Source organism: Spermophilus citellus (genome assembly GCF_964194105.1).
Source record: "Spermophilus citellus genome assembly, chromosome: 2".
Taxonomy (NCBI): domain Eukaryota; kingdom Metazoa; phylum Chordata; class Mammalia; order Rodentia; family Sciuridae; genus Spermophilus; species Spermophilus citellus.
In genome coordinates, this window is record NC_138183.1 from 129,954,859 (window position 1) to 130,243,216 (window position 288,358).

General features: G+C 39.8%; 1 protein-coding gene across 5 annotated transcripts; it reads left to right on the forward strand.

The window, feature by feature from the left end:
- The first annotated feature begins 13,011 nt into the window (after nt 1-13,011).
- On the forward strand, nt 13,012-142,859 carry ETS1 (ETS proto-oncogene 1, transcription factor). Of its 5 annotated transcripts, none has more exons than XM_081281028.1 (11): nt 13,012-13,102; nt 28,906-28,988; nt 43,262-43,406; nt 102,530-102,631; nt 110,159-110,278; nt 111,895-112,095; nt 115,279-115,356; nt 116,271-116,519; nt 120,885-121,145; nt 137,406-137,524; nt 139,082-142,859. In XM_081281028.1, the coding sequence occupies exons 2-11, from the start codon at nt 28,920-28,922 to the stop codon at nt 139,295-139,297; spliced, it is 1,560 nt and encodes a 519-aa protein (XP_081137154.1). In that variant the 5' UTR covers nt 13,012-13,102; nt 28,906-28,919; the 3' UTR covers nt 139,298-142,859. The 5 variants fall into 5 exon arrangements, with proteins under 5 accessions (XP_081137154.1, XP_081137156.1, XP_081137155.1 ...); XM_081281029.1 differs by having other exon boundaries at nt 13,059-13,111; XM_081281030.1 differs by lacking the exon at nt 102,530-102,631.
- The last annotated feature ends 145,499 nt before the right edge of the window (nt 142,860-288,358 follow it).

The following is a 288,358-nucleotide window of genomic DNA, read 5'->3' on the forward strand; positions in this document are numbered from 1 at the left end:
AATTAGCATTTCCATTTTGTAACCAAAATTAACTCACCTATACTTCATCTATAAATTGACTCTAAAAGTTGATATTTGTGTTAAGATGATTATGTATTCATATCAAGTTTATTCAGCGCAGAATTAAAATTTCATAACCAGACTTTACAGAATGAGGTGTGATTCTGTCATTAAATGCATTTACCAGTGAAAAACATTCCAAGTTTTAAGATCAGATGAAGTTTCTTTCTTATATACTGTGAACTAGTTAAATTCAGACATGTTCTAGTTTTTATCATATAGCTTTCTTCTATAGTTTTTTTTTTTCTCGGTGTTTCTAATTGCTTTTCTTTTTTCATTAATTAAAGCAGTTGATGGTATCATGTTGTATACAACTTTTTAATAATTATTTGTTACAGGGTAATCTGTCTTCTTTTAAAGATACTCTGCTTTTCTAATTTGAAACATTTCTTTTTTACGTACTCTACATCTGTGTCCAAGACAAGATTCACTTTGTCTGTTTTCTCCTTTTCTTTGATCCATTTTCATTTTGTTAAAATATTTTTTATTGCTGTAGAAAGGCTTTGTGGGAGGTAAACACATTTTTTGTGGGTCTGAAATTATTTTATTCTATTTGTTAACACTTGACTAATACTTTAGATACACCTTTTTTGGGGGGTGGGGGTGGGGGATTGAACTCAAATGGTCCTTAACCACAGAGACACATCTCCAGTGCATTTTATTATCACTGCATTTGCCTACAGGGTAAATGGCAATGTGAATTGGGAATGCAAATACCTGATCCTGCAGAGATTCCCCTGGTGGCTCCAGGGGAGGGTGAAACCAGGCAGGGAAGATTCAGAGAGGAATGGAAGACTGAGTAAGATTTTGTTATGGAGACAAGAAGGAGGAGAACATTCCAGCTGATAGTGACCACATGCAGCACTATAATAAAATAAATTCCCATCAAGAGTTTTTATTCAATTCATTCAAGCTTCTGGGGGCTGAAAGTATCCCAGGCACATTGACTTAATTTTCCTGAGAGAGAGTCTAAGAAATGAAGGAGTTAAAAGGCAGTAGGACTAGAAGAGGACAAATCTCAACAAGCACTCACTCACACATGACTTTCCTCTATTTTTTAAAATATCAATTTGCTAAGTATGTTTACCTTGGATTGGAGGAGGCATATGAGACAAGGAAGCCAGAACTGGATGAAGAATCAGGAATTTTAGGTCTAACACCAGTGGATTAGCTTTCATCAGATTATTCTTACATAGTTACATCTACAGGAATTTGAAAAAATGAATTATACAGCATTTCTAAAAGTTTGAATACTGTTCCTGTGTTGCATCCAAGTTTACATCACTGCCCTCTGGTCTGATTCAAAAGACTTCTCCAAAGCTTCCTGCTAGATGCTCCTACAATGCTGTCTTCACTTACCCTCTGCTTTTCCAGGCACTCCTTTCTATTTTGAATGTCTCCAAATGCTCAAAAGCTCTCTAAAATGTTCAAAAGTACTGCATCATTTCGACCTAAAATATATTTCCCCATAGAGTTAATTCACTGATCCAAGTTTGTGATACATGACTAACACGAGGCAGTTGTATTCCCAACAATGGAATATTATAACCGACTGTTGAACTGAGACAAGGCGAGTTTCATCTGAACTATCTACAAACAACATCTCCAGTGCCTTTCATATGCAAAGTGTTTTACGTTTCAAAGCGTTTACTCTCTCCTTTTCTCTCTCTCTCATCTTATTTTGTTTTTCAACATCTCAATGAGAAGAGATCTGCTAGGAGCACAGGCATTAGAAGGGAGAGGTGCCCAGCAATAATGCAATTATTGCTGTGTTTGGTTACATCAACAAGGATGGGAGAGAAAGAGTCAAATGGGGAGTGTCTCAGAAGATGCTTGTTGGTGTGATGCTGTCATTCTCCAGAATCCTACTTGCTGATGTATGGGAGTCTCAGCACCTCCTGAGATAATGAGATGAGCTGGAGCTATTCCTCGCTCCCCTCCTATTTCACACCAGAATCTCAGGTCTCTAGGCTCAGTGGAATTCATGATAAAAGTGAAACATCAGAAGCTTTTTTGTATCTTCTCCATGGATATGCTACTGAAGACTTTCTGGTGAGCCAATGCTGACCTTTTCTTGAGATACCCAAATTGACAGACACCAGAGATATGCAGAGATAAAATGCAAACCTGTGCTAATCTCCAGATCTTTGTTAGACTGTTACATGAGTGGTTAGTCAGTTGTAGGGGAAATCCTTTCTATCAGGCAATGGGCATAAAAATTTTCTCAAGAACCCAGTTGTGCAGGATTAACATATAAAATTTCAGGAAAACCTGGCTAATCTTTCTATGAATTATGATATCAGACCTTGGAGATTCCTTTATATTCCAAATCATGGGCTTCCATTCAATTTCAGAGGCTACAGTGGAAAACATTGACTCTTCCTAGCCTCTCTTTGATGTGGAACACAAAATCCTTACTGAGTCTTTTAAAAGAGGAAAGATTAACTTTACTGTTTTTGGTCCAAAGAAAATGAATGTGCCTTTTATATTTCTTCATAATTTTACTCTGGCTGGAGCCTACAAGAAGGTAGCGACTGACTTGGAACTCTAGGAGTTGGTTTTGCTAATTCAGAGGCAGGGAGCTCAGATGAGCCAGGTGGCAGGAGCACATGTAAAGGTAACTACATGATCCATGGGGCTCAGAACAGATCTCTCACCTCCAGCAGGAGACTGGTGCTGAGTTTGCAACAGAAGCTGGTGAAGCCAACCCATCTTCTGATGAGCGATAAAAGGCATCACATTTCATTGTTTCAGGGGAAAGGAAATGGAAAAATTAAAGGCAAACAAATCAAAGGATGAAGGGAAAGAGGAAATCCCTCTCATATGGAACACATGTAGTTGGCAAAAGGTAACAGTTAAGAAACTGCATTATATGATTTATATATCAGAAGTCTTCCTTTTGGACTTCAGAAAATCAACTATGTGATTCTTTACTTCATAGATAAGAAAACCAATGTCCAGAGAGACCTTGTTCCAAAATACACAACTGGTTAGTAAAACTAGAAACTGAATCCAAGTGTCATGAATTTGTCTCATTACTAGAAAAGTTAGTAGGAAATAAAGGATCTGACTTATAAGGAATACATATGAAAATATCAGACAGACTTTTAAAAAATACTGTGGAAGGTAATCATTTAATGACATTAAAAGTAGGTTAAGATTTGTAACTAAGAAAAATAAGTGAAAAAACTTTGTGTAGGCCAGGTGTAGGGTGCACACTTATAATCCCAGGTACTCTAGAATTTGAGGCAGAAGGATCACAAGTTTGAGGCCAGGCTGGTCAACTTAGTGAGACCCTGCCTCTAAATAAATAAATAAATAGGACTGGAGGTGTAACTCAGTGTTCAAAGTGCCCTTGAATTCAATCCCCAATACTGGAAGAAGAAGAAGAAGAAGAAGAAGAGGAAGAAGAAGGAGGAGGAGGAGGAGGAGGAGGAGGAGGAGGAGGAGGAGTTGTTTTATTCTGTGTAACAAAAACTCTTATTTGCATGGAAAAGAGTGGAAAAAAATAATATCCATTGAGGTGTCATCACTGTGTCTAGGTGAGGGATTATAGATAAATTCAATCTTCTCATTTTGAATTCTTCCATATTTCCCAAGTGTTAAATTATTAACATACTACCATTAGATTACATAAGAATGATTATTTGAAAAATTAGATAGAAGGCAGCATTTCTTTTGGATTCAAGATTAAAGTCCCTGGGAGACTGTAGCTCAGTGGTAGAGTGACTGCCTAAAAGTGAGGCCTGGGTTCCATCCCCAGCAATACAAAAAGGGATGGGGGGGAGAGGAGGGGAGAGAGAAAGAAATAAGTGACTCTAAAGTAAGTTCATAATTTCAATATGAATTTTGCATCCTAAACTCCTTTGAATTTTGATCATCTTTAGGGATGACATATGACCCTTCCATACCCCTGACCCTTCAGAAGATTGAGCCCTACTTTAAGCAAGAAACAATAATTTTTTTTATCTTTTACTCTGTTTCTTTTGGTCTTCTTTAGAAGTATCTATTATCCAAATAACCAGAACTTCCAAGAACATTTTTGAAATGCCACCAAAATAAGATAAAAAGTGCTAGACTTTTTATCATGCTGTGCCTTGACCAGGGATGAGTTATGATACAAGATACAAGAAACAGCCCTGATTAGGAGTTCAATTTCATTAGATAATGAGCTAACTTGTCTCCAGTCATAAGCATGTCACTGTGTCACTGAGAATAAGGTCAACATCTTTGGGTATTTCAAATGCTTTCTGGTAGGTACGAGGTTGAGTTCAAGTTTATGTGATTTCCTTAGCTGGCAAAAAAAGAAAAAAGAAAAAAATAAAAAGAAAGAAAGTCAAGGGGTGAATTGTGCTTTATACTTATTAGGGAGTTCAAATACTGAATTGTACAACCAAAATGCTTTTGCTTTTTCATATTCTATGCTTGTCTCAAATCAAGACAAAGGTCCTATTTCTACACATCTGTACTCTATGAGAGGTGTTCTGAAGTCAATGGACATTAAAAAAAAAAATGAGTGATGTATTTCAGGTGATCTTTAGACCTGAAATCCATGGAAAACAAACTAAGCCTCCAAGGCTTGATTCAGTCTGGAAATTACAAGTCAATTTCTTTTATTTCACTCCTCCTTAAGGAAAAATAAGAAGAGGGATGTATTGAGATAACTACTCAAATAATCAGGAAAAACCACACCAAATGTATGGACTGAATTACCCAGATAACAGACTAAAAGAAATCTGGTGTGAAGTGGTGACTCATTCTGTCTGTTTACACAGCCTGAATTTTCTGGTTAATTGTCAGCTCTTCACTTCACTTTTGGCTGCATTAAAGATAAATTACTCTCCTGACAGGTTTATTTTTGTGTTGATTGGGAAAAAGTGCATGCTAAAACAGTTGCATGGTATGTATTGGAGAGGACAGATATGGGTGCTGGAATTTGATCTTATGCTTTTGACACCAGCAGAAGCAATGACAAAAGGATGAAAGATCAAAGAACCAAGAGGTAAGAAATGATTAGATAAATTAGGTTGTACATATCCAACATCCAAATACCCATTTACCCATCTCTTCATCTATCCAAACATCCATATGTCCATCATTAGTCTATTTATTCATAGAAACTCCCATCCATCCATCCATCCATCCACTCATTCAACCATCTATCAAATATTTATCTAGCCTTTTTGTTATATTTCAGGCAAAATAATTAATGTTGAAAAACTATGCTTAGACCTTCTCTGCTTTGTGGTTTTATAATAAACAAAGAGGAGGAATATTGTACCAATATTTATGATATAGTTTTTGATACATGAGGCAGCATAGTACAGGATTTAAACATACAGTAGGAAGACAGAATCTAGTAAGAGAAAGGAGAGAGGAGTGGTCAGAGAAAATCTCCTTGCATAGGTAGAATTCAGGTTGAAACCAGATGTATGAATATCTGAGACATCTGGATCATCTTACCTTGTCTCCCCAAGTCCCTGAGTGCAGGGATCCTATTGGCTCTGTTGAAAAAAAAAAGGGGGGGGGAGTATTCAGGATACAGATGTCAGCAGCTAACCTGGCATTTGGATGAAATGATGTTCCAAAAAAGAAAAGGCTAAAAAACAAACCAATCTACTTTCAATCATTCATCAGCCTTAGGCCAAAATAATGAGTATATTAACATTCGATGAAGGTGGCTTTCTATAAATCTCTCAGCACACTCATGCCTGTCATTACTGGACTTCTGCTTCTAGGCACGTTTTGAAAGAGCCAAACCCATGATGATCTTTCTGTGGTACATGGAATTGCTCTTTCCTCTCCTTGGTCTACTGGGGTCTGAGCTATACTTTGAAGTTCCAGACATTTGGTGAGAAAATGGGAGGATTACTCCATCAACAGATAAATTAATCTAAATTTTCATTCTTCCATATGGCTAATTCAGCTCTCAGCATAGACCTGTAGGCTCACCCAAAGTACCCAATATACAGTTGACCTTAGTTTCTGCAGGTAAGCTAACCAGTTAGCTTTGTAGAAATGTGGCGAGTTGTTTTTAATCAGCTTTCTCTTAATCAAGAGATGAATCTCTCTGACTCTGCCTATTTATTTGAAAGGTGATAAGGTCGAGGAATCCCTTAAGATTTTTCCCAGCTCACAAACTCACGGCTTCTAGAATTCATGGTCACATGCTCTTGCCCTGGAAGCATATATTGTCTGAGCAGATGCTACTGAGTTAGTGCAGGCACAGGACATGAGTAGAGCTATCCAAGTCACAGAGAGAGTGTGCAGCTGAGGCAGCAGCTTCTAAGCATCTTGGAGGAAGCAGAGTTCAGAGTGTCTCTCAGAAACCCTTGCAGACTTCCATGAAGGATGGCAAGGTTAGGACCACCTTATCCAGAATAGATCAGGGAATACATGAATTGTCTCAGTGTCTCTCCTGTGGGAGCAGGTTGCCTTCTGAAGTAGAACTAGAAAACATGTTTGGAGAAGTTCAAAGGGTTGGCCCAGTTGGTAGTCGTCTTGTGGAGGATGGCCCAACTCTGACACAGTGGACTGTGTCAAAAGGGAAAATGAATGCAGTCAACGCTACTTGATGTATGCCACCAAGACACAGCTGCAGGTATTCTTCTACCAACTCAGCAGGGCACCTTCACCAGCAAGTGTAATTTCATTACTAGGTGCTGTCAGTCTCTTCTCTGCTGATGAGCAAACCAGCATTCCTGCCAGGAGGGAGAATCAGCCCCTGGGTTCTCCTCCTCGGAGGATCCTCAGAGTGTGGTGAGGACATTGGAGTGGGAAGTAGGAGCCTTGGTCTAGCCCTCGCTCTGCCACTGACACTACGGGTACTGAGATAGACTGTTCTGAGCACTGAATTAAGTACTCAGTGCTCACTACTTCTTTAATTCTCACAATGACCCCTGAGATGTATTATATCATTGTCTTCACTTTATCTACGAGGAAACTAAAGATCAAAAATCTTAAATAAAATGTCCATGATCACATAGAAAGAAGCAGGGCTGGGATTTGACCTCAGAATGTAGGCTATGACCCTATGCTATACTGTCATCTTCATCAAGTCAATAGAGTCACACATTTAAAATAAAATTGTGCTTTTTGTTCGTATTTCAGATGGAATATAATATTGTATGAAAACCAGAAAGCACAAACAAAAATAATAATAATAAGATTTAAAAAATCTCCCATACCACCAGAAATGACTGCTTGATACTTAGGCAATTTATGTTTTTAGATTTTTAACAAGATGGAATGCTGTATGTAATTTTGAGCTGTTTCGCTAGGACTTTTATTATTCACCCAGTTCATATTATGTTCAAGGGAGTGTGCTGGGGAGGCACTTTATGTGACTATTAATGATAAGCAAATATCAGAAACAGACCCTGTCCTCCCAGAATCACATTCTAGTGGGGGAGATAAGGCAGGAAAGACGTGGGAAGGAGATACAAGAACTTAAACAGTGAGTTGTAACAACATAGGCACAAAATAGCTATGTGGAAAACTGCAAGGGAAGAAACCGGGCTTTTCAGTGAGACCCTGAGAAAAAGGAACTAGAGCTGGAATTTAAGAGATTTGGCGAGGATGCCTGGGGATGCTGAAATGAACGAGGTGGTTTTGAAGGGGCTGATTTGGAAAGACAGCATTGCTGAATGTGCTGTGGAGTGCTCAGTAGCAACAGGACAATATAGCTAGCAATCCTGTGAAAACGGTCCAGTATTGGTACAAAAATAAGAGAAAACCCAGAGGGCTGCTTATCAAACTGTAAACAGCAGGTAGCTTTTTGTTGTGAGATTGGGCAAAAGGCGGCAGGGTGGTGATTCTCAGTTTTGAATTTGTACCCTTCTGTATGGTTTGGATAAGCTACAATCACGTACTCATCTTGTAATCAAGACTGAAAACTGTGCAGGAGTTAGATTGACCGAGTGGAGAATTGAAGGATATTTTGAGGTAGGAAAGGACCCGGGGGATGGAGTGACATAAAGTACAGAGAAAGGAGCAGGGGCCAAAGAGGTGGTAAGAGATGGGTTTCCAGCGGGCTATCCTATGCCCCACAATCATCCGTACTCTTGAGGCTGTCTGAATTAGTGGGCTCCAAAGGATGATCAGCAGCCCCAGTAGAACCAGGATGGAGAAGTATCTTTGACAGACCTTGTACTAGCAGTTTTGCAAGGGACCCATCTGGGGCCCTAGCCCTGGCCCATTTAACATTGCAGAAAGGAAGTTAAAAACAGCACATTGATGCCACAATAATGGAGCAACACATTATGGGGTCCTGGGAGGACTCTGCCAAGGAATCCAGCCTCTCCATAGATAGGCAATCTGGCACTCACAGAAGGACAAGCACCTGGGTGCCAGATGTGAGCACTCATATGTGTGCCACTGCAGTTCCATCTGTGTCTCAAGATGGAGGCTTGGCTTTTGATCATGGAAATGAGAACGATTCATTACGAAGCAGAGGATAAGAAGTTCCAGAGCTGGAGTGTGAAAAGCAAAGGTTCTCAGCTCCTTGCTTTCCTTTCATCTTATCTTCTGGAGCCTCTTCTATATTTGGTGACAACTGTGCTTAGAATAGTGTCTGGATCTTACCTCCACTGTTTGATAGTTTATTTAGATCCTGCTAGGATTACAGGCATGTGCCACCACGCCACCACTCCTGACTTGTAATGATTCTTGAAGTCACTGTCCCCACACAAAAGGACTTATATTTGAGATGAAGATTGGCAATACATTTAAAGATAAACAAAAAATTAGCTATTTATTGCACTTTACACAATATCTCATTTTTTCTTCCCTCTCACTTAGAAAACTGCCTTTTGATGCTTCACAAGATTCCTTATCCCCAGGGAAGCTACTAAGGAGGCTGAGATAGGAGGATCACAAGTTCAAGGTCAGTCTGGGTAACTTGGCAAGTACTTGTCCCAAAATAAAAAAAAAATAAGAAGTTTGGCAATGGAGGTCAGTGATAGTGCCTCTAGATTCACCAATATTGCCAGCAACAACAACAAAAACAAAGATCATTACGAGTTGTTTTGAATAGGACTCCTGCATTTTGAGAGGTTGGAGTAGGAGAGAGGTGGAAGAGTCCAGGATATTTGAAAAGCTAGGATTCTAGGAATTTACCTTCCTTTTCTTCTTAGGAGATACCATCATAACCATTTTTGTGCGGTTCTGTGCATTAAGTGTATTTACATGTTGTACAACTATCAATGCCATTCACCTTTAGAAATTTTTCATTATCCCTAACAAAAACTGTCCCCATGAAACTCCAACTCCTAGTTTTTCCCCTCCTCTAATCCCTGTTAACTTCTATTGCACTTTCTGTCTATTGTAGGTAATTTAAATAAGTGAAATTATGCAATATTTGACCTTTTGTGTCCAGTTTATTTCATCTAACACATGGTCCTTAGTTCATCCATGTGGTAGTTTGTGTCAAAATCTCATTCTTGGGCTGGGATTGTGGCTCAGTGGTAGAGCGCTTGCCTAGCATGCGCGAGGCCGTGGGTTCAATCCTCAGGACCACATAAAAATAAGTAAATAAAATAAAAGTATTGTGTCCAACTACAACTAAAAAATAATATGTAAAAAAATCTCATTCTTTAGGGCTGAATAATATTTCACTGTAGGTATACATGGACATGCATGTTTTTTCAACCTTTTGACTATTGGGAGTCATGCTGCTATGAATGTTGTTGTACAAGTATCTGCTTAAGTTTCTGCTTTCAGTTTTTTGGGCTGTATATCTAGAAATGAAATAGCTGACATGTATGGTGATTCTGCTTTATTATTTTAAGGAACAACTATACTGCTTTTCACAGTGGTTGTGCCATTTTACATTCTCCCCAGCAACACACAGAGTTAAATTTCTCTATGTCCTCACTATCATTTTCTGTTTCTTGCATAATAGGAATCCTAATGCACTGGTGTCTCCTTGTAGTTTTAATTGAATTTCTCTAACAGTATTCAATATGCTGATGATGTTTTCATGTGCTTATTGGCCATTTTTGTATCTTTGGAGAAATGTGTGCTCTAGTCTTTTCCTGTTTTTTTTTTTTTTCCAACAGGTTAGTTGTTGTTAAATTGTAGGAGTTCTTTATATATTCTGCATATTAATTCCTTATTAAATATATGATTTGTAAAGATTTTCTGTCAGTCTATGGATTTTATTTTTATTTTATTTTTTATTTCTTTCTATACTGGTGATCTTTCCAAGGGTCTTGCACATGCTAGGCAAGTGCTTTACTGCTGAGCTACATTCCTAGCCCTTCTTCTTTTATTTTGAGACAAATTCTTGAGAAATTGCCCAGTTTGGCCTCAAACTTGCTATTCTCTTGCCTCAGCTTCTCTAGTAGCTGGGATTACAGGAGGGTGGCCTCATCCCAGCTCCTTTTCACTATGAGAGAGCCCTTTGACTTATAATTTATGTCTGTGTGTGTGTGTGTGTGTGTGTGTGTGTGTGTGTGATTGTGTGTGTGTCGTACTTGAGCACTCTGTCATCTCAGCCATTTTTTTTTTTTAATTTTGAGACAGGGTCTCCCCATGTTGCAGAAACTAGCCTCAAATTTGCAATCCTCCTCCCTTAGCCACTCTAGTAGCTGGTATTACAGATATGCACCACCATGCCTGGCAAAATGTTTGATTTTGATGAAGTGCAACTAATCTATTTTTTTTCACCTTTATTTTTGGTGTTATATCCAAGGAAACCATTGACAAATCCAATGTCATGAAATTTCCTCTTACATTTTCTTCAAAGAGTTTTACAGCCTTAGCTCTTATGTTCAGGTCTTTGAACCATTTTGAAATGATTTTTGTAAATGGTGGGAGGTAAGAGTCCAGCTTCATTCTTTTTCATGTGGATGCACATCTTATGATGAATTTCTAAAGATGCTGCTTAAAACAAAATTTATCTGTCTACATGGACATTTGTGAGGCAATTTATGGCAACAGTGGCTTATTTTGCATCTTTTGGATTTCCAGTTTATACTATAATAGGTAGTAGCAGAGAATGGAGCTAATGTCTTAAGTGATCAGTATCTACGTAACTCTCTGTGGGCAACTCTAATTCCAGATCCCCCACTAATCACAATATGGGCAAGAATTCAAATCTTGTCTCTCAATTTTTTTCCAATTATTTTTCAAACATAGTGAATACAACTGTAACTAGTTGTGGCTGATGTAATTAATTGACCATGCACTTTTTATTTTATTTTATTTTTGGTACCAGGGACTGATACCAGGGATACTTAACCACTGAGCCACATCCCCAACTCTTTTTTATCTTTAATTTTGAGAAGGGGTCTCATTAAATTGCTTACCTAAGTCTCTGAGGCTGGCTTTGAATTTATGATTCTCCTGCCTCAGCCTCCTGAGCAGCTGGGATTACAGGTGTGTGCCACCATGTCCATTGACTATGTACTTTTTAAATGGGGGTAGTATGCCAAAACCAACTGGGCTTTAGGGACAGATAGACAATTCCTCAACATTTACAGACTTCTCTCACAGTATGCATTGCACTTTATGGAGGTGACTGATTGATTGATGTGTTTTTCTTCCCATGATAGAATGAGGTTGGTAGATCTACAGTGCTTAGTACAAACATTTATTAAACTAAATGGAATCAATAGCACCCTCTCTTCTTTTTTCCCCAAGCCATGTTAACGTGCAAAGGCAAAATATAAGCTATAAAATTTTACTTCAAATAAGATGTTATCTTAACTGCATTGCTAACTTTATACAATGAAGGCTAGGATGTCATTGCTTTGAATGACATTCATTAGACTTTTATGGACTTTCAAAGTTGAGCATTTGTATCTATTAAAAATGAAAAGGAGTCAACCATGATAAATTTGATCTCTCATCTATTACTCAAAGTAAATGGAATATTAGAAAAGTAGCTTTAGATTTAGCAGGTAAATATTAACTTAAAAATTTTTTCATAATGAAATAACCCTATTCATAGAAATGAGATTACATAGTAGCAACATTCTTACCACCATCCAGAATGTGTGAATATGATGCGTTATATTTTTACTTAGAGCAAATGGAAGACTTTCATAGTGTTTACACTTACTTAACGAAACGTATATGGATAGATGTACCTTTTTATTCCTACACTATGGGCCCTGAGTTGGGACCACTAATGCTCATCTGTTTTAGAGATTACCTAACACCAGACTCATGCAAAGAGGGCATTTTAGTTTTACTTTCCAGAAGTCCCAACTCCCTATTTTGTCAGCTCTCTTCCATATGCAGTCATGTGCCACATGTCTACATATACATTCAAAGATGGAATGCATACACCAGGTGGACCCATAAGATCAAATTGGTCACAGCCATCTTAATCTATCGTTCTATGATGCTCACATAAGGCAAAGCTGCTGACTGATGCATTTATTAGAAGTATCCCAGGTCACTGACACATAACTGTAATTATTTTCTTCTCCTTAGGAAATGTGGCATTTCATATCAGTTTAATAGAAACAAGAAGTTTGAGCAGCTGAGTGGGGGAAAGCTGTTCTGCTGGATGTTAATTCGTTGAACAGGTCTTACAGCAGCTCCTTCCCTCTTAAGCCCTTCCTGAGTTAGTGAATCTCCATTGAGCACTGTGGAGCATGAATATTCACATGTCCAGGAGAAAGTAAATCTAATGCATCCGTAATTATAAGAATCAGTGTGATCCTACAGAATTCCCTTTTTTTCGTCTCCCTCATCACTTCTCCCCAAGGCTGAATTATATTTAACTGGAGAATAATTTGAAGGATTAAAAAATAAGGTGTGATTTGGTGTTGCCTAAGTCCCTTTGAACCACAGTGCCTGTGGTACGGAATGCTACCCTGGTGCCAGGGCTAATGGAAGACCGCCTTTTCTCTAGCTTTCCCTGACTTGACCACACCCCCCAATTTAAGAGGCAGCTCTATTAGGAACATTGTGGTCTTTGCATCCTCTTTAGCCTCGGAGCAGAGGATTCCCGCAGGTAGTTGGAAAGAGACCGCAGACCTTGAGGAAACCTCGCTCCGTAGCTATTCTTCACTGTCTCTCCGGCAAAGTAGTAAGTGAGGTGTGAGTTTCTGCTTAAAACTTTTCCTTCCATTTTCTTTTTCTTGCCCCTCACCTTGTGTAATTAAAAAGAAAATCAATGGAAACTTTCAGGATACAAGCAGTTTTCTCTTCCTCTTTTTAAAAATCTTTCTATAATCATCCATTCAATTGTTTAATACTATTTTTCAAAAATACGTTCTTCCCTTCTTAGAATAGTCTGAAATCAAGATTGCCTGTCAAAAAAAAAAAAAAAAGCAAAATCATGCACATTTTAGATCTTCGCAGATCACTTGTCACAAGCTCTGAGTTTTCTTCCCAGACTGCAGCACTTCCAAAGAAATAAAACTGTAGTTCAACATAGAAATGCCTCTCTTTTTCCTCTTTCACTACTAGTGCCTATTGTTTTACTTGTTTCTTTTCCCTAGCATCTTAATGAAATGCTTTTATAGAAAGGAAAGTGCTGCAGGTTTGAGTCTTGTAAGGCAAACTAGCATGTAGGGTGTTCCTCCCACCCTGTTTTTGGACTCCCGTTCCCCAAGGGTCTACCTACCAATCCTTTGGGCTGTAGTTGCAATGTGGTGCATGTGGTAGGCAGGGGGAGTCTCCACTCAGGGGAGCATTCTTCCCAGTGTTGGAGGGCTGGACTCCAGCGGTCAGTACAGAGAAGCTGGGGCTGCGCCAGTGGCAATTTCTCTTCATTCACTGGTTGTATCCAGCCATTCCACTTTGTCTGTGTCTTCTCATCTACTGTTAAAAGTGTTTCTGTTACCGCCTTTGAAAGTAGTATTTTCAGTGAGCGAATGGTACGAAAGATGCTGGGTTACTGAGATCAAGGCGTTCAAGGTTTTCTTCATTAGCTTTCTTCTTTTACTTTTTAATTCCAAGGCCATTTTTCTTCCTACTTTATACCGCTGCTGCAGGCGTGCATGGGGTGGGGTGGCGGGCATGGAGGCATTTGTTAAACAACAGGAAATCCAGATCCTAAAATGATAACTCTGGCAGCTCCATTTGATTTGTAGAATTGCTGACACTTTAACCCTTTCATCAGTTGTGGTTCTGGATTGCTTCACCTCTTTTTTTTTTTTTTTTATCTCAAGAGAAATGCCTCGTTAGATATGGATTCTGCGGGGAGGGCAGCCACTGTTACTGTTGAGACTCTACTTACCTGGTGTTCCTGAATAGAGAGGAAAGGAGAGCTAATGAGTTAATGTCCGAAAAGTGCTTTGAAGATGAAAAGGTCTTTTCATGTGTTCTGGTATTGTAGTTATTAATATTAATATTTGAAGAAGCATGCTGCTTCTAATGGTAAATCAACAACGTCCATCCTTGCCAGCTCAGTAATGAAATAACAAACAGTGCAGGCTGCTACGTAGCCTCTTCCGTCCTGGTTCCTCCTGGTTCCCCTGCTGAGGATGTGGGAAGGGAGTCTGATTCTGGAGGGGCAACCTTACAGGCTCCTGCACAGAAGTGCTAGTTGCTAGAAGGGCAAGGAGGTCCTAGACCAGTGTATAAAGGGGCGAGATCCTTGTACATCTGGCCATCTGTGACCTTTGAGAATCAGCTGAGAGCATGGGTCTGGGCCAGTTACCTATCCTAGGTACAGATAGGCATTCAAAGGCAAGTAGGATCAGAACTAGTACCTCCTCTGAATTTGGATTTGGGAAAGTGGCTGTGCACTTGGCCTCTCTCTCAGAGATCAGCTTTATAACTGAGATCAAGTTATTGAACATAACTGTGCCTTATTTTCTTCATCTCTAAAATATGAATGATATTTGTGCCCCACCTTGTTCTAAGAGGTGAGCGACTAGAAGTAAATATTGCAGAACTTGGAATAATAAAAGTGTCAATGGGCCCAGGAAAGTTTGAAGAAATGTGCTAAGAAACTGGGTCCCTGAAGGGCTGAGAGGCAGAAGAAAGCAAATGCTTTGGAAACACCATTGGCACCTACAGATAGATCTTTCTCTGATTTCACAGAGAGCTTCCGTGCACGGGCTATTGTGCTAACTCAAATTCTACTGTACCTCATGGTCTTATTTATTGGTGAACAGTTTTTCCCCCATACCTGCTATCCTGTTCTGATTACTCATACACACCAATGAATAATCATTCACATCAAAAAGCAGAAGAAATGGATACATCCTAAAAGCTGGGGCTCCTATCTCCTTTTCCTCTCTCTTCTTTCTTTCCTTCCCTCATTTCTTTCTTTCTTCTTTCCTCCCTCTCTCTCCCTTTTGAATTCTCTTTAGAAATAAAAAAAGTATTTAGTATTTGAATAAAATCAATGGTTATACAGTAATTTAGTGGCATTTGAGGCAAATCTTGCAAATTTCTTCAATCCTGGGGAAATTGAGATAAGGAGACAACTTTTTTTTTTTTTTTTTTTTTTTTGCATCTCCTCCTTTATCTTTACTCAACTGAAAATGTAGCTTTATGGAACTCAATCTTTTAATCTAACTGATTCTCTGCCTATCATCTCTGGTTTCCTCCACTTCACCTGAGGAAGGATTGTAATCTCTAATGTTTATTGTGAGGTTGGTGTGTTCCACTGACTTTGCTAGATGGTTTGTGTGGATTCATGGTGGGACCCTGATTAGAATCAAGGGGATGTGAGCCCAGAGCTTGTGACTGGAATCTCATGTCATAGGATTCTAAGGAACTCTGAGACACTCTAATTTAGGCTGGATTTTTCTGCTTATTTGGGAGAATACCATGGATTAGGCCTGTTTTCTGAAGGAAAATCTGTGGATTAAGTATTCATTATCAAGAAGACACTGATGCTGACTGAGCATGCTAGCACACATCTGTAATTTCAGCAACTCCAGAGACTGAGACAGAAGGATCCCAAGTTCAAGACTAGCCTCAGCAATTTATAGAGACATTGTCTCAAAATAAAAAGGACTGGGAATGTAGCTTGTGGTAAAGTGCCATGTGTTCAACCCCCAGTATCAAAAATAAACAAACAAATAAATAAAAAGACACTGACTCTAGAAGAAGGTTACAGGGTCTATCTATTTGCTTGGATTAGTAAACTGATCTGTCTTGTGACAAATGTCATTTCCCGTGCTCAGCCTTGTTTGGGTGCTATGACCGATATAAAAGGAAATAATATATAAATTCCATTTTTAAAACTTACATAATATTTTCTTTTTACAGTACTGAGGATTAAACCCAGGGGTGCTCCACCACTGACCCACAGGCCCCTATTTTTTTATTTTGAGACAGTGGGTCTCTAAATTTCTGAGTCTGGTCTTGAACTTGGGATCCTTCTGCCTCAGCCTCCTGAGTAGCTGGGATTAGAGGCCAGTTTTTCTAGCTAAAATTGATATAATCATTTTAGAAAATAATATTTTACTGGAAAAGAGGTTAAAAATAAGCAACATGATACATTCAGTCTATGTGTACTTTTTTTTTTCAAGTCCACAGTATCTAGAGCACGGAGGGAAGATTTCTGATTTTCTTCCCCCCCAAAGCAAGACAGTAGGTTTAACATTCACTTGACTAAAGTCCAGGTGTTGTCTCAAGAATTCTGAGGGGAGTCTGATCAGCACTTATTAGGATGAGAATGAAAAAGTAAACAGTGCATATGTTAGGAAAATACTCTATGGGGACAAATAAGGGTTTTCAAGAGATGTAGAAAATATCAAAGCAGACATTTGGCTTTTGTTTTGGCTATGAGGGGCAAGGGGGAGGGAAAAAAAAGGGAGAGAATTGAACAACAGCAGGGGAGATAGAGAGGGAAGATGGGAGGGGAGGGGAGGGGAGGGGGGATAGTAGGGGTTAGGAAAGGTAGCAGAATACAACAGACACTAATATGGCATTATGTAAAAATGTGAATATGTAACAGATGTGATTCTGCAATCTATATTTGGGGTGAAAATGGGAGTTCAAAACACAATTTGAGTCTAATGTATGAAAGATGATATATCATGAGCTATGTAATGCTTTAAATAATCAATAAAAAATTAAAAAAAAAAAGAGATGTAGAAAATACTAGGATTTTAGACTTTTTAGATTTTTTTTAAACTTTTCAATTTTAAATAACTCCAGATGTAGAAAAGATTGCAAAACAAAAAGAAGTCTCCCCAAATTTGAGACTTTTAAAATCGTGAAAAATGGAAGGAAAAGCATTTTTGGTACTTCGGTGATCCTTAACCCAAATGATTCCTGTGGATGGGGAGAGCCCCAATGCCATATTCTTGATATAAGAGACTATAGAAATAAAAGCAGGGCTTCTTCAGAAAGACCAGAAGCTTTGTCAGAAGTGGCCATCATCTGGCAGGTAGTTTGAGAAGCCCAGATAGGTCCAAAGCTGCTTGAGCTTCTCCAGCCAGGCTTGTATTGCACATTAGATTGCCAAATGCTTCAGCGTTGGTACAGATGTCTTCTGGTCTGTTTCTCAGTAGGCTTGTGCCTCCCAAAATAAACATGATATTGTTAAAAATACTCAGAAATGTGATCATATAAGTACAGCCACTGCCTTGCTTCTCAAGGTGAGATCTTACGACCTGCAGCATCCAGTGCAGACCACAGGGCTTTGGCTTTGTAACAGAATCCTGTGGTAATTCATATGCATATTATAGTTTGGGTGGCACTGCTTTACAGGAAAACAAGAAAGAAAGGAAGGAAGGAAGGAAGGAAGGAAGGAAGGAAGGAAGGAAGGAAGGGAGGAAGGGAGGGAGGGAAAGAAACTGAACAAACAGAAAAATGAGAAAGAAAGAAAGAAAGAAACTGAACAAACAGAAAAATGCAATGTTTTCCAGAGCAATTTACTACTTCCTTATATTTATAGTTAGTTATTACAGTGTTACTCAACAAAAGATTGACATTTATATCAAAAAGATGTTGGTTTTACTCGGTAAGCTGCAGTAGTTCCCCATTTGTGCTAAGCAATCTTTCTATGAGTTTGGAGTGCTGTAAGAAAAATGCTTACTTCTTGGTTTTATACATAACAATGGTACAAACTGACTGCCATTCCACAGAAATCTTGGCTCTTTTCTTCTGCAAAGTTCTTGATAAACGCTACTCAACCTGTGATTATTAAAGGGAATCCTTTTTGAGATTTAAATGCAAATCCTTAAGAAAGTGGTGAGAATGCTAGCTTTAATTTTTTTTTTTCTGGTGCTACGGGTTGAACCCAGGGTTTGTGCTTGTGAGGCAAGCACTCTACCAACTGAACTATATCCCCAGCCCTTTAATTCTTGAATAGAGCCTCAGTTACTTTTCATCTGAATTCTAGCTTTAATTTTTAAATAAATAGCCTCTGTTACCTTGGGTGGTAAAAATAAGAACTAATAAAAAATTACTGTTGCTACTACTAGTGACTGCTTACTAAGTGACAGGCAACTATTAATAAAATAGCAATAATAAGAGCAATTTATTGACAATTTCACCATATGTAAAGTGCTTTGCTAAGTACTTTCATTTGTATAATCCTTTTCAATAGTCCCCAAATGGTTGGTATTATCTTCACTTTATAGTCTTCACTAAGATTGTGAAGAAATTTGGCGATTACTAAAGGGGCTCTGCTTTCACCCATAGTCTAACTCCAGAGAGCTTGCCCAACATGGAAACTCCTGGGGATAGATTCATTCAAACAAAAAATGAACCAACTTGATGAATTTTTTTCCAACTCCAAAATTCATTGAATTTTCAAAATCCCTCTTTGTAGAAGAATGCCAGCAAGCTGTTTGGCATTATACTGAGAAATTGGAACCTTACAATTTGGGCAATAAAACAAATGAAACTCCACCATGAAAATCACAATAAGACACAGTCCAAAAAGTTACTTTCAAAATTTGGGGGATCTAAGTTAGTTGGCATCTTTTAATTCAATTTTATCGGGACATTATTAAAACAATTTAGTCTCTTTTAATTTTTTTCTCAATCTCTCTATTTGTGGTGAATCTCAGTTTTGTTGAGACTCTTTTAGAACCAGAACCAAATCTATTTTAGATTAAATCCCACGTAGTCCACACACTATGGGTCAAAAGGAAATTACTTAGAATTTTAGGCTTTCAGGGATTTCTTTGTTACCCATTGGGTGAGTGTTGACATTTTCAGTCTTCCAGACCTTCAGATTGGACTCAGTCAAGAATCTTTTATACCCCGACCTAGACTACTTCCATTATTAGGAAGCAAAGAGTACTTCATTCCTCTATTCTTTTTGGTTTACGGGTTTTTTTGTAAAGAACAATTGTAACTTACTTATTCAGTTAGTTATGAGTACCCAACATATTCATGGCACTGGAGTATGTCTGAAGGCCAAGTGTGATCATTTGTTGAATTTCATGGTCAAACACAGACATGAAGAATAGAATTTCAGCATCAGAGATGACCACTTTTACTATGAAGCCATTCATTGAATGTTGTCCTTGATCTTTCAGAGGACGTTTCCACATGAAGTATAAAACTCGACAAGCCAAAACAACCTGTCCAAGATTTTTATTAGCAGGACCTTAGCGGGCAGTTGCACAAGAGAGGGGGGTGGAGAGAGGGGGGGGTGGGGGGAAGAGGGGGAAGAGACAGAGGAGGGGGGAGAGTAAGAGAGAGAGCGCGAACGGGGTGTTGATATTTATGGGCTTAACCCAGGATGAGGAGGAGCAAGGCAAGCGAGCTGTTACTTCTTTAGTGTCCGAGAATTCGAGCCACTTCACAGGTTGGAGGTGCGCCATTCAAAGTTCGCGCCGTTAACAGGGATTGGAGGTGATGGTTCGCGCACCATTCAGTGCGTCATGGACCTGAGCTCCCGGAAGAGAAGCGCTCTGGGCGCCATCGTTACCAACAAAGTTGATAGACTAGATTTTTTTCCCCCAGTGCTGGTGATTGAGCCCAAGGCCCTGCATATGCTAGGCATGTGCTGTACCATTGAGCTACAACCTCAGCCACCTCAGCCCAGGGCTGATAGACTAGAAGTAGTAGTTAGTTTCTGACAAGTTTCAGAGACTAGGTTCAACATTCTCTGGATAAATTCCTTGACATATTAGAGTTGGCAGTTTTTGTTTTGTTTTTAAGAGAGAGAGAGAGAAAACTTTTTTTAATATTTATTTTTCAGTTTTTGGTGGAAACAACATCTTTATTTTATTTTTACGTGGTGCTGAACCCAGCACCACATAAACCCACACCACTGTCTCCCCCCCACAAAAAAAAAAAAAAAATAGAGATAAAAGATGCCTTTACTCCAATGTACCGTGATAGTTAGGAAACAAGGAGTACTGCATATTTTTGCATTTCCTCCTGGATGGAAAGTTTTCCCTCACCATCACACTGTTGGAGCACATTGTCAACAACAGGCATGAAGGTAACACTTCTCATAAGCATCAAGGGAGTACATTAAAACTGCCAACTCTAGGGGGCTGGAGATGTGGCTCAAGCAGTAGCGCGCTCGCCTGGCATGTGCAGGGCCCTGGGTTCATCAAGTTGGTTACACATCCACTTTTTTACATACTGCCATACTAGTGTCTGTTGTATTCTGCTGCCTTTCCTATCCTCTACTATCCCCCCTCCCTCCCCTCCCATCTTCTCTCTCTACCCCATCTACTGTAATTCATTTCTCTCTCTTATTTTTTTACCCTTTCCCCTCACTTCCTCTTATATGTAATTTTGTATAACCATGAGGGTCTCCTTCCTTTACCATGCAATTTCCCTTCTCTCTCCCTTTCCCTCCCCCATCTCGTCCCTGTTTAATGGTGATCTTCTTCTCATGCTCTTCCTCCCTGCTCTGTTCTTAGTTGCTCTCCTTATATCAAAGATGACATTTGGCATTTGTTTTTTAGGGATTGGCTAGCTTCACTTAGCATAATCTGCTCTAGTGCCATCCATTTCCCTGCAAATGCCTTGATTTTGTCATTTTTTAGTGCTGAGTAGTACTCCATTGTGTATAAATGTCACATTTTTTTATCCATTCATCTACAGTCTAGCTATTGTGAATTGTGCTGCTATGAACATCGATGTAGCAGTATCCCTATAGTATGCTCTTTTAAGGTCTTTAGGGAATAGTCCAAGAAGGGGAATAGCTGGGTCAAACGTGGTTCCATTCCCAGCTTTCCAAGGAATCTCCATACTGCTTTCCAAATTGGCCGCACCAATTTGCAGTCCCACCAGCAATGTACAAGTGTACCCTTTTCCCTACATCCTCGCCAGCACTTGTTGTTGTTTGACTTCATAATGGCTGCCAATCTTACTGGAGTGAGATGGTATCTTAGGGTAGTTTTGATTGGTAGTGAAAATTTATTATTTGCTTTTCTTTCTTGTTGCTTTGAAGAGACTTCTGCCCAGGTCAACTAGTAGTTTAAAATCCTATAAGTGAGAGTAACATTCAATTTGAGGAGTCAAGCTGGGTATTAGATTTTGCCTCTTACATTAAGTACAGAATTTTTAGCTGAATTCTAACTACCCAGAAGAAGAGAAGTTAAGCCTAGACCTGTATAGGACTTTTAACTGCTTCCTCTCTTTGGTACAGTCACAAATATGTTTTTAAACACAAATATAATTTTTCTCTGAGAAATTTTACACTGAAAGCTAGAATCTGAGAAGAGTTTTTTTTTTTTTTTTAAGAAATAAAAATGGAGGTAGTTCCCTCACTAATGAAAAAAGTCTAATTCGAAAGAGCCCCTGGAATATTATCATAACATGAAGTCAGGAAGGGCATACTTCCCAAATAGAAAGATTATTATTTGTTTGCATGTACTTGCAATTTGCATATAAAAATCTTTTAATATTCTTCCTTTTCCTATCTTAGATGAGAAAAAGAAAAAAAAAGTGTGTCACATTAGATTGGATAGAGAGAAAGGATGGGAGAGGAGCAGAGCATCACTTTTATTGGTCTGCTGGGTACTCAGAGTAAGAAAGAATGCTTAGTATTGTAATGTTAGAATACTTAGTCAAGAAGATGAGGTTCTTATAGATTTAGGAACAAGACAGAGAAACCACTTTTAATTCTAACCATTTTTTTAAATTGTAATGACAAAGTTTCCTTGCAGGAGGGTGAAGAATGTTCAGTTATCTAAATAATACTTCTTTTAAAATCGAGTTCTTAGAAATTGAACATAGTAGCTTTTGTTGTACTGAAATATTATAGAAAACATCTTCTAAAATCACTCAAGAAATTCAGATGGACTATGCATGGGAAGTAGAAAACAATGGAGGAGAATAGAGAAAATCACTCTGGTAGATTGATTAGTTCACACAAATATTATGGTTGTGCTTATAGTTATTTCAGAAGCTTACTCTCAGGGTTAGTGTGGACCCGATTTTTTAAGGCAACAAACTTCTATTTTGTTACAAAGATATCTTTAGCCTCTTGGATATATTCAAGCTCTGAAATGTAAACTATTGTACATACCAATTCCATTTCAAGTAAATTCACTTTCCTTTAAAAAACATGTACTGCATGTATATATACACCATCTAAAAAAAAACACCATACCTACTGTAAAGTAACCTAGAATTTAGGAGCAGAAATAGACCTATATACAGAAGTATTATGACTTTATTACATTGTAGAGTAAACTCCAGGAGGAGGATCAAAAATGTCCATGTAGCTGCCCAGGAATATCAGAGAAAGCTATCTGAAAGAGGCAGTGATCCAAGTCTCTAAAAAACATGTTCATATGCTATAATTGGCTCTGTTTCCTCAGATTCTACCAACCATCAATCAAAAGTATTTGAAAAATATGCAACTGTACAGAACATGTACATATTTCTTTTCTTGTCACTAATCCCTAAATAACATAGGATAACAACCATTTAGTATAACATTTATGTTGTATTAGTATCACAAACAACATAGAGGTGATATAAAGTATCATAGAAGGATATGAATGGTTATATGCACATACTATATCATTTTATATAAAGAACTTATGCATTCACAGATTTTGGTAGTTTAGGATAGGGTGATTTTCTGGAATCAAACTCCTTTGGGTACTAAGGGATTATTGTATTCAGAAGGAAGAAATTGAAAGTCTCTACATTCTAGATTAAAGAAGTAGCCTAGGTAACAAGGGTGTTTCCTTTAAATGACAGTCCTTTTGGAAGTCAAACTCACTCTCTTCTGCATTCCAAGCCCAAAGCATATCTTTTTATATAAATTGATGAGAAACCTAAATTGTTGATATCAAGTAGAAATGCTAGTTGTAAATCTACTGAAATTTCATATAGCTTTCCAAGAGGAAAGGAGAAAAAATAAAATTGGCAATGTTCTGCCACAGCTTCTTGAACTTTTGTCTTCCCCATCTAATCTTCATAACCAGGAGAGGTTGTCCCATAATTCCTAGCCTGTGAAGCTAACATGAAGTCTAGAGGGCAAGTTCAAATTGAAAACACCGGACTTTGTCCATGTCAGTATAAATTTGGATTATCTGTTATAGAATGCAGTTAATATATTGAAATAGAGAATGTATACATTATTTGTCCCCAAAATACTACTTTTAGGCATTTAATGTGCATATAAAATATTTTAGAATTTTTTATAGTGATGGAGAATTGAAGACAATATATAATAGTAAGGGCTCATTAAGAAAAGTGTGCTGCATACATACAATACAATGCTTGACAGTCTTAGACTCTAGAGTATAAAGGTATATTTATTGACATACAATTTTTTCATTGCATTATATCATAACAATGAAAATGCAGATTGTAAATAGCATGTAGAGAATAATCTGATGGAAAAATTATGATGACATGTATGTGTTCTATATATCTATATTACATTAAAATATGTAGAAGAATGTTGGACAAAAATTAGTATAATTATGTCTGTATGGTGGGATTTCAAGAGATTTTGATGTCCATTTGAGTCTTTTATGTAATTTTAAAACAACTTTTGCAATGAAGATAAAACAATTTTTGCAAAATGAGTTTACAAAAAAGAATTGTAAAGCATGGTTTACTGGGCTACTTACTGACAGTAAGTCATAGACTTTCCTTTAAGAGCAGACAACTCAAAATGAAAAACTTTTAACTGATGTCACAGTTATGTAGAAATAGAGCCAAGCAGGTCAGAGTTGATGTGAACCAATTCACATGTGAACCTTGACTGAGGCCTCATCTCTTTGGGATTTCTTACCCATCTGCTGCCTTGGCCCCAAACATCCCTCTCACTCCCTCCTAACCTTTTCTACAGTTTGTGAGTCACTCAACCTGCCCTGGTGAGATGTGGGTAAAAGGAAGTGTCAGCTTGCAGATCCTGGCCTGGTTACAAGGCTTGCAGAGGGTGGGAAGCGGGGAAGTTGGAGCAATGGTCACATGCTTTACATAGAACTCTGTCCAGAGTCAAATGGAAAACTAGTTCTAAGACACTCACATAAACCAAAGTGTTAATTATTTGCCCTCTCCATCGATTGCTTGGTTTTTTGTACCTAAAAATCTAGAATGATGAAGGTAAGATGCCCAGGTATAGATGCTGAAGGCCTAGGGTCAGGTTTTAGCTGGGCTACTTAACAACATAACCATATGTTCTTATCTGTAAAAACAGGACTTACATGAATTAAAGGGTGCTCACTGGTTTTCTAACTTAGACTCTGATGTTCATGTGCCAAACTCCTGTTAACACTGGTCTAGGATCTGGTGAAGGGTTAAGTCCCTGCCCTGGGGAAGCTTGAGTTCTAATGGGGTGGGACTTGGAGGAGACAATAAACAAACAAGGAAGTGTCTGAGTAGGGGAAAGGTGTAGCTATTTGTACAGGGCAGTGAAAAAGGCTTCTTAGATAAGGTCACCTTAAATAGCTATGTGAATAGAAGGAAGCACTTTTCACTTAGAAATGGATCATAAGACAAACTCATTATTTCAAGTGGTCTTTATCTAGACCTCTATTCAGATTCTCTAATTTGAGAAATGAACATAACCACATCTCATCTACATTTTGTCTTGTGAGACCAGTTTATTCTTTCATACATTCATCAGTCCATTCATAGGATCAGCAGCCCTGAGGTGCTCACTGTCTTTAAATCAGTGAATGGACTGATGAATGTATGAAAGAATAAACTGGTCTCACAAGACTAAAAATGTGGATGAGACATTGTTTCAACATATAATTAAAGGATTAAAGAGATACTTTACATCTCTCCTACTAAAAAATAAAGACATTGAGTTTCTCTTTTGCCCATGATCTGTCTCAAGTACTGGAGATGTAGAAGTACAAAAGTCAGGGTACCTCACTTCAGGTAGCTCAGAATCTAGTGAGGGAACAAATAGAAAGAGGTGTTGGTGAAACAGTGTGATACACCAATGGCATGCTCCACAAAATGGAAAAGGAGCAGCTAGCCCCGGCTGGATGGTTTGGAAATCTTCCAGGAATAGCAACCCTCTGAGACTAACCCTTAAACCTTGAAGACGGGGAGTTCACTAGTCCCAGGGAACAGGATGGGGGACATTTCTAGCAGAGACATAATTTGGGAAGGGAAGAAAGATAAGAATGTCCTAAGAGAACAGCAGAGAGCTGCCTGTTCAGAAGTGGAGGGTGTAGTGGGGCTTGCTGAGCTAGGGGCTGGGGAGGTGGAGGGAGAGTGGAAGTCTCTGAAATGGAGTTGGCAGTCTTGCTTGGGACCATTTTCTCTGGTGCTCTGGAGGAGATGCTGGTCCCATTCAAGAAAAATGAACTTAGGTCTTTCCACTCCTCTGTTACTAAGTGTTCAAATAATTTCTATACCCAGACAGGTCTCACTGCTGCTTCTCAGCTGCGGAGTAAATCTTAAAATCACACAGTTGTTTTTCATTTAGGTAATAAACATGTGCAGTGCCAAGACAAAACGCTGGTCCAGCTGATGTTCAAGCTGTTGTCATGTGGGAGGGAATTCTCTTTGGCAAAAACGCCAAATAAGAATCAATCTCAATTTCTCTCTCTCTCTCTCTCTCTCTCTCTCTCTCTCTCTCTCTCCCCACACACACACACATACACACACTCCAAACACTCCTTTTGCATCTTTTGAAAGAGTTTAGCTCTCCAGCAGCTGTTGTATGTCACAATCTACAAGTGGAAAAGGGTGGGTTCTTTTTTTCTTTCTCCAAAAAATAATAAAGCAGCAATCCATTTCTGTCCCAGAGTTATTTCCTGCAATGAGAGCCCTTGAGATCCCTGGCAACTCCCTCTTTTCAGTTTCCTCCCTGGGCAAAGGGCTTTTCCCCAAGGGAAATGTCATTCATGTAGTCGAGAATATGGGCCAGCACAGAATGCACCAGATGTTGGGCCAGAGGTTTCCTCCCTCACTCTGTCAATTGGAAGAGAAAACATATTTCCACTGAACCTTTTCCCTAGCATGTTGCTGTGAGGAGGAGTGTTGTCTGGCTAGCAGACAGAAACTCTTGTTGTCTTTGAGCTAGGCTCCAGTATGCTGCTGCCAAGTTCAAAAGCCCTTTCTCCTACAAATATATAAGTAAAATAGGCATCCTGAAGGTCAAGGCCCTTTGCTGCTTGTGGGAATCTAGAGATGACTCATAAGGCCCTATGGTCACACCTTGCTCTGAGCAATCTTCCATGATTTCCTATTCCCTGAACCCAGCAGAACTAACTGCTTCTCCCCCCCATTGTACATGAGTCTGTCTTCACTATTTCGTGATGATAGAGATTTTATTTCTCAGCTTTATTATTTTGAGTCTGGTAGAATCTAAGGGTCATGTGAGTCAGGAATCTTTGTTTACTAGTGTGTCTCAAGTGCCCAGAACTGTGCCTGGAATGTAGTAGTGACATCTTAATTATTTACTGGATGCACAAAGACCTTCCCATTAAAGGAAACCTACTATATGATTACTGAATGAGTAACTGCAGTTTACGAATATTCAAGAGATTGTTGAGGCTTTTGGGGTGGAAATAAGACGTTTTGATTGTTTGAATGAACTGGCATTCTCCCAAGACAGGACATTTCCTCCAGAAAGTTGAATGGCTTGCATGAAGCAATAATCCCTCATCCCTGGACATTTCCAATAGTAACATTTGCCCTCCTGGACCCTGGAAGACTGACCAACTTTTCCCCAGGGGATCTGTTCTTGGTCTAACTATGCTCAGAATGGTACAAATCATGGAGGTAGCTTCTAAGTCTCATCTTTGAGTAGATCAAAACATTCAAGTGGGTATATATGTTTTGATGATAATTTATTAGGGTCTTAAAATTCAAATTTCAGATTAAAAATAAGGAATGCATTAATGAGAAAGAGGCCATGGAGTTCATGGAGACTATTCTACAATTCGGGATCAAGACATGTCTGTGGTAACCTACATGATATGTATTTATTGCTTTATCAACTAATATGTGGTACCTTATTATTCCACGCTCAGTGCCCAGCTCAGAGTCTGAGACATGATGGCTGCTCTCTATTTTTAGAAACAGACACTGAATTAGCAACCATGGAGGCTGATATTAACGTCTTACCCTATCATCTTTGACCTTTTTTACCATTCAGCTACACTACTGGGGAGCTCTTCCTGGGTGCCATCTGTTGCAATAGAGATCAATCCCCTGAAAAACTGGAGAATGAAATCTTGATTAGCATAGCCTAGCTATCCAGACCATTTTTAAATTTCTCTTTAAGTTAAAGTTGTTTGAACTGCATTCTACCTTCAGGAGAAAATATAACAAGGCAAAATAGTTAAAAAAACAAAACAACAACAACGACAACAACAACAACAACAAAAAAGCACCTATAACTCTAGGCGAAATCATGACTTCAGAAGGATTTTAGCTTATATGTTTTGACTATAAGATATTAGTGGCTCCGTGATTGCAGCTCTTAGTATAATTTTATATTGTTGGCCTGTTTATTTTTTAAAATACATTTTAGAAGAAAATAGGCATGTCATTGATTCTCACACTGTATCAAGATGGTGAACCAAAGCTGCCTCAAATGTAAGACCTATCCTCATACTCTTTTTATCGAGATGTTTCAAGTGCTTTAAAGGTTTGCAAGAATAATGAAAGAGGTCAAACACAACCTAGAAAACAGTAGGGTTGAAATGTCATTTTCTAACACTAGGAATTTGGCCTCTGAACAATATGCCTAGGAATTTAATCTTATTCATTCAAGAAAGACATATTTTTTTAGTGTGTGGTATTAAATTTACAAAAGTGTGTGAACTAATGCACTCTAGAAAGCACTTAGGTCAACAAAAATGTTTGATATATAAATGATTTTGCTGATGACTGACAGCTAGCTGGAAAATCCCTCCAGCCAGAACATTCCTCAAGCGTTCTAGCCAGTCAGACTTCAATGGGGGTAATAGCTGTCAACAAGAGTTATTTAATAGCCCTTCTCCTGGTTTCAAGATGAATACAGTTCAATCCCTTTTTCAGGACTTCTCTCTATCTGTGCCTTGGGGTGCTGGTTGACATGGCTCTTTAGAGAAAATTTTTCCATTCTTCTTTTCTCTAATCCTTTATTTATTGCTTTATCAACTAATTTATGGTACAAGTATGTATTGAATTCCTGCTATGTGTCACATCTGGTTAGAGGTGGGGAACAGGAGATACATAGATGGACATTTTTTTTTAGAAAGACATACAGATCTGTCCCTGCCCAGAAATCCTACAAAAGGTGCCTTTTGTAGATCCTTTTGATGTGTATTGTCTACAGCACACAGACTTGATCTATTGTACACACTGTCTTGCTGTCGGGGCTGGCTCTGTCTGGGGTCTGCTCCACTTCTGTGCTATGGGTGAGTCACTTATCTTCCTGAATTTTAGTTTCCTTCTCTGTCTCACAAAAAAGTAAGCTGGATGATTCCTTAAAAGACTCCTCGTTCTAAGACTTGCACTCTCTTTGGGGTTCTAGTTCATATTCCTGAGTAACTCCAGGGCTCAGCCTATATGTCTCTTTTACAGGTGCTGAGAGAAGAATGAACTACTTTGTGGACTCCACTATGAGCAGCCCTGTCCCTTACCCAGCATCTCGTCCTGCAGTGGTGGTGAGTGGCAGTCCATGGTAATCCCTTTTCTGTCTCCCATCATCTACCTTGTCCATTCCCTCTCTCTTGCTTCTGGTTCCCTGACCTCTCCTCTGCAGAGAAGCCAGGGTTGGAAGCAGCTTTGAACTAGTTTGGAGGAGCCCAATTGTGAGATAAGCTACATTTTTATCAGTGTGAAAAGTAGAAATCCTAGACTTATGGACTTGCTGAAGGAGATTTTTAGTATGTTTGAGTTTTAGAGAATGGGACTTAAACGTGATTCAGTTAAAACTAGGTGATTCTCATAGTTCAGTTCATTTGGTGAGGATTTTTCATGTACTGATGCACCTTAAACCTATTCATAGTAAAATTTATTTTGGGCCTCACATATAAAAGCTAAACAGCACATTTTTTTTTAAACTCAAGGGTTCTTTACAACTGAGCCAAATTTCCAACTCTTTTTATTTTTTTATTTTGAGACAGGGCCTCACTAAGTTCTTTAAGGTCTCATCTGAGCCTTCCTAGTCTCTGGGATATAGGTGTTTGCCACTATGCCTGGTTATAACAGAAGTTTTCTAACCAGAGAAATTTAAAGTGAAAATAAGATGAAACATAACAATAAGTTTATGGGAAAACTTAGATTAAGAGGGCTAAAAGCAACTTTAAAATAGGATTCAATTAAATTTTTTGCCCATAGGGAAGAAGACCCTTGCTCAGGCTATAGACTGATTCCTGGAAATGCTTAGATAAATTCCTTTAAAATTTACTACAGGAGAGATCCTATAATGTTGCCATTGACCAATTCCATTGTTAAAGGAAACTTTCATGTTAACATGTTAATAGATGTGACATTAACTTCTCTATCTGAATTCTGCATGTCATTATACAAAGATAACCATCATCAATGTTAAATATTTTTTACACACTCTGGAAATGAGAGGTAAGTTTATTATTAAATCTTCCCAGTAGATTTATGGGTCTCAATAGACACCAACCAACCAGAGCTCTGTTCTGACTCTGGTCTTTATGCTCTGACTGAGGTTCTCTATAATTTTTAATGTGGTACCCTTAAGTTACAATGAGAACCTCTCACTGTAATTGTATATGAAAAGATCTGAATCGTTTGAAATTCCTTTTTGTATTATTGATAAATAATTGCTCAAACACTATTGTATATTCAAGGGAAAAGACATTTCTTGGATAATTAGCACATCTTTCTTCACTGTTGTTCTATTATATTTTTCTTCTTTTAATGGCTTCTGTTTTCACACAAGCACTATTTACTATCCAAAAAAAATAGAATCAGAAAAAATTTGGATCATAATTTATATCAACAATATGTGTAAACACACACACACACACACACACACACAGGCAAGGAGTCACTGGAGTTTGCTTAGTAGAAATTGCCAAGAGACCTGCAGTTTAAGGTCATGAAAAGGGTTTGGAGAAGTTGCCAGGGAAATCTCCTCCTGCTTCTGACAGAGAGCTTATCATCTAAGGTCAGCACAAATTACACTCCATTTTTCTTAGAGATGATTTGTTAAAATAAATAATGATATTATGATTTGGGAGCAAGATGTGCCATTGACTTGGAAAAGATGATTTAAAAATTTAAAAACAGACTATGTTAATTCTCTTTACTAGTATATTATAGTCAATTAAGCAATATTAATATTTTGTGTATTTATACACAAAATTGGTATACAAATACGTACCTATTTTATTTTGGACACTGAAATGAAAAAAAATAATATAAGTATACAAGTTGTAGGTATATTATTATCCCAGATTAAAAAAAAAATTCCAGGCCAATCAATCCAAGTGCTTATTTTGAACTAAAAACTCCCTTCTCCAATGGAATACAATGGCTATTTTTAATATATTCTGAATGGTTTCCATTGGTTTGCAAACAAAGAATTCATCTCTCCCTTGATAAGAGTTCTATCATTTCAGCTATTCTGGAAAATTATTATTGACATGTGACATTCTTTTCATGGCACATTTCAAAGTAGCTTGGGTAAAAGCAGAAGGTTGCATAAGAAAGTTGCTAAGTTATTGTTCCAGCACTTTCACTCATAACTTCTCTCTGGCCCTCAGTTTCTCCATCACTGGAGCTGAGTTAGGCAATTATTCAGAACCACAAAGCAAGCAAAGAAGTCTTTTAACTTTTTGTGTCTGATAAAAAAAAAATAAATAAGTAAATAACTTTTATTAGTACAAGTTCAAGTTAATGGTAATTTCCAATATGAGGCTAGATTATAAACAGTCAAGGATTTCATAAATTGTCTGCAAAATATAACCTTTGGGTGTTGGCACTAGAAATTCTAGAAACACATTTTATACCTTGAATTCCAATCTAAGATTAGGTGGAGGAATGAGCACAACATCATTAACTAAGTCGAAACCTCAGGTACCTGGTGTCTTCCCATCTCTGTCACCCCCTTGATATCTAGAGCTCAACCCATGGAACTTAGTCCAATAATCCAAGTCCTCCTGCCTGGTGCCACAGTCTCTATTGAGTTAGACTGAGCCACTGAGAAAAGAAACTTTGTCCTAGGAATGGTAAGTTTGAGGGGCAAAGGAAAACTATGAGAGCCACTGGGGTTTCCAACATGGGACAATTTTACGCTCCCAAACAAGGGATGTGTTTGGTGGTCAATAATTGGGAAATGCTACTGTCATCTAGTTGACAGGGACTAAACTTCCCACAATACAGAATACAGGCTCTTAAGACAAAGACTTAACCAGCTGTGGAGTTGATTGTGCTGAATTTGAGAAACCATGGTCCAAAGTAGCCACAGAGCAGCTTCAAGTTGAAAAGCAGAATGGTGCTCTGTGCGCAGACTGGTTTGAGAAGGTCTTGGTTCCTTGTAAATTATTGCTTTAGGAAGGAAAATCTAAAAAAAGAAAAGGAGAGAATGTGCTTCTATTCTTAGGGACTCTATTTAGCACACTGCTTTAGTTGACCAAGAAACAATCATGTAATGTAGGATACAAATATTTTCTAATCCCAAAAGACTGCCAAGTCTCAGATTCCTGATTTTTAAATTAGAGGTCACATTAGCATTATTTGTTTATTTACCTTACTGGAAGAATGCTTAAAATAATCAAGCCACAATTGTTAAAATCAATGCCACTGCCAGGTTAAAAACCATTTCACGCAGAACTCACATTCTCTTTCTCAGGGTCAGTTTGTCAAAGCAGGACACGTGTTTTCCCGCTTGTAAGGTCTGCACCTCAAGCAGGCTGTAATGATGTCACAGCCAAGGAGGTAGAGAGACAGCACTTTTGGAAGTTGTCTGGCCTTTGTGTGGGCGGGGTGCTGTTTCCAGGTACTTATATGGGTTGTGTGTCAGGGACCCTTTCATCCAAGGGGAGGAAGTGCTCCTTCCTGTTATGTTACCCCTACTAGCCCTTCCTGGCCCTGGAAGTCCCTCCAGCACTGGCTCACTGGCCCTCTCATGCGTCATCCTTTTTTTCATGCCACGATGCTGGCCAGCTCAGGGAGGACAGGCATAACAGGACTGGGCTGCTCCTACTTTTGATTAAACATGTCCCAGGCCTTGGCGACCTCACCAGCAAGGAGGATGTGTGGAGGTGGTCCTCAGAGAAGAGTGACCCTTGGGCCATACAGATATTAGGAAGCACCTTGAACTATTTAGAGGAAAGGTATAGTCACTGCCCACTCACCTCCTCTCAGAGCTTTGGATTTTTAGGGGTATATCAGTTTTCCTCTGGGAAAGAGTCGCTGCCCAGGTTGGTTGACCACACGAAAGGCACTGATGTCAAAAGGTCCAACAAATACTCCAAAATGGCAGAATTTCCTAGGATAACTCTCTGGGTTTAGGAGACATCCTTGGTACTTTGAGAGTGATGTAACTGCATTGAAATTAACCACTTTTTTTGCTTTCTCTAGATCAAATATACTTTTCTTATAAATATGGTACCTAAATTTTCCAAATGAAAATAGAGACTCAGAAACTGTCCAACAAAAGACCTTTTTTAATATAACTTGTTAATTTATTTTGTGAAAAACTTCATAGTTGCATAAATTGGATCATTTATTAGACACTTAATTATTATTGTTGTACAGAATAGTGACATGAAACCAGGGCTGTTCTAGACATATGATAAATTGAAAAGGTGGTGGGAAAATGCTGGATGTAAGCTTGGGAGGGACATGAGGGGCTGTCAACCATTGGCTAGCTCTGGGCATTTGCTGTATCCTTTCTGTACAGTGCCAGTGGAACTTGGACGAACAGGTCAGCTGAATCTCAAGTTGGTACCAGCAAAGGTGAGAAGAACCCAGTCATGGGGCTTAGCTAAGTAAAAACAAATTCCAAAGTATGTCTTCAGACATAAGCTCTCTGAGGCCAAGGGGTTTTTTGAAATTAACTGTGGATCTTGCCAATCTCTCTCTGATTTGAACAGATCCTTCTTTATACATTTTTTTCCCTTCTATAACTGATTGATTAACTGATTGACTGGTTCATATACATAATACTATTTTTACCTTCAGACACTCTGGTGAAGAAGAAGGGGACCCATCTCACTTCTATTTCATGCCAGATATTAGATGAAACCTTTAGTCCTAGACCCAGTAGCCACTGAATGCAACTGCTTAGTTTATTTTCTGTTGCTATGAGAGAATACTTGAGACTGAGTAATGCATAAAGAAGGATACATTTATTTGACTGATGTTCTGGAGACTGGGAAGCCCCAACATCATGAGACTACATTGGGTGAGGGTTTTATGCTGAATGGTAACGTGGTGAAAGGTATTACATGACCAGAGAATGTATCAGAGGGTGCGAGAGCAAGAGAGAATGAAAAGGAAGGGAAAATGAATTCATCATTTTTATCAGGAACCTAACTCTGCAATAATGGCATTCATTCATTCATGGGGGCAGTGTCCCCAGTGTCTAGTCACCTTTAATTGTCCTACCTCATTGTCCATCATGATGGCAATTAAGTTTCAACACAAGTTTTGGAGGAGTCAGTCAAATAATAGAGTGTTAGAAAACTATAGCGAAAGACATTTGGGCCTTAGATTCAGAAAGACCTGGGTTAAATTCTAGTCTTTTATCCTTAGCCACATAACCTTGTACAACATACTTAATCTCACTGAACCTCAGTGTTCTCATCTACAAAATTGGCAGAGTATGACTTATCACAGAAGATCTCTGTTATGCTTAAGTGAGAAATTCTTGTTAAGTACTCTCTTTTCTTTTTATTCATTGTGTCTCCTCTCTATTCTGGACTTCTGGGTTGTGTTAGATGGTTAGTTGGGTGAAAAAACCGAAATGATTTCCACCTGTTGTTCATACAAGGGTGTGGCCACAGCAAGATGGGGCTCCTGGGGTAAAGATGGAGACATTCTTATTGAGAAACCTTGTTTCATCATTATCCTGCATGAGAAACAACACTCTTGCCACCAGATGAAAGCTCTCTTGTCATAGCTGGTGGTTTATAGTCCATTGTGTAAACAGACCTGGTTCTTTTATCGTGAGTAATTGGAGTTTAATTGGGCCTTTTTGGGAAGCAAGTCCCTTCCTACCAGTGGCACACTCTTCACTGCACTCTGCAGGCCTCAGGATTCAAGCCTTGGGTGTGTTCACAGGCAAATCACTATACAGCCTCATGTCTCTTGTGTAGTAATTGAGCATGCTAACCATGGAACTTAGAGTAGATGCCTTTTCCTTATCTTAAGGGAATCCTGGAGAGTAATAGATAGGGTATTTGGGATTAAAAAAGAAATTTAGAATCTAAGTGGAAACCAGAAAAGTTTTTTTTCTTGCTCGGGATGGAGATAGTTCTATCCCTGGAGAGATTGTTGCAGCATAATGTTTAGGGAAGTTATTTATACTTGTAAGTCTTAGTGTTAGAGAAATTGAAGAAAAAAGAGTAATTATAAATATTATTTTTCTAGCATTTTAGAAAATGAGGCTTTCCTAAGCTACTTGATTTAATGAGCACAAGCCAGAAAATTTTAGAGTCAAGCCGTAACTTGAAGACCATGTCACCATATCTGGAAATTAAGGTCTATAGAGGTCAAATGAATGGCCCAGGTTTATAAACCTTGCAAGGAATAGAGTATTATCCGAATTTCCTGGCTATTGGCTTAGAATGCTCTTGTATTAGTCCATTTGCATTGCTATAGCAAAATACCTAAGACTAATTTATAAAGAATAGAATATTATTGCTCTTAGTTCTGAGACTGGGAAAACCAAGATCAAGGCTCTGGTAGGTTCTAGGTCTGGTGAGGGGCCCAGTCTCTTCTGCAAACATAGTGCCTTGTTCTACGTCCTCCAGAAGGAACTAATGCTGTGTCTTCACAGGGCAGAAGAGATGAAAGGGACTGAACCCTAACCCAGTACTTCAAGCACTTTTATCAGGGTCCTAATCCCTCCTGAGCATCCATTCTCATGACTGAACTCCTAGAGATACTACCTTTTAACACCATAACCTTGGTGATTAAGTTTCAACATCTGGGTTATAGGGAACACATTCAGACCATAGCAACACTGCACTGCTGAATTTATCTTATTCATTTCCATTTAGGTATTTGGTAATATGTAAGAACATATAGCCAGTTTTCATTCATGCATTATATACCTTTTTTATGAAACACTGACCTTTCTTGAATTGAAAACAGTCAAAACTTCACTTTATAGACCACTGAGCAAATAAGAATATTGGCTAGTCTTTTAGCCATGAAAATTCTCCCAGTCTCATCCTATCACAGGGTTCTGAGTCAACTTCATTGTCCATCATCACACTACAGGATGCCTAAGGATGTCACCCTGGGATCCCACTGGGAGTCTGAATGCTTCACGATAAGTGAGTGGCAACTCAGAGATCTGCACAGCTCAAAGTTGATAAAGAATACACAGGTTACCAAGACCTCTCAGCAAGAGAGTACGAACACCAGGCACTTGGGCTGTGGACTGAGTCAAGAGATCCTTTCCATCTGCCATCCCTACTGGGCCTCTTGGCCACATCTCAGCGAGTGTCTGCTGTGAGTGGAGGCCCTTATGCTCTCAGGTTTGCTCTCAGGTTCATGTGAAGGGTTGGTTGCAGTAGAGATGTTGGATGCATCTCCACCACCTTGCTGTGCTGGCCAGGTGGTCCATATGGCAGCCCAGTACAGCTGTATGCTAAGAACACAACTAGATATTCTCTTTGCCACAGCCCTCTCTCTGGGCTTCCGAGTTTTTTTTCTCAGAAGAAAACCTACAGTGTGTCAGGCCTGCCCTTTCACCAAGGCCCTAGCATATCACTCTTTTGTTTTGAAAAGAATTTCCTGGCCTTGAATCTAAAATTAAATTGCCCTTTGAGAGTTTCCTATTTTGTCTGTTCCTGCCTCTCTTGGTGGCTGCACCACCCTCCTCTCTCTCCTCTGTGATAGGCATCCTCAGGAGAACTGGGGAAGATTTCTGCTTTGCCTCCTTCTCTTCTCCCTCTCAAGGGGCCCAAGGTGTACCTCTGTGACCCAGCATTCTTCTGAGGCCAAATGCATCTGATCCAAATTCCTTCTTCCATCACCAAAACAGCTATATCTGTATTGTGTTTGACAATCAGTGGAAGGAGGTGCTGCCTCACAGAGCATCTTCTAAGGATGAGGAAGTCCGGACTTAATTAGAAGTCTGTGGGGTTGTTGGGCCCAGTGTCAAGGGGCGACTGAATGCAATGCAGTGAATATTTTTAAGTGGAGAAAGGGCCACTGTGTTGTGCAATGTTTCATAGTCTCTACGATGTAAGAGCCCCTATCACTTCCTGAACTTCACTCTTCTTTCAAAACATGGGGAATGTGATGATAAAACAGTGTTTAATCAGAATTTTTTGAAGATAAACAATGTAAAGGCTCTATGATACATTTTAAGGGACATTGTTTGCCATGGATCCACATGATGACTCTGACAGCTTTCGGTTGCGTTGGCTTTCCCACCCTGATATAGCTGTTGATCTGATAAAGGTTGTCAGTCACAAGGTCAGCAGAAAGAATGTGAATGGATCAGCAAAATGGAGCCTTAGAGTTGGCAAGAAACTTGCAGACCATAGGGGTCAACCTCCTCAGGAAGCAAAAGCTTAGGGAGGTTAAGTGATGGGCCAGAGGTTAGGCAGCCACTTGGTGGTGGAGCAGGACTTGAACCCAAGCTTTCTGATTTATAGTTTTCTGTCTCTCTGCTAGAGTGAACGAGCATCGACAGCATTCCTCAGAAATAATACACAGTTAACCCTGCAGATGTTAAATCCGTGTCCATGCACCCAGTGTTACTCAGTATCCCTCCAGGTTTAGAATGGCTTTAGAAAGCAGCAGCAGCTAGAAGCATTCATTGTGTCTCTACATTTATGACCTAAGGCTAAGCCCTAGGATTCTGGAGGCAACCAAAGGAAAGACAGGATTTATGCATAGGCATGTACAGAAGGTGAGTGAGCAGTGAGTTAATAGGTGAACACCTGGATGCTGAAGGCTGCTTGGCTAAAGCCAAAACTAGCTGGAAAAATAGCTCATACACACTCTCAAAGACACACGGACTCCATATGTTTGAGATTTGGTGTCATAAAAGTATTCCCCTGTTCCCTCTTTTTCAACTTTGTGGGACTTGGGGGACAGAGAAAAGGAAGACTATAAACAAATGGAAGGGTTTTGAGATGTGACAAAGCTGGAGGGGGGTAGGGAAGAGGTGACTCTAGAGACAGAACTGCAAGTGCAGGAGAAGGGAGGGTGGACTGGGAAAAGACCAGTTCCTGAGCCATGGAGTTAGGGGGAGGCCACAGACAGAGGAGCCCATCGCAGCAGGGAGAGTGGACATGGTCAGGCGAGGAGGTAGCTGTTGGAGCTGGTGTGCTCTTGAAGTGCAGCAGGGACAGGACATGTCCTCGTCCTAGTGGTTTCCAGACTTCCAGAGCTTCATTTCGCTGGTTTCCAGGACCAGGTGGTGTAGTATTTAAGCTGTGGGCTCACAACCTCTGGTAACATTTTCTTTTGAGAGAAAAAAGGGAGAGCTGCGTTGTTCCCTGGGAAGCTCATCACCATGTGCTGATGGAGCAGGGCAGAGACGGACTTTCCTTGATGCCAAGGGGCCCCATTGCTCCGTGGCTACCTGATGAAGGCTCAGTCACAGGGAGTCACAAGGTCAGCACTCTTAAGTCAACTGTTCTTAAGCCATGCAGTGTCACGTAGAACAGGGAGAAGAAAAGACAGTCTGAAATCAGACTAGGGTGAGAATTTACCTCCTTTACTTTGTCAGCTGCATAGCCTCTAAATATTTAATTTGCCCTCTTTAAGGTGAGAATACAGCCTGGCTACCCACCTTTTCTTAGTGGTGACTTGGAAGCCAGCTCTGGTGCTTAAAGTCTGCTCTTCACTTCTACCTCTCCATGCACTTACTCCCCCCCCCACCATGTCTTCCCTTTGTACATCTTTGTTGGTTTTGTCCCCTCATTTCTCCTAACTGTAGGCTCATTTACAGCCCATTTTTATTCCTTTCACTTTTTATCTGTCATTTTCCTTGACTGTATGCTCTCACTGGTTCTTTAGCTGAGAGATCTAACTTTTCTCTTTCCTGTCTTCTATCATGCATCCACTTTAGGGACCATGACACCATCCCATCATCTAACCAGACCACAGCTGTCATTGTCCTTCACTCTCCTTATTTGTGTCACTTGAACTCAACCACTTTCACTGTTATAAAAACAAGTGATCTAAGTGGTTCTTGGATTTTTTTTTCTTTTCCTTCATCTCCTATATCTGATCTGTCATAAAATCATGTAGATTCTTCCTTTCTTGTTTTCACTTCATGTCTACACTCTTCACTTAATCCAATTGTTTCTTCAGAACTGGACTAGATGGGTGAGGTATGTGTGTGTGTGTGTGTGTGTGTGTGTGTGTGTATCCCAAAACTCAGTAGTCAAGCTGAATAATATCTTCATGCAATAACATCTTCATGAATTTTAAGATATGAATAATATCTTAAAAATATAAAAATAATATTTTAAAGAATCAGAGTTAATGCAAAAATCATTAAGAGGACAAACAAAATAAAACAAACTGAAGTCTGAAGGAGCGCTACTGATTTACCCCTCTGCTTGGCCCTCCTGTGGCTTGTCAGGGCTCTCTACTCTATCAGCCTTCTCTTCTCCTCTCCTGCCCCTGTCCAACTCATCTTACTCTGCATCATCAGCCGAGTCTTTCTAGAATGTTGATTCACCACGTCACATAAAAACCTCCAGTGGTTTTCTGCTAAGGCCAGATTCCTCTGGTATTCAGAACTTAACCCTGTACATTTAGCTCTAATTCTTACTATTTACCAATAATTTGAAGCATCTTTGCTCCCCAGGAGCATGCCTCTCCCTCACATTGTTACCACCAAATAACACAGTCTTCACCTTTCTCTTACACCTGTTTGAATCTTAGTCTTTCTTACGTAGTTGTGTGTGTGTGTGTGTGTGTGTGTGTGTGTGTGTGTATTTATTTTTAGGTATGCCATCTTCTTGTTCTTTTGCTCTCTTGGTCCTTCACCAAATGTTCAAGGTCAAATCTCACTCTATTTCACAATTCTTACCTTAGTCTGCTTCCTCCAGGAAGCCTACCCTGCTATTATTCCCCTCCCCTACACATTGGCTTTTAATCTTCTTATACTCCCTCACTGTAACTTCCTGTTTACTTATGTGTGTACTTTTAAGGTCATGGTTCAGTTTTTGCTCATATTGTATTCTTAGCATCTTACTTAACACTTGACATAGACTAGGACACCATATTAGTTCCATGAATGTACATTATCACAATTCATCAAGTTATCTATTATAGAAAAGTAACTATTGTTTTTCTAAAGTAAACTGTTCTTTGAGCCATGTAGAGGAAAACATGATCTGAAATCAGTCTGATTAGGGTTAGAATTTTATCTCCATTATTTTATCAGTCACATGGCCTTTGGAAGTTTACTTGCCCTCTTAAATCTCAACAGAAAGTTGCTCTTATGTAAAATGGAGATGAAAATACTAATCTTGCAAGAAGTGACCATGGCTGCATGATGCTTAGCATGACAGCTGGCACCCACAGGTGTGTGATGTGTGTTAGTTCCTTTGAACAATCACCTGTGGAATGAACAAGCGAGAAACTGTCAGACGGTTTTCTCAAAACGGTTAAAGAGATTGGGTGTGTTGCTTGCATCTCATCAACTTATATCCATCCACTTGCAACCAAGAAAGGAAGGTACCAAAAAGAAATTAGCTGGGCAGAAACTTTTTTTAGGTGCTGCCCTTTAAAGCAACGAGGTGGGGTCTGTGCTGCGCAGATTTCTGACCTGCTAGTACTCTGCTTCTCTTCAACTGAGATAGTTTCATAATGACTTGGAACTGGTGATGTGGTTCTCTTGAGTAAAAATGTCATTTTCATACTCTATGTAATAGTTATTAAGTCAGTTCATGAAATGTCTAATAAACAGGCAGCTGTCTCCATAACAGAACCATAAAAGGCTTCTCAGGAGAGTCCACCAACAAAGATGCTCAGGGTTTATAATAGATTTGAACATTATTGCCTTCTGATTCATAGAAAGGGGTCCTCTGGCTCCACTGAGGATAATAACAGAGGGAGTATGTCTTAAATACAGAGTTTTATTTATAAAATAAATTGAAATATTCCTTTTGACAAAGAACCTCATTTGTGGGCAGAAGAGGCTCTATTAAAAAAAAAAAAAGTCAGCCACATAAAATCAAGCGGATACCATGCAAGGTTGTCACTCAAAAGTTGTAAGTTGACTTACAATAAACCTACACTGGCATCATCCAGATTGGGGATGATTATTATTTTATACCCCATCTATGGACTTATTGTTCTCCCTTTCTTCTCTCCTTGGCACATTGGGCTGAGCTCATTTTCCATCAACATGTCTTTACCTATTCCACCTTGCTTTTAGTGGCATTCATATAGCTGGGAAATCCCCAACTTTAAAATCTGAATCCCAGTGCTTTTCAGTTATTCATCACCCTAGCAGAGGCTGTAACAAGTCACCTGTTACCTGCTTACAAGGATTCGACTTGTACTACCTGCTATCCTCTTACAAAGATGCTATTTATACTACTCACTATCACCTTATAGAAATCCTACTTAATAATATCACTTCCATCTATAAGGACCTTACTTATACAGCCACTTTTATCTTACAAGTATCTTGCGCTTTAGGTAAACTGTTCAAACAGTGTCTCAAAAGAACACAGATGTGGATAATTTAGGGTACTCCTCATACCATTTAAAATCAAATTTCCTCCCTTGAAGTCCTGTTTCTACAACTCTGATACTTAATGTTGAATTTCGAGAGAGGATCTGAAGGAATAAGAAAAAATGGAGCTAGATATCAAAAGCACATAGCTTGGTTGAAAAAGTACAGGAAATGTGTTTTAAATTGTTTCAGTTAATAAATGTTGTGAAGGATTTGCTTATTGTTGGGACTTCAAAAGAAATACTTCATGTAGTGTAGTAGCTTCGGGAACTTACAGTGTTCAAATAAGATGTAAGCAAAATGGTTTGTGGTCAGAATTCAGGTAACATTCACTGAATAAAGTTCATTAGTGCATTTTTGCTGATGTTCCTAAGTCTCTTGTAACCAAGCATATATACATGGCAAATCCACCTCTGTTCTGGTTATTCTTTTCTAGCTCTCTAGGCCTCCTGGTAGCAGAAGACCAAATACGTTAGCTTTGATAAGAGACAACTTCAAGGCATCTCCATGGAGCCCCCAGCTGTCACTACATTCTCAGCACCTTAGTGCAGTTGGTAGATGAACAACTCCAAAGCAGACTTCATCCAGGCTGGATTTAAATAGTTTTATGAATATTATGGAAAACAAGACCCAAGTTAATGAGATTCTATGATGAGCACAATTCCTTCTTCTGTGTTTGGGGCTGAGTTTTCCTTTTTCTCGATGTCAGTACACCTCTTCAGTTATTTTTAACAAGCTTAAGTGAATGAACCATTGCAAAATGGGAGAAAGTAGGTAATGGGCAATTGCCTCTAACATAATATTGCTGAATTTTTGACACTAAAGGGGAGTGAGGGCATAAGGGGTTCTCTAATCTGAGAATCTGACTGAAGTCAGCAAGCTACTCTTTAGGGATGAAAATACCACCTTAGCTATATTTATTAACACCTTATCATCAATATAGCTTTAATCACATCAAATTCTAGCAGAATTTAGTTTTCTTAATTGGGGATTTTATGGGGGTGGAGAGGCCTTAATAGAGCAGAATACAAATATAAAAGAAAAAAGAAAGTTGAGTCAGTGTAGATTAGACTTCTATTCCTAGGATCTGCTGCTTCTGTTTTTGTGTTGTAACATTTAACCTACTTGCCTAATCTTAGGAATGTTAAGAGACTCTTATATTATAATAATACCAACCTTGTATTGAAGACAAGGCTTCATCTATACTACTTATTACCTGCATTTCATATACTATGATTATTAAATGCATTTCATACTTTATTTTGTTTTGTGCATAATTTTCTTATATGTATTATTTCATTCAATCTTCTTACCTTACTACCATACTGTAATTGAATAAACTGAGTATTAGATTAAGGAGAAGGCATAGGTCCCCATTGGTAAGTGGTGGAGCCAGAATTTGAATCTATACACATCTGGCTTCAATGGCTTTGCATTCTTCAAAAAATGGCCTTCTGTATAGCACATTTGTCTTCCTTGGACCATGTTGGGTGGACCATGTGTTTTATGAATTCCATAAAACTGGTAAGAAGATGGCACAAATCTCCAAATATTGAGAGGAATTGACAATTCTTGTCTAGCAACTGAAGTCATTAAATCTTATACTCACTGGCTAACTGGAAAAGAAGGTGAATTTACAATGCAGATTGTGGTTTTATTATCCCTTGGCCTTTTTCAGCTATTAGCTCTAGGATATTGAAATATTTTTTCATGCTATTTTCATAGAGTAAGATAACCATAAAAAGAGAAATCCAGGATAGAATTAATTTAATATGTTGGGCATTGTGCCTTGCTGTTATCCATGAATCTTTATCTGAAAGTTAGAAAAGATGGTCCTTAAATGCATAAATAAATGGATGGAGATAAATGTATTCATAGTCCAAGTCAGAAATTCTTCTCATTCCCTGTAAATTCTGGAAGATGAAGGGGAAGGGAATCATTAGTTGATTTTGTTCTATTATTTCTACTTACATGTGATTGGATGATGTGAAATTCATAGTTCCATTGGGGCCTAAACCCTAGAAGTTTTTCTCCTAATACATTTCCCTTTATGTTTCCTGGTTACAGAGACAGGGACCTATCAACACTTTTGAAGATCCTCGAATGACCTATGGCTACCAGTCCAGTTATCACCAGCAAAGATCTTGCTACCCATTCTGGGATGAGATGGCCACTCAGGAAGTTCCTACTGGTCTTGAACACTGTGGCTCAGGTAGGAACATAAGCACAAGCTGGGAATGAGGCTCAAGTTGAAGGACAAAGGAAATCTAATGAGGGCTGCATTTTCTGGAATAACAGCTGCCATGGCTTAAGCGGGTACAGACGCTATTGTTCTCTCATGGAAAGTCCCAGGCTTCTCAATCGTGTTGGGTTACTTCGTCCAACAGGAAGACTCAACTCTAGGAATGAGCCCAAGAGAGGTTGCTTTAGGTCTCCATTTTGTAAATAGTTTTGCCTACTGTGCATTTCCTGACACTCATTTAGGCCGGGGCTGCTGACAAAGAGCTTTGTAATCCTAAAGATAAAGTAGCAGCAACAAAAAAGAACGTAGAAAAATAGAGGTGCGTGGATTACTTACAGAACATAATTTCTTTCTTTCTTTCTTTCATCATCTCTTTCCATTTTTCTCTTGCTCTATGCCCATGCCTGCTAGTATCCGGCTTCTTTTTTCTCTCCCCCTCTCCCCAACACTCTTTCACAGACGCTCCTCCCTCTCAGCATTTCTTTTCCGTGTTTGGCTTGCTGGTTGTAGTGCTGCCCTCTGGTGAAGAGGAGTCAAAGCTCCAGGGAGCTTTCTGGAATAAATGGGTCTCCTTTACCAACCACCCAAGAAGTCCAAAGTTCTTACTTCCATTCTCTTTTCAGGATTCACTCCATTGCTCTCATATTCCATTAGTTTCCATTTACCTCCTAGCAATTTTAAAAAAATACAAAATGGGGCTGGGGATGTGGCTCAAGCGGTAGCGTACTCGCCTGGCATGCATGCGGCCCGGGTTCTCTCCTCAGCACCACATACAAACAAAGATGCTGTACCCGCTGATAACTAAAAAATTAAAATTCTCTCTCTCTCTCTCTCTCTCTCTCTCTAAAATAAATAAACAAATAAATAAAATAAAAAATACAAGATGTAAGATTTGAATTTGGGGATCCTGAAATGATTGATTCAGGTATTGTTCATTATGGTTTGGATTTGGAGTGTCTCCCCAAAGTTCCCATGTTAATGTAGGAATGTTCTGAGTTGCAATGATTAGATTGTAAGAACTGTAATATCATCAGTCCACTCTAGTTTGAAGGGACTGAATGGTAACTCTTGGCAGGTGGGGCATGGTTGTGGAGATGGGTCACTGAGGTATGCCCTGGAAGGATTTGTCTTCCTAAGACCCTGTCTTCCTTTTCTCTGCTTTCTGATTGCCATGAGGTATATTCTACCATATCCTTCTGCGTTGGTGTTCTGCATCACCTAAGGTCTAGGGTGATGAAGCTCTTGGACCATGGACTAAATCTCTGAACGCAAGAACAAAGCAAAACAAACAAAACCTTTTCCTTCTCTAAATTGTTCTTGGCAGGTATTTTGGTCACAGCAATTAGCAGCTGACTAACGCAGATACTAAGTTTAATTTTCCCTGAGACCATGTTATGATAATAAACCCAAATCAAAAAGCCAGTCAAAATTTGTGTTTTCTCTCAAGATGAATTCTTAGCACAAGCAATGTTATTACTGTTAAATATTGAAAATACATACTTTTGAGGTGTTACATGAAATGAAGTCATGGGTTGGGGAAGATAATCAAATCAACTTAAATGCAATTTTGTAGTTATTGTTCAGTATTCTTTCACATCACACATTTTTATGGCAAACTATTTTTATAACAGTAGAGAAAGAAAAAAAATGACTGCTCTATTTTTCATAGTTTATCTTCCATCAAAAATAAACAGAGAGATACAGGGCAAGCTGCTGTAGGCCTGGGTAGGATGTGGTGTGTGGAGGAGAGAACACATTGGAATTGCCTTGCAGTTGTCTGATACTCTCTAGGGCAGAATGAAATCAATCCCTATGTTCCATAGCCAGTTGACTCAATAACCATTGGTCTCTGAGGTACTTTTTTTGGCATTGCCCTAGATTCCAGACATAATAACACTTTTTTTTGCTATCACGTGCTATTGTTATCTTTTTAAAATTCGTTCTAATCAGTTATATATAATGGCAGAATGCTCTTTGATTCATTGTACACAAATGGAGCACAAATTTTCACTTCTCTGGTTGTACACGAAGTAGAGTCACACCATTCGTGCAATCATACTTGAACCTAAGGTAATGATATCTGTTTCATTCCACCACTTTTCCTACCCCCATACCCCCTCTTCTCCCCTCCTTACCCTTTGCCCAATCCAAAGTTTCTCCACTCATCTCATGCGCCCCCATAATGGATTAGCATCCACTTATCAGATAAAACATTTGGCCCTTGGTTTTGGGGGGACTGGCTTACTTTGCTTTGCATGATATTCTTCAACTCCATCCATTTACCTGCAAATGCCATAATTTTATTCTCTTTTATTGCTGAGTAATATTCCATTGTGTATATATACCACAGTTTCTTTATCCATTCATCTACTGAAGGGCATCTAGGTTGGTTCTACCATTGGGCTTTAGGAATTGTGCTGCTATACCCATTGATATGGCTGCGTCACTGCAGTATGCTGTTTTTAAGTCCTTTGGGTATAGACTAAGGAGTGGGATAGCTGGGTCAAATGGGGGTTCCATTCCAAGTTTTCTAAGGAATCTCCATACTACTTTCCAGATTGGTTGCATCAATTTTCAGTCCCACCAGCAATGTTTGAGTGTTCCTTTTCCCCCACATTCTCGCCAAAACTTTTTGTTGCTTGTATTCTTGATAACTGCCATTCTGACTGGAGTGAGATGAAATCTTAGAGTAGTTTTGACTTGTGTTTTTCTAATTACTAGAGATGTTGAACATTTTTTCACATATTTGTATATCTTCATAGTCCCTCCAAGCATGAATACCAATGTCTCATTTACCTACCCATATCGCAACAAAGGCTGGAAAGATTTTTGTACTTGTTCACGGGTTATACTTAAGGTCTTAAAAATCTGAGGACATGAAAAAGTGACCCTTTAACCTTTGTAAACAAAATAGATTTTATTTGTATAAGTAAAAGGTCAAAATGGTATATCTGTATAGTTCTTGAATCCTATTAATGCCACAATGCTTAAGTTTTCTATCTCCCAATGCAACTGAGATTAAAGCTACCTGGCCTTTTGGGAGATGTGGTGGTCCATATCTGTAATATTAGCTACTCTGGACACTGAGATTGTAAGTTCAAGGTCAACCTGGGCAATTTGGCAAGACCCTGTCTCAAAACAAAATAGGGCTGGGAATGTAGCTCAGAGGTTGAATGTTCCTAGGTTTAATCCCCATATCAAAGGGGAAAAAAAGAAAAGAAGGAAAAGGAAAAGAAAGAAAAGCTAAAGCTACCTGACCTTCAACTTTCAGTTCTGAATATTGCTTCTGCTTCTGCTGTTATATCTTACTAATGGCTGAGGCTTCCCACTTGCCCATGGCCTCAAGATAAAAATGTTCACAGAAAAGAGAATGAGCCTCCTCTTTCTTAACTGAGAACTGCATAACTTTCCAAGTGGAGATGATTTTCATTCACTTCCTCACCAAGGTTCTCAAAGTTTTTTTTTTTTTTTTAAGTTTTCATTTCAAAATGAATGAAAGAACTTGAAGTATATGAAGAATCCCTCAGGATGAAACTGGCTTTTTTTTGGGGGGGGGGGGTTACCAGGGATTGAACTCAGGGACACTCAACCACTGAGCCACTCCCCAACCCTACTTTGCATTTTATTTAGAGACAGGGTCTCATTGAATTGCTTAGTGCCTCGCTTTTGCTGAGGCTGGCTTTGAACTTGCAATCCTCTGGCCTCAGCCTCCTGAGCCATTGGGAATACAGGCGCCAGGCGAAACTGACTTTAAAATGCTTGTACTTAATAGCAATATAGTGTAATCTTCATTCCATAGTCTATTGGAGATGGAAGCTGGGGTCACTCAGAGTTGTGACTTTGGGGTAGGATGGGAAAAGGGAGGTGTGTAGTAACCATTCCTAGAATGATCTGGGCTGCCATCGACTGTAGCTCAGCAATGGTAGAAAACTTGCCTGGGGGGTTTGGCTCCCCTACCAGTTGGTGGCAATCTTTTTGCAAATCTGGACTGTAGCTCCACTGCCTCAGGCTCCCTCTGATGGAAATGTCTGGCAAGAACCCTGAGTCTTTCCAGCCCCTCCTTTGCCTTTTGAGCTGTCCAGATGAAGGAGCTGCAGGGACTGTTCCTGGGCTGTGGTCCAGCTCGCCTCAGTGATGGGTGTCATTTGGAAGGCTATCGAGGGGTTATAAGGAAGGGAGATGAAGACGTGGACCAACCAATGATTTCTCCAGCTGTGGCATATTTCCTTGGAGATGTGTTGAATAAAAAGAAAGGGAGGAAAAAAATACTCTACTTTTTTTTTCATTTTCTTTTATCCTATTTATAACTTCAGTTTCCTTCCCGTCCTCCATCTCATGGCTACTTCCACCCCCGCTCCCCCCTCACGTTTGTGCTCTCAGAAGGGATGAATGAACTTCTTTTCCAAGGATTACACATCTGTCAGTGACTGCAATACGACAGGAGGGGCCATCGAGGAATGATAAGGCCTTCATCTGAACACGGTTCCTATTTGTGAAGGGGCAGAGGCTAAAGAGGAAGAGAGGAATGCAGGGAGGGAAGGTGGAGGAGAGAATACAGCTGAGAAAAAACCTGACTGGGGGAAAGCTTTACCAGGTGAGAGGAGAGTAGACTCGGTAAACAAACGAGGCGAGTTGGGAATCGGATGGATAGCTTAAATAGTAAAAGGGGTGCAGAGGAAGAAGGATGAGATGTGTGAAACTGGCCAGAAAATAAAGGCAGGTCTTGGTATAGAGGTGGAGAATAATGGAAAGAGAAGATGAAAGATGAATGGGAAGGGGAAAAGAAGTGGGGAGCTCGGGAAAAGACAAGGCGAGAAGGGGAGGGGGAAGTGACATGAAAGAGAAAAATAGATGATTCTGAGGACATTAACTATCCAGCTAAAAAGGGAAGCCGCATTTGCATGCAATTGCCTGTGCAGCTGTACATTTCTTCATGACAATCTTGTAGTCATCATTTTCTTTCATTTTTTACCTCCTCCTCCCGGCTGCCTATGTGCCCCCACTGCCTATCAGCCTGGAGCCATTATGGAGAGCCAATGGGGGCTGAGAGCTGGTGTTCTGCATGAATGAATGGGCCCTTTCTGTCTGAGCTTCTCGTCATCCTTCTGTCAGGGAACCTTGTGAATCAATGGAGCCCCTTACACAAGACAGGGCTGAAATGTCTGTTACTGTTTATAGTCTGACTGGAGTAGAGCCCACTGACCCTGCCTCCTCTCTGTTCCCTTCCCCTGTTCTGGCCCTGAGCTTTGGCTCAGTCTCTTAATCATCATAACAAGAATCGCTTTTTAAAAAAAAGTCAGTGTTTGGTTCCCTGTCTCTAAGAACTCACTATTGTTTTAGTGTCATTAACTATCATGACTAATCCCTAGGCACAACCAGGTTGACAAGTGACAGGTTGGATGCAAACCATTTTCAGATGGAAACAGTGAGCTTCGGAGTGGAGCCCAAACCTAACTGGAGTCAAGCAATGCCTGTCTTTTACTAGGAACTAGAAAACTGACATCAGAGAGCCACTGAGCACCCAGGCTGCATGGCTAGGTGCAAGACCACTGCACATCCCATAACTGCCACCTGTCCGTGTTTGCTGTCAACTTCACAGTTACAATACTCATAGTGTATATCCAAAAGTACATACTTGGTACCTTTCCTGACTGATGTATTACCAATTTTTTTTTTCATTTCATAGATTATTTTTCAAATCCAGGGGTAGATTTTTCTTTGTTTGTATGTGGTGCTGAGGATCGAACCCGGGCCGCACGCATGCCAGGTGAGCACGCTACCGCTTGAGCCACATCCCCAGCCCGGTAGATTTTTCCTAAATCAACCAAATTTATAGATGTGATTTTAGCAATCCAAGTAAACTTCTACAAAATACTTTCTTGGAGTTGGGAAGCAACCGATAGCTATAGAACATAGAAAACCCAACTTTTCTTTATGAGGATGAACCTATAAATCTTATTATCATGGTACTTGATTTGAAAAACAAGACAATACATTTTTTCCTTCTTTTTCTTATATAATGCAGTTTGGTATGTTTTGTTTGCAGTAAAACCCGCATCTACCTGCATGCTCAGAATTCCTGCCACTGCCACAACAACCCATTCTTCATGAGAAAGGATAGGTGTATATGTGTGTATGTGTATATAGATGTAGATGTAGATATATAATATAGTGGTAAAGAACCCAGACTCTGGACCCAAGTTGTTTGGGTATACATCAGTTCTTCTAAACTGTATGACTTTAAGCAACTTGATCTTGGTACTGAGTTTCCTCATGTATACAAAGGGTTCTCAAAGTGTGTTCCCCAGATTAGGAACATCAATATTGCCAGAGAACTTGCTAGAAATGCAAAATCTCAAGCCATAGTTTGGATCCCCTAAACCAGAAACTCCCACGGGTGCATCTGAATTACTTGGAAGGCTTGTTTAAACTCAGGTTGTGAGGTTCTTCTACCCCCAGGGTTCTAATTCAGTGGGTCTAGGTTAGGGCTCAGGAAATTGTATTTCTAACAAGCTTTCTGGAGCTGCTTGATCCTGCTGGTGCAGAGATGACACTTTGAGAACCATTAAGTTAATATATGTAAAGCATAAAACAGTACCTCACTTAGCAAGCATGATAGGAATGTTTGCTTTATAAATCATTGTCCTAAAGAGCATTTGGGAGTCCCAAATGTCTGGATATCATGAAGTCAGAAAGTGATGCGATAATTGGTTGAACACATTTGGTGACCAGTGCCACATACTGGACACTGAGAAGACAGATGGAAAAAGGGAAGCCCTCAGTCCTTGCTTACAAGTGACTTTTATTCAAGTGTGTATGTGGGGGTTACTTTACATGGTAAAGCAAATATGGTTCTCATATGCAATATCATACTTATTTATGATACAAAGGTTGGCAATGTCAGTGAGTGATGTTGGATCTATTTAAATTTTCTAAAACAAATTTACTAATAAAATGGTGGAACTGAAAAATGTCTTTCCCAAATAAACTCTGGAAGTTCAAGTGGGAGATAAGATGGAGAGTCGGGTTCATAGTGTCTCCTGCAGCTTTCTTAGGCGTCCAGGCGGCTGGGAGAGATCAAACCTGGGCAGTGTTTGGAACAGGCTATTGACAGCCAGGTGGGAAGTTTCAGCAAGAAAAACAGATGCCTCCAGTTCAGCTTTTAAGTGTTGAGAAGGTTGAGGGAATGCCAGAGAGACTTGTCAAATGGAGATTCACCTTGCTCCGAAATGTTTATTCTTTTAGTGGGTTTGTTCTTTCAACTGACCATCTCAGATGGCCCTGGGGTTTTAAAAAAAAATGGTGTTTAAAACTCTATCTGCATGCATCTATTCTTTCCTCCGTCAGGATTTTTCCTTTTCTAGAAGCCTGTTTCAATTCTTTTTTCTTTAAAAGTGTTTTGACCCAGTGAGTTGTGTGTTTCATGGATGATGTCATACTGAATATTATAATATTGGACTAATGGTATCCCTGAGAGAATGTTGGACTGTTCCTCTTAGAGAAGATGTATAGGTAGGTGGTCTAAAGAAGTGAACTAGGAATGCTGCTGGAAGCCTCCAGTCTCAGGATTTTATTTTATTGTACTGTCTCAGTTTTCCAACTCAATGTGGAACTGTCTTAAATTTTCCAAAGATAATAACATACAACCATTCTGTAGCACAAAACTGGGGAATAAAACACCTTTCACTAAATAAAGTCCAAACACTAAGGGAGTTGGGAAATATGGACCTTCTCAGGTTCTGACATGGGAGTCATAGTGTCTAGGAAGGAGCCAGCTGTGGCTTTGTCTCAGAGTTTTGGCCTTTCACAGAAGGCCATTGTTGGAGCCTACCTGCCTTAACACACCACTCTGAGGGGACAGTGCAGAGAGAGGCCTGAGGCGGGAACAGTCTTGGCATACCCGGACCCATCTCTGTTGGGGACCCAAGGAAATGCAGGAGGAAAGCAGAGAAGCAGAGTCAGCCTAGTCCACAAAGGACATGAGGAAGAGTATCCCACACTTGTCTTATCATTATGTTCTTCTGATGAGATGTTGTGTATGAATGCCTGACCCTGTTCTCCATGAGTGAAGGGTGTCACTTTGGCAGATTGCATACTAAAGTTTCCCCATTTACCATTGTTACATTGCTTCCTATTTTCTGCTTCCACCTCTGGCTCTCTTTGTAGCTTTTGAACCTAATGCTATTTAATATTCATATTATAAGAACTTTTGGCATTTATATATACATATAAAATCTCAAGGGTCTTGCTAAGTTGCCCAGGCTGGCCTTGAACTTGCTGCTCTGCCTGGATGGCATATATTTTCAGTATAAGCAAAAGGGAGTTGAGTCTAGACAGAGGGCTTCGTCTGATGTGCTGGAAAGAACAAGAGCACTCCTTGCATCTTCTTGGCACTAAGTTCCCCTGAGCTTCCTTGATGTATACACTTGTTTCAAAGAGTTCTTGTGCCCCTTCAATGGGAGTACTATACTTCAAAGTTCATGGACCAACAAAAGTTCAGGTGACCAACAAATGCTCCTTTCCTTCTTTTTCCTTCCATCATGGTTGGAGTATGAATTTAAGTGAGCCAAAGACACTAGATGCCCTATTATTACCTAATGAATCTTGCCCAATCTCATCTCCTGCCCATTTGTCTTCACTGAGACTCATTTACTAGTGAAAGGAGAGGGATGCCTGGGGAGAATCAGAAAAAGAAGCTGGGCCAGGTTAGGGACTGGTACTCACCGGAATGGGGAAAGGTCTTTACAAATGGAAATCACTTTTACTGGTTCTTGGGTAGGAAGGTAATCTAGATGGTGAAAGCGGAGCCTCAGGGCAGGGCAAGTTACAATTAGAATGCAAGGATTCTGTTGGCCTGAGCAGTGACTTAGTCCTTGCTTCTCAAAAAGCCTAGGAAGTAACTGCATTGCACTGGAACTCCCCGGGGGCTGCAGAGAAAAAAAAAAAAAAAGTTCTCTTAACGTTTTCAAACCACAAATATTTAGTCCGAGTTGGGAAAAGGTGCCTGGGGGCACCGAGTTCTTATTGGATCCAAGCAGTTTGACCCCTCTTTTGGAACGGGGGCCGGGGGCTGGGGACACCGTTGGCTGGCGTCGGGCCTCGCTCATTGCGGCTCCGGCCGGGCAGTCCACGAGGAGGGCGCTGCCGCACTCTGTGAATGGAAATCTTTGGGTGGGTGGATGATGTGAGGGTTGGAGCTCAGCGGAGGGAAGAGGGGTGTGTGAGAGAGCGGAGGGGGTGGGGGATGGCCGCGCAGGGACAGCCTGTTGTACTCATGTCTGGCCGGGGACAGACTCTTACTCTCTCTCCAGATGTTCGGTGTGTTTATAGCTGCTGCAGCAGGAGACCCAGCTCCCTCATTAATAAGTTGCTTTCTGGCACTGCAGCCAGGGGTCTCAGTCCAGAGCCTGCAGCTGGAGGTTTGCGCCCCGCTCCCCTCCCCCAGCCTCCCATCCCTAACCCCTACCCCGCCTTCCTCTCCAGCAAGCCTCCCAAAATACACGAGCATACAAAAAGAAAAACACCAGCAGATTTTTTATTTCAGAGAGTAAACACTTGGGCCGTGGGGGTCTGGAGGTTATGGGAAAAGAGGAAACCGTCAGGCTAATCAGGCAGCGCACACTTCCCCTGCTGAAATAAAACAGAAATCATTGCTCACAGGGCTGGCCGGTTAACCCTGGCGCTGCCAGCGAGGCGGGCGCCGCGAGGCTGGCCCGGAGGTAGGGCGGCCGGCACCCCCCGCGGGCTGCAGCTCCCATCCTCCAGCCCGGGGAGACCTGAGAGGCGTGGGCTGACCCAACCCGGGATTAAGAAATAGGCGGTTGGAACCGAAGAGATTCTGGATTTAGATTTAGTTTTGCAAGAGGCTAGAGGGAGTTCTAGATGGGCTGGGGAGATAGAGGGCGAAGTAAGGGAGTGTAAGGCTCTACCCCGAGCGCGAAAGTGCTTTGTATGATTTAGAAACCAACCAGAGTTGCGTGGGACGGATGGGTCCGGCTTTTAGCTCTGCCATCTACCATCTTGCCACCACGAGCAAATCACTGAATCTTTCTGAGTTTCAGTTTGTTCATTTGTAATGTAAGGGTGTCCAACTCGCAGAGGGATTGTGAGCAGGAAAAAAAAATAGTATCGAATGTGGAAATAGCAAAGCACCAAGGCCCAGAGAAGGCTCTGAACTGATGGTTTCCTAGACTGCTGTAAATTGATCAGGTTCCCCACCCTCCAATCAATCCCTCTTTTCTTCCTTCTCTTTCTCTCTCTCCTTTCCCCTCCCCCTTCTCCTCTCCCTCTCCCTCTCTCTCATATTCTTTCTCTACTAACTGCCTTCAGTTTCCATCTTCACTCATTTTCCCCCTTGCTGTCTGTCTGGAGAACATAAATATCCCATGGGACTGAGGTCAAGGGTCAAACACAAGGCCTAATTGCACTCAGAGAAATCACCTTTCCATTTATGTGTGGGCAGCTTGGTTGTCCCCAGGACAAGTGGCCCCTTCTTTCAGTCCAGCTCAGGCCCCATATCACCATCTAGTCTCCCCGGAGAATCACTATTTTTTCTGTAACAGGGACCTGCTTTTTTTCATCCCACTCTTGATCATCTCAGCTAGGCTCACTCAAGAGTCTTGAAAAATTATTTGACTCTTTTGGATTTTTCTTGCTATTACATTTGTAATCCCATCCTTGCAGATGGGATTAAAATATCCAAACCAAAGCTACCAAAGCTACCAATTCTCAAAGTTATTTAACCAGTCTTTCCTATACCTTCCAAAGTGGTGCCTGAGAAGAAGAAACGCCAGTGAGTTAAATATCTACAGAAGCAGGATTCTGGTTGCCTTTCCCTTTTTCACTTGATAAAATACTTAACTCACACATTCTTTTTTTTTTTTCTTTTTTTAATCAACCCTGACAACTTTCTGCCAAGTCTTTGACCTGCTGATTCTCATGGAGCAGGGGTTTTTGTTGGAGATGAGCTTCAGAAATATGTTGCTGATGAAATTATGTATGACAATATTTCTAAGGGTTTCTTGCTTTCCACTGATTCTCAAAGTGGTCTGAGATTTCCGAAGAGATAGCTACTATCCCAAGGGAAGAGGCACCACTGTACCCTTCTGCAGCATGTTGTACTTAGAGAGTACACCATGAATATCTTGTTGAACAGGAATGAATTCACTGGTATAAACTTCCTTCCTATAACCCCTTCTCTCTGCTTTTGTTAATCCCAAGAGAATGTATTTAAATCTGGAAACTGTCTCCATCCCATTCCCATTGTCTCAGAGAAAAGTATCACAGCCTTGCCCTAAGTCCAACCATGTCTTTCCTTTCTGTTTTTCACCACTTTTTTTTTTTTTTTTTAATTTCATGCCCCTCTGCATACACCCATGAAGGTTATGGACCCATGGCCTGTCTAAAGTGAGCAGGAGATGAGCATGTGGATGGGCCACGTAGGTCCACTTCATAGCACCATAGAAAAGCTGCACTGAGATTTTTCTTATAAACTTTATAGCAAGCGATAGATTTCCGCCATCATTTTTATCTCAGGAGGAAAAAATAGTGTCTTCCCACTCAAATAATGTATACAGAAACAACAATGGCAGATAAACCACTGGGTTACAGATTCTTCCAGCCAACTGACCCTGACCCAAGGTCATCCTTTAGAATCTTAGCCCTCATTTTTTATCTCTGGCTTCTTTTGGAACCAAGAACTGTTCCATTCACTGCTACAAACTCAAGTAAATGAGTGGAAATAATATTCAGACCTCTCCAATCTGTGGAGAAAGATCACCAGCTACTTTGAACTTCCCAGTGATGTCTCAGCTTTTCTAATCTTGGCCAGTACATCAGATGGATCCTCCTAGCTGAGTAGGCTTGGGGCTTACATCCTGGTGAATGCTCACAGGTTAAATGAGTTATAATAATGAAAACTGCTGGCTATTTCTGGGAATAGACACACCTGTAAACCTTTCCTGAAGTTGAACAAAGAGTAGAAATAATCGAAGAGTTGCTTCATTGACTTTAACCATACATGGTATATTTAGGCATTTCCTCAGTACTTTGTGCTTTGAAAATTCTGAGTTTAGGAAATCTAAACAATAAAAACCAATAAATCACAATACAAAGTTTTGTTGAATGTTAATCTTACTTTTTAAAGCATAGTCTAGATCCATCTGAATTTCCAGTTAGATATCTGTGCATATTCTTATTTCTATGTTGCCTCCCTACTGACCAATTACAAAATCAAGAATATTGATGAAGAATAATTCATAGCCCATTTTCTCCATTTCTAAAATAATCCCATTCTAGGAAGCTCAAGAGAAGGCCTGTTCTTCTAGAGCTCTTCGAGAGGTTAGGTATCATTCGTTAAATACCATCTATAAGTGATCTTATCATTCATTAAGTACCTTCTATAAGTGATCTTACATATGGGGTCTTTTGCTTTTACAGTACTCCCATTTTATGGATGAGATGAATGAGACTCAGACAAGCAATGTTTTCTCCCCAAAGAAACCTAATTCCAAGAGGCAGAAAAAGGGTCGTAATTAAATTCAAATCTTACTCCAAATCCATTTTCTTAATCATTATGCAAACTTTTCTGGCCCAAACATTTTTTTTTCATCTTTATTGTTACTTCCCACTTAGTGACTAATATTTACACTCCAGAAGAGAATATAAGCTTCCCTAGCTTTCCCACAATCCAGAGACCCATAAAAATCTTGTAGATGAACTAGAAATAGGAAAACGCGTCACTATTGTTGGTTACTTTTGGACCTTCTTTCTGGTTTCTTTTGGTGCAACAATGGTTTTTAAGAGCATGATTAAGCCTGGTAATTTACAAGGCTTTTCCTGAGAATGGTTTTCTTTTCCTTGGATATTCAGTTAGGGTCTGGAGTTCCCCCCCAACCCCCCCTTTACCTAAATATGGTACTCCCTTTGCCCTCTTACTCTGCCACCCCCAGTTGACCTGCTCGGTGAGCAGACAGACAGAGTCGCCAAGCAAGACTAAACCCTAAGAAGTTTCTGAAAGGTTATAGCCTTGAAGCCATCCACAGTGTACATAGCACGTGCTGAAGTTTACACAGACTTCTCAGACCTCTGAATAGAGAGACTAATTGTGGGGAAGCTGCTTTTCAGCACACAGGATGGGCTGTTCCCTGTGGGTTTTACTATCAAAAGGCTTTTAAAAGTGCAGTGTAGCCATTGTTGAATATTTCACAATGAATTAAATACCATTTCTCTCCTCGCAGCTGTTCCATGTGAGTGAGCGTAGAGTGCATTTTTCCCCCCCTGGCAGAAGACGTCTGCTGTATAAACCCAAGCACTGGGGTAATGAGATTATTTGTGTGCGAATTCTTTAGGAAAAGCATTTCTTTATTTTAAACTCAAAGTGATGTAGGGCCGCTGCTCTGGAGACGGGAAGAGGGAGAGCCTTGGCAAAGGATGGAATTGAAATGTCTCTGAGCAGAACTGGGAGAAGGGCTTGGGGAAAAGGCTTCTAGCTTTAGCATATTTATCCGAATTTCCCTAGGGCTGCCTGCATCTCTCAGCCCTACTGACTGGGCAATGGAGGAGGGAAATTCCATATTTATTTAGTAAACAATTAATCACTTTTCCATCTGCCTTTTCAAAATTCCTTCCTGATCACACAAGTTTTAAATGGAGCTAAAGGAACACTTGTTTTGCTCTCTGTTTTTATCTCAAAGAGTTTTTTTTTTTTAATTAACTTGTAAAATACAGAGGAAAATGTAACATTTAGGGTGGTTTCCATGATTTGCATATATTTAGCCTTCATGGTACTGTATCATTATACCAAGTACCATCATTTGGGTATGTTTTGAGCGTATCTCCTAAGCCTCATATGCTGGAAGCTTGGTCCCCAATGTGTGATACTGAGAGGTGGTAGAAACCTTAAGAGGGCCTGGTGGGAAGTGATTAGGTCTTTAAGAGGGATAGATGCTTTTCTAGTGGGAACATATTCTGGCTCTTCTAAAAAGTCCCTCAAGTATGGATTATTACAAGTGAGCCTGACACCTTCCCTATTTTTTTTTTTTTTTACTTCCTGTCTTGCCACGTGGCCTCTCTTCCTCTCATACATGTTCTGCCATTGTTACATTATTTGCCATGAGGTCCTCACCAGAGTCATCCAGATGTTTATACAGTCTTTGTTCTTCAGAACTATGAACAAAATAAATCCTCTTTTCTTTAAAAAAACCAAGCCTCAGGTATTTTGTTACAGCAACACAAAATGGACTAAGACACTTAGTATCTACATATCTTCCTTTGCTTAACTTACTTTTCCTCTTCATTTTTTAAAAAAATTACATGTTGTAGAAATTGAACTTCAAATGAGCAGTGAGTTGGAAATAAGTATAAAATCAATTAAGGTTAAACGCTATTGTAGATTTAACTCTCCTAAAATATCACCAGGAAGTCATCAGCTATTCTTTAGCTTCATTGGTGAATAAGAAAAAGATGGGATTAAATAGGGAAAGAGGGATTTAGATTAATTAGGGGGAAATTGGATTCTAAAGCCAGTTATTAAAGGAGTTTGTGATTTAGCTATCCCCTTAAATATCTTTCAGGGTATTTCAGCAGGAGTTTTAGTGATTTTTTTTTAATTGTTCTCCATCTCGTTCTACCACATATGAAAAAAATTCAAAACCTTCTCAGGAAACTTGAAGGGACTGTTTTAGGGAACTCAAATGGGAAAAGAACAAGTCAGATATGAAAAGAAAGTCACTGTGTTCACAGTAATCTTTTAATTCTGCTTCAATGAGAGAAGTGAAAATAAAAAGGGTTCTGACTTGGTATGCGGATATGTGAACTGATTGAATAAGATCAGGGGACGAGGAGAGCAAGTTGGAAAGTTGGAAGTGTCTTGTACCTCTCCCATTATATTGGCCCCTTACTCTTTGTATTTCCAAAATCTCCCCAAGGTCTAAGGCAGAGTAGGCAGGTAGAAGTTAATCATTTTCAACTCTCTCTAACAGAAGTGAAAGTTGAACAGGAGACACACACGCACACACAAAACACACATACACACACACACACACACACACACACAGAGAAAGAGACAGAGAGGAGAGAGAAGAAAGAGAGGAGAGAAAAAGAGAGAGGAGAGAATCTGTGCTGTTCTGGCTGCCTCTGAACATTATCTTTGTCCTCTTCCTGGCTGTGACCTGGTAATTTTCCATGTACGAAAATACCATGCTTAGTTTATTTAAAAAATAATCACTATAAAAATAATACATCTCTTTAAAGAAAATTTGAAAATCAAAAAATAATAATGGGCAGAGGCACAGGTTATTTAGTGGCATCAGCCAAAGTTTAACACATTGAGGTGTTTCTGTGAATTTTTTTCTGAGAAGGGTTTACCTGGATCCTTCACAGAAAAAACAGAGTTACAACAGAGCTCTTGCTCTCTTCCTGCCTCTGCGTCCTAATCTTCACCCTCGATGGATCCTGTCTCCATGAAGAAAACTGTCAGCTACCCACCCCAGAACTAGACAGTTGGCTCTTCTTCATTCCCTCCTTTCCACTTTAACCCTTGTGTTGGTTAGGGCTCTTTATATACAATGGTGGAAAACTGGTTCAAACTACTTTCGAATTTATTGATTTTCAGAAGGGAAGCCCCGTGGAAGAGGCAGCCTGAGAGAGTCTAGGAAGTCAGAAATCTACTTAAGTCTCTTCTCCACCAACTCTTCCTCTTTTTCCTCTTTCCTGCTCTCTTCTTTCCTCTCCTCTTCCTCATCTCTAGCTCATCTCTTTGCTTTGCTAGAAGAAGGAAAGTCCATGGTCTTAGACATTACCAAAAAAAAAAAAAAATGTTGTCCTTGTCATGCTCATATACAAATTCCCTGAGTTTGGCATGCCCATCCTTAAGGCAATTAATGAAATATGGAAATGGGGTATTCTAAATGGTCATGTGGGTTCTTGTCTCCCTCTGTGAACAGGAGGCATTGGGGGTACTGTGCTCAGCAGTTCCATCAGCGCTCTACTGGGTGAAAAAGAATTGATTTCCTAAAAGAAAGTAGGAGGGGTCTGGTACTATAAGTAGAAGGAAAAAACTCAGGAGAGAAAACCAGCAGGTGGCCACCACCTTGTCCTTATATTCAGCCAGCATTGAGTTCTGTCAACTTTATCTTCTAAACAGCTCTTTTTTTTTTTTAGAGAGAGAATTTTAATATTTATTTTTTAGTTTTTCGGCGGACACAACATCTTTGTTGGTATGTGGTGCTGAGGATTGAACCCGGGCCGCACGCATGCCAGGCGAGCGCGCTACCGCTTGAGCCACATCCCCAGCCCCCTAAACAGCTCTTAAATTTATCCCATCTTCTTTATTATTAATATTGTGTATACCTTAGTTCAGGCTCTGATTATGTCCTCATGATATTGATGAGTACCTGTTTTGTAGAAATTATTGCAGTGTGTTATGATCATAGCTTTTGTCTTCCCTATGAGACGATATGCACCTCGGGGTGCATGCACCTTGTCATGTTCCTAGATGAATGCCTGAGTTGTCACAGGCACTCAGTTAAGGTCTGTTGAACCAACCAGGATTATTTCATTTATCAGAATGATTGTGATTACTGCCCAGGAGTTTTAAATCAGTTTAGAAATTCTAAAATCTGCCCTCCTTCTCTCTGTCTCTCTCACACACACCCCTTTAATCCTAAAGTCTTAAGATTGGTCCAGAAGAGGGTTGTATACATGTATGTGTATTAATGATTCTTCTCCCTCTAAGGCTGAGGGAATTTATCATTTATTTCTGTATCCCCAGTGCCTAGCCCAATAATTGCCACATAGCAGATGAGGTGATCAATATGTGTACCCTGGTTGTCCAAACTCATCATAGCTGGTGGAGGTGTGGTTGATGTCTTGGCTCTTAACTGGATCGTAGGATGGACTTAGTGTCTTAGTCACATCAGAGCACCTCTATTCTGTCCCTTCTCAATCAATGCATATTTAGTGCGGCCTCATTCTCCATGAGGTATTGGGGCTTCAGAGTGGCATCAACTTAGCCTGGATGGAGACCTCAGAAAGACATGCAGCACTGTGCAGATTTGGAATAGCCCTATGGGAATGAGAATGATGGAAGGGGCGTTCCTGCTGCAGAGCAGAGGTTAAGACGAGACCAGTGCAAGCAGGTTACTTCTGTGGCCTCTGAATTATGTGAAAGTGAGGGTTGTGGAGTCTGCCTTGAATATCACTCATTTCTCCAAACTTGGTCAGCAGAAGGAGGACAGAGTTTGATTTGCAAAGGGGTCGTTTCAGATGTTTAAAATAGTGGCCACCCCGGCTCTGCTTTATGTATCTTAGATCACTGTTATTCTTTTCTTCTCTGCCCTGTGTTGATTTTCACCTCCCTAGCCCTCGCCTGGCCCCTCCTTGGCCTTCCTGCCTGTATTCAGAGATGAGTTTAGGCTTCACTTGTGCCTCCCAACCTGAATGAAATATTCCATTCTTGGGACTGTTGCTCCTCACTTCATTAGTGTTCCTGGTGTTTATAAAGCCAGGAGATAATATTTTTAGGTTCCATTTGGAGTTCCCCGGGCAGACTATTTCTAAGCCACTTAGGAAGTTTAGAAAAGAAGGTCACAGAAATGTTAGACGTTTTTCCACTGAACTTTGGTTAAGCAAACGGTCTTAAGATGATGTTCATAGACCCCACTAGACAGACTTCACTAGATGATAGAAAATTCTTTCTCCTTCTTTTATTTGTCTTGACTTTACCTCTGGAAAAGCAAAGTTGTTTTATTTTTTTTAAACAATTATATTGAGGTTTTCCATTTAAAGTGTGCAATTTAAGTTGTTGTTTTTTTCAGTATATTCACAATATTGAGCAACATTTACCACAATATAATTTTCAAACATTTTTTGTCCTTCCTAAAAAAAAAATCTCATCCCCATTAGTAGTCAGCCTCTTTTCTCCATCATCTCCCTTACCCTTATATCTTAGAAACCATTGGCTCAATTTTGGTCTTTATAAATTTGTCTATTCTGGACTTCTTGTATAAATGGGGCCATACAATATGTGAATTTTTGGTGACTGGGCTCTTTCATATGGCTTGATACTTTTAAGGTTCATGCATGTTGAAACATGTATCACTTCTTCATTCATTTTTATCCCCCAAATAATACTCCATTAGGTAACTATGCCACATTTTATTGATAGACTTTTGGATTTTCTCCACTGTGTGGCTACTACAAATAATGCTACTATGAATACTCATGCATACGTTCTTCACAAACATGCTTCCATTTCTGCTGGGTATAGATCTAGGAGTAGAATCACTGGGTCATATGATAACTATATGTTTAAGTATTTCTATAACTCCCAAAATATTTTTCAAAGTAGCTACACCATTTTCACCAAAGAATGTTTGAGTGTTCCAACTTCTTTGTTTCCAAACAATATTTATTCTTGTCCCCTTTTTTATCATAGCCCTCATGGTGAATGTGAGGTGGTATCTTTTTGTGGTTTAGATTTGCATTTCCTTAATGCTTCATGGTGTTGAACATATTTTCATGGGCTTATTGGCCATTTGTATATGTTTGTTGGTGAAATGTCTATTCAAATCCTTGACTCATTTTTTAAATTATGTCATAAGAGTTCTTCATATAGTTTAGATAAGATTCTCTTGTCAGATATATAATTTGCAAACATCCCTTATATTGTCAGTTGTCACGTTATAATTTGTAACATTAAAAAGATTTTGCTTTTGATATACACCAATTTATCTATTTTTCTCTTTTGTTTTAAATGCTTTTGGTGCTGTATCAAAGAAATCACTACATAATGTAAAGTGTGACTATTTATTCCCATTTGTCTTACCCAAGAGCTGTGTAGCTTTAGCTCCTACATTTAAGTCTATGATCCATTTTGAGTTCCTTTTTATGTGCTGTGTGAAATAACAGATACAACTTCTTTCCTTTGCCTGTGTATATCTAGCTGTTCCCATGCTGTTAAAACTATGTTCCCCCCATTGTCTGGCTATTCTTATGGACAGAGATTTTTTAAAAAAATATCTAGGGCACCTATATTTATGAATTGCTCTTTTGATCTATGGCATAAACAAATATTTGTCTTAACTGGCTCTTCAATATTGCTCTATATGGTAAAGAAATATTTTGAGGATACCTGAGTTTAAGCTTTCTTGGTATTCGTGTATGTGTGTTTTGAACTTAAAAAATCTTGCCATTTATTATTTACTTTTGAATCAGATACTGCCAAACCTTTTACATACATTACCCTATTTATATCTTACCCCAAATCCTGTGAGTTATTGTTAGCTCCATTTCACAGACCAATAAGCTGAGCTTTACGTAGTTGAAATATTTTGCCAAAAATTACACTGCTTGTAAGTTACAAACTCCAAATTTGAGCCCAGGTCAGCCAGAGTCTGCAGCATAGTATCAAACATGGTGTTGAGCCCTGGGCAGGGTATCTGAAGTAAGTAACCAGGAAAGAGCAACAGAAAGCAACCATTACATGTGTGGTTTGTAAAGGACATGCAATCTCCCAATCTAGTTATGCTAAATGGTTATCAATTTCCTCATCTCTAAATAGGAACATTAACGCCCTCCCCTTATCTCCTGTATTACAAATAAACCAAAACAAACAGAATTTGCTTTTTAAGCTCCTTTAGTGTATTGGAACTCAAAGAAGTCAGCAGACTTTTCTAGGATCATTTTATCATACTTTTATGAATCAATTATATAAATCTCATCTAAGGTAAATTCATGTGTCTAAATGACTAATATTGATATTTCTTTTTCACTTTCCTTGCCTTGTCTTTGATGTGTTTCAGAGAAAGTCATTAACAGTTGCCAGGCAAACATCCTGGATCCACAGGGTTTATCAGAGACCAGAGGTTTAAAAAAATTAATATATTTATCTTAGGCATTTTGAAGGCATAAACACTGTGAATCCAAGAGAAGTGAAAAAACATCTCTTATACTGGAAGTGTCAATACCCAGTGTATCTGAGGTTGCTCCCCAAGTCCTCTGCCCTGTCTTGTTACTCTTTCTCCATTCTTACAGGTGCTCACTTGCCCCTTCGTGAATAATTTGAGGTATGTGGCTTTAAAACAATGAAACATTTCCCAGAATGTATTACTTGTGTGTTTGTAATGTCATGTCATACTTATTCTGAAATCTCTATTACAACATGTTACTATGAAATCCCAATACACATGTATAAGTGGGGGAAACAACAACAACAACATTAGTTTTGGGGCCAGCTGCTCTCATTTCCAAGGCTTCCCAATGTTTTCCTGATGCAGCTGCAGGGAGATGTGCAGCAGACATTAAAGCTCTGGGTGCAAGAGTTTATTTCATGTCAGTTTCCCTCGACCCGTAGTTCCCATGGGAAGGGAGCTGCCTCTTTGCTCTCCTTTCCCTCATCCCCAGCTGTGATTTCATTTCTCCTCTGGTTTCTTCTGGAGCTCAGGCAGTTGCATCACTTGGGATCCTATGGTATCTACCTCCTGAGGACAGTTCCTCTTTCCTACTCTGTTTGGAGATGAGTAGGAATTTGTATGTTAATCATTTCGTCATCCACCACTCCATGCCTTCCCTCCCTTTCCCCCTACACACTCCTTCTTGGTGAGAAAATTATGACTCAGATGGTTTATGTTACTTAAGTAATAAAAGATCTAATGAGAAATCCAACAAATTATGACAAAAGACGTGGCAAAATAAAAACAGATTTGAAGACCTTTTGAGTGGTAGGTGAGAGTGATTTTTGAACACCCGAATAATTTGAAAGAGTTGAGCTAATGTGCATCTTCAGTATTTTGCACAGCTCACTTGGATTAGAGTTAGGCAAAACACTGGAGAGAGTTCTGCTCTCCAGACAGATGCTATGTATGAAGAGGTTGGGATACCTCCCCTCCTTTAATGCATTTCTAAGAGATGCTGTGAAATGATGTTGGTGGAAGTGCTTTGTGATCTTCCATTCTAGACCAAGTAAAGCATTGCTGTTCTTTCCATCAGAGAAAAGATGCTTATTCACATTTAGGTCTGAGATTTGACACAAAAAAGGATTTAAAATGACCAAACACTGAAGATAGTGTGAAAGGAATGATTCCTAATTGCTTTTCCAAGGGATCCTATTTGCAGAATTATGTGGCTAGCTACCCCGAAGTCATTGCTTAAATAACTGGTTAACTGGAATGTATTGACATGAACTCTCAGCACGGCTGCTCCCTATAGTCAGTTCTGAACTTTTCTTCCTTCTAATGAGAGATTTCTTGTGTCTTGAATTGTCTATATGAAGCCTTTTCACATGGCTCAAAACTTCAATTGGATTCAGAAAACATCCACTTCTTGTGTTTACCTAATGTACTTAATTCTTGTACCCAATATCCACATGACAGTGCTTGTGTTTATAATACATGTCTCTTATTTTCTGTTCTTTCTCTTTGATTGAAGCACAAAGATCATATGCATCTGATATTTCTATTTAAGTAATACAGTAGCACTTATACTTAACATTCATTTCCACTAATTCTTCTCTTTGAACCATGCTTTCTATTTATCTTTGTTGTAACAGTTTATTTCTGCTTTGTAGGTTATTTGATCTGCAGGTTCAATGCTCAATAGCTTCTTTGTATTGAGCCTAAGCTCTATCTTGAGGAGACAAATCTATATGAAAATGCAGATCCCATTGTCTTCATTTAGTGTCCTTTTTATTTTTCTTTGGTGCTGGGAATTGAACCCAAGGCCTTAGTATGCTAGGCAAGCACCCTGCCACTGAGCTACATTCTCAGACCTATTGTTGGGTTTTCTGTATGTCAGAGAGGTCTTGGATTGGTCTTTTTTAAGGCAGCATCTGAGAATGGAGGCACTCCCTGCCTGCGCCTGCCCGTGGCAAAGGAGAGTAATAAAGAGCTTATTGCCAGCCAGAGTCTAATTTTACAGCTTTCAATCCATTATGATCATTATGAAGTGGGCATTCCACTTGAGCGTGTAGGAAGCTTGCCAAAACAAGGCGACGGCCAAACGAATGAGGGCTTTCTCCCTGAGTCTCAGCCCGGGGTTATAGACTCTTTTTTATTGATATGATTATTTATTAACTGAGTAATCATAGAAGCTTTCCCTGTTGCTGTAGGCCTTGATTTCTTGCTCTGTATGGAAGATACCCATAAGTATTAAGAAAAGACACCTTTTTAAAAAGTTGAGATTGCGATGGTAAAATAACAAGGTGAGAACTGACCCCAAACGCCATCGTGCACAGAGGTGAAGTTGTATGAGAATCATCAGGCAGTGGGTTGTGCTACAAGGCTTTGTAGGTTAGAGATGGGAATCATTCAGTGATTTGGGCTGTTTTAAAATGTTTGGGAATTTAACAGTTCAAATCCACTTTTGAATATTTCATGGGAGACTTAAATTTTAAATGGGATTACTTTATAAATTAGTCATTCACTCATTTGTATAGGATATCCAAGAAGATTGGTGAGTCTTCTTAAAAACATGTAGAAGGAAAGGTTTATGTAAGTCTGAAGATTAAATTAATGGGAAACCTCATAGGTTGAAGTTGGTTTGAAAAGTTAAGCTCAGAACTATTAAAAAGATTTAGAAATGGCTGGTCTGGTATTCTTCTATTTTTCATTATTAAAAACCTTGTGAATGAGCTGGGTGCAGTGGCACACACCTATAATCCTAGCAACTTGGGAGGCTGAGGCAGAGAGATTGTAAATTTGAGGCTAGCCTCAGCCTGCCTCAAAAATAAAAAAAAAAAAAAAAAAAAAGGACTGAGAATGTAGCTCAGTGGTTAAGTGCCCCTGGTTCAATCCCGAGTACAAAACAAAAACAAAAACAAAAACAAAAACAAAAAAAACTCACCCAAAAGATACTTGTATACTTGTATTTGAGAAGGAGAGTATGTGTACATATATATGTATACATGTGTATGAGATCTGATAGGCTCAGAGGGCTGTGCCATAAAATAATAATGCCCTTTTCTGGGCACAAAGATGACCTGTAGTAAAGATCGATAGGCCTGAATTTACTGTCTCAGATCACATTTATTTTAAAATGGATTGTATTCATTCATTCATTCATTCCTTATTTCATTTGCTTCTTCATTTATTTAGTTATCTATTCTTCCAACATTTATCATATATTCACCCTAAGTCACTGTGCTTCAAGCTGGAAATTTAAATTTGAGTTGAATGTGGTTCTTGCCCTTCAGGGGATCCCATTATTTTCATCCATGTAGTAAGTGCTCCATCAGAAGCCTGTATGTACCCACTTGAAGGCTGCTTGTCATGAGAAGGCAGAGGAGGAAGTGTCTGATTGCATTCATCCATAAGGGGTCTTTGAAGGAATTTAACTCGAGGGGTAGCATGTTATTTCTTAATCATGTTTTTAAAAAAATGATGGTCATATTTTTTTCTTTGCCCTGTTTTCCTATGTAATACCTCCCCAGAAGCATGTGTGTCATGTCACACAGGTCTGAGTATTCCCAGGAAGAGTGGAGAGCTGCCTGTAGAGCTGCCCCACTCCAGTGGCAACAGCAGCACTTCTGGACCATCATGTGGGTGCAGTCCCCCCAAAGATTTTACACTGTGATGGAAATGTTTGGCCTTCTCTAACCTCTTCTCTTTTGGTGATCCTGGGGATTGAACCCAGGGCCTTGTGCATGCCAGGCAGGCACTCTACCAACTGAGCTATATCCCCAGCCCCCATAAACTTATTTTTGAAAGAATATCAATTTGGTCTTGGAGCTGGAGGTGACTAGAGTCTGAACTGTGGTTGAAAGTGGAGCCTGAATGAACTCAGGTATTGATAAGGATGGCTTTCCAAGGGTGATGGCTAATTGGAGGTGGGGGTGGGGCTTATGAGACAGAACATTGGCTGGTCTATCTCTAGGCTCTTTGCAGAGGTTTCCGACTGAGAGAAGCTAATCAGGAGACCTGCATGGGGAGAGAGGCGTGTTATTTAATTAGCTTTACAATGGGGTGACTTGAAGGCACGTGGTGGTTTTAATAGAGGGAGATAGATGTCCTTTTTTGCAGGGCTAATTGTTGGGAAAAAGCAGGGTCTTTGTTCAGGCCCAGCATGAGGGCTCTGATCTCTTGGAGCCTAGGGCTGCCCCTGCTTATAATTTTAGACAGAGCTATTCAAGGCTGCTCTGTAGAGAAAAGAAGAACAAGAACAGTATTGTGTATGCAGGATCACTGCCCAAACCTCCCCAAAGTCACTGGGAAGAGAAAAAGAAAAGAAAAGGAGAGCCAGAGGACCCAGCCATGTGCATTTTGGAGTATTTCCCCATCATTTATTTGCAATGGCTTTTGGAAAGGGCAAAGTTACACTTTCATCAACTTGGAGCTGAGGTGGCTCGACTTAACTAAACTCCCCCAGAAAACCAATTAAGTCTGCTTTCCCACAATACGGCATTCGTCTTGCCAAAACAGAGAAGGCAGCTAGTGAGGAGCCTACGTGTGTTCCATGCTGCCAGTCTTGGTGGCAAGGTGCCAGGCAATGGCAGTTCCAGAATGCAAATTGTGGAGCGGATGCCCCTAAATAGCAAAATCTATGTCGATAGAGGGCTGTACCAGGAGCAGTAGTGGTTCTGAATGGCAGCCCAGGGGATAAGTGGAGACCTTTTCCTAGGATTCTTTTGGACCTTGGTCAGCACAGATAGTCAACATCAGTGATGAAAACCTCATATGAATTCTGGGTGGCAAGTCCAAGCTTGGAGCAGGTGCTCCTGGGCCTAGAATACTGTCACTAAAATGCATGTGTATGGCATAATCCAAGATGGGTAGGGATTCTGATTTATAGCAGCTGGAAAATCAAATGGTGAGGCCAGTTGCTTAAGATCTTATTTTGTTCAAGTTGTACAAAATCACTGAATGTGTATCAATTCTGTAACCCAAAGAAAAGAGACCCCAATATTGGAAGGAGTTCTTAATGACACATTTAAGTCTCTGTTGCTAATTCGTAGTGCTACTATGAGCACATGATTAGAACTTCCACAACTATATCTCACATCTTCACAATGATTATTAATACCTGTTCATTCAAGAGTGATGGTGTTAAGGATTTGTGTTATTTACTTGCTTCGACCTCTCTTTATCACTAAGTCATAGTTTTAATGGCATACACCAACAGGGGATACCGTGGCCTCCTCTCGAAGAACGAAAAACATTATGTACCATGGTTTGGATCAACATTCATGAGATGTTGATTTTATGCTGACTAAATCGAAAGTCACAATTCTGATTTTTTTTTTAGGGGGTGGGTACTAGGGATTGAATCCAGAGGCACTTTAACACTGAGTTATATCCCCAGCCCTTTTAATTTTTTCTTTTGGGACAGGGTCTCACTATGTTGCCTAGAGCTTCTCTGAGGTGCTGAGACTGGCCTTGAACTTGTGATCCTCATGCCTTCCAAATTGCCAGGATTACAGGCATGTCCACCACACCTGGTATGATTTTTAAAATTGATATAGCAGCTAAGAGTTTTTGAGTGCTCATTGTTTATCAGGCACAGTGGAAAGTAGTTGGCATGCGTTCATTTCATATTCAGCTCAACTCTGTGAACTGGGCACTTTTATTAGCTCCCTTCCACAGAGGAAGAAATTGAGGCTTTCTGAAGCCAAAGGACTGAAAGTCAGAGAATGCTGAAGTTCAAATTCAAACTTTTGTCTACTGCCAAACCTTGTGCCATTAATCACATTACCTCCCAGTTATTTGAGAGTTTAAATGTATTCTATATAGTGAGGACACTCATGCCTGATAGTTTCTGTTTGGCTGGGAACTGCAGGTCTTTGTTTGGAAGCAGGAACATTTATTTGGAATTGCTTCACTACCTCCACACCTCACTTTATAGGTCAATTCAATTTAAAAAAAAAAAAGTCTATGTGGGAGAAGGCAGTAACTCTCAAAAAATGTGTGTGTGTGTGTGTGTGTGTGTGTGTGTATGTTGGATCTTTCCTGGATCTGAAATAGTTGCAGCCAGCCATCTGGTCTCTCAATGCTATGGAATTCTGTAAAAGTCCAGAGTCTTTTTGATTTTTTAAAATTCTCAACATTATTTAGGATTTTTAATTCCTGGAAAGGGATCTGTCCTGGGAACCTGCCATCAGAGAGCTGACTGCCGTTTGTTCTTCCTCCCACAGACAGCTGCCAGCTCCCCACCCAGCTGCACCCTTTCCCCCTCCCCATGGGTCCCTTGTGGTACTCCCCACCCAGGGCCCTTTTGTGATGAAGTCTTTCAAGATGATTTCCCAATCTGGGGAGAACACATGTTTCTGATCATCCTGATGAAATACATTTCCATTAAGAGGTAACTTCTATGTGGTTTCTACTTTCTTCATTCTCCACGTTACCTATCATTACCTATCATTTGGAGCCCCTGAGCTCTTGAATGTGTTTCACAGGCCTGACAGATTACATGGCGCTGCCTCGCACGTCACACATGTGGGATTTGCTTCTCTCCTCTTCACCAGTTCAGAGGAAGAAAGGTTTTTATTGTATGGGAGCCAATCCAGACAGATGAGACGTGAGCTGAGTATGCTCCACCTCGTGCATCATCCGCAGCACCATCCACCTCCATCACAGGGCGATATGCTATATGGAGGAAGGGAGGGAGGGAGTACAGCTGGCTTCTTAGAAATTACACAGGACTTCTTATTTCTCTTTGGAGGTGAAGACTGGAGAATCAAATGTGAGCTGTGATCCCAGCAAAGTTGACATATCCTTTCTTGAGGTTGTTTTCATCTGTTTTGTGTGAGTGGCATGTTTGGTGATGCTCAGTAAATTCTAAATATCGGTAATTACACCGGACACCCTGAAGTTGTTTTCTGGATTTATGCTCTTGCATATTTAATGATACAGACTCTGTGCATACTTTTCAGGAGAGTACCAAAAAAGAGGTTTGACGAACTAGGGATTTACCAAATGTTGAGCATTTCACTTTCTATGGTGTTAGACTTAGTACTGACAATGTTGTAATTTATTACAACACCATCTGTAGCTGAGTGACAGATGCTTAAATGGAGATAAATAAGATGTTTATAGATAATTGCAATTGTGTACTCAAAGAATGTTATATTTACAGGTTAGTAAGATATTTTCAGTGTGGCACATTGTTTCCCCCTTGGGTCTCTTATATAGACCCAATTCTAGAAAAAGTGATGTGAAATAATAATGTGTTCATGATCCCCATCACAGCTCAAGAGTAATGATAGACCCCAATCAAACCCATTATTTATTTGATTTCTATGGTTTAAGATCAACCATATATATAACATTTTGTTATAACATTTTGATTATCCACTAGCAAATACAAAATAGTTTCTGAAGTGGTGTTCTACCACAGCAAGAGAGGTTAGGTCTTCTTTACATGTGTCTGTGCTACCAGTTATGTAAGTAAGGCTCAGTTGACTTCGCTGTCCTTCCCCATTCCATCCCCACTCTCAATACATTCTCATCACCACCCATCTTTACTCCCAACCCACCCCCTTCCTCACTATAGGGATATCTGTATAGCAAAATGATGTATTTTAAAATGCAGTGCTTCTGATGACCTGACCAATTAAAGTAAATTTGAGAAGATGAAGGGTATTTGTGACAGGCACTGGGTACCCCATAAAGTATGTAGCAGTTGATTCTTTTAAGAATGGAAAAAGTTGAGTTCATTGTATGCATTTTGCGTATCTTACAAATAGTGTGTGCAGCAATTGTACACCTTATATTTATGGCCATCAGTGAAATGAAAGATTCAACTCCAAATTCAGAAAATCCTAAAGATAGCTTTTGAGCAACAATCTGTGAAGATGAGCAGCATGCTGTATAAAATGTTTAGGCTAAAGGTAAAACAGTCATTTTTCTACGTGGTGGGCCAAGTGCCAATTTTCACAAACAACTACATGCATCTATACTCAGAGGGAAACTCTATTGAGTATTGAGATCTTAGCAACGTTCTCTTTCAAGTGGATGAATGGGAGGATAAGCAGAATATGAAATGAAAAATAAAACGTTATAAAGACCTTTTTGGTTAAAAAAATAAGACTCAGATAAGCTCCTTCCACCTTCAAATGAACACCATAGTGTATAATAATGGCTGAACCTTACTTGCTGCCTTTGGGGAGTGTTGGAGACAGACTGTGTTCACTAGGGATGTGCTTAGGCTGCTGAGCAGAGAACGGGCAACCTGTAGGGATGTGGTGCAGTTTCTAAGAGAGAAATTCTTTGCATGACAAATGTCCATGTGGAAAAAAAAACACTGAGAAATATCTTCTACACTCTGTCTAGACTTTCATCTTGTCCTGTCCTTGCATCTTCTGTGACCTCCTGAGACACTTTCACCTCAATTCTACCCTGGATCCTTTGCATATCTTTCAGCATGAGGAACTCCCATTGAGCTGTCTTTGTGATTCCATGCCTGTGACCTTGTGGGATATTTAAGTTGGCTTGCTAAAGGGACTGGATCCATTATCAGTTCTGAAGGTCACCTTGGAATCTTAAGAACATAAGTCCCAGGAAAACAAGGAGGTAGAATCACTGTGACTTCTCCTTACCTCCTTCCCATCACTACCCATGACTTACTTCATTCCCAGAAGAGATCCCTTCTATTGCTTCTCCCTGTACACATCCCTCCTATCAGGGCTTCTTGTTCTTCTAGTGCTATCTTCTTCTGCTTCATTCCCAGCACCATGAATAGGATGGAGAAATTCTTCACCTCATCTCTACTCCTTGATCTAGGGTGGCACATGTTAGTCCTTTGGGGCAATTGACTTGGCATTTTAAAATGAAAGTGAGAGGGATGAGGAGAGGGAAGAAAGTTCCACAATAAAATTATCTTAATGTGAGTTTTACACCACAACTGCAGAGAACATCTGTTTTGCAGTTTGGTGTTGTAACCTAAGAGAAAAGTTGGGTAAGATCAGAGGAAGGCAGTAGCCTTCCACCAGGATGGAGCCACCTGCCAGCCTGGGAGCTGGGATGGGAATCCTGTTCCCATGGGGCCAAGCTTCTTGCTATGAGCCTGATTCTCTCTTTCTGCCATGTTACTAAAAAGAGCATTGACTATCCTGCCATCTGTGCTAATGCCATCATTCTACCACCTTGAGAGGCCAATTTAGGACAACTTAATTGGAATCCAAGTTATACAATCCCCACAGGCTTGTAGGGTGGCCTATATTCTGCATCATCCAGCCCTAGGAGGGAGCAACAATCCTAGGAATCACGATCAGTCTGCTTCAGGGACTCAAACTAACCCTGGAAATGGAGATAGCCTTGATTGGCAGCTCCTTGACTTTCTGTCTGAGCTGTGTCTGATTTGTTGCAAGAATAATACGTGATGTCTAAACTGATGGATTTTAAAATGTCGCTTGGTCTGTGGATTAGGCCAATCCATCCCACATTGTTGGGGCTGCAGATGCAGTTGAATGGTTCATAATTATAGTCTAAAGAAACTGCAGACAGTAATAGAGCCAACCCAGACCCTTTTTCTCCTTATAGCCCATGCCAAGCTGTCTCCCACAGAGAATGACAGTGTGGTTATCCTGCAATGTACTTGCCTTGAGACAAATTTCTACTGCATGGAATATTGCTGGATTTCTACAAATTGAGTCTGATCATCTATCTGATCTGTTGTATGTGGGATCTTGCTCTGTGTCTCAAGAATATCTGGAACAGACCAAGTGAGTGTCCTTGCCTTGTTTTGTCAATGTGATATCTGTAAATTTCCCCCAGAGATGCCATGGAGAGAACAGCAATTGAGGAACCCCGCTGTGATCCCAACACTACCTTCCTCAGGTGGAACCTGAGCAGGGTTGATTTAATCCCTGGTAACGAGGAGGGCTGCACTTGGAGACAATTAATAGGCTTCCATCTCCCTTGATCATGTGATAAATGAAGACCTAAGTTTTGTCTCCAAAGAGGCACCACTAATATGATTTTTCAGAATTTGAACTATAGTTTTCTTATAATTCTTTAAAAACAAATACAAATACATTTTCTTTTCCAATTAGGCAGTGTTGGAATTTCTCAAGTGGGTCCAAAGCTGGATACTTCCCAACTAAAGAACCGAGGAAGGGGCTTGAAGAGATATTTAAATTAAGTGTGATAGTTAGCTCCATCTCTCCTTGGAGACAGTTCAGGTAAATTGAGGGTCCAAGCTCTTCTGTAAAGAGATATTCAAAGAGGAAGATTTAAAATGATTTCTTACATACTGTAGCTTACACTGGATCTTAAAAACAATAATTCTTTGATATTAATTGAATACTTTTACTTATTTAGACATTGAAATAAAGGCTTTGCATACATTATCTCATTTAAGACCCCAAACAGCTTTAAAAGGTGGGTAATATTTAGAAACAGAGGAATTGAGTTTCAAGATTAAGTGGCTAATCTGTGGTAGGTAATTCAGTTGATTAGTTGGTGGAGTTGGAATCTGAACCCGAGTCTTATTCCGGAGCCCACATTACTCCCTATGATCTCTGTTTTATTAGAGGGAGAGATTTCTAGGGCACATGGGCCCCCAACACTTCCCCTCCCTCCTCTCTTTCTCCCTCCTAACTGCAATTCTTATCACCCATTGTTTATTGTACCTTCCAAACAATAGCTAATGACTCTGTATTACATGCTAGGGAACCAGGGGTGATTTTATTCCCTGAAGCAGAGAAGAGGTTGTGACACAAAAAGGTTAAGTGGCACTGGGTGAGGTCACAGTGCCAACAAGCAGTCAGAAATACCACCTCTGAGTCCAAGCCTTGGGTTCCTGAACTGACCCTAAGGACTTTTGGAATCTGAGTTTAATTAAGAGAGTTACTTTAATTTTCCTTCCTATCTCTGACTTTCCATTTTATTGCTGCTTGATAATGGTAGATATTGAAGCCCCAGGCATTTTTCTTTTTCAGTGTGCTTTTTAAATGACTGAACTTATCACATAGAAACCGCTTGCTTTAGAGTTAATCTTTCGAAGCCTTTTTCTGAGTATGCCAGGGACAGTTGCCTTTTCTCAGACAAAAAAGGAGACCACAAATGCAGCTCAAACAGGTTGTTAATTGAGAGCTTGAGAACTTTTTTTTTTTTTAAATCTTACATTTATACCAGTAAATCAACATCTGTGAGTCATAAACTCACTCTGAATCAGCCGTTAGTGGTCTGAATGTTTTTGTACCTACCTTCAGTAAAGTATATTTTAGCTCAAAACCCAATGATTCTTTATTTTGTTGAAGTTTAAGATTTAGGAGCAGACAACAATCTAGCTCACTTTGGGAGAGGAAGAAGGAGTCTTCCATGATTGTTTGAAATTAGGTGTATTTTTAGATTTTTTTTTTTCATTGAGATTGGGGTGAAACTGACGGAGGAGTAACAAATAAAGGAGAAAGTTTGTGTTTTACACACTCCATATGTTGAAGGAATTCCTATATAATACTGACATATTTTGGACATCATTCATGTCTAGCTCCATACTCCTGTCCCCCAATTCCTGCAACCTTTTCTTGACCTTTTTTGACTTGATGTTCCCAGTTTAAGGAGATTCAGCACTTGGTTGGATGTAAATAGCTAAAGCCTAAGGAATGTTTAAAAATACAAATCTGTTTTCTCCCTAGTGTGGAAGGAACAGACTATTGAGTTACAAGCAAAACCAAATAAGTTATTTGTTTGATTTTTTTCTGAGTGTCTTAAAAATCAGTAGATAGAGTCTTGAAATATCTTGCTCAAATAAATGGAAGGCAAGGCGTGGCTGCTGTCATTTTGCTGGTGGGGAAACTGAAGCACGTGTGAACCTCACTGGACATGGGTGTTGTTGCTTTGTCAAGAGGGCAGAGTTGCTGACATCTTTTAATCCATCTTCTCAAGCCATAGCATATCAAACTCAATCTGTGAATTAGGAAGAATTGGTGGCAGAGTAGAAGTCCATAGTGAGAAAAAAAAAAAAAGTTCAACATATATTTAGGCACTGGGCTGCACATTTTTTTTTTATTATGATAAGATGTCATTTTAATTGATGTCATTTTAATTCCATAAGAACATTAAAAAAAATCAACTTGTGGGCTGGGGATGTGGCTCAAGCAGTAGCGCGCTCGCGTGGCATGCATGCGGCCCGGGTTTGATCCTCAGCACCACATACCAACAAAGATGTTGTGTCCGCCGAGAACTAAAAATAAATATTAAAAATTCTCTCTCTCTCTCTCTCTCTCTCTCTCTCTCTCTCTCTCTCTCTCTTTAAAAAAAAATCAACTTGTGTCCTAAAGAGAATAAACATTTTCATATATCAAAATTGATTAATCAAGCATGACACAGACCTTGATTGGATTGTGTCAAATATATAAAAATATTTTAATCTGACTTTATTAGTGATTCTTATCCTAAGGAAAGTGCAACAAGGTCCAAGATAACATGAAGCTTCATGTAGAAGAAACTTTCCTGGAGGTCTTTTGTGGCCCCTGGCTCTCTCATTTTGCTCAACCTCATTCTCTGATTTGGACTCAAACATTTTAAGCTTCTGTGTTTAGGGACTAGGATAGAAACAGGATGATTGACTAGTTGATTTGTCATTGTCAAAGAACTGGAAGGAATACATTTTCTCATTGCTAGAGTGAAAAGTGTTTACAGTTGAATCAGAGCAGGCTTTTTAGAGTCTCACATTGGTGGAATTGTGTTTAGGCTAACTTGGGGAAGAAAGTGCAGGAGCAAACTGGGGAAGGAAGGAAGAAAGGAGCTGTTCAGAGAAGCTGAATTTGCAAATAGAGAAGTACTCACACTTGGATTTTAAAAGAATAGCATTTTCTTAGGACAGCACCAACCAAACAAAATTACCAAAACAACTCTTTATTTGCTCAGTCCATATACTAATGTTCCAGTCAATAAGGCTGGACTGGTTTGAGATCGTTTTCTTTGCTGCTCATTTGGGTGTGTGAATGTACAATCCATTCATCAGCTGTTTCCCTAAGCTTTTCCCAGGATCAGAAGTGTCTGTTCTTGTCATCTGGAGGCCAGCATTGTTTTCTCATACCTACTGGAAACACAGCTGGATTCCAACAGTCTTTGTTCTTTCAAAAATTAGGATGATCACATTCAACCCTTTTCCTCTGGTCACTGAAGAAAGGAGTGTAATCTGGAGGTTGGACCAAGAGCCAGAGATTTGCTTTCTATTCCTGGCTCCTTCCCTTATTTGCTGTGGGAAACCTGCAAGTTACCAATGCTCCAAGGAGACAAAACTGGTTTTAGATGCAGGTAAGCAGGTATGTTAAAATTTACCAGAGTTAGAGGTTACAGTTAAAGGCAAATGGTGGGAGCTCAACATATGTTTAGAAATTAGGAAACAGGATTAAAAATATCTTTTGCAGAGGTTTTTAGGGAGCTTTATGTTTACTCTTCTAATTAATCAAAGGTGGATATCAATGTTTGGCTCCAGCTATGTTATATGCTTCTATGTACTGGTTGTTTTGCTAATTAGGATCAACTATCTCCATTTATAATAAGTAATTATCAGTGGCAAATTGTGAATTATTCAGGTTAATATTGTGTTATCTGAGGGGCTGGGAGTTGTCAAACCTAACAGGGGCTGTGCATTGTGATTCTGTCATGGCTGCAAATGATACACTCCAGAAATTCAAACCAGAGTCTCTGCATTATCACTTTTTTGGTGGTGGTGGGAGGGCTGTCCTTTTTATCTAATAGAAGGGAATCTGTGAAAGGAAAGACAAAGCTTTAGCCAACGGTGACATAATTAGAGGAACAGAATAATTAAAAAGAAACTACAGCTTCCACTTCTACCCGCCTACTGTGTAGGTAAAATTGAATGTTTCAGGAAGACCAAGACTGGGTTCCAGTTTGGGCCCCCTACTATGTACTCCCCCACAAATACAGGTTCATTTGGGTCTGCTTTTTGGGGTTTAATTTAGGCTTGGTTCTGCCCAAGGCCAGTGAAGCAAGATTTCTGTTTAGCGACGCTGTCCCTATCATTTACCATTCCACGGGTGGGCTCTGAAAAGCTAAAGGCTCCCCTTTGGAAACAGCCCTGGTTCCTGACTCATGATCCGGCTGGAGTCCAATATTGAGAAAACCCTCTGAGGACACCAGTTCATGAATTTCCTGCGCCTGCCCGCACGCTCGCCCCTTCATCCACATGCCTCACGTCCTGTGTGTCAGTCTTTGTGAATGAATGATGTACACGCACTTGGAAAACTATGCTGCTACCAGGAGGGGGTTAGCAGCGGGTGACCAAGCTCTCAAGAATGCGTGGAGAATTAGACCGACTTTCCCCAAAACGGTCGAAGCAGCCACTGCTCCTGGATACATCTTCCCTCCGACCGTGGGTTCCGCGGTCCCGTGCACTGCGCGCTTAGCTGCTGGGTGGCTGGACCCTGCGCGCCGCCCGCCCGCGCTTCCTTTCACTTTGGGCTTCTGGCGCCGATTGGCCGCGGGTTCCGGCCCGGCGCCGCCCCCTCCCTCGGTGCCCCGCCCCTGGCTCCCTCCCGCTCGGTTCTCCTTGGCCGGGGCGGGCGGACGCTGGGGCTCTGAGCTGCAGGAACGCCCTAAAGAGGAGGGGAGAGCGCTGTAGGGAGAGTGGGGGGGAGATCGCGGCTGGAGAGAGCGAGGGCAAACTGTAGCAGCGCCGGCGCGGGCGGAGAGGAGGGAGCCGGGCTAGGGACGCGAAGGAGGGAGAGGGCGAGGCGAGGCTGGGACCCTAAAGCACTCACTTCTCCGCAAAGTGCCAACTTCCTGGGAGACTGTGCCGGGCGCGCACCGTCCAGGCGCGGGGGAAAGTCAGCGGGAATTTGAGTGTTTGGGGGAAGAAAGTCGGATTTCCCCCATCCCCTTTCCCCTGTTAAGAATCCCTATTAAAAAGAAAAACAACAACAGTAGCAGCAAACTTGCTATCATCCCGTCTGTCCCCCACTCCTGGCACCATGAAGGCGGCCGTCGATCTCAAACCGACTCTAACCATCATCAAGACAGAAAAAGTCGATCTGGAGCTTTTCCCCTCCCCTGGTGAGTGGTGACTGCCGAGGCCCCCACCCAGCTTCGGGGGTCTCCTCCACTTCTGTGCTTCTTCAATACTCCCTTCCGGGGCCGTGCGTTTCTGCCGGAGCAGGGGATGCTATTGGCAGCTGGAAAGAGGGAGAATAGAGGAGGAAGGCTGTTGGTGGCCCAAGACCCGTGATTTGGGTGGTGGTATTTATTTTCACAGCTGCGTTTTTGTGAGTAGTGGGAAAAACGCTTAGAGAATTTCCAGCGTCCACATTCTCCCCCCGCCCCCAACCCCATATAAGCGAAAGCCCTTTGGTATTTATTCCTTATGGTAATCGAGGGCTTGGACACCACCTCGAGGACATCATCCCCAGACTCTTCGTCGCCCAGAATTGAAGCTGGTTGGAGCGCCCTAGGCAGTAAAAGCTGGCAGGGTGTCTAACGGGCTGGCCTTAGAGCATATTTTCAAATAATGTCTTGCCTTCCTGAGCTCCCTTGTCACATGTCCCTGTGCTGTCTAGCTCCTGTTTTCTAGGTTGAGGGCTAGGAGGCGGGAGGAGAACTGAAAGTATCCTCTTTGGAAAAGTCCAATCCTATTTACACAGGTTACTAACTTTACTCATGTCTCTCTTCTGCTGTGAATTTGTGCTCTAGTACCAAAGAAAGATCTTAGAAGAAGAAAAGTATCCGAACACCAGATGGGACTTGTGACTTTGGTCCATGGTGTTGTCTAATTCTTTGATTTGTAAGGTTTTAAAGAAGACAGGGGTAGAAAAGAAATATCATTTATGTCTTAGACACAAATTCTGGTGCTGAGCAGATGGAATCAAACTGTACAGGATTCCTGGAACTAATGCAGTTTGAGAGGGAATATGCTTTCTTTTAGGATGTGGAACTGCCAGCTATCCTTAAAGATTAGTGTCATAGAGGTGAAAGATATAGGGAGGAGGTAATACATTCTGGAAAATAATCATAGTATCATGCACCTCTGTTATGTCCGATTATCAATAAGTTTAGTTGATATCGCCTGCTTCTCTTTGCCTCTACCGTTATTAGTTGCTTATTTTAACTCTTTCTTAATCTGCCTAAATTTTCAACACAAGCTAAGCTGATGTTCTGTCATTTAAGATCTATCAGAAATGTTAATAAAGACATTTAAGTCAGGTCCCCTAACATTCAACCCCAGGATTGCTTTGCATCAGGAAGGTCAATCTTGTTTCTTGTCACCAGGATGATGGTCAGAATACTGAAATCCACTATAGCCAAGGAGACATTTCAGACTTAGAGTTACAATTCAGAAATGATGCTTTATAATGGTTGCATTTGGGGAGGGGGGTCAGGGAAGCCAGAGTAAGTTTGGTTTGTCACAATTGATCCAAACCATATATAGAAGTAGAAAGATAGTTCACAACAAAGACATAAACTGAACTAATAGGTCCTTTCCTTAAGAATGACTTGTTTATATGTGTTGTTATGTGTGTTTATGGAGAAGAGACAGATTTGGTCATCTGGGAAATGTCATGTAGCTATGTCAGTTCACATACCTACAATGGACCTTTCGTGCTGGTAATGAACAAGGGCCCCTGCAAACACATGTTTTAGATCACAGTAAACAGCTGAAGCATGTTTTTTGGTAATTTAATACTGAATCTTAGAGATTTAAAGTACATGGTACAATTATTTTAGATAATGTGAATGCTGTATAAGTAACTTTATTTAACTTCCCCATCTGTAAAATGGGGACAGTAAAGGCTATCGCTACAGTCAACATCCATTATAGTAAGCACCTTTACAATGGATTTCTTGCTCAAAACAGGGTTCCAAGCCAGAGAGTAGGCTGTGTAAGTCACTTTACAACAAAATTTTAACTGGTCAAAGAAATCTGGCAGTCTTCTGACTTTATTATATTAAGGTTTGATTTCTAGCACTTTCTTGGGGAAACTAAATAAAGAAACTTGAAAATAAATATAGAATATAATAACTAATTTTTATCTAACTTTTCCCCTGGACTTTAATTGCTTATATGTAAATATTATGTCCATGTCTTAGAGAGGGAAATAGAGGCACAAAAAAGGTAAGTAACTTGTGTAATGATATTCAGAAAGCCAGTAGGCAAAGCAAAATTAATCCCAGTTTCCAACTTCTTAGTGTACATTATCATGACTAATATTATAAGTTACCATTGAAGAGCTTAACAAGAAGCTTCCATTAAGACCTAAACTTGCAGGTGCAAAGATGGACGAAACTTGACCAGGGCTGCCTGCTTTTGTCAGTGCAAGGACAAGACATTGACTGAGTGGAGGTTTTCCTTGCCCATCAGACCATATAGAACATGTGTTTAAAGTTTAACTGCTCACAGCATGACTTTGTGTCCACAGCTGTGACTTAAATATTTGTCAGAATGGTTTCTTTGGGTTGCTCCACTTCTTATGTGTGGGGACCACTAGTGTGGGATCTTTTCTGGCTTCAGTGATTAAGCCAGAATTTCCTTTCTGCCCATTACCGAATCTATGAGAGCCCAAGATTGGCAATAGGGAGGCAGGGTATCTGAACAGGAGTCAAAAGGCCTAGAATATTTACCTGCTTTTTTTTTTTTTTTTGACTATGTTAAGTACCAAATTAACATACACTTTGAAATAACATTGGCTTTGAGTTCCCCTCATAAGTGTAAAGTGGGATATACTGTTGAATTGCACCATTCTTAGGTCTTAAATAGGCTAAAACCAAACACAGCCATTGAGTTGTTCCTGGTTCTTTCTTGGTGTGCAGTCCGCTGAGAAGGGGTTGAGAACACCAAGACTGTGTGCCAAAGCAAACACATTCCCAAGCCACTTAATTTTTCCTCTCCTTCCCCATTCCACTCCACCTTCTTAGTGAGGTGAGCCTAGTTCCAGATAAGAGTTCTAATTCTGGATATTTGCCCATTTATAGGAATGAAAGGACCAGCCCCAATGCCTTTTCTACACAGGAAAGAGAGTATCTGTCCAGTGGGGAGGCTTTTATTGTTCCAAGAGATAGGAAGAAGCTTTGTCCTTTCCCAGTATGGACAGTCTTTGTATCTTCATCAGTGTAGACAGAAGAGCAGAGCTACCAGGGCTATTAGGATTACTTGAGCGCTTTGCTCCCAGGTCCCCACTGACCACACTCCATTAGTGATGAAAGAACCTAGTAGTTCAGAGCAGGGACTCTGGAAGTGTGAATCCCACCTCATCCACTTAGGGGCTGTGTGACTTTGGGTAATTACTTAATCTCTCTGTGCTTCAGCTCCTGCACGTGAAAAGTGAGTGTAATAATCATTCTATTTCATAGGGTTGACATGAGGTTTAAAACAATGAATATATGCAAAACTTAGCAGTGTCTGACTTGTAATAGATTCTTTTTAACTAGACAGCAAATTAACAAAAAAATGACCTCCACTGGTATAGAATGTATTATATACCTCTTTCAATATATTATTATTTGAGAGGCAAAGAGAGTAATGTTAAAGAAGACTTTATTGCCTACTTTATTGCTGAGATCTCATGCCAATGAAGCTTCTGTGCTCCAGAGAGCAAACACGGTGAGCAGGTAACTTCTAGAGTGTCTCCAGGTCTAGTTGTCACAATTAGAGGTCCAGGGGCTGGTCAGTTACTTTGGGAGATGGAGGTGTCAGTGTTGCCTCAAAGCAGGAAGTTCACCAAGTTTGGGGTCAAGGAGGACAGAATTGGTAGAAAAGTGGAGTTTTTCCATTATACAGGGTTGAGAAATGCAGCATGTCCAGTTATTATAAAACATCTCACATTTTATTTATTTATTTGGTTGGCAGAGCTTGCATTCCTGGCATTTTTGGTTGGTTTGTGTTGCTGGTACTTTTTTTTTTTTTTTGTCTGTGTAACATTTTTTTTTTCCCCTTAAAGAGGCCAGACCACCCTGGAGGAACATTGACTCCCTCTAGTAGACAAAGCAGCCCATGGTCAACTTCCTAAAGCCTGGCTGGCTCTGGGCTCTATCACCATCCCTGCAAAACCTCTGCAAAACAGGGCTGGTTAGTGTAGGTCAGGATTTTCCAGGAAAGAGAGTCTCCAAGTTTCAAAGAATATGGAAGGTTACTCTCCAGTGGCAGCAGTGACAGTATATAGACATCTCTGTTTGCAGAAAGAATAACCCGCAGCTATGGTACCATTCTCTGAGCTTGCCTTGAAGTTGGATTCTTGTCTTTCCAGAGTCACTGTTATGCTTCACATTTACTTTGGGATGAGGGAGATATTATTTTCTCCTTTTTTTTCAGATGAAGAAAATGATATTCAGAGAGGTGCATATTTTGTGTAAGGCCATACTTTAGAAACTTACAAACTGATGAAGTGTTGTAGGCATTTTGTTCCTAAAGTAAAAGTGCCACCTTATTCTCAGGAACTCTGGAAATTAAAACATGGGTGTTATGAGAAGGCAGTGCAAGTTGGTGCTTTGGGGGTTCAGGTGGTTTAGGGTTTCAGGGATTACAAGGGTTTCTCTGCCATCTCTGCAGTCAGGTGGCTTCATTGTTACCCGAGTGCTCCAGACTGCTTGGGGAAAGGGTGTCCCCAGGCCTGGCCATCCAGATGTGTTGCTTCAGGAAGATAATTAAATGTTCCAGCAACACTGACCTCAGATGGTTGAGGAGCGAACTAGGGTTCTTGTGTTTTCAATGTCTTCCAGATGTCCTTGTCTGGCTTGCAGGTGGGAAGGTGGTTATGTTCGTTTCCAAGATCAATCTTTCCCTCACCCTCCAGATTCTGCCCATTTTTTCCTCCTCTATGGGCCATGCTGCTTTGCTGACAATTGAATGATGAAACCAGCACACGCTTCATTTTCTTAAGATAGCTGAAGTTTAATTTCCCTGCTCAGAAAGAGGCAGTGGGAGTTAAATTTGCTGTCCCAACAGCAAATAGATTTCATTTTCCCCCTAAGATAATTTTTTAAAGTCCATTTTGAGTGTCAGTGCATGTTGTTTGGAGTTGTCAAGGTGTTCCTTTCTTAGGAAGAGAAGTCCCCGGATTCTACCTGCAGACCTGCCAGCCATTCACAGTGCATGGCTTATGACGAACCAAATTCCCTGGCTTCTTATCTATAGCTAAGGTATTGATTCTTCTGTCACCACATTATGGGGGGTGTGATTCCAATTACTTAGCATCCTTGCATCCACATGGTCAACACAGAGAGGAATTTGTATATGAACAATCGTCCCCACGTTTTATATAGCAGCTCCATAATGACACTGTGGTCCCATTTCTCTGCTCAGAATCTCTGATAGGATTTATCTGAGTTTGCAGTAATTCAGGGGTAGAAATGTCAAATCTGATCCCAAATCTGTCATTTTTAACCTGTCGTGTTTTTACCTACCTTTTTTTCAATTGGGTTGAAAATATCTTTGTTGAAAACTTCAGTGGATGTTTTCCAAATTGCATCAATTTCTAGTTGACTGCTTTTCTGAAGCCCTATTGGTGTTACATTTTTCTTTTTAATTATATAGTTTATTGTCTCTATGCAGAAAGTAATTGGTATATAGTGTAGGTTGTGGTAGGTCTTATTTCATTGGAAGAGAACCATGCTTACAGATATACTCAAAATATTGCTGTGCAAACCATAAATATTTATTATTTGTTCAACTTTGTTAGATTTTCAGGTTCTTCTCAGTTGATAATTTAGGGTTTTAGCCTGAAACTTGATGCTCCAAATGTGGATTCTTACTGCTTCTATATAACTTTTTTCAGTTGTGATTTTCTATAACATTCAGTTCTGTCTCCGAGAGTTGTAAAATATGTACCTAGAGAGTGTTTTTAGGATTGGGGACTTTCAGGCTGTTGGATTTCAGAACCTGATGGTATTTAAGTAGGAGGATCTTATAATTTATCATCCAAACTAGAGCATTCTTGAGAGTATAAATGAGCACTCTTTATAATACCAGTGTTATTATAAAGACTGAAAACTAGGACTCTTCCAGCAGACAAGGGTCACTCGATTTAGACACTAAATTTGGATCATACTACTCTTTAGAATGTCTTCTCTAAGTTGCTAATCTGGGGGTTTAAACCATGCAAAGTAAGTAAACAAGACCAGATTAAAAATTTGAAGCAATTTAAGTTCATTGTGGTTTCCCCCAACTTTCAGCTGTATTTTAAAATTTGTTTTTGACACATAATATAATATTTCTCAGCGCCTGAGAAACAAGTCAAAATCAACCTCAAACAAGTTCACATCAAGCATTTGAAACCTTTTGATAGCTCCTGGTAGCTGTGATAAGCTGTTAACTTTTGCTTTGCAAGGTTCTGCAGAAGAGCCATAAACTTTGCATGTAGAGTATGCATGTGTGTGTGTGTGTGTGTGTGTGAGTGTGTGTGTATGCATGAGGGGGATGATCTTTTGAGTTGGGAAATGTCATCATTACATAAGTGAAGACAATTAAAATTTTTGTTTTGTTTAATGTTTGTACAAGATGAGAAGTTTTACTGCTGAGATAAAAAGGGGCAAAAAAAAAAAGTCTTTAAAAAAATATCATTAAAGTGATTGAAAACAAAAACAAAAGTAAACAAGGCCTTGGTTCACCAGGAGAGGAGGAGGGGAATGATGGGTTCAATTGCAACATCTTTTTTGGCTACAAAAAAAAAAAAAAAAAAAAGAAAGAAAAAAGAAAGAAGGAAGAAGGAGGGCAGGGAAAGAATAAGAAACAGGGAGAAAGAACTAATGAAAGAATGAACAGACAATAATAAATAATTTTTAAAAGGAAAGAATTTGAGTGGTGTTTCCTAGACTTTTAGAAAACTCCCTATCTGGACCAAGCATTGTACTTGACTAGAAATCTCAGTCTCAGGTAGCACAGTGGGCAATCTTGGGTCTGCTGTTTTTGCTTTTGGGGTGTTTCTGAATACTCTAAACCCATCAGGGTGTATGACTCCCCAGGGTGACTCCAGTGATCTTATCTGTGTGTTCCAGGGACTCCCAATAATAGCATAGGAGGACCAGGGTTTGGATTGATGAAGATATGCATGGATCAATGGTTATTCGTAGTTTCTGTGCCTGTTGGGCCCTATCTTTTATCAGTTCTGGAGTAAGACAGTTTTACAGACCAGCATCAGGGAGAACATGGACATTTTTGAAGCATTTGAAGGAGGTGTAAGAACGGGGAAAGGGTAATTTTCAACACAGAAAATAACACGAGAAGGCTGCAGGTTTAGAACGAAAGAAAGCTCTCGTAGACAAGATGGTAAAGTCTTGGTTATAGAAAAAGAAGAGGGAATAAGGTGCAGAGCCAGGACCACTTAAGTGACAACATGTGCAATCTCAGGATGGTTTTTGCCTTTGAAAGTGGGGAGATTTTTAAGGACAGAGCAGTGTTATTGAATGGGCTTGTGAGAGATTTTTTTTTTTTTTTTTTGGCATTACTTTCCCTCCTACTCATACTGTTAGTTGTTAAAACCTCTATCTCAGTTTATCAGAAAAGCGTTAAACCTCAGAGAACATGACAGAATCAAGCAGGTACATATTGTCAAGGTACAAATGGAAAATAATCTAGGTCAGGCAAAGTATCTATTAAACTGGGTGTTTGTAGATACATATTTTTTTTTGAATTCTTTAGGAACTAACTCCCACTATGTGAAAGGTACTATACCTGTTCTTTCTTTTTTTCTGTTGAATTTTAATTAATGTTATTTTTGTGTAATTACAGTTTTGTGGAAGGGTAACTCATTATTATCAATCACGTTCAAAATAAAAATGTATTGTTGAGTACAGTTTCAAAATACCTTTTTGGAAATTCATCACAGGGGATTTTCAGCGAAAAATTTTCATGTGATATACTTTTATACTCTAATATTTATATATTTTCCCTATTTGATATTTCTTGCCTAAAATTTTAGTTAATTCTATACATTATGCATAAGTTGTTTTGCATCATTGAGATACTAATTAAATGCACAGAATGCAGTGAAAGAATCACACATGATGAGGAAGACCTATCAGCAAGGTAGAAGATAAATATTGTATATAAAATGAATAGAGGGTCCACTCTGGGAATCCAGCACCAGCTGGAGGGTCAGGAGACTTGGATTCTGGCCATGATGACTTTACACCTTTCTGTGTGATTTTGGGAAAATCATTTCATTTTTTTTCCTAGTACTCATTTCCTTCTTAGTCAAATAAATTACTTTGAGAAGATGACCTGTAAGGTGTCTCCTAACACTGTTACTTTAGGTAACATTTAAAATAATCAAAGCTTGCAAAGAGTACTGACTGTCATTCAAGAAGTGGGCAGTTCACTAAGTTCTGCCGATAACAAGTCATTTGGGGAACTGGGGGTGCTTCTGTAAAGGGCAACTTCTGAAGAGAGGGGTTTTAGGAATTGATGCTATTCTTGTTCACTGTTGGAGAAACTGAGGCACATTGTCTTGAAGTGACACTGGATCAAGCGTCATGCCTTCCTCCTGGTCTTGCAACGTGTCACAGCTTTGTTTCTCTGTAAGCCTTTGCTACAGTGGCAGCAGAAAGCAGCTCCCGTGTGGGGTCGGAGCTGGAGGAAGGAGATGTAGGTTAGGGGTCCTGTAGGTGAAGTGGCCATCCCCAGTTGTGCCCTCAGGCCTGAGCACATGGTCTGAGTAATGAGCTTATTTCATCCAAGCTGCCCCTTCTTGTTGCTCGGCTCTGTTGAGAAACAGCCCCCTCCTGCATCAGGAATGCATGCTGCTGTGAGCCACCTCAGCACCTCTTCCTGACAAATCCAATGAGTCAAGGCCCTGCTGACTGTTTGCAGAGGGAAGGGCCCAGGCCTGCTTGCTGGGCTGTTCATAAGATAGTGCCTGGGCAGTAACCAGCTGACCCTTGAGCAGCACAGACTGCAAGGTAGGGTCAGGGATAGACAAGATAGCACCTGCTTTGGCTCCCCAGCCTTCCAGGAAGCTATAACTAACTGTGTTTTGGGTGTGGTCGGCATAGGCCTCCTTGCTTTTCAAAAGCTGCTCTTGTGGCAGTGGAAGTATCTTTTGCCTGCACACTGTTGCTGTCTGAAATCTCACTTTATTGATGTTATTTCTACATTTTGAGCAGAATCTGTCACAGTTACCCTTTTCTTTGAGAAGCAAGGACCTAAATTCAGCAAGCCAGTCTTTTTGGGAAACAACAAGGAAAACTGCCGACGACCATAGGGTAGAGTTTATTTACTGATGCTCATTTCTATTTGTCATTACTTTTCATGTTGTCTTTTGTTTTCTATTAGATATCGGATGCTAACTTTGTGCCAAGAGCCTCCTCCTTTTACTCTAATACATGATATAAAAGATAATTCCCATTTTTCAGATAAAGAAAAAGGTTAAACAATTTGCCCAAGGTCACTAAGCTGTGGAGTAGAAGAGTTTAGATTCAAACCCAGCTGAAGCCAATTCTAAAATTGGGCATCTGCTGACTTCAGAATTCTCAGAGGTATTTGGATGTTTGTTGAATTGGGGTGAAATACTAGGATCTGTCATGCATATTGTTTACCAATCCATCTTAATACTCGGTTATACTCTGGTAGGTAGTGTTTGACTTGTGCCTTTACCACATTTGAGCTCATAGTAATCTCTCAAGTTACCCACATTTTACAAACAAGGAAATGCGCAGCAGGGATGCCAAGTTGTTCCCCCAAGGTTGCATAAAAAAGTTGCAAAGTTAGAAGATGAAGCCACAGTTCACTGAATGCCCTGACATTTGCATCCAGACACAACCATTTCAAATATTTCTTTGTTTTATTGAGTACATTCACTTAAACATTAATAGCAATAAACGGTAGTATGAAGTCAAGACAAAACATCCTCTTCTCCTTGGTAGAGGTAGATTTCCTCTGCATACTTTACATGTACTAAAGGAATCCCATGCAGTTGGCTGACTATTGAGCCTTTGAGCAGGTTGCATGGATCCCAGTCACATAGGATACAGACATGTTGCACTGATATCCACTATAAAATGGCAAGATAGTTCCTTTTCAAGAAGGAACAGGAAGATGAGCATGGTGACGCACATTTGTAATCCCAGTGACTCCAGAGGCCGAGGCAGAGAGGATTGCAAATTCAAGGCCAGCCTGGGTAACTTAGCGAGACCCTGTCTCAAAATAAAAAATTAAAAAGGGCAGGGGATGTAGCTCAGTGGTAGGGTACCCTCAGGTTGAATTCCAATATAATTTAAAGAGATTTGAAAATAATTCCTGTTCAATCTCTCTCTATATTCAACTATGAGGCACATTGTTTGGGTCTTCTGTGTTAGTTTACCCTTTTTAGCAAAGAAGATCCATTAAAATGGATCTTCTTTTTAATGAGTAGCAGCAACTTCAGGTAGCTGGAGGAGTGATTTAGGAAAAATAAAATAAAAAGCAGAAATCTTTGAATCTCACAGTGCATGTTATAGGAAAGAACTGGGTCTAAGAGGCATACAAATATTAATGGTATCTTAGATGAGTGATTTATTTATTTTTCCTTTGTTAGTGTCTTCTGTGTCAAATTGAAACTAACAAAACTATGGCACTAGGTATGAACATATAACATCTATCTCTATCTCTATCTCTATCTCTATCTCTATATATCTATATCTACCTATCTATATATATAAACACATTGTGTTAGGAAGGTAAATCTGATACAACTAGGCTAATATAATTTAATACAATGTATAAATATAGATATAATGTATAAATATATATTTATATGTATAAGTGTGTAAATACATATTTAGCAAAATTATATTGGATTATCTCCCTAACACAATGTGTAGCTCTTATGTTCTTAGCAATAAAAGTAAGCTTCCTTCCCACCCCTATCTTGTTTTGGTCATGTGGGAAGCCAGAGCATTCCAGAGCCAAATGACAGGTTGTTAGCTGGGAATTATTGCTTGGCATGTTGCTGTTTCCTTGCAAGTGGGTATAAATCGTAGGTAACCAGTGGTATCCTTGGGTGCCTCTGGATTATTGGGAAAGAGGAGGTAGCCATGGGAAATAGAGGGTAGTACATCTGATTTTAGCAAAAATACAAAGAAGAGTTTTAATTTTGGCTTTAAAAAAAATCTGGCACTTTTTTAATACTTGCCAGGAAAATTTTAGCACTTGTAAAGTAAACCCTAGAGTGGCCACAAAGTATGTCTCCTTTTTAAACTGGAGGTCAGGCTCCTGATTGAATGCCCTCCATTTGGAACAGCTTTGGGTCAGACCTAGGGTACTTGATCTTGCCATTGAACATTTTCTATGCTATTGACTGGACAGGTCTGCATGGGTAGTCATCCCATGTCCCTCTGTTGCCTGGAGAAAGAATCAGGACACCTGAGTCTGTTTTCACCCTGACCAGATGATTTCTGCACTCTGTATTCTTCTTGAAAGAGGTTACTTCCAGTGAGTGAGCAGCCTTTCTTTCGGAGAGAGTGAGAAAGATAATAAATTCACATTTCAAAAGTGCTCTGGAGTTATTGGCGATACAAAGAGTGTTATTAAATTAGTGGGAGATAGGATACAGAGTGGTGATGCTGTATACATAAGAACTCCCCAGGGTGAATCATGCACATGTGTACAGGAAATGCATCCTTGATTTCACATAGATTAAGAGTTCAATCTTACACCTTCCCTGGGTCCTAATGGAAATCAAATGTTCTTCAAAACTGTTGGGTGCTTTTTTTTTTTGGTCTGTATACATTGCTGTGTTGCAGGTTATGAGGAATAAGAAAAGTTAGTATTTATAGAGCGCCTACTATGTGTCAGGTGCTTTACAGAAATAATCACATTCTTTAAATAATCCTATAATGTTGGTGTTTTAATCCTCATTTTTGTAGGTAAAAACTGATTTCAGAAAGGTTCAGATAACTTGCTCAGGGTCATACATTTTTAGTTACACATTTGGACTTAGATTTTTCCTAATTATAAAGTCCTGCTTACTTACAACCTATTCTGAGAGAAAACTTGATAACATTCTTTTTAAGAGGCAGTATGTTCTGGGCAGTATGTTCTCTTTTAGGCTCCTCATTATCATTAGGGTTAGGAAGAAAATATTCAGCTTATCTATAAATATTTACCATAGAGATGTGCAGTAGAGGGAAAGGGGTAAAATCCCCCACAGTTCACATAATTTCCACGGTGCATTTTCAAGTCCGAGATGGACAAAGAAAGGTTGCTTACTAAATTTACTAAACTTGCATGTAGCATTGATCTTTTGGCCCCCCATTTCCAGATTAGGACGTTGGAGAATGAAGTGAGGGCTCCACCCATGCTTGAGAATTTTCCAGGGAGGGGACATTCAGAGACACAAGTCTAGGCCTTGAGGCCACTTGATGCAGCAGGAATGTTTGTAGAAAAATAAACACGCACATGGAATGAATCAACATCTACGTGGTGGACCTGGAGTTGACCTCAGATTCAACGGAGATTTTTTTTTTTTTTAATAATAAAGCACCTATTTCTGGATTTATGAAGGCTTCACTTAGGGGACCCTTGTGGTTTTTCTACCTTCGTCCATACTCTTGTGTGATGGGTGGGTTGATGGAAGAACTTTGAAATTTCATGCTGGCTGCAAAGTCTCCACAGGATTTTGGGTGCTAGGTGGACAAACAGTGGCTTAGTTTTGAATGAGATGGGACCCTAATGACTTGTCCTGGACTCACAGGGCTTTGCCTAGCATGTTCTGCCTCTGGTATGGCATAGGCAGTGAGCAGTGAACAAAGATGAAGCAAATCTCCAGTTGCCCTTAGATGCCTTGCTTTGTAAGAAAATAGTATTTTCAATGCTTTTATAGGCCAACCAATTCTGGGGAGATAATATTTGAATTTCCAAAAACTGGTACAAGATACACACAAGTCTCTTCCTACACAAGCTAGTCACAATATTTGTGAATCTTCCCCAAACTCCTATTCCAACAGAGTCTAAGTGTAATTCATCTAATTTAGTAATTGGTACTTGGTTCTTGCCTTAATTTCTCAGGTAGATTTATTTATGCAACAGGTTTTTTTTTTTTTTTTTTTTTTTAACCATAATCTTACTGTATAGAGAAATTCTGTTTTTCCCATTTGGTAGGTGAGATCTCCAAGTCAAAAAATTTACACTTATATATATTTTTTTAATCGTAAATTATCTTTGTCCCTGAACCACACCACCTCACTTTTATGATGTTGATTATAGTAATATTCCTCACTTGAGGCTGGTAACACAGCCCTGGGTTTGAATTCAGACTTACTGCTTACTAATTTGTCCTCAAAATTATTTAACTTTCCTAAGCTTTGCTTTACTTATCCTTAAATGGAGATAATAATAAAGAGCTTTCAGGACTTTTTCAAGGATTAGAAATAATTCCTGTAAAATCCTTTTTCACTGCCACAGGGTCTCAACCAACGGTATTATCATTATCTCTCAGGCTACCAAGTTCTGTACAAATGTTCATTGCTGCTGACGCTGTTATTACTTCAGTGGTTGTTAAAACTGTGGTTACTGTTAACCTGGTTACAGAAAATTTTCCACTTGACACCCCCATAACCAAGTGGGCCAGAACAGTCCCTGCGGCCAGTTATATTATTTTCCAATCCCTCTCACGCATACTTACCATGCCTGAGCTCGGGGTTGGGTCAGTTTCCAACTCTGAAGCGTTATTTTCAGGCATTACGCTGGCCTCTTCATCAAGGTGGCGGCTTCTTAGAATGGTTGTCAGGACCCCGAATTATTTTTATTGCTGAAGTCCTCCTCTCTGCCTTGGCATCCTTTCTTTCCTGAGAGGTCACCTGGGCATGGAAGTTTTAAAAGGGAAACTATAGACTGGTAACACAGAAAGGGGCTCCCCTTTCCCCAGGTGTCATTTCCTGAGCCAGGCTGCCCTCCTCAAAGGGACAGTGAAGGTCCAGGTTGGTGAATTGTTTGGCATCTTCCATAAGATACAAAAAGTATGTCTTTTTGTATTGTCTTTTTTTGCCCTGTCTCCTGCCCGTCCCCTACATGCGTGTTAGACCATCTCCACTCTGGCTGACTTTTCCTAAAGTGCTATGCAACTAAAGAAATCTGTAGGAACTGTGTACTTCTGGGGTTTGCCAGTTGCTGATTGCACTGGTTGATTTACAGCTAGAATCTGGCACCTAGAAAAGGGGATCGTGTGTCTTTAAACAGCTGTGCGCCAGTGTGTGTAAATGTGCTTGCTAATCCAGTGACTAATTCAGTATATTATAAAGAACCAATGAGCCAGCTGCCAAGGCAGGGCTGGATCCCAACTGGAGTGGTGTGTAAGGCCCAGAGAATTATTTCTTGATTTCTGACACACACACTCCCCCCCCCACACACATCCACACACCCACACACACACACATACACACACACACATACACACATACACACACACACACACAGGCACACTTCCCTGAATTTCATCTTGTCTGTTCCCTGAACCAGAGTCAGCACTTGCCTTTTCTGGTTCCTGCCCCTCCTGCTCCTCCTCCCTCCTCCTCCCTGTGTTTACTCATCTGCGGGTGGGGCCCTGCTCAATCTTAGTCAGGGCCAGGGAACCAATCAGAGCTGCTTCAGGGCATTCCAGGGGACCGAACTCACAGATCCCTCTCGGAAAAGAATTTCCCAAAAAGATCCCTTGCCGTCACAGTATTGTGACTACACCTTCCTCAGTTCCCGTCCAGGGATCCTGCGCCCATGTTTGTTTGCTTGAGATTCACCTTTTGTCTGTCCCTCCTCTGTCACCTCACTGGGGTTGGGAGAGAAACCTCCAGCCAGGGAGCAAGAACCAGAGTCTGAAGAATACTTCTTTTCCCAGTGAGCCTTATAAAAATGCAAGTGTTGCTTTGGAAGGAGGCTGGAGAGGCCTTTGCTGGAATCATTTGTGGGCAAGGTTTTTGTTTGTCTCTGTTAGTCTGTGGCCTTTCCTCTGAGTCCTCAACATAAGTTGTCCCAGAAGCTGCCCACACCAGGTGTCTGTCTCTGGAAGTGGACCTTGCCCAGCTGCTCCCACAGTGTCCCAGTGAGCACAGCCTAGCTCCTGTGTCAAACCCTTCCATGTGTCAGAGGTGGGTGTGGGCCATTTCATCCTCTCTCTGTCCGCCCCGCTCAGTAATGCCATCCACCCATTATTGGCACTGTCCTTGTCACCTTATTCCCTTCCACCCAAGACATTAGCAAGCTCTTTCTGGCTCTTCTCTCAGTATTTCTGGAACCCAGCCCCTGCCCTAGTCTCCATTGCAAAACATCCTACAATAGCCATCATTGGAGTGTTGTGAGCATGTATCTATCATTTGTGTAATTAGGTGCCATTTGTTTGGCTCACTAGAAGGGAAACTCCAAATGTAGGATCTATGGTCATCAGTCACTACACAGATCCCATTGCATTACTTGGTGGGTCAGTAGATCCTTCTCTTTTAAGATTTATTGTTATTTAAATTGAAATAAAATTCACATGACAAAATACACCATTGAAAAAATGTAGGTTTCAGTGGTTTTAGTACATTTAGAGTTGTGCACCATGTTGCCCACAACTAATTTTGGCATCTTTTAATCACCCCAAAAGTAGCCTTATGCCCACTCTCAGTCCATATGTCTTTGTGAGTTAAAAAATTACTGTTGGACTGGGGTTGTGGCTCAGAGAAAAACCGCTTGCCTAGCATGCGTGAGGCACTGGGTTCGATCCTCAGCACCACATAAAAACTGAAATAAAGGTATTGTGTCCACTACAACTAAAGAATAAATGTTAAAAAAAAATACTGTCTAACTGGGAATGAGGACGTGGACCCCTGTTCACAATGGGAGCTTGGAGCACACACCTGGGTGAGCCCTGCACCTTCCCATCTCCAAGGACCTTGTCAGTTCCTTCTCCATCCTCACTCAAGCTCAGGCTGCAAAGAGCTGTCTCCCTTGGTTGGACCCCATGGTGGAGTGAGCCAGTGTATGTCTGGGCTGGGTGGAGATAATGAGCGCTTTTACCAGCTGCGTGCAGACAGTTCAGTACAGGGAGCTTGGGCTGTGGTGGCTGCAATTTCCTAATGGCTTCCTGATGAGGCAGAGCCATTTATTAGCAGCGGATGAGGGCTTTGCATCCTAGTCTCTCCCTTTCCCACCTGACCCAGGCAGATGGAGAGTGGCTTCGGCTGCCTGCCTCTTGCATTGATCCCTTTTCCTCTGCTCTCCACCTATTGGTCTGTCTTGCCCATTGATCTGGAGATTGGGTTTGCCTGGCGACTCTGTCAGCCTCTCTTGGGTTTGTTGCTGGAAGAGGCATGGAGGCTGTCTGCTCTGGGCCTGTGTGGGCGAGACTTTGGGGCAGCAGTGGGATTGCCAGGATGCTGCAGTCTGTGTGTTTGGGGCCATTAGGAGAGACCCATTGTGAAAAGGAGAGGAAGAAACCCGTGTGGGATAAAAGAAATCAAGGCTAGGTATGTCTTTCCTTGAAGCCTTAGGTCTCTGCTATCTGTATATATTTGCATTTAGAAGTCGAGCGGTATTTTTGTATTGCTTCAGGACTTCATGCTTTTTTGGGCTAGACAATTTTATCATAGACACAGAGGCTCAATTCATAGGCCTGTGCCCTTGATTTTATGTCTTGGCTTTGCCAGTAGGGTTTGTTGTATCCCTCTTGGTTACCCTGTTTGGCACACCAGTGGGGCTGGGATGGCAGTATTAGCCACCAAATGACATGACTCATTGTTCTCCTTTCAGTGAGTTTTAGATAAAAGTTACTGAAATCAACTGTTCATTTTCACATTTTTTTCTGGATTGATAGGAATAGCAGCCTCACATTTCAGAGCTGGTATGCAATTGAAGTTGGGCATCACATATTACTTGTTTTATGATTCCCTCTATACAACACGAAATCTCTGTTCAAAGGAAAGTCTTCTACTGTAGAGTCTGTGACCATTCTTACTCAAAACTTACAACCTGCAGTGGAAGCAGATAGCATCGTGGGTCCATTGAATCCTATCATATCTTTGGATGGGCTGTCCCTCTATGGTTCTTAAGAACTAGGCAGGAATAGTGTTTATCAAGAATGATGAACCAGGGCTTGCTTATCATGAAGACCTGGAGGAGGATACTCTCTCTCCCAATCCATGGCAGTAAGTAAACAGCAATGGGGTAGAAGAAAAAAAATGACGGGGAGTCATAGGGTCTAGAATTAGTAACCATGTGACCTAAGGCTATTGGTGTCAACTCTCCGAGATTCATTACCCCATCAATAAAAGAAAAAGTTTGAAGTAGATGATATCTAAGTTTCCTTCTGAGTTCCAGGAATAGCGTAGGACCCTTGACCAATGATAGAGTTCAGCTCTTCTTTCTTTTTCGGCAGCTTCCTTTTCATTCATCTTATTATTGTGTCTGGTTGCCAGTAGGGAGAACCTCCCTCTGAGGAGTTGTTAAAGTTTTATAGCAAATTCTGTAAATTCTTATTTTCTGCTTTTTTGGCTACAGATAAGGGTTTATGCATCACATAGCCAGAGTGAGGAAGACAGAGCAGCAGAAATAAGAAATGTGTGAACATTTAAGTAGAATGCATGGATTGGTAGTTACTGCTCCAAGTTATTAAAAAAAGGCCAAAGCTGAAGAGAATAGAGGCCAAAATTAGGTCTGCACAAATCACGGAATAGCTTCAGATGACAAGGTTAGTGGTTTGGGGAGAGTAACCATTCTCCCTTCAAAGTTGGTCTCTTTGGGTCCTAAGTACCTTGTTAGTAGCTCTGGAAACTTCAGCTAGGGCTCTAAAATTAATATGTGTCTCAAAGAATAGGATTTTTGGCTCATTAGGGACATACATTTGGGTTTTCAGAACTGAGTGGGGGGCCTTTATCTCATAAGTTTTGGAATACATAAAGCCTGAGACTGTAAGCTCCAGGTGTCCTGGGTTGGGGCCATGCCATTTGGGTGCGTTCTGCTTTCGTGCAGGCATTTTTGAAGACTATGATAGGTGAAGAGGGGAGCTGTCTCCTGTGCTTGCCAAACACGCTATGGTTGGGAATTTTTGCATCTTCTCTGATGTCAGCCTTGCTTCAGGGTAGAAATGTGTCTCTCTTTGCCTTCTCTCCATTCCAACCATGTGGCTCCCATGTGGCTGTCTTAACATTACGCTGGGGTGAGTCAGCAGGGCCCTTGGAAAGAACGGAATATTTAGCCTGTAGGGAGTTAAGGGTGGAGAGAAGTAGAGGAAGCAGTATTTGAATGAAATACTGAGTGAGGTCACGTGGCCCTTGCAGCCGCTTGGATCTTTCCTGTGTGGTGTATTTCAGATGGTCAGTGCTTCAGTGTGGTGTATTTTAGATGGGTTTCTGTCACTACCATCTGCACAGAATGAAAGATGTACTGGAATGTTTGCTTGCTGTCACCTCATGCATATTATCTCTTTTATCTCAGAAGTTCAACTTTATTAGGGTGCCTTCCACATGGTCTGAACCCTGAGCTGCTTGACTCATGGACTTGTGAAGATAATGAAGAGAGTGTGGGGTTGGGGAAGGAACCTAGTTCTTTCCATGTAACTAGTGTCAGCCGATGACCCCAGAAATGTCTAGCCCTTGCCTCTCTGTGTTTAAGCTTTTAAATTATAGAGCATTAAATGCTTGCCACTAGTTCCCCCTCAATATGGAAACAATACCTGGCATATTCACCATAAAACATCTCAAGCTATTTAAATGAAAAGGAGGAAAATAATCTTATTTAGGACTCCTTTCTACCCACTCAAATATTGGTTTCTGTAGCTTCTGGAAGTTCACCTTTGGCTCTAACATGATTTTGGAGTGATAATCAATTTTAATCCTTCCCAACAGTGTTATTTATATTCTTAATCCTCCTGCAGGTTTACTCAAAAGGGCCACCAGTGATCAGATTGGCCTGCAATAGACATCAAACTGAACATGCATAGCATCTGGGCCCTGGAGGATGGCACAGGGAAAGAGGCACAGGACTGAGTCCCTGTGGACTCAGTTCTTGTCCCTAAGGAACAAGAAAGGAAGTCAGTGACAGGAAGGCAGAGGCATGGGTGGAAAACCAAAGCCACTTTGCAGGAGAATCAGTATTAAGTCCCGAATTTCTTGCTTTTGGCAGATCCCAGCTTTGCACTTAGAAGTCTTATGGCTGTAATGTGGACTGGTCCAGGGGATGTGGTTGCTGACTGTTTGTTGTGCCTTAATGCCATGAGCTTTGGTGACATTCAGGATAAAGGAAGTAACTGCCTGCAGGGTCTCATTCCTATCCTCTTTCCCTGTGCCATCCTCTAGGGCCCAGATGCTATGCATTTTCAGTTTGGTGTCTATTGCAGGCTAATCTGATCACTAGTGGCCCTTTTGAGTAAACCTGCAGGTGGATTAAGAATATAAATAACACAGTTGGGAAGGATTAAAATTGATTATCACTCCAAAATCATGTTAGAGCCAAAGGTGAAATTCCAGAAACTACAGAAACCATCTACAAGGGCTGAAGGTGAGGGAAAGAAGAGATTTCCATTGAGATTCCTTGCACACATCTCTGTGAATATCAGCTCTTGGCCTCTTTATTCAGCTCCAGAGAAGTGAGGAGGGAACTTTCCCATGGAAACACTCTTTTATGGTGTCCCTAAACATGTGTAATTAACAGACTGATAAGACTGTTGGCTCAGGAACCATAGAGCTGACCTCCATCGATCGGTTGGTTTGTCCTTGGCATCTCTGCCTTCCTGTGACCTCTGTAGAGAGAGGCCTTAATTACTTTGGGCTGGGCAGAGCAGCAGTTGCCTTTCTGAACCAACCCTTCTCAGCGGGGCTGTGCTACAGAAGTGGGCAAGCAAACTTCTTCACTCGGCTAAAGAGATCCTTTGGGCTAAGCAGGAGCTGTATGAGCAAAAAAGAAGCCCATTCCTAAGCAGGCAACATTCTTGGTGACCTCATCTTCCTCCTAGCTCGGGTCCAGTTGGAGCTATGCATACAGGGCAGACTTCCAGTTCCTCCTGTCTGGGACTCACTGTGGCAGATATAAATAGACCAACACTTTGTCTGTAGCCATTGTTCTCTTAACTGCCCATTGTTTCTGGAAGCAAAGCTTTGCTGTGCAGCAGCATGCTCTTGCTGTCTCTCTCTCTCTCTCTCTCTCTCTCTCTCTCTCTCTCTCCTGTCTCTCAACTCTTTCCCCCTTTTTTTCTGTGCCTTTCTCTATTGTGCAAAAGTCTGAATCTCAGCTCAGCCATTCCCATCCTGTCTTTGCATTTGTCTGGTGCTTAGGGAGAAACTGAAGGGGGGGACTGACTTCATATTGTAGAGCCGCTGGAATATCGTGGCCTCATCTTTTGATTTCAGTAATGCTGTTGTCTCAGTTTTTCCATGATATGTTTGTGGTCGAGATGAAGATATGTGGCTCTGATGATAGTAAAGTCAGGAGGATTTGTAACTCATTGAGCAACTATACCCAAAGGGTCTTGATTAATGTGTCAGTGTCAAAGTAATGCACGGTCTCTCGTGTTATGTTATGGGGGCTCAGCACTTGGTCATTGCCTTTTAAACAACATCAGGGGCTTAGAATAGAGAAAGATGCAGAACACATACTTAGTAAGCTGCAGCTGGTGCAAAGCTGAGATGGGTAGATGATAGGATGAGGATGGATTCATGATGTAAAAAAAGTCTCTACACATGGGCAAAACAAACAAGGTGAAGTTTAATGTGGAGAAATGTAAAACTTTACTTTGAGGTTAATAAAATCCAGTCAATAGGTGCAGAACAGGCTCCATATCAGTTTATATGGGGGCGGGTAGCAGTGTACTTTGAGTGACTGTTAATGTTGTCCTAGACTTCACTGACCAACGCTTGCAGGATACAGTGATCAACTTGGTCTCATTTTGATCTGGAGAAGTATGTTTGTCTGTAGATGCTTATGAAGATCTTTAGGGACATAGAAAGGCTTTTAGGTGGGGGTGGGTGGCCAAAAACCATGTCATCATGAGTAGTTTGAGGAATTTGGGAGTTTTAAAACCTGGACAGAAGATATGACAAAGGAGAGCAGTTGAAAACGTTTAGATAAGAAACATTAAATTTGCACACTGTGTCTTCAGCCAACAGAACAGGGGTTGATGGATGGAACTCTTAAGAAGGCAGATTTGACTTAATGTGTAGGATCACTTTTTAATCATTATTGTGGCTTATGAATGAAATGGAATGGCTCAGAGTGGGGAGCAGCTGGTGTCTGAGGTGAGGCGACTTCTGGGGACAGATGGTGGGTTTCCCTAGGTTCTGCCATTCCCTGGATCACCTCTCATTCCTTTGTCGATTGGGCAATGTGGGCTGGATGTGTATGTGCTTTGCTTCCACACCAGTACCTGGCAGAGTGAGAATCTTTGTCTCCTACACTGGGAAAATGGAATGAAATATTCTTATTTTTCATCGTGGTTTCCCTGGGTTGAAAACAGACAGTCGTGCTGTGTGAATGTGTATGGGTGTGCATTTTCCTTCTCTGTCCAGATTTATTTATTAAAAGAAAAACACATCTGCATAAAAAAGCCTTAGAACTAGGAAGAATGTCCACTTTGTTTTTCTTTCTGTAGCACCAAGACATGTGGGGTTTCAGCTTCCTTTGAGGGGTTTTTGAAGACTGGCTTTCATCTCAAACAAGGCTTTTTCCCATTGGAAAGACAGCCCTTTTTTGGTTTAAAAATGTATTTATATAATGTATAAATAAATAAGAAAGTGGGGAGAGAATTTCCTTTCAAAACTTATGGAAAAGTGTTGTTTTCTGAACTTGATCAACTGAGAGTAAGTGGCTGCCTCCTCCCAGCCTGTCCCTATCCTGCCTTCTCTTTTTAATCTGGTTAAAATTTTTCTAATATTCCCTTCTTCTGTTCTCCGCTTTCCTTCTCTCTGTGCCTCCTTCTCTGCCAGCTCTTACCCCTCTTTCTCTTCCCAGGTCCTGCTTCCTCCCTGGCTGCCCATGCCCCCCCCCCCCTCCTCCTCCTGTGGCCATGGCCCATCTGTCCCCAGCTCCTGTCTCCTTTCTCTAAAGTCTCTCTTCCTTCTGTCCTTCCCAGGCTAGCTCTGAGCCACTGGAGCACTCTCTGGAAAGAGGCCGGTCTCTGTGTTTGTTTCCTGCGTGGGAGGGAGAGGCAGGCCTTGAGAAAACAGTTCAAAAGTGCAGAAAAACTTCACCTCTTCCAGCCTAAATAAATGGGCTCTACTCCATTTGTTTGCCCAGATTTTTCCTTTGCCCATAAAGAAAACTCCTGATCCTCCACCTTGACCAGCCCAGCCTTCCTGGTGATATTCAGGACCCCTCTTGGCCATGTCCGCTTTGTCCCCCAACTAAGTGTCAAGTAGGCTCTGGGCCGGGGCTTGGTGCAGGCCAGTGCTGGTAAGATGTGCAGCGGTGCCTGTAACTCTGGGTTGTGCTGCTGTCTGCAGAAAGTCTCAGTGACGGAGGCTCTTCCCTTCTGCAGAATGCACTGAGTCTCAGTTTCATTGCCTGTGGGGAAGAGGTTTTACTTGGTTGTTTTGAGGGTCATACTAATGTATTGGACAAAATGCTTTCTAAAATGAAGAATTCTGTCCAAATAGCCATAGTGATAAATATAGGAAGGAATTAGTGAAATTAAAATAAATTGGTTATTCCAAATTAACTGGCATCTTTAGCATCTTAGAGGTGGAAGCCTCAAAGACTGCTAGGAGAAGCTGGGATAATAGGAAGATGTGGGACATCAGATGTTTTCTATTTTCTCAGGTGGGGTTATCCATGTCAGTACCAAAAGCCTGACTCAGTTGTGAGTATTTTAGTTGAGGGCAAGGCAAGCGTTTCCCTCGTTCAGAATAAGGGCTGGGAGTGTAGCTCAGTGGTAGAGTGTTTGCCTAGCATATTACAGGCCCTGATTTCCTTCCCTAGCATGTGTGTGTGCACGTGTGTGAGCATCATGGGATGAACCCATTAGATGCAGTATGGCTGGCTGTAGAGCTGCAGGAAAGGGCCATGCTCCCTCTTCCTCCTTAGTGATGTGGTGGCTGGGGTTTGTGTTTTTTATGACAAGAAATCATACTGTTCTGGGACATTTTGGACTTATAAAAATAAGTTATTTGGTGAGAGTCAAGTGTAATCATGTATATAGGAAATGATTTGAAACATGTGAAGCACTTTGTACATGGTTTGAAGTGATCATTCAAAACTAAGTTATTCTTCAAATCTCTCTTTCTCTTTTCCTTCCTTCTTTTATTTCTTCCTATCTTTTTTCTGCCCCCAGTACTGTTTTTTTTTTTTTTAATCAGAGTGGCATTAATTTAAAGACCCATAAATGACTATGGTAAAATGTTACTTGAGTTTTGGCAAATTCCAAATGTAGAGAAAAGAGTTTTGAATACAAAATTATATTTTGATTTTGTGTCATATTGATGGGAAGTTTTTTTTTTTTAAACAGAGGCCAATTGGATTCATGTAGCTGTGAAGTGTAGTCATGGCAAACATATTTCAGATAATTGCCCCAAAAGGATGAGGAAGAGGTATGAAATTAATCTGTTAAAAAAAAAAAAAGCCGGTTTTAGGTGTTTTCAATTTCCACTTCTATCTCAGAATCTGATTTTTCCTTCTTTTTGCTCATTTTCTCAGTTGTTTGTATCTGGAGAAATTGTCACATCCCTTCTCCTTGTTGTCTCTCTAAGCATTAGGTAGTACAATCATGTATTTTTTTCAGTTATGTTTTATAAGATGCCACCAATAATTTATTGAGCATCTACTATGTATTAGGTGTTGGCATTTTCAAATGCCTTTCATGTAATCCTCATTGCAAGGCAGGTAGAGCATGGCACAGAATGAAAGCAAGCTCCACCTCAGGAGCTTTGAGACTGTTTCATGTGCCTTCACTTGCAAAACTGCTGGAGATAACACATATCTAGAAGTTTTTCTAGCAGGGCACCTTCATTCAAATATTTCCTCTCTTTCTGGCTGTTTGCCCAATGTTTTGGGTGGAAGATTTGAACTATTCTAAGGAACACAGAGAGAAAATTTAAATGCAGGACCCAGGGGGTGGTTCTGCTTGCTGGCTTGGATCCTGGAACGGAAGAGCCTTTCTGGGTTTCCCTGAACACCTGGAGTTGATTTGGGCTGTGCTCTGCCTTCCAATACATTTGCTGAGGTGAGGATGGTGGAGGGGCTAGGAAAGAAATAAATCCAGTGATTAAAAATAGCTTTTGCATGTCAGGTGCCTGAACGAATTTGGGAACATGCCTGCAATCCCTTTTGTCTGGCAGGTCTGAACTCCGGCGCTGCCGAATTACAACTGCTTTCATTTGTTTTTCCTGCTTCCCTACCATGTAATGGTCAAGGGCTCATTGGAACCATGTGTGTGCCTGGTGAGTCACCAAATCCTCAGGACTTCAGTGGTAATAATGTGTTAAAACTCCTTTTGGGGGATGGGGCAGGGGGTGGATGAAGGGAGAGAGGGAGAAGTCTGAGGTCACTTCCTACAGATGTTCAACGTGTCTGGCGTCTCTGCAGGCTTCTTTCTCAGGCCCTGCTGCAGGACCCAGGGCTGGCTTCTCGGTGCCATTTGGAGCATGCTTTGTTTTGTAGCAGACCATCTCTTTTGTCCTAGGGCAGCTTCCCTCTGCGAAGAGGCATCTACCTCAGAGTTGGCACGTTGTACTCAAACAGTGTGCATTCGCTAGTGGCTGTGTGCATTGGCAGAACAATTGAGATGCTGTAATTTGAGACTGGCTTCCATTTTGGGGCAGTCTCAAATTGGAGATTTTATGTGCAGCTTCTTTCTCCTTTTCTTGGAGTGGTTTCTAATGGCCAGTGCTTTGGAGGGGATTGGGTATGAGAGAAAGGCAACCGACCAGGTGTAGGTTTCCCTAAGTGATGAGATCCCATTGCAGGTATTGTAGTGTCTCATTGTTGGGTGACAATGATTGACTGTTTGGTTGGGTGGGTAGCACTGAGCCATTTCTTGCTTAGTTCTTGCTGAGACAACATTTCTGCTTGTCCCCCACCACTTTGTCACATCATTAGTTTTATGAAAACCCAGCCAGGGGCTGAGGAGGGACGCTTCTCTCCCTTCTTTGCATTAACCTCAGCCAGAAGTGTTATGGATACTATTAGCTCCCTTGGATGGAAGTCCTGCCTGCCAGGCTTCTAGTGCCTCTAGTGGAGGAGCAAAAAGACACTGGTTCCTGCTACTCTACTTCCCCTCCATCTTTTCATGAATGAGAGAGGGCAGTGAGAACATGAACATCTTTATTGGGTGCATCCTCTTGGAGGCCAATAGCAACTTCTCAAGGACAATCAACTCTAGAGCCATTGCTATCAGTCCCTGTGGCCACATTTTCCCACTTGGTTGAAAGGAGTAAGGGGATGTTGTCTCCTACACTGGGGCTTGTTTTAGGCAACTTCATCATGGCCCTGTGGTACTTTGAAGTTGTCCTTCTGGTAGTTGCTAGAATCTTCAGCTTTTTTTTTTTTTTGTATGTTCTAGTTAGGGTTGAAAGTTCATGAGAATATGGGCTGTTAGGAAGAATCTTCACTGAAGCCTTCTGCATGCAGGATGTAGGCATCAAAGGGACCAGCTACCAACTTCATTAGAAATCATCCCTCTCTGATCCAGCTTTATCAGCTTCCAGATCATGATGCTGTGGCTTTAACAGAAGTTCTGTGATGGGCCAATAAATGAACTGTAAACCTCAATGTAAGAACTAGGGGAAGTAATTTGAAGCTGTTTTCTCTGTCCTTGAGTATATCATCCTCTTGCAAGCTTTCATATCATGATCCTCCTTTATCTCCAACAATCCATCTGAAAATAAATTATTAGTGAAATGACATGTTGCTTGGGGTTGGCTTTGTCATTCTTCATTGTGGTGTGTACATGTGTGTATGAGATGAAATTTTAACTGAGAAGGTTGGTAGATTCTGAATAGGGGCTCATGATACAGTTCCCTCTACTTTTATGTATGTCTTGAAATTGACAAAATGAATACTGTAAAACCTGATGAAGGATAGACACCACCTCTTAACTGACGTTGTCTTCTTCTTCGTTGTTGTCTCCTCCTCCTCCTCCTCCTCCTCCTTCTTCTTCTTCTTCAATAGTGAGATGGAACTGAGGCAAGTGCTTTTCTGCTGAACTATATCTACAGTCCCTTAGTAGATCTCTTTTAGACATGAATTGAATAAGTGACTTAGTGAGAATACACCAATTGTAAAAGTGAGATCATAACTCCCACTTTTTTTTTTTTTTGTGGTGCTGGGGATTGAACCCAAGGGCTTATGCATGCAAGGAAAGCACTCTACCAACTGAGCTATATCCCCAGCCCAGAACTCCCACATTTTGACCAACAAGCCAAGTCAACCCCATGATGTCCCTGTCTTTTTTCCTTATCTTCAGAATCCTGTTTTTCCATTTGGAAATTGTTCTTTTCCCCCTACTCACATAAACCAGAAGAGTTCTTTTTGTTTTAAGAAACATTTCATTAAGCCTCTATATAATTAATTAACCTTATATTATGTACACAGTGGCCCATTAGGGTGGCTCAGGAGAATGCTAACAGGGAATGAAGCCAGGTTGTCATTTAACCTGTCTGCATCATGTGGAAGGAAGGAAGCTTCACTATCCTTAGTCCCAGGAAAGGAGAAGAATACAGATAATTATGTAAATGGCTTTTAATAATGTCTTTATGGGGCTAGCTATATGAAATGCAGGGTTTCTTGGAATAGTTTTTAATTTTCAATTAGTTCTTCAAATTTATCTGTTTTTAAACCAAGAAATAAAAGATCTCATTGTTTCTCAGCTCTGATTTTTTTTTTTTTTTTTAATTTGTGGTCTGTTCCTATTTGCAGTGTAATAGAGCAGAAACACCCCGGCCTTTCAGAGTTGGAAGACTGTCTTCTGGCCCTGGTTGGTCACTCCCCGCTGTGATGTAGGCCAAGCCTTTAATCTGGTGGAGTTTGTTTCCTCACCTATAAAATGGGAATCTTGTATATACCTTTCTAGGCCCCTCAGAGGTAAAACAGTATATGTGAAGGGTCCTGGTAAACTCTATAGTCCAGGTAAACTTTATAGTTCTCAGATGTAAGGCATATCATTCATCCTTGTATTTGGTTCATGCTGCTCTGATTATGACAAAATCCAACTCACATGGTTAATCTTGTTTTAATCTACTAGAATTTGTCCCTGTCCAGTGGTACACAAGGCTGGGACATATGCTGTGGTTTTCTTGTCCTTAGCTGTGTCCCTTACCACCTAACCCTAGGATCCCAGCTACTCTAGTCTTCTCTTTGTCATTTGTTAAGAACATGGAGAGAAAATTCGAGGCCAGTGAGGCAGTCTGTCTTGAACTTCTGGCTGAACAAAAGCCAGTTCAAGTTTAAATTCTATGCAACATTGTCAACGTGAGCCACCCGATTCGGAGAACTCGAGAATGATACAAAAAGATGCATGAAACACACTTGAAGGGTTCTTGGAAATAGAAGGGCCCTTCACTTTGAGTTGCATATGAGTGAATGGAAAGCCCTGTTTTACATTTCACTTGAAACATGTATGAGGTGGTTGGGAGTTGGGCCACAGTGAAAAATGAGCCCATGTTTCCCGCCTGGAAAATGCCATGAGCTCAGTAGGCCCTGCAGATTCAAGGAGAGCGCCTGCTCACACCTGCCTCCACACTGTGCAGTCTTGGATAGTGATTCCTGTATTTATTTAGTACAACTTCCCTCTCAGACACCTAGGGTTATTAAAATAAATATAAACTCAGATTTAGGATCCTAAAAAATGACCAGTGGGCAAGAAATCTAATTATACCATTTGTGTTACCAATATACAGTGCATGTGTTGACGAGTATCCACTGTACACTGTATTGGCCTAGTATTTCTTCAGGTTGGGTTCTCAGCATTCTGAGACAAATGTGTTATTTGAATTTAGCATATTGTAATTATTAACACAAAGGCCATTTCAGTATTTTTCCATAATTAGTTAACATCTATGGAGGTTCTGATTAAATGTCTAAGTGATGTTCCTAAATCTAGAACTATTTGGTGTCTAATGTGAAAGTATTATAATAGGTAATGACAAAAATGTTTAAAGAATAATAGAGAGGTCTGCTTGGGCTAACTATCCTGTAATGATTTCATCATCATCATTATTGATCTGAGTAATTAACAGAACTGCTACAGTTATGAGAAAGCTACATAGTATTTTATATGATGAATTTAATTCTTTCCTAATATCCACTTTTGAACACAATCATTCACCAACATTGAAGTACGGTACTCATACCACTGAAAAAAGACAATCCTGGCCAACTGTTCACTTACATATAGTTTTTTTTTTTAAACCAGTATTCACACTTTTCCAATGTGGGCAAAGCTCTGATTTTTTCTTCTGCAGTTTTTGGGTCCAAGGGCATTGCTATGCTATCTTCAGGAGCTTGAGCTCTGGACTGGGTATCATTTGGCCTTGATCCACGTGCAGGTATCTCATGTGTGCTGGGTGGTTTACAGTTGGGCTATGAGCACTTTTTCAGAAGATCCAGCCCTTGAATCCCACAGCCAAAGGGACAGCACCAGGTATCACTAATGGGGCCCCTGTGCCACTGTGGATGACTTGCACATGGACTGGGCTTTTAAAGAGGGCAGTGAGGTGGACAGGCAAAAAAGTAACTCCAGCTGCTTCCTTCAGAAAGAACAAGTGAGAACCTGGAAATGTCAGCTCCACAAACAGGAAGCAAAAACCTGAGTGGAGAATTGTCCACTCAGCACTCTTGCCCAGACCCTGTTGCCAGAGCATGGAGTTAGAGGAAGTGGACGTAGGGAATCCTCTTAGGCTTTCTGCTGTCGTCCTTGGCCTTCACCAAACAAGGGCATCACACTACCCAGGTGCTCATGTTTAGGAGGTGCCTGGGGCCTCCTGGCCCATCTGGTCCTTTACCTCCAGTCTGCAGCAGAACTGCTGCCTGTCCGTTTGGCCTGGTCTGCATTTCCACATGTGTTGTCCTGGCCAGTTTCCGTCATCAGTAAAGTCCTTTTCATCGAGTCATAAATTTCACGGAGGGAACAAACACAAAACAAAACTCGCACAGTTCAAGTTCATGAATTTATGTTGGATGGGAGTGAAGGAAGCAAAGTTGATTCAAATTTGGAAAATTTCAATTCACAAAGTATTTGTCGATGGACTCAAATGTTTAGCCTTGTCCTAGGGATTGGGGAGGTTGTAGTTGACCCTTCTCTCAGAAGCAACATTCTGGTTAACTGCAGTCTTTTGTTCTGAGTGAAAATGACTTGTCTTCTAAAGGGGAGACATTTCTGAACCCTCCACTTAGCTGTTCTCTGACTTGGAGAGTGGGGACTAGTGGGGAGCATTGATGTGTTTCTCAGTGACTCATTTGATGATTCCTCCATTGTTTGAAGGAATGGATGTTATGTAATTAATGTCCCATCCCTTCCCCCCCCCCCCCCATTTTATTTTTCCCTAACAAGCTGGGATTTTCCATCATTTTGTCAATCTTCCTGGAGGGAGGCATGGTGATTTTTCCATTAGCTTTTTTTGGGGCACGTCCCAAAGCAATCCAAATCATCACTCCCAGAACTTCGGTTCCCCTGTCATTAGCAGATCCTGGGATAGCTGCTACAGTGAGCCCTCCTGTCCTTCCTGATCAGAGCCTGAACTCTGAGCAGTTTCCTGAAAGCAAATAGGAGGGAAGGTGGCCTGCCCTTTGTTTGTACAATATAATTTCCATTCATTTCAACATTCAGGGGCAATAGATTTACTTCTTCAATATATTTACTGCTATTTATATTTTTCCTTCTATGTTTCCATTTTATTTAGCCAATAAAACATTATGTATGCTCAGGAATTTCTAGCCAAGGTTTAGAAATGACGAGCAAGGAACTTGTGTAGTACCCTTGTGCTGAAACTTCACCCTTTGATAAGTCAGTTTCAACCTGTGGTACACTGAAGATTCAGGCCTCTAAAATAATCATTGCAGTAAGAGCATCCTGCCAAAGATCACAGGAAGAGGAGGAAGGATTATCTTTGGGTGAGAAATTGAGCCTGAGGTAAATTCAGGAAATGTTTGGCTTTGGCTGCTTTGGCACTAGTTACTGACCTACACTGTGAACAGGGTGGGCAGGTGCAGGAGGGGCTGGACAGAGCACGTGGATTTAGCATCAGATCTTGACCCGTCGGCAAATCTGCAGGTGTTGATATCTCACTCTTCCATACCACCTATGTAGACCAAATTTTATGGATTTTACCTACTACTGTATTCAGCACTTCAAATTTGCCTGCTTATCTTATCAGTATTACCCTTTTTATAGTCACCAAAGCCACCATCAGCTCTCACCAGAACAAATGACCATAACTTTCTTACAAGTCTTCCCATTTCCATTCATACTCACTTTCTAAACCATTTTTTATAGAATAGCCAAGGCTATCTTAAAACCAGATGTGGTCAGCTCATTCTTCTGCATAAACTACAGTGAGTTTCTGTTTTGCTTAGGATAAATTGATAAATTCCTTAGCAGGTTTCCTGCTTACCTCTTCAACTTCGTCTCAAGCAACTGTGCTCCTTGATCATTGTGCGTTGACCTTTTTGGAACTAACACATGTCAGATCCCTTTGTTGATCTCATTACCTTCATCTGTACTATTTCCTTTGGCTAGGATTATGGTCCTCTCCCTTACTGCCCATCAGGGTCACTCACCTGGATTCTGTGTTAAAAAACAGATTTCTGGGTTCCAATCTGTGCCCAAAATATCTGGCATGGTGCTGAAAATTTGCATTTGATAATTTCCAGTGGTGCTGACTCAGCTGCTCTGTGTGCCATGCTTTGAAATCTACTGGACTAGTAGTCTTTACTTCCTAAATGCCTATGCATCCTCAGATCTCATGCCAAATCTCTCTCTTCTCCTAAGGGATGCCTTTGCTGGCTCTCCAGACTGGCAGGAATTCCTGTTTATGTTAACATGCATCTTGTATTTCTCTTTTGAAGCCTTTATGGACATCGTAGTTGATCATTTAATTGTGTCAATAGAATTTTAACAACTATATTCACTGCATGAATTAGATATCCAAGGGCCATTTCTGACTTGTTTACTGCTCTTTCTTTCTTTAATTCCTTGACTATAACAAATGCTAAATAATCATTGGTTCAATGAATAAATATTGTTTTCTTTTTCATAGATAACTGAAATATGTAGTAACACTAATGCTTTCAGTGACTATAAAAGAGTAAGGGCTATGTATGGGTAAACTACTAGAGGTAGAGGTATACAGAAGAATAAGCATGTTTTATTTGTAAGGAATGCAGGACATTTTAGGCAAGAATTAGGGGCCTAGCATGTTGTTGAAAGTGCATTAAATTTTACCTGCTCTGATGAGGATGTTAACGTAGTTTTTTTCCAGCTTGCCTTGTTCAGTCTATCCATACTCTATTATATTTTATGAATGCTTAATTGCCAATTTAATTTGTTGTTCATATACTTGTTTTTATTATTTGTTCTTTTCTTAATACATGGCATTAGAATGTATTTTGACATATTAAACTTACATGGAGTAAAATTTCTCATTCTTCTGGTTGCATATGATGTGGAATTACATTGGTCATGTATTCATAAATGAACATAGGAAAGTAATGTCAGATCAATTATACTAGCTTTCTTACTCTCAGTCTTCCTCCTTCCTTTCATCCCCCTTTGTCTAATCCAAAGTATTTCTATTTTTCCCTACCTCTACCTGCTTATTGTAAGTTAGCATCACATATCAGAGAGAACATTTGGTTTTCTGGTATTGTCTTATTTCACTTAGCATGATAGTTTCCAGTTCCATCCATTTACAGGCAAATGCCACAATTTCATTTCTCTTTATGGCTGAATAATATTTCATTTTTTCTTATAGATATGGAATGTGCAGATGTCCCATTATTAACTCCAAGCAGCAAAGAAATGATGTCTCAAGCATTGAAAGCTACTTTCAGTGGTTTCACAAAAGAGCAGCAACGACTGGGAATCCCAAAAGGTATGCTTTTGTTGTTAGAAAAACAAAGACCAGGGTCAGACCTGTAGAGAAAGCTATTCTCTCATCTGTAGTGTGTGAGGCAGACACTGCACTAACTACACTTGAATCAGCAGCTCTGGATTGTTGTAGATATACATCAGACCAACCATAGATATGCATATTGATGATGATCCATCCTCCCAGTTTTGGCACCACCATTTTGGTCTTAGGACAGTGGCTCCTGAAGCTCTCTGCATATTCAAATGCTCTATTATCTTTGAAAACTTCTAAGGCCAGGCCCCTATTCCTGATTGATTCGGTCTTAATAAGTAGTGGCATCCATGCTTTTTAAACTCTTCAAATGATCATAAAGTCAGACAAGTTGGGGAAACTTTGTCTCAGAGTCATTCTGGGCCAACACTGGTTGAACTTAGTGAGGTGTATTTCTTGGAATTTACTGATTGCTCTTTTCTCTTCCATGTACTTTGGCAAAATGTGTTTGCCCTCTGGGTGTTCTTATCTGAAAGGGTTTATTCAGGAATGGAAGGGGTCTGGAATTGTCAGAAAGAAAAAGTGAGTTTAGAACACATCATCCTTCACCAAGGAGCTTTTTTTTTTTTTTTTTTTTTTTTTGTGTGTGTGTGTGTGTGTGTGTGTGTGTGTGTGAGCAATCCAGAGTGGAAAGTGTACTTTTCTGTTAAGAGTTAGGCTTTCTTTAGATCAGGACAGTTTTGCTGCTAGATGAGTGATTTCCAGCCCCATTAAACACAAGCTTTAGATAGATTCTGTGAATGTACCTGTACACATTTTTCCATGTTTTACAACTTTACCACAAACCTCAGAGGACAGGAATGCCCAACATCCTTTCAGGATCACAAAGCAGAATAAAGTGAATTCTGATTTTTCCAGCATCTCATGACACAGTCTGCTAGACGAAGTGGCCACTACTACCTACTGTCGGCTGAGTTCTTTGAGTGTCATTGGCAGGTATAGCTGTATTAAACCTCAGGTCATGTAAGAAGATCATATATAGTCTGTACTACAGTGCTACTCAAAGCAGAGCCTGTGATGTGAACAGACTTGGCTGGGTACCTAGAATGATATAGGCACATAATAATGTCATTTCCAAGTGCCATTCGAATGACTTAGAAATACTAATTGCTACAATTATTACTAAGTATCATTGACTAAGATAAAAATAATTGAGAATAATGATCCGAAGTATATTATAAGGGTTAAGAGTAGGGAAAGCGATATGCAATTTGTAGAAAACACTTCAGTTTGTTGTTATTGCTATTAAAGAAGCCATTTATTCCCTTGTTTGAGCTTTTAAAAAAGCCTAATAGAAATAAGGCAGTGAGAGAGGAGATTCATGGAAAGCCTTACCTGAATGGAAGGCAGGAAATACTCACATATATGTCACTTTGTGGCTGACTACAGTTCCTCCTAGCTGGCAAAATAGAGGAGGTTGAATGTTGAAGATAGAGAGGAGGGTTATGGAGGCACCTCGTGGTTTGAATTCACAGGTTGGTGCTTCCTAATTCAGTGGATAGGATAGTGCCCTTAGATACATACGGACCCTTTAGCATCTCTTCCAGAGCCTAATCCACTCCACCTTTCTTGCTGTCTTTCCTCAGACCCTCGGCAGTGGACCGAAACCCATGTTCGGGATTGGGTGATGTGGGCTGTGAATGAGTTCAGTCTGAAGGGTGTGGACTTCCAAAAGTTCTGCATGAATGGAGCAGCCCTCTGTGCCCTCGGTAAAGACTGCTTCCTTGAGCTGGCTCCAGACTTTGTTGGGGACATCTTATGGGAACATCTAGAGATCCTGCAAAAAGGTACATGTGTGACAACTGTTTGTGTGTTTTTTTTTGGGGGGGGTTGTGTGAAGTTGCTGTAAAAGTAAGTAGGACTGACCCAGTGGTGGGACACCAGTACCATTATCTGTGGGTGTCCAACCTTGGCTTAAGTGGCCCATGGGGATGTGCCTGGGGTTGTGCCTGACACCTAGCAGGTACTCAGTGTGTGATTGTTTCTTTTTCTTCTACTGGGAGTTCAGATTTTTATCTTTAGCATGTTTGTACTCCTGTAACTTCTTGGTGGGCAAAATTCTGATGTAGTTTTTCTCTTAGAGCCATGAACTATTTGAACAAGCGGTGTCTACAGCCAACCCTGGAATAGTTTTAGGACTTTTTTTTTCCCCCTGGAACTCTTAATGCTCCCTTGATCTACAACCACATAATACCTGGTCACATCTACAGAAAAGCTTAGTTTTTCTGAGGTCATTAATAAGACAGGCCTCTCTGCCCGCTAACTGGATGGGTATTCATGGTGCAGAATACCTTTTACATCTGGAGCAGCAACTGAGGTTATATCAGGATGCTGTGTCGCAACCTTGTAATGACATGGCCTTCCCTACCGGCCTCCTCCAACCTTTTTGGACCAAGTGACTCATGTCCCACAGCCCTGGCCGAGGATAGAAACAGCAATAGGCGGCAAACTTGGGTGTTTTTGCACTTATTTTTCTGTATTTCTTCTTAAAATAAATCGCAGTTACCAGCAGTCAGCAGTGCCCTCCAGCTGACTGTAAGCCTAGAAGCCCGTTGCCCTCTCTAACCCAGGCCCACCCTCTCCCTGTGGTCCACCAACTCCAGCCCTTGGCACAGACACCGGGGGAAGGGTGCAAAGCTCAGGATTAGCACTCTTGTTTCCATATAATGCCTTTCTTTGTTTAAGAATATTTTCCACTCCTGCAGTGCTCAAGAGAGACCCGAATTAGATTCTTCAGGGCACAGAAGTGTGATCTTGATTCGGTCTCTTCAGCCTCTCTGTTGATAAATAATAAATAAATGAACAAAATCAACAGTCGAGTGAATCTTTCTGTGGCTGCTGCTACCCAGGGCTGGCGGGCAGTTTTGCAGTCTTCTCAGAGCACTGGCATGCTCTTGGTATAGCTGCACGCACACCCACTCCTAGGTGTTGACACGAGCGACCTGTTTATAGAGGGATATGATATGGCAGACTCCTTGCAGATCTGATTTAACTGCTGGCTTCTAAACACAACAACATATTTCACCAGACCGTGTAACCCAAATATGTTCTACAAATATAATCTTTCCCTCTGTTTATCGTAATGGAGCTGCCAGGTGCTCTCGGGGTGTCTAAACCTGCCCTGATCGTGGTTATAATTAATATCTGTGTAGTGTCTCCTTGTTTACAAAGTGCTTTAAAATAAATTTTCTCATTGTATTATCAAAATAACCCCGTGAGATAGAAAGGACAAGGACTACTACGGTCCTTGTCTGTGAAATGAGGCTCAGGTTAGGTGATTTCCTCAATTAACCACTCATTTCCTTAAACTTTTTGATTTATCTTTTAAATCTTTTTTCTCATTTAACTTTTTTGGGGTCTATGTATGTATGTGTGTATGTATATTTGTATGTATGTATGTATGTATGTATTTATGTGGTACTGGGATTGAACCTAGGGATGCTTTACCACTGAGCTATATCCCACACCCTTTTAATTTTTTATTTTGTGATCCTCCCAATCACTTTGGAATTATAGACATGTACAACTGCATCTGATGTTCTTTTCGGTACCAGGGATTGAACCCAGGGATGTTTAACCACTGAGCCTTTTTATATTTTATTTAGAGACAGAGTCTCACTAAGTTGCTTAGAATCTTGCTAAGTTGCTGAGACTGGCTTTAAAAATTTAATTTCCTACCCTGTGTTCTTTCTCTGATAACGTGGATTCATGTGGAGCTCCTGGACCCTCAGACAGATTTGGCCTGCCTTTTGGCAAAGAAATAACATAAGGATATTTAAGAGGCGTAGGCTGTAATCGAGTATGTTTGAGAATAGAAATCATGTCATCCCACCCAACGTTCCATCACGATAGGCAGTGAAAAATCATCCCTCTTCAGATTCATGTACTTGAAGAGATGAGCAAGATGTTTGTACTGAGGCTATAGCTTCAGTTCTGTCATGAAACCAAAGCCACACAGCACCCAAGAACATAGCTGTTTGGGGTGGGGTGGAAGGCCAAAGGTACAGGGGATGTTTCAATCTGATAAGCTACTAAAACAAAGTTTAATCATTTTATCTCAACTGGGAACTGTTTTTTTTCACCCGTGCAGGCATAAACTTGTTTACCCATCAGCCTTTGCTCCCAAGAAGCTATCAAATACCTGAGGAAAAGCCTAAACCAACATGCTGTCTTTATGTCTGATTGTTATAGTCAGATGGCTCCAAAAAAGAGTCAGAGGCTACCCTATTTGATTTTAGGGTAACTGGAGGATTCTAAGCTTACAGTGGCTTGGTAGAAAGCATTTCTGTCCTTGGTTACTCTTCCTCTCCATTCCTTTCTACTTCCCTGGGAAGTCGGCATCTGGCAGCAGTTTGACTATGTGGCTCTCCTCTTCCTTTACACAAGCCCTTGTGGTTCACCAAGTGGAGTCACCTTACCAGTGTCCCCACTTCTTGTCTGGGCCTGAACTTGAATTCTGAGAGCAATGGGGAAAACACAGAACAAAACCCAGACATCTGTGAGAAGAAATGGAGGATATAAGATCTACCTGCCTAAAGACTGCAGTGTATTTCTGAATAGGTTTTGCATCGATCAGTTTGAGGGTTAGGTAGTCTTGGTAACCTGCCGACACAGAGTCAAGCCTTTGATTCTAATCTCTAACATGATACTTGTACATACTGTAGAAAGACATCGAGAGGCAGGGTTGAGTGTTTTCCCAACCCTGGGTGATTACTCACTGATTCTCTTTCCAAGATATTAAATCCCATTTTGCAGCTACTGAAATAATAAACTTAGCCATACTTTCGTGATCTCATCCCTAGACAAGGCCCCAGCCAGGGTAGACTCAGACACCAACTCAGTTAATGAATTTGCAGATTTCTTAGAAAAAGAGTTGAGGTCATTGTGGTCCTTGGATCCAAGATCCTTTCAGGCCAAGTGTTACTTGTGTGCTGACTTCTTTATCTCACTCCCTACCCTGTCCGTTGCAGAGGATGTGAAACCATATCAAGTTAATGGAGTCAACTCTGCCTATCCAGAATCCCGCTATACCTCGGATTACTTCATTAGTAAGTTGCATCTTTACTCCTCTTACTTCGCTTTGCTCATTATAATGGGACCCTAGGAAAAGTTTCATCTCAGTTGATCTCAGCCTCCTTTGTGGTAATTCCATGGAAAATAGTATTTTCTTAACTGTAGACTGTTTGTTATTTTTAAAATTACTTCTTACAAATATAGTGGTTCAACCTATGTACCTGCCATATGAATTTGCAAGTTCTTAGATACTACAGAGGAACAACATTACAACTTGACCCCGAAACTTTTGATCTATTTGATCCTATAGACTATAGTGGCCATTAGAGGATTGGGTTAGGGATTTGATCTTGGCCTTGTTCTTTCCTTTTTTACTAGTAGAGATGACAATATTTCCTCTGAAATCCTCTTTTAAGAGAATACCATATTGCTTTGCCAGAAAACAGATTTATGCTTTATAGTTAAGAATAGCTAAGTCCTGGAGAGGTGACTAGAGGAGCAGAATTAGTGCAGGACTCTTCTTATCTGATGGCCTCACTTTCAAAGGGAGTCCTAAACAGGTTTATTTTCATTTTACCTTTTTACTTTATTTAAATTTTTATCCCAATAAAGCAATAATATTGTTAAATTTTTATTCCAGTAACAGCAATAATATTAGCTGCCTTATCTCAAGAGCTTATTCAGTGTCAAAATGTTGGTAGGCATTTTACATAAATACTTTCATTTGATCTCTTTTATCGATAAGGAAATTAAGTTAGAAAAAGGAAGTTTCTTATCAAGGGTCACAGTGAGATTAAAAACCCAAGGCCTCCTGACAAAGTTTTTCCCTTTTATTCTCTAAGGTAACTAGCTCATTTCATGTTGAAGGGCCATTGTGGGTGGTAAAGAGCTGCTTGTTTTTAGGTACACATTTCTCTTCTCTCTAATTGCAAATGTTCTCCATCTCCAGGTTACGGTATTGAGCATGCTCAGTGCGTCCCTCCATCTGAGTTCTCAGAGCCCAGCTTCATCACAGAATCATACCAGACCCTCCATCCCATCAGCTCGGAGGAGCTCCTTTCCCTCAAGTATGAGAACGACTACCCTTCCGTCATTCTGCGGGACCCTCTCCAGACAGACACCTTACAGACTGACTACTTTGCCATCAAACAAGAAGTTGTAACCCCAGACAACATGTGCATGGGGAGGACCAGTCGGGGTAGGTTAGCTGTCTTCTATAAAAGCTCTTTGGTTTCTAAGAATTACCTACTTTTGTGAAATTTTCAGGTCCTAATTTTCCCTTCTCATTATTAGCCCTTCAGATTTCTTAGCTTCAGCCTTTCCAACTTAGAATGTCCAGGTGTTGAGACTTTTCCATGGAATTGCAGTCATGTCTATCATGATGACAAAGACCCTCAGGGTCCATGGAATAATTTAAGTTTGGTAGGATAAACAATCAAATGGCTTATTTGGATAAGTCATTTTAGACACTTATTGAGTGTCAAAAATGTTGGTAGACATTTTACATAAATACTTTCATTTGATCTCTATCCAAATAATAACTCTGTTTGAATCTGGTCATTTTTAAGGGCTTTCTCTTTGAGAGGATTTTGCTCAAGATATACATAAAGAAAAATTGATTCATAAAGAAAATCATGACCATCTTGAAAAACCTGTAAGCTTTGCATATGTGCTGCTGTTCTTTCCACTGTATTCCTGAGTCTGACTCTAGAACCTGGCTTGGTACCTGGAATGACCTCTGCTGTTAGCCTGAGATCTTTATCCTCCTGTGACTTCTTTGGTTTGGGAAGATACAAGATGGTTAACCAACAGTTTATTTGGAACCACTCATCAACAGTGTGGTGAAAGTGTGTATTTAGTTAGAGGACCAGGGAAAGAGGTGGCCAGAGGCTTCCAAAAGAAGGTACTCTTGTTGACATGGCTATTATAATAATGATAAAACATTCACTGGCAGTGAAGTAAATGTTTCGAAATGGAGTTGGTTGACATGAAGCAAGAGAGGTAAAATAACAACCCAACTTCGAAGATCAGGGCAGAACACTCAGAAGTATTGCCCACGTAGAAATGTATCCAGATTGTTTTGTTTCTGAGAAAAATGCTGTCTGTTATAAGAAGGGGCTTGGTCATCCAAGAAAGAGCTAGCTGATTTCTGAAAAGTTAGAAAGGTTGATTTTTCTGATGGATAAATGGGAAAGAATTATAAGTAGAACAAGGGATAGGAGAAAGCTAAGCTAAGTGATTGATGAAGCATTTGCTCCCAGAAGTCAGACTTGAGCCAGCCTATTAATGATTTCTGTTTCAATGACTGACTTCTTGTGATGCCCGTTCTGTGGTTTTGGGAGGAGATCCCAAGACACCCTTACTTTGAAGATCACCAGTGCACATTCTGGGCCATACATACTGTCATCTTCTTTAAGCGTTCAGACTCACACTTCCTTCTAGCAAGCCTTGGGATATCCAACAGGCCCTGTGCAGGGAAAGTCCCTGCAAAAATCAGAACCCATAATTGTCCTTCTTAGGGCCCCAGGGTGTTTGTGTTTTCAGACCAAAGGGGATGGGCGGCACCAGTTCTGCCTTCCCCTTTCTGAGTGTCTTTTATTTTGGGTGCATGTCTATTTAAATACATTCACACAAGTGTGTGTGTGTGTGTGTGTGTGTGTGTGTCTTTCTTCTCAGGCAGGTCAAACAAAGCATTAGAACAACTTTCTCATGGTGCTTTCTCTGCATATGTGTAATGAGACTGAATTGTGGGTTTGGGGTTCAGCCATATTGTAACTTTGGGTAGATCTACTGTCACATTGTTTTAAAATTGCATCTGGCTTTGCATTTGGGTAATTGTCCCCTTTTCCCTCTCCTTTTCTTGGTTCTTGGTTTTGGTCCCCACCACCCCTTCAACCCCCAAACTAATGATTATAAACCAAAAATGACCCTTGCAAAGGAATATGAGGTATTTTTCTTTGGCTCCACTCACTTCTTCCCTCCAAGCTTTAGGCCACAAAAACTTAAGGGAAAGACCACTTTGTGCAGGTCCACTTTTTGTATGTTAGAAGTGCTGCAAATAAGACCAATTCCAAAGGCCAGCTGAATCTGAGACGGTGTGATTGGTCCAGACTGAAAGCATTACTGTTAGCAGATTGTTATTAATAATCATGGTATTCATATACTGCATTAGAGTATACAAAGTGCTTCTCTGTCCACTTACTGGGACTCTAAGGACTGTCTTTGTGCTAGTCTGTTCAGCGGGTTGCTGTAGGGCTCCCATCTACTGTTATGAGTGCTCTGAGGTCTGTTTCGCCGAGTCGGATAGCTTTAGAAGGACCTTGCCGAGGCATTTCTCAGAGAAGCTGGCCTGTGGACATCTCAGAGGTCATGTGCTTCCCTGCGTGAGCACAGTAGCAGAACCAAACGTTTAATCCAGTTGGATTCAACCCATTTTTGGAGAAAATACCCGTAAATGAATGTTTCCAGCTCTAGGGTTGTGAAATAGAGCTAAAATGAAAGCTGCCTTCTGCTATAAACCACAGTTCTCAACCAAGTTGCATTTGGCTCACATCTGAGAGGTTGCCAGAGAGTGGTTATGGCCTAGTTTAGTGCCCTTGCTTATTGGACTCCTTGGAAACTCAACTGTCTTGCTTGCGGAAATTCCAATCTCCTTGCCCTCCAAATATAAAGGTGGCTAATAGAGATAAGAATCATTTCAGCAGACTTAAGCATTGATAGTATCTAAACATTGGTGACTTGGTGGGATGTTCTTAACAAAAATGTAAGTTCTCTTTCTTAGGCTTTTGGCATGTTTGTCTCACAGAGAAATTGAATGACTATTAAAATCAGTAGCTGGTCTGAGCAAACACCTTTTTATGAGATGCCAGAAAATTTCCTATTCTACTATAACAAGGCCACATTCTGGTGGTGGACTATTTTTCCTGAGTCATTTAATGTGAATTTCTAGAAGAGACAACTCCTTTACTTTTAATGATACTAAAGAGGTACAGATGTGACAGGGGTTGGGGTAGGCTAGACTGATCCCTCCATGAAGCTCTTTGATTTGCCTTCTGGAATTTGCCCTCAGTGGATGAATAGGGGAAGGAATGAGATGAAGCAGATAATACTCCTCTCTATTATAAGTGGTACTGGAGGGAATACGGATTGCAGAAAATCTACAACAGTGGATTATATAAAAAAATACTCAGCTTCGATATGTTTTATGCTTTTTAAAAAAATTTTGGGAGCAGCATATTTTCCTATGAATTTAATTTTGATTTTGGCATCTGCTCATGTTTGAACCTTATTTGTTTCACCAATCCACACTGCTAAAGGGGAGAGTACCCTGGAAGCACATTAATATGAGGTTATGCAAGCCAAGCTTATTTTGGAATTTGAAATATATAGATCATCCAGCCTTGAACAATTGAAAATATTTATAGGTCTTTTTGCATAAAAGTTTGTTACCTCCTTTGGCCTCTTGGCATGTGCTAGATTGAGGTGGCCATCTAGTCTATATTTTGCTGTAAGTCTCCTGAAAATTCTCTGAACATAAAATACACAAAACATTCCTAGGAACATTTTAGCTCTTAGATGCATTTATTTTCCTCAATTTTTTCTTTGTTAGCCTCTTTTTAATGGCATTTTTTGCCAATGGAAATTTCTCCATGAGCTATTGTGCAATCGTAGCAGCTGTTTATAACCTGGTTTGGGAAATTAATGAACTTGCATGATCTTGCGGTCAGTTAAGAATGCCTTAAGCAACTCACAGAGTAGAGGATTTCTGACACTGCTATGGCCCTTAACTCCTTAATCAGCTTCTTTGTTTTTTACTGTCCATACTTCCGCAATGAAGCATACATTGCAAGTACAGATTGGAAAGGATAATGAATATGATTTTGAATTTAAAAGAGAGTAATAGTGTTTTTCTTTTTTTTTTTTTCCTCTTATTTCCTGGAAACAGTTGCAAAACTTTTTTCTCTATTTGGAAAGGCATAAAGACAGGATATATATTTCATTTTAAAATAGTATTTGGGAAAAAATGTTTAAAATAACACTTTAGTTCCAAGGCCAAGGAAGGTCAATCTGCTCTTAGTCTAATGGAATTTTTTTTCTTATGATCAAAATATTTTGCCAAATTGGAACTTTTGAAATCATGTTATTGGCTTGAGTTAGAAAAGGGATTTAGTCTGATGCTGCTCTGTTTTCTTCATTATTTCATTGGTTCTAATATATCAACCGGAAATCCCATAATAACATGTATGATTCTCAGCTTTGAGATTTCTGACTTCAGAATTTTTGAGATCCCAAATACTGCTGTGTCTCTCTAATAGATAGAGCAGCATTTCACTCTGAATCTCAGTACTAGGAGCTATAAACCAGGCATAGAACGGCAGTCGCTGTAGTTTGCAGCCCAACCCCCTCTCCCAGAGAAAATCTGGAGCTTCATTGCAATGGGCCCCTCCATTCCTCCACCTCTCCTGCAGATCTGAATAGCAACCTGTCCCATATGAGGGTTTTTACAGTTGTTTTTCCCAATCCCTCCTCCCCTGTTTTTTCCTACCTCCTCCTTTACCTCCAGGTAAACTCGGGGGCCAGGACTCTTTTGAGAGCATAGAGAGCTACGATAGTTGCGACCGCCTCACCCAGTCCTGGAGCAGCCAGTCATCTTTCAACAGTCTGCAGCGTGTCCCCTCCTATGACAGCTTCGACTCTGAGGACTATCCGGCTGCCCTACCCAACCACAAGCCCAAGGGCACCTTCAAGGACTATGTGCGTGACCGTGCTGACCTCAACAAGGACAAGCCTGTCATTCCTGCTGCTGCCCTGGCTGGCTACACAGGTAGGCACTCTGCTCTTTCCTAGGCAGGCTGTCTGCACATTTGTATGGGGGTGGGGGTGGGGGTCAGTGGAAGGCACTGTACTGTCTACCCAAAAACCAAAGGACACACTCTTTCTTTTTGGTGGAGTAGAAAAAGATGTCTCTAAGAGATTGTCAGTCTCTCAAACTACCCTGCTTGTGAGTAACCATTGATTTTTGGAGGCAAATAATATTCTATTCCAAAGGGAAATTTTTAAGACTGTCCGGAAACTTATATTTTTGGCCTTTTCCATATCTAGGGGAAGGGAGCTATAATGATTTGGTGTTCCTGGAAACATGGTCTAGTGGCCTGGCATCAAGGGACATCTTCTGGCCTGCTCTTGGGAGGTCTTTTTAAATACAAAACCAGCAACTGCCTTTCTCAAAGGCATAATTGAATGACTTACAAGCTAGGCTGTGTGGTAGTACAGTTATCATTAGGCTAGCTGTTCTAATGTGGGAAACGTATTCTTTTTGGCCTTAAACATTGTCCAGATCCATCCTGAACTTACATAGGAAGCCTTATTTTCTCACTTAGCTTTATGGTTGATATTTTTTCCCCAGTAGTGAAAGCTATAATTATAGTAGCAGTGAGTGAAGAAAGAGGGCAGAAAACAGAAGATGTACATTGCAAGCTTGGGCTTTGATTGAAAATCTAGTAATAGAGCAGAGCAGTTGATTGTTCAAATGGATTGTATAGCACATAAGCTGCCTACTCTGGGAAATAGTGAAGAGTCTATCTGAGAAATGTCCAAGGAGTGTTGGTTAATGTGTTGCTCATCCAATCCTTTCTGTAAGATTGCAGTGTTTTCTAAAATGTGTTGTATTGTGGGTGGAGCTTGTTTTAGGCTTTGATGACTCAAATGTGGTCTAGGCCTTTATTCTCTTCTAGTATCCTTTACCCTGGACAGGTTATAGTGTTTGGACTCTGTGATAGAAGACAGCAGAATCTGTGCTTCTATGGACATATCTGTCTGATCTTAATTAAGAGAGTACTAGGTCCCTGTTGTGCAGGAAGTCTCAGGATTTGTCCAAGGAAGTCCTACTTATCTTTGAGAATAAAACTCAAACACTTAGATAAATTACTCCCCCATTAAGGATCGAGTGTACGTTACTTATTTTCCTTCCATAAAGATCCCAGTGTGGTGTGCTTGGACAGTGCTCAGGAATTGTGTAACCGAGATCTATATACAGAATCACAGGTGAGGAAGGATCCCCTCTTCATTCTTTTTAAAATATCCCCATGGTCTTTGCTTGCACCTGGCTAATAGGTAGGGACTACATTTCAATGGAGTCTTCTCCTGTCTCTGGATAGCAGATTTTTATAGAGTTTACCCCATTTTCTTTTTTTTTTAACTTCTTTTTTTTTTTTTTTTACCCCATTTTCATTAAAGATATCTGGAATGAGGAAAAGTATATTGTGTGTTTCTCAGGATGTACCAGAGTGCCAGTGCCTGTAGGTAGAATTAGACTCTGGTGGGATGCACTGATGGAGGAGGGAAGGGACAAGTGCCGCTTAATTGGAAAGAGAAGGAAAAACCCAAGGTAGTTCTAAAATGATTGACAACACCATTGCTCTCTCTCCCCTCCCTCTTTCCCTTCCTTCCTCCCTCCATTCATCCATTCCTTCCTTCCTTCCTTCCTTCCTTCCTTCCTTCCTTCCTTCCTTCCTTTCTCCTTCCCTCCCTCCCTCCCTCCCCACTAGCAATTAGGGGGTAAAACAGTCAGTGAGTAGAAGAGAGGTAAGTTTATGAGCATTTAGAAGGCTTAAAGACTGAAGCAGCCATTTGAATTTTGTTTTTTAAAGTAGTTTAAGTATCTGACCCTTCTGTTGTTTCTTCTTTATAGTTGGGGGTTTAACTTTGCAGACTCTCTCAAATGATGATGAGAACAATAGCCCAGAAAACAGAAGTCCTCTGTGCTCCCTCCCAGCTCTAACACACTGGGTGATTTTAAGCAAATTCACTTTGTACCCTGTTTTTCTTTTAGTGTAATGGAATTGTTCATCCTTATCTTGCTGGTAGGAGATGTGTGAGAATGTAGTTGAACCAAATCAATTAATTAAGCAAATGAGTGCTAGACAGTGTGCTAGACATGGGAGGAAAATCCCCTATTCATAGCAAATAAATTATTTCAGCAAATGAGCACATGTTGAGTGCAGATAAACCAGTATCCCTCAAGGGCTCGTTGTCCTGCAGAATTCAGGTTATTGTGAATGTCCTTATACTCAAACTAGGTTCTCTTATTATTGTTGTAGTCTGAATGAAGGTTGGGGTGTGTTAGGTGTGTGGGAGAAGCCCCAATTTTGGTATTTTTACTATGTATTCCATGTCTGCTTAACACCCTCTGTCTGTACCACAGGCCAAAGTACATGGTGGTTCCCAGATCTTGTTCCCTCATTGAAGCCCCTTCTTATTTAAGATGCATCCTCCTAGGGAATGGAGAAGAGGATGGAACATAATCATTCTGCCCTTCTCCCCACCAAAGACAATCATGAAGATGCCTACAAATGGGTGTCTGGCTTTATGTAAACATGTTAAGATGAGGTGAAATTTGAAAAAGTCCTTTGTAAAATGGAAATCATGGTACAAGTGGTGGAAATACTTTTTTTCTTGCTCATAAGAGTTACACATATTTTCTATCTCAGGTTCTGTCCTTGTTTTCTATTTTAAATTTTGATTGTTCCAAAGTATGCATGACCACTCAGGATGAAGTAAAGGGTAGATGTTTAGTCTCAGACCTAGGAAAACTCCATGTTCCTACCCTTAGACTATAAACCAAGCTTTTGCCTATATCACCTTAAAAAAAGTACATTTTACTTCTTTATATGATGTCTTAGTTACTGCACTGTAAGTGTGGAAATCAGTTACAAACTGAATTTTCACATTCTCTTGCACTGTTACATTCTTTCTCCAAAGATAAGAAAATTGCATCAACCTTCACTGGGCTCCCATGGCAACTTGTTAAATTAGGTCAAGATGTGGGGGCAGATAACATGGCTTGAAAGCCTGCCTGTTAGCTGAGTTAAGAATACATCAAATGCAGTGTTGGCTTCCGCCAAAATGTACCTCCTTACCTTACTGTGAACTGCTTAAGGTTATCAAACTGATACAATCAGAAAGCTCCATTTTCTCTTGTTCAAAGATACATTCTGAACTCCTTCTAATTACAACACGGTTTGAGAGAAGCAGCCCAGTGTTTTCTATATGTTTTATAGACCTTAGTAAAATGCTTTCCTGATCCTTGAAAAACATAAGCCTCTCTGATTCTTTTTTTTTTTTCTATTTCAGTAGGAATCAAGCACTCTCCCTTTTTTCTCTCACCTTCCAGCCCCATTTATAGATGGTGAAACTGAGGCACAAAGATTTATTCTAGTCTATGAAATTTCATTCTATAAGAAGGTAAAAGGTAGCTCCAGAATTGAATCTCAAGGGCCAGAGTCTCAATTGAATACAAAATCTGTTCTCCTTATTAAAGGATCAGAGAATACTCCTTGAATCTGTCTGTTGCTTCCATGGAGGGATGAGAACCTCGTCTCCATCTTGTCACTAACACACACATTACACATGAGGGTGTGTGGGAGAGGGTAGAGCGAGCCTTTGGCTTTGGTCCAGAGTTACTGTACTGTGAATCACCTTTATTGAACATCACTCCAGATGGCCAGACATAACCACAGATAAGGGTCCATTCCTACCATGTCTGCTGTTGTTAACATGTGGGTCTGGTGGAAAGGCCCTTGTTAAGGTCTAGGTGTATCCCCACCCTTTGAGTTGCAGTTATAAATGAAGTGGTTTTCTTTTTACCTGGAGCCCTGTAAAAGGCCAAGCCCAGAGCCATTCACTGTCATGGAATTGTGTTTCATAGTGTAGTATGGATTTTTATAAACAGATAGTCTCTCAGTTTAAGAGTAAATTGGGATATTTAGGATTCAAGTTCCAAGTTGTGTGTGTGTGTGTGTGTGTGTGTGTGTGTGTGTGTGTGTGTGAGAGAGAGAGAGAGAGAGAGAGAGAGAGAGAGAGAGAGAGAGAGAGATATCACATAAAAATTAGCACTTTAGAAAAGTTTTGTGTTTTTGAAAATTTAAGACTTTGTCAATAAATCCTTTTGCACTTAGACAGAAAATTAACACTCTAGTAGAAAAAGAAAAAAAAAAAAAGCCTCATACACTCCCCCTAAAGATCTCAAATTGCTACTGCCCTGAAATAAACTTTCTTCTTGCCGTTTCTAGATGGCACTGGAACTAATCTAAAGTCACACAATAAGAAAGTCTCCAGGCAAAGATCAGAACCTTGGAGTTCTAACTTGTAGTTGAGTTTTAGATGTTAGCAATCCAAATCTACTGCTAAAACATGCTTTTGAAAATAAACAAGTTTACTGCAAAAAGAAGTACTTCCAAACCCTTCAATTGAGAATGCAGCCTGAGATTTGGCAGCATTACATACAATCACAGTTTTCTGAAGGAAAGCTGAGTTGCAAAATAATCTCAATGTACTCGAGTACAAATGACTGAGAGAGCTTTTGGTACTAAACCTAGATAAGGAAAGGTAAAAGGGGTCCCCAAGGCAAGCTACTAGGGCATTGCAAATTTATGTAGATTTTAAATGTTCTATATGTGGGTGGCTATGTTATTAGGGCCAATGCAGAGCTTTTCAATTTGGAGGGATTATTGGAGCCAGCCTTTGGAATACAAAATCTCTCCATACAAAGGGTGTTGTTTATAAGACAATATGAGTTAAGTCAAGAGAAGGGCCAACTTGCTCATATGAGAATAGAACTCTAGTGCCCAGTCTGTGTAGTAGCCACCATTTCAGAGGCCCAGAGGAAGTTAGGTGACTTCTTTGGGCCAGGTGAGGCTAGGGCTAGCTCACAGCCTTGGGGAATCTGTCAGTCTCAGTGCTGAGCACCTGGATGGATAAGAGAAAAAGAGCTTGGAAATGAGCAAGGCAGAAACAGAGCATCTTTCTTCACTTACTCAAGAGGCCATTGTGGGTAGCAGGTTGCAGGAAAGCCAGCCAGATCCCTCAGGTTAGACAGATCCTTCCTGCAGGCCAGAAGCTGGTGATGGTGATGTGAAGGGGGGGTGTTGATTCTCTGTGCCTGGTAGTGGATCCTAAGGGAACATGTGAGATGGACTTGGGGAGGGGAGGTCTTAATAGAGTAATGGGTTAACATGCTACTTGGTTGTGAGATTGACAGGAAAATACTCTGGAGCACTGGGGAGGAAAATTCCCAGAAAGATTTGTACTAGATAGAAGAGAAAGCCCTTTCTCAATTTTTCTGCAAAGGAGCTTTACTCCTTCTACTTCTTAACTAATTAGCTTTGTGACAGTGTTTCTTAATCATCTTCCACTGGTAGCAAAAGATCATATGGTTAGAGGACTTGGCCTCACTAGTAACTTTTTTCTAAATGTCTTTGAAAAGATGTGGAAAGTGGAGGTTCCCTATTTCCGTTGGTGGCTTTTGAAGGCTGAACCACCTGTGTCTTAATTTAGCTCTGGTAGTACCTTGGAAGCTGCCTTTTGGGTAGAAAACGTCCATTTACACTTTTCAATCTGTCCTGACCCTTGCTGCTATTTATCTCTTTCTGAGGCCTTGTGGGTTCCTGCCTGGGTTTTGGATAGCAGGAAACTCACCACTTGACTCATTTGTTCTGAAAACAGTCCTCCTGCCTAAGAGGAAGTTCTGAGTCTCACGTTTTTTGGGTCTCTGTTTCTTTAACAAAATGTCACTACAAATGATGGAATTGGGTGGTGGTGGTTTGGGAATTTCACTCTGTCTCCAATCTGAAGCTCCACCTTTTTGCCTTTGAAGCAAAATGTTTCCATTGAGCAAAATGTACCCAGCATGCTACTAAAATATTCACAAAAGTCCTAGTTGCCTTTAAGCAATAGGCCGTGGAAACCCCCGACACTTCTATTGGGAAAGGCCCTACCAGATGTCCTGGATATTCCTGCTTTGGCCCTTGGCATCTCTTTTTTTTCCCTGGATGGCCTTTCCTGCCATGGAGAATAAGTGTCAACTGCTCTGGGTGAAGGTTCCATTCCAGAAAAGCACAGCCTCTCCCTGTTCTTTTTCAAATGACTTTCATGTGACGCCTGCAGGTTGGTTGTAATGTCAGCACCTATCACTTGAGAATGCCTTCAGATTGAAGCCCAGGTTAGATGCACGAGAGGATGGCCATCTAGTGCTGCTTCACCACAATTCCATTTCAGTGTCTATATCCTGTAGAGATTATGAGCAGAGTCTGCCACTGACCAGCTCTGTGACCTTGGGCAAGCTCATATTTCCATGCCTCATTTTTCTCATCTGCAAAATGGTAATAGTTCTGTCTCATAGGCTTATTGTGAGAATTAACAAATGAGTTTTTGGAAAGCCCCCAGTACAGGGCTGGTACATAGGAAGTACTCTCTAAGTGCCAGATGTCACTACTATTCCATATTATTCTAACCTTCTTATCTTTCCAGGTTAGTTCTAAGTTCTTTGAGGTCAGGGAGCAATGTATCTTACTCATAGAATTCCAGTAATTGCTGGCAGTGTCATGGGGGTGCAGCAGTTCAATTTTGTAGCTCCCTCAATGTGATTAAACTCCTAAGGTGTGCTAGTCTTTTTCATATGGTCTATTAATATCCTTTAAACCTTGCTAAAAAGCAAATGAAGAAGGTTCTGTTTTCCTCATTGTACAAATGGTGGGGGTTGATTTTTTTGGAGGAGAAGCCATAAGCTACATAGCACACAAGAAAGATGCCTTTCAAAATTTTTCACAGTGTATTATAATTTGGGACTGCTGGGAAGCAGATGCCAAGACTTGATGTGTAAGACATTTATTGGAGGAGCATTAATGAAAGACAAGAAGGAGGGTGGAGAAAGAGAAGTTGCTGGGAGCCTTCAGACCATGCTGCAGGTCTCAAAGGAAGGAGATTTGGATAGGAAAAGCCACAGCTGTAGCTGAAGTCCAAGAATGTTTCAACAGGCTGCAGGGGAATCCTTGGTCAAAGCTGCCCGGTGGAGGAGCTCCATGTCTCACAGGTGCGGACCTGCATGTCCCCACCATGTTCAATCCCTGGCTGCAGCAGCCCCGTCAGGAAGTGTAGCGATGGTGTGGACATGGTAGAGCCATTCTGCAACAGGAGCTTTAAATAGCACACAGTGTGATAGCATGTCAGACCTGACCCATGAATGTGGCTTGTCATAGAGGCCAGCAAAGCTTTTCGATCTGGGTCATTGTAAGATGGGACTCAGGCCCGTGTGTGTCTCAATACTCTTGGTGGCCACAGTGTGCTTCTGAGCTCAGTGCATAATATTGGCTATCACTCACCCAGTTGCATTGTTTTCTGTGTGACTCACCTCTGCCTGAGAGATAACAAGAGTGAAAGTTCTCCCAGGGTGATTGAATGTGAAAGTTTAAACTCTGCAGGGAGGTTGGGAGGTGCTGGAGAGATGGTCCCAGGCAGGGTTCTGTGGAGGTGTTTGACCTTCAGAGAAAGAAGGTACAGTTCTCTGTGAAGGCCCCTCCAGGCTGCGTTCTCTGGCCTTAATTCTTTAAAGGCTCAGGTAGGACACTTTGGGCTCATCACATTATGGGGAACCAAAAGCCTTTGCTCTGTAGCTCCATGTAGTGCTGTCAATATTCTGATTTGTTTTGCCTCAAGCTGGCCACAATGCTTTGCACTTGAGGGGTGTTCAGAAATCATTTGATGGGTAAATGTTTGAAAATTTCAGTGCATTAGTGATTGCTAAGGATCCAGTTCACCTCCTCAAGACTTCTAAAATGTGCTTGACTTGTGCTTTCTCTCATCTTTGATATACAGGGAAAAATTTCCCCCAGGATAAAATCAATTCCAGAGATGGATTTGAGAATCCTACTGAGAAAGAACTAGTTTTCAGACTTCTGAAATCCTGTTCTCTAACCCTAATCAATGAACCCATCCTTTTTCTTATTATGTATATAATTAGGAAAGCATTTCTTAGAGATATTTACATGGTTTAGAAAAAAAACATTTCTTCGATTTTAAAGAAAATTCTCATTCCCTAACCCCAAATCCAAGCCTAAGCTATCTCTGGTGACTTCTTTAAAAGAATCAGTTCCCTAGAAGAAAGACACCAGGAGGAAAAACCTATGAAGAAACCCACTTCCTGACTTGAGCTCACTGGCCTGCTGTCCAAGTTTACGTCTGAGTGTTAGGCTGAACCTAGCTAGACAGCATTTGTGGTGGGTTTAGAGGAAAGAGGTGGCTGCATTTGAATAGAGGCTGCCCCTTTAAGAAAGGAGACCAGTCTCCTTTCTCCTGTCCCCACCCCCACATATGTGTCCTTGAACAAGTGCAGGTGTGCAGAAGGAGCAAAACAAAGGTCTCTTTCCTCCACGTACTAAAAATGTGTAACTGCCTGGTTCTCAGACTCCAGCCATACTGGCCAAATGAGCCTCACTTAGGTCTGTGCTACTTGGGTGGGGCAATCCTGCTGGTCTTTTGCCAGCCCGCCGGGCTTGCTGTTGAGCCGTCCTGGGCATTGGTGGCAGGACAAGACAGCCTCCTTTACCTCAGTTAATGCTGGCAGGATCGGTCTCTTGAGGCCCCACGTTTATGGGACTGCTGCCCAATTCACTCTAGGTCAGCGCCGCATGATGATAGGGTGGAGCAGGCTTGGTGAGAACATGAATGATTAGGGAGAAAAGCACATTGGAGGGGGAAAGAGGATCTAAGTCCATCTGTGGCCAAGATTTCCCCAAACCAGAAATGTCTGTGATACTTTCACTTGCAAAGCAGTTTGCATCTGGTATCCCTTGGTGCGGACCTACTTTTAATTAGAGCAAAGATCCCTACCATTAAAAATCTTGAGTGGTTATTTTCATTTAAAATATTAAGAAGTTTTACACTTATCTACTTTTAACTTTTTTTTTAACCTTCAGCTTTGTACTTGCTCAAATTTGCCATATGAAAGGCCAATTTATTTCTTGGAGGCCTACTTAAATTTTACTTAATGCTTTTACAATTGAAAAAAAAACTATCCCCTTTTATTTTTATTTTTAAGATTCTGGTTTTTTCTTTATTTGTTAGTTTTGTTTTTTTGGTACCAGAGATTGAACTCAGGGGCACTTGACCACTGAGTCACATCCCCAGCCCTATTTTATATTTTTTGAGAATCCTACTGAGAAAGAACTAGTTTTCTTTCTAAAGAAAGAAAGGGTCTCACTGAGTTGCCTAGCACCTGTCATTGCTGAGGCTGGCTTTGAACTCGTGATCCTCCTGTCTCAGCCTCCCAAGCTGCTGTGATCCTAGGCATGTGCCATCATACCCAGCAAAGTTTGTTTTTAAAAACACTTTTTCCTGCTGTTTCATTCTTCTGTTTAATTATTGTATTTTCTGTTGCTTCCAAACTGTTCTGCACTGAGGTTGCTCTTTTAGGTCTCTCTTAAAATAAATAAATAAAATATTCATATATATTTGCATAATAAGAACTTAATTTATGTCTCTGTAAAGTGAAGAGGAGCAGAGATTACTATTTCCATTTTAGGCATAAGAAAATAAAGCCCAGAGAGGTGAAATGAATTGCACAAGATTGCACAGTGAATCAGGGATGAATTGACATCAAAGCCCTGTACCCTTGACTCCCCATGTGGGACTTTCCCAGGGGCATGTTTATATTTTTAGTTTTATAGGATGCTGTCATTTCTCAGTACTCTGCTGCCTGACATGACATGTTTTATTTTAAAATTTTTTGAAATCCTGCCTCCTTTTTTGAGGATCTAACATGTCAAAGATGTGAACTTGACAGTCCAAAGGTGGTTTTAATTGACTTGAGAGCTGTTTTCTAATTTATTTCCATTGGTAGATACTGGTTATCTTAGCACTAAGTAACTACAAGTTCATGGAATTACTGTTCATCATCGTTTTCATCAGGTGTGTTTATTAAGCACCTGTTTAAGATGTTCTTTGCTGTTATGAGTCAGATTATTAGAATTTGTATTACCAATTACTGCCCTTGAATTCCCAGCCATTGATATAGGGACATATTTATAGAATATAATGACTGTGCAATGATTCACTAAACTAAGCCATTGTTTTCTGGTGGTAGAATGTACCATAACTGGATTATGTTAGAGAAGAGATGAGATTGGGTGAGGATGGTGACAAAGGAAAGCTAGAACTCAAAAGAAATGGGAGATGGCACCTGTGGGCGTAACAGAGCCAAATCCAAATTGTCTCTGCTCTTTTCTTTAAAAGATCTTCCCAGGGCCTTAATCACCAAGCTGTACAACTCCAGGTTGGATTTGGTCAAAAGAGCAAGAAACTATCAGGCTGTTTTCAGTTTGCTATTAAACTTCATTTCACAGGGACTTAATATGCTAGAGATATTTCAAAATCTTTGGTGACTTAGGAGGGGGTTGTCAGCAAGGTGGTGATACTTAGATGCTGGGGTCTACCTCTCCACCCTCAGAGGTGGGTTCTCCTGGGGGAGTATAAGTAGAAGATACGTTTGTGAACAGATGGGTCATTTCTGAATTCGAGTGTTCTGTTTTTGCTGTCATTGTTTGGCTGTGGGTAGAGACACCTGGCTGTAAGGGAGGGGCCCAACAGGCCCGTTCTCTGTTTTAGGGCCACCTGCCAGATGTGTGCTACCGGGGCAGAGTCAGCCCTGTTGCAAGGGTGACCAACCATGAGAGTTTCATAGGTTAAAATAAGTGTGGTGTCCTGCCCACAGTGAGGTATTTGATTTGAATTTCAGAGTAGAGCTAAAGGATTTTAGCTTCTCAAAGTAACAATTAACCCCCAAAGCACAGGAGGTGTGGTGGTTTTTATTTTGGGGACTTGTTGATGCAACATAGCCCGGGAGTCACCCATATTGTTTGGCTCCAAATATAATGAGAAGGAGTTTGGGTGGCTTTGCAAAGCCTCACGTCTTGTTATCAGAGGAGGATTCTTACTAAAATCATTCAATGAGCATTTATGGAGTACCTCCTGAAGATGAGGTATTGACCTGGCTCTGAGAATATAAGGAGCAATAAGATAGAAGGAGCTGAAACTGGAGTCATTCAACAACAAATTTTTGTTGGTTGGTGTTTGCTAATGAGTGATTTGTTGGTGAGCCACTGTTCTAGGCTTTGCCTTTGGAACATGAGTTCTAGTTATGAGAGAGATGGCCATTGAGCAAACTATCCGGGTGGGTCTTGGTGTTAGCAGACCACAGTGAAAATATGAGGAGTCTGCTCAGGGGAGTAGCTCCTCAGCATTGACCCCTGGCCTGGATGGAAGTCAACTGCCTTATGTTAGCCTCACACCAGGAACAGATGACAGAATGTGAACTTGTGGTTGAAATGGAAACGAGGAAGGAGTAGAAGGAAAACCTGAAGTCCAACCCCAAATCACTATTCACTCACCAGCTGTGAGGAGGTCATTGCTATGGGCAGGCAACCCCTAAACCTGGAAAACAAGAAGAAAGAATCAAATTGGCAAATGGGAAGGCTTACTTTCAAGAATATCTTGTTAAAATGTCATTGTAGCCCAAGAGTATATATTTAAGTTGCTCAGTTCTTAGCTTCACACTAAGGGACCAAAAAAGAAGGGGACTTCTTAATAACCAACCTTCACTGAGAGAGATGATAGGCTTTGAAATTCCTAGACAAGGAAGAGGGACTTAAAATATGTCCAAAAAGAGCAGGAAGTTACTTAGAGCTTTATCTCCCCCCCTCACGCCCCCCCCCCCAAAAAAAGAGATGGTTGTCTTACATTCATGGTGCCTTGAGGGTTCTCTCTGTGGTGGTTGGGGTATGAGGGGATGCATCTTCAGTTTGATTTGCTATGATGGTCTGAGATCCCTCTAGGTACCCACCTGACATTTCTGTATAATATTCTTCTGGTGGGGACAGTCGGTGTAGTAGGAAGAATTTCCCTCTTACCCAGAAGCTAAGAAGGAAGGAGCAGTCAGAGGAAATTTCCCGGCTGCAGCCTCTCTGCAACAGGAAGGCAGGGTTGGCCACCCCCAGGGGGTGGTGTGTGGGGAGGCCCAGGGACAAGGGAGAAGGGGGCCTGTGGGTGTGTGGCGCCCTCCCTCCCGCACTGCTTTAGAAAGAGACCTCCTCCTAACAGGGACCCCTCTGTTGTTGTGGCTCAGAGCTCCACTTGAGAAGCATAGTTTCCCAGTGATGCCACTGGATTCCTGATGTGTGACACTGCAGGGCAACATGGTGAAGGGTACTGTTGACTGCATTGGGGCCCCAGACAGGGACACCATTGTGAGTCACATTTAACATGTGAGTTCCCCTTTCCCATGACTGGAGCTATTCTTAGTGCTAGTCTCTGCTCCCGGGGATGAAGGTCACTAGGACCACTGTCCATTTGGGTAGGTGGATGGGGCCGGGTCCAGGGATGAGGGGGAGGTGCAGGACAAATGGAGGAAGAAGATTTATAATTTTAGAGTATGTTGGAGCAAGGGCAGGGATGAGCCCTTTGGCCCTGTGGATTTGAGTAGATCCACGCTCGGCAGTATAGAAATATCCAATGGGAGAATTGTCACGAAGAGTGCAAGGCTCATTCATTGTTTCCATGAGTCTGCGGCATAGACTTGGATGTGGCTGGCAGATGTTCAAAGCCAGTGTGCACTGCAGCCCCAGAGCTGCCTCCACACTGTCTCCACTTGGCCCTAATTTTCCCTCCTAGATCTGAAATGAGGGTGACACCTTGCTGTAGAAATAGCCTCCTATGTGGGACCATCCAGGGCACAGACTAGGCCTGAAGCCAGAATTCTTGCAGAGGTGCAGAGTTTGTAGCTGGGAGAACAATCCCAGGTCTTTCCTGTTTCTGTTGCTTTGCACCAGGGAAAGGGCATTTTAGGAGTCCAAAGGGACAAAAGGGGAAGGGAAAGGGGAGGGGAAGGTTGGGGAGGGATCACATTCCTCTTCTTTGGTGCAACAACCTGGGCTTTCTGAAGAGTGAGAGCACCTGGGTACTTATCAGCCTGGGGTGCTTATCAGCCCAGGGAGCTTAGAGGGGCAGGGACTTGGGCTGACATTGCCATTGTGTTGACTTTCCTACTGTGAAGCTAACCAAAGACATTTCTTACCATTCAAGTTCCTGTATTTTCCTTTTCCTATTTACCTCCCTTATTCCCTTTGGTGTAAATAGAAAAAAAAAAAAAGAGTTTGAGAGATAGGATTTGGAACTTGGGCTCCCAGATTTAACATTTGTTTATTCCTTTTGGACATAAGATTATTCACAGTGAGGAAAAAAAAAAAAAAAAAAAAAAAAAAAAACTTCAGACAAGGACTCACCCTGTTCACTGGCCATATTCACAGACATCAGGGGTCAGATACATACAGAGAAAGGGCTAGAGCAAAGGAATTCTTGACATTTCAGTTCTAGAAGTGGCACTGGAGGAAAACAGCAGTGATAATTCTGAGATTCTCCTGTCTGAGCTGAGCTGATATAAACTGAAGTCCCTTTCTTGGCCTTGTGGGTGTGAGTCTCAAGGACAGGAGACTATGCTTTATTTACTCTTGGGCTGTCCTCTCTGGGACCTGCAGGTGTGCTTGCTGCTCCCTGCCTCTAGCCAGGACCACCAGGTTTCTCCATCTTCTCATCCCTTTCCTCAGCCTGGTATCTGAGCTCTTTCCACTCAGAGATATTAAGACAGTGAGAAAAGTCCTGAGGTAAGTTAGTAGGAGGGAGAAATAGTGACATAACATAAGCTTGCCATCACAAGGTGACCTGATGAATTGGGCTGGAAACATCTCCAGTGAGGGTAAATACCAAGGCTAGGAGACAGCAGTATGGCTGGCCAACTAGTGTTCCGCCACTATTGTGAGAGGTGGGGAAGAGATTTTTTTTTTTTTTTAAACTAGAGCTTTTTATACTTTTCTCAACTGCAACCAGATGGGCAGTTGAGATACCAGGCTTTTTTGATCTTGTCTAGGGGTACCATAGTGTTAGAATGAAGAATCTAGAGGCCAGACCACCTGGGTTCCAGTCTTAGCTACTCCACTTGTGATCTGAATGTCTTTGTACAAGTTGGAGAGCCCCGCGGTGCCCCAGTTTTCTTTGCTGTTAAAGTGGTAGAAACAAATAGAATAACCACAGCACCCCGCCTCCTGGAGTTATTGTGAGGGATCATGAGATACCTGTAAAGTATTGCTCAGTTGTATGTATAGAGGGTGCACAATGAATCATGGCCCATCTAGTTCTTTTCTTTGCCAGGAGTTTTAGAGAAAACCCCCACCCCCAAATATCTAAGGTCTGTACCATTTACATAGGAGTATTCACATTTCAGAACTTTGGGATGGTTGATTTTTCTGTTTCTGTTTCTTTCCAGGGTTCTTATTGAATGTCCATAGTCACTATGAACTTCATCAGAAAACTTGTACTGTTCAGGGCTTCTTGCAGTTGCATTTCTTAAGAGCAATTTGCTTTCTTCTCACCTGGGCCCACTAGAATGGCTTCTCAGTGGATTCCCCGTCTAGTGTCGTGTTTAGTTTTGTGAGCTCAGGCAGGGAGCAGCAGTAGCTGCCAACATTACTCAACTCGCAAGAAGTCTCCAAGAAATCTGAGGTGTGTACAAAATAGTTTTTTAACAATAGGTGGACACAGGAAGCAAATGCTCCACCAATCTAGCTCTCTGTGCTGTTTCTTTGAGTGGTCATTTATTTTGGAGGTATTCACCAAATCCTTTTATTCTCAAATATGTGTAAGGTAATTTCTGCAAGATGGTTTTAAAGAACTAGAGGTGTATTCTCAGAAAGATGAAGTAGAGCTATTTCACATTCCATGTTTAGCTTGGGTATGCTGAGGAAGGGGACCTGGAAACCACCATTAGGAAGTAGTTACTGAATGAAGGTTTCCTTTGGCTCTAGGATGACAATGCACATCAGTAGCTGTTTCCTCCTATGGGGTCAGAGGAGGTTGCCTTGGTGCTTTGAGTCTGACCTTGGAGCAAAGTCACATTGCTCTTCTGAGCACCCTTTGCTGTGCCAATAGAGAAGAAAATGTAAGAGCATTTGTGGCCAGTTCCCAGCAGGGAGGTGGAAAATAGATTTTAGGAACAAGTAAAATTATGTGTGGTAAGGTGCCTTGAAGGAGTAAAAGATAGAATAAGGAACTGCTCTTATAAACGTAAAGGGAATATTTTAAGATGAAGAGGAATCCTAAAAATTATTTCCTGTTGCATCAGATATATTTGAAGGGTTAGAGCCTTAGAAAATCAAGTTTCCTCATGAAATGGGGAATCCCAGACCTCATTTACACAATGGGCTATTCCCAGTCCCCTCTGCTCAGATTGGCTCTGAGATGACCTCATAGGCAGTGCAGACATGTAACAAGCAATGTAGGCGACTGGACCCTGTGTTGTCCGTCCAGCAACACCCATAAATTAGATGAGAACCGCTGGCAGCACAGTCATTTCAGAATAAAAGGTATCCTAAAACGAAGACTAAGTGACATAAATTTTTAGCATAGGAAATTTATTGTAAGAGTATACCAGGCCTTCCAGAATAAACTCTTGGCAGTGTGGATGGCTGAGATGAGAGAGGGAGAGAGAGATGGGGAGAGTGTTCGGATACATGAACCTATGAAGACAGTCTGAGACAGTCCTCACCCAACCCCTGGGGACTCCTTGGGTGGCACGTTAATTCCTCAAATAGCGATGATGCATTCCGTTCTGGGTGCTTGCAGTTGCATTTCTTAAGTGGCCTGGGAGGGTGGAGTAATGGTAGAGAGGAATATTATAACTGAAGGACACCCAACATCTGTTTCCTTACAAGAGGAAGAAAGTGATCCTCTTTGTTTACGAATCAGGGGTCAGAGGATCACTGTGGCAGAGGCGTGCTCATGAGCTGTGACGTCTGCTGGGGTTGGCAAAGACATGCCTACCTGAATACCTTTCTTACTTCTTAAGGCAAACATAATACTTAGGTTTTGATGGCACAAGGGATTATGTTTCCTTAGATATCTTAGAAGAAGACAGGAGCCACATTTCTTTCTAGAGTTTGCGTAGCAATAAAAATGGATTGATCTTAAATCAGTCAAAATAAGGCAATTAATATATTTTCTCTTTCTTCCTTTCTTTGAAGATCTTCACCTTTTCCTTCTGTCTGGGCTCTGAGTACTTTCTCCAACATTTGCCCTGTAGGTTGCCTTCCTTTCTCCTGGCTGAATGGACTGGGAGAGGGGAGATGGGGGAATTCCGTGTAATGGGACTGCTTGCCCAGAGCACTGAGTATGTGGTGTAATGATTCACTGTGCCTTGTGTTTCTAGGCAGTGGACCGATCCAGCTGTGGCAGTTTCTTCTGGAATTACTCACTGATAAATCCTGTCAGTCTTTTATCAGCTGGACAGGAGATGGCTGGGAATTCAAGCTTTCTGACCCAGATGAGGTAAGAAAGAAGTGACCTGCGAGGCCTGGATTGAGGAGGAATGAGAGAGGGAACCCTGAGAAGGGGCTGTGAGATCTAGGTGATATTTCCTAGGATCGCAATTGCAGCTCTGCTCCTTGCTACTTGTATGACTTTGAGCAAGTGATGCAACCTGCCCAAGCCTTAGTTTCATTGTTGGGAAAGCAGAAAGATAACTTCTAGAGTTCTGTAATACAGAAGGATTAGTTTCATTGTTGGGAAAGCAGAAAACATCCACAGTGCCCATTTGTTTTCCAGGATTAACTGATGTACACTTGAAGAGCCTGGCACATAGTAGGCCCTTTGTCAACAAAATTGCCTTCCCTGACCTTGTCCTCTTCCTAGCACAGTGGCTTTGTGGATGGTAGGGGCCAGACAGTTCAAGAGGCCTTGGGAGACTGGTGCAGCTGTTCATTCATTCATTCTTTCATTACATAAATGCTTATTGAGGGGTTGATCTGTGTCATGCCCAATTTCCATGATAAAAAACAATGAACAACAGAGACAAGATCTCTGTTCTGGGCAGACATGAGAAAATATTTGTGCTCTAGTATAGAAAAAATGCTTCCTGCTATTGAAGGTAGGTAGGATTGAAGCTCAGATCCTCCCTTTCATATACCCCCAATATATTTTATGCTTTCTAAGCAAGAAAATTCTAAGAATAAGGGGAAAGAAGAGTCTATATTGTGGTTCTTCTTTTTTCCCTAAATCAGAAAGTGTAGCTCAGTTACCTAGGAGTTCAAGGTCACTGCTTTTTCATCAACTTAAATAGTTAACTTTCCTACTGTCCCTACCTAACCCTGGAGAACTAAAGTTCAGAATTGTGTAATTTGCAGCAATGTGAATGGAACTAGCAGTCATAATATTAATGAAATCAGTCAGGCAAGGAAAGACAAATGCTGCATGTTCTCACATGTGGAAGACTACAAAGTTGATCTCATAGAAGTAGACATTAGGGCTGAGGAGGTAGTGGTAGAGCACTTGTCTAGCATGCATGAGGCTCTGGATTCAACTCCCAGTACCATAAAAAAAAAAAAAAAGAAGAAGAAAGAAAATAAAATGAAGTGGGCAGTGAAGATGGTTGCTGAAGCCTAGGATGGAGTCAGGGGATGAGGTGGAGAGAGGATGGTTAATGAGCACACAGAAGGATGAGTGAGGTTGACAACAATTAATTGAAATAGGTAGTAGAGAGAATTTGGCCCCATAGAAAATACTCATACCTGTCTCAGGTGGTAGACATGCCAGTTACCTTGATCATTACATGTTGTGTACATGTATCCAAAGTTACATTGAACCCCATAAATGTTATCATGTGTCAATTAAAGTAAGAATTTATTTTAAAAAAAGAAAAATGAAATTCAGAGGAGATAGTTCAGAAAAATATCTTCTATATGTCCATGAATCTCATCTTATTTGAACATCACAGGCCATCATGAATGGGCATAGATATAATAAACATATTTTGAAGTTATCCTATAGCTTTATACCCACTCCTCCTCTTAAATTTTTTTTTTCAATTTTTATTTTTTTAAATTTCAGGTGGCCAGGAGATGGGGAAAGAGAAAAAACAAACCCAAGATGAACTACGAGAAACTGAGCCGTGGCCTTCGCTACTATTATGACAAAAACATCATCCACAAGACGGCGGGTAAACGCTACGTATACCGCTTTGTGTGTGATCTGCAGAGCCTGCTGGGATACACCCCTGAGGAACTCCACGCCATGCTGGATGTCAAGCCGGATGCCGACGAGTGATGGACCAGGAAGGGACTGGAGGACCCTGCTGACACCTTGCAAAGAACAACCACTTTGGTTGGACTCCTATTTTTTAATTGTTATTCTATTTTTTATTTTCCAGAACTCATTTTTTTTTACATTCAGGGGTGGGAATTAAGGGAGCTGCAGCTGTAATCCATTGTACGTGGTCACAAAGGGAAAGCCAGGACTTGTGGGGTGGGTGGGGCAAGACATTCTTGAGTAAATATTCAGGACAGAAAGAAGGGTCTTTTTAGAAGCTTGAAGGATCTGAGTTAAAGGAGGAAGAGACTGACATGTCCAGTATTTTTTTTTTTTTTTACTTCACCTATGGAAAAAAATGCATCTTGAATTTTAACAGACCTAATAGAAAGAGAAATTGTCATATCCAGAGTCATGAGACTAATGAAAGGCAGTTGGGTTACTTTTGTTTTTAAATCTGGGAGGGGAAAAAAAGGAGGGGGGATAAAAACATTTTCTTTGGGGGATGCACTAAAAACCAAGAATTTTACCTTTCACTCTACTTTTTGAAATAGAGATGGACTTCAGTGGGGGAGGGGGCCAAAACTGTTTTTGCGTTAAAATTGATTTTATTAAATTTTGTGCCAGTATTTTTTTTTTCCTAAAAAATCGTCTTAAGCTCTAAGGTGGTCTCAGTATTGCAGTATCACACAAGTTTGTTCTTATTTGCTGACTGAGGATTTTGTCATAATGAAAGAAAACTGTTTATATAGACCCCATTGGAAAAGTGAAGCTCTGTCACTGAGATCAGGGATCCCAAATTCATGTGACTTATATATGAAGGAAATATTAATGCTGATTTGGGTACAGGAGAACTGCACATGTGAACTTCATGGATAATTTAAAAATAATTATCACACCCCTTTACTTAGTTTGTCACTATTGAAGTCTCGGGTTTGGACTTAATGTTCAGCTAATAAGCATTAAGTCTTTGAACTGAATGTATTTTGCAGTCCTGGTTTTAGACTATAATCAATGTTGGCACGCTATTGAAGTTGGGGAAAGGAAATCAAAGAGGGAAGATGAACTGGGTTCTTGAGTCAGTCTCTATCTGTAACATAAGTGACTTAGAGTAGAAGCTGTATGCATGGGCATTACCCTTCTAGTCTTAAAAAGTAAGTCCTAAAATGCATGTCATTCCAAATCAACACTTTATAATTTATCCTTTATGTTTTCTTTTCCCAGAATCCCCACATTTATTGCCCCCCTATCCCACTCTGTTATTCAGTAGGCAGAATGTACAGCTTTCTGATAAGTGAGTGAAAGAGTAACTTCAGACACAAAGAGTGTAGTCTTGCTGAGTTTTAGAGGCCATGGAAGTTAAGAGAGCATTTCTGTAAAATGTGACTTGGCTGTCTCGGAAGAGATGTACAGGCTTTCCTTTGAAGAACCGAAGCTAGTCAGGTAGGATGTCAGGTGAGACCGAGCACACAGAGGACAGGAAGGACCTGGATGGTGTTAGGGCCTCGTGCTTGAATCTCTTGTCTTGGTAGAGGGTAGGTGAAGGTTCACTGCAGAAGGGAGGGATGACTTGAAGGCAGAAGGAACAAGGAGCTTGAGTGAAGAAAATAAGGTGGTCCATGAGATTTGAATTTATTTTTAGTTCTCCCGAAGTTTAAACACAAACACAGTCAACCGTGGCAGTCATCTTTCTGCTGGTTGTGAGGAGGGGCTCTGAAAATGAGGTTTGGGGGCAAAAACCAACCTTTAACTGGGGAGGAAATGTGCCTGATATAATTGGAATTCCTCCCACTTTTTACACCCCAGTTAAAAGGATGACAGCGGACTTCCATGAATAAGAGAGAGAAACAATTAAGATGAGCTTCTCAGGGCTGGTCCCTTTCGGGACTTAGCTAAGAAACTGGAAGCACTAACTACCTTCTAGCATATCTTCATGAAAGTTGATTGCTGACTCCCAGATCCCCTTACAGACCCTAAATTTTCAGGAAAGAAGCTCTGTGATCCATGAGTATCCTCATACTGATCGATTGGACCATCCACACTCAAAGTAAAGGCAGAATTGTCCCAGCTATGTATTTTGATCTTACGGATGCAGGTGCCTTAATGAAGCTCTCAAAATATGTTTGGAGCTGCTCAGGGAGTGTTAGGTGGAACCATTTGGACTACATTGTTTTCTTTTAGATTATGTGATCTTTGTTGGGCACTGGCAAAGTGTGTGTATGTGTTTGTGTGTGTGCGCGTGCTCATGTGTGTCTGCAGACATGCAAAACTGCGGCCGAACTAATACCTAGGTTTTGTAGTTAAGTCTTTCCACATGTTGATAATGGGTGGGAGTAGAACCAAGGCCAGGTATTGGTCATTGCTTGCTATTTGCAACCAGGCATAAAATCACTTTCTCAAGTCATCAGCCTTTTCTATGAAATTGATGCTGAAAACTCCCCTGCTGAATCTGTGTAACACCTGCAATCCCAATAGCAGATAAGATGTAAGTGCCTCCTAGCGCTCCCCAGCCAGCTTCTTTACTAAGATGCCCTTTCTCTAGGGCCACTGTTTTCTGGATTTGTAGATAGTATATTAGTTCAGACAGCTTTGTCCATCTGGCCAGATGCTTTCTCCCCTCTTGTCCAAAGGCCAGAGACCATCCCAGGAAGAGTGGTGGGTGGTTTATACACTGGAAATGTAGCAGCATTTTTGCATTTATGCTTTTTAAAAACACGTTAACTTCAGAGGAAGGACGGGCAAATCTGGTCTCACTGGGTGAAACCCTTATTTTCTTGGAAATGCCTTAACCAATGTGGGTTTTGGTTTTGGGCTCAAGAGTCACCTGCGTTCCCTTCTCCATTCAAGGAAGGGATGTCCCTACATGGAGCCCTGATTTTGTGCCCAAGAGGATTGATGGTAGCATTCAAAGATCAGAGGCGCTCTTCCTCACTTTGGAGATGAACACTCTGGGTTTTAAAGCATTAACCTGCCTAACTTTCATGGTGAAAAATACACCTCTTTTCTAGTCATGCTGTGCATGTTGCTTTCTCTGTTGGGGTCTATATAAATTTGTTGAACTCTTATCTACATTCCAAAGAAGTTTCAAGGAACCATAAATATATGTATACATATACATATATGGAATATATATATATTAAAATAAAATTATCTCTATCAGGAATACTGCCTCAGTTATTGAACTTTTTTTAAAGAAAACTTTTTTTTTTAAAGCTGAGAAGTATTGGGGTGAAAAAGATGTTATATTGTGTTTGACTATTTTCCAACTTGTATTTTCATATAATTTATATTTTTTAAATGTCAAAAATTTAAAAGCAAGATAAAAAAAAGAAGGAAAAGCAGGTGCTTTTTAAAAATCAGAACTGAGGTAGCTTAGAGATGTAGCGATGTAAGTGTCTATGTGTTTTTTTTTTTTTAATGCAAAAAAAAAAAAATTCTTACCGGGGAGTTTTTTTGTTTGTTTATTTTAGTAGCTGATGCTGGCACATCATTTTGCTGGAGAGTTTTTTATATACTGTAGCCTGATTTCATATTGTATTTTAAACTGTGTGAAATTAAAAACAAAGAAATTCATTCATAATGATGTGGTTTTGGCTTGATTCTTTCTTGTCTGGATCATGTGGTAAAACAGGACAGATTAACCAGCTAGAGACACACAAGAAGAAGTGCCATCCAGTTTTTCGATCCCACTAGTTCAGGACCATGTTAATAAAGATTTCTTAATAAAGGGTGAACTGTCACAGGAATACAGGGAGGTCATCCAGCTTCCTGATTATTGAATATGTTGTGTCACCCTTTATGGAATGTCCTTGGCCTTGTCATACGTTATTCATGTCTGAAAGACTAAGCCACATGAAGAAAAATTTCAATGACTCAACAGGTGGACATTTGATTTCAGCTAGGTGCAGTTCCTGATGTGAATATGGAAAGACGAACACTTTAGATGCTCTGAACAAGGAGCATTATTTTTGTTTCTTCTTCTGGTGGTAGCTTTGCTCTGAAGCAATTTGGGCTCCTCTCACCTATTCCTTTGGTCCTATTTCATTAGGACTGATAAGATCTGTCAGAACCCCCAGCAATCCAAGTCATAAATAAAACGTGTATTTATAAGAGCTACAGAGAGGGGTGCTTAGGAATGCAATCTGCATGGTGCCTTAGCCTTGTTGTTGAAACTGTAGAAGGTGGATGTTTTTAATTAACACCAACATTTGCAACATGAATCCCAACTCACAGCTGGAAAGAGAATTTTTGCTGAATTGTTCACAAAGAGAGCTCTGTTTTTGGAAAGTCTTTCTTTTCAGTCCTGGAGCTTGAGGTTTGCTGAGTACACGTTAAACACAGACTGTGTGGTCTAGTGGTCAGCGAGCCCAACTGGCTGTAAGGAGGGCTCTGCGACCTAAATCCCAGTGAGGCCACCACCACTCACTGGGAGATTTTGAGAAAACAGTTTGAAGTCCTTATATGTTTTAGTTTTCAGCTGAAAACCTGGGCAAAGCCACAACTCCTAAGGCAACCTGTGGCCACATGAGAACTCTTTTCCCCCTGAATAAGTAGTTCATAGCTTTCTGCCTCAGTCAAGGTTTTGGTCAGAGAGCTTTCCTTCAGTGCCAAGTTGGCATTAGCCCTCAGAGAAACTGACTTAATACTGAACAGGGTACAAGATTAAGATGTAGTTGAACAAAATCAGTTTAGGTCTCTTTCTCCAACTGGTTCTGATGGGGAACTCCAAAGAAACAGCTTGGTGACCTGTCTTTGTGATATTGCCAAGACCCCCATATTGAAGCTGTTAGTAAGGAGGAAGCTAAATGAGAGCAGCATCTTCAACAACAATGGTAGGATTTTGGCAGACAGGATAGGGTGAGGGGAAGAGACCTAGGGAGTCATTCAAAAGGAGGTGATGGTCAAAATCTATAGATTTCACATGCTTTCTGGAGGTTATAGAATAAGAAAATTGGCCAAGTCTGACTCTGCTGACACAGATTTGGAGAAAACTCTAAAATCAAAGCTCTCCTCCATCACAATTGAGCAACTGAGTTGTATTAGTCCATTTCTGTTGAATAATATATAAAGAGGTTTAATAATATATAAAGTAAAGAGGTTTATATATAAAGTATATAACATATAAAGTAAAGAGGTTTATTTGGCTCATAGTTTTGGAGGCCAACAATCAAGATTGGCAATCCCATCTGAGAGTCTCATGGCAGGAGGATGCGCAAGAGGATAACTCCCATGATTAGAGAGGAAGCCAGAGGGATTCAGGGACAGATGAAAGAACTAACACATTTCTTGAGATCAGCGATAATACCTTCCTAGGGCAATGCCCCATGGTCTAATATAACCTCCATCTAGGCCTGACCTCTTAAAAACATTCTGCTACATCAACATCACCACACTAGGGACTCAGGTTCCAATACAGGGTCACACTCAAACCATATCTGAATCATAGCAAGAAATTTTTAGTATCATTGAAATGTAATTATTTCACTCTGAAAAGGAGGAAGATTGTGACTTGTGTTTTGGGTAAACGAAGGAGGTAATGTAAACTAGAAGTGGCACACTGACTGATGGCATGACAGATGCTGTGCTTGGCCTGAACAATGTGAGAGCCCACTCCCCAGCCCAAGTGAATCATGTGCTCTATCTAGCAGGGTAATGGAACAGTTTTTGAATTCTGACATTCCTTTATAGAATACCCATGAGCATGGAGTAAGCAGCCCTCTCTAGATGAACAAGAATCTCCCGTGTCATCACTAGTAGGCCAGTTCCACACATTTACATTCCTGCCTACTCCCTAAGGACTTTGAGTTTGTGTCCCTTGTTGCAGATGTCTATCCACAGTCCATGTTTGCTTGGCATGAAACACATTTAACTCTAGAAGCTACAGTGGAAGAGAGTACATGAGGTCATCAGGGTCATCAGAGAACCATCTGACTCCTAAGCCCTCATTCTGTCACTCCATGTTGCCACCACAGGAAGGTCTCCATTGATGATGCTGGCTGTGGCTCCCCATGTGTGGGACCCATGGCCCTGATTACCAAGAGATACACTGCATACACCAAACATGAGACAAGGACAAAGTCTTTTAGCAAGGATGCTTTTCCACCACATCCCCAGGCCTAGTTTGTATTTTATTTAGAGTGAGTCTCACTGAGTTGCATAGCACCTTGCTTTTGCTGAGGCTGGCTTTGAACTTGTGATCCATCTACCTCAGCCTCCCAAGCTGCTGGGATTACAGGTGTGTGCCCAGCTCCTAAGTCCTTCTGACCTCTTCTTTTCCCCAGTGGCTGCCTGGCAGTGGTTTGTGATGGGCTCCCAGTTGTACAGAAGTTCTTCTCCAGTGCAGATACAGACATACCTGAACCCCCTTGTAGGCGGTTTGAGAACCTTGCCCTGGCCATCTGGGTATATATGTTGGTCTACTTTTCTTGACTATGACCAAAATACCTAACAAGAACAACCTAGAGGAGAAAGAGTTTGTTTTGGCTCACAGTTTCAGAGGTTCAGTCTCTGGCTGATTCCATTGCTCTGGGATCACGATGAGGCAGAACATCACGGCAGAAGAGAGCTTAGCAGAGGAGCTCATAGCTGCCAAGATTCAGAGGGAGAGAGAGAGGGAAAGGAACCACAAGGAAGACAGCCCTTCCAGGGCACACCCCCAGGAATATACCTCCCCCAGCCATGCCCCACCTACCTACAGTTAACAATTCCACTTTCTCCACTCAAACTAGGATGGACTGATCAGGTTACAGCTCTCACAATCCAGTCCTTCCCCCTCTGAATATTTGTGCATTAACACAGGAGTTTTGGAGGGCAACTCATATCCAAACCATAACAGCATACCATGTTGATTTAGCTTGCTGCTGGTTGTTTGCTACTCTGTGAGATCCACCCAAACTGTGAGAATCCTCACCAAAGAACAATAAATAACAGAAGGGATGACCATTTTCCTGGCACGTTTGCAATGAGGCAGAGATTTAAGGATGCTAATTAAAGTAGGTGTTGATCCATTGGTGAAAATTTTTAAGTTGAGGGGAAAAAAAAGCATTAATTGAGAATTTAGAATTCCAAATTAGGGTTGAGGTGGATCTGGCCTTAGTGCCCTTTGGTCAGTACCATTTCCTGTTTTACTCACTGTCCCCATCCCTTTCCCCTTTTCCATTTTCCTGGCAAATACATCTGTCCTGGGAAAACTAGTCTCATTCAGTTGCCTGGCGTATCTCAATGTGCTGACGTCCAAAGTAATGATAGGGATGATCATCTGCTCATAGCAACAGTCGGAAATCAACAATGACCTGGTCTTGTGATATGATCCACAATCCCCAAAGCCTGTTTGAGTTTACAAGCCTATCTCTAATCTCTTGTCCCTGCCATTCAGGCTTTAGTGCTCTCTCAGCCCCAGTGTTTGTACAGAGCTTTGATGTCAGGTCAGCTGTGGTCCCTCCATGTGATAGGACATAGAGGAGCAAGGGAGATTTCAGCAGCCACTTGTGGGAATTGCTAAGAACAAGAGATAGCCACTATCTTTCCTCTGCATACTCCACACTATCAGCCTGAGCCACTGATTCTGAGCAGTAGCAGGCTATTTTTAACCTTCTTATAGGCACACCTGAAATTTCAGCTATGACTTTCCTTGAACCCTCAGGGTCTATCCCCCAGATGTGCCTGGTAATGATTAAGGGTCTAGAGATTCTGGAAGAAGTGGCAAAGGCTTCACAAGCAAGGGATTCTCATGATGACTGCTCTCTTTGGTCTGGGATTCTTGATTTCCAGGCAAGAATATTCCAAACTTTAGAAGGACAGATGTGACTGGAAGATTCTGAACAGCCTTGGAAATTGTGTAGAATCCATAAGAAATGGTTGTGGTCCTCACACCTCTCAAGAGAGGGCAAGTTCAAAATTCTAATGGTGATTGAACCGGGGAACCCTTCTCTCTGCCCATCTATTCCTCAGGTAGATCAATTTTGTTCTATTTGTTTTGGCTTCCATAGCAATAAGAATGTTTACAAATACAGTACAGCCAATGTACTTTTAATTTGCCACTAGTACACATCAGAAGAAAGAAAGAAGGAAAGAAAGAAAGAAAGAAAGAAAGAAAAGAAAAGAAAAGAAAAGAAAAGAAAAGAAAAGAAAAGAAAAGATAGAGGCAATTATCAGTGTGGCCAATGTTTGGGGGTAATGGATATTTTATTCTGTTTTCTTGATGGTCAAATTTTCATGATGGTACCACAGAGATATGCACTGGAGCCCAAGAGGATTTAAAGTATTCTCTTCAATACTGACCATGGAGCACTGGAGAGTATGGACTCTTCAGGATAGGGCTTGGAAGCTGTATTGACTCTAGGCACAGGCTCTTGCACAGGAGCAAGTAGGGGGCCATAACATGCATTATGATGACACATGTTAACTGCTCTTGAAATCCCATATCAGAACCCTTACCACAAATTCCAAACAGCCTTTCCTCTGCTACCACAGTAACAATCCCAAACCTGAAACCTAGGAGCATAAGAAAGGTGAATCCCTATGTGGTGGGAGGTCTTATATATCTTTGTTTGCAGAAACTGAAAATGCAGGGTTTCATTTCATGGGACTATAAGATGACATAACTAGAAGGTACCTGACATAATGACACCACCAAAGAAATTTATTCGGATAAGTAACACTTACTGAGCACCTACTATGGGTTTGGCATTTGGGTTGAATACTTTCTCAGGGAATTCATAAGAAAAAGATGTAAAACATATATATATATATATATATATATATATATATATATATATATATATGTTTTAAGTCTGCTTGTAGTAAGTTAAAGGTGATAGCCAAGTAAAGAGAGAGGTGCCATCCAGTGAGATGACACTGATTTGGCACTAGAAGAAAAGAAATCTAAAGGAATTTATGGCCAGAAGGTGAGTAGCAGCTAGGTAGATGGAAAGGAAAAGATTTTCAGATAGAGAAAAAGTATGTGCCGAACCTAGAGGTGAGCAATGTGTGGACTGAGAGATAAATGGAATGCTTTGTGGAGCTGGAGCACAGAGCAGGAGTAGGAGGACAGGGGAGAGAGAATGCACATGGAGATGGGAGCCTTCCCTGCAGGTGCCATGTGAAGCATAATGCAGAGTCCTGGAGAGCTCCCCCAGCTGAGTACATGACACCACTGTGCTTAGAAAACTCACTCTGGGTGCAGAGAACAGATGGGAGGGGACGAGGATGAGGGCAGGGAGTCCAGCTGGAAAACTGTTTCATTTGCTCTGAAGAATGCTACAAGAGAAGTAGCAGTGGGCACATCAGAAAGGTGTTTAGGTGCATAGTCACCAGCTGGTGTGGATGCGGGACAGGGCGGGGCGGGGAGGGGCACTGTACCAGGACCCTGACTGTGGGTGGTATGCAAAGAGGATGGTGATGATTCCCGACCTCGACTACAATGTCAGAGTATGGATTTTAGATCTAGGAAGAACCTTAGTGATAAAGTCTAAGGATAAGAGACTTTCGGTCACTTGTCTAAGTCACATTACTAAGTGGTGACAGACAAAAGTAGGGCTTTGGCTTACTTACTCCATGGCCAATGCTTTGTATCTAGAGAGAGCTGGGACTGACTTGTTCCTCCAAATACGATCAAGTTCTTCCTTTCTTGTCTCCCTCCATACCTGCTTCCCTCCTTCCTTCTCTCTTCCTCTTTGCTCCCTTCCTCTGAGGACAAGAGCTATTTAGCTTACAAATGGAAGTGACAGGCCTCCCTACATGACTGACACAGGCTGTCTCTTCTCCTCAGTGTGCTAATCTCTCCCTGGAGCCCTAGACACCTTGCCTCACCCCAAGCTGTAATTGAAGGAAAAAGAGAAGATGTTCCTTTCCCAGTACCGGCTGCTGCTCTGAGAGCTGCTAACCCTCATTTTCCAAGTGAACCTTGAGCATTATTCTCACAATCCTTTTTGAGACATAGGAAAGAGCTGGTGTCTCTTTGCCCAGTATTATTGTATCTTCCAACCCCAACTTTGTATCTGGGTCTCACACCCCTTCTCCTAGTCTCAGAGCCTCCGGCTTTTTAAAAACTGCTTTCTATAGCCCTTGGTGATTCTTCCTCTCTCTTTAAATCTATTCCATTTATTCTCCATCCTGAGTTTCCTTCCTTTCCAGAGAAGAAATTTGATAAGTCAGTGAAAAGAGGGGGCGACATTTCCAAGTAAGGATTCTGAGGCCAGATTGCATGGTTTTAAATCCTGGCCTTGACTTTTGTAAGCTGTGTGAACTTGGATAAGTTAGTCATTCTGTCTATGCCTCAGTTTCCTCATCTGTGAAACGAGGATGAGAGTACGAAACCCATAGGCTTGATAAGATGATTGCCTGTTAATCTATATCAGGTCTGGACATATAGTGAGTACTATGTAAGTAGGAGCTATTAGTATATCTGAACTGTAGCTCAGAAAATTCTCTTCCTTGAGAATCATGTTTTCCCAGGGCTCCTGTAAGGAGACTTCAGCATTCAGGGTGAGGATTCTGGAGGGTCTGTCTGGAGGACAGAAGGTGCTTCCCACCTTCCCAGCTCTTGGACCAGGCCCTGGGTTCTGAGGCCTCCCGGCCTGCTGTGGGCTCTGCCTGCCCTTGCAGCTGCAGGTGGGCCCAGCAGCTGGCTCCCAGCATGGAAAGGCAAGGGCGGTTCTGCCAGCTCCAGGACTCAGCGTTTTCCACTACTTGTCGTTGTTTGTTTCCCTCCCTGGGCTCCCTCTGCTGAGCTGGGACTTCTGAATGATGTCCAACAGTAACGCTGGGCCTACCCGAAGTCCTCTCCCACTAGGAGCTCCACGCCTTCCTCTCGCCTCCTCCCATTGGCAGGCAGAAGGCAGCGGGCCTGGCTGGCTCATGCAGAAAGCTCACATACAAAGTGCCATTGTACGGGGTTGGTCTGTGGGAGACAAATGAAAGGGATTTCAAGATCAATAGCAAGTTATTTTTATCCATGGAAGGGCTGAAATGTCTTTATTTTCCATCTTGGAAAACAAACTTTAAGGGCTCATTGTGCTTCAACGGGTGTTTTCATTTACCCTGGTATTCAAAGATTTAGAAGGGAGGTTCGGAAAGACCCAGAACTGGAAAGGATGAAATCCAGAAAACCAGGTTGCTGCAGTCATCACATCCCTCCCCCCCCACCCCCCATGGGGAGCTGGGAAAGTGGGCCAGAGCCCAGGGCTGCTCTTAGCCAGGGCTCTGAGTGCCTTGTGTGGGACACCTTGGTGGGCACCTTCCTGCTCCCTCCCAACCACTTACACCCCTGGGCTTTCCTGGGCTGCTTTTGTCATCCAAACCCTAGATTTCTATGTCAGAGTGGGTCCACTCAGGCAGGGGTCTCCAAAGTTCCCATCCAGTGATTACACAGTAAAGCACAGGATAAGGAAGGAAACCATTAAAACTTTCATCCATAGTCACTGTAATGTAAAATGGGAAAGACATTTTTATTTACTCACGTGAATACACATATCAACAATGGTGCCCTCAGTAAGGCTTCGTTGGGTAATTTGCATGTATGCAAAGCACTATGTGGGAAAGTGGGAAATATGCATGTGTATGTGTGGGGGGAACATACACTGGTCTCCTTATTTCTTTTTTAGCATATGAAGGTATTTTAAGGTTCATATATGCCCATTGAGTGCTTTTACAAACCAAATTATGTAATTTTAATCAGATAACCCTCATGAAATGGACAGGTAGCTTACTGTGTCCTGCAATGAGACAATGGATTGTAAACAACATTCTGGAATAATCCAGGCTCAGGAAGACAAGAAAAAAGCCATATTACTTTTTCTAGTCTTGAAATAAATTGTTCTTATCAGCTGAGAGTTGAAATTAAGTTGATAATTATTTAATTTGATTTGGTAAAGTTTGGTCAAAGCACTTTCCAAATTATTGGGACTATATTAAATGTAGATTTACATTCATTGTCATTAATAATGATTGGTGCTCTGCGGTATTGTATTGTTAAAAAATGCTACCAGATATTAGCTGGTGCACATAATTTAAAAATAAATAAATACACATGTATTAAAGGTGTCTCTTAAAGATGTTTATTGACAAAAGTATACTATCAGGACAATTTTGAGAAGATTACCTTAAAGGAGTATTTGTTGAGGGCCAGCAAGATTTCTGATTCTTCTGAGAAAATCCCAACATTTGTGATCAGTAAAAATCAGTTTAAATTCTGGCTCTACCACTTAAAACAGAGTTTATATTCTCAGTTTATTAAGTGGCTTTGGGAAGACATAAAACTTCTCTGAGCTTCAGTTTCCTAAAAATGAAATAATGATACATATTTCCCAGGTCTGTCTTGAGGATCAACAGCATACTTCATGTTAAGTGCCTGAAACAGTTCTTGACATGCAGGAAATACTCAAGAACTATTCTGCCTTTCTTGTGTTCTCTTTGTTTCTGCTGGGAAGCTAGAGACCAACCGTCTTGAGATGGAATCCATTCTCTCCAAAAATCCTTCCACTGGCTTTAGGAGAGCATCCCATCAAGACTGGGAAGGTACGTCTGTGCTTTTCAGCTCATCATTGATTATTCTTGGCTTTCGGGGGGGGGGGGGGGAGCAGCTTTGAATGTTTTTCAAAACCACTCTGTGGAACTCTCCTGGTGGCTTTCTAATCAGTTTGCAATAAATAGTTGTATGTTGGTTTTCCTCCAGTTCCCAGCAGACAGCTCTTTTTTTAGAAGGTATCACACAACAGTGCCACAATTGGCAATGATTGGCCCCCCATGATGCAACTCAGCCAGAGGGCTCAGCGGCAAAAGAGCTGTGGAAACTAAGAGGCCTCCACTGAGCCTGGGGCCCGGTCTTTGGCAGAGCATTTGGCACAGCCAAGCTATGCTCTGGGAATTACATGGAAATGGAGGGAGAGCCGCATTGTTATACAAAAATACATATAAGAGGCTGTGAGGGGAATGGGAAAATAAATAAGGAGAGAAATAAATTACAGTGGATGGGGTAGATAGAGAGGATGGGAGGGGAGGAGAGGGGAGGAAAGGTAGCAGAATACAACAGTTACTAATATGGCATTTTGTAAAAATGGGGATATGTAACTGATATGATTTTGAAAGCTGCGTTGGGGGTAAAAATGGGAGCTCATAACTCACTCAAAGCTTATGTAAGAAATATGCTATGTCAAGAGCTTTGTAATGCTTTGAACAACCAATAAAAAAAAAAATTAAAAAAAAAAAAAAGGGGGAAAAAAGCCAATGTGTGTGCACATGGGAGAGTGGGTGTGAGAAGCTAAGTAGATTTCTTCTGGTTTCTTTCCCTGATGCTCATCTTACATATCAGGATTCTGAAATTATGTAAGAGTGAGAATCATAATTTTCCTCACTATCACCTTTCATCCACATTCTTGCTCAAATTGGAATTTATTTCATCTGATAAAAGTCATGTACTAGCTTTGAGAACATCACTAGCTTGCACCCATGGCACATGTTGAGGCCCCTCACCCTTCAAACCTGCCATTTTTGACAGAACATCAGGATCAAGTCTTAGTTCTAGACCCAACATTCCTTGTGTGTGGGGGGGGGTTCTTGGAAAGCTTTTTTTAAAAAAAAAATATATATATATATATATATATTTTTAGTTTTAGGTGGACATAATATCTTTATTTTATTTTTATGTGGTGCTGAGAATCGAACCCAGTGCCTCATGCATACCTGGCGAGTGTGCCACCACTTGAGCCACATCCCCAGCCCCCTTGGAAAGCTTTGGGGGAGTCAGAGACTCCATTCCAAGCTGTAAGATCAATGAATGTTTTATCCACAGTTCTACAGGGGGGGATGCAGGACAAACAAGGTATCAAAGCAGGTTGCACTTAAAGCATCCAAAGCATGTTGTGGACATCAAAAGAGAGTCTCTTTCCAAAGAAGCAGCTTCCAACTAAAGGTGCAGAGGGCTGGTGTGGTGGAAGATCTGGCCTGAACACAATTCACAGGGAAGCTGTTTTAGTTCATTGCTCTCCGGGTGACTCACGGGAACTCTCCAGCGTCCGTTCCAGACAGGTGACTAACCTGTGAGTCAGCCTAGCCTAGGCTGGAAGAATTTCCCCTAACCTGACAGCCTTGACCCTTGGCTTCAAGGTGTTCCTCCATCCTGGGACAAAGTAGCCTTTATCTTTATAACCCCCCTCCAGCTTATAAGGAAGAAATACATTCCTTCCCTCTCTCACCAGCTGTCATACAGGGTCCTTTGGATTTTATCTATGCCACCCACGACATTCCTTGTTTCAGGTCAGATGTCTTTGAGTTTCTGATTAACTATACTTGATTCCTGCTGCTGACACTGCAATCATTCACTTCACCCAAGAGCAGACTCCCAGGGTCCAGTGTGGCAATTTCTGCATCAATATACAACGATATGTTTCTAGGATTCCTCTACCCTGCCAAGCATTTTTTACTCCCTGAATATCAAAAGTCCAGACCTGAGGACTTAATTTTCTTTTTAGGATCAAGAAAAGGTTCTTCAGAAACAGACACACCTAAGATATGTCCAGGGGAACCTTGGACATATAACCACCTGTTTGAAACACCATTTCCCTTTTTGCAAATTGGGTAATGCTCACATCACAGAGTTGTTAATTAAATGAAAATAAGGCAATAGAGTGACTTTCAAGGGAGCACATATATAGCAAATGCCCTATAAATATTCAAGTTTCCTTTCTTTCTACAAGGTAAAGGGTTTCCTCAAAATAGTTTCATTAAATATTACTTTATTATTTTAAAAGGTTATACACATATACATACATATGTCAGTAAGGTGCTATTTGGAGGTGGTGGAAACTTAAAGAGGCAGGGCATGGTGTGGGGTCTTTAGGTGACCTCAAAGGAGATTGTGGGGCCCTGGTTTCTTCCTCTCTCTCTCTTTTGCTTCCCAGTCCTGAAGTTTGTGGCTTTGCTCTACCATTTGCTCCACTGTGAAATGATGCCATTCTCTAGAGGACTAAAAGCAATGGGTCCACCCAATCATGGACTGGTACTTCCAAAATTGTGAGTCAAAACAAACCTTTTCTTTCTACAAGGTAATTATCTCCAGTATCTGTTACAGTAATGAAAAACTAACAAAATCATGAAAAATACTCAGAACTAATTTAAAAATCAACAGATTGTCTTTACTATTGAAATTTTGGGATATGTTCTTTTAGCGCACACACACACACACACACATGCATGCACATATATACATGCATACACATACATTTGGCATTGGTAATGATTTTTATTGACATCAAATTTATATACAATGCTATGAGAAGATATTGTTTGTTATAATAACTTTAATAAACATCTCTATGAGGAATACTCCAGATAGTTCCCATATCTACACCCTATAGTCAATCATTATTCTAATTTCTATTACCAAATGTTAGTTTTGCCTATTATTTGACTACCAAATTTATGGGGCATTGGGTAAAGTACTAAAAGCTATTGCACCAGTAATGGAGCAAAATTAGCCATATCTTAAATGTTTTGCTTTTCCTGCTTCATAAAACTTAAAAACAAGACTTCAAAGAGTCAAACTATTTCCAAGTAACTTAGCTCAAGAATATTTTTAGGAATGCAAAAATATCCATCAAGTCTACATTGTCTGGCACCCAATAGAGAATAACCAGGAATATAAAGAAACAGGAAAATATGACCCATAATGAAGAAAAAAAATATCCATTTGAAAATTTCCAAGAAATGACACATACGATAGAATTAGTACCCAGCGACTTTGAAAGAGAATAATAATTTTACATGTTCAAGAATCTAGAGAAAGATTAATAATCCAAGTAGTGATGTGGGTGCTTATTAAAAAAGATCCAAAATTCTAAAGATGGTATATGACATATGATATGAAAGATGCCTCATATGGAATTTATGGTAGATTTAGTACTGCAGAAGGAAAAATATTAGTGAACTCAAAGTTATAGCAATAGATCCTGTCCAAAATTGAGCATAAAAAAAGAATTACTGAAAAGAAAAATGAGTATCATATTAATGAGGTGTGGGACATTTTAAGTGTCTGAATACAAACATATATTGAGTCTTCAAAGGGGTGAGTGTGACAAAAGAATTTTTTTGAAGAATTATTCATGGTTAAAACTATTCCAAATTTTATTAAAACTTATAAACCACAGATCCAAGAAGAAAAAGTCCAACAAATCCCAAGGGTAAGAAACAAGGGGGGGGGTGATATATATACACTAAGGCACACTGTAACCAAATTTCCTAAGGCTAGTGATAAAGAATATCTAAAAAGTAACCAGAGAAGTGAACATTTGGCATACAAAGTATCAAAAATAAGAATGACAGAGTTTTAATTGGAAACAAATCAAGCAGGAAGACCCTACACACTATTTTTAACATAAGGGAAAAAAATCAGCCTAGAATTCTATATCAAGTGAAATTACCTTTCAAACAAAGCTAGACACAATCTATTGAACAATTTTAACACCAGTAGAAATGTACTATATGATGAGGCTATCTTTTCTCCAATGCATGTTTTTGGCACCTTTGTCTAATATAAGATAATTGTAATTTTGTGGGTTAGCCTTTGTGTCCTGTATTCTGTACCATTGGTCTACACATCTGTTTTTGGGCCAATACTATGCTGTTTTTGTTACTATTTCTCTGTATATAGTTTAAGGTCTTGGTATAGTGATGCCACCTGCTTTACTCTTCCTGCTAAGGATTTCCTTAGCTATTCTGGGTCTCTTATTTTTCCAGATGAATTTCATGACTGCTTTTTCTATTTCTATGAAAAATGTCATTGGACTTTTAATCAGAATTGCATTAAATCTGTATAGTGCTTTTGATAGTATGGTCATTTCGATAATATTAATTCTGTCTATCCAAGAGCAAGGAAGAGCTTTTCATCTTCTAAGGTCTTCTTTGACTTCTTTCTTTAGTGTTCTATAATTTTCATTATATAGATCTTTCACCTCTATCATTAAGTTGATTCCCAAGTATTTTATTTTTTTTGAAGCTATTGTAAATCCATACGCAACAAAATGAAATTAAACCCCTGTCTTTCACCATGCACAAAACTCAACTCAAAATGGATTAAGGATTTAGGAATAAAACCAGAGACTCTGCATCTAATAGAAGAAAAAGTAGGCCCTAATCTCCATCATGTGAAATTAGGCCCAACTTCCTTAATAAGACTCCTTTGGCACAAGAATTAAAATCAAGAATCAATAAATGGGATGGCCTCAAACTAAAAAGTTTCTTCTCAGCAAAAGAAATAAATTGTGAGTTGAATAGAGAGCCTACATCTTGGGAGCAAATATTTACCCCTCACACATCAGATAGAACACTAGGGTATATAAAGAGCTCAAAGAGCTAAACACCAAAACAACAACAACAACAACAACAACAAACAAATAACCCAACCAATAAATGGATCAAGGACCTGAACAGACACTTCTCAGAAAATGATATAGAATCAATCAACAAATATATGAAAAAATGTTCATCATCACTAACAATTAGAGAAATACAAATCAAAACTACTCTAAAATTTCATCTCTTTCCAGTAAGAATGGCAGCTATTATGAAGATAAACAACAATAAGTGTTGGCAAGATGTGGGGAAAAACGCACACTCATACACTGCTGGTGGGACTGCAAATCGGTGCAGCCAATATGGAAAGCAATATGGAGATTTCTTGGATAATTGGGAATGGAACCACCATTTGACCCAGCTACCCCTCTCCTTGGTCTATACTCAAAGGACTTAAAAACACTATACTACAGTGACACAGTCACATCAATGTTTATAGCAGCACAATTCACAATAGCTAAATTGTGGAACCACCCTAGATGCCTTTCAATAGATGAATGGATAAAAAAGGTGGCATGTATATATATACAATGAAATATTACTCATCAATAAAAGAAAATAAAATCATGGCATTTGCAGGTAAATGGATGGAGTTAGAGAAGATAATCCTAAGTGAAATTAGTCAATCCCAAAGAAACTAGTGCCTAATGTTTTCTCTGATATAAGGAGGTCGATTTATAGTGGGTGGGGAGAGGGAGCATGGGAGGAATAGGTGAACTCCAGATAGGGCAGAGGGGTTGGAGGAGAAGGGAAGGGGGCATGGGGTTAAAACTGATGGTGCAATGTGATGGACATTATCATTCAAAGTACATGTATGAAGACACAAATTGGTATTGAATATACTTTATATACAACCGGAGATATGACAAATTGTGCTCTATATGTGTAATAAGAATTGTAATGCATTCTGCTGTCACATATAAATAAAAATTATTAAAAAAATGTACTATATGAAATCATAAAGGATATCCTCCAAGTTGAAGAAAAATGATACCAGATGGAAATCTATAAAATAGAATTAGGAGCCTTGGTAACAGCAGTTATGTGGGTAAGTATTTTTCTTATTTAAAGCCTTTTAAAAGAATATTGATCATTTAAAGCAAACAAAAACAATGAGAGGTAGGGCTTACTTCATATGTAGAAATAAAATGTATGGCAATAGTAATACAAAGTTCAGGACAGAGAGAAAGGAAGTAGATTGTTGTAAGGTTTTATAATATATAGAAAATGTTATAATACATCAATCAAGAGCCGAATGTGATAAGTTAAATACGTATTTGATGACCCCCCTCAAGTCAACCATCCAAATAATACAACAAAGGATATAAAAACAGAATGCTATAGCCGGGTGCTGTGACACATGCCTATAATCTCAGCATCTCAGGATGCTGAGGCAGGAGGATCAAGAGTTCAAAGCCAGCCTCAGAAAAAAAAAAGAGAGGTGCTGAGCAACTCAGTAAGACTCTGTCTCTAAATAAAATATAAAATAGGGCTGGCGATGTGGCTCAGGGGTTGAGTGCCCCTGTCAATCCCTGGTATCAAAAAAAAAAAAAAAGAATACTAAAAATATACAATTTGTCTTATTGTCAGAATAAAGAGAGAGGAAAGGGAATAAATAACAGATTAAACAAATGGGAAAAAAATAGCCACCTGAAAAATTAAAAACCTATTATATGAATAATCATTTCAAATACAAGGAATTTAAACACCCCAAAGTTAGATTGGGTAAAAAGAAAGATTCAACAAAATATTACATATAATAAATGATTCTTTATACAGACATGTATGGGTTAAAATGAAAAGATGAAAACAATATGCAATATGCAAAGCATCAAGATAAAATGAAGGTGGCTGTATTAATATAAGGAAAAAGTAGATTTTAGAGCAAAGAACATTACCCAGGATAAAAAAGAACCAATCATAAGGTAGTCATTAGGATAATATAACAATCCTAAATATTTATATACCTAATAACTGAGCTTCAAAATACACAAAGCAAAAAGTGATAAAGAAATACGCATATGTGCAGTTACAGTCAGATTTCAATTAATAGAAAATGTCTACAGACAATCCATGCTAAACATCTAGAAGATTTGAACAACACTTTTAATGAAATTGACCTGATTGACAATTTTAGAACATTGTATCCAACAACAGCTGAATATATTTTCTTTTCAAATATCAATGAACCATTGACTGTGATAGAATATATAATGGGTTGTAAAAATAAATTCTAATAAAGTTAAAAAGAGTTAACCATAGAAAATCTGCTCCTTGGGTTGGGGCTGTGGCTCAGTGGTAGAGTGCTTGCCTAGCATATGTGAGGCACTGGGTTCAATTCTCAGCACCCCATATAAATAAATAAAATAAAGGTCCATTGGCAACTAAAAAAATTTTTAAAAAGAAAGAAAGAAAGAAAATCTGCTCCTTGCTCAAAATGGAATTAAATGAGAAATTAATGGCAGAAAGATACATGCTAACATGGCTGTACTGCCTAGTCCCAAGTCAGTACTCATTAATAACTCATGGGTCGTAGACAATCAAAATAGAAATTGGGAATTATTTTCAACTTAAAAGAAAATGAAATCACAACCCTAAAAACTGTGTGGGATGTAGCTTAAGTAGTACTTAGGGAAACATTTATGGCACAAAGGGCTTTGTATTAGAAAAGGGAAAAAAATTCCTTCAAATCATTGAACTTAGCTTCTTATATTACGACATTAGGAGGGAAAAAAGCAAATAAACCCCCCAAAAGACCAAAGGAAATACATTAAAAGATCAGAGACCAGATTAGGCATGCTAAATTCATTCAGGTTTTCTTGTCCCCCCTCTGATTTTCTTGACGTAACAAATCTTGTTATCTGCAGCTGGGTGCAGGGGCACAGGCCTGTTATCCCAGCATTGTGGGAGGCTGAGGCAGGAGGATCTTGAGTTCAAAGGCAGCCTTAACAACTTAGCAAGGCCCTTAGTAAGTCAGTGAGACCTTGTCTCTAAATAAAATATAAAATAGGGCTGAGGATGTGGCTCAGTGATCAAGCACCCCTGAGTTCAAGCCTCCGTAATCTCGTTACCTGCAAATAAGCATAGTTTTGCTGTTCCTTTCTCAATCTTTTATTTTTTCTGTCTTTCTCTCTTTGGTTTTATTACAATGTCTTGAACCATTGATGATATTTGGATATAGTTTGTATAATTGAGAGTGAAGTGAACTCTTAATGATCTTTCCAAATTTCTTCATCCTTTAACTTTTATGAGATATATTTACCAGCATACAAATCAAAACAATAAAGAAATTAGTAGACCCAAACCAAGAAATGAAAGAAAATTGATATATTTAATATGATGATAGACAAATATTATTTTTGTTTTACTTCACGTGGAATAATGGAGTGTATAACATGTGATATGTTAACGCCTATAATTTGCATACTATTTTGTGAATTCAAAAAATGAAAAATAATAAAAAATTCCCAGAGAAGTTGTAAGTTTGATGTTTTAAAAATTGAATTTCTTTTGGCAGTGTAGGTTTTTGTAACAAAGAATGGGAAATAACCACTGAGGTATGCTGTTTGGTGTAATGAGAGAGACTGTAAGGTTTAACTCAATCTAGAATATTTATCTAGAACTATAATCCCCTATCTGTGAGAAGCAGGACTAAAAACATAAATCATAACACAGTAGGCACACTTGGGGTTCTTAGGATAGAGTTACAGTTCCAATACTTGCTTGTATTTGTGCAATAGCTTATAAACAAACTTGTGGCTTACTTTGGGGCACTTGCCAAAAACCTTTGCAATCAGTAAGGCCTTCTTCAAAAATGACCATCTTGACATGGTCTCGCCACGATCATCAGAGATACAGAAGAAGCTCAGTGGTAGTGAAATAAAGGGAATCATAGTGAAGACGTTCCTTTTCCCTTGGCCAATAAGTAAAGCTTTGGAGCAATTGTCAAAAACAACCTGTGACTCTATCTGCTGCTATCTGTAGAGAGTTTTATCTGTGTTTGCTTCTGCTGACATTTGTTCATAGTTTATTCCATAACTTGAGTACAGCATTTTTGGTAATTTTTTTTTTTTTTTTTTTTTTTGCCTTAGGCTCCACATATCCTGAATAAATGGTACCAGCTCCTAACCCTTGATCTAGGTTGTCCTATTTAATACATGCTGTCAAGATCAAAAGGTAGGAAAGGGTACTTCAAGGGTTCTACCTATTACTACTATTATATTTACCACACTATGTTTATTGAGTAGCAACTTTGAAATTTTAAGCTATAGAAACTTAGCTTTAATTTCTGCATCTGTAAAAATTGGAATAATAGTAGTTAACGTTTTCAGAATTCCTCGTATATGCAAAGCATGGTACTAGATACTACACATAAAATCTTAATAGCACCATCTTCTAGGGATCTTTGAAAATTAAAAATAGATGTTGAATGCAAAGCACAAAGTCCAACTCCTGAATTTTAAGGGAAAAACAAAACCATTAATGATGTTAAGCTATTACTGTTCCTTTGGTTAGATACTTGAACTGTTGACCATTTTCATCACAATTCCATGCTATGATGTTTTTCTTCACATAGATAACTTTGCATGTCTGAGACTATTTCCTAAGGCTGAACTCTTACAAGTGGTGTAACTGTTGAGACACATTAGTTGTAAGAAATAAGGAACACTTTGAACCCTCTGAGAGAGAAAAAGTATATTTGGATTCAAGGGTGAGTGGTGGTTCTCCGTGATGGTCAAGAAGGCAGCTGGAACTGGAAAAGTCCAGAACCATGGGTTGAAAAGTCATGGGCACTTCCTCTCCATTTCTTGTTTCTCCTCATTGTACATCTGTGGCATTCTTTTGTTTCAGGGCAGGCAAGTTTCCATTTCTTCTTGTTCTACGTGAGGGAAAACAGGGCCTTGAGGCACGTCCAAACTTTTTGCATCATGGCTCCCTCCACACAACAAAACCTCTTTCTCTTTGACAATTTTAAAGTCTCCAGGGCAGGACTCAGCACCTGCCCCTGATCATGCAGATGTGGCTGTGGGGAAAGGACACCTGTGTACTGAGGCTAAGACCTTATTTTTCCGGCAGGCAGACAGTGTTCATAGCAGAGGAAACTCACCAGATCTCACTCTACTGGATCAAAATTCACATAAGTAAACTTTTAACGTGTATTTCCATATCTCACTACAAAATTTTCTCTATTTCCAGCAGTGGTAAATACGAGCAACTGTTTCTAAATCAAACTAAGATCTCTCCAATGTGTTCCATTAGGTCCAAGTCTTTCATATACTTAGGTATAATTTAGGTAAATAAGATACTGGAGAGAAAGGATCTAATGTCATGTCATCCCCCCCCCATTCCCTCTTACCCCTCCCCCTCCCCGCCCCCGCCTCAATGTAGAACTCTTCTTCTGTATCTTTGGTTCCTTATTATGCTCCTTTACTATAGTGTCTTTTACTTCTGTCCCTAATTTGGGGTGATCTTAAAAAAGCTGGGCTCATCCTCAGCCTAGGCACCCTCTCATAAGTTTGTTTAGCATTTTTGTAATAATAATTTCCAAAATCTTTATTGTCCTTCTGCCTTTTCTTTTTTTTTTTTTTAAAGAGAGAGTGAGAGAGGAGAGAGAGGAGAGAGAGAATTTTTTTAATATTTATTTTTTAGTTCTCGGCGGACACAACATCTTTGTTGGTATGTGGTGCTGAGGATCCAACCCAGGCCGCACGCATGCCAGGCGAGCGCGCTACCGCTTGAGCCACATCCCCAGCCCTCTGCCTTTTCTATATTGTGTTTAACAACATAATTTTTATAACACTTAGGGTCAGAAACTGAGATGTCACCTTGGAGGGCTCCCTTTCCTTCCCCTGCCATATCTAATCCCTCACCAAACTTTCTTTTTGTCATACAAGTGGGCATGGTTTTCCCTATCCACCCACCACTTATTTCTGTTATTCAGTGCATAATAAGACCGCAAATGACAGACCCTCAGCTCAAGTTTAGATTTTCTATTTAAGCGACATGTAAGGACTAACTCATCTCTAGTTCCAAATTCTCTTGTGGATCAGGTTCCCTTTTTTGGACCGCATAGCTATGGCCAAAGGTTATAGTCACATAGCAGAAATAGGAATGGCCCTAGGGGTAGGATGGGATATGTTGTTTCCAGAAGAGGTTCTAAGTGGAAAACTCCATGGGTGACGGTAACATGAGTCACTGGAACATCACAGAGAGAGTAATCAGAGTTGGGATATACTTGGTAACTCTTTGATGATCTTTACATTTAAATATAAATGTAAATATAAATATTATGGGTGAATAAAACACAATTTTATACTAGAAATTTTATATAATTATTTCATGAAGAAAACTGAAAATTAAAATAATGTAGATAGAGAAGGGAACATCCTATCTTTCTGGCTTTCACTTAACTAGAAAGCCATACCACCTCAATCAGCAGCCTTTTCAGTCTCTCATCATTATTCACCATCTAGATATGCAGCAGGAGAGTCCCCTGAGGCCAAGGTCTGTGGCCTCCAGCTCCTTGTTGCTTTGAGCTGCTGGAGTGACCTCAGCACTCTGGGTTTTCCCAGCTGTGAGTCCAGAGGCTCTTAGCATGAGTTGTTTTAGGATCAGGAAGAGTCAGCCAGACAGGTCTAGAGGAGGCCTCCTTAATAACTTAAAATATTGCTATTACTGTATCAACAGTCAAGACTAACCTCACAAAAAATAGGTAAGCTCCAGGAGACAGTTACTCTTCTGGTTCTCAGACTTTTAGGCAGGTTGGACAAATGCATTGAGCATTTTCTGTCTCATCTTCCACACTGCACCCCTTCCATGTAGAATTGCTTTCATTTAAGGGGTTTGTTGTATAACCCCGTGCCTTTGGACATATGCAATTGTTCTGTTTGGAGTTTCCATGTGGCAGGAGTTTGCTGCTCTTGGTGTTGTAGTGTTTTACTCCTCACCACTGTCAGCTCCACTATTTCCTTTCCTATGCATTCTCTCCCCCAGTTTCCCCTTCTCTTCTACTTCTGCTGGCATAACAGTTCCTGCCTAAGTGAACACACCTCACTTTGGTTTTCACTCTTCAACATTTAACAAATTATTTGAGCACCTGCTTTATGTCAAATACTGTATCCAGTATTTGGATGGACTTGTATAGGTTGAAAGTGGAGGATGGACAGGTATGATTATTGCTTTAAAGTAACTTCTCATCTCCAAAAGACACCAAGAGGAAAATGCCATATAATATAATTGAAAGTGATAATGTGGATGTATGTTTAGGGTAGGGATAGGCAATGTTCTTCTCCCCTGTGCTGCCCCCCACTCCCTGCAGCTGTTTCTTTTAATGTAGAGGGAGCTCCATTAGTGTCACACTCCCAGTCTTTCTCTGTTCCATGTTTGCTCTGCTCCAGAAATAATACATTTGATTGGTGAGCTTTAAAAGAGGAAATTAGTCCGTTAATATGAATTCGTATTCTTTTCTGATAGCTCATGCCCTAATCCTGGCACTGGATATAGGTCCTCAAGTGGGAAAGTCCATGTCTATTTGGGCCATGCCTGTTAAGGAAAGTTAGCCCAATTCTGGGGACACTATAAGGAAGATCCCCTGTTCAGTTCTTAAATGGTATAAGATTACTACTGATTGTGTCAGTTTTGTCAATAACAAGGGTAACACTGGGGTATTTGGATTCATAGTCCTTATTTTTGTTCCTTTCATTCGGAGTTCAGGTAGGAAATTGGGATGCTATGTTCCAGCCTCCTGAAACCTCATCACTACCCATGTGATAGCCATAGAGTGCAAATAACTTGAGAAACAGGGACCCAGAGGATCGGAGAAGTTCCCCAAGAGGCCATGCAAGAACTCCTGGCAAAGACATAAGAGTGTGCTGATGGACAGGACAGAGGAACTGTTCCTAAAACAGGAGCACAGTGCTTTCATGGACCAGTGCACCCACTGGTCTGATGAGCTGATGGGTCCAGAATTGGGACTTGGGGAACATAGAAATGCATAGTTAAAGAACTTACTTTTCTATGATCCATGAGGGACCCATTAGGGAAGAATTATGAGTTGTGGAATGCTCTGAGGAAATTTGGGCATTAAAAATATGTGAGCAGAAGTAAGAAACTGACTTTGTGGAGGTGGGTGAGGGTTTCAGGTGTTGACTGCTTGTATACTAGTTCATGTTAGAGGTGACAGTGGAAGAGGGACAAAGTGGGGGGACTCCAGAAATCTTAGAGAAGCAGGCTCTGTAGATATGCTGATTGGATGTGGAGGGAGGGGAAGTGGGATTTCAGGCTTGAGTCTCTGGAAGGAAGGAAAAGGTGAAGTACCTCTGACTAATAATACATCTGTTTTACCACCTAAGATATTGCATTATAATTCATTGATAATTCAACCACACTTTGTCCTCACCTCCTGAGAGTATGGCTTCCATCTGAGTGTCAGAGGGACTTGCCTAATACATAATGCACTGAAAATACATCTTTAACTTTTTGATGTTTTTGGAAAACACATTGCTATAGTTGGCATATTGAGAATCTCCCAAAGGCCTACGTGTTAAAAGGTGGGTCCTTGGAGGGTATTACTGGGAGATGGTGGAACCTTCGGGAGATGAGGCCTAGTGAGAGGCCCTTAGGTCTTTGAAGGCCCCTGTCTTTTCCTCTTCCTTTTGTTTCCAGTCATGGACTGAGCACTTTTGCTCTGTCATTTGCAATGGGGGCAACCACATCTTGGACTGGAACCTCCAAAACACTGAGCCCAAATAAACCTTTTCTTTTTATAAGTTAATTATCTCAGCTATTTTGTTATGGTGATGGAAAGCTAACATACAATACAGTATTTCCTGTGTGCCGAGCACTATTCTAGATGCTTTACAAGCATTTTTTTTTCACATACTCTTTGCAACAATCCTATAATATGTCTTAATGTCCTTCCTTTATAAACGAGAAAATGGAGGCACAGAGAGATAAAGTAACTTACCTTATGTAATAAGAAGGTGGATAAGCTGGGTTTTCAGTTCCGTTATTCTGGCTTTAGAGATATCGGTCGTAATTATTGTATTACACCGAATAAAGAGACAAATCTCTAGAATACACTAAATTAATATGTCCAAAGTGACTTCCATCCTACTTTCCATTGATGAACATCTTTCCAACTTAGCTGACTCAGCTCCGACGTCCTCTGACATCTTACACTTCCTTGAGACCCTAGGTTGGGTTCACGCCCCTCCTGTGTATTTCCTGTGTCCGGTTCTCATCTCTGTCCTAGGACAGACCTACCCTCTTGCAGCTGCCTATTTATTTCCCTGTTTCCCTCCTAGCTCGTGAGCTCCCAGGCTGGCTACAGATTATGTCTAATATATGTCTATGGACTGAGCACTTAGCCTTCATTTATTTTTGCTAAAATCAGAAACAAATGATCCAGCAAGGTAGGTCCAGCAGGGTGCCAGGATGACACTTGAGAGATGGAGTAGGAGTTGGCAGGGGGGAGGTGAAATGCAGGCAGAGCAAGAGACTGCTCTTGGGGTCCCCGGCTTCTAATCTCATGAAGAGAGACTTCCCTTCCAGTGAAGGTTCCAGACATCTGTTTCTCATCTGCCTATCCATTTATGATTTTCTTCCTCTTCCTCCCTCTGACTCTTGGGGTTGCTTGCAGCTGGAAAGCTCATGTGGAAGTAAAGTTCTCGGTAAATCACTGAGAAGGCTCCAGGGCTTTGGGGCTCATTTTTCACTGAAAAGGAAAAAAAAAAAAAAGCCAAATAGTGGAGGCTGATGAGGGTTAGAAAAGGAAAGCCCTGCCTGAGCTATCTCTGCATATTGGGGGGTCAGGGGATGGGTGAGTGTGTGCGGGCATGTGTGTCTGGGTGTCGGCTCGGATCCTTCCATACCATTCTTGGTAGGAGTCAAGGAGTCAAAGCCACTACACGGCTGAGGCTGGCAGGTCTCCCCACACTCACATGCCCTGGCTCACTAACCACAAGGCTGCTGTCCTTCCATGAGAAGAGTCTCTGCAGAGGCCAGGTCAGCCCAAAGGCTCTTTCTCTGTGCTTACCGCCCACACACTTCACAGGAAAGTAAACAGGGGCAGGGAGCGCACACCCAAATGACTTGGTGGTTGTGGCCAAATTGGAGCCGAGTTAGGCAGAAGAGGCTGGGAGTCCATAAAAATCAAGTATTGGGAAATGCCATCTTTGAGTAGGGTGGGTGGTAAAACTTCATTTCTCAAGAACAAGGTTGCTTTTTTTTTTTTTTAAGTTGAAACTGCTTTCAATTTAGAAGCTGCTTTCCTGTTGGACATTTGGTGAGAACCAGATTAGGACAGAAGGTTCCACAGGCTCAGAAAGTCACAGATGAACTCATAGGACAATTGAGTGCCTGAGTTCTCAAAGACACTGCAACTCTGTGTAGATCATTTACCACCCAGCACTTACTTCATCAGTGTTTATGACTCAAGTGGTGCTGTACCAGGAACAAGTATATTTTGCAATGAGATTCTCGAGGGGTAGTGATAATGATGACTCTCTGTTATGAACGTCATGATTTTTAGGGAACTTTTTTTTTTTAACAGGAATTTCAGGCATTGTTTATTCTTTGGAAGGCTTGGAACCATATAGAAGGAGCTTTTGGAGTGTAGTGTGTGGTTTTGGGTATCACCTGTGGTCTCTTCCATTTCTTGGCCCATCAAAATCCTAGGAGATGGTAGAATTGATTCTTAGTCTAGGGAGCTTTCCATTAATGCATGGACCCAATTTAGCAGACTGAATTTGAGACTCACATAATATACAAAAGTATTTCTATGCCATGTCCAAGGGGGACGAACAGCCTGGGAAATTCAGTGTCCAGAAAATGTTGAGGATTTATGAGAATAAAGAAGAGATCTGAAATCAAGATCTCTGACAATCCAGCACTTGAGATTTCCATTACCCAAGTGTTCTTGTTTTTTTTTTGTTTGTTTGCTTTTTTTTTTTTTTTTTTTTAGAATTCCAAGGAAGAACCTTCTGCTCTGCACAATATTTGTTCATTTAACCCTGAGAGTAAAGTAAATGTGTCAATGTTAATACTCTTGGTGTGTAATGATAATGTACTGGTAGGATTCATATGAAGAGGTAAATGATCTTTATCAGAGCCTCAGAGAAATGGCAAACAGCTCTAGTGCCTGAACTAAATGGAACAGATACTCCTCACCCTACTACAGACAAAGGGGCAGAGTCTCATTAAAAAGGCTTTGATTTTGCTGGGTGTAGTGGCACATGTCTATAATCCTAGTGGCTTGGGAGGCTTAGGCTAGAGGATCTCAAGTTAGAAGCCAGCCTCAGCAACTTAATAACACCCTGTCTCTAAAAAAAAGTATAAAAAAGGGTTGGGAATGTAGTTTGGTGGTTAAGTGCCCCTGTGTTCAATCCCTGTGATTGAAAAAGAAAAAAAAAAAGAAAGAAAGAAAGAAAAAAGGCCTTGATTTTAATTCCCTGTACCTGGCCCTAACTTTTCTTAGAATAAGTCTGTGCCAGAGACCCCACAGGCCTAAAGAAGATTGATTTTTTTTTTAGATCATGTCAACCATGAATTTGACAGAATATGCTACCAGGTTAAATCCAGCTATAATATCCAGCAGACAGAGTAATAATAGTAAAAATAACAGCAACCATAACATCTAACATTGGTGGAGTCTTTGCTATGTGCCAGGCACTGTGCTGGTTGCTCTACCTAAAGCATATCATTTGATATTTACAACAATGCCAAGAGGAATGTACTCTTATTACCCCCATTCTGCATATGAGTAAACTGAGGCAAAGGGGAGAGCAGTTAAACAACTTGCCCACATTCATACAACTAATAAGAGGTTGAGTTTATTCAGATCCCAGACTGGTTGGCTGCAGAGTCTATACTTATCCCACTGTGTTTACTGCTTCTTTGGAAACAGCTCTGGGATGTAAGTCAACACTTAGCCCACAGCCTCCTTGAAGCATCACTTGGTATATCCTTGCTACTGTTCACTAGTAAACATGACTGCTATTTGGAGTACAAAGTGGCCAGGTCTCCAGGAGTTGAGATGTTTAGTACCTTTATTCTTCCATCACCCCCAAAATGACTATTGGCAAAATCTGTACTTCTGATACTCTTTGTTAATTCCATGTCAGTGGCTGGATATAGATGAGAATGAAAAAGGGTAGACTTGGTTACTATTACCTACTAAAAATGTGTAAAGGAGTATTACTAATCTTGGGAATGTCAGGGTATGACTTTCTCTGAGCAAATCTGAAGGAAGGTTGAGGAGAGGAGACAACAGGTCTTCCATTGCTCCCAGCTTCCCATTCCACTTGGATATATATGAAGAAAAGAATAAGTGTGGCAGAATATCTCCAGACCAACTAAAGAGAATGCCCTAGGATTGATTAGCTCATCCAGAGGGGAGCTAGACCCTGCCCCCATATCCTGAGAATTAAGTGGGGTACCTCATAGGTGATTAGTCCTGTGCAGGGACCTGTGATTCTTCATGTCATTTGGAATATTCTCAAAAACAAATCCCCTGCACTGGTGAGAAGAATGCTCCTTCCCCCAGCCCACACCAGGGCTTTAGACTTGTGGTTGGTATCATCTCTTCCTTTGACTCATGACTCCAAGCTTAAATGGATGAGGAATCTGTGTTGATATTTTGAAGGGGAAACAAACAACAACAAAAAAGAAACAAGTGTGTGTGTTCCAATTCCTTTTCCTGCAGCTATGATCCTTAGTCAAAGTTTGCATTTTGGGAATGCCACAGCCCACAGTGAGCTTTGCATATATTCTGTACCACCTTCAACAGAATACAGGCCAGGGGTGAAGGATTTGCATGAGAGGAAGCAACTGAGCAGAGTGATCCTATTCCTCCCATGATGAGCACTGTTAAATGTCATAGACAAGATGGCACCAGTCAGAAACGGCCCTTCTCAGTGCCAGAGGGAACCCAGGCTTTGACTGCATCTCAAAGGCTCTCCCAACACTGTGGACAGTGGGGCTGGGATCCCCACTTGCCTGCCTTTTTACAGGGCCTCTTTAAGAGCTAAAGAGGATGGGCATTTCTTTTTTTTTTTTTTTTCTCCTGGTTTGAAACTTGATATGGCCTAAAGGGAGATCACATGGATGGTTGGCAGAACCTTGGTTGTCTTGTTCAAAGTCCTAGTTTCCAGTCCAGTCCAGCAAGTTGCCAAGTTCCCTCTGGCCCCATCTACCAATCAAATATAAGAATACTGGTCATTTGGTAGGCTAGCTATGAGACTCCCGTGAGACCAGGAATGTCAAGATGGCCGTGGGTTGTAATAAGCGGGTCCCATGTAAGAGATGACTATTATTACCAAAGCAAGGCAGTAGTTTATTAGTTAATAACATTAGTTAATAACATATGGTAATTATGTTATTACTTAGTAATATAAGTAGCTAATATTTAGTAGACACTGCATTAAATACTATAATAAAACATCTATCTATAATATATATATATTTTATATATATATATATATATATATATTTATAACTGTAAATATGTACATATAGTGCTTACACTGTGTCTTCTGATTGAAACCCTCCCATTGGCTTTCCACACCCTCCCTGAAGCCCTGTAAAACTCACCTGCTTCCCTGTGTTAGGAATAAATAAGATTGGTGTTCTCCAGGGACCTGCCTTCACCTGGGACAGACTAAAACCAATTATATAAAAAGAAAGAAGATGATTTGGGACATTAATGAATACTTAAAATAGTATAGAAAGTGGGATAGACTGTTACTGAGAGTGGGACGCACAGCCGTTTTAGAGTGTCGGTTCTCTTCTGTGGAGGTGATTTTGTGCGGGAGACCTGGAAGAGGTGAGATCAACCATGTGTGGGGGCTGGGGCCTCCTGGCACAGGGAAGAGCACCTGGGAAGATCCCGCAGCAGAAGCAAACTTGAAGACTAGAAAGCCGGCCTGGTGGGGAGGCCTGAAGGGATGCACGAGTGGGACCAGTGTACCAAGTGGGCTTTTAGGGCCACCAGAGGGTGTGGTTAGGCTCTTATTTCCATGGGAAACCATTGCGAGGTTTGGGCGGGGAAGTAACAAAACTGATTCATATTTTAAAAAGCGTTCTTTGGCCTTTGGTGGATAAGAATTAGAGCGAAGCAGGAGTGGAAAAACCGAGATCCTACATGATCCTAAGAACCCGAGGGAGAGCATATTCTTATATTAATGGGGACACAAGACATTAGGGAGTCGGAGTGGCTTCTGCAAGGTCATGCTGCAGTGGGTTCTGGAGCCAGGATTTGAGCCCAGGTGGTTGAGATTTCAGAGCCTGCGTTCATGAACCTTGGGTATTTTGTTACTTCCATCAAAAGCCCTGTAAGCCCCTGCGAGTACTGCTGCTCATTGTGGCTCACCAGCGGGCTGAGCTGGGGGCAGTCAGCGTGGGCGGAGCTGGGCTTGGTGGTGGAAGAGCAGCAGCAGCTGTTATTCACATCAGGGCTGCAGGCCTGGCTGGGCCTGGTTGCAGCAGGAGCTTGGCTCCACCCTCCCACGGGTTTTCTCTGTCACTGGGTCTCCATTCCCACCGCAGCATGTCCCAGCGGTTCCGTTTGTGTGTGTACCCAGAAAGCTCCACTGAGGCCTGTGGTCACGGAATGGCTGCACTCCATGCTCTGCCACAGGTTGCAAGCCATAGGGTGAAAGTCGGACAGTTTTGTTTTGCCACAACAGCTGCGTCCATGGCAACAGCGTGTGATATCACTGGAAAAGCAATCTGTTAAAGTACTGAGCTGGAGGGAGCTGCGGCAGAAGACAGAAAGAACAGGCTCTATGAAGATGCTCCAAGGCCTATACTCGCGGGTCCCTTTTGGTGGACCGTGGCCTATCAGACCTTTTCATTCAGGCTTAGTACAGACAGATGTTCCTCCCATAGCACAGGCGTATCTAGTCCAGACATAAGCTGTTCGTTTTTCATTCCATCTCATAAATATTCGTAGCCACCTGGCTTTGTGAGCCCCAGGGCACCTTTGGACTGGAGGGGGTTAATGGGGAACTGCCCTCTCTGGGGTGCCTTCCCTTCTGCTTTGTGATGCCCTCAGGTCACGCTAAGGCTGGCAGGATTTTGCTTTCCAAAGTATTTCATGAGACATACAAGCAGTCTATTCTTAGAAAACAGGAAATTGTCGTAGGGCCAAGTCAAAATGAAGTGAAGCACCCAGAAACCTGAGGGTTGCTCCAAACTCAGAGGCCTGGAGGCACACAGGGAGGGCTCAGCTTCTGGCAGGGCCTCCCCAACTCCTTCTCATGAATGAGATTGATCTCAGCTGTGGTCTCAGGCATTCTTCATTGCCCTGAGATCATTATGTAAGTGCTGTTAACCAATCCATTGAAATACTCTCAGCAAACGGCTTCTTTAGTCCTTTCAGTATATGAATCAACACAATATTACTTAGTTATTTTTCATAAACTCATAACTATTTCAATGGACCGATATTACTCACTATTGGGATTGAAAAAGACTACTGACATGCTGCTTAGGCATGCGTTGAGGAAAATGTAATAAAATGAAGATCATGTTTTTTTCCAAACATGACAGGAGTAGTAATTGGGAACACTTGATGAAGTGGTCACTCACTGGGGTGTCATTTGTTGAGCTGCTTCATAAATCTGTAAATTCTTTTTTTTGGCAAGGATTAAGCAAATGTCTCTATTCTCCTTGGGGATTAGGGCCACATTTCCTTGTTCACCATGGCATCCCGAGCACCTATGCCTGGAATTCAGTGGATACTCAACAAACAGGTGTTGGGTGAATGAATGAAGAAATGCATAAATCAATGAAGTTAATTCTTGATTCATCAATGTTATAATAAACCTGCATTGGAGTGGGAAGTATGGAAGAAAAATAGGATAGAGAAAGGGTAGGGATGTTGGTCAGGAGAAGGAACGTTCATGTTGAACTCAGAAGAGCCGGTAGTTAGTCTTGGCTCTGTGGCTTCAGACAAGTGGTTCAATCTCTCAGAGCTTTCATCATCTCTCAAGCAAGACCTTTAACATCTATTATAATCATTGGGATTAAATGAGACAAAGTTGAGAGAGACATAACAGAGCTTCTGTACACTTTTGATAAGCTGGCACTCAAGCTAGGGTCTGCCGCTCAATCTCTTTTAAATGTACTGTGTAACTTATTTTTCCACTGACAGAACTCAGCATCTATTTCCATAACCTACAAGTTTCCTGCACTTTTCTTTTTCTTAGGCCACAGAGCTGGGAAACCCTCCTGACTCAGGTATGCTTGCTGGATCAGGTGTCTTCACTCAAGTGTGTTCAACCTTTTCCCCCTATGGTTACATTGACTGTCTACACAGAGAGTCTAGGTGAGCAGGTCAAAACAACCTTAGAACCTATCCTCATGAATTTTGGGTGCTGTGGGGGATCAACCACTGGTGGAATATTTTTGCTTCTAGTGAAAACTAAAATCTGAGCCCGAGGATGAGCACTAATCACTGAGCTGGGCTCAGCCTTCCTTTATGAGCAGCAACTCATGCTGAGAGGGGAGCCATAGCCCTCCTGCTCTGTGCTTCTCTTCCTATCCCTGCCACCACCTACGCATGATTAGGCGCCTCAGTGACAGCTCTTCTGGGGGCAGCCTCCCCACCCCACCCCATGGCACTTGGGCTTTCCGATGAGCCTGCCAGCTGAGGGAGTGGTTTCTGTGGTATGGTCTGCCACAGCTCATTTTCCATGAGGGTCACCAGGCAACCACCAGAAAGTGACAACTCCTGACGCAAACTCTGCTTCACCCAGCGACAAGCTCTGTATCCCGTTACTAAGGCTGGGCTGGCTCCAGGTGGCTGTGCCAAGGGTGTCCTGCTGGAGAGGGCAGACTGGAGGATTTGAGCCACACTCTCAGCAGGGTCCACAAGCTCTGGGATCTGGGGCCAAGGTGGTGAGGTCAAATTGCAGGATGGAGGCATGGAGATTAGGAAGACACAGCAAGGTTAAAAAATCAGACCTTGACCTCAAATGAAACATTCCCCTTTTTCCCAGACTCACTGGGACATTTTGCTATTAGGGTGTCTCCCAGGAAATAAATCGTATGTTACTTAAAAAAAATAATACTGACATCTCATTTTTATATGATGATTTATACGGTTGAAAGTGGATTTATTTCCATGTTTGAAATTTATTCTTCTAGCCATTTGGGGTGAGTAAAGTAAGGGTTATCTCTGTTTTAGAGATGGGAAATCTGAAGCTCAGAGGGAAATTTACTAGCTATTGTTACATCAGTGAGCAATCACTTGACAGAGACCAATCTCAGGTCTTCCTCTTACATCAAACTATAGCATCAATCCAGTCTTCTTTCTAAAGTCTCTGTTTTCCCTTGAAACTCTAGTTAATTAATCCAGTCATCTACTTATTTATTAATTTCAAATACCTACAGAGTGCCTAGTACATGCTAAATATTCATAAATCAGTGATTATGCCATGCAAATACCCTGTCCTTGTGGTTTTTCTTGGGCATGTGCTGTATGATATCTTGGATTAGTATCCACACACCAACTGTGTAAAGTAGTTATTTTTAACCAGTAACAGAGGAGAAACCCTTTAAGAATAATCTGCCCAGGGTCGCACATTGTAAGCTGTGCTCATAACCACCTGCGATTTGTGCATACACCTAATCAAGTGGAAAGAGATTTGTGAAAGTGTCCTCCTTACGAGAATCCTTCCAAATCCACTTTGTGACTGCCAGTACCACCTACATGATTTCAACAAGGCACATACTAGAGGTTTCTGTTATTATTGTTCGACTTCTTTTTTATTTTCTGTTGATATTTCTTATCAGGCAAAGGAGCAGAGTTTAGGGGATCCCTGTCAATGTCAAGTGTGTTGTGGCAAGACAGACTGGTATCATAACATTTTTGAAATCTCTCTTATGCCAGAACTCTGTTAAGTACTTTGTATACAATATCTCATTTAATTTTTACAAAAATCTTATGATAGAGGAACTATAGTCCCTCCTTAGCCAGGGTTCCACATTTTGCAGTTTCAGTTACCTATCCATGCTCTGAAAATATTATGTGGAAAATTCAAGAAAACAGTATGTTTTAAATTGTGTGCCATTCTGAGTAATATGATGAATCTCATGCCTTTCCCATTCTGCCCTGCCCAGGGTCATGAAATATCCCTTTGTTCAGTGTTTTCATGCTGTATGTGCTACCAGCCTTTAGTTATTCAGCATCATTTTGGTTATCAGATAAATTGTTGAAGTATGGCAGTGTTTGTACATAGACTTTTGTACTGTCTGGTTTTAGACATTCACTGGAGATCTTCAAATGTATTCAACCTAGATGCAGTGGGGTAGGGAAGGTGATTATACATTCATCTTTATTTTACAGATTATGAGCCTGAGAATAACCTAGCCAAGGTTACAATACTAAGAAGTTTGTCAACCAAGATTCAATTAGCTTCTTATGGATTAGGCTAAGATTCTGACAGATTGTCCTAAGGAGGAGGAAAATCTTAAGTCACAAGAATTGAGGGAGAGGAGGCAAAAGGGTGAAAGTCAGTGGAGTTTTTGTTTTGACTCTTAAGACTCAAAGAGATGAACTAATGCAAAATAAAAACTAACGTATCTAGGTGGTAAATTGAGATTGGTCTAAATGAAAACATTTTCCTCCTAATCTGAACTATAGGATTATATAAAGCAATTCATTGATTCTCTAAGAATGTGGGGGGAACATACTCACATACTTAGCATTTGATTTTTAAATTTCTACATTTTGTGATTTTTAAAATGTTATATGCTATGGCAAAAATAAGAACATAGAAAAAGGTGAAGAAAACAAAAAAAATTCTAATCTTACCAAAGACAATCCCTGCTACCACTCTGGTATGTTAATGTTCTCTCTCCTTTCTAGGACTTCTTATGTAAATTAATCCTAATAGTTCTTTTTCAAATCCATGTGCAAGATCACCTCTCTCTGAAGAATCAAGCTATCCTTTGGTTCCCAGGGGGAAATACACATGCACACAAACAGCTCTGGCTCCAGGCCCAGTGCCCTGCTTTTCCTTGAGTTTTTGCCTTTTGAGTTGCACAGGAGTTGTTGGGGAAAGCCAGGTTACCCCTGGGCTTTGTTGTCTCCAGAAGGACTTAGCTGACCCCGGGCTCTGGCACAGCCCAAGGGCATCAGCCTCTGCTACCGAGCTATACATTTCCCCTGACAGGAGCTCTTCCTAGTCCTCCCTAGACTGCACACATGTGCGAGCAGACAAGCAAGATTCACGGCTGTCTGGCTTCTCCCTGTCCTCCCCCAGATGAGTTGAAGCCAGATGACAGCATCAGACAGACCTGAGGAGGATCGATGGCAAGCCAAGAAGAAATGAACGATATCTGGTCCCAGCTTGGGCTTTGGCTTAATCGCTACCACATGAGCACAATCAGGGCTGCAGAGGATAGTTGGGATTAGAATAGAGTTTCCTTCAGGGGGAAAAATGGGGATAAGAGTTACTACGTGAGATCTCTACCATCCCAGACTTCATCCTTTCAACCATAATCACTATTCTTAATATTTATCGAATGCCTCTCACTTGCCTGGTCTGGTGTTAAGTGCTCTGGATGGATTACCTCATTAGTTCTTATAATACACCACTCAGGAGGATATTATTGTTATCTCCATTTTGGAAAACAAGACTCTTAAGACTCAAAGAGATGAACTAATGCACTCAAAGTCACCCAGCTGGTAAGTGGTAGAGCTGAAATTTGAAATAGGTAATTCTACTGTTGATACTAAACCTTCATTTGAGGTGCAGTTTTATTCATTCCTTTACACACTATCATTCGTTCATTCATTCTTCATTCACTAAGCACATTAATTCAAGCTGCCACCGTCTCTCATCTAGATAACATGTGATAACTTCCTAAATTTTGCCTCTCTTTAGTACAGTCATTTTCAATGTTGGTTGTGTAGTGGTACCCCCTGAGGAAGTTTTAGCAATTCTGACCACGTCTCTCTCCTGCTAAAAACACTTTACTCAGATAAAGACTCAGATTCTTAACATGGCCCACGGTACATGGCTCTGTAACATCTGGCCCCTTCCCCCACACCAGTCTTACATTATGTAAGTCATACCTCACTCTCTGCACGCTGTCATTCTGACTTTCTGAAATGCTGCATGTTTCTTCCTGCCTCAGGGCCTTTCCCTGCTGTGCACAGTTCTTTTCCCCCCTTTGCCTGGTTGACTCCTATTAATTCTTTAGGTCCTAACTTGGCATAGCTGATTACAGAAATGGACACCCCTCCTTGTGCGGCTACTGTTTGCACTGTGATGTTACTGCTCTTCCCATTGAGAGCTGGAGTCTCACAGGGTAGGTAGGACCTGTAATGTAGGTTGGCCTTCTAACTTGCCTTGGTCAAAAGGCTGCAGTAGAAGGGTTGCTGTGCCAGTTCTGAGTCTGGAACTCAGGAGTCCTTGTGAGCTTCTGTTCACTTTCTTGGAACCCCGCCATTACTAGATGAACAAGCCTAGTCTAGCCTGACGGTGAATTCCAGCTGAAGCCATTCTAGACCAGCCAATTCCCAGCTGACCTGGAAGGTGACTAGAACACCTTGAGGAAACCCAGTGGAGATCAGAGCCAGAACCAGATCAGCAGAACTTCTCAACTAATCCATACATTTATGAATGGTAATAAAAATGGATATTGTTTTGAGTTACTACATTTTGGGTTGATTCGTTATGCAGCATTAGATAGCTGATACACTTAGATATCATCTCCTATTTCTCTTCTAGCCTAGGCTTGATGCCTTCATTTATTCATGCCACAACATCTTCTACTTGTCAATGGTGGCTTTTATAAAAATTCAATCAAAGATAAAAGTTATGTGATTGAAATTGATTTTTTTTTATCTTCTTGATTAGACTTTAAGCTCCATGAGATAAGAGGCCAAATATTTGTTTCTTGAAATGTTTTTTTATCTTTTTATTTGTTCTTTTTAAATATACATGACGGTAGAGTGTATTTTCACATATTATACATACATGGAGTATAACTTCTTCTAATTAGGATCCCATTCTTGTTATCCATGATGTCGTGTTACACTGGTTGTGTATTCATATATGAGCAGAGGAGAGTTATGTCTGATTCATTCTATTATCTTTTCTATCCCTCCTTTCTCTCTTCCCTTCATTCCCCTTTGTTTAATCCAATGAATTTCTATTCTTCCCCTCCCCACCCTCCCTTGTTGGGAGTTAGCATATACATATCAGAAAGAACATTTGGCCTTTGTTTTTTTGGGACTGGCTTATTTCATTTAGCATGGTAGTCTCCAGATCCATTCATTTACCAGCAAATGCCATAATTTCATTCTTCTTCATAGCTGAGTAATATTCCATTGTGTATATAAACCACATTTTCTTTATCCATTTATCTGTTGAAGGGCACCTAGGTTGGTTACATAGCTTGGCTATTGTGAATTGGACTGCTATAAGTATTGAAGTGACTGTCACTATTGTAGGCTGTTTTTAAGTTTTTGGGTATAAACTGAGGAGTGGGGTAACTGGGTCAAGTTTTCTGAGGAATCTCCATATTGATTCCAGTTAGTTTTAATCTGCATTTCTCTGATTGCTAGAATTGAATATTTTTTCACATATTTTTGACTATTCATATTTCTTCTGTGAAGTGTGTGTTCAGTTCCTTTGTCCATTTATTGATTGGGTAAGTTTTTTTTTTTTGGTGTTAAATTTTTTGAGTTCTTTGTATATTTTGAAGATTAAAGCTCTGTCAGAGGTGCAGGTGTTCAAAGTTTTCTCCAATTCTGTAGGTTCTCTGTTCACACTCTTGATTGTGTCCTTTGCTGTGAAGAAGCTTTTTAGTTCGATACTATCCCATTTATTGATTCTTTATTTTACCTCTTGTGTCTCACTGAGGAAGTTAGTTCCTAAGCCATCATGAAGGAGAGTTTGGCCTCCTTTTTCTTCTAGTAGATGCAGGGTCTCTGCTCCAATGCCTACGTCCTTGATTCTTTTTGATTGAGTTTTGTGCAGGATGAGAGATAGAGGTTCAACTTCTTTCTACTACATATGGATTTCCAGTTTTCCGAGCACCATTTGTCAAAGAGGCTATCTTTTCTCCAATGTGTATTTCTGGAGCCTTTGTCTAGTATGAGATGACTGTATTTATGTGGATTTGTCTCTGTGTCTTCTATTCTGTTCCATTGGTCTTTATGTCTGATTTTGTGTCAATACCATGCTGTTTTTGTTACTAGAGCTCTGTAGTATACTTTAAGGTCTGGTATTGTGATGCCTCCAACATCACTTTGGCTATTCTGGGCCTCTTATTTTTCATCATTCTAAAGTGAGAAAAACTGAAGGCTTTCCCTCTAAAAACTGGAACAAGACAGGGATGCTCTCTTTCACTACTCCTGTTCAACATAGTCCTTGAAACCCTAACCAGAGCAATTAGGAAAAAGAAAAAAAATTAAAGGAATAAGAATAGGGAAAGAAGAGCTCAGACTACTCCTATTAGCTGCCGCATTCTTGGCTGGGCACAAAATCACGAGCCACTCACAGCTTTGTAGATTCAAACAGCAATTCTTTATTCCCGAACTCACACCGGCCTCTATACACACGTTCTGGGGAAATCCAAGTTCTGCTGCACAATTCATGTCCCAAATACTTTCTCCATTCCACGAGAACTCAACGGGAACTCAGGCAGCAGGATACGCCCTATTCCCAGCAGCCATAACCTTAAACCTGGAACTTCCCTAAACCCAGATTGTCTTAAACCAGGAACGCCCTAAACCCAAGGAGCGGGATACTTCCTAAAACCTGCAGGATACACCCTAAACCTGGATCCACCCTGGTCCTTGAGCAGGGTCACCTTTCTCAAACACACATGCAAATTGGTGCGGCCAATTTGGAAAGCAGTTTGGAGATTCCTGGGAAAGCTGGGAATGGAACCACCATTTGACCCTGCTATTGCCCTTCTCGGACTATTCCCTGAAGACCTTAAAAGAGCATGCTACAGGGATACTGCCACATCGATGTTCATAGTAGCACAATTCACAATAGCTAGACTGTGGAACCAACCCAGATGCCCTTCAATAGATGAATGGATAAAAAAAAATGTGGCATCTATACACAATGGAGTACTATGCAGCAATAAAAAATTACAAAATCATAGAATTTGCAGGGAAATGGACGGCACTAGAGCAGATTATGCTTAGTGAAGCTAGCCAATCCCTAAAAAACAAATACCAAATGTCTTCTTTGATATAATGAGAGCAACTATGAACAGAGCAGGGAGGAAGAGCAAGAAGAAAAGATTAACATTAAACGGAGACATGAGATGGGAGGGAAAGGGAGAGAAAAGGGAAATTGCATGGAAATGAAGGGAGAACCTCATTGCTATACAAAATTACATATAAGAGGTTGTGAGGGGAATGGGAAAATAAACAAGGAGAGAATGAATTACAGTAGATGGGGTAGAGAGAGAAGATGCGAGGGGAGGGGAGGGGGGATAGTAGGGGATAGGAAAGGTAGCAGAATGCAACAATTACTAATAGGGCATTATGTAAAATTGTGGATGTGTAACCGACGTGATTCTGCAATCTGCATTTGGGGTAAAATTGGGGGTTCATAACCCACTTCAATCTAATGTATGAAATATGATATGTCAAGAGCTTTGTAATGTTGTGAACAACCAATAAAAAAAAAAGAAAAAAAACCACACATGCAATGTCACAGCGAATTTCCAAAGCAAGTCCATTTAACATGGGGTACGCTGGCAAGGAAATTTCGATGCGTCATTCCTACTTGGCAATGGCCCTCAGCAATTAGCTGATGATATGATTATATATTCAGAACACCCCAAAACACTCCACCAGAAAGCTTCTAGAACTCATAAATGAATTCAGCAAAGTAGCAGGATATAAAATTAATACCTATAAATCAATTGCATTCCTATACATCAATGATGAATCATATGGAACAGAAAAATATCCCATTCACAAAAGCCTCAAAAATAAACAACAAACAAAAACAAACAACAAAAAAAGAAAAACAAAAGAAAACTTGGGGGAATCAATCTAACAAAAGAGGTGAAAGACCTTACAATGAGAGCTACAGAATCACTAAAGAAAGAAATTGAAGAAGACCTTAGAAAATAGAAAGATCTCTCATATTCTTGGATAGGCAGAATTCATATTGTCAGAATGGCCATTCTACCAAGGTGCTATACAGATTTAATGCAATTCCTATTAAAATTTCAATGATGTTTTCCATAGAAACAGAAAGTAGCCTTGAAACATTTTCTTTTTATTATTTAGTACTATTATTTTGCACATATTAAGTACTACGAAAATTTGTGATAAAATGAATGCAAGAGTGAATGAATAAGCTCACTAAATATTTGTACAATGCCTTCCATATATTGGATACTATGTAAAATTCTGAAGCTCCAAGATTGAACAAGGCATAATTGCTGCTCTTAAATTGTTCACATTTTAAAACCTGGGACATGATCACATAAACAAAAACTTTAGACCAGGTCAATAAATGCAATTGAAGGTTGTATCCAGTGTTTATGAGAGTAAGATAGAGTAGTGGGTTGTACATACCTTGTGAAAAAAATGTTTCTGGAAAATGCTTTAGGGAGGAAATACTTGAGATGATGGTTTCACATCTGATGGTTGTGTTGCAAAAGGTATTTAAGTACCAAAAGTAGTACTGCCACTGGCAACATAATTTTTTAGAATGATGAATGTTGCTTTTAAAATTTCTATACAAGACAAAATACAATTAGCCCTTGATTTACATAGCAGTTGTATTTATAAAAAAAATTCAAGCCACTGAACAACTGTTTCTTTTAAGTGTGCAAAAATTATGTCCTAGGTGTTTATATGTAAATGGAATTAAGTATTGGACTCAGATAATTATAGTTTCCACCCACAGGAATGTCTGGATGGACATTCAAAAAACCACATGGACTGCGGGGTAGTCTTTCATTACACAGGAATGTCTTAGGCATTGTGGTACATCTAGCACCCCTAGCTATCGCGCAATAAATGACAGTAGCACCCCCTGTGAATATTGTGACAATTTAAGCTTCTCAGGTTTCTAAAGCTCTTTTACCAGAGTGGTGCCATATCTGAACTTTATATATATATATATAAATATATATATATATGAATATATATTATATATATATATAAATATATATATATAAATATATATTATATATATATATATAAATATATATAATATGAATATATACACACATATATCTGACTAATTAACATTGATATTTGATGGAATAGCATTATTTGAAGGGGCTTATGCTGTCTGTATAAGTGCTTTAACACTTCCAAATCACTTAGGTATTATCATCAAAAGATGATTAGATATTCTTGAAGCAGAAGGAAAGAATCTGAATACTCCCTTTCTATTTCTGGTAATAACCTTAAAAATAGGAGCTGCTCACAAGGAGGATATAGTCAGGAAGTGCAGTAGGCCTGTATTTCCACAATACTAGGGACAACCAATGTAAAAAACTATTTTATGGTTCTGGGTCAATAGCAGCACAAAAACTCATGGAATTTCCCAGGGACTTATTCTGAATAAAGCAAGTTCTCAGTAATTTTTACAGAAGGAGTTTGGATTAAGGAGAAATGATAGAAGTAGTTAAATATTTGTAATTATTTAATGATTTTTTTTTTTTTTTGTACCGGGGATTAACCCAGGGGCACTGTATCACTGAACTACACTCCCAGCCCCTTTTGTTTTGAGATGTGATTTCAGTTTTGCTGTGTTGCCGAGGCTGGTCTCGAATTTTCAATCCTCCTGCCTCATCTTTCTGAGTTGCTGGGATTACTAAAATGTGCCACCCTGCTGGGCTCTTAACAAAATATTAAAGCGTATAATAATCAAGGAGCATACAATTGACATGAAATCATTGTGCCAGTCATTTTGAAAGTATGAAGGATTCTAGTAAATGTTTCTGAAGCTCAAGTATCTAGATAATCTAAATTTCTAGATAGACTATTATTGTACAAAACTGTCAACAAACTGCAAATGCCTAATGAGTGGTACAGACCCTAAGGGCTTTAGGAATTCAAAGGCAAAGAGATCTTGAGTTCCAGACTGATCAAGGAAGGACTCACAAAGGCTGGAGCAGGGTCCTAGAGGATAGAGTTAAGCTAGAACATTAAGGAGGGCATTCCAGATGGATGCAATGATGTTTGCAAAGATAAGGAGGCAGAGGTATGACAGCATCACATAGAGACTATGATTCAGCTAGGGATTCGTTTAGCTAGGGAGGAAGAGTCAAAGTTGATCCAGGTGGTGAAGTGTTTTTCATACCAGGTTGAGATATTAGAATTTTTTAAGGGGGGGGAGGGGGGGGGAGAGAGAGAGAGAGAGAGAGAGAGAGAGAGAGAGAGAGAGAGAGAGAGAGAGAGAAATTTTTAATATTTATTTATTATTTTTTTTTTAGTTTTCCGTGGACACAATATCTTTATTTTATTTTTATGTGGTGCTGAGGATCAAACCCAGCTCCCCGCGCATGCCAGGTGAGCGCGTTACCGCTTGAGCCACACCCCCAGCCCTAGAATTGGTTCTTTAAAGAATAAGGGAACCATGAACATTTTGATCAGGAGAATGTAAGGATCCAAAGGTTATTTAGGTGTTGGGGGAAAGCTGCCCCCTCCCCCACTGGTTTCTATTTCGTCGTGGATAAATCTCTAATAGAAAAATACCCCAGCCCTCTCAGTTCCCTAAGTCAAACTTCCCCATGATTTTCCTCTGATTGACAATTTGGGAAATAAACCGGGGTGTGTGTGATTCAGCCCTATCCTTCCTCCTGGCCTGACACAGTCCTGCAGAATGTCTGCATCCACGCTACTTGGTCATCTCTTTTACAGATACTGATCCAAACAGGGAGACCTGTATTCAGATGTGCTTGTGAGTGGATGAGTACGTCTGCCTTGTTCAGAATGAAGTACTAGTAGGCCCACCTGTATGTTTGCTTCAGCTGCATTCTCCACAATAGATTTTATCTGTAATAAAACTGACATTTGATCCCCACCTGTCTGACTCCTGTGTTTCTCTCTTAATTAATTCCAACTTGGATTGGAGATGGCTGGTGCTTGTTAGCCTGTACCACATTGGAGATGAAATATCCAATTACACTGAGATAGAGAAAATCCTCTCCAACCCAAAGATCCCAAACACATCTCATGCCCAATACATCTTAGATCTGAAAATAAGGTTTTTACTGGAACAATCAAGATTCCAGGGCAGCAAACAGAGAAATTTCAGAATGTTTTAGATGAAGTGTTAGCAAGCTATGGCTCATTGGGTCAAATCAGGCCCATCACTTCTTTTTGTAAATAAAATTTTACTGGAATGCAACCATGCTTGCTCATTTGCATATAATCTATGGCTTCTTTTATAGTTATAGATAATAATTAGTATATTTATTTAGATACAGGCTGGATACCCCTTATCTGAAATACTTGGAATCAGAAAGAGTTCTAGATTTCTGATATTTTCAGATTTTCAATAGACATAATGAGATATGTTAGGGCTGGGGCCCAAGAATGGGTACAAAATTTATTTGTTTTATTTCTACATATTTCTTATAAACATAACCCGAAGACAATTTTAAAGAATATTTAGAATACTTTTGTGTAGTAAACAAAGTTTCATGGTATAGAGTTTTCCACTTGGGGTGTGATGTTGGTGTTTAAAAAGTTTTGGTTCTGAAGCATTCAGATTTTGGATTTTTGGATTAGCAGATGCTAAGCTTATATACTCATCTAAGTTGACTTGTGACAGAGACCTTAAAATCATTTCAGAATTTTGAGTGGTCATTTGTACTGTTTATAAATGCTCCATCTAGTTTGCCAAAGCGTAGTTTAATAAATCAAAAATTTGAGATATATTATGGAGTTAAAGGAAAGGTCTTCCTCCTATTTTCAGCAGAATATTGAGCTGAAAGATATTTAAAAGATAAATAATATGACAAATAAGTAACCATAGTTAAGTCTTGTATTAGTTCACCCTGTTCATGTAATTAATTTTTGTTGGATTTAAGGTAGCTATCTGTGTTTATGAAATGTGCTTAAGGTAGCTATCTGTGTTTATGAAATGTGTTTATGAATTCCTGAACATTCTCACCCATTCCCATGGTACAATTGACTAAGCATTGTGGGCTTTAATGCTGAAGACTGCATTTGTGAATTTCTACTCCCTGAAATATCAGCAGTTAAATGTAGTTGGTATAGTCTTTTATGAGACTCTGACATTGTCCTTTGTTGAAAACAAGAAAGGATGCCAGATTTCCAGTAAGCTTAGAGGAAAGCAGAAAATATTTGAAAATGAGATTTAAATTAGCCATATACTACATTGCTAATTTATTGTAGTCACCAATAATATCCAAACGAAGGAGCATACGGGTCTCTGTTGGAGAATAATACATAACTATTTCAGAAAGATTTGAACAGTGTTTCTGCTGAGGATACGGACATAGTGTGGAGAGTGAAAACATTAGTAAATCTCCAGGCACTTCCAGTTCATAAAGTGTACAATTGCCAAACACTAATTTTAATAACATTTTACCTACAATCACCCTTTGATCTCACAACTCTTTTCATGTAGCTCTGGAAATATCACTGAGCTAATTAAGAAGTACAGCACAGAACAAATATGCCTACTCACTTCCAGTATTTGTCTTTTTAAAAGATGAAAGAAAAAAAATCTTTGGGATTGCCCAGGACTTTCTGGGAATTCCCCTAAATAATTTTAGTGTAAAACTAATTTCATTTATTTATTTTTCCATTTGGGGTATGATATTAGGAAAACAAATTCTAAAGAGTTTACAAAATAGATTTAGTGGCTTGATTAAGGTAAGTCCATGGGTGCCAGAAAAATAACAGTGCAATGGTTAAATTTCAATGTCAATTTGGTTGGACCCTGGTGCTGAGATATTTGATTGAATGTTATTCTGGATGTTTCCATGGTGTTTTGAATAAGATTAACATTTAAATTAGTGACCTTTGAGAAAAGGAAAATACTCTCCATGATGTGAGTGGGCCTCATCTAATCAGTTGAAAGTCTGAACAGAACCAAAGCCTGACCTTTTTGGAGCAGTAAGGAATTCTGCCAACAGGCAGTCTGTAGACTTGAATTGCAGCACCGGCTCTTCCCTGTGTCTCCAGCCTGTTGGCTGCCTCTGCAGACTTTGTATTTGCTAGCTTCCATAATCATGTGAATCATGTGGGCAATACTTGAAAACAAATTTCTTCTTACACACATGCTCTTAGTTCTGTTTTTCTGGAGAAATTTTTTTTTTTTTTTTTATATGAGGGATTGAATCCAGAGGTGCTTAACCACCGAGCTACATCCCCAGCTTTTTAATTTTTTTAAAAAAAATTTTGAGATAGTCTCTCCCTAAGTTGCTTAGTGACTTGCTAAGTTACTGAGGATGGCTTTGAACTTATGATCCTCTCACCTCAGCCTCCCAAACTGCTGGGATTACAGATGTGTACCATTGTACTCAGCTTCTGGACTGTTTGAACACTACAAATATCTTGGCTGTCTATTATTCAAATAAATATTTTTTATAAACATAAAATAATTTTTATATGTGGATAGAAATATAAGAAAATTTGTTTCTTTTAAAAGTATGGACTTGGGGTCATTTTAATAATTAAAGAGATAAAGAAGAAGAAAGGAAGCAGAACAAAGCATTGAAGTTATTGTATTGAGATATAGAATTTCTGCTGTTTGGGAAGATTACACAGGTGGTAAAAAATACCATGTACTATCTCTTGTTAAGAGACAACTAAATACTTAAAGATCAATTACAATTCTAAGGGAGTAAAAGCCAAATTTTAGTTTTTTATCAATATAATATTTGGCAAAAGGATTCGTAAGCTCTCTTTAAAAATATCTTAAGAATTTGTCCACCAAAGTAACAAACCTTGTCAAAATTTTAACACATTTTATTACTTTTACAAGACTGAACTTTGCAATAATTTTAACTGAGACTAATAAAATTTATTTTCTAGAAAACTTTTACAACTTTATATAGATATATTTGATTTTTATTTTGTATATTCAGGTTTTGCTTTCACTATTCTTTGCCATATTCTGGAAAAGTCAGATAATTTAGTTAGGACAAAACTGGTCTCCTCATTTCTTTGATAAACACAAACACATTCCATAAACAAATCCATAAAATAAGTTTTTCTCTATATACACATGTCCGACTAGTTCGGTTTCTCTGGAGAACCCTAATGCATACAAATAGCTTATCTGCCTATTATTCAAACGGATAGTCAAAAATTTAAATAGTTTATTTTGCAAACACAATTGTGTTTTCCTGCCACTATCTCTGCTAGTACAGCATTAATTACTTTTACTAACCATAACTTGTAATCAAATTAATCAAATTAATCAACTGTCAATATGATTGATAGTTGTCTACAGAAAAGTATTTAAGCAAATTTGCAAAAGTATGTTATACACAATATGATCTCCTATGGCAACCTGCAGACCTTTTATACCCTTCTAAGTTGGCAGGAATGAACACAAGTGTTAACATTACCCAGAGGCGTATCTACTCCATGATATATAAAAATAAGAAGCAGAAGTATATATATACATATATATATATATATACTTGATATATATTATGATCAGTGTTTCAGATAATTTTAGAAATTATCCAGGCATCCAAAGATTAGGCATTAATTAACTAGATTTAATATCCACCCAAGTTAAAGTTAATGAACTATTTTCAAAGTTATTTTTAAGCCAAAACATTATAAACATGTTAAGACCATAGTTCAATTTTGTTAAACACATACTTTTACATTACAATTTTTATAATCCTAGTGGTTACACAAGTGTGACATTAGCTAATTTGATCAGTAAGCCAATGCAAGAAATTTAAGAAGTTCAGAATAACTTATCTCTTCATGAGAGAATAACTAAAGTCTTTAAAAAATAAAATCTATTCTTATATTTTACTTAACACTATTAAAGTCAGGTGAACTATACATGATATATGGCTATCTTCAAACAAAATGAATAAATTGGTTTGATTTATCCAAAGATTCACCATGATTATGTAAACTTGAACTTTTGTATAAAAATTCTTCTAGGATAACAGTTTCTCTGAAACAGACTCTTTATTCCTTTAAAAATATATTTAAAATATTAGATTAGTCTCTTTGTTTTCTTTTTTAATATTTATTTTTTTAGTTGTAATTGAACTAATATCTCTATTTTATTTATTTATGTGGTGCTGAAGATCTAACCCAGGGCCTCTCACATGCAAGGTGAGCGTTCTACCGCTGAGCCACAACCCCAGCCCCTAGTCTCTTTGTTTTCTAGGAAAATATTCTGAATCCTTGGAAAATACTAGATTTATATAAATATGTATTATTTTCTCTATGCTAATTAGGACATAGATGCTTTAGCATATTTTATGATCCCATTTCTTTTATATATTTTTAATTGTCATACTAAGTATTCATATTTATGGGGTACAGAGTGACATCTCAATGCATGTATACAAGGTGCAAAGATCATGTCAGGGTAATTGGTATATATATCACCTCAGACATTTGTCTTGTCTTTGTGTTGGGAACATTAAAAATCCTCTGTACTAGCTATATGGAAATATTCAATGAATCATTGGCAACTGTAGTCATCTTATTGTGCTGTAGAATGTTAGGAGCTTTTACTCCTACCCAACTGTACGTCTGTCTCATTAACCATACTCTATTCATCCCTCCCTTTCCCAAACTCTAGTAACCACTCTTCTATGCTTTTCTTCTTTGAATTCAGTTTTTAGCTTCCACATTATAGGGAAAAATGCACAGTATTTGTGTTTCCATGTCTGGCTTATTTTCCTCAAGTTCTACTTGTGTTCTTACAAATGACAAAATTTTATTCTATGTTATACCTAAATAATATTCCAGTGTGCATGTCTACCACATATTCTATAATCTCTAAGTCCATTCCAGAGGTGAGGGATTTCCTCACTTTTAGATACACAGGACAATCCCCAGCTTCTGTTCTACAACTTCAGCCACAAGTCAAACTAAACATACAAACGCAAGAACTCACCAGATTAGGTCTCCAAGATTCTATCTCATTTGCAGAAGATGTATTTGAGCTCACAGGTAGACAATAGACAAACAAAAAAGAATAAGTCAGATTCTCTCCTGCTGCATCATCTGAGAGATCAATAAATGATCAGAGGGTAGAACTAGATTCCCAATCATTGTTACTTTCTGTGGGGAGTAACTCAATAGCTACACCCAAGTCATACACAATATCCAGAACCAACTTGGCCAAGTAAGAAATAAAAACAAAAACAGCAAGTCAGGAGAAAGAGATCAGAGAAAGAATCATGATGCAGTTAAGTTGCAGGTGCAATTTGGGAATCACTCTGGGAATCCAGGAAAGACATTCCTGGCCTTAAACAATCCATGAGATACAGTTTCAGGTAAGAAGGTTCAACTGGTTCTGGAAGATTAGCCTGTGGGCCCTCCTAAACTGTTAAAGAATAATTTTCAAAGTGTTAAGAATGTCTCATTCATATATGGTAGGATGACTTCTCTAACATATATATTAATACATTATTGAAGGAACCAGTCAAATGGTGAAATTGCCTCAAAGGAGCAGCTTTGAGGAACTGGGCATTTATTGGCATTACTAAACAAACAAACAAACAAATAAACAAACCCCAAAAGTAATGAGAATAAATACCAAGTTGGTCAAAGTCCTACAGAGCAATAAAACTGTAACCTTTAGGATTATCTTCTTTACCAGATCAAAATATGTGAGTCAATCTGAAAACTTACAATTTCTGGGTGCTAAAGAAATTGTCAAAGGAAAGTCAAATTCCCGAAGAGAACTAAAGAATCCTTGGTGGGCATATTAAACAATGCTCTACTATATTATAATACTGAAAGGAAATATTAACCACACTTCTTTGAGTTTTACACTTTTAGACAATTTTCCCCTTAATATTTCATTATTCTGTTTCTGACTCAAACATGTCTCCCTCCTACTTCCAAATTACTTCACTTCCTCTTGGATTTTCTAAACAGACTTGAATCCTAGAAAGCAAAAATTTTAGACATGGAGGTTTAAATTTCTCTCTCTCTCTTTAAGCTAACAATAATTTCATGATTTTTTTCCTTTGTGTCATCCCCAAGATAAGACCCTCATTTCTTTTTTGTTTGTTTGTTTTGTTTTCTAAAATAATGTACTATTACTCTTCTACAGGAGAAATTACAGCTTAAGACTCCAAAGTCTAAAACCTTTTTCTAGACTTATGTAACTAATTAAGTTATGCATTTTATTCTGGGGTGACTCTTGGATATACTCTTGGATAAACCATGTGAATTTAAAATTTTTACGCATTTCCCTCTCTTGGCTCAAAAAGAGATTCATAATAACATTAAAAATGAGCAAAATTATAAATATTGATCCAGAACTATTCCTGATTTTAAAATATAAAGCTAGCAACTCACATATTAGTGCTTTTTGGCACAAATGGAAAGTAGCTACTTTTGAAGTTTCAAATCTATACCTACTTCTCCACTGAGGAGCCCAGTTGGACCAGCAAACACTGTTCTGAGTATTCTGTCTTCCAGACTGCCCAGCTCCTCCCTTTCTGCTGCAGTTCCTACAAATATGTATTAGGAAGACTCTCTTTCCTTTGTTCAAATTCTTACTAGAATTACCACAGTTTGTACATGTTTACCAAGTCACTCCTATCCTCCATTTACTTGACATTTTGCTGAAGTCTGTGGGTGTTAAGAAAATCTACTCACCTACAGACAAAGCTGCCATAGCTTCATTGACTTAACAAAGGTCAAAATCCCATATGGTTTACTTCTTAAGACTACGTCTACCATCACAAATTGCACTATTTTTAAAAGCCAACCACACAACTATAGAAACCAGCCCCAAAGTTTAAGGTCAAAGCCCCACAATACTTGTAGTTTCTAAAATCTGTTGCTTAGAGCCTACAATCAAGGCCCTATCCAGAGTCTTTATCTACGGATTTTATTTAGTTTGCCAAATTCAAATCATTGACTATTTCTAAATCTTTTCAACATCTGAGTTCTTAGGGAAAACAAATTGTTTCCCTGCCTTACTTTAGAACCAAATGAAAGAGTTTATTCTGTTGAAAGGCAGAAGGCGAAACTTTTGTCTTTATTAACAATGAAACTTTGAAAATATGGCTTAGGTGTGAAGGTCATGTAAGAGAGTCTCTGTGTTGCATGAGTCATCCATCTCTCCACTGCCCCAAACAAAGTGCAGACTACCTAACAGCTATGCAATGGTGCAGATAGTGTGGGTGAAGAGTTGGCCAAGTTAAATAGCCACATACATTCTGAAAACAGACATAGATAAGGTCGTCTTCAGCCAACAAAGGGAGTGAAAAGAAAATAGGAATGTCTTCTAATACAGCCCTTTCCATTATGGAACATAAAATCCAACATTAGTCACAGGGAACTGGATTCATCTTTCCCCCATCAGGTCCTTGGAATAAAAATCCTGACAGTTGTTGGGATCTCAGAGTGTCCTGTTCATTTACGATTCATTCCCATTCATTCGTTCAGAAATATTTATTGATATTTTCACAAGGAACCACAAACTGGAAAAACAATGATAAATAAGATTCATTTGGTTCCAGCTTCCATAGAATCTCCAATGTAGTGTGCAAGATAGAATCGAGCAAATTCTTTCCTACGTCATGACTGCCAAAATGCAAGAAGACACAGGGCACTCAGAGATTCAGGGTGTTGGCAGGATCTTTTTTCTCTGAAAGTGGTGGAAAATCCAAATCCAACTTGTTTCAGTGAAAAATAAAAAAAGAATTTAATTTGCTCACATCATTAAAAAGTTGAAGTCTTCAGGCACATCTGGGATTGGGAGTCCCAAAGCTATCCGAATCTGGTTTTCTTTCTTCATTTCATTGCTGGGTCTGCTGTGTGCACACATTTTCAGAATGCTCTTGAAGACACAATGCTCTAGATCTTACAGTTCAACTTTAAACTCAGTGGAGAACATGAATCTTCAGCATTCTCAGAAAAAGTCTACTTGGGTCATGAACCCATCTCAATGCCAATCACTGTTTGGTGTGGGCTGTGTCACAGGGAGCCCCATGTGAATGAGATACATGGTTGGTCTAAGAGTGGGGTGGTTGTGGGGTGGGCGGGGGCGGGGGGAGAATAGCTCCCCAGAAAGGATGGACTGAGCTTATTAATAGAGGATTGAATGAATACAGGGAATTAATCTGTGAATTAATCTGGGACTACAAAATATTTTCTGCTAGGAAATATGACATTTTAGTGAGCTGAAGGATATCTGAGAGTTACTTAAATTATAAGGACACTAGAGAGAAAATCACTTGTGAAGATTGCCAAGGAGTGTGGTAGGGAAGAACATGTTGCTTCATGCCATACAATGATCAAAAATGATCCAAGAGAAGGAGAGGGACAGCAGAGAAGTTTGGAGATATAGGCAGGTAACAAGTCACATCATAGCAGGTCATTTAAATATGGCAATATGGATCAAGGGGAGGGTAAAGAAGAGACAAAGTGAAGCAAAAATTTTAAGAGGAATTCACCTAGGTGACTATAATATTCTGTAGAGAACATTCCATTATAATCTCAAGGGTCTGCCCATTTAAAAAAATGTCCTTAAATGTAAAACCATCTAATATTTTTTTCCTTGAAGTAAGTTATCCTTTAGCTGAGCCTTAGAAATCATGTTTCCTGCCAGAGATGTTTAATATAAAGGCAATTAGTAGGAAGGGGATATGACTTATATACTGAGAAACGATATTATCATCATTCTATTTTGACTTTGACTCACATATCCTTCAAGTAACTTCTTTATCTCTCAATAGCTGGAACTGGGCCCAGTTCCTAGCAATAGTTTGATATTAATGTTAAGAAGAATGAGTGTGCCGTGTCTCAGCATAGCCATAATTTCATGAAACACAAGGCGTGGGGGCTGAATCATGGTGTGAGTGTGAGGCTCCATTCTCCCTGGGCATCAAGATAATTCAAAAGATGCAACAATCTTAGAGAACAGAAAGGCAATAGAAAAGTCAGCTGGAAAACGCTCTTCAAATTGCAGCCAACCCTTCACTTCACCATTCTGCAGATTATTAGGAGATTAAAAAAAAATTTATGTACTTAAAGGGACAAATCAGAACTTCTGCTGCCAACACTAGTCAGAAAGCTAATGACTGAAAAATATTTGTATCTCAATGAAACTTAAATGAAATCAAGGGCTCCTTTCTCAGGGAAAGGAAGGATCAGAAAGAAGTACTGCAGAGACAGGCTGGAATGATATTAAATCATGGTGTGAATTCTATTGCTTTAGCAATAGGATTAGCCAAAGTGATTTGACAACATTCTCCTAAGCTTTGCTTTTCTGAAGCAATGCAGAAAAAATTAGGAGGATTGTTGGAACTGGCAGAATCTGTCATCTTTCAGAAAACTAGGAAGTGACAAATTAAAAAATAGTCTTACTTATGCCAGATGTGGACAGCTGCTGATTCAGAAGTATAGGAAATCTTGGGATAAGGAAAAAAAAAAAAAGGAAGAATGTATATGATGTATAGTAATAGAGAGGAGTTCATGTTAGGAACAGGGAGATGCTAAACAGGACACCTATCTTTCTGAGAATCAAAATTATGGAAAACAGAAATTGAGATCTTGGGGATAGGAGAGTAACTTTTGAGAGCCATCTTAGTATTGGTACACATAGAGAATAAGGTAAATACCCTTTCTCCTTGCATTATGTCCTCTAAACTCTCACATTTAGAATGTTTCTGACAAGAAAATCCTGCATGGTCAATGGACCACATTTAGTCATGTGTATGTAAGGGTTTTTGTTTGGGGCCAGGAGTACCTAAATATACATGCAGTGAGTCTCTTTGCTTCTTGGAATAAAGCTAACCCTCCCCCAATTTGTGAACTAAAAAAAGGAACTATTTTAAAAGCAAACCAGCTTTTTCAAAGTCAGCTAGAAGAAGAACTAGAAAAACATTAGGCTGCCCTGAAAGGAAATCAGGCTGTGGCGTTTTAAAATTTAGGTCAAATTCCAAAGCTTTAGTACTGAATTCCTCTGGGCAATTTCTATCAGATATATCCTTAATAGCTTGCATATAGTGTCAGAAGAGATTTGTAAGCAGTCTGTGGACTAACAGAGTTGAAAAATTGCTCTGAGATTGTTTGATCCAATCTTTCAAGGAAGAGTGATTGGTTTTTTAATATTTCTTTTTGGGATTTAAAATGCCATGTGAATGTCTCCTAATTGTTTGGGGTCAGCAGGGCAGAGATGGTCTTTGGTTTTGCAAATTGAGGATTGCACAATTTGAGGAATGGATAACAGCTTCCCTAAAGAATGGCGTTCTCAGCATATGGGAACCACAAAGGAGTTAGGAAGCAAATTGCCTGGCAGGAGCCACTTTGTGAAGAAGATCACAAAGAATCACTGGGGGCTCTCCCTACCACAGCAGGGGTGGATGCCACGGCTCACATAGGTTCCCTTACAATATTGATAGCCTTTTTTCTCACCTCTTTTTAGCCATGTTCTGAATCAGAAGTTTTAGTTTTTAGTTGTAGGGTTTCTGGAAAAATAGTTGTCACTTTTTTTTTCCCCATCTTTCCCTTCTAAGGAGATTGAAGGAGGCAGACGGTGAAGTCTGTGTATAAGGTCCTGGCTAAGCATCTGGATGGCCATCTTGAGTGACAGCTGCCATTTTAAGGAAAAAGTTTCTCTTTCCCACCCAAGGGCGTTTCTGAGAAAGGCTCACCACTCCCTCATACCAACCCAACCCCTAACCACCCACATTAGGACCCGCCTGGCCCTGATTCCTGAGCCAGCCCCATAAAAGTCCTGAACCCAAGCCTGTTTTGCCTCTCTCTGCTGTAGAGAGATGGCCCTTAATTGTCATCTCTGACAAATAAATTCTCCTGTGTATCTCTGCCTGGTCTCCATCTTTCATTTCTCGATTACCAGTCTCTGGTTCTTGCTTTCCCTTCACTGTGTGCAGTCAGCATGAGAGTCAGAAGTGCTTAAAGCTGTTTAGGTTAGGGGAAGACACTGATCACTTACTACAATGGTTGCTCAGAAGCAGGTGGGGAGACATTACTGGAGAGCCAAGCAAGGTGTGTGTGTGTGATATGACCTGGTGAGAGAGGACAAGGGCTATCTTCAGGCCAGCCTGCTTCCAGGTTCTTCATACAGCACCAGGTTATTCTTCCTTCCTGTCTAGGTGATGGAATTTTTCCTGTGGAAGTTTTCTTCCTTTCTTCCTTCTTTCCTCTTTTCCCCTTCCCTTTCCTTCCTCCCTCCCTCCTTCTTTTCATTTCTTCCCCCACCCTCTTACCTCCCTTCTCTCTCTTCCTTCCTTCCCTTACCTCTCATTTAGCTAGTCATAAATTTTTCAAAATCTTTCCCCTCTGATCTTTCCTCTCCTCCACCACATCATTGACAAAGCAAAGACAAGGAGAATTTAGAGGGTGTTTAATAGACAGGATAGTCAGGATAGGATTGTGGGGGGAGGAAAGGAACTGGTGATGATACCAGGATTTTTGTTTGAGGTGGAGACACCAACTTCTCTTTTCTTCCTTTATAATTTTTTTTCTTAAAAAGAGAGAGAGAGAGAGAGAGAGAGAGAGAGAGAGAGAGAGAGAGAGAGAGAGAGGGAGAGAGAATTTTAATATTTATTTTTTAGTTTTTGGTGGACACAACATCTTTGTTTGTATGTGGTGCTGAGGATCGAACCCGGGTTGCACGCATGCCAGGCGAGCGCGCTGCCGCTTGAGCCACATCCCCAGCCCTTTCCTTTATAATTTTACCTTCTACATCAAATCTTGCCTATTAAATTTGGGTGGTTAATTATTGGAGGTATTTATTTACTTCCCTTATCCTTCAAGAAACATGAACTTCTCTCTGTGGAGAAAGAATTACATCAAACCATAGAATAATAAAAAGGGTGTTTCTTTCCTGGTATATGCTTCTCCATATTGAATGTCTTTCAGACACACAGTCTTTGGGAGCTGGGCAGATTTTACCTGTTCCCAGTGCTTTCCCCTTACTCTTTTTCCAGAAGAGGTACCACTCCATGGACTGCTGACTGCCTATTGACAAATACGGAGCCTTGCCCAAAGATACTTTGAAGGAATAGTGTGTGAGGCAGCTTGTACCTCTTTACACAGAACTTCCCGATTCATAAAAAGTACCAATGATCAAGATTCCCAGAGATCATGAAGCCCAAGCTGCTTCATGTCACAGCATGGGAAACTGGGGTCCAGAGAAGAGAAGTAACTCACCCAGGATCCCTACGTATGGTGAGTTGTGACCTAGCATTTAGGGCCCCTGGTTCTTGTCTAGTGCACTTTTTGGTCTACTGGAAAACACTCAGGGCTCTTCTTTCTCCTCTCTAAACCCTGGAGAAGCTGAGAAGGGACATATGTGGGTGGCTTTACTCCCAGGTGTTTCCTGCAGTTGTCAGACTCGTCAGCTGCCACACTGGGAGACTTCTTTGCCTTCTTCTCTCTGACTCTTGAGATTCCTGGTTCACAGTCCAGGCTGACACTGGATATTTCCTTCCCAGGGGCATCCAGGGCAGGTCAGCAGTTTCCATCTTCCCTGCGTCAGAAGTGGCAAGGTCTCAGAACTCTTGCTTCTTAAGACTCAGCTCAATCTCTACCTGACTCAGCAGAGGTTTCTGGATCCTCAGATGAGTGCTAACCAGAAGCAAGTAGGTTGTCTTTCTGTTTCTGTAATGAGAAGACCAAAAAAAGCTGACGATGACCATTGAGGAAGAAAATGCACACACATAAACACAGCAATCTCTCTACCCTATAAATAACCCTAATTAAAATGAAAACACCCACACGCTCTCATCTTTTTTTATTTTTTCTGCTGGACATCATGGGAGGTCCTTGTAGGAGAACGTCTGGCACTTGCCAACAATAACCAGGCTCTGAGAAAAGAGAAGTTTCTATGCTTCTCCAATTTTTTCTTGCCAGCTCAAATCTTAACTCTTGTCTGAGGTTTCATTCTGGTCCTTCTCTCTTTCCCTTTCTGTCTTGTAAAGTAATTTTTAGAGCTCCTATCTTGGACTCCATATTCCTTCCTGAAGTTCCAAGCATTATCCAGTTGATTTATTAAAGCAGTTCCATGGGGCTTAATTCATCATGTGTTTAACATGGTGTCATGAGGGTTTCCCTTGGAGGAAGGCGTTGAGGCTATTCTAGTCTTATTTTAAAAACTGACCAGATAACATTAGACATAGCACAGAAGTCTCTTTCTCTTATAAACCAGTGGGAGTCAGAGATATAGCTCAGCTGTCTGGGGCTCAAAAGGAGGGCACCAGAATGGCTGAGTCTCTGCACATGGAGGTGCTGCAGCTGGCCAGCCTTAAGCAAGCTGACTTCATACACATTTCTCACCAAAGCTGGAATTAGGCCTGCCCTTCTGTCTCCTGAAACAGTGTCTTGGGAGCCTTTCATATTCTGTCCTTCAGGCTGGACCCATACTATACCACTCCAGAATGCTCCATGGGAAAGACAATGAGAGAACCAGGAAATAATAAAATGACCCAGCTTAAAATTAGCAGTTGTCAAATTTTAAACTTGGAAAATATGACCATTTGACTTTTAAAGTTTGTCAACAAATGAAATAAATTTGGAGAAGGTTTACTTACTCAAGTTCGTGTTGCTGAACAGCAACAGTGCCAGGGCCACTCATAAATGAAGTGATTCTAGGTGGTCTCTTCAATATCGCACTCCACATTTTTATGTCTCCTGCCAGCTTTAGATCTCCAAACACTCCCAAATACTTGGACCACAACTGTTTATTGAGCATAAATATTTAATGCCCCTCTGTGCTTCCAAGCATCCTGTGAATGACTCTATCATTTGTTGAATGACATTGAACTGATCTATTCTAACTCTGCCTCTTCCTCCAGTGTGAACACTGGAATCATTTTAATCGTCATCATATTGCCAATACCTGTGCTTGCTGAATTTTACTGATTTTATCAAACCAGACTCTGTTCTAGATGCTTAGGAAGATATAAAAGATATCAAGCACATTACTCTTTATTCCAGCAGGCTAAGGGGAAGTATAGGATATATATGTCTAATCCTTTTATTGTCCTGTACAGGAAGATCATAAAGAATCACTTGCTTATTAAATAAAATTTAAACATTCTAATATAATGCACAAAGGGATTTTTAAATAATTTGTTCTAGTTAGTTATATATGATGGTAGAATGCATTTTGACACATTATACATAAATGGAGTATAACTTCTCATTCATCTGGTTGTACATGATGTAGAATTATACAGGCCATGTAATCATGCATGCACATAGGGTCATAATATCCAAACCATCCTACTATCATTCTTATCCCCATGACCCTCCTTTCTCATATGTACCCTCACAATGTGAATTAGTATCTGCATATTGTAGAAAATGTTTGGTCTTTGGTTCTTTGGGATTTGCTTATTTTGCTTAGCATAATATTCTCCAGTTCCATCCATTTACTAACAAATGCCATAATTTCATTCTTCATTAAAGTTGAGTAATATTCCACTGTGTATATGCACCACAGTTTCTTTATCCACTCATCTGTGGAAGGACACCTTCTAGGTTAGTTCCAAAGTTTAGCTATTGTGAATTGAGCTGCTATAAACGTTGATATGGCTGTATCAATGTAGTATGCTGATTTTAAGTCCTTTGACTATAAACCTAGGAGTGGGTTGCCTGGATCAAATGATGGTTCCATTCCAAGTTTTCTCAGGAATCTCCATATTGCTTGCCATAGTGGTTGTACCAATTTGCAGTCCCACCAGCAATGTATGAGTTTACCACCTCCATCCTCACCAATATTTATTGTTGCAAAGTGATTCTTTACTTGGTTTTATCATCCCCTACACAAGTCCCAGCTATTTGGATTCCTTGACCTCAATCACTTTCTGAATGGAGTGGTCTCCTTCCCCATACTCTATCATGTAAGATTCATTTCAAATGCTACTTCTTCCTAATTACCAAAATCTAGCAGTGGCCTTGAAAGTCCTTCAGCATGCTCTTTGTCCTTTTCTCATGACATCTATCACATGGGTTTTATATTCCCTGGTCTTTCCATTTTCTCCCTGCAGTGAAGTTGAGTCCTATAGATCAGTGGTCCAATGCTGTATGGATTCAGGCTGAAATACCTCACATGAATCACTTGGCTTTACCTCTCTTCATTCTGCCACCATTAACTGTGCCTCTGTGGACCATCTTGAACTCTGACGAAGCTGTTAACATCATGTCTGAATGCTTGTAGATCATCAGTACCATTGGGACTAACTAGCCGTTCCAGAAACTGCAGGTTTTGGGGTCTATAATGAATTCCCTGTGGCTTTCTTATCCCCTTGAAGTTCTTTCAATTACAGGAATCCTACCATGGACTTTAAAAGATGATTTAAAGATTTGCTTTCTAGGTATTCAGACAATTTTTACCACCTAAATTGGAGGAATTTTCAAGTAGAAAGGTATGTTGGTTCTGAGTGAATTTTTAAATAAGTGATTATAGACTTTTGTAGGGGTTGCATGTAATACATTTTATTTTATTATTTTTTGATGACTTTGACAAGGGCAATTTGACTTTATAAGATTAGAAAAATCTTATCTACTGCCTTGCATGTAGATAGAAAAGAAAAAATTTTGAGAGTCAGAATATGTGGTACCAGTCCTTTTAGGTATAAATTTAATTCAAAGTCATACTCTCTTTGATAAGCTAGCCTTTTGAGTTTAGCAAGTGATGGTAGACATACTCTCTGGGGCTCTTTCATTAAAAAATATCCTTGAATTCCTCTTTTAATTGGATAAAGAGGAGGAAAAAAAGGACAAAAAATTACATCTCAGCTCTTAGGTGTTTAAGAAACGTAGTATTGTTTATTTATTTTTGCTGTAACTTAGATCTCTACCCTATAATTTTGGCTATGGGGCATCTTGATAAATTTTACAACATCTCTCCCTGATGTATAAGGTCAGTGGTGAGAATTTAGGAACTTGGGATGGCCTGGGCAGGGAACAGTCAGGCTGTGTGACCTTGTACTGAGCAGACTCAGATCTCAGGCCCTTGAGAATCTTGGATGAAGTGAGCCATCTTAAGTTCAGAGTAAGCTGGATGAGTCGTCTTCAAAACATTTCTAGTAGCTCACCCTCTGAGTGCAGGCAACACCATCAAGAGAGCACTACACCAAGCCTGATAATTTGATAATACATAAACTGTTATTGCAATTTATGGGAAAACAATCAAATGTCAGGGAAATACTATTTATTGTCAAGTTCTATCCTCCATTTGACTTCTGAGTTGGACATAGTAATAGTTCTCCAGGTCAGAACCAAAAAGATGTTTTCAGGACAGGACTCCAGAGAGCATGGTTGCTTCTTAGAACCTACGGGAGAAACCACCCTGGAGTCTCCTGAGCTAATAGGTCTGTTGGTCTATTTCTCACTTTTAAGTTTGATCATTGATCTACCTTTCCAAGAGAATTTAGAAGGAGTAATGTGTCTCCTTCATTTTCAAGGGACAGCTAGCAATGAAGATAGAAAATCAGATGATTATAGTCACTAGATATTTGGGCTTTGGAGTCCACTAACCTGTATGTGAGTTGTATTTTACCATTAAAAACTGTCTTAACTTGATCAATTTGTTAATCTCAAAAAGTCTTGATCTTTTTCACTCCAAAATCAAAGTACTGATAAAATTAGTACACACCTCAAAAGATTGTGGTAAAGAAAGAGTAAATGAAATAATGTAGACTTGTCCCTCAGTGTCCATGAGGGATTCATTCCAGAATCTCCCTTGGATATCCAATTCCAGAATGATAATATTCCTTATATAAAATGGTGTAGTATTGTCAGATAACCTACACAAACCCTCCCATATGTTTTAAGTCATCTCTGGATTACTTAGAATACTTAATACAACATAAATGCTATGTGAATAGTTGCTATACTCTATTGTTTAGTGAACAATGACAAGAAAAAAGTCCATACATATTCAGTACAGATATAGTTTTCTGATGATTGAGTCCATCCATGCAGAATCCACCTATATGAGGACAGACTGTTAGTAGTGCTCAAAAATACTTTATTATGGTAGGTTCTATGCCAAGTTAGTGCCACTCTTGCCTCATTGTCTCCAGATACTTTGAGATTTAAGTGTGACATTTTCACCAGGATCTGCTACTTCTCAGTTCATGGAGAACAGTAGCTGGCACCAGGCACACTTCTGCTCTTCAAACTGGCTTAAAATTTATGTCTGAGAGATCCTGAACTTATTTTTCAGAGTTTCTCATCAATGGTTGGTTGTTGCTGGCTAGTGTGGATCTACTTCCAATTTAGATAAATCCTTTAGCATAATAATAGGGTGGAAAAAATTAGCTGAGAATTCCATTTGAGTCTGTGATGATCTGTGATATCAAAAATGACAATGAAACCTCAGATTTTGTTAATAGATACCTGGCAACTAGAACAGGGCAATGATGGTCCTGTTGAATTCAGTGCTGGTCAAAAACTCATCTGGAGCAGCTCATTAATAGCTGAGAATTGCCTTTTAAAAGAAACGTGGACAAAATACAACAAGTTCAAAAATCTATGGAGATTCCTGGGAAAGCTGGGAATGGAACCACCATTTGACCCAGCTATTGCCCTTCTCGGACTATTCCCTGAAGACCTTAAAAGAGCACACTACAGGGATACTGCCACATCGATGTTCATAGCAGCACAATTCACAATTGCTAGACTGTGGAATCAACCCAGATGCCCTTCAATAGATGAATGGATAAAAAAAATGTGGCATTTATACACCATGGAGTATTACGCAGCACTAAAAAATGACAAAATCACGGAATTTGCAGGGAAATGGATGGCACTAGAGCAGATTATGCTTAGTGAAGCTAGCCAATCCCTAAAAAACAAATACCAAATGTCTTCTTTGATATAATGAGATAAACTAAGAACAGAACAGGGAGGAAGAGCAGGAAGAAAAGATTAGCATTAAACAGAGACATGAGGTGAGAGGGAAAGGGAGAAAAAAAGGGAAATCACATGGAAATGGAGGGAGACCCTCATTGTTATACAAAATTACATATAAGAGGTTATGAGGGGAATGGGATAACAAACATGGAGGGAAATGAATTACAGTAGATGGGGTAGAGAGAGAAGATGGGAGGGGAGGGGAGGGGGATAGTAGAGGATAGGAAAGGTAGCAGAATACAACAGTCACTAATATGGAAGTATGTAAAAATGTGATGTGTAACCGATGTGATTCTGCAATCTGTATTTGGGGTAAAAATGGGAGTTCATAACCCACTTGATTCTAATGTATGAAATATGATTTGTCAAGAGCTTTGTAATGTTGTGAACAACCAATAAAAAAAAAAATCTGAAACCAGTTTAGTGGAGAGTCTCGAAAACGTGTAACTAAGGATAATTGGAGGCACTAAAAAGGTGAAATGGAATACTACCATCATCTTCAAGTATTTATAAAGGAAAATAATTAAGTGCTGTCCCCACTCCTCCTAATAAGAGTACCCAGAGAATTATAAGGAGCCCAGTGAGGAAGAAATTGATGTAGAACCAACTTTTGGCTTCATGTTAGGAAAGTAAACTCCATGAGAATAGGGAGTTATTGTTTGGTTTGGTTTGTTTGTATACTGCCTTTCTCTAGTGTCTAAAATAGAGGTATGATTTCTTCTTTTGGTTTGTCTGTTTACTGCTTTTCTGTCTAAAACAAAGCTTGGGCAATTAGTTGGCAGTGATAAGCATTTGTTGAATGAATGAATAATGATTTTTTAAGCAGTTAGAGCTTGAAATGGACTGGGGTGTCATATAAAGTAAGGAATTCTTCATTCCTGAAATTACTCAGGCATGATCTTTGGTGAGACGTGATAGAAGACAGTCAAACATGGAGTGCAGGCTGGACTGGGTGACCTTCAAGGTCTATACCAACCTTAACATATAATTATTGTATAAATCATGGAAAGGCCCAGTGCCCGAACCATGAAGTTTGGTGCCATTCCAAAGCAGTCTCTCAACAATCCATTTATCCTCCAACACCCTATCCCCAACTGTGAGCGTTGGTTGTAGTGCACTCATAGCTCATAAAGGGTCTCGTTCATTAATTGAATAATTATGGTGACTTCTCCTGTGAGTGTCCCAAATGGAGTCTGGCAGTCATCAAGAACACGGTAGGAACACACTTTTCATTCACAATACATGAAGGAAGATTTCCGCCTTCCTCACTCCTCCCTACCACAGAGGGTGAAAGCTTGTTGCTCCACGCTTATTCGGCCAGGGGAGGAGGTGTTGTCCGCACACTCTATTCCACACTTTAATTTTTTTTTTTTTTTAAATCAGAGCCGGAACCAAATTCCCTGAGCCCCGAACTGGTGTGTAGACTCAGAGCATAAACATGATCCCTGGCATTCATCATGGGTAATAGAAACCAGAGATGAACCGTCATGTAGTTGGCTCTCCTGTTGCTGAGTCAATGCAACCTTTAAAAATACACTAAGAAATGCACACACAGGCTGGGAACAGAGCATGAAAGAAATTCCAAGGAGTATTTTCTTTCTTTCTTTTTTTCCCCTTGTTTCTCTTATTTTAATTATACAGGAATTCAGAAAAAAAATAAAGAATTAAAAATAGAACCAGGACTTCTAAAGATTTGCAACAGAGTAGAATGTGGAGAAAAACTTCTTCTCATTTATAGGCCATTCTGGCAACAAGAGATTTAACTATTTCAATATGAACAACGTGCAGTGTCCATCTGGAGGCTGCCTCTTCCCTGTAGTCACTGCTCTCAGCATCCATGTGGCTGGCATGTATTACAGTGAACAAGAACTGGTCTTGAAGTTAGAAGATCTGAGTTTAAAATTTACTTCACTCATTTATTGTTTCTCTGACTTTGGGTAAATTACTTTGTTTGTTCTAAGTTGAGCTAATTCACCTGCAAAACAAGAATCAGAATATCTACTTCACAGGATTTTAAAGAAGATTTAATGATGTAATCATCTGTCCAGTCCAGACCCTGAAATGTAGACACTTGACAAGGTTAATTAATTTGGTTGTGGTTGAAAAACAGCTCAAGATCACGAAGCCTGACATTACCCAAGTCTAAGAACACAAACTACTTGCTCAGAAATCAATCGATCAATCTATATTTATGTTTTCTATATTTAGATATATTTATGTGTATATACACCTGTATAGAATTTTTTTTTGTTATTGTTATGACATTTCACACTGCCAGAATAATATTTGTGATGATAAGAAATCATTTTTTTCTCGGTCCTGCTAATGTGACTTTACTGTTAGAGTCAATAGATACACAGAAAAGTTGACAAAAAAATGCAGCATCTAGCCTAGTTGATTCAGGATCAATATGCTCTAAAGAGAAGACATTTAGAAGATATATACACTGAAAATGAGATTAGCAACACGGTAGAAATTAGAGACTTATCTTGATTTGGACATTCATCACCCACAATCTGCTAAACTATCATTCTAATTAGTACTTACACATTTTACTCAGGTTCTGTTCCATCCCTAAGCCTAATTACTTCCCAGAACATTATTTGTTACCTGATGTGGTAAGGTTGATACAAGTATTCCCATTTCACAGTTAATGGGAACAAACCATCGTGGTAATTTCCTGAAATCACCCAGTGTCTGCCATGGAGTTAGACTGGGATTCAGAGGGATTTTGAGTTATTTTAAAATATTGCTATTAGCATGAAGCTGGGTCTGCCTAATAACCTCTGTTGAGCCTTGAGCACAAGGCCATGTGTGAAAGTGGCTCACTGAAAGTTGAGTGTTCAATGAGCAAGCAGGTTCCATATGGTGAGGGTGACTATTTTTTTATAACTCACTGTTGAAAGTGTAACACTTCTGAGTATGAAATGGGGGACTGTAATAAATATCTGGAGGAAGAAACAGAACAGTCGTGGAAAATCCAAGACATATGCCACCTATCTAAGGCAGACTACCCTGGGGACCTTTCTGTGGATCTTGGAATACCAGGGTATCTCCACAATGGCTTCAGTTTGACCCTGGAACATGCAGCCCAGGCTTCCTCAGAGACTCTTGGTTTAGATTCCTGGAAACAACATCCTTCTGAGTCAACTGCTTGTCCTGCATTTAGTGCTACCATGTGCTGAAGAGAGAAATGCATATAATTGTAGTTGTATAGTTGATTTCATAAATGATTCTTGTCATCTTGGTCTATGTAACTGGAGTCAGAATTTCTTGAAAGTAGCACAAAGAATCATACAAAATATTTAGCAAATGTCCAGAATATGGCATTTCTTTCTTTGGGTAAAATATTGCTTTTTCTTTTACTTTTTTTTTTTTTTTGGTACCAAGTTTTGAACCCATGGGCATTTAACCACTGAGCCATATACCCAGTCCTTTTATTTTGTCTTTTGAGACACAGTCTCACTAAGTTGCTTAGGGCCTCAGTAAGTTGCTGAGGCTGGCTTTGAACTTGCAGTCTTCCTGCTTTAACCTCCTGAGCCACTTGGATTAATGGTGTGGACCACCATGCCCAGCTATTTCTTTTACTTTTAACAAAAGTTTTTGGGAAAAACTGGTTTTAATCTCCTAATCAAAAAGAGATTTTCTTAGTCTCTTTGTGCCTTTAATTTACTCTTTTTGGTCTTGCATGAAAGTTCATTTGGTGGTTTCATAATATTGTAGTAAATTAAGCTCCTTATGTATGATTCACAAAACTGCTTAACATGGTACTGTGATATAATAGGAAGAAAAAGGGGTTAAAAAGAACAGTGTTCTGCGTTTTGATCGAAGTTTGCCATTAAACAGTTCTTGACTTGGAATAAGTTACTTGAGTTTTCTAGGTGTCAGTATCAACATTCCTTTCTGTTTCTGTTTGTCCCTTTATGAATACATATAAATATTCGTGAGTGGATATATAAGTCATCAGTCGAGGGGCACTTGTATGGTTTCGACTCCACTCTGGCTGTTATGAATAATGTCACTATGGATACTCTTTTATGGATTTTTGTGTGGACACATTTCATTTCTTTTAAGGATCTATCTAGGAATGGAATTGTCTGATCATTTGGTAACCGTGTTTGAACTTTAGAGGAACTGCCACACTTTTCCAAAGTAGTTGTGCTATTTTACACTCTTACAAGTGATGCATATTGCTTCCATTTTTCTCCACATCCTCAGAAACACTGATTATTATCTGTATTTTTTATTATAACCATCCTATTAAATGTGAAGTGATATCTCATGGTGGCTTTTATTAGCATTTTTCTGATGGTTCCTGTAACTACTCTTATCCACACACAAGTATTTACATTGATTGGTGTTCAGAATCTTAGAATATTGTTAGTCCATTGGGCATTCCTGAACATAGGACAGGGTGGGAGACTATTGATAGAAGATATGTTCAAAGTTCAACTGTAACTTACAGAGGAAAACTTGGTCAGCTGATTCCCTGCCACACAAGGCTGGCAGCTACTGCTGAGAGAGGACTGGGTGTAAGGTATTCTCTTTCGGCTGGAGCCTCCATTTGCCAGCTGGCTGATGTCCATCAGTGATCAGCACATTAGCAGATTGTGCCTGGTCCAACACCTCTGCTCTTTCCCCAGTGGTTTGTTTGTCTAATGGCTCTTCACCAACATGAGAAAGAGACTCACATCTCCCTCAAACATGCATCCATCTTTCAGAATCCAGGGTGACATCTGCTTGCTCTGACCTTGGTGTCTGTCTCATGCAATCTCTTACTCTATCAAATGGATTGTGTTAAAACTTAGTTTGAGAATGAAAAGTAAGCAAGAGAAAAATGTGTCATTTTGCAAGATTTGAAACCCATCATTTTAAAATAAATAACACATCGGTGAAGACAAATGATAGGACGATGGATGCAGAGAGCATGTATTCTCACAATTCCATTTTACTTATGTAGTTCTTGTTTTTTTGGGGGAATATTGGAATTACCAGTGAAGGTACTTTTTAAAACATGCATACCTTGATCCCAGGGTCTGGTGATCTAGTCAAGGTGTAGTTTGAGTATCTATTTGTTATATTTTTTTTCTAAGTTTGATCATTATATCTGTTGCTGGAATCAAAAAGAAGAAATATGAATAATCAAAACCAGTGAATAATTCAAGGTTGTATATATTTGACTTCATAATAAAATATAGGTTATTTTTCTTACACTATGTTTATTTTTCATGTTGTGTTGTGAGTATAAAAACACTATTAGAATGATTTTATGTATGTGTGCTGGCAAGAAGAGACAATAAGAAATGTGTTCATTGGATCAAGAATATGTGGTATATATATATATATGTATATATATACATACACAAGGGAGTTTTATTCAGTCATAAGGAAGAATGAAATTATGTCATTTTCTGGAAAATGGATGAAATTGAAGAACATTATGTTAAGTGAAATAAACCAAACTCAGAAAGTTAAGGGTTGTATGATTTCACTTATGTGGAAACTAAAGAAGAATAGAAAAAGAAAAAGAAAGAATCTCATACAAATTAAAGGGAGATCAGTAGAGGAAAGGAACCAAGGGGAAGAAAAAAAGAAATACTGGGAAACGATATTGACCAAATGATACTGTTACGTTGTGTGCATGTACAAATCCCACCATTATGTACAACTATATGCACCAATAAAATATGGGGGAAAAAAGAAATACATTCTTTATTGTACATCTCTAGGACAAAATGCAAACTTGTTATATTTGTATGCAGAGTCTTCCATGGTCTATTCTGTTTGTTTCATCAACCTCATCTCTTACTATTTCCCACTTGATAATTTATGTATTTATTAGAGTTCTCCAAAACCATGAAGATACATATAGATACATGGGGTAATTTATTATGAAGAATTGGTTCATGAAATTATGGAGACTGAGATGTCCCACCATATACCATCTGCAAGCTGGAGAATGAGGGAACACGTCAGTGTGGATCTGAAAGACTGAGACCTAGGGTGGGGCTAAGAGTGGGGGGCCCTAGTTAAGTCTTGGAATACAAAGAGCCAAGAATCTGGAAATCTGATGTTCAAAAGCAGAAGCAGTTGAATGCTCCAGCTCCAAAAGGAAAAGGAATTGATTTTTCTTATTCTTTTTTTGTTTTGTGTGGACCCTAAATGAATTATGCACAGGCACATTGGAGAGGGTGTCTCTTCTTTACTCTGTTTACTGAATCAAATGTTGATCTTCCCCAGAAAGACCTAGACATACCCAGAAAAATGGTTTAACTACTGACTGGGTTTTCCTTAACCCAGCCAAATTGACCCCTGACATTAGCCACCACAACTATACCACAGTCACATTAGGGTGGTTAATATTTCTTTCTTTATGGCTTTGCATGTGCTATTTTCTTTACCTGGAATTTTTTTTTATCAAACTTCAATATTCAGCCCAACGGTCTCCTCTGTGAAAACTCTTCTCTGTTCTCCTTCTCCAGAGATAGCCTCTCCTACCATAGTATCTAGTTATACCTTGTACAAAAGCAACTTCTTTTCCCCATAATTATGGAGGACTTACTGTACTTGTTCATTTGTTAGGGTGTAAAGCAATTGTCTCAGTTACCCCTTAGCTTTCTTGAAATAAAAGAGGAGAAAAAATATGCAGAAAATTATAATGTAAGGACTTTGGAATTTGAAGGATGCTTTGGGAACAGAGAAGAGGGCACATAACCTATGGGGGAAGATGCTATTGTCATGTTTTGGGTAAACCTACATCTGATCTGAGTCTCAAAAGATGAGCAAGAATTAACCCAGAAGAGAGGGCAGGAAAGCATACTAATGGCAAAAGAAGAACCTGAGTATACAACTTTATGCCAAGAGAATGGTGGTACATTTGTGAGACTGCAAGTCATCAAGTTAGTTGCAAAACATAATGTGAAAGCATTGTCGGGGAGCAGGTGGTAACAGTGGTGGAGAGGTAGATTAATATCTGTTCCAAAATAGTTATTCTATGACTTCCCTCATTCTCTCATTTCTTTGATAGGAGGAATCTTGTTTTATTCAGATTTATATTTCAGTGGCCAGTAAAACACAATTTATTGTGTGCATTCCCAAAACACTAATTGACTGAGTGAATGGGCAAATGAGTACTGGGGGTGGTCGTGGGGGGCTGGCATCACAAATGATCTGTGACCCATTCATACAGAGGAAGCATGGATTTTCACAAAAGTATTGACTTTGAGAAAGGATGTTGATTTCATTCTTTTTACTCCCCATTTCATCCATTTTATTACCACATATTTCCAAAAAAAAAAAAAAAAGGTCTGGTTAATATCAAAACAAAGCAGACCACTCTGGTTTTAATTACCTTTTTCAAGGCTGCACTCGCTGAGCAAACGCTGCCCTTGCTGAGCAAATGCTGCCTGGCTCTAACTTGAGCTATGATCAGAAACATTTTGTCTGCTTTTCTTGCAAGCGCTGACTGGTGTGCATGAAGCTTATATTGATAAGAGTTGAATTTTAGGTTTTATCTTTTAATAGAGATGATAAGATTTTAATGCCTCAGCCCTCTCTGCTATCTGGATACTGATGGTGGGAACAGTCACCAAAGTGATGTGCTGGGCGGTGGCGGTGGGGCCCTGGGTTAACCTCAGAGAAACACAAATATGAGTGGGTGGAGTGGTTGTTTTCCATGAGAATCTTTCTCCCTGTCTTTCACAGCCTGGCCCACACGATTGGGCCCTTTGCCAGCAAGCAAAGCAATGGATTATTTTTTCCATTGGTCAGAGGAAGTTTTCTTTCTTTTTTTTTTTTTTCTTCTTTTTTTTTTTTGTGAATGGAGATAAAAACTTTCATTTTAAAGGAGAACTTCAGGAATTTCATTTCCTGAAATTAGTAAAATGAGACTGCTCAGATTCCTGGGAAGCATTGGGGGAAAGCACAAAACCTGAGCAACAAGGGTCCTTGGAATTGGGCAGGCGCAAAGGCAAATCCCGTCTCTGCTGCATCCCAGCTGTGCTCCTGTGGTCATTGCTGTACTGTTTTGAACCTTGGTTTTCTTGAAAATTACAAGGGGAAAATTTTTAGGTAATCAAATGAAATGGGTGCAAGTAAAGTATTTGGTAGACATTCAATGTTTGTTACTTCCCTTATTTCGCTCTTGGCCCAAGACAAAGCATTACATCGTCCTCCCACAAGTCTTCTGTATATTTGGGAACAATGTCATGAATACAAATCTAGGATGCCCCAGGGAAAGGAAGCTTTGCATACACAATGTCTTATCCCACCAGCTGATCTCATTCTCTTCAACTCACCAAATATTTATTAAGTATATGCTTTTGCTTAAAACTACTTCAGACTGTGGAGTTTACAATTGGATAAGAGATACTTACTGACTTCTATCTTCAAGAAACTTGTCTCTTACTACAGTGACAGAAGTTTATATACAAAGCTGGTAAATAGTAAAAGGCATACTGTGTATGTGTGTGATTGTGCACACCATAAGTAGTTTTGGGAGGGGAGAGATCAGCAAGGGCTGGAGGAATGAAAGGGCTAGACAATGAGCAAAAAATAACATCTTTATAATTTTTTTCATTAGATTTCAAAATCACCCATTTAATTTCTCTTTTACTACCACTCCACGTTCCTTTGAGTGCCGAGAACATTGGTACTTGTATGCTTAGGGACCACCTATTTCTTCTGGTTGTAATTCCATTCACCAACTGCAGAAATGCAACTCCTTCTTCCAGTCCCAGCTAAGTTTTTAGCTTCCCTGCAAAGCCTTCTCTCCTTTTGCATATCTATTACCTAACGTAGGCACAATGTACATAATATAGAAGTGAACAAAATCATTCTTGTAAATGACTTTGAAAGTTAACTTCTCTCAAAAATATTCTATTGATCTCCAAAATGGCCTGGGATTTTCCATAACTTCCCAATATTCATCCATCAGCTCTTCCTGTCCCCATCTTCTTCCACTTCATTTCTTATAAGGGACAAGGAACAAAAGGTTCTGCAGCAGTTTAAAGCTTCCTCTGCTGCTAGTTTTCCTTGAAGTCAACTCAACAGTCAGAAGAAAAAGCAGAATGCTATACTTTTGCAACATACTGGCCCGTCTCAAGAAACTCATGGAGGCAGATACATAGTTCAGTGGTACACATGCTAAACAGACACATTAAATTTAAAAAGTACATGAAGAACATAGAGTTAAAATACTGGTATGAATACCATTTGTATATTTCAAGAAGGCACAGCCAAGGGAAAATACACACACTTTGTTTTAGCATAAAACTAAACCAAAAGATTGAAACAGAAAAACAAACAGAAAACCACAATGCAATCATTCTGCAAAATTATTAATCTTGCTGTTATTATCTTCTGACATGCATGTATTGATTTAAAGTGTTTTGATATTCTTGAGAAATTTTGAAACTAATAAACCATAGGCAAAATTTCATAAATATTCTTTCAGTTGTTCTTCTCTATAATGGGAATGATCACTAAGATTTGAATAGTGATTATCTAATCTGAAGTGATTCATGGCCTGGCAAGGCCTTTGGACCTTGACTGATGAGTTTTTCAAAACATCTTAAAAATTAGTGAATCTACCAAGACAATTAAAATTCAATAGGAAGCCTTTGAGTCTTGGGATGTATAGGCATGTTCAGAAAGCAGTTATGTGTAAGGAACCTGCTGAGCAGGCTCCAACTTTTGCTCAGTTCCTGATTGAATTGAGTTCCCCATATTCCCTCTGGGCTCTGATTTATTTGTCCTGTTTTTTCCTGTGGGTCAGAGATGGGAGGCCAAGCAAGACGACCTCATAGCGGAAAAGTGATGGGGTCATCCCGATTTTAGTTTCATATTTACTTGTTTTACTTGGTTACTCTAGATCTCAGTTCCTAACAGGACTTGTTTCTAACCCTTTATCAAAAAAACCCTTTATCTCTTGTACCATGTGCAATTTGTCAGGAAGGGGTAAATTTCCTCTCTCACTTCTTTCCTCTCTTTTCCTCTTCCTTCCTACTTCCCTTCCTTCCTTCCTTCCTTCCTTCCTTCCTTCCTTCCTTCCTTCCTTCCTTCCTTCCTTCCTCATTTTCTCTTTCTTTCTTCCTTCATCCTCCTTCCGTCTTTTCTCTCCCTCTCTCTTTCTTTCCTCCTTCCTTCCTTCCTTTCTCAGCTCTAAAATGATTCCAGAGCATAGAGGAACTGCTTTTTTTTTTTTTTTTTTTTTTTTTTGCCACTTTGCTGACTGAATTCATAGCATTTGCTTTGCCTTTTACCCTGATTCAAATGGAAACTCATTGGCAGGGATATAAACATATGTTCGTTTCCACCTCTTTTTTTTTTTTTTCCACCACTTTTTTTTTTTTTTTTTTTTTTTTATCAGGAAAAGCATTGGAAAAACAGATTGCATGTCCAGGCCATTGGTGCTTGAAATTCCCTCCCTTGTCAGATCTATTATCTCAGTAATAAGAGCATTGTAGATAATACAAATCTAACCAACTTTTGCTTCACTTAGGCCCTGGAGCTAATATGCTGGGCTCTTTCTCCCTATTCTTGGGGACAGGAACTAGGCATTTTTAGAAATTTAATTCCATCATAAATGGAGCAAAAATTTGAACCATAGTCTGTTGGTCATCTCAAAGTAAAATCAGTCTGTCTTTTCATTCCTCCCTCCCCTTCTTTTCTTTCTTTCTTTCTTTCTTTCTTTCTTTCTTTCTTTCTTTCTTTCTTTCTTTCTTTCTTTCTTCTTTCTTTCTTTCCTCTCTTTCTTCCTTTCTCTCTCTCTCTCTCTCTTTCTTTCTTTCTTTCTTTCTTTCTTTCTTTCTTTCTTCAAATTCAAGGGAAGTGGGAGTCAGCTTTGGCACCACCTCAGTAAAGGCCCCAGGGTGCTGCTGTAGAGAACTCCCCTCTGGAACTCTACATACTTGGAACTCACCCACCTTTTCTAGTTCACAGTCGGGGTATTTGAGACCTACTCCAAATGAATTCCTAGTCCAAATGATCTTTAGTCTGGTCCTCTTCCTAAAGTGTGTTCGCTCTGGGGTAGAATATGTGCACTTCTTAAGCCTCAGGGGTGGCCTGGCCCTGTATAGGGGTGCAGACTGATACTCAACTTTAATGTTGGAAGATATGTGGGATGAGAAGACATGAGGGTAGGAATATTCTGGTATAGAATTCATGGGGGACTGAGAATTATGAGTTTGCACTGGGCCTTAGAGGTTTTCATGAAGGTAAAGGTGGAAAGATAGAACATATTTAATTGATGGTCATTGAGTTTAATGAACAATATTTGAATATTTAGATTTATGGCATGTTGCCCTCCTTTTATATTTTTGCCCAAGGCCCCCACATGTTAAAGAAGACATTAGGGGAGAAGATATGTTGTTTTTTCTTGGTCTGGTGAGTTAACTCAGTAGGAATGAGTTGAGTAGTATTTTAGCCAGCTTTTGCATTACTGTGATCAAAATGACAGGAACAACTTAGAGGAGGAAAAGTTTATTTGGGGCTCACGGATTTCAGAGGTCTCAGCCTATGAACAGCTGGCTCCATTACTCTGGACCTAAGGTGAGGCAGAGTAGGGTGGGAAAAGGGATCAGTGGAGAAAAATTGCTCCTTTATGTCAGGGTCAGGAAGCAGAGAAAGAGGCAGGGAAAGGGGTCCCAAGGCAGATGCACACTTTCAGAGCCTGTCCTGCTGACCCCACTTTTCTAGCCACACCCCACCTGCCTACTTACCACCCAGTCAGTCCATTCAAACCAGGATGGTCTGATTAGCTTTCACCATCTAATAATTTTACCTCTGAATGTTCCCATATTAACAAGAGCTTTTGGGAGACATCTCACAGCCAAATTATAATAAATGGTCTCCTTTTATCTATGGTTTTGCTTTTTCAGGTTTTAGAGAACCTCAGAAGTTCTGAAAATATTAAATGAACAGTTTCAGAAGTAAACAATTTGTAAGTATAAAATAACTTCTACTATAGCATATCATTGTAATTATTTTATGTTATTGTTATTAATTTCTTATTGTATTTTATTTATAACTTAAAAATTTTTATAGGTATGTATACAAAAGAAAATCATAGTTTGTCTAGGATTTGGTACTATCCATGATTTCAGGCATCTACTGGGGATCTTGGAATATATCCTCTGCAGATATACTCTGTATCTGGTGAGTGAACCTTGCTACCCTTTTTGGGTTGAGGGGGAGGTAGGCAGGAAATTTATTGTGGAAAGTACCTGATATTTGGAGCAAAAGACACCTGGATTCCACAAATACTTGTTAAGCATTTATTGTGTGTCAATACTGAGCTCAATACTAGGATAGATAAAACTCAGCCAAAATTCTCAGAAAACTTATAGTAGGGAAGTGGATGATTGTACAAAGTAAAGACAAGACAGTGTGTTAAAAGACACTGTGACCAACGTTCTTTCTATAAGTGGTTGTCTAAATGAAGGGACAGCTCACTGAGGGAAAGGTGAGGAGGGCTTTGCAGGGGTGACATTTAACCTGAGTATTTAACCTGAAATTCATACTTGTTTGCTGGGGGAAAGGAAGAAAGCATCATTAGAGGGAATGGACTATGCAGGTGGTGGTGGGGGGAAGGCAAAAGAAGAGCTCTAACCTCCCTATGAGAATTACCTTTGTCTTTGATTGTTGAGTGATTTTTCTTAACCTTAGTTTCCTTTTTTTTTCACAAGGATCATAAAATAACAATTATGTGAGAGAATGGGTTGAAAACATACACTTAAAAAGTTAAAACTAAATCTTAATTACAGTTAAAAGTGAGGCTTCAGGCTTGGGTCCTTCTAAATCCCACTTGGGAAGTAATTTGCTGGTTTTGGCACAAGAGTTGGGATGTCCCCCTGGGGCCCTGTTAGTATGCATCCTGAGAATAAACATAGTCACATCTGGCCTTTCTTACAGAAGGAACTCTGGGTTCAGGGTGGGCTGGCTGAGGAATGGTCGTGTGGGTTGGTGTAAGGAGGAGAATCAGGAACATGACTGTTGGCTCTTTAGTGACATTCCTCTTTCTTTAAAAGTAAGCCAATGCTTTCATATAGCTCAGCAGTGGAACTGAATCTGTGACCCACGATTATGCAATACAAATGACAGCATTTTCTATATTTTAGGGCAGTCTTTGATCCCCTTTGCAGAGCCCTCGTGCCCAGATCCAGTCTTCTTTATCATTTTCAGGAAAGAAACATTCTTGTTTCAGTCTTCTTTTGGGGCTGGGATGGCTGATTAATAAACAACCTAAGGACAAGGCTGTGTCTTACATAAATCAGAATCCCTGGGACTCTGAGCTGATACTGAGCACAGTGTCCATTTGTCAAGTGAGTGAGTTATTGGGAAGGAGGCTGTCCTCCAGGCTCTGCTGGGGCGGACTCCCTTTCTTGCTGCCTTAGAAAGACAAAGTGTTTTGTGTGCTCTGGTCAGCTCTTCAAGCCCGTGGCTGTCCATCCCTAATTGCTGAGTGCCAGCTCCCGTGAAGACACATCAATGACAGTGCATCTTACTTAGGGTCATCTCCTCCAGGGCAGACCCCACAGCTCCTAGGACATTGACAGCTTCTGTTTCACATCTGTTTTTACTTCTGGCTGGGCCTTCTGGGTCACTGCCTTGGCTCAGTGACCTCCCCTTTCACCTTGTTCCCACTCCAGGTCAGGACAGAAAGATCTTCTCTTCTCTTCCCATCCCCCCAGGGCCTCTCCCTGCTCTCTGACCAGCCTGTCCTTGTTCAGCTTCTGCTAGCCTGGCTTGCTCTTGTCACTGAGTGCCTGTTTGCCACTCACATGTGCTCATCCTGACCTTTGGGTCTTGGAATGTCAGCCTGCACATGGAGGAAAGGAATCCAGCCTGCTAGATGCATTAGATCCTCAAATAATCAGAACTCAGGGAGGCTTCTTGACATTAACATTGTGTCAGCTGTGTGTTTTCCTGGCTTGTTGGCCCCTCCCCCTCCTGCTCAATCATTTGGGTCAGAGTTGATGGGACATGCCTAAATGCAGGGCTGGACTGTTTATAGTAAAAAGGAGAGAGAATACAATTTTCTTCCTCTTCCTTCTTTTACAGAGCTTTTATTTCCTACGAATACATCCTTCATACCAAAAAGTATGCCTTAAAAAACATTCACTGCACAAAAGCACTGGATGGAGGAATCAGGAAGCCCTTTGTAGTTATATCAGTGGTCATTGAGGAACACAGTGGCAAGGAGTTTCTAATCTAGTTGTGAAGATAGAACATAAAACCGTAATAAGCCATATGAAAGAGATAATTAAGTGCTGAGATGTGGATCACAGACTCTAAATACTCTGAAAGGTCAGAAGTGAGAAACTATGGAGGCTGTGAATACCTGAGAAGTCTGCTTGGAGGATATGGAGTTTGTAAAGATGGAAGGAGTGTGTGTGTGTGTGTGTGTGTGTGTGTGTGTGTGCACGCATGCATGCACATGCACACGAGCCTCTTATATCTTTAATATCTAATTTCATAAATGATCAACATGCACATTGTATAAATGAATGCATTGGAAGGAGAAGAAAGGACAAAGTGGGGGATGTGAATATATTGATGGATGGGTCATATTTGCAACCCAACATACTGATAAGGAAAGAATGATTTGGGGGCAAACTAGGTGGGGACCAGGTTGCATTGGTAGTGGGAGGGAAGGGAAAAAAAAGCAAATGCTAGCTAGTTGTCCAGATTTCTACTCAGAGGACAATCACACTGCTTGGTGTGCCTGGTGGTGCCTGTCAGGGCAGAAGATACTGAACACAGATCACATTTCACTGTATGAGCTAGTTTTCTCATTCCCTGGGGCTGTGGGAAAAAATTGCCATTATCACAGAGATAAAAACATGGTGTTGCAGATAAGGAGGGTAGGGTCACTGCAGGTAAGCAATATGGGTCACTGAGATAGGTCTCTATTCTGCAGCAGAGTTAAACAGTCCAGACTTTCAGGCCACAAATCCAGATCCAAACAAGACTATAAAAATAGGAGGGAGGGGCAGTAGGAAGGGAATTTTGTGCCTGGTATGCACAAATGCAGCTGGGCCAGAATGGCTAGACAGGACAAACCTGCTTTAGTATTATTACCTCTAGTTATTGTGATCGTCTGTGGAAAATTTGGTCCTATGAGTGGGTTTAGGATATAAGCACCAGAAGATATCTGTCATTCTATTAGACCATACATGCATTTGTTTGTTTATACCATAGACATTTATTGAATGTCCATTATGAACTTTGTTCTTAGGGGGTTTACATTCTATGGGGGAGAGAGGTAAAAAGAAGAAGTAGATGAAGAAATAAAAGAAAAAGATGGGAAAATCTATTTCTTTTATCAGGAATATTAAGATACATAAAGAATAAGGAATTTATGAGCATCAGATTTAACATGATTGGCCATTCCTCCAGAAATGGACCTTTTCTTGTTCTAGAACTAAGGCTGAGATTAAAAAAACTAATAAAACCCAGGGCAAAATGAGGCTATGACTGAAGGTGGGACAATTTCAAGAGGGCACTTGACGAACTCAACACAAGGACCCGTGAAGCAGCATAAATGTGCTGATACAGAGAGGATGATACAGAGTCTCTGTTAGTGTGCATGCTCTAGGAAATTCATCTTAGTTGAACTAATGGAGTCACATGAGTATATAAGTGAAGGTTAGGGAAAGACAGTGCTGGGTCGCTTGCAAAACTTCAGCATCAGAAATATGAGAATTTCAATCCAGACTTGTACTTTGTAGCTGTGTGAACTTGGAGGACTTGACCTCCTATTTTATTCAAATTCTTCTGTCACTGTGACCAAAAGAGATAACCAGAATAATTAGAGGAGGAAAAGTTTATTTGGCTTATATTTTCAGAAGTCTCAGTCCACAGATGGCTGACTCTAGTTCTGGGGCCCAAGAGAGGCAAAACATCAGGTGGAAGAATATGGTGGAGGAAAGCAGCTCAGGACAAGGTAATCAGAAAGCAAAGAGAGCTCCACTCACCAGAGGCAAAATATAAATGCTAAAGGGATGCCCTCAGTGACCTGCCTACAGTTACTGCCCAGTTAATCCATATCAGTGGGTTAATTCACTGATCAGGTAAGGTTTCTCATAATCTAATCATCTCACCTCTGAACCTTCTTGTATTTTCTAAAACATTAGCTTTTAGGGGACACCTTATATCTAAACTATAACACCACCCTATGCCTGTTTTTAAATCTGTAAAATAAAGACTTTAATAAATAAGTTAAATTTGATTATTATGTGATATATCTAGCACAGAGCCTGGCAAACTGGATTGTGCCTGCAATAGATTGGAATTATTTTCAGGCTATATCCCCTGAGAAATGGTGGGTGGGTGATGAATTGTGGAGGCAGGAAGAGAAATTGAACCTCCAGAACAGCACAGGGGAGCAGGATGCAAAATGGCATTTTAAACATGAGAATCGGGAATGAATGAAAGCAAAAAAGACCCGTTTTCTGGCTGAGAAGCCAATTTGAATCCTCCAATTATCTGGCTCCTCTAATAAATGTTGGTTTTTGTAGCAGGTGGTCACTCTTGCCTCAAGTGAAATGGCTTGATCTCTTACGTATGTTCTTTTTCTTCCTTTCTCTTTGTATCCTGAAACCTGTGATGCTCTATCTCTGACCTCTCCTCTCTCTTCTGAGCCAGTTTAGCTGTAAACCTGACCTGATCTAACTACCAGTCATCTCGAAAAGCAATGTTTTTTTTTTTTTTTTTTGGTTTGTTTTTTGTTTCTGTTTTTTTGTCCTTGGTTCCATATTGGAATCAGCAGGGAAAATTTTTCTGAATACTGATGTCTGAATCCTATGTCCACATGTTGTGTTCTAAGTAGTCTGGGCATGTGAAGATAATTCTGATTTGTAGCCAAAGTTGAAAACTATGCCCCAGAGACTTGCAACCTCCCACACAGAATAGGAACTGGGTCAGTAACCCTTGTATTTTTGGAGTCCATCTTGCCTTTGCAGATGTTTTCATTAGGGCCAATTCTATTGCTTAAAGTTCCACACCCACAGCAGGGAGTGGAAATGAAATGAGGACACAAATGGCAACTTCTTTATCCCACTTTTCTCTCTCTCTCTCTCTCTCTCTCTCTCTCTCTCTCTCTCTCTCTCTCTCTCCACTCACTCAACCAGAAAAAGAGGGGCTTTTACCTTGTTTTGATTCATTTTCTCTCCAAAACACCCTTTACATCACACATCTTTTTCACCCTGAGCATTTTTGTGGCTCAGATACTGATGTGTTCACAGGAGTTTAAATAATTTCAAAGAAGAATTTTTTTTTTCTTGGTAAAGCCTGGTGATCAGGGCTATTGTCTTGAGGAGGACTAAAATATTCCATTTTAGGTATCCAAACTGAATATTTTTGTCTTCTTTTCTATGTAAAAATCTCAAGTCATCCTAAGAGAAATTAAAAACAAAAATAAAGGGGAAAGAAGAGTTCAGTAAAATTATAGCATTTATATATGTATTAGTTTTCCATGGCTTCCATAACAAAATATCACAAACTGAGTAGCTTGAACAACAGAATTTTTTTTCCTTATAATTCTGGAAGATAGATGTTCAAGATCAGAGTTCCCTATTTGGCTTAATGGAAGAACCTGTTCTAGGTCCCTGTCCTATGATTTAGATTTCTACCTTCACACAGCTTGATTCTCACATGATTTTCTTCTATGTATGTACATCTCTGTGTTCAAGTTTCCTTTTTTTTTTTAAAAAAAAAATAAGGGTAGTTAAGATTGGATTAGGAATTACCCTAACAGCCTCATTTTAACTTTATTGCTTCTTTAAAAATGTTATCTCTAAACATGGTTACATTGAGTAATATATTTTGGTTCATGAAAATAATCCAATCTGAACAATTGCATGAAGTTTTACATTAAAGGTAATTCTTTAGGATAAAGATAAATATATAAACAAGTAAAACTAAATATTGGTTACAATCAGGATCTTTTGCCTAGTCTGGATAAATGAAATAGAGAGTACAAAATGAGTTGATACAATCTATGTTTCACTACACTTTTTATTATTTAAATTTGTTTGACTGGGTCGTCCTACTTTTCCCAGTCTGGACTTAAGCTTTTGGTTTTAAGTGATCATCTTGCTTCAGCCTCCCTAGTAGCTGAGACTATAGGCACATCACTGAATTCCATTAGCTTTTTTTTTTTTTTAAGATTGTGTTTTTTTCTTTTAAAGCTAGAAACACTTTATTTATTTTTTTTTTAAAGAGAGTGAGAGAGGAGAAAGAGAGAGAATTTTTAACATTTATTTTTTAGTTCTCGGCGGACACAACATCTTAGTTTGTATGTGGTGCTGAGGATCGAACCCCGGCCGCACGCATGCCAGGCAAGTGCGCTACTGCTTGAGCCACATCCCCAGCCCTCCATTAGCTTTTATAAATATAAATGTTTATAAAGTGACCTTTAGTGAACTATCTAATAGAATTTTCATGGTGATCTTTTGAGGAAGTTTTTATTGTTATCTTCATTCTGTTTTTGAGAAAATTGAGGCACATGCAGCTTGAAACGCACTATCAAAGATCCCTCAGCTAGGACTGAATTCCTAAGGCTTAGGTTTTAGATTCCTTGTTGTTTAGAGTGCACTCATATGGCTATGCCTTTTCTTTAATTCTCAGTAGACAGAAATTTTGAAAGCAGGCCCTCTGTTTTATGTATTTTTTTTTGTCCAGTGCCTACCGAGCCCACTGCTTAAAACCTAGTACAATGTTGATGTTAAGTATTAAGATAATAAATGAATTAACAACTAACCAAAGGTTATATCTCAATTATAATGTCACTTGAATATACCATAAATGAGAAAAAGTCCATATTCAAGCAGATGTTGCAATGCCAGAATACTAAGGAAATAAATATTCTAAAAGCCCACTGCAAGAGAGGCAGAGTGAGTGAAAGAGAAAGAGTGAAAGGAGAAGAGGGGGAGAGAGAAAGGCTGGGGGAGAAATAAGCTATTCCACAAAGAAATAAGAGAAAAACAATAGCATTTTATTTCTGAAGGAAAATGAGTTTTACACTTTGAATTCTACACCCAAGTAAGATCTCATTAATTTGTTATGGCAAAGATTTTTTGTTTCTTTTAATTTTAAGGAGTCAGAATCTTATTCATTTTGAGGAAGCTCCTGAGGAAGTTCCTGTGTTGGATAGGATATTGTCTGGTGCAAGAACGTAAACCTAACTGGCTTATACAAAGATACTCATTGTCTCAAATAACAAGTAGTTTGGAGTGGATAATGTTGACACAATTATGTTACCAAAGTTTTAAGTTCTTCCCATTTTTCTAGAGGAGATGCACGTATCTTGGGATAAATTCTTTTGTATTTAAAATTCACTTTTGCTACTAGTTATTACATACAGATATGCTAATGGCCAGAGAAAGAAAGGACATTCATATATATATATATATATATATATATATATATATATATATATATATATATATATAAATCAAAGACTTCACCTGAGATCCCTCAACAGACTTTCTTTGATACTATGCCTACTTTTAAAGTAACCAGTAAGAAGGTGAAAAGCATTAATATAATTGACTTATGAAGTTCAGGGTCATAAGTCATATTAACAGAGGGATGGAATACTACAAATGAAGGATTTTGTTAGAAAGAAGCATGTATGTCTGGTACAGTGCTGCAGCAAACCAGGGTTATACCAATGTAGAAGAGAAAGATGTAGACATGATGGGACTGATTCCAGAAAGGAGTCGGGAAATCCCAGGAAAAGCTGTGCATCAGACCTAAGAGCACATCTCTGGATGGGAGCAGGAAGGAGGACCTAAGCAGAAGAAGTCTATGTAAGACAAAAATGTGAAGGATTTCAGACATAAAAATGTGTAAAACCTGGCACTTAGAAACTTCAGAAAAAGCATAAAGCATTACAAGAAAGAACTATAATTGTGAAAACATGACTTAATTTTGCTATGTACAATGTTGAGATAGTCCCAATAATGAAGATACTCTTGATTGACTTTCAACTTCTAGAAGCAAGCCAGAGGTGAAGTTTGTTTACAGAATGAGGTCTAACTGCTATAAATCTTGGTGACATGAATGAAGAAGTGTACATGGGGGAAATCAGGAGGTAGAAGGAGAGCAGGGAGAAGAGCTGGGAGCTGAAAGAAAGAACAGGGAAGTTAATATCCTTACTTTATAGAGTGGCCAGAAAGCAATCAAAAGGTACAGGCTTTGTTAGTAGAACAAGAAATAAAAGTATATTAATAGCAAGTCGTTAAAAAAAGGGTAGAGAATAGAAGAAGATATATTTTTTATTTATGAAGAGATTAGGTTTGGGGTAAGATAGGGTGAGGTTGTGTGAGTTAAATCCTAATCCTTTATTGTGAATTTTTCAAATACAATGTATAAAATAAATTAAGGGGTAAAGCTGGGTGTGGAGGTGCATGCCTCTAATCCTAGTGGTTCAGGAGGATGAGGCAGGAGGATCACTAGTTCTAGGCCAGCCTCAGCAATTTAGTGAGGCTTTAAGAAACTTAGTGAGCTGCTGTCTCAAAATTTAAAAGAAAATTGGGAGGGGGGGTGATAGTGTGAGGAGTGGTGCCTGGAGATGTATCTCAGTGGTAAAGTGCCCCTGAGTTAAATACCCAATAGCAAAACACAAAACAAAACAAAACAAAACCGTAAAAATAAAAAACAAAAAACAAAAAAACAGTAGAGGACAAAACATATATTACCTAGAGATATAGTACTGATTTCCTCCTTCGCCCAAAATATCTGAAAGAATTAAGTGTTTGCTCTAGGAAGGGATGGGCCTGGAAGGGAAGGGGTTGTTTCAACCACGTGTAAACATGTCATAGGAGGAACTGGAAATGTGTTGTAAAAAAATAGTTTACTTTTACTTTCTGTCATCATAATGTAGGTAGATTTTGTATTATGCTCTTTCCAGTTACACCTACATTGTAAACATTTTCCTTGACCATACATAACCTTTCTGATAATTCATATAAATGGCTTTTTCATATTTTACATTGTTTTTCTGGAAATTCTGAACCATTTATACTCTTTCCGTTTCTGTGTCTACGGATAACTGAAAAAGGTAGTTGAAGCTTGGAACAGCAGACTATAGCCAAAGAACAAAGGTTTTTTTTGTCTTTTCCTTTCTCTCTGAAAAGAACTGTCTTGACCTGGCCTCATTAACACCATGCATTAACCAAGTTCAAAGTACCAGGCAGAGGTCCTTGCTTACCGCAGCAGCCCCTGGGTGGTGTATCTATGCCTGGAGACCTGCAAGACCAGAGTCTGCTCCATCACGGCTGGACAGCATCACCAAGGTCGCCCTTTGCACTGACACTGCCACAAGTTCATTCGAAATGGGGGCTGCCAGAAAGAGGACGTTTCATTTGCAAAGAAAGAGCATGGTTTTAATTATCCTTTAGATCCATAAAAAAGAAAAGGGTGGGGGGTGGGGATAGATTTATGGCTTTAAATTCTCTTCTTTGCCGTTTAGAAAACAGTATTTATCAGGTGTGGGGCACATGGCAGCTCTAGGGAGTGCCAAACAGGGATCAAAAGCAAAGCATAAAAACCTTCCCCTTTCAACATTCCTAATCTCCTCTTTCTATCTATAAATGGCCGTATTAACCTCATGGCTCAGAAGAGAGATTCGTTTTGGCACTTTGCTGTCAGAGAATCAAGAGAGAGTGAGGGGCTGGCTTCTGTGTGCCAGGTCTGCACACCTCCCTTTTGATGTTTCCTTTAGAAGAACAGAGCATGGCCAACAGAGCCCTCTGCACCACCTCCGGACTGGAGAACGTCCCTTCATAGGGAGGCATTTACATGTCTTCCAGAGCATCAAATGATGTCATGGCTGGAGAAACAGCAATTCACTCATTCCTGTTGCTTGGTTTCCTTGAAGGACAGTTCTCTTGAAGGATGGTGTTACAAGCTGGGAGTATATCTTCCCGGTATTAGAGTGAATAGCACATTTTGTAATATCTTAGGAGATTAGAATGCAAGTTATCTAATTAGAAGGTTATCTAGAATGCAAGCTCCATGAAAGTAGAAATTTTCTTTGATTTTATTCCCCACTAAATCCTCAGAGTCCAGAATAGTGCTCAGCACTAATTAAGAGCTCAATGTATACTTGTTGGGCAACTAAGTGATTGAAAGCCTGACTTCCCACATTTAGGGACATTGGACTCCTGCACTGGGACTCAGTTTCCAGTCACAACCTTGACTCACTGTCTAGGGGCACGTCATCACTTGTAACTTGGTCTTCTCCATCCTTACTATGAAGCATATTTCACTTACCCCACAGAGTTGTGAGGATCAATTATCCACTCAACATATTTTAACTCATTTAATTACTGTGTACTAGAATTTGAGACTAAGTGGATGAGACTCAAGAGTCTAATGGAGCGGAAAGAAACAAACAAACAAAAGAATGCAGATCCCTGTGATAGCTACTAGGGCAGTGACATTTTTACCAGGCTAGGAATCTTCTAGACATAGAAGTTCAGATGATCTTTCAGAAATCTAAATCTGATGACATATTTTCATATGCTCTATTTTTTTCCTTTTATCTTAGAATAAAGTCCCAAATTCCTTCCCTGGCATTCTAGGCTCTGCCTACACAGAGGATGTCCCCACTATGATCTGTGATACCATGGCTCTCAGCCATGCCAGACTTGACTGTTCACTGAAGATACTAAGCTTTCTCTTGCCTCATGGCATCTTTGCTTCCTGTTAACCATTACCTACAATTCTCTTCCCATAGATATGTGTGATTTTCAAATAGCAATGTTCCCCCTTTTCTATCTCCATCCATATCACAAATAAACCCCTCAACTATAAAGACTACTTCATTCATTGCTGTATCTCCAGTACCCAGGATAAATATGACACATAGTGTTTAATAAGTATTTAGTGAATTAATGAAACCCCAATTTAGTGGAAGTTCAAGTGGAAGTGTTAATAAATGCATGTAATCGGATCATAACATTAAAAACATCTAATTAACTCATTATTTATTAATTTTTTTCCCATGGTGGGTTTTAATCCAAGACCTTACACGTGCTAGGTGAATAAATACTCTTGTCATTGAGTTGTCACTCAATGACATACTTAGCCTTAATTTTTTTAGTATAGAAAATCAATAAATTAATAATGAGCTATAATTTTACCTTCTGTTTGAAATGTTTCAAGTCATGAGATTTGACCATCTCAGAGTAAATTCCACCTTTAGAAAGAGCTAATGATTTTTAATGGTTGTGTTCAATTTTTACGATTTATAACTCAGCAACAAAAGTCACAATGTGAACACAAAACGGGTACAGGACTTGAACAGACACTTCTTTACACAAGTTATACAATTAGCCATTAAGCACACAAAAAAAGATGTTCTACAGTGCTGATGAGGATTTAGAGAAATTGGAACCCTGGAGCTTTGTTGGGAGTGAGGTTAAATGGTAGAGTGGCTGTGGAAGAGTATGGCAGTTCCTCAAAAATTTAAACATAGAATCCCTATATGTTTCAGCAATCCTGCTTCTAGATATCTTCTCAAATGAATGAAAAGTAGAGGCTTGAATGATATTTCCACACATATGTTCATAGCAATATTATCCAAAGTAGCCAAAAGGTAAAAGCAAACCAAATGCCTATGGATGGATGGATGAATAAATAAATTGGGTGTATACACACCGTGTAATATTATTCAGGCTTATAAAGGAAGGAAATTCTGATATATGCTATAATATGGATGAACCTTGAGAATGTTATACTAAGTGAAATAAGCCAGTCACAAATGGACAGACATTGTATGATTCCATTGAATAGCTGCACTGAGAGAAATGAAAGGTGAATGGCAATTTTCTGGGGCTAGCGCAAGGGAGAAATCAGGAGCTGTTTAATGTGATGATGAAAATGTTCTGTGTATGGATGGTGGTGATGGTTGGACAATGCAGTGAATGAATTTAAAGCCTCCAAATTACACATATAAAAATTGTCAAGATGATAAACTTTATGCTGATGTGTGTGTTGTATCATAACAGTTTAGAAAATTATGTTCAGCTAACATACGCCAACCAAAAAATTTACCTAAAGGAACTTGTTTTACAAGAGGAATTTGCTAAGATATTAATAGGAACATTTGAAGGCAATAATCAGTGAGTGAATCAGAAGTTGCCAAGTTGTCTTGTTTCCAGACTCATCTCGACTATCCATGGGCCTGTTGTCTTTCCTGCATGAACTAGCTTCCTGGCACTCTTCTAGTTTTGTTTGTCACCCAATTGAGGAATTCCAGAGAACCCAGAACCACTAGCCATGTTCAACAGGTAGCAAACAACTTTCTCAGTGTTTGTTTTATGGAAATGTTAATGAACTTTGAGATGTTTGGAGGTATTTTAGGAAATGATGAGTTTCATGATCAGAAGGAGCTATAGGTTTTGTATGTGTGCATGTGTGTGTTTGTAGGATTTTCTATAACATTTTATAGGTAATAAACTTTGTTAGATTCCAAGAGCAAGGTAAACTATATGCAGGGTTCTCAATTTTTTTTTTATAATCACAACTTTATTTTCCATCTTGACAGTTTTCCATGAAACTTCATTTAAGAAAAGTTTCAGCAGGGTAATTATTAACTCTGCTGCATTTGTTGAATTCCATTGGTTCATGATTTTTTAATTATGTATGTGCTCCAAACACAAGAATTGTTTCTGGATATGGGCTAAGGGGCTTTTTAGTTCTTGAAAAGAATTTCCCTGAAATGTCCTCTGAGAAAGTTAGCATGATTTTTTTTTCTTTCATTTTTGGTATGGTACAGAACATATGCTTTGCATAAATGAGTCTCTGTCACCTAAAACAGACTCATTCCTAGGGCAGGACTCAAAGTCAAGTTGGATCGTCTCTCTTGAGTGCCACAAATCATATTTTAAAATTTTCCAAGGTTTCAAAAGCACACGACTTTCATATATAACTCCATAATTTCTTATTTAATATCCCAAATTTCCAGATGTGTTTTGCAATTTGGGATTTTGTGAAACAGAAATGTAATATAATGCTTATACTAACTATTCTAGTCGACCCCAACAGGGTCTAGAGACACATCCTCAAACAAAATGTCAATATTTGTTTAATATTCAGACTTAGGATAAATAAAGATCATAAGCAAATTTATACCAATCTATAACAAAAATGTTTTAGTGACTCACTAAAAATAACTTTTGGTTTCAGAGATTTTTGGATTTTGGAGTGGTAGACAAAAGGATTTATTTTAGGCACGCCATTGAAAATTATGCTGGGTTAATGCTAATAGGCTTTTGCTGCTACTAAGACCATCTATTTCTCTCAATATTCTGATCTTCAGAGGGACAATGGGGAAGTTTTCATAGAGAGAATCCTTAAGGGAAAAGGGGAGGAGTCATTTCTCCTAAATTTACCCTCTTTCCTGCTTGACTATCACTAATATATTCTCAGAAAGAACTAATTAATTCAATTATTCTAACTCTTCATCTTCAACTCAAAAAGGTGAAAACCCCCAAGTTAATGGAAAAATAAAACAGTGAGGAGCAGGTGATTATGAGATCTAAGTCCACAAGGCAAATGTTCAAGAATGGTAGACTGATCATGGAACTTCCCAAAGCAAGCATCACTGAATCTAGATGGTAGGATAAGCCAAAAGCCATAAATTAGAAGGTGTGACAGTTCCTAACCACTTACGTGACCTTTGGTAAATCCCATATCCTTGATGTTTTGTTCAGTATCCCCAGCTATAAAATGAGAACTGGGTAATCATTTTAGGGTCCATTTAGTATCTCTAATCAAAGCAAACTTATCTACAAACAGGTTAACTGCAAGGGACAAATCTGTGGAATTGTTGTAACAAACAAATCAACAAGTAACAATGGAATCTTCCAGTTGAAGACAGCCTTCAAGGGAAGAATGGTACCCTGAAAGACACACATGGAAATTAATTTCCTCCATCCTCATGGACATTTTACTCGGCATGCAGCATATTGAAATATATATTAAATGTCTCCAATACGGATTTCATTTAGATTTAATAAGTCAGAATTGCAAACACTAATGAAATACCAATAGAGTGATTAACAGCATATGCTTTGAAGTTTCTCAAATATATAACCCCCCAAAAATTTTTATTAAAAAAAATGTCCAGACATGGAACTTTACCCTGCCGTTTGTTTATTTTTTTCTTTTCCTTTCAGAGTTGAAATCTCTCTCAAATACTCAGATCTGAACAAACAGAAAAACAGCAGGAGGATAAAAAAAAATGAGGGCTAATTTCTATCACACAGATCTCAGCAATAAGCAAAAATAAACTCTTTAAATGATGTTCCTTTTCCACAGCTCCCAGAGGCAGGTTTGCAAGTAGACAGATTCATCCTCCTTGCTCCCAGCCCCCGCTCTGCCCAGCTCTGTCTCTGCTGATCTTGTAACTTCTTCCATATTAATTAAAAATTCCTGAGACTTTTCTCCCACCCCACTTCTTTCTTTTTCTGGGAGCCACCTAAGAACACAAATGTAAAAACAGAAGCTCTCTGTTAATTTTGCATTGACCCAATTTCAGGCAAATAGCACAGAACCATCACCAGGTCCAAGATCCCCCTTCATCTGAAGGCAGTGACATATTGTCGTGGTTTGTAACAGAGCTGTGACCAAGAACTAACTATCTCTCTCTCTCTCTCTCTCTCTCTCTCTCTCTCTCTCTCTCTCTCTCTCTCCTTTTCCCCCAATCCCCAATGCTGCCTGCCATCCCAAATTATAATAAGATACTTTCCTTCATAATGCATTATTGCAATCAATCCCCAATATGGCACAGATTTAGACAGCTTCAGCCATGACGTGCGCTTCAAGTAGTTGGGTCCTTATGAGTTCAGCACCTGAGAAAAATTAAGGGGAGAATTGAAAATCATATCCAGCTGGGCGTTAGCATGTGTTAAACAGGGTTTTGATGTTAAAGAGTTTTAAGTGCGTGACTGGTACACCTCAGGGCAAGGCTCAATCTTCCCTGAGAATCTGGTCTTGCTTTTCTTTCTTTTCTCCTCTAATCAGTCCCATTCAGTTTTCAATTCTCTTTCTCACTTTGCAAAGTGCCAGACAAATTACTGGTATCCTCTATGAACCTCTGGTTTCTCTTTAGGTTTTGAACTCATACCCCCAGGAGAATATTTCAGGGAAAATCTTCCTCAAAACACATTTAATAAAATTTTAGGAACATAATGAAAGCAAAGACCTTTATATAACTTTTATAGCGCTCGATCTTCTATTCTCCCAATCTTCTTCTGGAAAGTGCATTTTACCTTAGTGTTTTACTTTGATTGTTCTTCCAAAGTTCTCAGCATCAAACATCATGTATTCAGAACCATGGACTGGCCCGAAACGTTAGGATTATTATTGCAAATTTGCTGATATTCAACTATTTGAAATACAAAGGGGGCAATTTCATTTAGATTAAATTGATACATTGGAAAGTAATCTGGAGTATACCAATTCTTATTTTAACAGATTTCTTTTTTCTCACAGTAGTGAAATCAAGAGCTTTATTGAACTTTGAGTGTAGAAATCTTAAACATTTTTAAGAAAAAAAAATTTGTTTACATGGTTTTCTTTGTTTGCTTATAGTAGGTTTATTATGTCTGTTTTCCTGCAACAGCCTCCAGAACACAGTGTGTGTAGAACAGCACACTGACCATTTTAGCATTTGCTCTGGACTTTTTACTCCCTAACAAAGTATTAATATTAGTAGTTACTAATAGTTATTAATATTAATGACCACTATTTTATTGTTTTGATGCACTTTTTTGTAGTAATCTTTGACAGAATTAAGTTGCCAAGGAATTGAAGTACTGTTGAATCAAAATGTAAGCACTTAATTTTCATTCTCAAGAAAGTTGGTGCTGGATATGCAACTTGTACCAAATGGTGTCCACAGTCCCTATCTACCCTGGAGGCTGCAGTGTTATCACTGACCACATGAGAACACAAAAAGCATCAATCTGCTGAAGAAGCAACAGAATCTACTGGAAAATTCATAGTCATTTAAAGAAGACTGAGCCTGAAGGTGATGATTTAACATCAGAAGTTGTAGAATGTTCTGTAAAGCATGATTATGTACATTTAAAAAATGACTTCTGCTGGATTAATTTTAAAAATATTTTAACATTTCTTGTGCACATAATACAAAACTAAAGTAATAGCTGTCCTCGTGTAGCATCCATTTATAGAAAATAATATTCACAAGCAGTTAAATATTGCCAGTTTTATGTTAGTTTATTCAACCAGGTTTCTCATCTGAAGGACAGAAAAATGATTTGACAGAAGACTTTCTGAATCCTACCAGACGTACATAATTAATACCATTCCAGTGGGAAGAAGAGAAGTTTATTGTCACACACACACACACAAAAATGGATGCCTTAGAGCAATACAGCTTAATTCTCTTAAATAACCCTGGTTGAAAGAGGCTTAGTCACATGTTTTAAATTGGAAGGCCATAAAAACAATACCAAAAATTGTTTAGTTTTTCACCCATTCATAGAATCAAGTAAAGCTTTGAAAGTTCATTCTTTCAAAGTGAAATTTCTGACATTATTTTGGATAATATCATAAGCTCAGTGAAGAATTTCAATACTGAGACAAATTTCCACATGTTGTGATAATAATACAAATGCTCAGTTAGCTAGGGCACACAGCTGTAGTACAGCCAGTGTTCTTAATAAGTGAAGAAGCCTGTGGAATAGAAATGTACATGGAATGACTGGCAAGATCAACATTTTGATAGTGTCCATTCAAAGAAGTAAACATTTCTACAGTTAGCAGTTAAGCTATTATTCATATTTATAACAGTTTTTAAAATAGAGCTCAAATAATTAAATTTAAAATTTTTGTTATAGATGATTTTGAATATCAATGCTTTCCTACTTGTAATTGATCAAATTCAATCAATGTTCTGTTATGATATCACTCAAAAGTTTATGTGTGAGTCAATGCAAGAAAGTTTAGAGGTGAAATGATCAGATTATTGTAGTCTTAATCCACTTGGTACATTAATCCATGTAAATGGATTAATTGGTTGGTTAACTATAGGCAGGTAGGGTGGACTAAAGGAGATAGGTCTCTGGGGGTGTGCCTTTGGGGTATATATTTTGTCTTTGATGAGCAGAGCCATCTCTGCTTTCTGATTTATATGTCCTGAGTGGCTTTCCTCCTCCACACCCTTCCTCCATGGTATCCTGCCTCACCTCCAACCCAGAGCAATGAATGTCTATGGACTAAGACCTTTAAAACTAGGTGGGTGTGGTGGCTCATGCCTATAATCCTAGCTGCTTGGGAAGCTGAGGCAGGAGAACCATGAGTTCAAAGCCAGCCTCAGCAATTTAGCGGGGCCCTATGCAACTCAGGAGACCCTGTCTCTAAATAAAAATATAGAAAAACAGCTGGGGAATGTGAGGTTAAGCACACCTGGGTTCAATTCCTGAAACAAACAAAACCAAGAAAACACCTTCTTAAAGCATGAGCCTCCAATAAACTTTTTCTCCTCTACATTATTTTTGTTGGGTCTTTTAGTCACAATGACAAAAATGCTGACTAAAGAGTGATCTAAACATTATGCAAATTGACCTATATGTCCAATAAAGTTTTGAAGTTTATTTGTAAGTAATTTTTATCACATTTTACTCCAAATAATTTGGAAATTTTCCATTAAATTTTCATGATTGGCATACCACAACACTTTAGCTTTTGAAGATCTTTACAAAACTGCAATTACTTAAAGCAAAACTTGCAAGCAGGAAGATCTTGAAAATAAACATAAACACAGAAGAATTGAACTTGAATACAAAAGCAGGGCATACTTGATTAAATGAGACTGAGAGCTCAAACAGAAGCTTTCATTCTGAAATTTAATGGGAACTTGAAAAATGCCAACCTTTGGTAAGATTCTTTTGATAGAACTTTTATTATTTTATATTTATTTGTTAGTATTTTTGGTGCCAGGGATTGAATCCAGGACCTCATGCATGCTAGGAAAGAGCTCTACCACTGAGCCACATCTCAGCTCCAACTTTTATTCTAATTAGATGCCTTTACCTTTTCTACTAAAATGGAATGAATTTGAGACAACTTATAATTCTGTGGCATATATGTTTTGTGAAACACTTTTGAAATTATAAATACAGATATCTTATTTAAAGAGTTCAGTCTTATAAAAATATTTGTCAAAGAAAGTAATTTGGATGGAACCCAAAGGGCAAAAACTTTAATACATGCATTCCTGAGCACCTATACTGAGTGTTTTTTCAATAAAATGTAATATGATTTGGGGCTGGGGTGTAGTTCTGTCGGAAGGCCCTGGGTTCAATCCCCAGCACCATACACACACACACACACACACACACACACACACACACACACACGTAATATGATTTAAAAGAAAAATCAGTTGAAAGTGCCATTAGTTTCAAATTTATTGAACAAAAATTCAACTTTAAGAGGATTGCAGAAAAATCCTAGGGAATAATACTGGCCAAATTATATTGTTATATTGTGTATTATGTACACATATGAATATGTGACAATCAGTATGTACAACTATAATGCACCAATAAAAAATGTAGAAAATAAAGATTGCAAAAAATTTTAGGACACAAGTAAAATAGGATTACTGACTTAATAAAATATTTGTTCTTCAAAAAATACTTGTGGCAGAGTTTTACAGGCAGTTACAACTAAGAAACTCATTGAAGTGTATAAATGTATGCCAAATAGAATTATTCTGCTTATTTTTTTTAACGTTTAGAAAATTCACATGAAGAAGTTTTAAAATTTTTGCTTTCATGTACAAAAGTATGTGATCTCTTTTGTCTTTTGGAGATATTTTTGGTAAATCTTCTTGAATAGAACTATTTTATGCATTATCACTATTATAAAACAAATTTTTACATCAAGAAATAACCTGTGGAATAACAGTCTGATTCTTTTCCATGTAACGATGTCACCTTTTTTACATAGACAGTCAGATTCCAGCCTGAACAGACCAGGGAAGATTTCTCTGAACCTTTTACCCACTATTGACTGTCCATCATGTGACTAATCAACCGAGTCTCTGTTACACATCACAGTGAACTATCTTTTCATTCATTGCATGTTGCATTTAGGTGGTGTATATCATGCCTCATAGCTTTCCTGTCCCTACACAAGGTTGGTGGTCAAAGCAATGTGTGTTGTTGAAGAGAATATGATCACACCACATTAACGGAAAAGTGCTGGCTGCTTCGGGTTCTTGATGAGAGGCAGGGTGGGATTCAAGTTGAATTTATCATGGTGGCAAATTTAGCATCATAAAAATAATCTTTCCAGTAGCAGAAAGGACTTTTACAGCAGTCTGGTCCTGCTGATGACAAGAAAGTTTGGGTGGTAGGGATGGCTCTTAATTTAGTTAGCCAGAAATGATGAACTGTCAGGCTAGGAGGGGAATGTATAAGAATATAAGAATTGAGGGCAGATGTATAATAGTCACATTTTAGAAGAGTGTTAGGGAAAAGAATGGGTCAAAATCAAGGATGTCAAAGAAAAAGAAGAAAACCTTTGTTATAGTGGGAACAGAATGAGTTTAGAAAAGGTATGTTTATTTGAACAGTATCTCATCTTAGCAGAACCTAAAATGTGACGTGCTAACGTTCATGAACAAAAACTGATCAAAAAGAAATTATTGTGGTAATGCAGAAAGCAAAGAATGGATTGATGTAGGGAATGACACATAAAAATATTTTCTAAGAGACTTCTATGGGTGCAATACCTCTAGCATGGGCTTTCAGCAGTAGCAATGACAATAGCAATATCAACAGACACTGGGAGATTTTTAGAAGAGATTATGGATATAAACCTGTGCCAGAAATCAAGGGAAAAATCATCATTTTTAGATTTATTCTTATGTACACATGAGATAATGTCTTTAAGGGAGCCTAATCTCCCATTTCCTGCATATTGAGCAGATTCCTAGGAGACTCTGGTTTTCTCACATCTTCATATCCCAGCCATCTACAGAAGCCTGGGGAAAATAAAATAAACAAAGTTATAAATAAAAATATGGAGAATGAGTTTTAGCCTAATCTGGGCATGGAGAACATGGAATGAATGATACATGGCCTTCCAGACCATGCCTTTAGATTAAGAAGTGACCAAAAGAGGAATGAAAGTCAGCAAATATGTTTAGAATCTCATGACATTCCTGGATTCTCTTACTTTTAAAATAATTATTAAGAGAATGTTAGCCAACCTTAATATGTTGTAAAGAAGACTTTAAGAATTAGATTTAGGAGACCTGAATGTTTTCATCCTGTAGTAGATAGTTAATTGGGACAAGGTGATTCACCCCTGGGTTTCAATTTCTTTGCCTCTCAAAAATGGAGCTTGTGGTAAGGACAGTTGAGACATTTTCATGACACATGATTTTAAAATCTGATAATATGACCCTTTCATCCCATCAGGAAGATGCAGGGGGTAGAACCAATGAGAGAAAAGGAACTGTCCGAGGTGCTTAGAAACATGTGAGTTTTCATTCGTTCTCTGGAGTTATGACCAGAAGCCACAATACAACTCCATCTGTTATTCATCCAGCATTTCTACTAGGTTAAATACATAGTAAGCTTTTATGTCAGTATCTAGTAAATATAATTCAAAATGAACACAATTTCCTTTTGCTAAATGGAATAAATTACATATTTAGAATCATTTCTGTTCTACCTCCAACTTGTTGCTGATCATTTGAACAATCATTTTATCCATCATTATTTAGAGGAGCACATCACAATAGTTTGCTTGCCATATGGATTTTCCAAGAATTGTATTTGTTTTTTAAGTCATCCCAGGAAATATGAGGATACATGCCTCTTACCTCTTGAGGTAGGAGGAGGAGAAAAACTTGGAAAAACACATATTTGACTATGGTATAAGAGTAAACTTAAAGGGAAGATGAAGAGGAAGACACATAGACAAAGAAGTGGGGGGATTATTAAAAAAATAACTCTGAGATACTGGACCAGGCTGCATGGAAATGGGTTTTTCTTGGTGTTATGTGTGGTCTATGCTAGATGGCCCTAGAAAGATTGAGTATTCTAGACTAGTTGTTACAGCATCTTCCTCATCACCTATCTATCTTGACAGGAGGTAGCAGGTATGAGAATGTGATGCTGGTGAATCTTAGTAAAATGGGAAGGGCAAACTCCTAAAAACTGAGAGTCTTGTACCAACTTTATGTCCTGAGATTTTCTTTGGTCTATCACCTAGCTGGTTCTTCTTTCATCGGTGTGACCCGACTTTTCCTTCCTTTCCTGATAAATGCTGAATTGGGAGTCACAGTTTGCTTCTCATGGACTCGGGCATTGGATTATTTGTCAGTCAGTTCTCCCATTGACCTCATCCTGTCATTTCTGAATGTACAAGATGGCAGAAGGAATTAATCACAACATCAATGCCTTTAACTCGCACTCCAGCCCCATAACTGACACACTATTTCCAAGGAATTTTACAAGGAATTTGGCTTGAAGGAAGGATCAAAGATGATATGACACTTAATTCAGAGTTATTGATTCTTAATGACCAAGTCTTTATTTCTTGACCAGTATTCTCTGTCTCTTTCTTTTCTTGAAATGTGTTTTCTCCCAAGGTGTTCATCAAATATACATACAAATAAACTGGGTAGGCATAGTCCTAATTCAACTTTCATATGCTCAGATACATGCTTAGACATACCTGAATTCTGGTAGTACATAGAATTGAAGTTCACGTTCAAGATGTCCCTATATGTAAGAAGTGTTCCCTTTCAGGACAGAACAACAGGTGTATAGCAGTAGACTTTCAAGCTGCTAAATTTGCTGCTATTGATATCCAAGTCAAAGGCCGTGGGTTAGGAATCTGAACTTGCTGTAGGTTCAGTGTGATTGCAGATTTTTAGAGTTAAGTGTGATGCCCCAAATGACATGGTAGTGTTATTGAGGTAATACTGCTATGGCACAGAAGACCCCAAGGGAAGATTGGAAAAGAACCACACAGTGTCAGGGTCCTTGCTTATGAGAGAAGGAATTTTATTTCAGTAGAGAATTTGGAGAATGCACAAGATAACAAGACAGAAGCTCAGCTATGTGGACTTAATAAGTGGAGAGAATTAACAGGAATTTACCTGATAGACATGTAATCATTCAGGTGCACTGAATACCTGGTTACAGGATGATGCGTAGAGGGCAAGTAGAGGGTTGTTCAGAAATTCTGGGAATGACTGACAACAAAATTTGTGGTTCCATTTGCTTATTCTAAGAATAAATGTGCCAGAGAATTTTGAACAGTTAGATAGCTCTTTACTCAGCAGATTGAATTTAAGATTTTATATCATAGTCATAAGAGACTAGCCAGTAGCTTGTCAAAAATAAATATTTGAATTTTTCTAGAGAAGACAGCCTGTTATTTCAAGGACTTCTTATGTATCCATACAGTATGTCTAGGAATATTGCCACTGGGAGGTTTTCAGATAATTAGTTTGCCTTATTGTTGGAAGTTCTCTTGGCATTAGTGGATGCTTAATAATACTATTAGATAAGGTGAATTAACTGAAACTGTATATAATGAGCACATGTGGTTAAGGTGAAGACAAAAGCTTCAACAAAATGGGCTGAGAGAAAAATTGGTATACATGGAAGGGCACGGCATGGTGGAGTGGGTCCCAGAAGGTAGGAGAGAGATTGAGAATGGAGGAAGTGGTCATCTCTGTTGGGCTTCGCAGAGGACTGGCAGAAAGAGGTCTTGCAGGGGTAGAAGTGTTCAGAGGTTGTTAGGTTGCCTTTAGGAAAGGAGTTTTCATGTGTGATGAGAGCAGGGCCCAGATTATGAAGGGCCAGGGAATGCGTGGGAAGAGAACAAGAAATGCTAGTGTGAAGTGAAGGTGGGAGGTAACATGGTAGTTGGTGTGACAAACACCAACTCTTCAAATAGAGTTTCTTTAAGATAGGAAGAGCATAAATTTGAAGTTTTATTCACACCTCCTCTACGCCTTCTCTAGAGTTTCAGAATAAACCGGACTTTGTTCATTAACTGACTTCTCTGATGAATAGTATACTTTATGCTTTCATTAATAATTGGGGTGTTGCTTGGCATGGTGGTACATGCCTGTAGTCCCAGTGAGGGAGCCCTCTTGAAGCTGAGGCAGGAGGATCACAAGTTTGAGGCCAGCCTCAGCAGCTTATTGAGACCCTGCCTCAAAACAAAAAATAAAAAGGACTAGAGTATTATTACTCAGTGGTAAAGCACCCCTGGGTTAAATCCCCAGTGCCAAAAAAGAAAAAAAATGGGGTTTTTATAAAAATAGACACCTGAGATTGTTGACTTGGAAATAGCAACAGTGATCTGAAACCTGTAAAGGTTTATTCCATTTAAAAATACTGTGGTCACTCTCTTTACTGTACCACTTACTGATGGTGGCAATAATACTAGAGACTATGGTCAGCAGAACTATATAAATTTTAACAATCATAGTTTAATGTTTAAATGCGTGTGACATTGAACAGCCTCGATGAAGTTCCTCTGAGTAAGAGGGTCTGGAGGGAAGCTGGTGTATACTTCCTTAGAACCTTTGAAGGACCACTGGGTATTTAGTCAAGATGTCATGACTTCATTGTGTTCAGGAATATTTCATTCTCCTCACTGGATGCATTGGACTCAGCTGTTTTTTTTCTCAAAGAACCAGCTGAAAGAAGTGGCAGAAGTGACAGAGGAGCAGAGAGGGAGGATGAGAGGAGGTGAGAAGGCAAGTGTGGAACGGAAAGGGTGATGGATGGCAGCTTCACACTCTTCCCATCCCTGTTAGTCTGGAATTCTTGGATTGGGTGATCTATCACAGAAGACCTTTGTAAGGACACCTACCAACCTGTTCCCTAAAAAGAGGATCAGGTGGGTTTGAATGTCTTGTAAACCTCACACAAATTGGCATCAGATGCTTCTGCTATCTTTCAAGGGTATGAAGTGTGGGAATCCCTGGCGCTGTCCCTTCCTGTTATGCTCTTGCACTGTGAGGCAGCACATCCACCTGACAACCACGTCCCCTCGTGGCCCCTGCTAGGATGGGGTGGCAACTGCTCTGGCAGCGAGTAAGCCAAGTGACTCACCAGCATCCCACGTGGTCACCACATGTCCTGAGGCCCTGCTGCTTGTGGGAGTCTGCTGTTTGCCAGCATGAGATTAATTAGGGAACAGGATAAACACGGGAGTTGCTTTCTGATAAGTGCAGGACGGCCAATTCAGGACAGGCTTTCAGCCCGCCTCCAGAGATCACTTACCCCCAGGGCCCATGTAAACACTGCACTTACCCCCACGGAAACTTCTCCAACCCCAACAGCTGAACTGAGGAAGGCAAAGATGTAGGGAACATTCCTGACTCCAAACTCTCAAACGGTAATCTACCCATCTGAAGAAAATAGATCTGTGCTTAAAGATTAACAGTAAGTTGATTCGGCAGTACATTTCTGATGGAGATGTTGATTGGAGAAAATATTCAAATAATTTTCTCCATAAAAAAATAGAGTCAGAGGGTATAGGATTTGTTTCAAGATAATCCAACAGTAATGATCATGTTTTGTAGGGGAGTGAGGGGAATGGACATTTTTGAGATTCTGGTGAAGGCTCTAGTCTCTCTGAATAAATGAATGCATACTCACACACACACTGGCCAAGTGAGAAGTAGAGAGAGAGCTTTGGATACCATGTCAGGAGGATTGCTCTTTCTTTGAAACTCATTTATTCTACACTATCCCAAGATGAAAGACTCTTTATGGATTCAGGATAAAAAAAAATGTGCCAGTCTAGCATCTCATGGAAAATATTAGTAAGGCCCATAAATTTGATGAGAGCTCTCTGAATACCAGGAATTTTACTAGATGCATCATGGATGTTATTTCTAATTTTCTTAACAATACTGCAAAGAAGTAGGTATCATTTCTTTCCTCCCCACCCACTTCTCCTCTTCTTCTTCTTTGGCAGATAAGAATATTGAAGCTGAGATAGGTAAACTGATTTGGCAGGAGAGTGTTTCCCAATGATCAGAACATAGACTCTGGTGTCAAATTGCTTGGTTTCAAATCCTCTTTTGTGTCATCAGAAGATTCTGGGGAAATTTCTCATCCCTTCATGTGTCAGTGTCTTCAGTTGTCAGTTTGCCTCTAATGGAACTTATATTATAGGTTCCTACGATGATTAAGTCATGTCTAGTGCTTAGGACACTGACTGGCACTTGGTGTGTACTAGCTAAGTTTTCTTGTAAGGGAAATTATGGTCAAAGATCTCAAGTAAATGAAAGAACCAAGAACCAAACCAAGTTCTGTCTAATTGGAGCCAGTATACTTTCTACCATACCATGCAAGTTTTCAAAAGTTGTTTTATATATTTGTCTTTTGACAAATCATGTGATCCTAACCTTAGTTCCTGCATCCATAAGATCTAGACAATGATAGCAATAATAAAATATCTCCCTACTTTGTTGGAAGGATTAGATAAGAAAACAACAAGTACATTCAGTAAATCAATGATGTACCAATATCCATTGTTGCTACCATCAGTAAGGAATGGATAAATATACATCCAGACATACCTTAGATGATGCAAGTCATTGCAAGATGGTCACAGTTCTAAAACTAAAATTCCACAGTCCTGATCAGTCTTCAGATGGGATATAAGGTAGAATTTAATCACTTCACTGGCTTTCAATGGCATTTGACAAAGGTAGGAAGAAAAAAAACACAAAATGTTTTTATTCAAAACAAATATTTGGGAATCACATTTATGTTTATTCAAACATTGAAAGAACATAGTAGTAGCCAACAAGTTCATCGTGTTGGCACAGAAACTTACACTTTTTTTTTTAAACATCGAGTTCATTGTCCTTAATTGGAATGCATTATTTCAGTTACTTTTCAAAGGTCAGTTTATTTCTGGGAGTAATATTTCTGCAATGCTAAGAATCAGAGGCCAAAAGGGGAAAGAGGGCTGGGCCTGTGAAATAGATTATATCCCTGTCTAGGGTTTCTTAGGGAAACTTATAAACCAGAGCTTCACAGTCTTAAGAGTTTTCCACTCTAGGATGGAATTATGATGTTGCAAGGAACCTATTTAATCAGCTTTAATTCCATCTTGTTCACAAAGCTGACTTCTCTAGACATCAGTTTGGGTGTTCTCTCTGCCAACTCATGACCATCAGCTCCTTCAAAAAATAATTCCTAGCATAGCACCAATATACCCGAGGGGGAGGAGTTAGATGTACATTATCCCAGGATGAAAGACACCATTTCTGTCCTCCAGCTGTCCAGCCCAGTGGAGGGGATAGGTCTGCCAAAATCCCACCTCAGGACTTGCCGTGTGGTAGGATCTTGCTAGCACTCCTTTAGTTGAAGAGAGGTGGCTGCCTGCACTGCCCTCCCAAAGGGATTAATATGAAATGAATGGAAAAAAGGGAACTGAGACACAAAGGAGCCACCAGCAGCCACAGGAAGATGGAAGTGGACAAAGGGAGGGTTCGGTGAGTCCGGAGGACTTTCCTGGGCTGGTATCACATACCTTTGAAGAATTATCTGTGGCCTTCTAAAGGAACATGCTTGAAAAGGGAACATTATGTATTGGACTGGATGATTAGAATCTTCCTTTTGGGCTTCCCAACTGGGGCATCCTGTGCATGCCTATCAAGTTTATAATTAATTTTTGATGCCTGGAATTCCTAACTAGAATGTAAATTTCACAATAGCAGGCCCTGTAGCTGCCACTCCTTTGATGTTGCATTCTTAGCACTTAGCTTAGTAGTTGCTCAATAAATAGTATTGAATGAATTATTGAGGGATGTTTTGAACTCCTTCCCATTCCTGTCTCTGCAGGAAGGATATGCAGTTGTCAGATGGATAATATGGGTGAAATCTTATTTAAAATTTGGATCCATCCAATCTTTTTCCCTGAAGGAAGGAATATGACAGGTTCTTCTCTTTGGAAAGGAGCTGCTTCCTTTTGAAGCTGAGCCTGCAGAACCCTAGGAGAATCTTGCCCACTCTTCCACCAGAGAACTTGATCCTCCCCAGAGCTCCCTTTCTGCCACTGGCCAGCACTGAGCGCTTTGCACAGCAGACACTCAGGGAATACTTGCTGAATTGACTTTTTAATGTGCCGTAAGTGAAAACAAAGAGCAAAACATTTCATTTTTCTGAAATGAAGAAAGACATTTGGTAAAGATCATAAGAATGGAGAAGGACGCTTTACAAGTCCACGTTTGGATTTGGGAGCTAGTCCTGTCTTCATTTTACCTACAGGGATCCCGAGAACCAGTGGGTAGAGGGATTTGCTCTTCTGTGGTCATGGAGCTGTCATTTGAAGACACAAGACTTGCACCAACTCTCTGTGTTCCTCTCCCACTGGGCATTCCCCCTTTCAGCAGGGAGAAGGTAAGCATGCCTGGTCTAGGCCTGAGAAAAGCCGGAAGGTGGTGAAGACATTTGGATAAAGAGCCCAGAGTGTGGACCTTATCAGCCTTGATTTCCTCTTAGCTTTGAAGTTTTTTCCAAGATTTTGAGAATTTTCTTTATTCATGTACCTACAGCTCTGTAACTCCAGACAACACCCCGGTTGCGCGCACACACACACACACACACACACACCCCTTTAATTTCCACAGACAGCTTTGATAGCTATCTGTGAGACCACATGTTCCTCCATTCATGCTTTTTCTTTCTTTTAAATATTTATAAAGGTTCACAAGCAGAAATAAAAGTCCTTCAGATTCAGAGCCAACTAAAAATAGCCCTTCTATTCCTTGCCAGGCAATCTGGCATCAATCAAGGCCATCAGAAAGATGCTAGGGAGGAAAGAAGAGGAGCCGATAACCTTTTATCCAGTTTTTCTTCCTTTTCTTTTTTTTTCTTTTTTGTCACCCCTCTCTGTTATTAATAAGTAAGGAAGATTGACAGGCTGAGATGTAACCCAGATGTTTTTGGATTCCTGTGCTGAAGATAGCTGCTGCTGCTGCTGCTGCTGCTGCTACTGCTGCTTGGGTTCTCTGATAAAATGAGTCTACAGGGAGAGAAAGCTTTGAGCTAGATGGCTTTGAGAGCTTCAGTTGTTGGGCAAAGAGTATGGGTGGAATCCCTGGGATGGAGTGAGAACCTCGTTAGATAACCACCATTTCTGATGGTTGGATTTGGGCGTGGCTTTAGGCTCTTCCTTTTTGCATTGTTGACTAATCAAGGTGATATTTTGATCTCTGCTCACTGGCCCCAGGTGATGAGGCTGGGATCTAAGTACAATTATTGAGGGGCACAGAGGTAAATAAACAAGGGGACTTCTTAAACATTAGGGAATGTAACTGTGGCCTTTTGGATAGGAACTTAAAATATATTTGGATAAATGAATATAACTGAATTTTGGACTACTTTGCAGGGCTTGATTAAGAACATGTATAAAAGAAATGGGAAATAAAATGACTTTGAATTCATTAGTGGCTAAAGGCCTGGCATTACCCAGGGAGGAGGGCTGAAAGGAGGGAGAAATCCTAAAACTTGGCTGATTATTCCCTGTCACTTTCTTGTGCCTCTCTGATCAACTTGGTTCAAATTCCTTTTTCCTGGACATCTTTGCACAGGCTGTATATGAATGGCTCCACCGGCTAGGGTGAGAGACTGAATGAAATAAGAAGTGTAATATAATGATTGAGTCCCTGAAAATTAGTAGGCCAAATAAGTCAACCATAAAATGAATATGGGCTCAGGGGGGTGAGAAGGAAATGAAGCTTGAACTAATTATACGTCATTTACTGTGAACTAACCAGAGCCATTGTGGCTGCAGACTGAGTGTGGGTCATTTGTCATGGTGGTATGAATTAAAAGGAGAGTTGGAAAAAAGACTTATGGGCAAGGTCTCCTTGTAATAGAGAACTTCCTTTGCCCTCCACACTCAAATGCACTAGTTCCCCCTTATCTGTGATTTTGTTTTCTATGGTTTTATTTGCCTACAGTCAAACAAGACCTGAAGATATTAAATGGAAAATTCCAGAAAAAAATAAATTTCAAATGACTTCTATTATAGTATGTTGTAATAATTGTCCTATATTACTAGAGTCATCATTGTTAACCTCTTACTATGGCTAATGAACAAATTAATCTCTATCATAGATATATATGTACATGAAAAATATCAGCTATATGGGGTTCATTATTATTCACAATTTCAGGCATCTTTCTGGGTCTTAGAATGCACTCTCCATGGATAAGGGGTTACTCTAGCTATGATTTTAGGAGACTATGCTTGTCATGGTAAGCTCAGGGGCAGAGCAGAAAGTGGTGGACAGGATGCAGGTCTCCAGTGCTCCAGTGTAACTGCTTTCCAACCAGCTGTGTGAGTATCCTGAAGTTATTTCACTTCTCTGAATCTCAGTTTCTTAGAGAGTAAGGAGTTTCCTCCATGGAATTTCTAGAATTCTTTTCAGCTTGAGAGTCTATGCATTTGAGCCCCTTCTCCTTTTCTCCTTGACATTGTTGGTTGTCTACTGGGGGAAGGGCAAAGGAATTTCTATCTTGAATCTGAAAATGGATCTTGGCTAATGTCAAACATATCCCTTAAACTGAGGTCCACTGGGTGAGGGGAAAACAATGGTGGGAGCCATTCGCTCTCTTCATCATGAAGAAGTATTTTATCATGGACGTTATTTAGAATTGCTTGTGCATGGTGATAATAAAAAGCAGACCAAGTTTTTGTCTTTTTAAAAAATTTCTACAGAAAATGCACTCCTTTATTGCCTTCACTGGAAGGGCAACTCTCATCTCCCAGCCCTTGAATAACCCTGTGAAGGATTTTTGGTTTAAGAGGATACACGGTTTCCCTTCCATGATTAGACACTCTTAAGACACAGTCAGCTGTTGATAGAAGGGGATTTTCCAAATGGAACCCCTAAGGCTTTGCAAAACACTCCAAGATTTGGAATACTTTTCTTAGCTCAATTTCTTAAATTTATGCTCAATTAATGTGAGGTGTTAAGCAGCTCAGGAAGTGGTAAAGTATGGAGAACAGGTTCCAAGTCAGAGAAAAGGAAATAGTCTTTGCTGGCCACTTTTTATATTTCATAAGTGTAAATAAGATAGTCCAGTCTTTATTCAGGCCAGATATATTTTTGATTAGTAATTAATCAAAGGTAAGTCATTGTTTCCTAAAACTTTTCTGGAAGACGGAGGCCCAGAAATTTTAGGTGTATCATGGGATCTATCAGGGATTTAGGAGCTTAGAGGTAACATAATCTGATGTCTTAAGGTGAGGTTAAGTCCCAAACACTTAACTACAAAACTATGTCACTTGTCAGAACTACTCCTTGAACTTGTGGAATGGCCAACCTCAGTCACATTTAAGGAGGGTATTTTTTGGGGGTAGGGGCTATTGGGGATTGAATTCAGGGACACTTGGCCACTAAGCCACATCCCCAGTCCTATTTTGTATTTTATTTAGAAACTGAATTTCACTGAGTTGCTTAGTGCCTTACTTTTGCTGAGGCTGGCTTTGAATTTGCAATCCTCCTGCCTCTGCCTCCCAAGCTATTGGGATTACAGGCATGTGCCACCGTGCCTGGCTTAAGGAGTGTGCTAATAAAGCAAATTACTGACATTTTTTTTCTGGCTCAGGTCTTCTGTCAATAGTTGTGTGACCTTATGCTGCTTTCTTCTGTTGTTCCCAGTGTCTTCCTTGGCAAAATGAGATATTGCATTGTAGAATAATTTACTTTTTTTCTTCCCTGCCATTTAATGTTTTTGATGCCCAGGCTTTGGGTCTCATGGATGCTATCTGAACTCCATATCATCAGGCATGGAAGTTGCACATTATCAATGTCATTGCCTAGGACGACAGTGAGCCACCCTTTGCAAGAAACTCCAGCTTGAGACATAGAGGTCAAGGTGTGAGAGAGTGACCTCACTTCCCACCCTCTGCAGTCTTATTAAGAGCTTCCCCTTTCCTCCATAACTCAGAGTCCACGTCAATATTTCTCATAGTTCTTCAACAGTGACTATAACATTATCTAGGAAAAAATGATTTTTTCATTGTGGGATCAGATTGTTAAGAACAAACTGTAGCTTGAAGGCCAAATCTAAAAGCCTGCCTTAAAAAAATAAAATAAACAAAGACTTCCTGGAATATACCATACCCATTTGTTTATTAATGGCCTGTGAATAGCAGGCCATAGAATGAATAGCAGAGATGAGCCATCAACAGGGACCATAAGACCTGCTAAGTCTAACCCACTTGTTCACATTCAACCATGGCTACTGTAAAGTTCAGATGCTGAAAATGAGCCATTTTTGAGTTTTGACACTTGTCAGAGTTATACTATTTGTTGTTGTTTTTAAATTGTCTATATATAGTATTAGTTTATTAGAACTTTTTATTGGGAATTACAGAGGTCTTCCAGTGCCTCCTTCCCTCCCCTCTCTACTCCCCTTGGGCTGGGGGGCATTTTGGCCATGGTGAATCTTCCTAGACACGAAACTCATAGCTCCCCAAAGCAGTTCTTACTCTATTGCCTAATTCCAGTTTTAATAATGTTTTCTTCCATTGGACACATATATTTTCCTCCTTTGCCTTTCACATTGTTACTTGCCCTGACTTCTGGAAGCAGAGGAAATATGTCTGGTCCCCCTTCTACTTTGTTATATAACAGTTGTATTGATTTTTTTGGGTCTTTCCCAAATAAAACTTGGTGACTTATTACCTGTGAAGCCCAGTGTTGCCCTTGGCTCACACAAACTGAACAACTAAGGACTATCTGGACTGCTTGGGAGAGGTAAAGAGATGCATGAGTGCTCTTCCTTTTTAAAGAAAGTGAGAATTGGGTGTGAGGCAACAGAGAAGGGAGACAAAGATTCTTACCATGGAAATCATGAAGCTTGGGCATAGATGTGAAAGGTTCTGCTGGCAAAAGATCAGGACTTGGGAACCAGGAAGATCAGAGTTGAGACAGGAAGGTATGAGTCAAAAACTGGTGCAACATCTGTAGATAGAAGGTAGAGGTCCCTGTGTATCCCTGGTATAAAGAACTGATGGAAGTCCAACTGTTGCCATGAGTACTGCTTAACCGAGAGATGGTGTGAACAGTTGAGTTAGCAACTCCTGGAGCCCTTGGCTTGTATTCTAACCCCACCTTTAACCCAAACCTGGGGCAAGGTACTGAATGACTCTATTTCCTCACTTATGAGAGTGAGACTAGTATCACTTATCCCTTGGGGTTGTCCTGAGGATTAAATGAGTTAGCACACAGGAAGCATCTGGACAATGTAAATGTAGCTGATATCATTTTTATTTCTGTGATGCTGTCTGATGACATACCAGGTGCCTCTTGTCTCTTTCTGCATTTACTGGGACCCTATACAGATGAGACATAGTTTCCAAACCCACACATTTGAGATGCAAGCAAAACTTCCTTCATTTCTGAATTGAACTTAGCTCTTTGCTGTGTCCTCTGCCCAATAAAGTGAATGCTTTCCACACAAACTGAGTCATATTAGGATTTAAACTCACTCAGTGTGGGATCTTTCTGGTTCTCCTGCATTACTTCTCTGTAGGCTCATCTAAGTTTGTGAGGGAGAATAAGTCATTTTGACCTTAGGGATAAGTGTCTTTAAGTGACTTTCTGGGACACTGCAGGCTAGTTTCTGTCAAGATGTGCACACTCTACTGGCTGCCATCTATCCCCATCAGTGACATGCTTTTCACACTGCTCTACCCTCATTTGACCTCTGTAGTGAGGTGTCTGCAATGTCACAGTGACCCCTGTGGCCCTTCCATGTAGATGAAAGTGGCTGGATGTTCTCCATGCTCTACTGCAGCACACTGGAAGAGTGTCCACTAGTCCACTTGTTTACACTCAGCTATGGCTGAGTCCCTGAAGGTATGAGAGGTGAAACAATTTTCTGGAATTTAGGAAGAAGTAAAGTGGAAAATGGTAGGGTCCTAACCCCACTCTTGGTGATGCCAAGGAATAGAAAACAACTAATACCTTGACCTCATTTTCCTTTCCTACATGTGATCCCTGTGAGAACACAAAAGTTAAAGGCACAGGAAATCAAAGGGTAGGTGTACATATGATGCAGGTTCAGCCGCCTCCCAGGTCATGGAGTAGGGTGCAGAAGGGTAAAGAATACCCTGAAGAAAAACTGAAAATATCCATTTTCAGGATGTACTGGAGATAAGGTTACTATCCTTGAAAAGAAGTTCGGTGAAGACATTTACATCTTCCCTAATATTCATGTGCTTCCCAGCTCTCTGTATCAGTTAGGTCATGTGACTGAATATTACTAATGGACTATGAGAAGAAATAGAATATCATTTCCAGGTTGAGAATTAAAGGGGAAGCTCTTGATCCTCTGGCTATCTCTCTCCCTCTCTCGTTTTTTTCCTTTTTGCTATGGTAACTCAGAGGCCAAGGAGGTGGTAGCCTATTATTAGAGAAATAGATTGGACCCATCTCTGGCAAGAAGAAATTTACTATGGAGAAGTGCTGGACCTATATCAGAGTTTGCATATTGAGAAATAAAACTTGTTTTTATGTCACTGAAATTTTGTTGGTTCATTTCTCCTGCAGCATAAAATAATCCTCCTGCCTAATCCAGCTAGGAAATTTCTAGCCTCATGCATTGAACTCTCAGAAATGTATCACATAAGTTAGGTAATTCTTCAGGATCACTGTCTCTTGAAGAATAGGAGTCAATTGAATTGCTTGATGTGACTGGGAGCCGAGGTTGTAAATTTGAAGTTATAGAATCTCTATATGACCTATGGGAAGATGTTTGACTTTACAATCCAACATGCTTCTGTTTGAGTTTCACTCTGGTCACTTGTTAGCTATGTGACCTTATGCATGCTACTTAACTAAGCCTCAATTTTTTCTCTCTGTCAAATGGTAATACTTACTGAAAACTGTAGGTATTTTTTTTTTAAAAAAGCTATGTGTTAAGAAAATAGTATAGTGCCTGCTGCCTGACATATAGCAGGAACTAAATGGTTGATAATCTTATATTTGGCCATTGAAAATTGTGCTAAATTTGTAGCTGAACTATCATCTACAAATTTGAGTTAACCAGAACATAGTCTCAATTCTTCAATTCCTGTCTGGTTATGTTGGTAGGACTTGATTCTCGGTAGGGAGAATCAAGTATCTACTTTGATCTTTTTGTGAAGATCAAAGTAGATATTCTTCTTCAGAAGATATTGTATAAAGAAGAATGTTCAATTAGAAATGCAGAATATTATTTTGGTGGAGAAGTTTGGAATAGGGGATCAGAGATTAGTCCATGAGTTCAAAAGTATATTTATGGCCCTGTATCATCATTTTCAGACCCATGATCACAGTTGAATCATTTATTTTCACCAGTCCCTAGTATTCTCATTGTTGAAGCAGCAATAGGCAGTTCTGGCTTGCCTGCTTTTCATTTACAGCTGGCAGGATTGCTGTGAGGCTCAAAGAGATTAGCATATATGGAAAGTCATGGAGGACAAGTAGTTAAGAACAAGCCATTACAGTTATTTTTATATCTAGCAGTGCTTTGTATTTGACAAAATGTTGCTGAATGAATAAGGTGGATGAATAAATATAAGCCAAATCGAAAGGAAATAGAAAAGAGATTTAGATTACAGTCAGTTTCTCCTGTGGATATAGAAGTGAACAGGAAAGTTCACTAGTCTAGAGCACATGACTGGATTTCTACAATAAAATCTTAAAAGTCAGTTCATTCAATCTTCTCATCTATTCATAAGGAAAGTGAGTACAGAGGGAGAAATTTCTTATAGAGAGTGGCAAAGTTGGAGTGCCAACTTTGCTTCAAAATTTGGGATGAGCACTGTTTCCAAGCACTCTCCTGAGAGCATCCTCTAGACTTGATGAGGCCTCCTTTAGCTCTGTGGTTGTGCAGATTCTGGGGAAGTATGTTTTGCTTCCGTAGCACATACACGAATGAGATCATATTCATGTACTTTGTTTTAGATCTACAAACTATATTCATTAACTTTCATACTTTCTTCTCAGGATAAGCTTTGCCATTTTATAGTTTTATATTTATAGTTGTGTTCTAAAGTTTCAAGAGTAATAGGAGCCCTCTTAGGCTCTTCTCACATTTCTAAGTTCCCAAAGATCCTCTTCAGTTGAGTAGATACTTTCACACACTGAGGTTAGACTTTTCAACATGTCTAGGGTTTCCAGGAATATGTAGAGGTTGAGGCCCATGAGTGATGTCACATTCTACCACAGCTTTGTCACAAATGTTCTTTCCATGGTGAATTATTCTTGCATTAAGGATCCTGAGAAAACAACAGGGTTTGTTTCCACTTCAGAAGAAACCATGGCTTACAAAAGCTGAAACTTCGGAGCTAACAAAAGCTGCTGACTTTAAAAGACTACTGTTCATGTTGGTAGATTGGCCCGGTTATAGCTCCCTGGCTTACTACTCAGAATTAACTACATAGAGAGTACACGTGGGTGTGGGCATGTGATCATTTGTACTGTGACTGGAAATGGAATATCAGTTGGTCAGGTAACCCTCTTTCATGCTACTAGTGGTTTCTTATCATAATTTGGAAGAATTCCAACATTGTATTTCATTATTTACTATGGAGGAAACATAAGTTAGGCTTTGCAGATTCTTTATATCCTCCAGCCTTTAAGAACAATGGGAAAGCTCAAGGTTCTCTTGACCTTGGGTAGGATAACTGGTAGCTCATACAAACTTTCATGATCTTTTACCCCCAGTGTGTGGATTGAACCTGGATCTCCAATACAAAATGCAAGTGAAAAGAATTTCAAACATTCTTCTGGAAAAAAACAGATTCTGTTTTTGACTCTTAGCTATGGGTATCTTTAATAAAAACATGTCTTAAGTTGAAAAGATGGAAATAGTTAATTTTGATCATATCATCTTAATAGTGTCCTAAATTTTTAAAATCTCTTTCAGTGTCATAATTATCCTTTGGTGTTATTAGTTTTGACATGGTAGATATGTATGTGTGGGTGTTTGTTTATTAAAGCATATTTAAACCTGAATACAAGTTCATCTTGGTTGATGAAGTTGATTAGATATAAGGCACTGTAAATAGGGGCAAGGTGTTTCAGGCTAAGCCCATGACCCCATGCTTCTGGTTTGTGGTGTCCAGAAGCATGGACACCTAGCAGAGAGGAGGAATGGTGGGTTTGCAATGGTGGGTACTTGGGAGGCTGAAGCAGGAGGATCACAAGTTCAAGGCCATCCTGGGCAACTTAGACATGGACTTGGGCATGCTGGTTAGCATTTTAGCTAGTAAATGTAGACACTGGAGGTAGATCATTAGGGTGCTCCTTTTCCTCTCCCAATCTGCATTTTATGAAAACACAGTAAATCCGCGCTGGAGTTGTGGCTCAGTGGTAGAGTGCTTGCCTAGCACATGTGAGGCCCTGGGTTCAATCCTCAGCACCACATAAAAAATAAACGAATAAAATAAAGCTATAAAAAGTTACCACATTTAAAAAAAATTTTTAAAAACCCACAGTAAAGTTTACTCCCAATTTCACTTGTACCTTTTAACCTAGTTTTAAAAAGTCTTCTTATCTCTAATCTGGTGACTTACTGGAGCTGAGGACAATGAGCAGAAAGTCTTGTTTTCTCATATTCTGTGCTCCCAGAATATGGTAGCCATGGATTTTGTTTCTTGCTATAGCTCCTTAACTGCAGGGTGATCTTAGTTAAGACTTTTGATCTTACTTTGGGTCTGAAAAATAAGATCAAATAAGCCAGTCTGCATCTGAGAGTTAAGTCCCAAGATACAGAAAGTTTCAACATTTTTCCTGTTAGATAAGTCTGAGGTGAGGCAATTTCATCATATGCTATCAAAGGAAATGGGAAATATAAAGACAATAACAGAAAAGGGCATTAAAAAAAGAGAGATGAAATAAAATACCAACTTAAATCCCTTTTTAAAAGTCTTTAATTTTCAGAAGTTTGATTTGAGAATTAGGTGAAGGTACAAAGCAATGTCTTTGAACAGGACCAGTGGGAGATAAAAAGAACCAGTATGTGGTGAATATCTCTGATGGGAAGAAACAAGTTCAGGTATCTGTGGTGACACACTATTTGTCTTCTTGTTTATCTCCTCAACCATCCTTCAGTCTGCACAGAACCACCAGAGAAAAACCACTGCAAGTCATCACATTGCCCCAAATTTATCTTAGTGGGCTGACCTGAAAATTAAAAATGGAAATTATTCCACTGCTCAGTTTCTGCTCTTGGTTGTTGCTGAATATTGTTCTGCTTCAGATGTTATACACAAAATACCCACTTAGTCATCTTTGCTGTGGGGAAAGTTAACTCAGAATCCTCCCTCTATAATATGTCAACCAGCCTGAGCAATTCTTAGAAATGATTGTTGAGATAAAAGAGAATTGTTTTTGTTATTTTAAGATAAAAATAAGTACCTCATCTAATAATTACTTTGCATTGTAAAACAGCGTTTAAGATTCTTCTATCAAGTATGAAAAATTATTTTCTTGCAGGATTGAAACTGAGAATTTTGTCCTCATTTCATAGATAGGGTGTGGGTCTGGGACAGCCAACATGTCCACCCTTTGAAAGGCCACCACTTGAGAACTAAGAATTTTCAAGGGCTTAGGGAAGAAAAACCCACTGATACTCAATTCTGTGGTTGTGTAGCCTGGAAGATTCCATAGCCCTGAATTTTGAAGCCATTATCATAAGGGAAGATCCTAATGCCATTTTGGATGCTCTCAGGACACTTGCTGACAAAAACATCATTGGCATCATTTATTTACTTGTATGTTGTATAGAGCAGAATTTCAAGTTTTTGTAATTGTCCAGAATATTTTTCTAAATTTCCCTGAAAATACAACATTTCATTCTTTTTATAAATATTTGTTCCATGTCTATTTGTACTAGATTGTGGTCTAAGGCTTTTGACATAAATCAGAGATATGTGTCACCTTCAGGGAAATTGAAACCTGGATTATTTTCTTTTCTATAATAAAAAAGCCAGAATTTCTGTTTGATTCCTTTCCATCTCCATCTCCCATTATAATAGCCATGGCTGTGCAGATAACGCTTAGATCTCTTTCACAATATTTGTAATCTGCTAAGCTGTCATTTAAGATTTTAATTCTATGCTTTTCATACCTACCTGTCTCTCAAGCTCAGAATATCGTGGATGCGCCACATAATTCCATTTCCCCCCCAGCTGGATCCTCTTTGTAACTTTTATCTCTCTTAGTGGTAGTTTTCCTGCAGCTCCGTGGTTGGCACCATCCTCCTCTATGGATTCTATGCACAGAGGACCTCCCAGCACTTTGATTCAGCATCCCTATGTGTTACTTATGAGTTCTCCTTGTCTTCACTGACAGCTCATTCAGGGTTAGCATGTGATACCTTGCCCACTCTGTTACTTACTTGTTTTCTCCTTCTCTTCCTTTTATCTTTACCGCAGTGTGCATTGTAGATCCATCTTTCTCTATCATTCTTTTGCTCAAATCTCTCCATTGATTTCCCTTTATCTAGAAATAAATCCTGAACTAAATCATTTTCTGTCCATAACCTCCAGGTTTATTCATATCACCCATAGTTTCATGTATGCATACACCACGATTACTAATATAGAAAATGGTTTTCTACAAACATGTATTCTGCTGGGTCATGCTGGAACACATCCTGACAGCATTGTTTTAGATTTTGGTTTTATCTCCCTCATGTTCTAGTTTAAACATCTGCTTCTTCATGAAAATCTATGATAGACTTCCTATGGCAATCAATACTTATGATGAATTTCTATTGTCTTCACAATATTTTTATTTGGGCAGATATAATATATACTTGTAGCAAATAAGAATCTTGAGTACACGAATAAGGTTGATTATGTTCATCTTCATTTCTCAGTATCTAGCCTTATGATTATAATATCTAGCCTTATGATAATTCTTCTGATAATATTTGTTGAATTAAAAAAAACAGAATAGATTTAGTTAGGTGTGGTGGCACATGCTTGTAATACTACTGATTCTGGAGGCTGAAGCAGGAGGATTACAAATTCAAGGTCAGCCTCAGCAATTTAGAGAGGGCCTAAGCAACACTGTGAGACCCTATTTCACAAAATAGAAAGGGCTAGGGATTAGCTCAGTGGTAAAGCTCTCCCAGGTTCAATCCCCAGTACCAAAAACCAAAACAAAATAAAAGAAAGGAATAAATTCATTAATAAATAGGAGATGGTAAGTGAAGTGTACTAAGATAGTAAGTAAAGTTCTGAAATCTGAATGTCTGACTTCAAATCCAGGCTCTGCCTCATAGTAATTTTGTGATTTCAGGCATGTTACTTAACCTCCCTGTGCCTCATATCATCACTTATAAAATAAGGATTGCACAAGTACCTTTCATGGAGTCATCATAAGAAGTAATTATTTTATTCTCTAAAATGCTTAGACTGAATAGCCCAGAGTGAAGACCTCATAGGCAGTAGTTATCACTACTATTTTGAGATTACAAATGTGAAAGAGGAGTTTTATATAAACTGGAGTAACTAAATAAAGCTCCATGAGGAGGCAGGCAGGAGTTTAGGTGGATCTTGAGTAATGGATCAGTGGAAGGGACATATCGCAATTTGCTTAGATCTCAGAGTCAGCAGGGTGTGGTGACGCATACCTATAATCCCAACAGTTTGGGAGGCTGATGCAGGAGGATCATGAGTTCAAAGCCAGCCTCAGCAACTTAGTGAGACACGAAGCAACTCAGTGTGACCCTGTGACCCTATCTCTAAATAAAATACAAAACAAAACAAAACAAAATCTCAGAGTCAGTGATCAGCATGGCGCTATCCATTGTCAACCATAAAGATCAAATTTCTTTTTCCTAAGTTCTTTCATTGACTAGAACAACAACTATTTTTTTAGGATCCTTTGATACAGGGCATTTTTCTTCACATTTTAAAAGAGAGCCATGAAGGCTGAATTTAGGGCTGATTCCCTTGGTCTCCTGGCCTCCTGGCCTCCTCCTGCCAAAAAACCCTCCGTGCTCAGCAGCCATGGTCTGGCTCAGCTCAGGAAACATCTGCAAGGGCGGCTTCACAGTGACACATTCTCAGCATCAGACAGCCTGGCCTAGGGCAGCCTGCTGGGTCCACCTCCTCCAGAATGCTGTCCGTGGGGAGGCTGAGGAAAGAGAACTGGGACTGGGCTTGTCACCTGGGGCCCAGGGGGCTCAGATGACGTGATCCTATTGTCTAAAGGACAGCCGCTGGTTGTTTTGTTCTATTTAGTAAAATAAATAAAGCCTCCTGTTTCTATGGTAATGTCTGAGCCACCAGAGTGCAGTCTGATGGTCCCACCTGGACTCCTGGTCTGGGCTCTCAGCCTAGGAGGGTTATGGTGCACGTGGGAGACTAATTATTTGCACAGCTCCAGCCTAATGAATAGCTTTGGATAGGGAACTTCCTGGAGTTGACTGGGGGAATACTCCACCCATGCAGCTTGATTACAGAAACTATTTAAAAAAAATTTTTTTTTAGTTGTTGATAGACCTTTATTTTATTTATTCATATGTGGTGCTGAAAATCAAACCCAGTGCCTCACACATGCCAGGCAAGTGCGCTACTGCTGAGCTACATTTTGAAGTGCATTGCTGTGACTCCCCAAAGGGAAGGCCATTTGATGGACTAGACTGTCCTCGTAAGCTAAGCATAGATTACTCACCTCACACCTAAACACTCAGGGCCCTCTGGGCACAGGCAAGAGGGTACCGGGGCGCTGCTCTCAAAAGTTAGATTTCCTGCACCTATCCCTTTTCCTGCTTCTCTTCCAGCATTTGTCATTCCTGGAGTCAAGGGGTTCTGCATGGGTTGAGGTAAAGAAAGATTCTGCAAGTTTTCTATGCTCCCTTTCCACCTTCCAATGTATGAACCACAAAGGGCAGGTGTTCACCTGGTGGCCCTGGAAACCATTGGTTTTCCTTTAGGAACTGAAGGGTAGAACAAGCTCTTTTCTGAGATGTTTTACGTTACCTATGCTCAGGCTCTGTGTTGAATATACCAGAATATATTTCTGAAAGTAGGGGAGTAGGTTGTTTGATGGGCTTGCTCCACAGATGATTTGTAACTGAGGATGAAAAAAATGAGATCTTCGCTGGCTGGAGTTTACAGTGACTTCTAACTTTGCTTGCTTTCAGCTTAGATCTTCTCTCATTGGGGACCTCTGCAGTCAGTTTGCTTCTTTGATATGGAAATATGCACATTGATCCCTGTTGGAAGACCTGGAAGCCTCGGGGACCCAGGGCTCAGGGAGACAGTCTCAGGCTGAAAGTGGGAGAGAGGAATTCAGCTGGCCTCTGTTTCCACTTCCTTCCTTCACTCTTCTGTCTGAAGTTTTGTTTCTCTTTGGTGTTCTCTTTCCTATCGCACATTCTTCCCAGTGCTTAGGGAAATCTCTCTCTAAAGCAAAATAAACCAAGTTACAACACAGGCTACCCTGCTCCTCAAAATGCATTTAGGGGTAAAAATGTAGAAATCTTAAAACTGAAATGTGATTTGGGAATTAGGTGTGCTGTGCCCTGCCATGAATAATTCAGTGATATATAGATTCTGCTTACTCCTTGCTGGCATTTAGATTTATTAAAAGAAGACATTGGGCACAGTTGAAGCAACAGAGCCAAGACCTATGAAACTGACCCAAGATAATCAGGAGGGAGTTGCCACTGTACTTCCTCAGAGTATGAGATAGCATACATCTGAATTTTGAGGCTTTTAAATAATGAGACTAAAGAATTGCATTTTGAAGTACAGTCTTCTTTTGGGAAGACTATGCACTTAATCCGGCTATGGGATTCTAAATGTTTCTGGGACAACTCCTTAGGAAAAAACCTATGGACATTATAATCCTGGTGCCCTCAGGGTTGACATGCTTTTCAAAGGCTTAAGATAATATTTGAAACCAGAAAAATATGATCATTTTCTGTCTTCAGAAATCAAATGAATGCCCCAAAGAATAAAGATGAACCACTATGCAGGATATTTAGTTGAGAATGTTTCATCTTAGAGGGCAATTCTAATGATTAGGTCTCAATGCCATGTGACCAAGTAGAGAATGTCTCTTTCAAGAACCTCCATCATTTGGCTGGCTTATTATGATTCCTGTGTTCTGAAAAACAAAACTCCATATAAGAAATAAGCTACCTTTCTACCTGGGAGATATCATCTGGTTTAGCACCTCCCAACTAAAAATCCCAAATCTGCAATGCTTCAAAATGCAAAGCTTTTTGAGTGTGTCTACATGATGCATCAAGTGGAAAATTCCAAACATAACCTCAGGTGACAGGTTAAAGTCAAGACACAGGCTGGGGGCTGGAGGTATAGCTCAGGGTTAGAGCATGTGCTTAGCCTGGGCAAGGACCTGGGTTCAATCCCCACCATCAAAAGCCAAAAACAAAACAAAACACAGGTGCACTATCAATACTTCATGGAATTACTTTCAGGCTGAGTACATAGTATATAAGAAACATAAATAAGTTTTTTAATTAGACTTGGGTTTTATCCTCAAGATATCTCATTATATACATGCAGATATTTAAAATATAAAAGAAATTCAAAGTCTGAAACACTTCTGATCCCAAGCATTTCAGATAAGTGATAGCCTAACTTGCATTTCCATTGAGGAAATATTTTCCCGAAGGTTCCCAGACCTAACATGCTTTCCCATTCCTGGGACTCTTCCTGGACTGATGGCCATCATTCTCTGACTTACATAAGAATAATAGTAACAAACAGAGGGCTCCTTTGATATTTATTGCCATGTTACATGTAATGTGCATATCTGACAGGTGTTGAGTTTCAGTAAGTATTTTCCAGTTTAAGGATACCTATACTGTTTTCTCTATTTTTCTCTTTATTAGCCTGATTTCCCTCTGTTCTGTGACCATATTAAGGTCAGGGGCTATATATTTATCTCCAGTTTTGAAGACCAAGCACAGTGCTCAGGACAGAATAAGTGTTCATTAAATGTGAATTGAGTGGATGAAAGAATGAATTAAAAGCCCAAGTCTCAGAAAGTTCTAAGACTTATATCAGATTCTTCCATTTTACTAAACTTATGCTTTCACAATTAACTTTCAGAAATAACTGACCAAAAACTGATCTATGAAGCATGAAAAATGATCTTCTATCATTGACTGTTTCGCATGTTTTGTAGATTCTAGAATTAGGATCCTCTGGAATTCAATCTCCCCAGTTTCTCCATCCTTCTTTATGGAAACATACAGATTCAAACTCCGTTCTTTCTATTTATTTATTTATTTATTATTTATATATAACAGCAGAATGCATTACAATTCTTATTACAACACGAATTGGTGTGAGTGTACTATGTATACAACCAGAGATATGAAAAATTGAGCTCAAGCTCTGTTCTTTTGTAATAAAGTATGTGTTGACTAACTCATGGACTGAGGATTCAGTTCAAATATTGACTCTTTCCTTTACTTTTCAGATAATCTTGGGAAAGCAACACAATGAAATTGTCAGTGTATAGCATTTATCACTATAAGCAATTATCATATGTGCTTATCATCTAGCTTTCTCTGTAAGAGTGCAAGCAGCTCAAGGGCCAGGACTCTGTCTTGCTGACCACTGTGTCTATAGTGCTTGGAACAATGCCTGGAAACTAGGAGCTGCTCACTGATATTGGTTGTCAGAAATGCTGATGTAGACTGGGCTGGGGATGTGGCTCAAGCGGTAGCGCGCTCGCCTGGCATGCGTGCGGCCCGGGTTCGATCCTCAGCACCACATACCAACAAAGATGTTGTGTCCGCCGAGAACTAAAATAAAAAATAAATAAATAAATTCTCTCTCTCTCTCTCTCTCTCTCTCTCTCTCTCTCTCTCTCTCTCTCTCTCACTCTCTCTTAAAAAAAAAAAAAAGAAATGCTGATGTAGACTGTGTGAAGTGATGAGTACAGTTTCTCATACCCATCAGGCACTCAACAAATGGAAATGTCCATCTGGATTGTTCCATAGCCTCCTTACTGCCAGTCTTGCCTCCTTTCTGTTCACTTGTCATTTGAGAAATAAGACTATTTCTTTATTGCAAGCATAATCCTGTCATTGCCTTCATCGGTTCTTTAATGACTCTCCAGTATCTTCAGATTAAAGGCCATGCATTTTGGTGTTGTATTCCAGGCCACTTGTGATCTGGGTTCCACCCAAAGACCATGTTCACTTCCTGTTCCACCCAAAGAGCCATGCTCACTGTGCTGCACTCCATATGGCTTTCTGAGCAGCTGATGGTCCATCATCTGCCCCTTTGCACAGGCTGTTGCCTGTCTTTTATGCTTATTTAATTCTTAGCCTACACTTCTAGAGTTTGTCATTCTTAAAAACTCAGCTCTGATCTCATCTCCCTGCAAAGACATCTAGGCGTAAGTTTAGTCTCTTTAAGCATATAGTGTGTGTGTGTGTGTGTGTGTGTGTGTGTGTGTGAGAGAGAGAGAGAGAGAGAGAGAGAGAGAGAGAGAGAGAGAGAGAGATTCTCACATCAAACTGTACTGTTTTTATTGCATCTATTTGCCCCACCGAACTCAAGCTCCACTGTAATTATTCTGCAGATTAATTTATTCTGCCATCTAGTAGAATGTCTGGCATAATTTATGTTATGAAAAAGTGTAGACTATACCTTGATATGTGTCTTTGTTGGGTGAAGGAATCTATGGATGAATGATTAAATGAATGATTTTATACACCTGGAACGGTGCCTACTGAGTTTGAGTGGAGTGGTGTTGCTTGACTACAGAGTCTGTGCATGTTTATGCTGTATTTTTTGCATGCTCTTTTTTTTTCATTCGTTTAAGTATTCATTTCTGTGGCTCCGTGACTTTAGCTTTATAGGGAGTAGGCTAGAGAAATTGGGTAAGACACTGTTCTCCAGGGCTGGTGATTGGAATCTACTCTCTCTCCTTCTACCTGCAAGTAAGGATGTGTCTGCTGGAGTGGGGGACTCATTTCTGGCATTTCATTCTTTTGATGCTAATCAGGGTAACAGGAAGATCTCCATCTCTGTAACTCATAATTCCTATGTCCCCTTTCTATCCCAGGGAGATCTATCCTAGCCATGGTGGCAAAATAGAATAAAGGGACCATTGTGGACACAGAAGGGTTGGGTGCATGTTCCAAGAAGCTCCTTGAGCCCTCTGAGGCTCTGTCTCTTCATTTATAAAAGGAGAGGTCATCTGGCTCCTTCTAGATTGTGACATTCTAGAGTTACATGGTGCTGATAAGGATGATCACATAGTAGTGATAGCCTTTGGAGAGGGTCAGTTGTTGGTTCATGTCCTCTAGGCCAGCCTGTGCCCCCTGTGGCATAAAAATCAAAGAGGGCACATTTTGCTAATGTGCTTTATCTTGCCCATCAGCTCTGGGAATGAATTCCACTGGGTGATCACAGTTACTGGGCCTCATGGTTTAAGGAGATTCAATCCCAGGAGCAGCTGCCCTCTGACCTGCTGGTTGGCCTGTGCATTACTCACTCTGTCACTGGTCCTGAGACTGGCCTGCTGCCTGCTGGGAGCTCCACAGTCTAGAGCAGCAGTTGGGCCAGGAATGAAACAGGATGCTTGCTGGATGAGAGGGCAGGGGTGCAGACTGTTGCACAGGGAAGATTATACAGCTCAGACCAAACACAAATCCATACTCAGTTTGTGTGCCCAAAGAGCCGTGGATGCACTGTGATCAGAGACAGAGAGTGGACAGATGGACCCCAGGGAGAAAAGGGCTTGACTATTGGTAACTGAACGCTAGGAATAGATCATGGCTTTGCCAAACCAAATAATCAAAGCACGAGGGCAGCAGGGGCTGATATGTTGGTGTCTGCAGTCACCTTTTGCTTGTGTTTCCCATTCAAGGCAGAGCTCTGTCTGCAATAACAAACAACACAGGGCAACCCAAAGCTCAGTTCCTGACAGGCTTCATAGTGAGACATATCAAATGTCACAAACAACCTGGACTAGTGCCTGATTTAGCTGGAAGCTCATCCTGGTGCCCTTGAAGCTTCCCTAGCAACTGTGACTCCTGAGGCCTTAACAATTAATCCTTCCAAACTGGGTTCATGGTTTCTGTAGACATATCCATCGTGTTCCTGGGAGAGCAAATGACTAGTAAAAGAGGAGATGCAGAGATACGGCAAACTAAGCACTGAGGGAAGAAAAGGCTTGGATGACTTCAAGGCAGACAGATGACCCAAACTCTAAACTCTGAGGTTTGCAACTGTCTTGTGAACTTGAGCAAGTTTTTTAATCACTCTGAGCCTTTGTTCTCTCATCTTATGTGTGGTCAATGGAAGGAGATCCTTATAAAAATTAGGTTTTAAAACAAAGAACTACAAAGTTGAAAGTTCTTAGTCATAGATTCACTGAACTACTGCTGTTTCCATTCATCCACGTATATATTTTAATGCATCATTCTTCAATAGGAGATGATATTTCTATGGAGAAATATCCCAGGACATGCTGGGATAAATCAAGGTAGGAGCGAAGAAAAAAAAAGCAGAAAAGAAATCTTAGGAAACACAAAAAGGCCACATTTCTCTAAAGGATATATTTTCCTTCTCTGGTACTTGCCCACAAGGGGAGGGGTTTTTGTCTGAAGTTTTTATAGAACTGTCAGTACATACTCTTAGAAACCAAATTCTAGGGAACCAATGGGTAAAATGGAAACTGCAATTATTAGCAATTCTGTGTTTTTATTGAGAAACACAGAAACAGAGACTGTGTGTCTGAGCCCAATATCATTGTCTTTGCCTCAGAACTCCAATTGTTTAATCTAGAAATTGAAACACTTTTGGGGTTACAGTTTATCACATGGAAGCCCTTAGTTCTTTGGTCTGTTTCATTGTAGACAAACTGCTGAACTACATTTCTCTTAACATAGGACATGCTGGGATAAATCAAAGCCCGTAGACTCGGCTTGAGGAGTGGCCAGAGAGATGCTTGCAGAGTGCAGTAAACAGGACATGGAGGAAGTTGGGAGCTGGACTTGGGTTGTTAACAAGCCCCCCCCCACCCCATTGTCAGGAAACATGGGGAGCTGACGGCCACAGAGCACACAATGATGCAGAGGGAAGTGGCCTTTATAAATACACAGGGGTCAGGGCCAAGCCCTGCAAACAATAGGGGAAATGATGATGGCAGGGAGTGGGTGTGGGAGGTGGAGAAGGCCAGGATGAGTCCATCAATGACAATAACTGCACAGGCAGTGTGTGTGTGTGTGTTGTGGGGTGGGGGTGGGAGTTGCAGACAGTGGCCTGGGGGTTGCAAATTAAACAATACACATTTCCAGGTGACTCAGTAGCCACAACAGAGGGCAGCAGGGCCTGGAAATAGTCCACTGTGAGACCCATTGTTCCTTCAGGAACCTCTCCCTGGCCTCTACGTGTGGAAGATCACCATTTTGCTCAATTTACCGGAAGTTAGTTGAGTGTTGAAAGGCTACCATTCCTACCATGATGAAAGTGAGCTGTTGGATTCTATTTTTTTTTTTTGTCTCTGTTCACCTTTGAAAGCAAATAGACCCCAGAAGAAGCTTGAGCATCCTGGTGTGCAAGGGTGCAGGGTCTGCAGAGCATCAGACAGTGCTTCCAGAGCTGAGCTTTTATTTAATCTTCCTAGATCCATTTGGTGTGTGGCTGGGGATGAATAGATAAGGATATCACCCTTCATTTGCCCTGTGGGGAAATGCATCTTTATGACCAGAATATAAACTTGCAAATGAGATCAACATTTGAAGAGCTGTGGAAAAGACCATAAACCAAAGTGGGAATCTTAATCATTTATCCAGCATGAATTATTCCTTACTGGTCAAGCTGGTGAGTGATGGGCTATTTGAAAAAGGTGCCTAAAGGATCTAGAATTTTCTTTTTTGTGGAATGTTTCTTAGTTCTTTCCCTGATTAGCTGGGAATGGCATAGACAACTTAAATTCTTTAGGTTTAATTCCCCCTTACAACCTGAGGTCTGTCATTGAGGAAACCTGGGAAATGCTAAACTTATGGCAACAAGAAGTTTTTTAAAAATCTCAGTTTTTCTTTTCATCTCTGCACAGCCATATTCTGTTGAGCACTGGAGGTTCACCTTTAACCTTGACATATAGCACATGTTTCATTTGTTCTTAGCATGTGTGATTGCACGAAAATCAAAGAAAGATAAAAGAGAGTAGCTACCATCAAATGCCATTTTAATTGTACCAGGTGTTTATAAAGGAACAGGGTGGTTTCCATGTGCAAAGATATGTGTGATGTATGAATACATCTCAAGTAGAAATTGTGAACTAGCTTGGTATAGTGGAACACGCCTATAATCCCAGTGCCTCAGGAGGCTGAGGCAGGAGGATTTCAAGTTCAAATCCAGCCTCAGCAACTTGCCAAGGCCCTAAGAAACTCAGCAAGACCCTGTCTCTAAAATATAAAAAGAGTCTGGGGGATATGGCTCAGTGGTTAAGCACCACTGAATTCAATCCCTGATACCAAAAAAAAAAAAAAGAAAAGAAAAAAAGTGAATTTACCAGATTGAATTCTGTTTATTAGTTATTCTGTTTTAGAGTACTTTGTCATAAATATTTGATTAAGTAACCAATTACTTAATAGTTATCCCTTTCTCTAAAAGGTACACTTTCCCAAGATAGGCCCTGTATCTCTCCTGGAATTCAGTACTCTGCATAGTTTTGGTAACAATTCTATACAATTAGAAAGGCTTTGCCTTGTACCTGGGTGTTCAATTCCTCTAGCCATGGAAGGAGGACTCCTTGATTAGGTCAAAAAATTTATTTTAATGGAAAAGAATATTGTGAAAGGAAACAGCTATATTTACCCTAAGATTACACTCTATGCTTACGAAATACTCATCCATTTAATCTTTATTCATAGCCCATGTAATGAGCCTTTGGTAAATATAAGGGAGTGATTGGGGGAAAGCATGCACTCTGTACATTTCTACAGTCAGTCTCTGCAAGGAGCCAGCTAGGAGCTGGGACCTGGGAACACAGGTGGGGGCCTAAGCTCAGCTCTCCAGGTCTGGGGATGCTTTATTATGGCCATGTCTTTGGGGTGCCCTCTAAGAAGGTGGTTGGGCTTGCTGTATCTCTGATGGCAGATGAGCCATTCCTTACATAACCCATGGCAAATATAAAAAGGCAACGTGTGGTTTAAATCAGGGCCTCTTTGAGTAAAATGGAATGTATAAACTTTAAATGGAGGTTAAACTACTTTATAGCCTTGTTCTGCTTAATAATAATTTAGGATCATAAACAATGGTGGTCCCATAAGATTATAAAGAAGCTGAATAATTCTTGTCACCTAATGGTGTCATAGTATGGTGGCACCACTATGCAATGCATGACTCACATGTTTGTGGTGACATTGGAGTAAGCAAACCTCCTGTACTTCTTCTGATCTATACAAGTATACAACAGTGTGTCGCACTTAGTACTTGATAATGAAAAGAAAGACTGTTACTGGCCTATATGTTTCCTATAGTATACTTTTGTCATTATTTTACTTATATAAAATAAATATTTACTGTAAAATAATATGCCCTTATATGCTCGAGGCAACCTCATGTGTATTGTGTTTATGGCATCTCTCGATTTATTTTGTTTCTCATGGTCCTAGGAGCAATAGATTGTCATACACATATAAACCACTTGGCCTAGCTGCATAGAAAATTGTACCTTCTAGGTTTGTGCAAGTATACTCTACAAGTTTTGCACAATGACCAAATCACTTAACAATACATTTTCCAGAATATATCCTCTTGCTTAAGCAATATATAGATGTGTTTTAATGCTTTTTGTTTGAGACAGACACTTATTAGACACTGATTTTGAATTTCAGTGAGAAAAGACTAATCAAAATATAAACTTCAATCTTGCTAATGATACTCTAATGGTAAACTGGTGAAAATATCAACAGCCACATCCTTTCTAGCAAGAATTTCATATTAAAGTATATTAAGGCTTTAACATACTTACATTTTTTAGCCTTAGAATTTTATATTGAAAATCTTTAATGAAAATGTGGACAAAAACTTATAACCAAAGGAGTTTATCAGAGATTTATAGAAATAATTTTAAAAGTAGGAAATACTTTTTTTCTGATAATAGGGGATGTTTAGTTAAATTACTGGTACAAACAAATGATAGAATATTATGATGGCACTGACAAAATTAATTAAATTAGTGACATTATTAAAAATACTTTTGTGTATAATTTGAATCAGTGACAGTCATTTGATAAAATTGAAAAAACACAGGACACACATGGAAAAATATATATAAATGTAAAAAAGACTGAAGCAATGTTGTAAAAGATTAGTGTGTGATTTCAGGATTTTGGATTGGTAATTTTCTATTTTTTTTCTTGATACTTTTTCTGCTTTTTACAATATTCAAATCATAAATCTCTATGTTGCAATCATTTACAAAACTATTTTAACTTTGCTTTCGTATGTTTAGTTTTGAAATTCCAAATTTAGATTCCTCTACCAAACTTTGGAAGGAATGAAGGCACAGGAGTGAGTCTCTTCAAAAAAGAAAGAAGGAGAGGAGGAGTAAAGTCATGTAGAAGGAAATCCTTCAGTTTTGGAAAAGATCATGAGAGACTCACAAATATATGAATACAGTTTACATATATGTATATATATGTGTGTTTGTGTATGTATGTATATGTGTGTATGTGTGTGTGTGTATGAGCATATTCCTCATTTTCCCCTACCCGAGGCTTCTGATAAGCCATTTAAGGAAAAGAAGAAAATACAGAGAATGTTCTTGTAATAATGCCTTCAGCAGATACTATGGGAAGTTCATGTGACAACTTTTAGTGATATGCTCAGGTTACAAACTCTAGGCAATGTAATGTTTTTTGATATTAGAATGTACAGATATTTTCAAGAAAGGGTGAACTAAATGATCTATAAACAAATACTGTAAGGATAATGGTTGTGATATTGGGATGGGTCAAGATAAAGGGCTAACTTTATTGTGTGTCCACCAAATACTGGACACTGTTTTAGGTGTTTTATATTTGTGAACTCCTGTAATCCTTGCAATAAATCTGTGAGTTTGATGAGATTACTACACTCATTTTGTAGATTAGTAGACTGAGGCTTAGAATGTCAAGCAAGGTCACAGGACTAGTAGGGAAATTAGAAATCAAATCCAGAAAGTCTAGCTTAGAGTTTTTCCTTTTTCATCATAACATAACCCCTCACTGGTAATGACCATTCTGCACAATGAGACAGGAATTATGTTATAATGAGGGTTTTGCATTTGCATATCTAGGGAAAGAGGACTGTTTAGGATGACAACAAATTTCACCTTAGTGGAAAATAGTACAGTGAAAGAAAAATAGCTGCTATATTTGCCTTAAGATCAGAAGTCCTGTTCAATACCCATCCATGCAATAAATATTGATTGAGGATATCCTGGAATCAGAGATAAAATACTTACTCCAGAAAGACAAGTAAGTAAATGATATGCTGAAGGTTACCAAGACCTTTGATAGAATTATACAGGACTGATGTAATTACACAGGTAATTTTTTTTAAAGACGACACTTTGACAATCTGAAAAATAGCTAGGAGACTACATGATGAGAGATTTGGTGCTAACTTAGCAATCAAGGTCAGATATGTTGAGGGCTTAAAATGTAACATTGTCTGAATTGAATGGAAAAAAACAGAAATTGATGAGTTTATTAGTTTGGGTACCATCAGGGAAGAGATGGGACCTCACTGTAGCTGGGTGCTGTAATAACTCTAATATAGGGACTATTTTAAAAGTGTATGGCTTGGGTTTAAGGGATATAGTGTGGTTCCAGCAGTTCCAGAGAGGCTGATGCTATAGAATGGCAAGTTCAAAGCCTTAGTGAGGTCCTGCCTCAAAATAAAAACTAAAAAGGAATGGGGATGTGGTTAAGTGACCCTGAGTTCCATCCCTGATACAACAACAGAAAGAAAGAAAAAAAAAGGAACCGTGTGGGTTAAGCAGTGCTCCCAGCTGGCAGTATTAGGAGACAGAAGCCTTTACCACCTTCAGACTGATGGCCAGCGGGAATGAATGGTTACTAGAACCCAGGAAATGATCTATGTGGAAAAAGACGCCTGATGGACTAGACCTTTGTCCAGGATGCAGCTGGTCCATGATGAACCCAGCACTCTCACTCTCCTGCCTCCTCCCAATCTCCTGACAGTGCCCACCAGCTGGCAACCAGAGGGCCATGGAGCTCTGTCGGTTAATACTTACAAGCTTATCTCCTTGGGCATGCACATGGGAGGAGAGGAAGTGAATCTGGAGGGACACCTGGGAGCTATTTAACTCAGTCTTCATTTGTATGTGATAATAAGAGGGGATGCAACTTGCCATGTGTCCCAGGTTTTGAGGTCCAATATAGGAGGATATGTTGGGAACACATTTTTGAAGTGTGTGTAACAAATTCATGTATAACTTCTAGAAAGCAGTCATTGTACACTCACTTATGGTGAGACAGATGGAAAACTACTAGCTACCATCAGTTTATATAGGTGAGAGTTAAAACCACTGTGGTAGATGAAGTCAGTAGAGAAGGATGTGTAAAGCTATGTAACATGTTGACTAAGGGTTGGAGGAAATCTCCAGTTTTTAAAGAAAAAAATGGAAGTGAAGCCACCCAGAAGAAGTAGCCTAGGGGTTCAGAATCCACTTAAACCTGGCTTTTTTTTCCCTCTGTGCCAGGCGTAATTGCTTTATATGGACTCCCACCATTCCAAGGTGGAAAGGCGGAGAAGGGAATCTTTTTTTTTTTTTTTTAAGACTACTTTTCTTTTTATTAGAAGACAAGAAACTCTACCAAGAGATAATACTTCATGATATAATGAAGACCTTCTGGTCTGTTAGTGAAAAATAGAAATGCTTTTCTTTAAAGAGGTAAAATAAGAAACCCCTTTACGTCATCTCAGGCTCACAATTATGCTCAATTTTTAAAAAGCATCTACTTTAGGAGAAGCTAATTCATACTTTACAATGACAAGGGTCTGTTTCTCCTTTGTATCACATGTCCAGCTGAAGGAGCTGCCTCTTAAGCTGAGACCTAGGTTTGCCTTCTGGACCTCAGAATAGAACCCTGGCTGCTGACCTTTCCTCCTGAAGCCTTCCTTACCTCTCTGGGACAGGGTTCTTTGACCACATCCTACCTCGCAGGGTGTTTTTAAGGATAAATGAGATAACGTCTGTAAAGCCCCTGGAGAGGAAGCCTCCTTGTAGATAAGCACACCCTCTGGTATTTTTAGCTGGAGAGTGCTGGCTGTTCAGGATATGCCATTTAGCAATTCCTGGAGCCTTGAAAAGGAAAGAGAAAGGGGTGGGGTGGGGGCAGGGAATCAGTAGACTACAACAATATCGTTTTTTTCGAGAAATCCCTCCCACCCCAAGTGTAAGAATCCACGTCAAAGGAAACAAACACCATGTGTAGATAAAACAGGAAGGTGATAGGTTTGCTTGCTTGCAACTAAGTCAGGGAGATGCCAAAGGGCTTAGACCTGGGTATTTGCTCACTCTGAGGGGCAGGGGTCCAATTGTCGGCTGCTCCTCTGATAATGAAATGAGGCTTAAGCCACTCTCTGTCATGAACAAAGTGACAGGAAACATCTTCATCACCCATGACTCCTCAAGAAGTAATGAGGTCAGCATGTGTGTGTTGGGGGGGGGAGAGGATGGGGGGTATATTTCCTGTCAAGATTCCAAAAAGGGTGCTCATGGAGGCACAAGAATTGGCATGCTGATCAAGACAGGCTACAGAGTGACAATAGGGACTGGCCCGCCCTCAGGTCCATATCTGCCTTCTAAGCATAAAGTCTTTCAGAGCTAATAACAGGAATTTGGGAGTGATAACTTACTTGGAGAAAGGTCTTATAAGAGTTCATCTCAGGGCTTCATCAATGTTCTTTTCTCCTTTCTACTTCTGGAGTCAGAGTGTTCCTCTCTCAGCCCCATGGTACAGAGCTGAAATGAACTCCTGTTTGAGGAGAAAAGTTTACCTTCCCTGCTCCAGGTTCTGTGTCTGATATTTTGTTTACATTATGTGATTTAAACCCATATATCAACTTGGGTATTATCAGTGCATTTGCTTGGATAGATCTCAAAGTTTCAATAGCAATAATGAGATCTAAGTTTAAATTCTGTCTCTGCTATATACAAAAAAGGTATATTTGGGAAGTAATTTGACCCTGCCTAGCTCAGTTTCTTTAACTACAACTTGGACTAAATAACTTCTATCACAGTATTATTATGAGAGTTAAATGAGACAGACAGATAAAAGTGGAACAACTAATCTATTAAACCCAGAAACCAAAATGGCACACAGTGTAATTATGAGGTATTGCTCAAATTGCTTTTCCCCAAGTATCCAGTTGACTCAGAGTAAAACTAATGGGAGAATGCAATGTTATTTCCACCTTGGTAATCTTGTTAGTTTTTGTTTTCTTAAAGCAGATTGAGTGTGCCCTCTGAAGACACATACAGAGATCTCTAGACCTGCCTTTTGGGTTGCATAAGATGAACTCCATATTTGTGAAACAGTGTACAGAATTATTTTTCGGGAACTGGAAATAAAGTTTATATTGCATCCCCAACATATCTCCTATTGAATGGGTTAGTATCAGACCAGCAATCACTTACTTGCTAGACAAAGGACTGGGAAACACAATTTCCTCATAAGATGAGAAGGTTTTAATCACATAAAGTCATAATATACTAGTGTTACCAAGGATTACTTCTTTTAATTAAAAATGAGGAAATTGTAAGCCAGTTAGGTCCAGTTCAAATGTTCACAGTTTGCTGAGGACAAAACTAGGGTTGGGGTACAATTCTTCCTTACCCAAGGCTTTTTCTACTGTATCCCGCTCTTTGTTTTTGCATTTTATATCTTCTATATCTTCTTTTACCTGACTTCCCTGGTTTGGGGAGTATTCTCCCCTGAAACAATGAAAATGGTTTGCAATAATACTTTCTTGTTGGAAAATGTTCACAAAAGATTTGCATCATGAAAAAACAACTTTACTTCCAGAAGCATCATACTCAGTTTCTCATATCTGTCTGGTTCTCCCTGCTACAAAGATTTGGATTTGAATCAGTTAGTTCAGATATCTCTCTTGGAAGGTTAGCATGAAGAACAATGGCTCCTTTTTTCTTCTTGTGCTAGCCTTTCCTGGATTCTCAGGATTGTCCTTCATTTAGGGAATATTAAATATTACAGTTGCTATCACATGCAATGACAACTCTTTGGCAGTGAATGCTTCTTACTTCTCGAGAATTAGACAAAGTGACAGGGTTAATTCCCAACAGGACAAAAAGGTGTTGGTGGTGCAAAGCTATTGCTGCCCTGAGAGACACATCAATTATGTCCCTGACAGTCTGAATGGCAGTAGAGACAGAGCTTCGTTTGTGCCCAGAATATTATCTCTTCTCATCCTTCAACTGGGCCTTTGAAGCTCCTCAAGCTGTGAATGTGAAGGAAATCAAGGTGCTGTCTTCAAACTTGAGTTTGGAAATTCCATTTGTGTGAAGGTTGAAAATGATTGGGCAGCAATGAGCTCCTATGTGAAAAGGAAAGACCACCCCTTACTTTCGCATGCCCCATGTAACTCGAGTCCACCCTTCTGGAAAAGCTCTCCACTGTTCATCAGGAGCAGAGGGAATTATCAGCCTATTGAGTGGAAAGGTTAAATGAGTTTTATCATCTTTTCACTAAAATGACAATCCTGGTGTCAGCTTTCATTTTGGTGATGAATGTTATGGTGGGGAGGGCTAGCACCATGCCCATAGGCTTTCAGGCTGCCTGCAGAAGGACATTCAGGGGAATAGGCGCTACACTTAGGGAGAAAGGCAAATGGTTCTCTGTGCTCTCTAAGAATGGCCTCTGTTTGCCCAGAAATATTTGAGAACTCTTGAGTTGAATGCTCCAGAACACTTCTGCCATAAATATTTGTGTCAATACAAATTTATGTCATCTACCACAGTGAAACCATTCACCAAAGTCAATGTGGGGTTCACGACTCTTGATGCTACCATTGCCATCTTGGTTGATTCCTTTCTCCCACAGAATCTGTAAGAATTTATTCTAATATAAAATGACTACCTGGATTCCAAACAGCTTTGCATTGACAATATTTTTAGGGGAAGGAACTATTAAGGCTGTAGGCAAGCCAAAATCATCTTTGATACTCAATAAGTTTGTGTTGAATGAAAGAACAACACAAACATTACGTTGCACAATTTGATTCCTTCCTCAAGGCCTTAATACTCACACTGTGCTCCACAGATCACCAGCATCATTAACTAAAAATGTTACAAAAAAAAAAAAAAAAGCCAAGTCTGAGGGCCCATTTCAGACCTCCTGAATCAATCAGAATCTGTATTTGTAGCAAAATCCTCAAGTGATTTCTATACATGTTAAAGTTTGAGGCACGCTGCTCCAAGACAGAGAACTGATCACTGGATAGTTTCCACAAGGCACATGATGTCTTTTGTGACTGTTAGCTTAATTGTAAGGGATCTCATGGATCTGGAAAATGGAAAGAAGTAAGTATATAGCACAAAGCCTGTTCACATCCTTTTCCAGAAAAAAAAAGTATCTTTTAAAATACCTTAGTGATAAATCTCTCTCTTCTATTTCCAAATATTTTTATAAGTGTATTCAACAGGGCTGAATTCCTTTAAAAGGTCTTGTGCTTCTAGAAAGTAAGGATCATAGTTCAGTCATTTGTATATATCCCTGTGATTTTGCAAGTAACTAATTTTAAACTGTATATTGAATAGACTCAAACTTCTAAGTAAAATAGTTTCTCTCATAACACTACCCATTCTCTCTTCAAAACACTAATCATAATTTTCAGCTATTTATTTCATTAATATCTGTTCCTTCATTAGGTAATAAACTAATTAATGGAGGAGGTGAAATTCATCTCATTCCTTCCTGTGTCCTGTTTGCCAAATTGATGAATGCATGGTGGTAACTGTGTCATAAATATAAATTCTGAACACTTAATCAAGCCAGGACTTGTCATTCTACTTTGAGAAACAAAGAAACCTTGTTTTATAGGAGAATAATTGCAACAGTTATCACTGATTGTCAGTTCCTGTTGGCTCCCCTGCTGGGCAGATTGAAAAATTCTATGGCCTCCCAAAGGCCCTAGTTTGGGTATCCTTTGCTCCATCTACTTTCTTATTGAGAAAGAATTTGTTTTCAATTCCCCAAGTTAGAAACTCTCAGTTTCAAGCTCTGAGAACGATTTGTTTCTTTTTTTTTTTGTTTTGTTTTGTTTTTTCTTTCTCAGAACTGCCCTTCTCAAAGAAAGCAGTATAGCATCCATCCATCTGCAGCATCACCTCCATCCCCCAATGTTTATGCCATGCAACAGATAATCTCTCTCCTTTTTCTTCTCCGTTGGCACATGAGCATTTCCTGCAGCCCATGGGGGCTTTGGGTTAAAACTGCTCTGTGTGTGTATATGTGTGTGCATGCGCGTGCCTGTTGCTCTGTTTTGTGGTGTCTCTGTAGCAGCTTTTACCATTCTGTGGGTGTTTTCTTGAACTGCACTGGAACCACTGCTACCAGCGACTGCTGTTTGTGCAATTCTCTGCAGAAATGGCTTCAAGTGTTACCTTGCTGGTTCCACTTGGGGACAACCACAATGATGAACAGGCACGAACTCCTTGACGCATACACTTCACCTCCCTGACAGGCAGATAAGATCAAATAGCAAGCCTGCAAGCGGTCTGACATATGGGGTGTGCTCTGCGCAGAGGTGAGGTGAGGTGAGGTGAAGCGAAGGCCTTCCACTGCCACACTCCCATTGTGCAGGCGCTGAAGCTGCCATTGTACCCCTTTCCAGTGCCCTGCTTTCCAGGAGGGCTGGCCTCGGTGGCAGAGAGACCTGGTTGAACTTCCAGAGGGGTCTACAATTACATTTTAGGTACAGAAATGGGTGTAGAAAGATCTCCTTTCCAAGGACTTGGTTTTCCTTTATCTTGTTACTAAAATTTTTCATTTCCATCCTTTGCTATTTTCCCCCCACTACATAACTGTAAGAAGAATTGCACATGGTGTGTGCATGTACATTGAGCCAGGTTCTGTGTCAAGGCCTTAACACATATTCCCTCTAATTGTCTCTGTACTCTGAAAATGGACCTGGTTTTGCTTATAACACTCTTGAGGGGAGTCATGCAGATGTCAGCTTCCAAACCAAAGCCTGGAGGACATGTTGAACTTATTTTGTGAAGGCTGTTCTAGCAAAAGGGAGCCCCCTGACCCACAGCTAAGTTTGGAGGGCAATGCATGTGGTAAAATTTCTGATAGGCTTTCTATTTTTTTTTTTTATCATAGAATGATAACTTGCAACTCAAAAGAGAAAAGCAACCCTTGATTGGGATAGGATTAGTTAGTAATCGTGTTGTGAGCAAGGATTATCTGGGTCTAATCTTTATTACAAAAGTCATACTCAGTAAACTCAACTGATATTGCCTAATAGTACAACACCCAAAGATAGGAGTCTGAAAACCCCTGACAAGAGGAATTCGTGCAAATCATTTTTATGTAGGAGATGCTGTGAGATTTTGTGCTGGTCCAATACAGTGAGTGGTTCAGGAGCATTTGTTCAGTTGAACTGAGGATGGTAGGAGGTAAGGGTTTTTCTTTCTTTTCTTTTTTGATTTGTTTACAAAAGAGTCAAAAAGAAAATTGACTGGATTCATGAGTCAATAATACAATTATTAAAAAAATTTAAAAAAAGAAAAGAAAGGTTTCACAGCAAGGATATTATTCCCCCCCCCCATAACTCTATAAAAGAAAGCTATTTTTTATGACAAGCAGCTGTTCATTTTAGTTCTTTATAGAAAGATGCTGAGAGTAAAAAACATCAAGGGGCAAGAAGCAGAGGGAAAAAACAGAGACATGCTATTGTTTAATATGTGCAGTGTTTCAGGTTGCTTCACTTTTCATGATGTTTTGTTACTTTTGTTTCATGGGAAGGGGATTTAAAGCTGGGAGTAATTTGCTCAAGGCCACTAGGTGAAAAGGAGTGGAGCTGGCATAGACTCTGCCAGGTTATGACTGTCTCAGCCACACTCCCTCCTCCTATCTAAAATGCAAAGCAGGTAGCTGAGGTTCTAACTCAGCCTCATGAGAGCTCGCAGCCCATCCAGGGTCCCTGGTTGTCCGGGTTTGCAGCCAGTGTGTTGTGCCCTTTTTTCTCAGAAGCTGCTTGAGCTGTAGCCATTGTGTCTTGTACCCATCAGCCACGCCACCCACCTCCCCGCAGCTGTGACCTCTCTCTCTAGTCACATATGGTTGGCTCAGTATGTACTTTAATTTTTTTTTCCCTCTGGTCCTCATAGTCAGAGAAATAAGGCACTCCTGGGATTACCCTATCAGTAACCGTGAAAACACTCCCTGCCAATCCTCCAAGTTCCAAAGAAATCTACAACCATCACAATAGCCCCAGGGACAACAGGAATGAAATCTTATAAGATTCCTTGCCATTCCTCCTGCTGAATGGCAAAATTCTGATGGGCTCATTGTGTTACTTTTGAGGTTTGGATACCCCCAAACCTAGCAAAGGTCATTTGGGGATAATTAAGGAAACTGTATGTCTAGATATTGTTGAACTTATTCTGTGAAGGCTGTTCTAGCAAAAGGGAGCCCCCTTACCCTGAGTTGTTTGGACTGTTTTTCTTTTTTTTTTCTTTCCCCTCCTACTCTCCTTGGCCTTCTTTGGGGCAGGCAACTCTCACTTGGCCTGTTTCCCTTTTCCTTGGTTGGGTTAAAGATACTAAGTTGATGCTATGCAGAGTGGCTTTGGGGTACCGTTGGACTAGTAGTTCCCAAACATCACTAAGCACTCACATTTCCAACCCTCATCAGCAAGCATGCTGCCTTCAAACTTCAGGATCTCAGATTCCCAAGTTCCAGATAACCGACCAGTTGAAAGGCTCATGAGGTTCTCTTCGGGAATTTTTGTTTAGACGAGCAGTTAGAAGTTTCTAGTCAAGAGAAGAATGAGAAGAGAGCTAGGGGCCTAATCAAGCCCTCCCCCATCTTCTCCGAACACCTAGCTTCTTCTTACCACAGTTTCCTTTTCTTCAATACACACAATGCAAAGGAGAGAAACCATATATACACACATCAGAGACACTTGTGACCATCTCTCAGATCCCCTAGTGCCTCTTTTCTTTCAATACTCCTCCCTTTTAGAGGAGTGGGAAAAGGTAATCTTTCTGTTTTCAGAAGCATCATTTGAGTCATTCTGGTGCCAGACCCTTTATTCCAAAATTTTGAGCTAATGTGTGTCACTTCACTCCTGAGGATAGTGGCCATTTTAAGGGTGGTTTTGCTTTATTTAGTCACAGAATTTCAAGGCTCAGGGCACCTGCAGAAGCTTTCTCTTCCAATTCTGCCATTTCACAAATGGTATACAGAAGCATAGAGAAATGAAGAGCTGTGGCTCTGGTGGAGAAAACAGAACTCACTCTCTGGCCTCCAAGCTCTCAGCCCAACAAGCCCCTGACCATTAGTACAGCCTGTTTCTGTCTTTTTATTGAGTGTAGCATTGGGACCAGAAGGCTTTATAATTTGAAGCTCTTATCACCTTTCCCCGCTTGTTGTTCTTGTATTCAGTTACAAATCTGTCTCTGACCCTTGCTGAAGAGGTCACTGAAAGTGACCCGGGGACAGGGGGAGAGGAATAAGCTTAGTCATGACCCAGTCAGTCCATGGTTACTAGATTTCTCAGGATTGGAGTCTTTTTACAGGGTGGAGAAGAGGGAGTGGAGGGAAAGTAGTGGCTGTGGAGAGAGGGTCCCTGGAAGAGGGTGGGCACCTGGCAACACCATTCGTTCTGGTGGCCACTGTTGAGGTCAGAAGCCTACTGGGAGCACTGTGGTAAAACAGCACCCACCGGGCAATTGGTGACCCAGGAATTGTCGGGTAGCTTTTATCCCATCACAGATTAAAAGAGGTGAAAGAAAGACGATAATTTGAAAAATAGTTATTAGAAATGTCTTAAGGAAATAGAGGTTCTTAAATTTTAGAATTTCTTAAAAATGTGGTATCTTGCTTCCCTCCCAGCTCCAGAGATTCTTACACAGTTTAGCATGGTAGTCAGGAGTATGTTTTCCTTAATATGTGGTTATTGGTGGTGTTTGTCCAGACCAGTATGTGCATGTGTGTGTGTCTATGCACGTGCGTGTGCACACGTGTGTGTGTTTTGGCTTTTTTTTCCCCTGATACTAGGAATTAAACCCAGGGCCTCAAACATACAACTACTGAGCCATACTCCCTTTATATATTTTATTTTGAGCAGGGTCTTTTTAAGTTGTCCCTGCTGGCTTTGAATTTGTGATCTTGCCTTTCCTCCTGAGTAGCTGGAATTACAGACTATGCCACCTAACCCAGTCTCATTTGTGTGTTATTTTAAATAAACTTTTTTGGGGAATGATTTTAGATTTATGAAAACATTGCAAAGACAGATTGAGAATTGAGTATACTACTTCATCTTTATCCTATTTCCCTTGATTTCATAAAATATACATAATGAAGTTTACTATTTTAATCATTTTAAAGTGTACAGTTCCAAGACATTAATATATTCATATGGTTGTTCAAACATCATCATCCTCCATCTCCAAAGTTTTTCATATTTCTGCACTGAAATTCTGTACCCATTAAACATGAACTGCCCTATCTCTCCCCTCTCAGCCCCTGGCAATTACCTTTGTATTTTCTGTGTTTGTAGATTCTAGTAGTCTTGGTACCTCCTATGAGTGGAATGCAATATTTGTCTTTTTGTATCTAGCTTATTTAATTTGGCATAATTTTAGCATGTATCAGAATGCTGTTTCTTTTATAGACTGAATGATATTCCATTGCATGTAGAAGTCACAGTTTGTTTATTCATTTATGTGTTGATGGACGTTTGTATTATTTCCACCTTTTGGCTATTGAGAACATGAGTGTATAATCCCTGCTTTCAATACCTTTGGGTATATACACAGAAGCTTAATCTTAAATTTCTACATAAGCATAATACATCACTATTCATAAGCTACAAATTTGTTCAGATTTTACCAATTTTTCCATTAAAGCACAATCTTATTGTAATAAGTACTCTAGAAAATTCTGGTTTGTGGATCAAGGTTTGAGGAAGAAGTGTCTTAAAATGACTTTTAAAAAATTTTTTAAATTAAACTTATTTGGTATACAAAAAATATAAAATTATACATTTTAATGGGTTAAGATTTACTGTTTTGATACACGTATACATTGCATAATGCTTAAACCAGGTTAAATATGTTTATTTCATCACTAATTTATCCTTTGGTTTTGGTGAAAATTTTCAAAATTGTTTCTTCTAACTTTTTTTGTGTGGAAATTTTACTATTTATTTATTATAATTTGTTATATATGATAGCAGAAGGCATTACAATTCATATTACACATATAGAGCACAATTTTTCATGTCTCTGGTTGTATATAAAATATATTCACACCACTCGTATCTTCATACATGTATTTAAGGTAATGATGTCTATCTCATTCCACCATCTTTTCTACCCTAATGCTCATTCCCTTCCTCTCCCATCCCTTTGCCCTATCTACAGTTTGTCTAATCTTCCCATGCTCCCCCTTCCAACCCCACGATGAATCAAACTCCTTATATCAGAGAAAACATTTGGCATTTGGTTTTTTGGGATTGGCTAACTTTATTTAGCATTATATTCTCCAACTTCATCTGCAAATGCCATGATTTTATTCTCTTTTATTGCTGAGTAATATTGCATCGTGTATATATACCACATTTTCTTTATTCATTCATCTACTGAAGGGCATATAGGTTGGTTCTACAGTTTAGCTATTGTGAATTGTGCTTCTATACACATTGATGTGGCTGCATCACTGCAGTGTGCTGTTTTTAGGTCCTTTGACTATAGACCGAGGAGTGGGATAGCTGGGTCAAACGGTGGTTCCATTCCCAGTTTTCCAAGGAATCTCCCTACTGCTTTCCATATTGGGTGTACCAATTTGCAGTCCCAAGAGCAATGTATGAGTGTTCCTTTCCCCCCATGTTCTTGCCAACACTTATTGTTGTTTGTGTTCTTAATAGCTGCCATTCTGACTGGAGACAGATGAAATCTTGCATTTCTCTAATTGGTAGAGATGTTGAACATTTTTTAATATATTTGTTGATTGTATATAATTTTCTGAGAGGCGTCTGTTCGATTCCTTGGCCAACTTATTGATTGGGCTATTTGTTTTTTTGGTGTTTAGCTTTTTAAAAATGGCATATTTCGTGAAGTAAGCAGTGCTGGGTGTTGAAGGAAAGCCTGCCCTAACTGAGGGGCTGTACACTGAACCTGGAGCAGTGTCCTTGGAGGATGGTGGTGATTCACTGCCTTTCAAGGATTGAAGTATTGTCAATCTTTTGAAGAGGAAAGCTGGATAGTATGGATGGCTTGAGAACTATCTATAATGTTCTAGAGAGAAGCAGCTCTAGGATATAAAGTTATTCTGGTAAGAACTCTCCAGATAGCTGCTGATGAGGGAGAAACCACCCAGTGTTTCTGAAATCTCAGAAGCAGACTCATCAGCAGAGAAAAGCTTGGAAACGAACATGGACTGGAGGTTTTCTTTATTTCTTGTTTTTTTGGCACTGGAAGAACACAGGGTCGAGTTATTCTGGTGACATCTATCTCCTACTGCCATTGAGCACAGACCAGAAGAGATGAACTTTGGATGGTGGGTGGGATGCATGTTTAGTTTGAAGAAGCATACCTTGATTTGACAGGGGGGTAATCCAGTTCTTCAATGTTCTGGTTTTTGCTTTCCCACATGGAAGGAAGGAAAGAAGGAAAGAAGGAAGGAAGGGAGGAAGGGAGGGAGGGAGGGAGGGAGGGAGGGAGGGAGGGAAAGAAGGAAGGAAGAAAAACCAGTTTAATTTCCCAAGTAACTACTGCTAGTTTTATTTCTTCATCTATTCCATGCTCATTTATTAAGAATAGAGCATGTTCTCCATAAGGCCTGCACTCTATTTGGCAGCTAGAAGGCAGCTGCAGGGCAACTCTTTGCTTCTGCCAAGCATCTGAGATAGAGAAGTTGGTCAATAGACTCCAACTTAAGACTCATGCAGTCTGGTAAAAGAATCGGACAGATGTACATGTAAACAAATCTTGGAGCGATGGTTATTTTAACTTGAGAATTATTTTTACATGAAATGGACATGGATTTGACTAAATCAAAAGAGTTCTGGGATTCTTTTATAGCAGCATTAGGTTCTCATAAAACAGTGTGGGGGTATTTTCTATAGAAACGAGTCCAACATAGACCCACAGAACCAAGCCTCTGATGACAGCGCAGGGAGGAAGAGCTAAAGGCATTTAATATGTGAAACAGTCCCATTACTGCTGCTCCAGGCATATAGTATTCTTCAGGTACCCTTTCAACTCTGTCTTCCATGAGAAAGATTGGGGAGCAAATGTGAAATGAGCCCGTGGGGACATCTTTATGACAGTACTCTGGATGCAGCCTGGGATGTGCCTTTCACTGTGGAAGCATGTGCAACCAAAAGCAGAAACTCAAGCTACTCCAAGGAGGTGTTAAAGCAAGGAAGCAAGGGGGATTTCAGACAGAGGGGAGGACCTGGGCTGAAATCTGGTTTGGATTCTTTTAATCTCAGTGACTTCGGAAAAGCCCTAGAGGGTCCTTAGCTAAGAAAGAAGCGGTCATGACCTCAGCACTAAGGTTGTTACATCTATTCGGAGAGGTGTCAATTCCTGGGGACCCCCTTGTGGCAGCCCTGACTCAGAAGGAAACTCAGCAGCTACTGCAGCATATCATCACAGACCACTTCCTAAAGGGCTTTGGGTTTTCCCTAGAAGGCACTTGCTCATGTACAGTCGTGCCAGGAACAGAGGGGATCAACAGCTGGGCAGGCCAGTTCTTTTTAACAAACATGCACATGTCATAAGACATCAATAAAAGATACCTATAAGACTAGGAGAACAGAAATAGAGTAGAACTTGTACCTTTTCCTCGCTTTCTCCAGGTACATACATGTGCATATACACAGACGTGATTATACACATCAAAGGTAGACATAGAAATGGGAAAAACAGCTGGCAGGTGTGAGGAGGCCCTGAGTTCCATCCCAGCAACACCAAAAAAGAAAAGAAATAGGAAAAACAAGAAAAACCTCAAGAAGGGGAAGAGAAATATGTCAGTCAATGACCTAGGTCAGCCCTTCCTTCTTTGCGTGCTCTGGGATAATAGGTATTATGCAAAGGCAGAATTCTGTGGTCACGTATGTTTAGAAGCTTTGAATAGAATAAATTTAAACATTTACTGTTGGATCTCTTAGAATTGTTAATATGCTAATGGAATTGTAAATCTATTTTTTTAACATCTGTGGCCATTAAATGGATTTTTTGGGAAAGCATCATGTAGTAGAAATCTGTGAAGAGCCCTTTGGGAGACAGACCTAAGCTGATGTGGTTCAGGGGTGTTTGAATGTTAGGACTGCCTGGGCTTCCTGGCAGGCAAGGTGACTAATGAAATCAATGCATTATACGTTTTTCATTAGGTAAAAGCCTACCTTTTTTGTAATCTAAGTTATAAATGAATTTGGGGATTGGTTATATAATATGAGGAGTGCATGAAACCCATGATGGATTGTCTCCCTATTAATGGTTTAGTTGTAAATGTAAAATAATTTTTAATCTGTTTTTACCATATCAAGTGTTGTGTACAAGCCAGCCAAGGACATAGCCTGCAAACTTAATTTAAAAACTGTGCCTGTGGGGAAGGGCTGCTGTTTCCTGATCATCTTGTTTGATGAAAACCCCTAAGGTTTAGTTTTCCTTGAGCATCAAGTCATTTGTCTAAGATCTGGATAGAGAGTGCAATTCCCTAACCTACATTTCAAATCTGTAGCAGGATCCAGAAGCTCCTTCTTGATTGAAGGAGTTTCCATTTGTTTTTAACATCAGACGTACATATGACCAAGTTTAGGTGTTTTGTCACAGAGTTGAGAAGGCTGGCTCTTACATCACATAAATAAAAGGACTTCCTTCCTTCTATTCCCTCTAAAGACGAGTTTCAAGGGAATCCCACAGGCAAGATCAAGCCTTTCTTTAGAGGCCATCTTGGATTTGCTAAGATGCTCAGACAGGGGCTTGAGCAAAACCAAGCAAGGATGAGTGGTAGAGTCAGACCATGGCTCTAAACTACAAAGATAGGTTCAGCATATTATCATCTTAAAATCCACCAACCAGTTCAAAAAAATTTGTTCAAGAGGAGGACTGTCTCCTCCTCCTCCTCCTCCTCCTCCTCCTCCTCTTCCTCCTCTTCCCCCTCCTTCTCCTTCTTCTTCTTTTTCTTCTTCCAGAGAGTTCTAAAGAAAAGTAATGCAGACAATCTTCATCACAACTCTCTTATCTCCATGATGTCATTACTCCCTATTAGACAAGCAGACTGGAGTCAGTTATAGTGAAAGTCCTGATAAGGGGGAAGTGATCACTTTCTAACTAATCTGGTATATCTGTCATAAGATGGTGACAACCAAGGAACATTTAACTATTGAGTAATCAGAAGCATTGATCCTTAATTAGAGATAAGCAGTAGTTCCTCTTGGATTATCTCTCCCATCACACCACCCCAACACCCCCCCCCGCCCCCCCACACACATACACACACACCACACACTAACCAATTGGGTCTGGGTCTGTATCTTTTTTGGTATACCCATTGCTCAGTGTTTCTCTTTATCAGAGTTAGAATTTACCACATCATGTTGAAATTAACTGCTTATGTGTCATCTTCTTCTCTACAAATTCCTCAAAGATAGGTTCAACATATTATCATCTTTTTTTCTTTTTTTATTATTATTAGTTGTTCAAAACATTACAAAGCTCTTGACATATCGTATTTCATACATTTGATTCAAGTGGGTTATGAACTCCCATTTTTACCCTGTATACAGATTGCAGAATCACATCGGTTACACATCCACGTTTTTACATACTGCCATACTAGTGTCTGTTGTATTCTGTTGCCTTTCCTATCCTCTACTATCAACATATTATCATCTTAAAATCCACCAACCAGTTCAAAAAAATTTGTTCAAGCATGTTGCATATATTATCCCCAGACTAATCCTATGGATGTTCATTTATGCTGTGTTTACTGATAAAATTTAGTCAGATATTTCCTTCTTTGATTTAAGTCACTTTTTAGATCTTTTTCTTTTTAGTTATATATAACAGTAGACTGTATTTTGACATATCACACATATATGGGGTGTAACTTCCCATTCTTGTGGTTGTACATGATGTGGAGTTACACTGATCATGCATTCATATATGAACCTAGAAAAGTTATGCCTGATTAATTTTACTGGCTTTCACATTCTCATCTGCTCTTCCTTTCCCCTATTACTCCTGTTCAATCCAGTGAACCTCCATGCCTCTCTACGCCCAGCCTATTATGAGTCAGCATCCATATATCAGAGAGAACATTCAGCCATTGGTTTTTGGGGGGATTGGTTTATTTCACTTAGCATGATAGCCTCCTCTTCCATCCATTTACTGGCAAATGCCGTAATTTTACTATTCTTATTCCATTGTGTATATATACCATATTTTCTTTATCCACTCCTCTATTGAAGGGCACCTAAGTTGGTTCCCTAGCTTAGCTACTGTGAATTGAGCTGTTATGAACATTGGTGTGGCCATATCACTATACTATGCTGATTTTAAGTCTTTTGGATATTGATCTGAAATTTTCGTCTTTTGATATGTCTTTGTCTGGTTTTAGTGTCAGGGTGATACTAGCTTCATAGAATGGGTTTGTAATGGTTGCTTCCTTTTCTATTTCATGGAATAATTTGAGGAGGATTGGTGTTAGTTCTTCTTTGAAGTTCTGGCAGAATTCAGTTGAGAATCTCTCTAGTCCTGGACTTTTCTTGATTGGTAGGTTTTTGATGGCATCTTCAATTTCATTGCCTGAAATTGATCTGTTTAAATTTTCTGTCCTCCTACTTCAATTTGACTAGGTCATGTGTTTCTAGAAATTTGTCAATGTCTTCAAGACTTTCTATTTTAACAGAGTATAAATTTTCAAAATAGGTTCAGATTATCATCTAAGTATCAATAGTGTCTGTTGTGATATTTCCATTTTCATTACAAATTTTAGTAATTTGAGTTTTATCTCTCTTTCTTTTCATTAGCTTGGCTAAGTGTTAAACAATGTTATTTATTTTTTTCAAAGAACCAACTTTTTCTTTTTTAAAATTTTTTAGATTGTTTCTTTTGTTTCAATTTTGTTGGTTTCAGCTCTGATTTTAATTATTTCCAGTCTTTACTGCTTTTGCTGTTGATTTGTTCTTCTTTTTCTAGGGATTTTTAAGATGTAATGTTAGGTTATTCATTTGTTGACTTTATAATCTTTTAATGAATGAGCTCAATGCAACAAACTATCCTCTTAACCCTGCCTTTATAATATCCCCAAGATTTTGATATGTTGTGTAGCTATTCTTATTTACCTCTTAAGTATTTTTTTTATATTTCATCTCTGATTTCTTCTGCTATTCATTGGTCATTCAACATCATATTATTTAGTCTGCAGGTGTCAGAATAGCTTCTAGTTTTATTTTATCATTGATTTCTAATTTCATTCCATTATTATAGCATAAGATGCAAAGTATTATCTGTCTTTTTTTGTGTGTATATGCTAAGAGATGCTTTGTGGCCTAAGATATGGTCTATTTTAGAGAAGGATCCATGTATTACTGAGAAGGAAGTGTATTTGATTATTGAGAGATGAAATATTGTATATGTGTCTATTAATTTTAAATGATTGATTGTATTTTTTTTAGTTCTATAGCTTCTTTATTTAATTTGTGTTTGGAGGACCTATCCAGTGGTGAGAGTGGTGTGTTAAAGTCACCCAGTATTATTGTATTGTGGTCTATTTGCTTCTTGAAATTAAGAAGGGTTTGTTTGATTTAAGTCACTTTTATAAAATGAGTGGCCCATCAGAAAATAATGCTGTTTAGTCTAGAATGTAAAATGAAGCTAGCACTCCTAAAGAAGTCACATATATTATTTCAGGAGAAATGAAACTTTGACACATAACAATAGTAACATAAATTTGAATACAAACCAGGTCAGTCTCATTTGTGAGTTCAAAATTGAGAAAATAAAAATAACAATCACATGCCAGTTTATAGACAAGTAAATAATCTTTTTACTGTCCCATGAGCTTAGGACCACTAGTTCACTCTTGTCCCATCAAAGTTTGTTTCATGTATGGAAAAGAGGGAGGTTGAAACTTCATGTACCAGAGAATTAATTTTTTTAAATGATTTAATTTTTTTCTAATTAGGTATACATGACAATATAATACAAATATGCACTTTGATATATCATACATAAATTAAGCATAATTTCTCATTTTTATGATTGTACATGTTGAAGAATCACATTGGTCGTGAATTTCTTTTTTAAAAATATTTTAAGTGTTTTAATCAGTGCATCATAGTTATACATAATAGCAAGGTTCATTTTGACATATTCATATTTGTCTTACTCTCTGATCTCCTTCCTCTACACTATTGGTCTTCTTTCCCTTTACTTATTATTAAAAAGTGGTGCATTATAGTTATATATAAAATTGAATGCATTGTGACACATTCGTACGTGCACATAGCAAGATTTGGTCAATTTCATTTTCCAGTTCTTCCCCTTCCCTTCCTCTCCTGCCTCTTCCTTGGTACCCTGCCTCTACTTTACTGATCTCCCTTCTTTTCACAAGATCCCCTGGAATTTATTTTCTAAGATCTTCTTTCCTTCTATGTAAGTAATATGAACTCCTTCAAATAAGAATAAAAGAAAGAACTCTTTTGTTTTGATTTGTAATCTAACACTTCCTCAAAAAATAATTTTCAAGCACTGGAAAATTATATTCCAGAAAAAGTTCTTTCCAGTAGACATACATTTCAAGCTACATATGTATTTTTGAATTTTCTAGTAGTCTTATTTAAAAAAAGTAAAAAGAAATAGGTAACATTTATTTTAATAGTATATTGTATTTGATTCAATATATCCAACATATTATTATTTCCATATGAAATCAACATAAACTTTTCATATTTTATTTAGTACTATTTTTTTCATACTGATTCTTTGATATCCAGAGTGTATGTTATACATATAGTACATCTCAATTTGGATTAGTCACATTTCAGTATTCAATAGCCACATGTAGGCCAGTTGCTACTGCTGGTCTAGAAAATCCATCACATCGGGAAAGTCTTTCTCTTTCTCTTGCAACGTGTGTGATTTTGTTGAGAAGATATTGATGGGTCTAGTAGTGCCAAGTTGAGCAAAGTATTTGGTAACAGGTTATTAACTGAATCCTGAATATGTTCTAAATTTTGTTCTAGTTACAGAGAACCTAGTTTTGAACAAAAGAGTCTATCCTTCTTCCCTTGTAAAGCTAACATTCTGCTATAGGCTACAAATGATAAATTATGCAAACAAGTTAATAGAACCTATGTTAAATTGTGAAAAGTGCTAAACAAAAATTAGAGCAGTAAAGAAAAACAGAGAATGTTGAGAAAGAAATGCAAGTATTAGACATTTTTGCAAATTGCCTTTGGACTGCAAAGGTTAAAGACCTGTGCTGGCAGTATTCCATGAACGCCATGGCATGGGGTAACTTTGCTTTTTATTTTAAGTAAAGAAATTGATGAAATGTATAAATTCATCTGATTTTTAAAGATACACAGGCTGATGATGGTCTAAACATTGTGGATACAGCATTGAGTCAAAATAAACCAATCTCTGTGCTCCTGGGGTTTGTACCACAGAGGGTAAGTATTAATCATTTGCAAGGATACAAAGCTGGGCTGAATAATGATCTTTTGGACAAGGACAGACTACATACACCCATATACAATGGTGAGCCCATAAGATTATGTCACCAAGTGACATAATATCCATCTTGGTTTGCTAGTACACTGTACAATGTTTTCATAACAACAAAATACCTAATGTCTTTCTCAGAATGCATCTCCATGGTTAAATGAGACATATTGTAATTACAAAAGAAGATCACTCCCACAAATTTATGTAGAATTTATACGACAAACCAGACTGGTGTTAGAGTCCCCTGAGCTGGAATGTCTGAGTCCCCTGAGCTGGCATGGAAGTGGGGGGGTGGGGAAAGGAGCCTCTGTGTAAATGCTTCATGTGCAAATGCTCCTGATACTGCATCCAAAAAACAAAACATCTTATCTGGCTGGTGTGAGGGCAAAGAGATCTACCTGAATGAAGCTGAGATCTAAGGTAGAGTCTACAGGGACATTGCAAACTCAGCTTATATCCTAAGAACAGTGGGAAGCTATTTTGAAGGTGGTTTGTTTCTTTTCTACTTTAAAGATTTTACAAAAAGTTGCTTGATAAGATGTCATTTTGAAATACTTTGAATTTGAAGGTCAGATTATCCTTATGGTAAGAGAAGCTATGTGTTGCTAGATACTGTGACTTTAGGTGAAATTCACAAGGGACAGTATCAATGTCCAGCCCTCAGACAAAAGGCTTTTGAATGACTTTATGAGGATGATTGCAAATAAAAATGTTAAAGATGAGGCAGAGTTCTAAATTAGAAGAGTTTCATGATAGCATAAAGGTAAGTGTTGGCTGCTTAGGACCATCTTATATTAGACTTAGAATCCTTACCTTAGCTCTTAATATTGATAACTTGCTTTGCAGATTTCAATTCTTCTGTGATGGCTTTCAAAAAAGTTTTTTTTTTTTAAATGAATAGAATGCAGGGGAAGTTATTAATTGATTTTTCAACTTTTAAAGAATTTCTTTGGCACTGATATGATTTAGATGAAAGGCTGGTTCCCACCTTGTTAATGTTTTTAGAAGGAGTTGTTGATCAATTGGAACTATAGCTAAACTGTTTTCTAAATATGTCATCATATGTAACCTTTACAATAAACTTACAACACATGAACTATTATCAGTACTGCTTTGTAAAGAAGCAAACTATAATATAGAACTATTAGGTAACTTCAACTCATGGGTGTTATGCACTAGAGTAGGAATTTGAACTTGGTAGTATGGGTCAGAAGCTCATGTGCTTTTGCCTCCCTCACTTCTAGGTTAGTGATATTCCCCTTTACCCTGGAAAACACAAGAGGCCCACTGTGAGTGTATCTTTTTAATTGAAATGATGTTGAGTGGGAGCCTTGTGAAATTATGACCACAGAAATAGCTGTAGGATATTCTTGAAGCTCTACATCCAAGATTGTCCCTGAAATGACTACCAGCCTCCTCTTGTTTATTGGATGACACCTGTCTTGGAAGTGTCATCCTGTCTCAAATCAGCCTCCTGTGTATGAGCCATCCATGCTGAGTGCAGGTGTGCTGAGGACATGTCCCTGAGCTCCTGCAACTTTCTGCAGTGTTTAGAGATAAGCACCCCTGCACAGAGCATCACTTATTGAAACTCCTAAACTCTTTTTTGTTCATCTGTTTTTTTTTTGTCCTAAGCTAAGTATATACAATATGCACCTCCAGGCTATCAATATTTTAATTGAAATGATTTTATTTGGAAACCCATGCTCATAGGTTATTCATTTCAGGATATAAAAGGAAGAATCACTCTGCAGATCCTGCAGCAGTATGTGGTGATGAAAAATCACTGGGTTTGGCCAATCAGGACAATTATTTGGAAAAGAGCCTGAGGCAGAAGGAGAACACTAAAAGCAGAAATATATGAGTATGCTAAGTACTACATTTCTCCCTCTTCCCCCTACAACTTTCCTGGAAGGGACTTTAATTAAACTATTACAGATAGCTAAATTTTGATTTAAGATGCTTAGAAGCTATAGGGAAATCTCCAAAGAGTAGGAAGGGCAAGCAAGGCAAAGTTATAGCCCTTTTAACAGCACTTTTGTAGGGCAGGCTGGAGACCAATGCAATCAAAGTAGGGGGAGGCATTTCTGACCTACCCAGGTAGCCTGAATTGAACTTCTAACTTCAGCTTGTCCAAAACGTGAAGTTCTTTGCAAATGTTACAAGACCATAGCTAAGTGCTAGCTCTGAGTCCAGGGAGTAAGGGAGCCATTTCTTCTAGTGCTGTCACCTCTTTTCTCTAAACAATCATTAAAGAGCCATTCAGGGAACTCTCCATTCATCACTCTGTAGAAAAAGAGATGAAGCAAATGATTGTCCGAGCATTGGTCTTTTCCACATGAGTGCTCTCTGATGCTCTCTTCTTTCTCCTTGTACCACCTTTCCTCATCACACTTATCCTGATGGACTCTTCTATTGGTTTTGTTATATTTGATTCTCTGCCACTGGCCATGATGGGTAGACTTCCTCATCATCCATTTCTAGATAAGGTGGCCCTGCAGCTTAAGACTATGTTTAGTAGCTTATAATAGCTGCAGCCCATACCAGGGCTCACCCTCAGAATTGCATGTATCCTGCAGGATGAGGAAGGATAGGAGGCCACTCAGGGTACAGCAAGTAAGAAGCCACAAGTACATTCATTCATGTTCACATCATGACTGTTACATTGCTGAGATGTAGAATCTCACTCTTACTTCATTTGCATTTTATTCTTTGTCCTTTGCTGGGGAATTGCTCTGAATAGTGGAGGACCATGTTTGTTTTTCCTAATGATGGAGTGTAGAGTTGGAGAAAAGGGAATGATGCTCAGGAGCGCACTCCCAGGGGAGGAGACTTTCCTGGTCCCTTCATGGTCGCTTCTCTTACTTCATATCCTGACAGATGGAAGGTTGCTCTTTGGAAGCACAGCATCAATCACATAATTCACTTTATTCACAGAAATTCATCTGGAGATCTCCGGTGGACTATGATGGTAGCTAAAAGAAATTCCAAGTTCTAAGGGACCAAACAGAGAGGAGCTGAAGGCAGTTTTCACGGGGATTCTGAACAGCATAATAGACTAAAATAATAGACTGTTGAGGCAAAGTGATAACTTTGAAATGGATAACTGCAGAAATAAGACAAAATGAGTCTCAAAGCCTGAAACACTTCTCCCTATTATGTCATCATCTATTTTATCTGTAATTATTTTTATACTATTTTATCTAGTTATTAATCAGTCATTTACATGATAATTAAAATATGACATAATTAATTTCTATTGTTGTATTTTGCTATAATAAACATAGGCTTCTTGAGGGCAGAGACCATCCAATTATCTTTCCATGCTGAAGGTCAAAGAACACCACATACGTCTTAGACTTGAGGGAGAGTGCCTTGTCAAATAGTGGGTCCCTCCTCAGGGGAGGCAGTTGCTTCTCCCTGGAGAGGCTGCTGGGGTGTCTGTCTAGGTTTTATGCAGAGTACTTATGCACAGGTGGTAAGCATAATTTCCCCCAATGTTATAATTCTATGACCTTAGTCCTTCCAGTGGCACCCTTGAAGAAGGCCTACAGAGCCCAGTGTTTAGCTTTTCTTGATCCATAAGATTATACCAGGTACCCCTCCCTTATAGTTCTCCTTATACCCCAATCACATCAAAAATATGTTTTAATGTACTATC

Excerpts from the sequence above, each read along its gene's own strand:
- ETS1 (XM_081281028.1), top strand. The coding sequence starts at position 28,920 with ATGAACTACTTTGTGGACTCCACTATGAGCAGCCCTGTCCCTTACCCA. Across the intron at positions 110,279-111,894 it reads ACGACTGGGAATCCCAAAAG|ACCCTCGGCAGTGGACCGAA; the intron begins GTATGCTTTTGT and ends GTCTTTCCTCAG. Across the intron at positions 116,520-120,884 it reads CATGGGGAGGACCAGTCGGG|GTAAACTCGGGGGCCAGGAC; the intron begins GTAGGTTAGCTG and ends CTTTACCTCCAG.